Genomic DNA, 270,421 nt, shown 5'->3' on the forward strand with positions numbered 1-270,421 from the left:
CCTTATTAAAAGAGAATTCGACTCCATGAAAGGAAAACAACCACTAGCGTCCAAATTAAAACAACACCAGAGATAAATGGGAAGGCAGAAGCTTGTGAAGGCAGTCAGAAATAGGGGGAAACACCACAGCACACGGCTTAGCCCAGAAATGTTTGCACTGTAGAAATTATACATACTCTATCAGCACTGACTAGTCTTTTTTTCATTACTAAGCTCAGTGAGATAAGAAAGGATCCCTACTTGCTGCTGAAGATTGATTGTCCAGAGTAAGCAGAAATTTGATCAACAACTTGTCCCCAGTGAAATGCAGAAGGCAGCAGAGACTGGCATGAAAGCGCCAGCCAAAGTATTTCCGGAGGCTGATAAAAGGCTGCACCGGTGACAAAGCAAATGGGGAAAAATCTGCAGTGACTCACTCATATCACATTTTGACCTAAGTAACGTCTTTTCTTTTGTTGCATTTTTGTAGCCTCGGTTGGCTCTAATCACAGATGTTGCACATAAAGAATCTCTTTTAACTGGACTCAGGGACTATTTGAGGCTCTAGTTCTTAGTTTTTATCAAAAACACCAGCATGCAAAGAACGTCACAGTGGCAATGTTGACATTTTTATTTAGTCATGAATCAAAGTTTCTGATTTAGAAATTTTATTTGTTTATCTTACGGTGACACAATGAGGGAAAAGACATTAGGAGTCGTTATCTCGGAACAGTGGATGTGTGTAGAAATTTTCATGGCATTTGGATTTGTTGCCTTTTCATATATACTTTACCTTTAAAGAGTTTAGTTTAAACTTTCTCATTTAAACATTTTGATGACCACACAGGTGGCCTAAGTACACAGTGTGCTGATGACAGGCAAGTAGTAATTTCTCAGGAACACAGATTAAAACGCTCTAAAGAGGCCGACCATTATCAGCCTCTGCCAGGTGCACAAAAACAGATTTGCAGAGATTTGCACCTGCTAACAACCCCAGTCACACATTTTCATTCAACCGTTGTTTTTGCCGCCTTTCAAAACTCTTCTCAAACCCTAACTAGGTCCGTGTCTGTGTGTGTACTTTTGTGAGCCTGGAACAAAGTCTTACACTTCCATTAAAGTTTTTTGTATTATCCAAACTCGGTGCTTGTGCAGAGGCACTAACAGCACATCAACATTTATAGCATGCAAACCACAATGGGTAAAGAGAAACAGAGTTTACTGACAGAAAAAAAAAAATACAGTGTACTCCTCCTGGCCCCACATTAATCTATAATTAAAACAGGGACATGGACACTTGTGCTTCTGCAAGGACATTTTGTGCTTTTAAAAAAGTGACGCAGTGAGAACAAGTATGCGAAAACGAGTGCTGATGTGGGATGGTGCAAGCTGCAGTGGCATTAAATCACAACAGATTTTGGTCCCACATGAAGCTTTGACTTTTTCCACATATACACATGGGCAAACCTGTAATGGACTAACAGAAACATTATCAAGCTCTTAATGGACTAAATGTTTCTGTGCATCACCCCACAATCTCCCTTGGTACTTTATGTTCTACATTATATCAACACTCATGCTAGAAACAGAGGGTCAGGTGGCCCAGTTTAATTAAAGATATGCGGTAGGGAATAATTAAGCCAATCTTTACCAGGGCTCTCACAGCTTTTATAACTTAGGTTACATGATCAAAATGAGACTAGAAATGTAAATGACATCATATTTAAAATGAGAACATTTATTTCTGAAGTTCAGTAAAGTTTGAAATTTCTGCCCTTTTGATAAATTTACCATCTCATATTTTTGTATTTTAATTAAAATATCTTAACACCACATTCGTTTAGTTTATTTATTTATTTATGTTAGGGGTTCACATTTCCTACAGCTGGCCTGGTGTCCTTCAAAAAATCGAAAGGAGACAAGCCATACGGTGCATACCGGAAGATGACACTATAGTTTCAGTCAATGATATCATATAATCTGCTGCTGTACATGCCAGTTGCCCCATATAACAGTAACAACCCAATTCGTGGATGTCGTTCTGGGGAGTGTTTTTTTAGTCACTTTACAATCTTTGAATCCACTAAAAGCTCATTGTAACAAAGACCAATAAATAAATAATTTAATGATGCCACTTAGGTTCTTAAAGAGAGTATTTTGGTTTGGATTTACACCTTGACTATCAGCTGTGAAACTGATCTAGCAAACACATAAGTATCGTATAAACTGGCCAAAAATGAAGCGGATTATTTTATTTGATATATTTATCAGGGTTGATATCTCAAGACTTTTATTTTTTTTTGTAGATTTACTTAAAAATACAAGTAGAAATTCACTCTATATGCATATCTTTAATACCTTTTGTCTTGAAGATATACCAAATTTGTCACAGTATGTGAAAGCAGACTGTAGGAATTTGTAAAGAGGACCCAAAATGCAGACAAAAAAGGAACGTGGAACGAAAACTTGGGTATTAACAAAAAGCGAGCCGTTTAATGAGGCTGGTAAAAAAAGGTACAAACAAAGGCCAAGGCAAACTAAAGCAAAGCTAACATTAACCTAAACTTTGTAAACTAAACAAACAATATAAAAAACCTGGACATGAAACTTAGAAACATGGCATGGAGAACATGACATGAACAACAGACGACCTGACAAAGAATGAACAGAAACACACAGACGAAATACACACAAGGGTGATTAGGGGGAAGTGGAAACACATGGAGAAACAGCCGACACTAATCTGACATAAGGAGACAAAGGAAGCAAAGCTGACTACACTGACATAGGACACAGACCTTCAAAATAAAACAGGAAACAGAATGCAAAGCAGACATGACAATACAACTTCACTACATGGACAAGAAGACAAGAAATATGACAGACTAACACAGAAGACCTAAGTGAAACATAAATAAACTAAAGGCAACCAAAATATAACCCAATTACTCAACATAATAAAGGAATAACTTAAGAACTCAACACGTAAACTGAAAACGCTGGCTCAGAGACCCAGGATCGTGACAAAATTAAATAAATAGATAGACGATGACCTGAAGTAGCACTGTAATGTCTCTGATCAAGAATGAACTTTTAAGCTGCCTTATGATGGAAAAATCTGAAGAGTGAGAGGGACAGAAGATAAATTTGAACATCTACTAAGCAAACTACTCCCTGATGAAGACTGTGTGAAACGATTCAGTGTCACTTCTTTACCTTCCGATCCTTTTAGCTTCAGCTTTTTTCAGAACTACTGGTACTTCAACCAAGGTCATCACTGTATCCACTCCATGTGCCTTATTGTCTGATATAGCTCTTCACATTTTTTTCCTCTATCAGTATTCAGACCACATCATGCTCATATTTCTAATGAACGCTTACTGTGAAGTTTTATCAATGATTTTTTCGACTTATTGTCCGCACCATGTCAAATTAATTCAGTTATTCTTCAAACCATCTCCCACTAATATCTCTCCTTCCTGAAAAAGACTAATTTCATGCAAGTTTTTTTAAAGTGTCCATTAATGATAATATATAGCAGTAATAATTGATTACATCGTCCACAATACGGCGAGGGAATGTGATTAATAGCGACACGTTCATGAAAAAGGGTGACAGATGTGTTTATGCAGTTTTTCAGTGCTGATGGATTGCACCTTTGTCAGCAGTGGTAACTTGGTGGCCATTTAAACAAAATGTCTTGTTTTGAAGCTGTTCTCCTCATATTGCTCAAGGAAATTAAGGGAGAAATGTTAGCACTGCATTACTCTGACAACGAATGTGTTTGGAGAAGACAGACTGCTCTGTCTTATTGACAAAATCAAAACAAATATTACTAGCCTTCTGTTGGGGTTTGTTAGGTTTAGAGAGTGCAGCACTGACGGCTCTTGTCCAGCATTCATCAGATCACAGAGGCAAGCAACTGAATCTAATTGTAAAATATATACGAGTAAATCCATATAAAGTAAATACTATAAGCCTATATTTATCACTATCTGTCATTTTTAACATTACCTAAGGTTCTCCCTGTCAGGCCCACAACAGCATTTGTAAGTATTTGTAACAGTAACAACAAATTCTTACCCCTCACCCTGTTATTAGTTTTGCAACATGAATTAAATATAAATTATGAAATAACCATCCGTTACAGGGAAGATCTAATATTATTTTATTTAATATATCAACACTACAAGTTGGTTTTTGAATTGTATCCACTGTATGAACAAAAGTGCTGGATCACCTACGAGTTGCTCAGGCACGGAAACCCATACACGAAGCTGCCAGCACACAGTGTTTGTGCAGATGTTAATGCCAGGGGAGGTTTGGAGCTCTGCATTTATTAAATCTTTAATGCCCTGAGCTCCTCTGTACTCTGTAAGTTTACACAATCTGTCACTCACTGATTGTGGAATATAAAGATTTGACAAAACAGATTAACTTCTTGAAATGGTGGCATTATGTTACAGTATCACCTTGAGCTTCTGTAAACTATTTATGATGCTGAAGACTTGAACTGGACAGCTATAGAAAGGTGAAGGAGTGTATAGATAGATTTTGAACTTTTAATTTTTACAGGTTCTCCTGTTGATAAAGACTGCCACCCTCATTGCCTTTCATACGACATAAAAGAAATTACCCAATAGATAAACAATCAAATGACTTAAAGTTACTGTTAATTCATGTGTCCACAGTAAACTAGCAAAAATGTATTTTTATAATTGCAGGATAGTCTGTTTATGTTAAAATTTTTAGTAAATTACTATATATATATATATATATATATATATATATATATATATATATATATATATATATATGTACACACACGCACTAATATATCATGTAGTTTTACTGTTCCGGCCCATTTAAGATCACCTAAGACCAAAGTGGGCAGTCTGTGCTGAGGCTGCTGAGGGATTCCCATGATGCATTGAGTACGGTGTCCTTTGGTGTTTTGAAAGGCGCTTTTAAATAAAATGTATTATTATTATTATTTCTTCTTCAGTCACCTTTCTCACTCAACATCTGTTAATAGATCTCTCTGCATTGAATCACACTTGTTATTAATCTCTGTCTCTTTTTCACAGCATGTCTTATATCCTGTCTTCCTTCTCTCACCCCAACCAGTCGCAGCAGATGCTCGCTCCTCCCTGAGCCTGACGCTGCCGGAGGTTTCTTCTTGTTAAAAGGGAGTTTTTCCAACAGTCGCCTTGAGGCGACTGTTGTTGTGATTTGGCGCTATATATATGCCAAATCACACTATATGTAATTTGGCATATATAAACAAAACTGAATTGAATTGAAATATGTGGCCCACAATGTAAAATGAGTTTGACATTCCTGCTTTAGAACGATCCACCAGCAGCGTGCACAGCTAGCTGCTTGATTTTATAAAGCTGTGACAAAGGGAACAAAAACCCCCGAACTCAAAGATTAAGAGGTGTGACCTGATACTTTTGCCCATATAGAGTATATAAGTATTTATGTAAAACTAAACCATACTTTAATTTATGATATATAAACACAACTATACTTTACATCACAAGCCAACACAAGTTTTCAGCATGAATTGTGATGTTTATGGTAGCTGTTACTCAAAACTAACCTTTTATAATCAATATTATACCACAGCACTTTGAGTTTTTTGTGCAAGTCAGTGTAATCTTTATCACTTTGCTTTTTATTTACCGACTTTAATGTTTTCTTTTTCATTATCACTTAATTATTTGTGTTTAATTTTTCCCATGATTTTTATTTTGCACTGTTGAGCATTACCTCACTTGTAATACTGCTCTTCTTTTTATTAAACATAATGTTGAGTCTGACATTAGGACAAAAGGTTGATTATATCTACAAAAAAGCTGCCAGTAAAAAAAAGCAGGATCAGTTTTAATCTAAAAAGGTCAAAAGAACAATTAAAAACCTCCTCCTATGCTCCAAGAGCAAGCTCTGTTATAATAGACTTTTTACATACTTGGATGGAGGTTTGGTGACCTGAGATAACCTTTGCCTCTTAATTACATTACAGTTATTTGAGGTTTTAGCTTCTAATTATAATTTTAATTTTCAGTGTAAATGAGTATTTTTTCTGCAATTTTCTAAATAGTTTTTTTTTTTTTTTTTTTTTTTTTAAACAACTTATGAAGGAACAATGGGGTCTTTATCCAGGTCACATATTGTGACAGACTAATTATTTTATTTGGCATCTTATTTTTAATTTCTTATTATACTGAAGTATATTCACATAATAAAACACCCTAAAGCTGTACTAACCAGCTTAGTAAGTTCTAAACAGCTTATTAGCTCCAAACTAAAAATGATTGCTACAACATGAACCAAGTATGAAGGAGGAAAGCAACCGTTCCCGACCTTTCCGGTGATTTTATGTTGTGCTCATGTCTGTTTATGTGTATAAGACCTCTTATTTTTGGTTTATAAATAAAAGACTCACAAATTCAATTCAGTTCAATTTTATTTATATAGCACCAAATGACAACAACAATCAATCACACAACAGTTGCTGGGATGTGTTAATCAGTGATCAGTGATGATCACTGATTAAAACTGAGTTTTTGGATAAAAGAAAAAAAACGGTATTAACGAAGTCTATTTGTGGTTTTAGATTATTTTGTATGATCATCAGTCATCTTTAAACTGTCACAAAGGGTACTTATATCTGTATTATTCCACTAAGATCTAATACCGCACTCTTTCTTGGCCCTTTAATAGCCGCTTGTATCCGCGATCTCGTTCTTTCAGTCACTACCCACAGCTCGTGACCATAGGCGAGGGTAGGGACGTAGATCGACCGGTAAATTGAGAGCTTCGCTTTTACACTCAGCTCTTCTCTTCACCACGGCAGACCGGTGCAGCGTCCGCAGCACTGCGGCCGCAGCACCAATCCGTCTGTCAAGCTCCGGCTCCCTTCTCCCATCACTCGCAAACAAGACCCCGAGATACTTGAACTCCTCCACTTGGAGCAGGAACTCATCCCCGACCTGGAGTGGGCACTCCACCCTTTTCCGGCTGAGAACCATGGCCTCAGATTTGGAGGTGCTGATCCTCATTCCCGCTGCTTCACACTCGGCTGCGAACCGTTCCAGTGCGAGCTGGAGGCCATCACCCGATGAAGCCAACAGAACCACATCATCCGCGAAAAGCAGAGACGAGATTCTGAGGCCACCGTAGTAAAAGCCCTCCGCCACTTGGCTGCACCGAGAAATCCTGTTCACAAAAATTATGAACAGAATCGGTGACAAAGGGCAGCCCTGGTGGAGCCCATCACCCACCGGGAACGAGTCCGACTTATTGCCGGCAATGCAAACCAAGCTCTTGCAACGGTTGTATAGGGATCGAATGGCCCGTAGCAGTGAGACACCCCATACTCCCGCAGCACCTCCCACAGGACACCCCGAGGGACACGGTCGAATGCCTTCTCCAAGTCCACACCACAAGCATTTAAGAAATAATCAATAATGCAGAACATCCTCCAGGGTTCATTGTTTAAAGAAAAACTTATGCTTAGTTAATTAATAATACATTTCTTGTATATAAACAGATATCAAAAAGGAACTTCGGTATCTGTTTAGAGACAATCTGCAACATACAGACTTTGAGAACTACCATTTGTAGGTTTGTTCACTTACAAAAAAACTCAAGATTCTAATTTTTATGATAGTTTTATTTTAATAGATGGATGATTAAATGTGGATTTTTGGTTGCTATTCTGTCTTTCTCCATTAAAATTAAACTACCAAAAAAATTAAAGACGGTTAATTTCTTTGTAAGTGAGCAAACTTTCAAATTCAGCAGGGGATCAAAGAATTATTTCTCCCACTGTATTTCCAAGTAAACAGTATCCATGATGACTCATAAAGGTCAGATGATTTCAGTGTCCATTAAAAATGTTTTGTAATTAAGTTCATTGTGTGTTTTTTACTCCTTCCTTATTTTTTTCAAAAATCATAGTGATGTAAAAGACTTTAGATCAGTGATAATGCATTGTCTGAATGATCTGATAAATAACCTTGCTACACCATTTAGAGTATATATGGTGGCATATATAAATATATGTGTAACAGCTAGTGTCAGAACGTGTACACTGGGCTTTAGTGCCAGGAGTGCATTAAAAGAAGGCTGTCATTAAGCTTATATTTGTTTCTGAGTAGAAAGGAATGCTTGTATCAGTAACAGTACAAGACAATTAGTTACAACAGTAGCTAATCTCATGAGCAGGTATCTAAAAAAAATGTTGTAAAAAGTTTTAAGATACCAATTGGAGAGAGAGAAGTAAATTAAGCTATATGTAATGTAACACAAAGACTACATAAAACTAGAGATCTACATACATATAGAGAGTTACATATTAGGCGAGTGGCTCCAGCAGAACCCACGAACAACATCCGAGATCTCTTCTATAACTAGAAAAAGTTTTGATTTTGCTGGCATCAAGGAACAAAGTAAACAAACTACACACTTTTCTCTTACAGAAGTATATTAATCATACATATGTGTTGTTATCCAAACCTTCTGTTTTATCTTGCTATATTTAAATTGATTCACCTTGATAAACGGGGCTGTGCACAGAGATAAAACAAGGGGAAATTACAGCTTTAGGAACTTTAATGCTGGTTGACTATAAGAGTTGTGGAAAAATGTTCAATACTGAAAACACTTGAAAATAGTTTTAATTACACCGAAAACATCTTATCGAGGGTGGGTGTAATCTGCCATGAGGAATTGTAATGAAGTAATGTGTTGAAAAAAAGCCAAGGCAGTCTTAAGCTTCAAGTACCCTGGCAATACAAACAAATAATGCGGTCTGCCTCTTGATGATCATTGGTGAGATGAGAAGTCAATCTTCACAGCTGGGTCAGTTTTATGGTCATATTGTTGTCGGTACTGACTGGCAACCACTTGTAAAATTAATGAGTATGATACAAATTTCTTTCTAGCTTACTCCCAGCGTTCACATCATTGCTTGGTTGCACTAAAAAAAACATAAATCCTCTGCTTATTCTAAAGTTTTACTTATTACGACATAATAGCAGCCCATAAAATTAATTAAATACATCACATACCATCTGTGTCATTTTTGATTTAAGAAAAACTATTTCTAGAATACAGAAGCAATGTGTGATAAATTAAGAACACCAAATAATGATTTAATAGTCTTTAAGACCGCCTTTAGAGACAATAATTTGAAATAATAATTTTCTGTATGACTTTGTCAATCTCTCAAATCACAGTGGAGTCATTTTGGCCCAGTCTTCTTAACTGGATTGCTTCAGGTCATTTATTTATGCACAGCTCTCATGAGGTCCCACCACAGCATGTCAATCAGGTTGAAGAAGTTTTCTGGGCCATTGCAACACCTTGACAATGATTCCAGCAATGTTGGTGGTCATTGTCATTGTCATTCCAGTTTTGGTCAAGCCGTCAGACAGATGACCTCACACTGGACTCCAAAATACTCTGGTATACACAGAGTTCACGGATGACTCAAGGTGACAGCAGGGTGACATGTCCTGTGGTTGCAAAACAAGCCTCATCAGTCCTCCAACACCATGCTTGACAGTTGGTTTGTGCTTATATGCTGTGTTTGGTTTTGTCCAATCGCAGTGCAGGCCATTACAGCTAAACACCTCTCACTTTGGTGTCATATGTTCAAAGCACATTCCTCCAGAATTGTTGTGGTTTGTTCAGACACAACTTTGCAAGCTAAGCTAAGCTATTTCTTTTTTGTTCTTTTGTTGTTCTTTCTCCACTTTCTTTCTCTGGTAGCTTTTCCAAACAAGACATATATGTTCAGCCTTTTTCTAATTGTCATGAACTTTAACATTTAATATGCTGAGGCCTGTAGGGTCTGAGATGTAGCTCTTATTAGTTTCTCTGAGCATTGTACAGTCTGACCTTGGAGTGATTTGCTGGGATGTCAACCTCTGGGGAGATTCACAACTCTGTGAATGTTTTCCACTTGTGAATAATCTTTCTAAGTGTAGAATGATGAACTTCTGATTGTTTGGAAATGGCCTCTTAACCCCTCATGGGTGGCAACAATTTCCTCTAAATTCATCACTGATGGTCTGTCGTCCTTGGCATTGTGCTCACATGGACCAGAATGTTCCAGTTCAGCAAACTGCCCAAACCTCTGCTTTTGTAGAGCGGTGTAGTCACACTTGCTGATGACCAGTTAATCAAGCGCATTTGATTAGCAGCACCTGTCTGTTACTTATACTCTTGATGGAAGTAGTAAGGTTGCACTTAGTTTTTCACACACTGTTTCTTTCCGTTAAATAATGACAACAGGGTAAAATGTTTTTTGTTCATCTGATGTTGCATTTATCTAATGTTAAGACCTGCTAAGAACCAGATTATTTTTCATATGCCCTGCTCCAAAAAATCTTAGACATTAAAGAGTGTGTACTTTCTTTTTTTTTGCTGTGACTGGACATAACTGAATGCTCATTCAGGAAAAAAGAGGAAAAGGCTATAAAATCCATGTAGGTTTGTTAAATTCTGAATTGTTACCTCCACATCTTCTCCCATATGTAGACAGTTTGAACAAAAGATTACTACATAACACCGGGGTAATTATGTTGTACATTGCAGGCTGTGATCTAAAGCTTTACTGAGATTTGAAAGTTAAATAAAGCAAGTAGTAAAAAGGGAACTTACTGGTATCCTCCTTTATTGTTCAGGTATTATAGAGGAAGAGTTATTGGCATCTGTGTGCTAGTAGCTTGTTTTATGTTTTTTCTGGAGTCTACAATGGAGCCATGCAGGCTGGGCAATGGACAAAATTAAGCCAATTTATCTCCTGCAGAGGCAGTGAGCCACTGGAGGCTGTAAATTGTTCACTTACTCAAAACAAAGACCATGAATGCAAGGCATTATGTTTTTTATTTTTATATGTTAATTTCTCACGGTGGTTTTGCAAAGAGAAGCATAGGCATTCTGCCCTTTCTGTGTTATTGTTAAATTGCTAAATGCACAAAAAACAACCAAACAAGTGTCAACATTAAAATTGCTGCAAACAAGTGCTCAGTCCAGTTTAAAAGCATCAATCCGCTAAAAGCACTGAAGCTTTTTGAAAAGTTTATCAGAGTTTAGTTGAGAGGACCTGAGCGGCAGTTTGTGAAAGTAAACGTAAGCTTTACTCACAAAAATCAAGTTCATGGTCACAAAACACAGAGAGCAGGCAAAGGTAGAGGTGCAGGGAAGGATGAACAGAAAACAAGCAAACAAGAAGAAAGAATGTATAGATCTGCTGCAGGGACTGATTATCAGGAAATTTAAGGTGATGTCACAGTCACAGGTGAGAGTTATTCTTCTGAAGTGACAGTGGGTGACCAGAAAACTCAATCAGAAGAAGTGTGGCTTAAAGTAGTGACTGGCTGACTGATGGTCAAAGAAATATTTGAAGATGACAAAAATCTATTTGACTACGTTTTATCAAAGGCTATAAGAAATATTAGAGAACTGTATGTTTATTACTCAGCTCAGAGTTCTGATTCTCTTGTAATCAGCAATAAAAACAAACAGGTTACACCCAAGAAAAATGAGAGTGAATTATATAATTATTTTACATTCTCTGCTGTAAAAACCGATGCTGTGAAAACAGGGATTATTACAGATGTAGTGAGCACACACAATAAATTTAACTCCTAAACTATTAAAAGACATTTCTGATATTAATATTTTGTCGTGTTTCTCATTATACAACTTCAGGAAATATATTCAATTAAAACTCTACCAATAAGGAAAGACAGCAGGCAGTTGTTGCCATCCCTGATCAATAAAAATCATTAAAGGGGAAGGTGCAAAAAAGGTGCAAAACAAAGTACATCATGAGTCTGTGGCAAACAAAAAATAAGCAAACAAATAAAAAACAGCCCAGTAGGAAGGAACGGGGAAGATTGAAGTTATGCTAATTTAACATAAGTAAAAAGTTAGCTTCTGTTAGCTTCCTAAATGGCATTACACAACCATAAACAGGTGTCATAGAGGCCCTGGGAAAAACAGATTTGAACCCAAACCTCACAACAAACATATTTAGAGATTCTGAGAAGGTTTCTTTTCAGCTCAGTGACATCACCAATCAATGCAGCCTCTTCACAAACCCAATTTAAACACACCTTGGTGCTGTTTTCGGATTCTCCTCATGAGTAGGAATAGCGTTCACTCTTGTAAATACACGCTGAGATCAATAAATGTGGAAGAACTTGATTTGCAGTGTAATTTTCTGGTCAATACAGCTCATCAAGAGAAGAAAGAACTTGAATCACGTAACCTGACAAAGAAATCAGTCTTTTTATATGATAAGCTTTTTCCATCTTAGGCCTTATGTTGGAAAGAAATGTGTATGAAATATCAAATAATTGATTCTGCTACATAAAAAAATGCATGTTCAAGGTTGTCTGTTGCAGGTTTATGGTGAACCACAGATGCACCCTGGTCTTTATATATAACCAAGTGGCCGGCATAGTATACAGAAACATCTGTGCCGAGTATAACCTGGAAGTCCCGAGGTCAAAATGGGAGACGCCCCAAGGGTGGTGGAGAATGACCGACCTAAGATCCTGTGGGACTTCCAGATACAGACGGACAAAATGGTGGTGGCTACCACAGAGACAGAGATCTCAGATGTTGTTCCTGGGATCTCCTGGAGCCACTCGCCTAGTTTGGGAGTCACCGCACCTAGTGCTCCGATTACCACTGGGACCACTGTTACCTTCACCCTCCACATTTTCTCGAGCTCTTCTCTGAGCCCTTGGTATTTCTAAAGTTTCTCATGTTCTTTCTTCTTGATGTTGCTGCCATTCGGAACCGCTACATCGATCACTAAGGCCGTCTTCTTCTGTTTGTCTACCACCACTACGTGCAGTTTGTTAGCCACCACCATTTTGTCCGTCTGTATCTGGAAGTCCCACAGGATCTTAGCTCGGTCATTCTCCACCACCCTTGGGGGCGTCTCCCATTTTGACCTCAGGACTTCCAGGTTATACTCGGCACAGATGTTCCTGTACACTATGCCGGCCACTTGGTTATGACGTTCCATGTATGCCCTGCCTGCTATCTTACATCCTGCTGTTATGTGCTGGATTGTCTCAGGGGCATCTTTACACAGTCTGCACCTGGGGTCTTGCCTGGTGTGGTAGACCCCAGCCTCTGTGGATCTTGTGCTCAGAGCTTGTTCCTGTGCTGCCGTGATTAGTGCCTCTGTGCTGTCTTTCAGTCCGGCTTTGTCCAGCCACTGGTAGGATTTCTGAATATCAGCCACCTCCTCTATCTGCCGGTGGTACATACCGTGCAGGGGCCTGTCCTTCCATGATGGTTCTTCGTCTCCCTCCTCTTTCTTGGGTTTCTGCTGCCTGAGGTATTCACTGAGCACGCGGTCGGTTGGGGCCATCTTACTGATGTATTTGTGGATGTTTGTTGTCTCATCCTGGACCGTGGTGCTGACACTCATCGGCCCCCTCCTTAGTGTACAGCCTCAGGATGCTGGATAGGCTGCTCATAATTGACAGTTGTGGCTTCCTTGTGTGGTCTTCCACTGCTGTAGCCCAATCTAGTTCAAGGTTCAACATGTTGTACATCGAGAGATGCTCTTCTGCATACGTTGATTGCAACCACCTGTTATTTGAGTTAATGTTGCCTTTCTATGAGCTCAGAGCAGTCTGACCATTTTCCTTTGGGATCCACAAAGCATTTTTACACAGAGAAATTCCACTCACTGGATATTTTTTCTCTTTGACACCATGCTCTGCAAAACCTAGAGACAGTTATGTGGAAAAATCCCAGTAGATCAGCAGTTTTTGATATACTCATACCAGTCTGTCTGGCGCTAATAGCCATGCCTTGACCATGTCCACATGCTTAAATGGACTGAGTTGCTAAAATGTGATTGGCTGATTAAATACTTCTGACAACAGGTATGCCTAATAAAGTGGCCAGTGGATGTGCACTGGAGTGTAACTTGAACTGTTTGATAATGTGTTGAACAGCATCATCGGCTCACCTTTCCATTCCTTTTATTATAAAGTCAACATCATAACATTTCTGCATTTGTACAGCTCTACTGCTGATTCCAACAATTAGCACGAGCATGTGTACACCGCTCTATTTAACTCGATCAGCACGTAACGGCCAATCATCCCAACCCAGCAGAATATTTGCAGCTCCTCTATAGATTACTTTTCCCCCTTCAGATTCCTCAGTTACATAATCTAGCAAAAACCCAAAGTAACCTTTGCCCAATGAAATTGTGAAGCAGTATTCCAGCATGTCTGTCGCCTTATTATGAAAAGAGTCAGAAAAAGTGACCCAGTGCTCTTTATGCCTTGTGAGAGCATAGTGTGTACATTCCCAGGTGAGCGTTAACACTGTATCTGGTGGATGAGTAAACACAAAAACTGACTGCAACAGGTCCTGATAAAATTCAATATAAGTACAAAGTCAAACAAGAAAACCTCCACCAAGGCAGCTCTGTCTCTATGCAGTATATACTTTTAAGAGAACAGTATTATACCTTGTATGTCTTCTTTGTTCATACTTTTAAAAAGCGTGTGGTCCAGTGAAAACAAAAGCAAAGCACAACTCATAATATAAATAAGAAATAATAATTATTCAGGCTCATAGTACATGTATTGTAATTATATAATTAAAAAGTCACTGTTGACCTTAAAATCAATTTATTGACCTTGAAGGAAAGGTTAGACATCAACTGCGGCATGGCATTCGAAATCATTATATGGTACTTTTTATATGTTGACAATAAACACTATACATTTGTAAGAATACATTTTTATTCAATAAATCATTAAGTTGAACATGAAGCCCACGGTAGCCAAATTTTAATGGATTGTTGACCCCGATCTACACCCCTACAAAGTTTTATCAGGATTCATTCAAAACATGTTAAGCTGTCATGCTTATAGACAGAATCTACCAAAAACAAAACCTCCTTTGCAGAAGAATCAGGACAGTATTTTCTTTTGCTCCTTTAATTACAGTATTTTTGCTTCCCCCCCCCCCCCCCCCCCCCCCCCCCCCGCTTTTAACAAAAATGAAGCAGCCAGTCTGCTCATGCTACTTGAGAAATAAAAAAGGGTGGCATAGGTGAAAAAAATAAAAAAATCTTGACAGACTGAAAGATGGCTCTCCCACTTTAACTCCTCTAGATCTCTGTATTGATAACGCCACGGCTGTGTGACTCCATTGTAGGTAGGATTCTCACATCGTTTTAGTTATTCCGCTTCATTTTAGTAAAGCTGAAAGGATGGAAGTGAGAGGGAAGGGAGACGCTATGCCAGTGGGAAACAGAAGAGTTAAAGTTGTGATTTCATGAGGGAGTCTAATTTATACGACTATATCTGTTGGTGTCAGAGGTGTAGACGGATCTAGGGCTGTGGCACAGAGACACTGTATAGAGACTGTACTAGTTTTCTTTTGTATAATGAGCTTCCTTCTTGGGCCATTTTGCCTAGACGGAGATGATTTATAGGCATGTATCCTCTTAACATCTTATGTGTCTTACACCTGACAATGCCTACAGTACATATCATCTCATTACATATAATTACATTAGGTGGGCTTCGCTTAAGGAGAGATGTGACATTCACTGGCACCAGTCCCTACTGGAAAATTAAAACCTCACCTTTCAGATTCTTCTTGGCTCTGAACATGAAGAGGCTGCTTTTAATTTCCTTTCTCCCGACTCCAGTAGGAAAAATACAAAACCCAATACACTTAAACCTTTTAGAAATGTGAGTTTTTGTTTTTTAAATCAGAGCACCTCTACTAGTTTCACTCCACTGTATTTTATTTCACATTTTAATTACCTTGTTTATCAGTCGAATATTTACTTCCTCCGCACAGTACAAAGACAGCCTGTTGGGTTAATTGGTGATTCTAATTTGGACGTGGGTGTAAAAATGAGCGCTGGCGACCTGTCCATGGTGTACCCAGTGCTCTCGGTTGGGATAGGCTCCAGCATCGGATAAGCAGAAACAAAAAAAGTGGATGGGTGGAATATTTATTTGCAATTTATTATGGTTACTCATATTAATTTGCATTTTAATTATCTTGTCTAACAGACCATGTTGAGTAAACGGAAAGTTTTCCGTGATTTTTATTTAACCAACTGTGATAATGCCTCTTCTCTTTGTGCTTTATCTCCTTTCTTTTCGTGTTGACAGATGTCACTGAACAAAAAAGGACTGTCCACACATGATTTCTTGAGATTGAATAAGGGTCGACTGGATAGATGAAAGTGTAATAACTTTAGTGATCCCTTAACTTTAACCGCAACTGTCATCATTGCAGTTTTCTCATTTGATTTATTAACAACCACACCTGTGAAATTAATGACCTACCCATCAAATTCACCTGCATCTTTTTGTTTAATTTGCATATTTAGTATGAAAATGCAAACAAAGATGATGAACCTAGTAAACATTTCTTGCTAAAAGTATATTAGCATAGTCACCATGACTGTATTGTCACCCTTGCATTAGCATTTATCTCAAGCACGCAGCCTCCTAAGGTCTCACAGTATTATGAGGGGTTTCACATTAAGTGTTTGTGTTATGGGAAAACTTACACTGAATGCTGATAGTTTCTGAATGCTGAACGTTTTTTGTTTACGCCCAAGCAGTAACAATGGCTCTTGAATTGCAAAATAAATGTGAAAATTGAAATGAAAAAGAGAGAATGTCAGTGGACAGCACGAGGGTGCGGGAGAGTGCGATAACAAATGAGGCACGATTCAGGACCGCGGGATGACATTGCTTGACTGCACAACATTTTCTCAAAGTGAATTTAATTGAACTCGGAATCCAAACTTCATTCTCCTCTGTGGCACTGTGTCTTTTCTTCTTCCTTATCAGGATGCTTGAATCCTGATTCCAGATGACTCATCTATTGACATGTTTGAAGAGACTTGCTTCAATCAAGCTCTCTGCATGCATGATCGACCAAGGGTGCTGAGAAAGCTGCTGGTGCCTGGGAACACGGCATCATTTGAAGATAATATAATGTAATCGTGGAATTGCTTTTCCTTTTTGTAACTTGCACAGGTGCTCCTCACAAAAGCATTTTTAACAGCTTTATTATTTAACTTGTGTCTATGTCTATGTGTAAACATACATGTATGTGCACAAAGTAACAGGAGAATAACGGGCATGTGAGCGATAACACTGGGCAAGCTTACTGGAAGCATTTCAAAGGTGTGTACTGTTCCCTCGGGGAAGGGGGAGTAGCTAATTACTACAGAGATTTCCCATTCTCCATCACTTATTAGTCATTTCCTCATTACAGGCAACCAGCCACTGAGAATAAAACCAACCAATGAGTCCTCCTCCTGTCCTTACTGCTTTTGCAGCACCTCCAGATAGACCTCCAAGTAATACCAGGGCGAGGGAAGCCCAGCTGAGTTTAAAGGCATTAAAAGTAATGTGATAACATGGAGGCAATGAGCTGCTTTCACTAAACAACAGCACCTTGTCCCAGGGTGCAAGCCTGTTGTTGATTTTATTGCCAGTGAATGTTAAGTGATGGTGAGTGTTCTTTAATTGTGGCCATAAATCAGTCGACCAGGCACAAAAAGGGCTGCAGAAGGGAGCCCGACAGTGAGAGAAGGAAAAGCCGTCTATACTGGACTCAGAGCCCACCTGAGGCTCAAAGCCATCCTGGACATTTAGTGGCCTTGATAAAAAGAGTTTTCATCACAATCAAACCCCTCCTTCGTTCATAAAACATGTGCAGATGACCTCCTGCCAGAGTCCTCGCCACATCCTGCATCTTTGTCCCTGAATCTGACAAAAATGAAGGTCTACGTCTCCCCACAAGTAGGTGTCACCATGGAAACAACCGTTATTCAGTGCTCTCAACAATAGCCGTTAAATGAAAGGAGCTGTCTGATGGAATTAAAGAGTAGGCTTAGTCCCTCTTTCCATGCAAGGTACTCACAGCATCGGCAAACCACACAAAGCAAATGTGTAGCTGATAGCCTAACCTACTTTTTACCAAGCACATCAGTATCGCTTTTTCTTTTCATCCTGCTTGTGTGGCAGCGTGAGGCGAGGAAATGTTTTGTGAGATGATCGCTGGAATATATGAGTGGGATCAGAAGAAGCTAGATGACAAAAGAAACAGATTAATGCTGATTCGAGATTTGAACCATTCAGTAATTAATCGTTTATTTAATTACAATAAACCCCAGAGACATTTTCACTTAAATGATGAGATTTATTTACCTAACTGCAAGACAAAGAGCATAAACTACAGGAACAGAGGTTTGTGCAAATGCAGGCTTGCATATTAGCATATCATAAAATCCAAAGGAAGGACTGTACAGCACAGCGTAACAATAAAAGTATGCATGCAATAAATCCCCTTTTTCCCTTTAAAGAAATCAAATATTTACTAATGATGCATGGGATCCTTGTTGGCCATGGGGCCGGCAGTTACACCAGGTTCATATTACAGCTATGGACTGTAAACCCTACTCTGCTGAGCAGGGGAAAGATAGAGAGAAAGAGAGAGAGTGCATGGGAAATTTCCGATACAACGAGGAGGTGTAAAACCTATGACTTGTTAATTTTGTCTGACAATAGTGCAAGAATAGATAAGGGAGAATAAGTAGCTCAGTGAATTCCTCACAGCTTTTTTTTTTCAATCTGCAGAGCAAGATGGGCACATGCACTGCGGTCTTACTGCTTTAGTTAACTCTTGATTGCACCATTATGGTGCAGTAGATAAATTCTCATTAGAATAAGAATGCCGTTTATTTTATTTAAAAAAAAAATTGAATTAAGTTTGTTTAGCCTTGTTGATGCCTGGGTTCAGGGCAGTTCTTGCAAACAAGCACACAATTATTATTTCAGCATTCCATATTTGAATCATTGCAGTTAAAAGGAAATGGAAACAGAATAAGATCTTTAATTGATTTGAGTAAAGATTTCGAAGATTTGTTTGCGGAAAATCTGGTGAAGCATAGAAGACCCATCCATCACTGCTGTACAACCATCAAACACCCCTTGTAATTTAGATAAGCCATGAAGCATTGTTTATGATAAAAGCAAACTAAAGTTGCTTATAAGGGATAACATTTAGCCTGAATTCTGTGGTTAATTACTGATCATTTTTAAAATCCCATCTCATGCAAATGTTAAAGGTATAAGGGAATGAACCATTTGAGCCGGAGCAGCTTATAACCTGAGGCAGAGTCGCGTAAAGTGAGATACGGTAAGTTACAGGGGACAAAAAGCATATTGCCACGTTAAGGCACAAATCACAGAATGAACATGGATGTCTTCTAGTTATTAATAAGGGAGCTGGTTTGCCCTCAAGGAACAGAAATACTAGTTGATATCTGCACTTCCTGCCATATTTCATTAGAACAAGTGGCAGCTAAAGAATTGTGATAAAGTACAAAGCTTGCTTCATTGACAAAATCTCTTAAAAAATGCTTTTTGTTACAGTAATTATCCAAGAATGGCAACATTTTCTGTGCTGTAAATCATTTACAGGAGAATAATAAGGACTGTATTAAGATGCATGAACAGCAAAACAATTATTCATTATGCAGGAAAGTCAAAACTTCTGAATAAACAGCCAAAATTTTCAGATGCTGATTATTCCAGCCGAGAATTTCCTCATTTTTGCATTTATTCCTACCCCGCTGTAAACTGGTAACACGGAGCTACGCTTCAGCTGTGAGACGCAATTTCCTCCAGGATTATTTACATTCGAGTAACTGAGTACGGCTCTGAATCAAGGCCTGCTGAATCAATAGGTCTCATCCTGTGATCCACAGTGACAGAAGAATCCTCAATAGCTGATCATCAAAGTTCAAAAAGCAGCTGACAGCAGTGTTTAGGTGCTTTCATGGGAAGTCACTAATCTTTGTCTGGGGAAGGGTGGTTAAACTCTAGAGGACAAATCAAAGTCTGACTAGTATTTGTAGTTTGGAGTGGATATGTGTATGATGGAGTAGCTGTAAAGACTTCTTTTGGTTCCTGTACATTTATTGGCAGTGACAGAGTGGTTTCTTTCCAAGTGCATTTGTCACCATTCAGAATCATTCACAGTGCAAATGCATCATTGTAGATAAAATATACAAAGTAGAGGGTCAAATAAAGAACAGCCAAACCGTGTTAGAGTATAATTTGCACATTATCCAGCTTGACAGTCGTGGAGCGTTCATGTTATTTATTTTTACTGAAACTCACTACTGTATGATCACATTTTTAATAAGCAATGGTCATCAGATGATTAATGAGGAATTTAACACTTTCTGTGGGGCTTAAACTTGTAATCATTAACCTCCTAAGACCCGAACTCTTCCACAGCATGTATTTTTAATTTCTCTTTGATATTTGGTCATTTTGGGGCCCGATGAATGTAAAAACAAAGAATTACCAGATTTTTTTTAACCTTATTTTTGTTTTTAAGAAAAATAAGAGCCAAATATGAGGATATTTGTTTAAAATTTTAATGGAACAGTAGCAGTATAATGTCCTCGCAAGTGGATATCAGGCCCTTGTAGAGCAAAATTCAGTATTTTGGTCTAAATAACCCAAAATGTGATGTCCACTTATGTGGACGCCAGGTCCTAGGAGGTTAACACTGTCATTAAAGCAAACCTTGCATATGCAACTGAATACCAAAGGAGAACACAATACTAAGCAAAATATAGGATTTCTTTAGTTCAGGGAGAGATTTCATTCAAAACGTAAAAATCTTTTGAATTAGTGTTGATCAATAAAAATATAATGCTGAGGTGAAATCTACATTCTTGGAAATAGTTACTTGATTAGGCAAAAGTTTTTGTTGTCAAGGTTATTTGTACACTTGAAAATTAATTAAATGCCAAGAGGACGCCTTTTGAAGGCGAAAAATGTCCTTCTTTCTGGTGCTGTTGACTGTTTGCACACTCTTTGAAAAATAATTGCCGGTAGCTTAAACACACAGTCTCTCTTTTCTTCTTTAGATTGCAATATCCACACAGGTATTCACAGTACAATAATAATATATATATATTTTTTTTTTAAAAACAGCAACTTGTTTTTCTGCTGCAAAGCGTTTCAGTTTAGAGACTGTGCTTTAAGCACTGTAGCATTAGTAATAAGGTCAAAACATGACAGCTTTTTCTGACTGACACGGGTTACGGGCTACACTCTGAACAATATGAAGACAATCTGACAAAGCTCAGGCAGGATAAATAAAAATGAAGGTTACGTCTTTTATATACTGAACATTGTGAAGCTCAATAGAACAGCAAAATCAAAGGTCTCCATCCAGTAAACGGGAAACCTTCAGGCAAGAGTTAGATGGAAGTGAAATAAAGAACATTTTATCATGGATCGACGTTTTTCTTTTTTTATTATTATGAAACGCTGAAGAAAATGGAAATTTGGTGACCAGTCATACTATTGTTTTAGATTGATCTATCTGATGTAAATGTAATGGATATATTAAGTTGTGCATAACAGCGCTAATGGTTCACTTGTGCTTTCATTTCTTGTCTTTCTCACCCATTAAATCTATCATCAAACATCAAGTAGACTTATATTTCATATAAAAGGCAGCACAAAAAAGGAACGGAAATATATCTATAAAAAGAAGTCACTGCAGAAATTACAACCTGCATGGTTTAGAGATGACAACAAACAAAGATGGACAATTCAGAGGGAAAGGATTCACCCGACAAAAAGCATGACTTTCACAGCTTACATTGTAGCCACTAGACAAGAGACCAAAAATAGGGCGCAGTCATCGATTAGCTCTTTGAGAGTATGTTACTCGAGCTTTGCTCACGGATACCCTCAGAAAAGGCAGCGCCTTACAACCTTTCGCTACTACACAACCACCCAAACACATCTTATGTTCCTGTCTTGCTCTGTCTTTTCGGCTCCCTGTTACAACTGAAAAAGCACACCAAGAGCTGAAGCTGTAGCAAATATTGCAGATTGCTGAAGTTATTATGTCGCTTGCAGTTTCACAGAAGTTCAAGATGAACAAGTCTGGCATGAGAGCGCTCAACAAAGATATTTCCATTGCTGCTGTTTTTTCATCAGGTTTTCTTGGAAAATGGTTCAGAGCTGTTATTTAGACGCTTATTTTACACAGGATACATACATTTGGCAACCTGTACAGTCCAACTGTCAATCACACATGGCACTAATTGTTTTTGTTTGCCAAGAAGTAGTAGTGCCAGTTCTTGCATTTGCAATGAGGGCTGCTCTTGATTTGTTGATTATGGTTGCTGCCTTTTGGAAGAAAAAAAAAAAGCTTTTAAGCCTTAGCAACCGTTTTCATTTATTCCAATGTCAGGTCATGGGTTGTTTGGCCAATTCTGCAGACAGATTTTGATTTGCAGGGCAAATTGTTTATTCGTTATTAACTATTTTAAACCATCCACACGTCCATGCTTAAGTTAAAACAATCAAATTGCGATGAAATCATCTGGTATAGTACCTCTCCAAAACAATATCTGAACACACTGTATGTATAAGGGGAAAAAGCTGAACTTCATGGGCAACAAAGAATATTAAGCCTGCCGCGATCAGTAGATCGTCACTAAGGGATTTGTCTGCATGCATAAAAATCATGGGGGAAAAAAAATCCTCCAGGACTCCTGATGCTGAAACAGCTGGATGGTCGATTTGCACAGTCAGAGACGAGTGCTCAATCCGCACTGAGCGCAGAAATATAACCCACAATCTCTGTAGTACCGTCCTTGTGTAAACACTTTGCTTGTTTTGAAAAATGAAATACACGAGCGACAACACATTTAGAAGGTTTTTTTTCTCCAGTTTATGTCCAAAGTGAGACAAGCATCCTTCTCAGTTTGCCAGACTGATGCTGTGGTCAAAGCTTGGTCGCGGGAACAGGGTGTGCAGTTATTCTGTTGGAGTGGTGGCAACTGGGCTGAGGATGGGAGTCGATAAGTCCCTCATAGGACTCATAGGAGAGATGGCCTTGTGGCTGAAGTACTCTACTACTTGGCTGGGCACCTCTGCCAGAACACATTTGGCCAGGGCGGCAGGTGATGCCTGCAACAAAGTTAGAGAACAGCTGGAGTTGTTAAGACAATTGTTAAATATTGTTTTAATCTGTGATAAGGAACATAAAGGTTATAAGGTTTCTCATCTACATCTAGAGCCTCTGGTGGCAATAATGATGTTCTTTGTTTCAGACAAATTTTTAAAAGTACGTCAGAGTAAGACACTCTATTAGATGGCACCTGTTGTGTGCATTACTCTGTACAAAGTCTGTTCTGTCTCACTCCCAGGAGTTACATAAACCAAAATAATAAGTCCTGCAGTGTTTGTTTTACAGTATTGCCACTGGTTTGTGTTTTTCTTACTATGAAGGGGCAATCTACAGTTGCACAGTAGCATAAAGTTATACATATACATTACAGCAACATAAATGTGGCAACATATCTTATAATTCATTTTCAACTTAAGTGACTTGCATGAACTGAAAAACTAACCTAATATGCAGTAAGTAAATTAAAATGAATCTGATTCATCAGAAGTGGCCAGAACAGCTTTAGTTCTTCTTGCATTGACTGTCCGAATCTCTGTAATTCCAGCAAAGCAATGAACACTATTACTTTGAAATGTGTTCACTGATATGGCGTTTTGATGGTTGTGGCTGAATTAGCTGATGTGTACTATCAGATGAGTGCAGAGTCAGGAAAAGATTTTATTTAGTTTATGCATTAACTCGTTATTCCGTGTATTCTGTGCATACTTTCAGAAAATAGGGAGACATGAACAAGAATCTATAACAGACGGTGCAATTATACATCGGAAAAATTACTAATTGGATGTAACAACATTAAGAAAACGTTCTCGTGTGTGCACATATCTGGATTTCCTCCAGTCCATGATGGCCATCTGTAGCAGTTGAAAAACCAGCAAAAGCTGCCTGCTTATTCTTTTAAATGACAAAGGCTTAATAAAATGATAATAATAATTATGTTTGAGAGCATCCCATGCACAGCAGTCACACAGAGTGGGATTGCAAGGAATCCTGAACAAGTCAACAAAAGCAGACAGATGGAGAGAAGGACTGACCGTTTTGAAGTCTCTGAAGGGCACAAACTGCACAATGTCTCTGAGGACCGGCTCGCCCTTCGGTGAGCGTAGGACTCCATCGTCTCCATCCAAAATTTGCATGTCTGTGAAGTCAGCATTGCCCACACCAACAATGATTATGGAGAGAGGCTGGTAGGAGGCTCGTACAATGGCTTCACGTGTGTCTGCCATGTCAGTCACTACACCATCCGTGAGGATGAGCAGGATGTGGTATCGCTGGAAGAAGATAAAACCTTTCAGTGTGAATTAATCCATGCTAACGTTAACCCATTTCAACCGCAACACGTGGTTCTAAGCTCAGTGTGCGCTGTCATCTGAAGGAGGCCTTTCATGCTGTTCTGGATCATTTTACAGCCTCTGCTGAGTAGAAAAGATTATGTGTTTGTGTCAGTTAGTCAGAAATGTTACATAGAAAACAACAGAGACCAAAACAAATAATCAAAAAAAAAAGGAGCATAAGATAAAGAACAACTAGATCACAAGCAGGGACACCACATGTGTGTCCGTGTGCGCAAAATTAATTTCAAGTGTGTAATTACGTGAGCAGCATGGACCCAGGATATTAACACGGAACAATGTACTGTAAACACTTCGGATTGGTCCAATGAGTCGAAGTTTGTTTGCTGTTACTGTTCAAAAGGCAGACTGACATTTAGGAATAAATTATAATGAAGGTCAGTGCAATCACAGTATGTGTAATAGTTCAGAACACAATGTCTGTGCAGGTGGTAAATCAAAATCCTGAGTCTTTACTCTCAGCATTAGGAAACATGAACAGCAAGTAACTCTATTAGACACACTTTAACCGCTGTACAAAAAAGGAAATGATATCAAAATATGTTGAATGAAACATTGTCAATACAGCTCTGTATGATTTAAAAAGTACTACTTGTTTTATAATGGGCTCCTACTTCTTTTGGACCAAAGGAAATTACTACTATTAGCAATGCTGTCTTGAGGAATTTCACTGGGAGGCAAAAAGAAACCCCAGGAAAAACAAAAAGGCCGTATAAAATAAAGAACCAAATATTTCTGAGGAAAAAAAGAGTAAAAATGTGCACTCACAGAAGCATCTTTAATGTTGCCGTCACCTGCCGCCACCTTGGCTAGCCTGTTAATGATCGGAGCAACGTTGGTAGGGCCGTACAACTGGATCTTAGGAAGGCAGTTCTGGTATGCCTCAACCACTCCTTGGATCTCTGATCAAAGCGAGAGCGGATTGAAGCAAACATCATCACAGTTACCTACACCTGTCAGTTAACAAGTCCAGGCTGAAGTGTACAGTCAGATGACTCAAATGCTGAATACTAACAAACTTGGCCTGAATAATTTTTGTTGTTGTTTTTCACAATTTGAAGACGGATACTTTAGGTTTCAACCAATCAGTTATGAAATCCATGAATATTATCACATTAAAACACTAACTTTTAAGTACGTAAAAATTACAGAGAGACAAATGCAGAAATGGTTGCATTATTATTTTACCGGTGGTGTAGATGCTCTTTCTCCTACTATCAGTGGAGGTAAACAAAGTCCTTCAACCTACCTTCACATTCATCATCCTCTGGGTTGAAATTAATGGCAAAGTCATGGGACACCTGTGAGTGGGGAACGAGAGGACAAAGTGTGAAAGGCTTCCAATTTAGGATTTGGTGATAAAAATCGAACCTTTTTTTACTTCCATGTTTTGTTTTTTATTGCAATTCTGTTAAAAATATGTTAGGTGAATACAAACATTTGATCTAAATAGAATCAAAAAGAGCAGTTGACCAAAACTGAAGACAAGATTTCTGTGTGCTCATGTTATTCCAGTAAAAATGACAGTTTTTCAAATCGACCGACTGGCTGACTGGACTGGACTGGGAAACACACATGTGGCTTAGACAATGACAAGACAACAAACTGGAGGAAACTAAGGAGTTAAATACCCGGGACGAGGATGACGATGATTAGAAACAGGTGAGTACATGGCTAAACTAAATCTAACTAATGACACAGGAAGTGAAACAAAACATAATGCACACAGTAAAACAGGAAACACATGGAAAAGTCATATAAGGTAAACACAAGACAGCAGGATAATAAGACACAGGGTAAATAGTGACTCACATCGTGTGGTTATCCAACAAGAGGATTTTGGGGGGGGGGGGTTTGTTTTTTTTTTAACTAATCAAGGGGAAATACTGCATTTTCTAACATTAGTCAAAGGCAAACTAGATCAGAAACTGGTGGTAAACAGACAACAACATCAAGAGTTTTGATTAATATCAAATATTGCCGAAATTTGACACGTGTTGTTTTTTAACGAGGCTTGCGTATGTCCCATAATGGTGCAGTCTATCTATGCTATTTGTATACATATCCCAAACCAATTATTCGTCACACTATACAGTAATGCATAAAGCATGTATTACGTGCTTAATATCTGTTTTTTTAAACAGGTTTTGCACCCACTCTTCTTTTAAATGTTTTTTTTCCCTGCAATCCAAATGTCAGATACATTTTGTGTATCTCAAAGCTGTTTAATTGGCAAAAATAAAATCCCCCTCTCAATCCATCCTCTCACAAGAAACTGTTTTTTTTTCCCACAGGCACCAACTGTCAGCCAGATCAGTGACAACTGACTCTTCTCCAGCTGGCTACTTTTTTTTTAACGTCACTTTTGTAAATCACGTCTATAACGTGATTTACAGCCTGAAGTGAGTCACAGTGTAGAGTGTTTAACAACAGACTTTCTCACATGACGCAGCAGTACAACACCCAAGTGTAACATTAATGGCATTATAACGTCTAATAATGCTATTAACAGCCGTCTCCCTTTTAAATGGTCCATTTGTGTGCCTCTGATTGTGCCTCTGGCTCACATATAGCTTTCAGAGACACTTAGATGGAACAGAGCATTTTTAGGCACTGGTAATATTATTAGTTTCATTTGTGCTATTCCAACTGTTGTATGACAGTCAGACATTAATATTACAATCTTAAAGAAACTGCAGTGTTCGTAACATATTTTTTTTTGTTCCTTTGATCGTATAAAATCCTGCACTAGTTGTTGTGAATGTGCCTCTGTGGTCAGGAGATTATTTGCATGAATATGTGCCACACTCACTCCTGAGCAGTTTGCATTCAGCAGGTGGCTCTAATGGCAGTCACAATCAAGCTAAAAATCAAGGATACTTTCCAGCCACCTGGGAAGCACATAAGAGGTCACTTGGAAGCAAACAACCGGCCCAAGACCAGATGCAAATGAAGATCGTGGTTGTCTGAAAGGCAAGGCGACGTACGTGCATAAAACAATCCTAATTTCATTATTGACTAAACCTCTGGAAGTTTTTTTTCTTTTGTATTTAAGATTTAAATAACACACATTTAATCACGATTATCAACAGTTACAGCCAAGAAAGGCTTCATAGTAAAATGAAAAAGGTCAAAGATTTTGCAATGAAATGTGTAGAAATAATACAAACTTTGCCCCTCCTTCCAACAGCATCTGTTTATATATGGAGCGATTCTTTTACATAATATGACTCCATTAAGATTTGAAATTTTACAACTCAACTACTTGTTACTTGTTTTGTATTATTTGTGTTGTGTTAGAAAAAAGGGTCTTCTGTAAATCATAGTATGAGTCATAGAAATCATATGAGACATGTAACAAATAAAGAAATTCATTTTCACTATTTATTCGTTTTTATTCATTAATTCCCACAGCTCATACTGTATGTGATAGATCTTTAGCATTAAATTAACATCTTTAATACTTATGCATAATGCATAATAAATGATACCACGGTCAGTAGAGCCCTCGCACTTCTGGCACCTAGTGCAGTCTCTAACCTATGAGTCCACAGATGCACTTTATGATTTATCTAATAGCTTAATTTACATTCACCTGCGCCACCAGCGACAATAGATCAACAGGACACGGTTAAATAAAATTGGCTCCTGTGAGGAAATCACTGCTATGGCAAATTCAGAAATTAATAGTTTGCATTATTGAGCTGCAAAGCTGAGCATGATTGAATGATAATTATGAGTGTTTCCTACTGAAGAATAGCACATTACAATCTTACATTAAACACAGGCCCTTCTGGTCTGATAGACTGTCTGAGCATGGTGTTTCGTACGTGTGTGTGTGTGTGTGTGTGTGTGCTCACTGTTCACATGACAGACATCTCCCAGGGGCTCTATTCAGAATCACCGAGGGCATTCGGTTCCCAAAGTCTAATTTGCTTAAACAAATGCTCTCACACTCATGAATTCTTATGTAAATTGAGCATCAACACTCTGGGGCTTCTGTGTCATTGTAACGTGATATTTTCTCGAGACAAGTGGATATTTTAAGACGAGGGGCTTATGAATAAAAATACCCTCGGTAATTAGTTTTAAATGTGAAATTTTGAATGACAAATTGTGTCCTGGAACAGGTCATGAAAATTGGCTCGCGTAACGTAAAATCCCAGATTAGTGGAAAATACCAGGTTTCGGTAAGAGCACACTTCTATACAGCACACATCATTATCACTGGAAGAAGCACAGTGTTTAGAACAGAGGAGTAAAAAGGGAGAACAGAGATGCAAACAAAAAATACTCACCTCATAATTCGGAGGGATTCTAGCGCCGAACCCCAAAGCTGAAAATCGCTTGTCACTGAAACCATAAGCAAATTAATCAGTTACAAATTAAAGCAACTGCATTTTAATCTGTGGTTGCCTTTTGATTGCAATCTGGAAAATATTGATGGCTTATCCATCTGTTTGTATTTCTGAGGGCATACCTCATGCTTGTTTGCATTTTAGAACGTGTTAAAAGCTTGAATTACAATTTGAAATCTGTCCCACTGTCAGTGCAGACAGCATTTGCACCTGTTCATAGAGCTTCTAACGATTTTTAGCCTCTTCATTTTTCACCGTACCATTTAGATGGGAAGATATTACTTCAAAAGTCTGTTAAGCTGGATTCGCTGCCTCCAGTCAGAGGCCAGGGTGCACAGTTTGTATGAATAACAAGATAGTACACTCCAAATAAAGTGTATTATATTTGCCCACTACAATTTTATTTGCGTGTCTGAATTCTAAGTATGGATATCCTTTATGAAATGAAAAAGCAACGTCCTGTTCAGCTTTAAAGTAAACTTGAACCTGACCCTGAACCCCACACCTTCTCAGCTGTAGACAGCAAGTGTTTGCAGCACACTAATGGGATTCAGTGCCTGTAACTCCACTGCACAGCAATGCTGGAAAGTTACTCACAGTTACACAGTACCTGTGTGGAATATCTTCCTCTAGCATTCACTCAGACATTCAAACATGAAATGCACAACAAATGCACACTACCTACAATACAAGACATGATTTTTATATCTTCATGACATATTTTCTTGTTGTCCTGTTTCCATTTTTGCTCTTTTGATTTGATCTGTTTTGAAAGGCATGGGTTTAACCAGTCGGGATAGGTGCAAAAGACACATTTGGGTTGCATTATGGAAACTGAAGGATATTGTTGTGGTCACTCACTTTCTGTTACACACCATTAGAGCATCCTGTTCATTAGCTTTATTGAAAAAAAAAACTACTGTATATGCAGTATAAAATTACATACAGTAATGCCTGTAAAGTAATCTAATGTATTCCTGCAAACAAAAAGTATTTAAAGTAATATCTTGGGAATTTCTGGGCATTTAGAGTAAGCACTGGAGCTGTCATGACTTGTTTTCAGTCACATCAGGGACTCTTTGCCTACAGACAGCTTTGTCTAATGGCCGCTTCTGTTATCAGGACATTTGTCGATTTCATGCCTTCATCACTGACAAGCCAACCCAGCTCCGTGCAATCGCAAACAACATCTTCAGCTCTTCGTTTGGGGTTGAACAAACATTTTGAGATCATGTCTTTTATTCATTTATTCTGGACATGGTGTGGGTGCCTCAGAGGGTGGCCAGCAAACTGCACAGTGTTAGGAAGTTGTTGTGTTATTTGGTGCATGGACAAGTGTTGATTGGAGAGCTGTTTATCCACTTATAGTGGCTAATGTGGCTTTGAGGCAGCTTTTCAGAGCTATCAGAAGTGTTTGATTAACTCTGGTGTTTGTGGACTTACATAAACACTGGCACAGAGATGATTTTCACACTTTCAGAGGGAGCAATAACTCTTAACTGCCTGATAACTATTGAAAAAAGTAACTTTGGCTTGACAAGTTTTAGTTGTACTGCAATTAGTAGTAGCTGTACCAGCAGGATTATTATTTTACTACCACGGAAATGACTGGTTATAAGGGCCTGAGCAGTAACAGTGGGAAGGCCCCATTGTATTTGCTCCATTCATTATTATCTATGAAGTAATGAAGCCTAAAAGTACTCAAAATTAGCACATGTGTAAAGTCTGGTGAAAAGTTACATATTTTATGGTTTCGAAATAGTTTTGCTCTATAGCGCCACCTAACACATCTTTAATGAAGTACTACCAACACATAGTTCGAGCTACTTGAATGAAGTTTGTTACACACGAGTGGGGCCCACTCATGGAAACCCAACAGGAAGTCCACCAGGCCTTATACTTTTTTGAACTTTTGACTTTGTCCAATCAACTTCCTATTTGGCCAGTTTAAACTTCAGATGCAGCCTATATTAAAGTGTGGCGCTTTTGAATTGTTGTTGAAGGGCATGTTGGCAAATTCCAATAACTTGCCATGAACTTTTGATTGTAGTATTCCTCTCAGGCTGATTGCATTCACCTTAAAACCAATGTGGTGATGCATGCCATGGCTATTCTGCATGAAAGAGGAAATTGTTGTTGAAGTGCTTGGCAAGCTTGAAAAGTCAAGACATTTGTCCCACTTCTCAAGCCTAATGACAGCTTCCTTGGTTTTTCTGGGGGGCTCTGATCACTGAATATGGTAAAACGGCTCCACAGCACCACCTACAACATTTCAAAAAATCATCCCCTGCACTGCATTTCATCTATCTGTCTGAAATTTGGCAGTCTAGTGCAGTGTCCTGAGATCTCTTGGAACCATAACCAAAATCCAACAGGAACTCAGCCATTTTGGATTTAAAGTGTAATTTCAGTGCAATTTTTTTTTTTTTTTTTGCCATTTTCAGGCCTTGTACATTAAAAAACTCCTGCTAAAGATATTTTCAGACATGATCTTTGGTGAGTCCAATCTAAAGACCTTAGTAACGTTAAATTGCAAAGCTTTTGAATTTTCGCAAAAGGGCATGTCTGTTGTGACGCGCCAAATGTATTCGCCACAGGAAACACCAGAAACTCAGTTGGGACCCACACCCAGTTCCACACCTTGGCTCAGGCGATTAGAGGATCATCAGGGGGTCCTTTTGTCCCTCTGTGGGGGGACACTCCCACTAGGTTTATATCTGAGACTCTCCACCATTTGACCTTAGAACTGAAGAAGCTTCTCGGATGAGAGGTGAAACGTCTTCAAGTAACTTAAAGAAGTCCAGACGCTTTTCTTTGCAAGCTCCTTTGACTATGATGACCTGGATGACTGAGAACCTTCACAGACAAACTCAGTTGTACATTGTCCAGTCTCTTCCAAACTTCACGTTTGATGGGACGTTTGATGGCACATAGATGTCTGGAGACATCTATGTGCAACACGTTCTCACTCCCAAAGCATAACATTTTACGCTAGGTGACAAATCGTCAACATATTACGTTTTCGGCTACCCACCACGTTCCTAAATGACGACCTCGGAAAAATGAGGAAATATGAGAACCGTATGGACTCAATCTACACATGTTCGCTCTTTTTCTTCAAATCACTTAGAAACACACTATTTAACATCATTAAAGTCCTGGTTAAGCTCAGGAAAAAGGTTATGGTTGGGGCTAGGGATAAGGTTAGGTTTAGGGCTGGAATACAGGGCTGGAACGTCTATTACCGCGGGAGCGTCATTGCACTGGATTTCGCCCATAACCCGCCGCGTACCATAAGAACGCCGAAGGTCTCCTTTCACGTTCCTCAGGAACGCCGCGGGACGTGACAAAACGTCGGCATGTTACGCCTCGGGAGTGAGAACGGGCTGCTATGTGCCCATATAGAGATTGACAGACCACGTGACTTTCGCGCATTGCATGCCGGTAACTCGTGGCAAAACAATCCAAGTACCGCATCAAATGCAAGCATTTGCAGCACGGTTCCAATACCTTCTTGCTTTTTCTTTGCCCCCCAAAAAAGTTATGTACAAAACGAAGGAGAACAATGCCGGTCCGTACAAAGACAGACTTGATGAAAAGGCAAAGAAAAGATACGAGGAAAAAATCAAAGGAGTGAAAGGGTTATACCCTTACACAGAGTGGACAAAATACGTTAGCGTGCTTCCCAACTTTCACCACGCTCATATTTATAATTATACGGTTATTGGAGTGAGTGCATACACTCATGAAGTTTAGTAACTTCAGGTCACTGCAACAAGCCCAGGAACAGTTTGCCGACGGATGGGTACAGGACCATGAAATGCACCGTGTAGAACGAAAGACCATCGTAGGTATCATAAGTTTACCAGTCTCACAAATCGTCTTCATAAATACACATTCGTTAACCGTTTATTAATAAGACCTTTGAGCTCAACCGTAATTAATTAGTAGTGGAAATAATTTCTGGTTCGCATTACAGAAATGTAGCAGTGACAATAATATTGTATGCTGTAATCGTACTGGGCAATTAGTGATAGCATAGCGCCACAATTTCTGTTCAGCACCAGACTTGCTTGTAACCTATATCACCAATTATGTTATGAAAAATGACGTATTAACTACTACAAAACACTGACCTTTGTGGAAATGCTTGGAGCAGACTAACCTGTGAGCTGGAGTGTTCTGGGACGTTATATTTGGTCTTTGAATGGCTGCAATCCAGGCCATCTGTCGCCTCTTTTTACTTCAGAAACATGGCTCGAATAATTTCTCTTCAACGACGTAATCCGATAAAAAAACGATCTCTTTACCCGTCGGCTTCCCGTGGCTGTCATGCGACCGGCTATTGCAGTTAATAATACAACAGCTTCTTGACAGTTTTTTGTGTTTCTTTTTATCGCTGTGTAACTAATTTCAATTGAAAGCCTGCGTGCGCTAGTACCTCTTGCCACGAGTTCCCAGAATTCTTTGCGGTTTTACCCTTGAATGACGTCACATTTTCAATCTCTATTACGCTGCACTTATAGCGCCGCCTAGTGGCAACAGGAAATACGCGGTGTGTGATAACTGGCAGTTCCACGCATGATATACATAAAATAGTTAATGGGTATTATGCATCTCCAAGGTACTCATTATTGTTGTTGTTACAATCTAAGGACTTTGCCATAATCTGGGACTATAATAAATTATCAGCTTGTAGTTTCAAGGCATCACTGATTATGGTTCACAAGACAAACATGCAGGTACCCGTGTAACATTAATGTATTCTTATTTTTGAATACATGCTCCAGCTAATGCACTAAAATACTCCAGTAACAGTGCTCCACTGACATTAATAGACTTTCTGTTCAATAGGTTGGGCAAGTGATACGACAGTATGAAAGCAGCTCTTATATCCCCTTCAACAATTAAATGTTTTCAACTGAAGTTAAATCCATTTTCATCGAGGAAAAAAAACGGCCTTCCTTTCCAACTGAATACAGGCTTTACTCCCACGATTTTGACCTTTCAAACACATCGAGGCATTCTGTATCAATGCAAGATAATAGGAAAGAAAAAATGTTTTGGGTTTTGTATTGGTTTTTACCAGCTTTGCCAGTGTAAAGAAAGAGCTTTAATGAAAATATTTTAATGTGGAAGCAGTTATTCAAGCTGAGCCAATTTTGTTTTGGCATGTATTCTGTTCCTGTTATTGTTTACATAGAAAACTGATTATCCTGCCCCCGGGACTGTTGTGATAACACAACAAATGCATTTCATAAAACTTATTAAATGTGATATGACATAGGATCGGCCCAGACGAGAGAACAGAGGAGACTGACCACAAGTGAATTTCATCATATGAATTTTGCCCAAAGTCCACGGAGGTCACAGTTTTCTCCTCTTCGTCAGCACACGTGAGGAGCCACAGGGCAATGTGCCCGGTGTAATAGCCCTCTCAGCAAGGTAAACGAGCCTCTACCCACACAGACAAAAGCTAGTCACTCCAGCTCTGTAATGCACTCCTCTGCACGGACTCTAAAATCCCACATCACCTATATTCACTAAAGGCTAAAAGGTTTGCTTGCCCACATTTTACACCTCAATAACAATTCCAAGGGAAGGGCTGCCTACACTTGCAGCCGCTGTTGGCCCAGAGACATGTTTCCATGTATGATGCTGGTGTGCATCAGTGTAAACATGGATGCGATAAAGCCACAAAGATGAACTGAAAATTCACAGGCAGGATTTCAGTGTCTCCGGCGCTATCGCTTGCATGCTATAATTAGCCAGACAGTGCTCCTGATATTCAATAGGAGGATCTGCATAAATCAGGAGTTGGGGTGTTAATCCTCATCTGGCTTACTTTTGACAGATGAGAGGGTCTTTCTCCAAAACAGATAATATCACAAATTATTTTTCATTAATTAGCAAATACCTGCAAGTCTACTAAAGATATTTTTTTACACATCTATACTGTAATATTTGTGCTCTGTTGTCCAATCATTAAAAATACATGTGACTGAAGTCAAACATTATAACTACAGTACATCAGCCAGCATTTACAGTAAGAGGAATCCTCAGAGGAAAACAGGCTTCATGCTGCACCACCTCTGTCTTTACATCAGATTCTACACCATGCTGTTATTTCTCCAGCCATAATGCCTCCCACTTCTTTTTGAAGTGCCTGCTATCCTGGTGTCAGCCCCTATCTCAGCATGTGTTCGTCTGTATCAGGGTAATGAGCCTGTGCGAGCTAAGAAGGAGGACCAATCGCTGCAACAGATGCTGAGAAGAAACTGTATCAGTCAGCTATCCACAGGAGAAGCAGCCACATGCAGCTTCCCATGAGCGCAAAGAAACTATGACAGACATGTAAAACAGCACGACAGCAAGAAGTGCCACATACTCGCAGGTAGAGTTAGACTACTACCTGAGACACGCAAGACTAAAAATATTTAGCAGCTACGCAGCAGGAAATTAAAGTTACATAAGAATGATTATGATTTGATCAACATGGCAGGAACAACATAGCACTGTATAGAAAATAATGAAATAACAGAAGGTACACACGGAGATGTCTTTAGTTTTTTGTTTTTTTGATAAAAGTTTTCTTGGCTGCACATCCATGATGAGAATCTCCTGTTCCATAACATCTTAAAGTGTGAACTTGCTGCCAGTCTGAGCTAATCTGAGCTTGGTGACATTGTGTTTTATCCTCAGAAGATGGGTACACTGTGGTCATAAAGGGATGGACATGGTCAGCTATAGTACTCGGGTAGGATGGTGCTCAGTTGGGACTAAGAGGCCCAAAATGTGCTGAGAAAATATCCCCCAAACCATTACACCCCCGCCAGGAGCTTGAAATGTTGGCACAAGGCAGGATGGGTCAATGCTTTCATTTTGTTTACATCAAATTCTGACTCTGCCATCTGAATGTTGCATTAAAAATAGAGACTCGTCAGACCAGGCAACATTTCTCCAATCTTCTATTATCCAATTTTGCTCTGTCTGGCCTGTGCAAATTCTAGCCTCAGTTTCCTGTTCTTTGAGACACGAGTGGTACCTGGTGTCCTGTTTGAAGCACCCTTGAAGCACATCTGCTTCAAAAGTCTGTTGTGGGTTCCTGTTGCATTCCTATCAGCTGGAAGCACTCTGGCTATTCATCAACAAAGCATTCTCACCCAGAGAACTGCCCCTGACTGGATATTTTGGACCATTCAAATTCCAATAAATCAGCATTTTCTTAAATACTCTGACAGCAACAAACATGCCAGGTTTAGACTCACTTCCTCACTTCCCACTTCCCCATTTTAATGTTTGGTTAGAATTTCAGCAGCTTGTCTTGACCACATCTATATGCTTGAATGAGGTGCTACCATGTGATTGGCTAATTAGATTTGCATTACCAGAACAAGTGTGCCTAAACTGGGCGCCAGTTTAGTTTACAGGGTGCTCAGGCTAAATCCAATGGCCCGGGTTCAACTCTAACCCAAACACTTTAGTGTCACTTCATTTTATTTATTTTTCAATCGACGACGCCTGAATGGATTTGAAAGAAATCCCCATATTTGGTAAGAACTCTCTGTCCATAAAAATCTGATGTCTGCAAGATTTAAATGCCTGTGGCTGACAGGGTGAAAAAGATCAGAATGTCACCTATCTTGCACACAGGCAGAGGGAAGAAAAGTAATGTTTACTTTGAAATTGCCTGATGTAAAATGACCGTAAAGGAGTACATCCACAAAACTGCATAAGTGTCCTTGACTGCTGCCACCAAGACCCATCTCCAAGCCCCAGATTAGCCTCATGCATAAATAATGCCAGCAGAGGCAAAAATTTACTTGCTCTAGTTTTTCCAGGTACAAACCGTTTTCTCATCTATAAGAAGATTAAAATGTACTTACTATCGTGAACGACGGTGTTTAAGCTGCAAGTTACCGCTGACTTTTTTCTTAAAACTGCAACCCGTCTATTAGAGAAAATTAAAAGTGCCAAATTCATTTCAATGAAGGAATAAATGCGAGGGAAAGGAGCCGGTGGTCAATAGCTCAGTTCCCATAGCGTCACAAAAAACTGGCGAGCAAAGCTATAATGACCTGCAGGGTTCTCTGCCCTTCTGTTTCAACACTGCACTGTTTCCATTACAGTCCTAATGCTGTGGATCAGATGGAGTGGCTCCTTTCACTGGGAGAGATTCCACTGAAATGGCATGTGAGGAGCACTCTGCAGCTCTGCTTCACAACAGGAGACAGTGACAGTCCCTGTAGGCCACAAAAAGCCTTTTCTGAGAAACAAAAGATTGACAAACCTGTCATAGTCTTGACAGATCTCCCCCACAGCTATCAGAGCCTTTAGGTACTCGTTGGGCTGGTAAGGGTTGATGTAGTGCAAGGAGCAGCTGTTCCTGGGGTCTCCATTGGAGGCTGTGAAGTCAATGGCAACCTGGTGGGAAGAGAAAGAAATTTCAAAGTGTGCAACATGAACAGTTCATCAGAATCAGTTAAGCTTTTCTTTTGGCACTTGACTTCCTGCAAAGACCTTTACTTGGTTTCTTGGCTGCTTATTATATTCCGAGCCATTATGAGTGAGGGAGCCTGAAATAAACCTAATGGCAGTATAAATTACATGATCAGAGGTAAGAACTTGCTTTTTTTTTTACGCCCACATAGACTGAAGCAGCATCACCTCCCATACACAGTAGATCCAAGCAGCTAGCTATTTCAACAAGGGAGAACTGCATCTACCACAGCAGTCCTCATGATTAACATGCATTGCTTCTCTGATCCAGCCAGAGAGCGAGAATGTGCACTACAGAGGGCAAAGCAAAGGGCAAGAGTTACAGAACATTTGAATTTATTTCATGAAACTGCCTCCAAGAAAGCTATGTGTGCACAAACAAAAAGGTCAGGAAAGAAGGAAACATACCAAAGGCTTCATCGAGTAGCAACATGATCGGTGTGCCGAGCACAATATGTAAGTCATGAAACTAGGCTGCAGTTAACAGCATTCAGTGACAGCGAAGCGTCATTAAAGACAGTCGGTTTAATTTACCGTAAAGTGAATTTGGCATCCTCCCATGATGTAGTCTAAGAAGGAGTAGACTCTGTGAAGCTGCGAGGCAGAAAAACACAAATCTTTCAGGCAAAACCGCAGAAGTTATGATATCACCAGGTCATTAAAGCACAACAAATCTGTTCGCTATAAAGGTAAGAAAAAAAATGTTGTGCTGTATGCTGAAATTGTAGTGGAGACTAAAAATGCTCTGGAAAGTCTTCCCTTTATAAAACAGCAACAAAAACAGCAGCAGTGTCTATACTGCTTTGTAAACTGAGAGAATGAAACACTGACTGATTCTCTCTAGTGTGTTGCCTCTTCTGAAGCATGTTCCTGCAGGAGTTTCCTACCTTGAGGTCAGTGAGAATGACAACTCCTGAATTTTTATAGTTTCTCTTCTTCTGTTTGTACTTAGGATTCATACAGTCCCACGACACCTTGAACAAAAGCAAGTGAAAGACAAAGAACAAAAGCAACAACTTGTGGCATTTTGAACATATCAAAGCAGCCTGACATTGTTTTTTCCTTCCATGTGTTCTGGATTTCAGCAGAGAAAAATCAGAGGCACATTGGGAAAGGATAAAATTGTTACACAGCTGTCTCTCCCCTCTCCTCCCCTCTGCTCCACCTCTCCATTCACTGACCTTATTTCCACTGGAAATTTTCTGCATTTCCCTGAAAGTGGCGTAGAATTCGCCAATGAAGTCGTGCTTCCCCCTGGAGTCATGATCCCACACTAGGCACTGTGGCGCACACACAAATACAGACATTGTTTACTACTTTTGACATGCAACAACTCATTCATATATCCCAGGTATACTCACAGAAAATCCATATACAAATCAAAGTGATGTATTTTCAGTGTTCTGCCCTGTTTGCTGACCCCAGCTGAATCACGCTGGTCATGCAGTTTCTGACTCACTGACTGTGATTTTTGCAGTCACAGTTCTAAAACGTTCCCTACCTTGAGCTTCCGGTCTTCATCGCAGCTGCACAGGGACATGAGTGACACTTTGAAGGGCTCCCACACTGGATTCAGGTTGTTTTTAATCACCTGTTAGAGAACAAGTACAATAACAACAGAAGTAAAGTGTTAGAAACACATTAAAAGCTGTCGATGAAACCGAGGTGGGAATGTGGTAAGGTTACCTCAGTTCTGTAAACAAGCTGCTCGGTTTCATCGTCATTGATTCGATAGATTTCCAAAAATGGGTCCGACTTGCTGAAGAGATCCTGCAGAAACAGAGAAGACAAAACTGACTAACCCACTAGATCTGGAGGTGAGAAACAACCAGTTTCAGGAAAGATTCTTCTTCCTTTACTTGCTGTAAATCAGAAAAGGAAAAGTCTATAAAACTAGTATTTCTCTAGTTTTCTTTTTTAGCTTAATTCATTCATGGACTCTCGCAGAGGTCAATGTCTGTTAGATCAAAAGATGAAATATCACATTTAACAGAAAGGATTTGGTTTAATTCAATTTGCAGTCTCTTCAAGCGTTTGCTAGCGTTTACAATGAAGCTGTGACGATTTCCACCCGGGCTTGGGTGCTTGTGATATCTCAGTATACTTTTAGTATTTGTCCAGGTGATTTGTACAAATGTCTGCAGACACCAATTCATCGTTTGCTGATTGCAGGAGGAATAATTGTCAGGTAACTGTCTGCATGATTAAAGGTCAGGAAGACGCAGCGTGGTGGAATTTTTGAATAAGACATCATTGAGGAAAGGGTTGATCTTTTATAAGCTTCTAAGTCATGCCATAGATTTTTCACTCAGGTTTTGACATTTTCCTTCAGCAAATAGCTTGTACATGCTATGGCTGAAGTTCATTAGCAAAGCATTTGCGCTTTCCTTTGCGTGTTGCAACTTGCGTAAAGTGCATTTTAAACAGCCCCGGCGATCGGCTGTAATGAACACGATGAATTCAGATCAACTCACTAGTGTTTGTGTCCATTTGTTAGTAAATGCCCCAATTAACTGAAAACACGTGGAACATTTTGCATCTTTTATAGTTATTTGTGGTAGCCTTGAATCATCCCCTGAGTCTCAAGTTCAGGCGTCTGAGAGCAGAGGCAACACTGATTATTGAGGTCAATTGATTCTTCTGGGAGGAAAACAAATAATTACTGTGTGTGCGTCTGCGTGTCTGTGTCGTTCTGTGTGCCTGTGTCGGCTGGGTGGGTGAGGGGGAGTTTTGTGTACAGCGAATGAGACGGTTAAAGATGCATTTCCCGCTACATTAGCCAGATACATCTCCTGAGGGATAGGAGCAACAAAAAAAAAAAAAGAGCTGTAAGATCCTTACTTTGTTGCCATGACAACCACTAGCCAGTGGCATCAGTAGCATGGACTCATGAGGCAAACATGTCAAAATTCAATTTCAGGTTTACAATAACTGTAATGTTTATCATTAGCAGTTACCACCATCTATCATGCCTCCTAATTAATCCTTCTGCTCAGCAACGTGAACAGGCTGACATTCAGTATTTACAGCAGGTTGAGGGGATGCAACTGATGAGCAGCTCATTAGAAAGAGTCATGCTTCAGTCATCATCTGTTGTCCTTGTTAGATAATTTGCTATATGCAAGCTGCCTGTCACAGCTAATTTATTTTGTTAAAAAACTACTTAAGAAGACATCCTGTCACTTGTAGCAGGAAGGCACTAAGACCCAGGCACAATTCAGGGGCCCAAGGTGAGAGCACCTGACCCCTTGAGAGGCTCATTAGGTGGGTTAGTTTTATTCCTGCTGTTTTACCTTTATTAGCTCGTTTCAGCTGGGATTATTTTACCGTAGGGATGTATGTGCAACCTGTGGTGCTGGGGCGTGAATGTAATAATAATTAGTATATAAGTAGTTTCGTTTTTTTTAACTTTCATCACAATCCTGGACCAGTGGCAGTCTCAAGGTGCAGTGAAGGTTGCCCAACAAGGGTTCACTTTACATCATTTTATTTCTTGTTTTCGGTAAACTCTAGCGCAGTGCTAATAAACAGCTTCTATTTGTATTTAGTGCTGTGGCTCCTACTGTGGGAGGTTATTGTTTTCTGTTAATATTTTATGTTTATAGTGGTACTGGTATTACTTTGGGTATTTTATGCTAGAAGTTGTGGGTTTACTTTGAGTGGAGTGTGGGTCATTCAGTCCAAGTACACTCCCAGCGTATCAGTTTGCTGATTGCCACACCAACATGGCGAGACTCCTTAACTTCTGATGTTTGCTTTTTTTTATAGGATTGATTATACGAGCTGTAGTAACCCAGCTTGAAATAAAAACCTTTGTTACAGCATCTTGACCCATACTGATTGTTGGCTTTCTTATTGAGTCTCAACAGTGCAATTTATTCAAGTGCTCCACACTGATAAGCTGTGATAAGTTTATGGAAGTTTAAAAATCAGGGCATTCATGAGGTTCTTTTGGAGGATGCCCAGAATCTGTTTGTTGTACCTGCATAACCTACAATATGTTGGATTACATGAAACATTTTTCATTGACCATGTGGTTAGGGACATGACTCCACATGTACCTCTGTATGTGAGCTTGATAAATATAAATATACTAAGTTTGCTTCTGCCACAGTTTTTGTTCTTGCCTTTCTGTGTTCACTGTTTTTCTCCTGTCATCCCAGCTGGTAGCTGTACATAGCTGCCCATCCCTGAGCCTGGTCTCTTCCTGCTAATAGGAAGCTCTTCCTCCCCACCATTGCCAAGTGCTTGCTCAAAGCCATTTATCTGACTGTTGGGGTTTTCTTTCCAATATTTGCTTTGCAACCTTTACAGTTGTGAAGAAAATGGTCAAATGTATACATTGTGCTGATTGGGGTATCTACTGTTTCACGAATGGGAAAATTGCCTTATTAATATAAAGAAGGTTTCCAATCGTAACTTCTTTTCTTTTTTCTCTATCTAATAAAAAACACCACAATTTCAAAATAGACAACACCTCTCCTGCAGCTCTACATTAAGCATCCCTAATGAGTATCACTTAAAAAAACATCTCTCAGGTGAAAGCCTTGAACTTAACCTATTGCACCACAACAACACTATCCTGATGTGCTCCGAAGACAGCTGGCACCGACCAAAGTCTACATTCTCGTTCTGTCTCTGAGCACTTGAATTACAATATGCTGAAAACTTGCTATGGATTTTTGGTGTCAACGACAGCCTGCCTACCGCAGCTTGAACACAAATATCTGCAACATTATCTCCTCCCAGTCTGAGCAGAGGACACGGAAGAAATGCAATTTTTTTTTAGAGATGCCAGCACTGTTCAGAGGCATGTTTTGTTTTTCACTTCGGAAGTGAAAATGACGGAAAATTTCTTACAACCAGCTTGCCTCTTATATCCAAACCAAGTTATGCCCACAATCCTAAAAAAATAAGCTTATATGTAACTTCAACAAGAAAGATCTGTGATCTTTTGTCTGCTTTCCTGAGTGCTCCCCTTTCCCATCCTGTCAACATCATGAGTCTAGTCAAGGGTTGTCAAACATAAGGCCCCAGGGCTAGAATCAGCCCCATAAAGACTCTAATCAGGCCCACTGGAAAATGTGAAGCAAGATGTAAATTTGGGATTTTTAACTGTATTCTTAAAAGTTTTGCAGCTTCTCTGCTGATAAAGATCTCCCCTTATCTACACCAAAGTAAATGATAAAGTGGGCTTTACATGGCCCATGGTGTAAAATGAGTTTTACATCCCAATCCGCCATCTCTTCATCTCCACCTCACACTGGTCACTCAGAGCTGCATCCAAGCATGTCTGTCTTCATCTTTGTCTTCACCACCATCAGCATCCAGACTCCATTGGTTCCTGTCCTATCACTGCTGGGACTACTTTCTATGATGTTTCCTCAGAGTCTAATCACCAAATAGGTTATTAATTGACTTCTGTATCTCAATAAATGATGTTCAGTTCTTCCAAAAGGTGTCTCCTCGCTAACATAGAATGGGTTATTTTTGGAACCAAAATTAAATTGTCTTTGCTCCTATATAAAATCAGTATCTAATCACAGTCTATATTGTTTGTTCAGAGCAAATGAACACTTTTGCATCCGAGTGGCAAGTGATTGCACATCATTTCTTAAAAGTAATTTATTTGGGTTCGAGTGGCTTCTCCAGCATTTCAACAGAAACTGGAGACTTGGGGCAGCCATTACAAGGAGGAGAAAATGGACTTCACAACAAGGATTTATTTGTATTATTTTGTACTCCATGTGTTGGAGTCGGGTTCAATTTCACTGTCAGTGCGGCGGTAAAATTCAGAGTGGAATTCCAAAAGTAAATGCACATGCTGTAGAAAATTTGAATTTTTTTCCAAATAGAGCTGGAAATCAAAGGGCAACCTGTGAGTCTTGAGTCCCGAGGCTCGTTCCTGAGAACATGGTGTGACTACAGATCATCAGAGTTGTAACTGGATGTAAACTCCCGCTCTCTTTTTGATTGAAACATGCCTTCAGCAAAGTCTGACAGCATGAGTCCAGGAGAAGCTAAGGTCAGTGATATGCAGCTTTAAAGTAGATCAACATTTAATAACACAAATAATTCTGAATACTAATATAATTTGTATATAACAGCATGATTTTTTGTGAGAAAATATTCCCTTCTGTGAGCATACATTTAATGCCATTGAATTACTGTGGATGGATTTCTTAGCCTATACAGTATCATGACAGGAGGATTCTCATATTACTCACCATCTAATGCTTCTAAACCGCGTCTAATAAAACAACTGTGTTGGTGTTTCAATCAAAAACGTGTACTCCTCTCACCTTATCATCGAGCTTCTTGGCACAGAAGGAGAGTTCCACATATCCGTTGTTGCCAGAAATTTCCTCAGCGTGCACCTAGAAGAAAAAAGAATTTGGCAGTGATGTTTTTGTGTTTGCATTTCCATTATTACTGTTAAAAGAGATGTGACTTAAGACTGTGATATATATTTCCAAAACACGACCTTAAAGCTCGCAAACATGACTGTTGTGATTCAAGCTCCAGAATATCAATACAGTATCATTTGTCAGCATTTATAACAAACTATCGCCAATAATTAGTGGCTCCATTTTTTTATTGCATTAGCTACTGGAGTGAATCGTGCTTTTATTTCAAAGTGTCCTTGAGCAAGACACCGAAGCTCAAAATCCTCCTGATGAGTAATTTTATGAAAGCTCTCTGTCATCACTGTGTGAATGTGTATAAATGTGGGAACGGGCAGACACATAGCGAGGCTCTTTGGAAAAGAGATTTTTAAAAGCTATGTAAATGCTATCCATAAAGACTCTCCTAAGGATAAAAGAAACGTTCACGTCAATGCAAAGTTAAACACACAAATCCACAAATTACACAGCAAATAAAATTCCACTCTTGTAAAACTTAAATGCCCCTGTGTGACTTAAATATCTATCATCAGTTATAATGAGTATTTGTACTGTTCTGATTTTCTATTGCAAATGAAAGTGATTTTAGAGTGAAGTCCTGTAAAACATTTAACCAGTAGGTGAAAAGAAGAATGAGTGAGTAAAAATGCAAGAAGAAAAAACATCAGAAAAATACTTCAAAGTTAGTCATCGCTTAACTACAGTACTGTAGAAGAGTGCAGAGCCACCCCTCATTTCTTTATTGTTTGCTAGGAAAATGAGAAGTGCCATCATTTATTGAAACATGTGCAAACAGATGTGGATATTTGGTATGAGCACCACTTATCCTTTGACGTAGTCTGAACTTTCTTAGGCAAGCTTTCCTTTCATTCCTTTAAGTAGTCTTCAGGAATAGTTCTCCGGGCTTCTTAAATGATAGTCAAAGCTCTACTTTATACATTTTGTTCTGTTTTCTGTCACAGTGATCGCACACTCCTTTAGTAATTTCTGTGGAGCTCTGGGGAAGTAAATTCTTGACTGATAATTTACCTTTGTCATCTTTACTGGTTGTGTGTTTGGGATGGTATTGCATGATGAAATCTAGAATCTATCCAAATCTGCCGGCACTTTTCCATCAACACCACCTAGTGAAATGCAGCCCAAACCATGACAGAGCCTCCGCCGTGTTTTAAAGATGGCTGCAGACACTCACTGTTGTACCTCTCTCCTGAACTTCTCCATACATACTGATAATGGTTTGAAAGAAAAAATTTAAATTTGGATTCATTACTCCATCAGATCTCTTGCCACTGATTTTCAATCCAATTCTTGTGCAAGTTTCATATCTCAGCATTTTCTCCCTGTTTCCCTTCTTTAAGAATGGCTTCTTGACAGCCACCGATCCACAGAGACCATTTCTGATGAAGCTTCAGTGAAAAGCAGATGGATCACCTGAAGGGCCAGATGCATCTCTCAGGTCTTTGGAAGGACCAGACTTTCAGATTCGGTTCATCTGCTGTAGATCTTTTTTTTTTTTTAGACCCAAAACCTTTGATTTTGACTCCCATATGTCCAGTTTCCTTAAATCTTTTAAGGAGAAACTGCAGATGATTACAAGATATGCCAAGTTGTCTGTGTTAACCTGAGCAGTGACCTTACTAGTGCAAAAATACTATTTTGTGCCTGTCAAACTTTATTATCTTTGACATTTTTAGTTGATTAAGTTAAAGAAATAGAAACATTTCTTTGACTAAATGTGTTTTTGGGACAGGCTACAAGTTAAAAATGGTTGGGTTCTTTTAGCTGTCTGTTATGTGTAGACAAAATATTGGTTAATCCCTTGAGTTAATCTTTTTTTGCACTTGAAAGATTCAGGTCAGTGTTTATGGCTCAACAAACAAAAACAGTCCTCTGAAAATAATTAGGTTGAACTAAAAACCAGTGGAAAAGCAGCCTCCAAAGAGAAATTGTGAAAGACCTTCAGAAAGCCTGGAAAATGATTCCTCAAGACTACTAACAAGAAACTCTGACTCCCTGGAAGCAAAATATAATAAAATGACTGGCTTGTAGTATAAATGATCTCTGCTTTCTTTCAGAATACTCCAAAGCTAGTCTTTACTGATTTGTTTCTTATTTACTTGAAATCCTTCGAATGCTGCTACATTGTTCTACAGTGCCTACATATTTTATACTCTGTAAATGACACCTTACATTTGTAAAAAAAAAATTACACGGTAAATGCAAATTACAGGTTGCAGTCTACCTGCTTGCTTGTAACAGTAATATTTCTGTGCACATGCACATGCACATAATTCTATGTTTTTATTGTAAAAACAAATAGTTGAAGCTCGTTGTGATCATTAGCATTTTTTCTTGGAGTGGCTTTTACTTGGTGTAGGATTAAACCAGAGCGTGGAGAGACACATTAGCTAGAAGCTTACTAATGTGTCAGGTTATCACCTCAACTTGTGAATTTACATTGTTATAGATGTAAAAGTTACCACAACAAAACAGAACAGTTGTGCTAGTTATCAGATTTTTTCCACTTTCCACATTTGTTTAGAGGAAAAAGTTCAGCTTGTAAGAAACACAGTGCACCTTCTGCTGCTCCCATTGTGCTGTCTGTCCACCTCACAGAGCACAAGGCTTTGTTTTCTGCTTCTCTGTATTAAACTGGCAGCAACCTTACATCAAATTGCCAGAACTGTGGCTGTAAAGTGAGCATGCCCAGGGCTAGACAACGCTTGACAGTGATGAAGGGGAAGGAAAGGCTTTATTTTTTATTTTTTTATCACCCAGTTTGTCCTGACAAGAACAACTAGCATGTAAAATCTTTGTAAAAGGTGTAGGCAGGTGTGCTCTTTCCATCTTTGCCAGGGCAGCAGATTAAGTAGTATACCGTGAGTAGATTGTGATCTATTTTAATGGCTGTTTAAGGATTATAGTATTAAAGTTAGAATGAGGATTTGCCTGTAACTACAGACATTTTCACACCCAAAAGAGTTGAGCCTGAGACCCTAAATGTCTGAAGTAGTCGGATCCGACATTAAGCAGCCTTTACCAGCCAGCTGTCTTTACAACTGTTAAGTCCAGTTTCACTGATGAAGGCTTTTAGCTGAAACACACTTGCTCTGCCCTTTAATAAACATTAAGAAGTATGTTTGTTCAAAAGTCCAGAAGATATGTGAGAAGAGTGCACAAAAAGAAGATTGCACTAATTGCCTGGTGAATTCACACCTCCAGGAAGCAGGACACATGACAGCATGGGGTAGCACTCACGTGGGAAAGGGCAACTTCAGACATTGCCCCAACATGATTCCCTGCACATTTTCTGGGAGTCATGATGGAAAACAGCTTCTGTCTCACACTTGAAGATATGGTTTTTGCTGCCTGTTATACATAAGGCAACAATACAGTGAGCACAGAAAGGAGCAGGTTCATGCTTTTGCATATGAAAAGCAATGAAAATATATTTGTTTGGTAAAGAATAGAGCAGGCTGTATAGCAGCAACAAGCTGTCTGCACATTAATGGGCACACTGCAAACAGTAGATGCTAACAGGCATTTTTGGTGTGGATCTACTGAGCTCACTACCTAACTATATGGCAAAAGTATACTTTCTCAGTTCATTCTCTTACTTATCTTAACGTTGTCTGAGGTGAGATCCACAGGGTCTGACTTTGAATTTAACTAGTAATTACATAACCTCAAATACCCGGTGCGTTACCTAATCCTGGTCCCATGGGTTTGATAATGCATCATGTCAATGGGGGTGTAGAAGTACAAATATGTTTCTATAAATCTAGGATGTTTTTTTGCAAAGAAAAAAACCTCCTACATTATCTCCATCGTGTCTCATATAATATGCTACAGTAAGAATATTTTCTGTTTTTTCTTTTTTTTTTTTACGTGTAGCAAGTAAAGAATAATGAAGAGCTACACTATTATAAATCGACAGAGGCATGTTTTTAATGCCACTACAGCATTACGGATAATGGTTCAGCATTGTGCTTGTGCACTGAATTCTCTGCGCTTGTGCAGATGAAATGGTCAGATTGTTCCTTTGTGAGAATCCTAACCATTCCCCTCGAGAGCTTCATAATGCATTTGCTTTTTAAATAAATTCTAAATCTGGCAAAAGACTGAGTGATTCTTTTTTTTTTTTGCTTGTATTCAGTAAGTGAAGAGAACCAAGGAGGTGAAGTTTGTTGTCTGTGTGTGTAAGATGGGGCTGAATTTAAATCACGCTTTGTACTTTTGCTCACACCAAAAACATGCAGGAGACCGAGCAAACACGGGAACATCTGTACTGTGTGTGACAGTCCAGCCCGGTGATAATAACGCTGTCAGACTTCGCAGCAGCTTGTCCACCATGAATTCATTAGAGAAAGGAGAAGATGAGATTCTTTTGTGTATTTCCCGACCTGAGTGGAGGGTTGCGTGATTACCTTGTCATGTTTTGATGTGCTACCGCCACTGGCTTGTTAACTATAAGATGCTGGATAATGAACCAAGAGCTATTCTCTTCCACATTTGACACATGATTTCTTGTGCATTCATCATTTCTTATGGATTTTCTTGCTTCCCTGTGCGCTTTAGTGGGAATGACACTACCATAGAAAAGATGTCTGACTTATAAAATAAAATTACACCGCTACAGTGATACCAAGGAGCAACACAGGGCTAATGTGTTATGTGTTCAAATCAGAGCAGCAACATTACACACGCAATGTCAGGAACCTACTGTGATGGTGGATTTGCCGGCATATTTCCCATACTTGAGCAACAGAGGTTTCACCATCTTCTTTTGGGCCACTATCTGCAAAGAACAAGATAAACAAAACGTTTGGCCTTGAGCCCTCAGCAGCAAACAGCAGTATATAGAGATCTGAGCCTTTGGCATCACTAATAAGTATGAATCATTTACTGCAAGCGGTGCAGCAAATATACACCATTTACCAATAAAGACAAAAGGGGGCATGTTTTAGTGCTTTTACACAAACAAATCCCAGTTATTAGACCACAAATCTGGAGCTACAGCTGGCAAAAATGGGTTAGTAAGACAGCAGCATCTCCTTACCTGGCCAAGAGTGCACTCCACCCCTCCCAGAAAGTCATCATCACGGGTTCCGATGCTGTGAGTGCCGTGGATGTCGTAAACCTCAAATCGCAGTTTCTGAACTTCCTCGAAGTAGTAATCCAGCGAGAAAACCTTGCCAAAGACTGGGTGCAAGTTGCTCTTGATCACTTCTGTCCTGTCCAGCTGAGAGAGAACATGCTGAATGAACTTTTGAATGTCAACACTAGTTTATCTAATGTTCCTAATTATGACAGACTGTATACATTTGGTATGAAATGAAGCCCCCCCCCCTTTGACAGATTGTATCTTATAGCGTTTTACATCGCATGTAAGAAACAGAACCAGCTTCTTTTTCAAAGAAGGGCAGACGTTATTATGTTTGTCATGAGGATGATACGAGAGATGATTGGAGGGCTCTGACATTTAATCTCAGCTTAGAGGAAACATCCATGCTTGTCTTTGACTGCCTGACAAGGAAAAGCTGATCTCTCTGGGGCCCCATCTGTTCGTGATGTAGAATTTAGCTCTCACACAGTTCCATGAACATTTCCACACTGCCCAATTTGTCACAAGGACAAATCATCATTGAGCATTTTGAAGTCAACAGCGCTTTAGTACTGGTAAATTTAACAAGAACAATAAATATACACAGGAAAAAAAACTGCCACTAATTTCCAAGATTAACCAAATGTGCGTGGATAAGCGATGTTTGGGACTTAAAGCTAAATGTGTAAATACTGAATGACCCAGAAGGGAAACGACCCACCAAGGTGCATTATATGGAGCTGATCTATCAGCAGCAAATGAAGGACTGGGGAAGGTTTAAGTGCTCATCCAAACGTAGCGGCTTCAATGGCATTCGTCTACGACACAGTCCAAAGTCATTTCTTCATTGTCAGCGGGGCAGGTCCACACTTTGCTTTTGATTACTTTACAAACGGTTGACAGTGTTTTCCCATTTCTCATCTCTCGCTTTGGGAGAGTCTATAAGCTGAAGGACTGAACTGGAATAAAAAGCGTGATTCCTGCATCACGCACAACATCTTATACATCTAATCTACAAATCAAAGCACAAACATCAAGCAAATATCTCAGATCACAAGCCAACAGCTTCTTGTAATCGATTTTCTTGGTCTTTTGAAAGGTATTTCTTCATTTTGTGATTTTTAGAGTGATGCCAGTCTTCCAAGATCTGTGGAAAAATATAATATTTATACATTTAAAATGGTATTTTTCTTCCTTTTGAAGCCACTTAGGGTTTTTATAAATATTATGCCAAAGAATAACGATGCTGTCAACATAATTGGAACTGAAGCTTTCCTCTTGCGTGCTATATTAAAGCATAATCTTTGCCACAGTGAATGATGGACTGTCTTCATCATGACAAGGTGTGCATAAGCCGTGACACTTTCTTCATGGGGGAACATTATGGGAAATCATTAAAAAGCCTGCACAAGACATCAGTCAGCACTGAGGGAAGGAATTTGCTTTCTCTTGCAAAGCCTTTCACAAATAAACTCATACATCAACATTTAAGGTTATTCTTGGTGGCATTTCTCAGACATTTGAATGGACACCGACGATATTGAACAGAATATTGTGAATGTTATAAAACTTCCTCGTCATCCTTTTCAGTGAATCCTCGCACGCAGTAAACAGAGTTGTTACCAACCTGGAAGAAACCCACTCATATTTGTGAATAGAAATGTTTCATTGTAGGACAATAAGGATGACTCAGAATAACTTGAGTTGAGCCCTCCCTCCAAGGAGACCCAAACCACATAAAGCCTCCCACCTACTCGGAAGCATCTTTATTGGTGCCACTTTACATGATAAAGAAGGGCATGGGCCTAAAACACCCATGCACGAATAATTCAACTGGAGTCCCGATAGTCCTGATGGGGGTTTTGTGCTTTTTTATGTGAACAAATAAGAAAAATTGTAGGCTTTTTTGGTATTTGGACACACATAAAATGTTAAATTGTGCCTAGAGATAAAGGTAGTATTCAACCTCAACATCAATGGGCGTGCCATTCTTCTGCCAAAGAAAGAAAGAAAGAAAGAAAGAAAGAAAGAAAGAAAGAAAGAAAGAAGGAAAGAAAGAAAGAAGGAAAGAAAGAAGGAAAGAAAGAAAGAAAGAAAGAAAGAAAGAAGGAAAGAAAGAAAGAAAGAAAGAAAGAAGGAAAGAAAGAAGGAAAGAAAGAAAGAAAGAAAGAAAGAAAGAAAGAAGGAAAGAAAGAAAGAAAGAAAGAAAGAAAGAAAGAAAGAAGGAAAGAAAGAAAGAAAGAAAGAAAGAAAGAAAGAAGGAAAGAAAGAAAGAAAGAAAGAAAGAAAGAAAGTAGGGCAATGAAGCTATAATTGCCCCTTTTGGCAGAAATGACCTCTTAGGGTATTTTGCACAGTTGCGAATCAGTGTCTGAGATCAGAGTTTTTCAATGTTCGAAAAAAATTTCTTCAGCTGCAAGATGTTTTCTTGCTTGCGCTTTCTCCATTCCTTCTTTCCGAGACGTTCCTTTATTGATTTGTTGGTGCGTCTAGGATCATTATCCTGCTGAAAGGTCCACTTCTGGTTCAACTTCAGCTTTTGGTCTCATGTTATCTTCAAGCACTTTTTGGTATGATGCAGGATTTTTACTTGAATCAATGACTGTAAGCTGCCCATTCCCTAAGGCACCGGGGCAGCCCCACGATATAACACTTCCACCATAGTTGGTATGATGTTCTTTTTCTGAAAAGCTGTGTTTGGTCTTTGCCAAACATGTCTGTCTAGAGCATAGTCTTTCACAAAGCCCGGTGTTTGCCCTTTGTGTTCCCTCGCAAACTGCAGCTTTGCTCTAATGTACTTTATGGACAGCAAAGTGTTCATTGCATGTTTATTTGTTTTGTTTTTCCCTGCCGTGCCTCCTGGGCAGGTCAAATCTCACTGTAAATGCAGGAAGTTTTAACACAAACACTTGCAAGTTCTTCTCTTAGGCTGAATTTTGCATGATGACATTTCACATTTCATTTGCATGTAAACACCAGAGTCACTGTATAACCTGTTAGCGCCCAGTGTATATGAGTTTCCACAATGTTTTAATTGTATTCTAAATTATTTTAATTGTTAATTTTAAGCAGTAATTTTTTAAAAATGCTGGATGTAGCAAATATAATATAAATTAAAACTCATATATGCAAATTGTTGTTTTAATTGTCTGAAGATTTAATTTAAAAAATCAATTGTCAAGACAATTCTGGTAATTATTTAATGTTTTGAGCTTTAAAGGGTTAAATAAGTCACATTCCACCTGTTACTCCCTGTCTTGTGTACACTCTAATCATTGGAGTTTGTTCTGATACTCACATTTTCAGTGTGAATAATCGACTCTGCTTTATTCATTTACATTAATAATGTAAACATTTTGTGTTATTTTTGAGGGGTGGAGGTTTTATCTGTAGACAGAGGATTACATGAGGCCAACCATTTCCATTTTATTTACTTGCTTTTTGCACAAATATAATATAACTGATCAATTGTCAGTTTTTATCTTATTTTCCTCTATTTTTGTAATTCAGCTCCAGGTTAGTAATTCAAGGGAAAAAAAGATGTACTTGTTTCTAAACATATATCAGACTTCTAGATTAATAACCAGAATAGCTGTCTGGCTAACGGCAATAATAAAAAGCAGGTGTTGCTTTATTGTTTCAAAGCAAGCAATGCAAAGAAAAAAAAATTGCCAGCTCAGACTTGGCCTCCTTTGTCACATTTACTCCTATTTATTCTTTACTGGCCTTTCTTGCCTATTCTTTCTCTCTTTGTGCCATCTGGATGGACAGATTTGGGATGAGTCTGATGAGTCTGTTTGTTGATAAAGGCTAATCAGAGCTACATAGGGTAGTTTGTGCTAGTCTGTGTGTGACGCCTGTTTGCTTTTGGTGTGGGGCCAGAAACTATAAAGAGATTCCTGATATGGGAAATGCATTTCTATAATCAGTGCATTATTTAGGCTGCTTTATCATAACAAATACATGCAGCTTAAATTAGAGATCGAGTTTTGGGAATAACTAGTTTTCAGAGAAGCGTACAGGGTCCAGTTTACGTAAGAAGAGGACAAATCTGCGAAAGCAGCACATGTCATGTGATCTTCAACCTGCCTCCTAATTTGCCCCGTGAGCAGGTGGTGAAAAAAGGTAATAGTGGAAATATGTGCAGTTTAAAAAGCCACTGGGGCCACGCAGCATGAGCTTAGATGATAGGAAGAGCGTGATATGGTGGCGATATGAGTGGGCTCTGCTTCTTACTCAGTTGTTGACGTAAGTAAACAATTTGCAGACGGGATGGTGCCGCCCAGAACTGAGGGATTTGACAGCAGAGCATTGGACAACTGGTGAATACTGTTATGATTGTCAAGACTTGGGTGGATGGATAGATAGATAGATAGATAGATAGATAGATAGATAGATAGATAGATAGATAGATAGATAGATAGATAGATAGATAGATAGATAGATATAGCTGTAGTGATGGCGCTGTTATTTGATTTTTTTGTCAAGCATATGCTTCAGTTAGTGCAGCTAAAAATAGCCACTCATAAATTCATGCACATTGAACCCAGGTTAGTCATCTCATGTAACACCCACCCATCAAATTAAATCCAAGACAACTTCAAAGCAAGTTTTTATCGTCCCCACCTAAAAATAGCATCTCGAGGTTTCCACATTCATATAGCCCAAACATTAATGTGCGCACCTCCAACAAATGACTCCCATGTGGCCGGAATCTGTCAGGGTTAATCATCTCCCATTTCCCTGAAAACAGAGCCTTTTTCTAGATGAAGGGTTGCAGGGGAAAAAAATCTATATAATTAGATATCCTCTGCCACACATTAACACATCCTCTACTTAACGGAAACCTGCCTTTTGGCTCTCCCTCACGAACTAAATGACTTAATTAACAGGGAAATGAGAGAGCCGCTGCCTACACTTCAGATCAGCTTGGGACCAAACCAAGAAAGTAAACATTTTCAGCTGGAACACATCTCATCATGCTGCAAATTACCAACCCACTGTTTACCCATGTAGACAAGTGAATTATACTGCACATAATGTGAATCCTACAGGGCAGCGAACACAATTTGTGTGCGAGTTGTTTTAATTGTGGAGACAGACAGTGATGACTGCAAATGTATACTCCATCTGACATTTTCAATTCTGAATCAGGCATCTGTTGTGTAAGCCATGCTCTTTTCCAAAAGAGCAAAGAAAAATAAATAAATAAATAAATAAAAAGAAAGGAAAAAAAAATAAAACAGCTGCAAGTTCACCAAACCATTAACAGATTTATCTCCCTGGTCGATCATGTATGACTACACAGATTTTGTGACGACTGGAGAGAGACAGAGAGAGCAATATCACTCCCAATCTACAACATTTCACACATGACCAATCTTTAATCTTAGGTTTGTGATACAAGGAGGGAAGAGAGCAAGTCTCCTCTGTATTTCCCTGTGCAATTAACATTAATAACATTAAGAAAACACGTTATTTAAATCACCTCAAGAGCCTGCATTTGAATATTTCAGCTCTCTTGATGTGTGAGTCAAGACTTCAATTCTTGAAATAATGCAGGTAATGACTCAGGCGGGGAGATTAATAAATGAAGGTGGACTGCTAAGTAAGGAGATATTAGTCACACTTTTCCCTCCCAGAGGCTCACCTGTACATGTGCCAGTACTGAAGAATAAAATGAGGTCTCACCTCTATCCACTGTCCATCGTTCTGTACCATGAGTATGACGCAGGGGTCAGACTTATTCAGAGTGTCTCGGTCCAGCAGAGCTTTGCAAGACACGCGCAGCTCGACTTTGGTGACACAGGTAGCTGGACCGCTGAGGCTGGTTGCAGGGGAGGTGGCCTCCAGAACATCATTCATCCTGGCTCAGGGCAAGAGAGATCTGCCAACCAGCGAAGCAGTGCGAGGAGAGGCTGTGGTGTAGCTCTGAGGGATGGAAAAATCCAGTGATAGGTTGAGGGATCTCGGTAAAGACGTGGCACTCTCACAGGAGACGGGCCCTTTTGACTTGGTACAGCTGTCAAAAAAAGAAAAACAGAGATTCTTGCTGAGTGTCAGGGGACCAAAGCAAACTCAAGCTGTTATTGCTGCCTGTCAGAGCTGTCCCCCCTCCTGAGGGTTATCATCTCACCTTGGTAACAGCGACAGAGAGGGCATGAAGATGGCAGGGTTGTGCCTTTAGGAGTCTAGTTCATATTCCTGCAAAAATTCGTTTAAGATGATCAAGCTGAGTGCCACCTCTTATTCTAACGAGCTTTATTACAATATTTAAAGGGGGGGGAGAGCCCACCTGTATCAAGATTTCCCTGTATTTTCACTATTTTATCCTGTTTCAAGAACTGAATATGAGATGGCTGATGCGTTTAAAGGATTTAAAGTGCATTTCCTCCTAATAAACAACAAGCAAATAAGTGAAAGTAGATGGAAAGAATCATGGATCCAAAAAGGCAATGGGTTTAGCAGGTAGTAGTCAAAGAAAGGACTTTGATGTGTTTAATGTGGGCAGCATACGCCCTGCTTAAGTGTCCTTGAGCACGGCGGTTTCGCACAACTAATAACCCCCCTAAATGCTTTAAAGGTGGGGCTGTAATTTCCTCTAATATCCCTGTAAATGTGACATCCTTATAATTCAAACGAAGAAGTGCAGCGCACTCGGCGCTTGGCTTTCAGCACCGAGGACAGCGCCCGTACGCGTCTTTCTCAGCCAGTTGTGAAACCACATGTTATCTCAAAGCATGAATCTGAACTCCAGAAAGCTCAAAACAGAGCCAGCATCAAAGGCTCCCAGATACGACCGAGCGCGTGTTATGAATCAAACTTCTACTCAACCCACCGGTGAAATTTACACGTAAGGCGGAAGGCTGCCCAAACGCGGCTAAACGGCTACTTCACACTTTATCCCGGTGAATAAACGCCACCGCTCATCTGCAAGCTTCAAAACCCAACACCGGTCAAGGCTCAGGAGGGCAAAATAACAGCAACAGTTAAATAAGAGTTAACGCGTGGAGCGAACAGTCTACTTTCACAGCCTCATTTATCGCTGGCTCATCTGACTCACTTCCGAGACTATTTGCAGCTGATCAAAAACTCAGCGGCACTTCACCAAACCGATAAACTGCGCTTACAGTCGGGTTAAGCGGGAGACTCACTTCCTACCTGAAGCTGTTTCTCTTCTTTAGCACACTTGTTTAATCCGCTCCCATAACACACTGCTTGATTTTTGTTTTCTCCGCCGAAACTCATTGGCTTAGACTGGTGAGGAGGGAGTAGGCTCGGCTTGTAGGGATGGGGAGTGGAGAGAGTCCAGCTGCTGATGTAAGGGATGGGCTTTTCGTTGGGACTCGATTATTTTGAGTTCAGTTAGAAATCGAGACCATAAAAGAAAGAGGTAGGGAAAAGAGGCTGTGGGAAAATGCTGGGATCTGGAAGCTCAAAACCTGAGGTGGAGACGTGCGTAGATTTTGAGTGATTTAGTTAAATTCTTGTCTATAAACACAGGCATAGCATTATTTTCATGTTAAACCCGCCTCCATAAGGTGTCGCTCATTTCTATCTGCTAATTCTCTGCTGCCTTTGTGGATTTTGGACCAGGATTTAGACAGATATGCAATTCAGATTGTTTTCCAACACAATACTACTGTTTGTGGCCAAATGTTCAACTAGTTATTACAGCAGCCTCCCCGCTCAGGATTAAGTTGCTTACTGAAGATTATGAGGATAGAAAGAGCAGGATGCACTGAAATATGTGAAAAAGAGAGGCGGAAAGACGCTTCTTTATGCAAGCTGAACTGCATGCAGTATTTGTGTTTTTTCTTTATTTTCTATACTGCAGTGGTAAAAATAATGTGGTTAGCGTATGTGCAAGTGACCTCTGTGAGCTGAAGCTCAGGCTTCGGGCACATTACCGGTTTTATTTTTCTTTCTACTCTTTGATGCTCTGTGATGTTATTGAGGGTTGACATCCTGAAAGTGGCCATTTCAGGCACACAGATCTGGCTTTCAGAACAGAAGCCCAATCCTCTTGCTTTTCTGTTTGGACAGGGGCTGACCGAAAGGGAAGGTGGCCTTAAGCATGTTTCAGACAGAGCATGAACTGATGGGCTGTAGCAAGGAAGAGTACATGAAATGAAAATTTTGGAGTCAACAGTGAACACAATAGTGCCCCTTTCGCCATCCTCCTCTGCGTGTTTGCCATTTACGGGGCCGTCTTTCAACAGAAACCATTCATTCTGCACTGAGATTCATCCTTTTAGTAGTATTGTCAGCTTTTAAACAGACATACATAAAACTGCAAGAGGAAGTTCAAAAGAACTGCTCATCCAGCAGCAGCGCATCGCAATCAAATCTCCGTGTGGACGCTGCAGACAGCTAGAGGCAGGTGACTTTTCTACCTTTGCTAAATACACACATGCACCCACAAGTAATAAACAATATGCGTCCACGCACGCACAAATGCTCCAAGTCACGTGTAAAGTTGCCTTCAGTAAAAATGACAATGAATTGATTCACAGAGTGGTTTTTCAATCACTTGACAGCTGTGTATGTTATATAATGTATTGTTTCTACACTGCGTCTATGCTTGGACCTTTTCACAGTCCACCCACAAATGTATTATTTTCCTGAATGTATTTCCAGATATTGCATAACATTCATACATGGCGCTGACAAAAAAACATCAGCTCTCGAGTTTCTGCAAAACAGCACTGAAGGCCGTGAGAGACAAAGCAGTTGACGAAACCAGAGAAAATGTAAGAACTCAAAGTAAGAGTTTAGTTCGAGCTGTCTGAAAGCAACTTGTGCAGCTGGCTGTTAGTTATTGTGGCAAAGTGAATGACAAAAGCAAAGTGTAGGCTTCACATTTTAACATTTTATTCCAGAAGCTTTTTAAACCTCACGGTGCTAAAATGTCCTTCGGATACGTGGAACATTCTTTGCTTTCATTTGACTTGCGTCGCATTAAAATCTGGTCTTTATATCAAGAGGATATGAGGCTTTGAGAGGCTTTCAAAGCAGATGGGCAAGTCAATAAAATCATTCCAGCAGCATGAGATATAAAACATTTGGCTCCCTGCTTCTAATTAACTACTCTGCTGAGATGATCACCATGTTACTCATTCAAAGTAAATAAATAAAAATGCACACGCATTGCTCTCAGGTTGATTTTACGTGTGAAGCACTTCAGACAAAAGAAGCCTGGATCAGCAGCCAGTGTTTAACGCGCGCACACTGGCTGCTTTCCGATAGAGGCAGATCTCTCCTGGAGTTTTCACCCTCACTGCCTCTTCTTCCATGGGTATTCAGAGGTGGTATTAAGCGTCTGCTTTGGGGCACACACCTGAGCCCTGTTACGCCACAGCTCCAAACAACGACCATCTGCTGCTGCTGCTGCTGCTGTGTCGGTTGAGCACCTCACAGGACGTTCCCTGCGTTTACACATGGATTATCTATTCCGAGTCCCCCTGCTGCTTCTCCCCAGTCACATTCAGTGCTTGCCTTGGTGCTGCTGACCACATTGCATGTACAATAACCCAAATAGGAGGATCTCTACACATGGTCTGGTGCACTCAGATTTTTTTTTTAGTCTAGTCAAGCTCCCTCAGTGCATTTCTGTAAAATTTTCCACCAGCAGCTCCACTGAGTGGAGGTATTTATGTCCACAGGAAGGTTTTTAGAGGGTTTCAAAGACATTATTGATTCTAAAGTTTTCTTACCGGTGATGGAAGTTGCTATCTCCAGGCGTCATGTTTGACTCATTTTAACACTGTGGTCAAAAAGGTTGCAGTTCTCCTTTTACAAAGGGTAAACCATAGAGAAGCTGACACTGCGGATGCTCAGCCTCACTGACTGCAATTGGACGTCAAACAGTCAATGTGAGATGTTTTGTTGAGCAGCAAAAAAAAGAAGACATTCAGCTCTCCATGCTACAGTTATAGATTAAGGTGAGACAGGGATATGGATTTATTCTTTAAAAGTGTATCTGAGGTAGTGAGTCTGTGATTATTTGCTCAATAAAGGAGTTAAAGGGATTGTTAAAGTTGTTAAAAGAATTTCTGTCCATCAACTTAAAACAAAGTCACTCATCTCTGGGCGGCTTTTTTATGATCTGGGGTACATTGACTTAACAATCTTCTCCTGCCCGGTGGCTGGGCCCTCTATCCTAATCCACAGGATGGGTGAAATGCAGGGATTGAGATTCCCGGCAGAAATCAATAAGAATATCTATATTTTGTTAAGCATTTAATGCAGCATTGTAAAACAGAAAATTCATCCCAGTGGCCATTAATGAGACACGGTGATAGTTGAATGTGTCCATCCTGATTCAATGACTACACATAAATGGCAGATAAGCCATTTAGTTGGGGTAGCAATATTTCTAAAGTCTTTTTTTTTCTCTGTGTATCGGTTATTTTTGCAAAACCCTATCATACGACTAACAGGACCATCCATTTGAGCTCCTATCAGCCATATCAATCACCCCTGTCCAACCAACCTGACTGTCCACTCACCTTCATCAGCTGAATTATTTATGGACGTCCAGACCGCGGGACCACAGAGACACTCTAAGGAGACTCAAGGGCACGGAGTCCCCACATCCTGCTTTTTTATTTCCAGCTTGTGTACGTTGACATGCTGAGCATACAGAATCTTTGACACTTTCCTCACAGTGTAGTGAGTAATGCATTAGAGGCAGGAAATCTCACTCCATCAGCGAGATTTTGTGTTGTTCTGCTCCGGTGTTGTTTTGTATATTTATTCATTTCACTTTATCAGAACACCCACAGAACACAAAATGCAAAATGTGCAGAGCCTCGGCTGTAATAGCAAGGCTTTACATAAGTCTTGGTTCATGCCTGCCAGACAAAAGTCGAGAATTTAACATTCAGCTGTTTTCCTGCAGGGGGTCAATGTAAAACTTTCCAACTTTCTTTCTTTCTTTTATTACCGTCCACCTCTCCTGACCTTCTTTCCGGGCTTTTGTTGATATCCACTCACCTTTGCATTACCATGCTGTAAATAATATACGGGTCTTTTAATATTTTGGCAATCAGTTTTTTCAGAGGATCTTCCTGGCTTAAACCCTGCTTTAAACTTGAGTTTTGTTTTGTTTTTTTGTTTTTGGACCAGAAAGAAAAAAAAAAGAAAAAACTGAAGGATTTAACTGCAGTATTTCCCACTCCTGAGTTACTGATACGCTGATTAAGAGTCTTAAATTATCAAGTTTGACACATTACAAAAGATAATATTAATTTAGAAAAATTCGATTTATTTGACGTCTGCATCAATGATCTACATGTTGTACCTACAGTGCCCCCTACTGTTGTAAATGCGTCAGTTATACACGCTGAACCAAATTTAGAGCAAGTTCACAGCTGCTGCACTACAGACAGATGTGTCCCAGTGTTGTACTGGGGACTGGTCTCTCAACTTTTAACCCCACCAATCTACTCTGCAGCTGACCAGGACTCATAAATGTAATACAAAAAAGTAAAATAATTGAACTTTAACACAAGTCACAGATGTGAATTGTATACACACACACATAGAAAAACATATTTAGTATACACATCCAGTGATGCATATACTATTATATATTGTACATATATTTATTAGTCTCAGATTTAGCCATTCTTATATTTTGCTTGTTTTATGTTATTTTATTTTTGCACGACTCTGCTGCTTGTGAAGCTCGCACACAAGAATTTCACTCGCATGTACTGTACCAGTGTACCTGCACATGTGATGTGACAATAAAAGTGATTTGATTTGAATTAAATGCCGTGTGGGTTGTTTTTAGTATCCACATATCTTACTGCCATCCAAAGCACCTGCTGGATTAAGACCCTATCAACAGACTATTGATTTTGTTTTTTTAAATTGTACAATCATGTTTTTGGATTAACTTGTGTTTTCATAGATGTTTGAATCTTAGTGCCAAAACTGGGTTTCTTTCTCCTCTCATTATAATGCAAAAACTTGTAATATATTCAGATCCAGCATATTGTCACGTATCAGCCAGCAGTCTTAACCCAACAGCTATTTTAAACTGATTTTATACCATCTATGAAATGGACTGCCGTGAAGACATCCTCCAAGGTTCTGACATTTTTTAAATATTTGATTAGAATACATTTATCTACCGAGTTCTTCCTTCACTCGTGCTCTCCAAGCACCTCTCCAGGTTTTATGAAATGCAACCTGGTGGTGTTCGTGTGTAATGTTGCTGACAGAGACGCACAACTTGGCTCTCTCCTTGAAGGAATAAAATTTTGCCAGCTTATCTATGATTAGCTCATGAAAACTGCCATCTGTCAATCTAAATGAGATTATAATCATGACATTCACACCTTGCTCTTTTTAAACACTTTATTTTGCAAAGTTCCATAGTGACTATTTTCACTTCTTCTTCTCTACGTCCTGCTCAGCAGCCTCTTTGGCTCTCTTGGCACGAATGCCGAATAGACGAGCATTGGCGCGAGCCATACGCAGGCTGGCGAAAGCCTTGAAGTTCTTCTCATCCTCGGAGATAACCCTGGCCTTCTCCTTCTTGTGCACCTAAAGAGGAAAAACAAAATAAGGAGGGTAAAGACACACAGCGAATACTGCAAAATGAGGGTTTCTCCAAGTACAAAAGCCTGAGTCTAATTTTGAGAATTTAACATTTTGTGAAAATCAGTTCAGCTTTCTAGCTGATTTTTTATTTTTGTGAACAGCAGTCATCAGAAAAAGGGTTCAAGTGTTTCATCAAAGAAATACAGAGATTCCGGAGATTTGTCATCATCTGACTGCTGTAATGCAAAATGTTCAGACTGTTAATGCATCTTTTATCAGTCATTACTTCTGTAATACTGGTCCAGGTAAAACTGGCCAATAACTTCAGCGAAAACAAATTATCATCAGCTTTCTTAATCCTCATCAATAAACAGATACACAGCAGGAGCTGTCACTTACAGTTCTGATGGGCATGACTGGACCAGTGAGCTGAGTGGCCATCTTGATTTCCTCCTCCTGAAATGACAAAACAGTTAAATATTTTTAAAGGGAACAGACAGCAAGACTTTTCACTAGGGCGTCAAACAAATGCTTATTAAGACCGTCTGGTTTGATTTCAATCACCCCAATGGGAATTGTACTTATATATATTCACATTTAAAGGTGGCAGAATGTGGGAGTGCAGCTCATCTCCAGCAGTCAGCCTGGAATTATTATACTGATGCACGGCTGATTCGACATGTATTAATAATGATCTAACAGAGAAACCTTTAATTTCATCAGTACGCTTCATTTTCCAAGCTTAACGGAATTTCATAATTAGCAGACGTGTCCCCAGGTTACCTAGGTAACCTTAAATCCCATGGAGTCTAAAGGAAGCAGCCAAAAAGGTATTCAAATATCAAATTATCCTTCACACATAAAAAACTGCTGTAGACTCTATAATCTCTTCCATGTCTTATTTTAGCCATTTTTTAATACATTAAAATTATTTTTTAAGTAATTTTAAATAAGGAAACTGTACATTCACACCAAAGAGAGCTTCCAAAACTGTGCTTTTTCAGTTTCTATATACAGCCAACTCCTACTGGCCACATGCTTTTGTTGAATGCTTCAACACTTGTTTTTTTCTCAGGAAAATGCGCCAAACAAACAAAAAGTAAATTAATAACAAGGAGAAACACCAAAGTCTAATCTTTGTGTGCCATGTGAAAACTTACAGTGCTATCTCCCTTCTTGGGGGCAGAAGCCTTCCTGGGGAACAGGATGAGCTTGGAGCGGTACTCCTTCAGGCGCTGCACATTGGCCTGAAGAGATTCTGTGGATCTGTTGCGGCGGCGAGGGTCCACTGAGATGCCAATGGTGCGGGCCGTCTTTTTGTGGATGCCAGCCGCCTGCGGGAACATTAGCACAGGAGGACTTGATCGTTTACAATTCTGATTTTGATCACGTGCCCTGTACATGATAAAACACTGATGTCAAGCTGTCAGCATAAAATAGTTTCCTTTTCAAATAACAAATAGCAGCATTCAGAAAATGCGTTCAACGTATTCATCAAGCAAATGCAGCAGATCCAGAGATTTGTCTTAATCTAAACTGCTGTGATGCAAAACACAGTGGTTACATTCCTGAACACGTCTGCCATCAATGGTTAACGCGCTTGCTGGAGGCATTTTATAGTTCCATGGGATACAGGGTCACTTGCAAAAACAAGATCACTTACTAGCGATGGCCAATGATGAGAGCACAGCTGGCTATGACTCAAAGTTCATGGATATTCATTACTTAGCTGATCAGACTCTTAGTTTAGCTCTGTTCATGATTAATTTTATGGCAGATAAATTATTTGATTTATACGGTTACACATGCATGAAAACACTAAAACTGGAGAAAACAAAAGAAGCCCTTGTGCTCTCAGCAGTTTCTGATTAAAGCTCATTTACTATCTTCATACAGGGAGAACCTGATATTTTTGCCAAGGTAAAGGTTGACAAGAACATTAAGGTCTTCTACAGCCACAGTTCTTTGACTTGATAGTTTGTTCAAGTTTCCATCCACAATAACTCTAAATATCACTTCTGAAGTTTTTAGTCTCTAGCGCTTCATTTTGATATAGAAATAAACTTCCACCAGACAAAACAGTTGCCAAATATCAGTTTGCTTGCAGCACTTGTGTGCAAGTGTGCATTTTAATTAATGCCGCACTGAATGTTTCATGTAACTTTAACAGTTTTAGGTCTAAAGAAATTAAAGATATGCTTTACCTTCTAATGAAACATTTACAGAGAACTACAATCGTACCTTCAGTTCCTCGAGGGTGAAGCCACGTCCGGAACGAACCTTGGTATGGTACCTAATAGTGGGACACCTAACCTGTGGCCTCAGTGGTCCAGCGACAGGGCGAGGAGCAATGCGGCGAGCTTTAGCCTGACGAGCCTTTCGCCTGAGGAAAAAGTCAGAAGTTTAGATCAACCAAAATGCCTCCTTAGACATCTGTAAGGACGCACGGTGAACAACTTCCTCGAAGGAGGATGTACTTGAGGGACAAATGTGTTTGCCTCTGAAAAGTAACTGACCCAAACAAAGACTGCCAAATAGGAAGGTAAAAAAGACAGTCATAACATTTACTTCTAGGGCTGACACCACATGTAAAACACCAAGACACAATACATAACATAACGCACCACATAAACCATTAACTGCTAGAAAAGACTCCAGTCAGTTGTAGTTCTACTAAGATTCACAGCAGAAAGCTACATCAGCTCTAAGACTACAGCGTCATGCTCCAACCTCAGTCTTATACCTAATCAGTGAAATATCATTATCAGTTAAAAGCAGAAAAAAGCAAAACAATAAAACATGAAGTTTGCTGTATCTGCTTAGTTCAGTGTAATTTTGCAGGCAAACAGATGGCAAAATCGTAAAGATTGTCCTGCTTGGCCAACAGCTTGATCAGCTTAAGTGGTGGCTCAAATCAAACAAGGTACAGTTACTTCAACCACTTTCTCCGTTTGTTTTATTTAATAGTTTAATAATGTCTCATGGGACTGAGGGACAGTTACACGCACGTTCACATCATACACGGTAACTACAGAGTATAAGAAACGTCTGTCAATGTAAACATTATATTGATGTACACATGGGACGAATCCTGGTTCCACAGCATGGTTTAGTTATCCTTTACGGGCAAAAAAATTCCCACCATTTGAACCGAATTCGATGCTAACCATTTACGGGCACGCTAGCTCAAGTTAGCATACGTCCATGTCCTCACCTGCGGATCTTCCTGGCTGGCTGGTTGAACCAAGTGCGCACTCTTTTCTGCCAGTCTTTGTGAAAGTGAGGGTTCAGGATCATTCCATTCCGGCTGGGGGCCATGGCTGCCTGCTTCCCTGCAACACAGCGTGGCACATACACATGAGCGGACCGTCATGCCGGCGGACCTCCGCTTCATACAGTGCTAAGATGCTAGGCTAAAGCATTAACGAGGGGTCCGGCTACTTTCATGCCCCGATAATGTCCTTACAAACTACTACATGTAATAATCCATTTGTCATCGCCATTTCGGCATTCACGTAGGTTCATCTTTATTTAGTAGGACAGTGTTTAAACATAGCTACTGACAGCCATCGCTTCACCGGTCATCTCCATAAAAACATTAGCTACTTAGCAATTTAACACAAAAAATCATGATAATAATCACCTTATTTAAAAGATGACAAAAAGCACTTTTTCAGACTATAAGCTAAACTCACAAATACAAACAGAAAATCGAGGATTGAAACGGATTTTTTAAAATCTTTGGAGGATAACTTCACATACCTACAAGGGAGGAAAATGGCCGAAAGGAAAAAGGAAGTTGTAAGGCGGTGGATTGTGGGATATGTAACAACCAGCCAATCAAAGAGTGTGTAAAGGAGCATTCATCCCCTTAAAATCGTAAACGGAAACGCTAGTCATAAGCGGTACTTCAAGTAATCTAGTGTAGAAGAATAATTTATATCGTCTTTAGATGAGCAATTCTAGGTCACGGTGAACATTAAGTTTCATTTCTATACAGATAGTGAAAAATGACACGTAGCAAACCGTGCAAGGATAGAAATGGGTCGTTTGAGGCTTTAGTAGCTTGAGAATCGCACTTTTCATCTTTGAAAATGAAATAATTTAACGGGTGCCTTTTGTATTCACTTGGGTTATCTTTGTTTAATATTACATTTGTTTGATTTAATGATCTGAAACTTGAGTGAAATATGCACAAAAAGTTTTTTTTGTTTGCAGTATCTTACATACGGATCAGCAATGTCTTTGTTCTATCAATTATATTTGTAATTATAACTTAAAATATCACTAATGGCACGAGTGAACTGAGTGAACCGAATTGTGAAAAATGTTAGGATTGAACAATTTTCCAAAAACATATGAACATAACAAAGTATAGAAATTCAGTAAAATATATATATATATATATATATTTTTTTTTTTTAAAAATCAAAACGTACTGTACTGTGCCCACGAAACTTTCAGGGCTATACCTTAGTTCATGTCCAACCGCATGTACACAGATTTAATCTTTAAAATAGTACAACAGTGTGTTTTAATAACAGGCTAATGAGGAGAATATACCATAATTATGAGTTATGGAACTGATGGCTGGACATTCTACTTCAGTTTTTTCTGACAGAAAATAACTGAAATCTTAATTTAAAAATAGAAAGCAAGAAGAGATTAGGAAGGGGTAAAGTGCTTTTTCACATCAGTGTATTTTCTAATAGTTAGTATTTTTATTTTTTGGTTGAAATATCTTCAGTCAGATGCTTTTATGGTATATTCTACCTCATTAAAGCGATCAGCCTGCTATTAAAGGCTGTTAAAGAGCCTGTTTTCATTGTAATCTTGCTATTTTCAGAACAGTGAGAGAGACCTTGTACTCGACTTTATCTAAAGCCTCATTGTAATATGTAGCATAATAAGGCATTAACATGCCAAAACCTGGGCCTGTTCTCAAAAGGCAACTGCAACAGCACCTCACGGTGCATATGGCATACCCAACAAAGAGGTACTAGTTCAGGAACTCAGCAGTTCTGTCGGTAAATCAATTTTCAGACAGAACTGCTGAACTGCAGCAGATGCATCCAGTTAACATTTTTTAAATTAAAAAATAAATTATTAGGTATAAGCGTAGGACAGTCATAATGAGCAGCATATAAGCTCCCACGAGTTTGTATACCATTATACAGTCACTCAGTGAGAAGCTTAAACCACTTGTAGTAATTTCAAGATAAAAAATAGTGTAATATGTGATTGTGTTCATTTTTTTTACTTTAAAGCTCTTAAATTGCATATATGTTTACTGTGAGTCTTATTAATTCTAAAATCAATGTAGTAATTCAGTGTGTGGTTTATTTAGTTCTGATTGAATTTTGCAACTGTCTATTTGGCTCTTTTACAGAAGCTATCCTATCACCATGTCAGAGAACAGCACACCCTGTATTTGGGTGTATACATATGCTCAAGTCAGTGAATGAATTTAAGTCATTGAAAGAAAGTATCATCTTATTGGAGAGTGCCACCATACACAAGCTTCCCCATGAAGCTGTTGCTTGAGCATGGACAGGAATGCACTTTGGTGTGTGGATGTTATAATTATGAAAAGTTGCAGTCACTTAATAAATATAATAATAAATATATAGCTCTAATATGTTCCGAGAACACTCTTGGGTTGAAATTTTGAGTTTCCTTATATTTGAATGAGTGTCCTATAAAAGGTTAAGGTGATTTATTTACATGGGGGAAAAAAGTCATGAAATAAAAAATGTGTAGGCTCCATCATCTTTGATTAATTTATGATTTTTATGCCTTTAGCACTATTTTTTATTTGTTTTTTTCCTTTTTTGCAGTGTAAATATATGAAAATAATATAGATTAGGCACAGGTGTCTGTAAGAGGAAACAAAGATGTTCAGGGACTATCCCACCTACGGTCCTACAAAGGTGTTGGACTCACTTGAAAACCAGCAGAAGGACACTAATGTCCATAAAGCTAATTAAATAAAGAAAATAACCCAACAACATTACCATCTTCTGCTTTGAATTCCTCTCATTACTCAATAACAAGTGAACTGTTTTTCCCAGGTTTTAAAAGCCAACTGAGGATCAAACCGGCCTTTTTAATCCAACGGAGGAATATGAAAAATGGTTGTTACAGTCAGCAGCAGATACTGGTGGTGAACACACACCAAGAATAAACAGGAAATAACCTATTTAGACCAATCACAGTCTTCTCGTTATCAACCTGAATGTGCATGTTTTTGTTCAGTCACTGATTCTAAAACCACTTAATCATTGATTAACTAGCTTCGACTAACTCAGGTTATCATCACCTGAAGGCAAAGGTCAAGGTATTTTAAACTATAATAGACACACACAAAAAGCTGCAGTCTGTCCTGGCAGCTCATATGAAGCAATTTGGTTTGAACATGTCTGTCTGAAGAGCTTCAAAAAATATTACAGCTAAAGGTGTGCTGTCACTTGCCTTGCAAATAGGTGCCTACATGTTCACAATACACACCTCTGTGATTACTTGCCTTGCCAAGAATGCGAGAAATGACTCATTTCCAAGTTTGAATACAACAACCCAAACAAAATGCCCACATTTTATTAAATGGATTTGAAACAGCACGTTCAAGTTGTTTAACACATCTGTGAACATATTGGTAATGGAGCAAAGCACCACAAACAAGACCCAATAATACAGACAGATCTTGAGATTAAGAGCCCTTTAGATGTGCTAGTTGCTTAACAAAAAGGAACTTTCTAAGTGGAAGCTGTTACTGAGCATTTGTAGTCGAGTATTTTAGTTTGAGGACACGATTCCGGTACCAGAATAAATACCACAGATGAATAAGTGTGACACACTACACGTTAGTAACCTTGCAGGGACTAAATTTTGACTGTGATTAAATTACAAAGCAAAATGAGTTTATAATTTTATTCAAGTGATTTGACAAATTTATCATATGCAGCTTGATCCATGAGGCCATCAAGTTCTTCGGGCTTTTCGATGGTCATCTTGATTATCCATCCTGAAAGATAAGAGTTTGTTTATTTCAAAATCAACAGCTGTACTTGCTGAAAAGAACAAGCTGTAATTTTACTTCTTTGTAATACTGGTTTGGCAGGTTGTCCTCTATCCTGCAATTCTGAGAAATCACAAGGACAAGTGTACTGGCAAAGTACGACATTGAGTGGTGGATGCTCACCCTTTGCATAGCAATCTTTGTTCACAAGTCCAGGATTTTCTGCCAGCTCTGTGTTGATTTCAGTCACCTCTCCTGTTAATGGTGAGTACAGCTCGCTGGCAGCCTTTACACTTTCCAGTACACCAAATTCATCTGCAACACACACATACACACACACAGAGGAAAAACACTTTTTATTTCAATATTAGAATCAATCACTTGATAAATATGTCAAAAATTCACAGCTCTTACCCATTTTTTCAAGTCTTTGGCCAACTTCAGGGAGTCCACAGTATACCACATCACCTAATGCTTCCTAAAATGACAGAACAAACTATATGACACAAAGTATTATATATAACCACATGGAAGTTGTCCAAGAATCTTTTTTTATTTAAGATTTAGAGAACTTCATACAGTACTTCAATATCTAACAGCACTGTAGGAATACAAAGCTTATTTAGGGGGGGGGGGGGGGGGGGGGGGGGGTCTAATACTATAATCAGTTTATTGCTTTAATAAGCAGTCAGCAACAGCAGGATGGCTCAAAGTAAAGAGTCCCTGGGTTCAATGATCACAGTACTGAAAACTGTCAGTCTGGTTTTTACTGTTCTGGATCATTTTATTGTCCCAATAGCCAGTTTATGTATCCAAAAATCAGAGCCTGGGCCTCCACCCCTGCCCACCCTGTGCCTGATCCCTATGGCACCTCCTGGGGGTGGTGTATCTACAGGAGGAAAGGGACTTAGAGTGGACTTGCTGCTCCTCCACATTGAAAGGAGCCAGTTGAGGTGATTCTGGGATCTGATTAGAATGCCTCCTGGTTGAGGTGTTCCAGGCATGTCCCACCGAGAGGAGGCCCCACAGCAGGCCCAGTGTGGTGAGATTACATCTCTCACCTGGCCTGGGAACGCCTCTGTGGCTGGTGGCTGGGGAGTGGGAGGTCTGGGCATCTCTGCTTAGGCTGCTGCCACCTTAACCTAGCCCCAGATAAGCAGAAGAGGATGGATGGATCATTTTATTTTAAATTGTTCTAATGCATGCTTTATCCAGGTAAGGAAATCTCACAAATTCTTCTCTTTTCAGTGAAGGATAAACACAAAACACAACGTCCAGATGAACAGAATCAACTTTCTGGGAATTACTTTTAGACAGTTCATGAAATTTGTTGCCAAAACAGTAAGATTTTACCAGATAGGTTTAAAATGCTGGCAGTCTGTTGAGGGTACTGCAACAGAGCAATATACTGTAAATCTGGCTTTAGCTTTGTCACACTTTTATTAACTGCTGCCTGCCACAGTTAGCTTTAACAATGCTTTCACAGCATAAATGTGAAACTCAATCTTGTCGATGTTATACTAAATTATCTCCAGCTTATTAATACAAAATTATCCTGAAAGAATTCAAAAAAAATTTCAGGGTTGTTTCTTAGTTTAAAGACATGGATGTTTCATGGATTCATTACACTGTCTTTTGTAAGCCTCATCCTAAGGCTATATTGAATTAGTGAATATGCAAGGAGGGGTAAAATGAAAAGATTTTGAATGTGATGCCATTTCAGAAAGACGACATTCTCTTGCAGTACCTCCTACTTTGAACCTCCCAATCAGCCGGGCCTTTGTGTGTGTTCTACCTGTGCCTGGCTTTACTCCACATGCTTCTGTTTCCTTACACAGATCACAGAAGCTTGTTAGGTTAACTAGTGACCACAGGTGTGGAAGTGAGTTTGTATTAGCCCTGTGATTGGCTGGTAATCTGCTCAGGACCCTGCCTCGCATCCTATGACTCCTGAAATAAGGCTCCAACTCCTGGACAGTGTCAGGTTCAGTGGCCTCAGGATTTCATCTCTGCTTTTTGCAGATGATTTGGTTCTGTTAAGAGTCATCGAGCGAGAACTTTCAGCTTTCACTGGGGTTGGTCTGCAAATTAGTGTGATGTGGCTGGAATGAGAATCAGGACCTCCAAGTCTAGGCCCATGGTTCAAAAAACTCCAATGTGGCTGATTTAAAACAATTCTGCAAAGAATAGTTGTCCAAAATTCCTTCACAGTGATGTGAAAGCCTCGTGTCAGTTATTGCAAACTGATTGCAGGTGTTGCTTCCAAGGGTGGAAAAACCAGCTGTAAGACTTATGGGACAATTACTTTTATTTCCACAGGTCCAGGTAGGTTTGGGTTGTATTTTGTCCCTTAATAAATCAAACTGCATTTAGTATTTACGCAGGTTACTATTTACGCAGATTGTTAGATAGTCTCAGACGTGTTGCAACTATGCAACAATAAAGAGAGGTGAAGGGGTCAGATACTTTTTCACAGCACTGTATGTCAGGTGTAAGGAGTAGCAGTAATAACAATTCTTTAAAAAGCTAGATTCATGTTTAAAGATATTCCAGTCTTTGAATGTCTGCCCAGTCCTGCACAATGCTAGTGATCAATTGTGTCAAACATTGGCCATAAAAGCACTAAATTAGCCTGTTAAAGCACATCAGTTGAGGGCAAAGACCAGCTCTAAAGTGCACACTGCAGATTTTTCTGCAGACTATTTTATTGCTATTTTTAGATAGTAATAATTAAATCTCTGAACCACGCGAGTCATAAATTAGTAGAAAGACAAACCTACCTGAGCATAATTGCTGATACCAACAATGCCAACACCACCCTCCACTTGCACCCACTCGTGCTTATCTGTGAACTTTAATGCTACAGAGAGAGAAAAACAAAAGGAGAATTAGTCTGGAACAGATCAAATGATTATGTTTAAAGATGAAATTATAACAGTATGAACCAGTGGAACAGTGATGACGCTTTTGATTCGCATACGTCAATTTCTTGACAAGCTGTTACATCAATGGGAAGCCTACCAGTTGTGTGCTGTCTACAAGAGCTAACTTTGAGGCCTTTGTGCGGACGTCACAACCCCGTTTTTTGGCTTGGTAAATTTTCAATTTTCACCATCACTGCTTTAACACTAACCACAGCTGACAGAGCTGCAGTTTTGAAAAGAAACACTGAACCATTTTGATTCAACGCTCCTCATGTCGCCTTTACCCTGCAGGAGAGAACTGTAATGGCACAACAGCTTCCAGTGTTGGCACCTGACCAACACTGAAGAATACAAGTTCAAACCAGACTGAACTATGCAAGATGATTGCTAAGGAGTACAGTAACTGCCAAGGCAAACGGCTCAAGAAACGCTTTCTGGTACTCATTTGCTTCAGGAATATTTTTTGTAAGTATGGATATCTGATAGGGTGGTGTCTGTGATTAAGAATTAATGAAGGCTACATGATAGTCATCCCTCCCTTGCCATTTGTAGCTCATGCCTAGTACGAGCACTGACTTTTGTTTAACAAGCTGCTTCTGGCTGCACGAGACTCGGGTAATTGGTCACCATCACAATTTAGAGCTCGTGCTCCTCTCACAGGGAATATATATACAGCCGTCTGAACCCTTTAGCCAGCGTAACATGTGGTGGCTAATTATCTGCACGTAAGCTTCGGTCTGTGAAGCTTCTTTAAAGTTAAAACCACGTTTTAGTTGCCTTTCCTCGCGCTTTTCTGTGCCGCCCTGTGGGAAAGTGACACAAACTGTGTGACCCCTTTTATTCCCACCCATTACAGTCAGACAGGAATGTGTGAGCAACCCGCATGTAGTACCATTACAGCTCATTTGGCAAGTCAGGGTTATTATTATAATTATTTTTTAAATGTATTATATTTACCTGCAGACAGGACCGAGGACGTGCTCAGCGTCCGCGGGGAGCCGCTTCTCCACTGCAGCCGAGTCGCTGAAACCTGCGAGAGCTGAGGCAGTCTGGGCGAAAAGTTTGCAGACAGGCACCGCAGAGCTGCTCTCATCGCCATCTTCACTCAGTGTGAAGCCACAGTTTGATCGAAAGCGAATCACTTGACCGCGAGAGCGCGCACCATCCCACTACACGGTGTGGGAGGTGAGAGACCCGGGGCCAAAAAGCTCTCAAAAGTGAGTGAATGCACACTTAAAAAAAGAAATGCTAATTATTCAAAGTTAATGGGGTCAGAAGAAAATGCTTACATGTTCTACTTAGGTACAGTAGATAAGGCGGCACATGGCTGTTACGTTTGCTCTGTCTTTCTATTGAAAAAAAATGTATAAAACGATAATATTAAAACAATAATCGCGATAACAGTAATATCAATAACTGTAATTTTCTAGTTTGAAATAAAACTGACATATTCAAGTGCCTGCGTAAAATTACATGTCGGATAGCAGCCTATTTAACAGGGGCGTTTCCAGGATTTATTTTATATGAGGTGGTGGTGACCCCAAGACTTTAATTTCTGAGAATTTCTTTTGCAATGGCAAAAAAAATAGGAGAAGAAGAATATTTCTGTGAAAAAAGTCCGTGAAAAAAACACGTTTTCTTTTTATATTGACTAAAATTTTATTTATAAATTACTTTATACACCTGTTATTGAAATGAGCTAACTACAACTATGAGTGCTATCTGGGAATTGTGATCACGTGCTAGAAAACATCAGGCTCCTAATGTCTTACAAATTTATTACATAAAAAAGTTGTGCTTCACAACAGTGTAAATATTTTTTGATTGTAAATCATATGCACTATTTAGCAGCCGAAGTATGATTATAACATTTTTGCTTGAGTATAAAGCATTTCTTCATTTATTTTAAATATTTCTTGCCACTTTGTAAAACAAGTAATCCAGTAATACACGTTTAACAGATTCATGCGTTATTGGATCATTGCAGCTGCTGACGGTTTGAATTACTCTTGTATTGCTGGGTAGATTGATCTGTGCTAATGCAGTTTGTCAGTAATAAGTAACTTATTCTGTAAAATAAATAGTATGGTGCGCAAAGTACTCTGTTTACATACAAAATATGTTAGAGAAGAAGCAAATGTACTTATACTAAATAAAGTGCAGGTACATTTAACCTGTACTTTAGTAAAGTACTTAAATAAATGTAATAAGTTATACTATACTGTTCCTATTAATGCGCTCATCCAATGGGCAAAAATCTATATTTCTAATCAAACAAAAGTACCGTAACGTTCCCATATGTTCTCAAGAACCAGACGTTTTGATCTCAGTTTGTCCGTTTATTTGGTAACACAGGCAAACGGGCCGTTAACTCCGTGGCGAGTGCTCTTGTGCAACACCTCACTTCAGCCCCACACAGTCACACAACAACAAGGACCCCCCTTCCCTTCCTGCACACATTAACTCCCTTTTTTCCTGCAGCACAACCAAACATGTATCTTAACGAAATAACAATAGTGTGCAGAGATAGCCAACCTGTCACTGTATAAAAACATTTAACCATTGTTACAGTACCTTTTGCCTGATGAAAAAAAACACAAATTTTCCATAAAAAGGTTGATACTCGTCAGCTGTGCACATCTCAGTGAAACAATCCACTTATGTGGATTCTGTTTCCTGTGAGTGCAGCATGAATTTATGATGAGCTGTTTAAACTATACACAGGTTTGCTCCTGCAACTGCTTTGTACATTTTATGGAGAAAGATTTATTTACATGACACATATAATGTCCATAAAAAGATTTATATAGTGCTCAAACCTGTTATATGATCTTATTTAAGTGTATTTTGCTAAAAGTTTGGTAATCAGTAGTGTTATTAAAAGGAAGGGGTTTTGGTTTTTTGTTGTTTTGTTTTTTTTAACATGACTACAGAGAATAACATTTTGTAGTTTCTCTGGTGGGATATAAAGCAGTGGTATAAACAGAATTACTCAGTGAAAAAAAATGAAAAAATCCTGCTGGGACTGTGCAGCTGTGAAGGCTGTGGTGTCTCAGTGTCTGATGTATGAACATAACTCTGGCATCACTGCACTGGCTTGAAGGGAAAAGATTAGTGAAGCAGATTTTTTTTTTTTTTTTTTTACAGTTTCTGGTGTATGGACTCCTCCACACAGTGTTTCTTTTTTTCATCAGACCCCAGTTCTGTAAACACATGTACTCATAAAATAAACCTGACTGCAGGCTCACCATCTTTCTATTATGTTGCACCTTTTCCTTTCATTGCAGTGGCCAAAACTAAAGCACACTTACTCAAGTTCTTAATTACAATCATTATGCAGTTGTACTTAAGTATTTCCACTTGGAGCCCCTTGAAAATACAAAGCCCTCCCACATGCTGGGCCATAGTTCTCATCTCAAATGTATTATTTCCCAGGTCTCTCTTTCTGCTCTAGTCACCATCAGCAAGAGCTGTTGGTGGATCTGCTTGTCAAGCTGATGCTGAGGCTCAACCTACACTGGAGCTCAACTGGTCCAGAAACACCTGCTGATTCTCTATTTGCATGTGAGCACTTTGACTTTAAAGGCATAAATAAAATAAATAACACTTCTGGATCAGAAGTGTTGTTGGGGACATCTAGGCGTACCTTAAATGTATGACCAGGCCTAATTTGTTTAAGCAGGACATTATGTGAGTGGAAAAAATGCTTTCTTCTTCAATACTGACAGCTCCCCACTGCAGAAACCTCCGGCTCTTCACCACAGTCTGGGTGACAGAGATTAAAAGTCATTGGTTCTTGACTCAGAGCTGTTTGTGAGAAAAACAGAGCAGGGCCTTGTTTTTGCCCTTGAAGGTAAACTTAATCTTAAACTTTCAAAAGGCACAAGCTAGAACAGTTTTTACCCTCTCCAGCCAATGCTTGGTGACACTTAAAATGAAATTGATCATACACAGAGCTCCGGTGATTGAATCTACCATGAAAAGGGACTTTTTTTTTAAAGCCAAGAGCAACAACACAAAATACTCTGAAAACAAGATAGTAGGGTATATACACTTGATGCTCCAAAAGGGAGACAAAGCGATTGAGAAACAATATCCAACCTTCCTCCAAAACCTTTTATTTTAAATTTCCTAACTTTTCTTGCATGTAAACAAACATTTAAAATGTTCTTTTAAAGAGTCTTGATGCATTCTCAATTATCCAGGTAAGTAAATCTCCAAAGTTTGATTCTGTTCATCTGGACGTAGCGTTTTCAGTGGGAGAAATGTTTCCTCACTCGTCCAAGAGACTTCTTCAGTCTCAGCTGACTGCAGGTTTCCCCATTCTTATAAACGTACATTTGCATAATGACTGAAACTAGCTCCCTGAAGGAACAATGGGCTGGGAGGTCACCTTCATCATAATTATGCAAATTCTCATGACCATTGATCAACAAGCACTGATCAACAACCACTGATTAAAGACCACTCAGTTGAGACACATTTTTTCTAAACACCGGGTCTCTGTGGCTTTTAAACCCCAAAACACGCTGCTTCAAAAATTGGTCCACCCCAAGGATCGGGTGTCCCGACACAAACAGAGTAACATAGTGTACGCTGTTAAGTGCCAGGAGAATTGCCAGGATTTATAAATTGGAGAAACCAAACAACCTCTAGTGAAGCGGATGGCACAACACAGAAGAGCCACCTCGTCAGGCCAGGACTCTGCAGTCTATTTACACCTACAGGCCAGTGGACACTCTTTCAATGATGAGGATGTACACATTCTGGAGGAACGCTGGTTTGAGTGCTGAGTCAAGGAGGTCATTGACGTGAAAAGGGAAAGATGATCTCTGAACCGAGGAGGGGGCCTAAGCGTACATCTTTCACCATCTTACAATGCTGTGATTGCAGCCATTCCCCAACTCTCTGTGAATGGTACTCATGGCCATTGATCAGTGCTCTTTGAACAGTGGTTGTTGATCAATGGTCATGAGAATTTGCATAATTATGATGTAGGTGACCTCCCAGCCCATTGTTCCTTCAGTGGGCTGGTTTCAGTCATTATGCAAATGTACCGTTTATAAATTTGGGAAAACCTGCAGTCAGCTCAGACTGAAGAAGCCACTTGGATGAGTGAGGAAACGTTTCTCCCACAAAACGCTACATCCAGATGAATCAACTTTTGGAGATTCTTTTAAAGAGCAAAAGCTAAGTTGTTTACACAAACACAATGACAGACTCTTTTGGGAATAACCACAGCAGTAGATGCAGTTAGGCTCATTAGTGGATTTGAACTTTTCATTGTTTGCTACTGTGTTTTGTATGGACTAATATTTGTGATTCCATTGGTGTCACTTACTGTGTTGGGTTACATTCTTTATGAAAAAGAGATTATTTGCGTTTCAATTTTCAGACTCTGTTCATTGAGTTACTAGGTCAAATTTTATGAATACTGAAAATAATAATCCCTCATAATTAAATCCTACCATCCATTTTCACTTGCCAAATTATGCTATAGTGAAAAACCAAACATTAAAAAGTTAAACATACCACATTTTAGAAGCCTTGATATTAAAAAAAATGTATAAATTCAAATGTCAAACTATGAGCACAGGTTTATTCTTGTTAAAAAAAAAAATAGGAAAAAACACACACACATACACAAGACTTAAGAAATCAGTTTACTTTATATGAACTTTATTCAAACCTCTTGGCAAAGGATTATTGTGGAGTCCAACTTGAAAAACTTAGACAAGGATTTTAAGTAGACCTGGTAAAAAGACTTGAGTATTAGAGGGTCTTGAACATTGTTATCATATGCTGTACCCTAAAGCATCCCTTTAAATAGCTCAAAGTATATTTTGATCAGACAGGATTGCGAAAGTGTATGGAATAAAAAACAAACAAAAAAACCCAGAAAATCCAAAACGTGTATTTGAGACCCAATGATTTTCCTTACTGACAGAAATTATCAATCATTTGACAAACTAACATTGATAAAACACAAGACCCAGAAACTCCACTGATGACAACAATGAGGTAAAGGCTCATTCTTCGTCTTCATGCCGACTCCTGCAAAGGTGTGATAGCAGGAGAGGTAAGAGGTCATGTTATTAGACAGAGGTGCCCTCTGATGGCGCTGCTGTCTTATTGTCATCAGGCTTCATGGCTGGGAACAGCAACACCTCCTGTGAAGATGAAAAAATCGAAATGTTAGCAGACAATTCTTTTTCGTGACACAATGATATAACCACTGCCCGGCAGACGTTAGCAGCTCGTTTTTTGTGTTCATACAGTAGCTTCTCATTAACCCATTATTCTTGGTAGTTCTCCAATTCTGTGCTTTTCTGGGGCAGTTTAGTCTAAACATACAAGTCAAGAAAGGCACCATTTTGTCTTACATAGTTAGGCTACAAACTGATTTTTGGGGAATAATTTTAATGTAGTCTCAGTAACTACCATTAACCACACACTAAATAACAATTTGGCCAATCTTTCACTTGTGCATTTAAAGTGTGTTCAGTTTTAAATGTTTTCTGAACACGTTAGTCGACGATCATGTTTCCCCCCCCCCCCTCTAATTTAAATGACATCAGTCATCAGGAGCATCCCTAATAAAAGCAACCCTGGCTCATCCTTTAACGTAACATGATTACAAGCAAGGATTAAGATTTAAAAGACCAAGACACCTAGCATCAGAAAAATACAAAATTAGCCTGGGTAAATAAAAATAAATACATTTAGCAAAACTAAAATAGCCAAGTTTATAAAAACCATGAACCTATAATGTAAGTTCTCTTCGTCAAATGTACAGTGCTTAACAAATTTATCAACTATGGTTTATCAAAACTATTTTTAATGGTAAAATATAATTACTGTTGTTATCCTGTACTTTTTCTCTGTATTATGTCAATGTAAAGCATCTCCAGGGGACTGTTTGCTGTGATTTAGTTTATATAAACAAAACTGAACTGAACAAACTGGAGCCATGAATTTTAATATTTATTATTTTACAAATAAGCATATTGCTATTTTTTGACTGAGATGCCAAATTACAGGTATTTACTTGAATCCATTAATGAAAAAAAATCAGTTTCTGTTTTTGGATGTTAATTCATTTCCAGTCCTCAAATTCAGTTATAATTAGTTTATAAATTCAATTTGTTATTTGTGAAATACATGATAGAAAGTTTTAGTTTAAAACAAGCTTTTGTAAGCTGTGTCTAATGCATTTGTCAGCCACTCTATGGGTAATAAAAAAAAAATACACCTGTGATTATTCTGCTACAGGAGAAACAGTGAGGGTGCCAACTCTAAAACCAAATGTAAATTAATTTAAAACTGGTTGAATGCAATACTAAAAAAAATAATAAAAAAAAAAAAAAAGTGGAATTTTTCACAGAAAAAAAAAAATAGAGAGAAATTTCATTAGAGAAGAAACCATTGGCAGAACTAAGAATGATTCACCTGTTGAAGTTGGAACAGATGAAATTCTTAGTTTGATCCTGACAGCAAAAAACAGCATATAAATATAAACATAAACCTATTGAACACCTCAGAACAGCAGTAAATTGGGCATCCCCATTAGGGACGGGGGGACTAGCCGACTAGCCATCGTTGCTATTGTCACTAGTCAGAACCAGATGTATTTGTTGTTTAATCTAACTGCTTTACATTTAAATTGATACCAAATGTTGGTAAATAGTTGTGTCCTATCTGCCACTAGATGGCGTAGGTGAGCGCCTACGGGTGCGGTGTTGTGACCAGGCACGTCCTACTGGGAGGTGGCCCTTGAGTACACTCGGGTGCTGCTGGAGTGAATATATCTATCGAGGAGGTGGCCGGCGAAAGGGAGGTCTGGGCTTCTTTGCTTAAGCTGCTGCCCCCGCGACCCAACTTCACAAAAGAAAATGGATAATTTATGAATTTGTTATTTTAAATTTTTAAGTGGTTTTCATGAATTTTTGAACAGCATGCCTAATTCATAATGCACGACATAACACTTTTCAGTCACAGTTTTTTTTAGGTTTTGGGATGGTAAATTTTTACATATTTTAATAATACATGAACATTTTTGTAGTATCATGTTTTCATATTATATTTAACATTGCTTTAAGTGTTTTTCTTCTTCTTTGTCTAGACTATAATATGTGATGTTCATAATGTACGATGCGAGGTGCTGCACAGTTAAGCAGCATAATTTAATATTGCCGAACGTGATTACATAATTAATTACTTTGTTTACAAAGTTTTTGACATTAAATGGTTTGCAAATTTTTGTTTTTTAAGTTTAAGACTAGTTGGTTAGTCTAATTTTCCCCCTGGTTTAGGAAAATAGGCAGCAGAACATCTCTAATCCTCACCACGAGGACTTTAATTTACCTTGATGTTGTTGGAGTCCGTGAGGAACATGGTGAGACGATCGATGCCCATGCCCCATCCGGCAGTTGGTGGCAGACCATATTCCAGAGCTGTGCAGAAGGTCTCATCGATGAACATGGCTTCATCATCACCTTCAGCTTTGGCCTGAAAAAGATCCACCTCAAATCACTGACATGCAATACCATCACAGCATAAAGACAGAACAGCAGGAACAGGACAGTGCACTGAAGTAGAAGTGAAACAGGTCATATTATCCTTTAAACACACCTTGGCTTGCTGCTCAAACAGCTCCCTCTGTCTAATCGGATCATTCAGCTCAGTGTAAGCATTGCAGATTTCTTTCTTCATCACAAAGAGCTCGAAACGCTCAGTTAGCCCTTTCTGGGTTCTGTGCCTGTAACAGAAGGGTCAGAAGTGTCAGTATGAACCTGAACATTGCCGTTTTAAATAAATATGAAGGCTAAAGATAGCATTTCTCACCATTTTGCTAAAGGGCTCATGATTTGTGGGTGATCACAGATGAATGTTGGGTTGATGCAAGTGACCTCTAGGAAATCTCCAACCAACTGTGGGGGTAAAAAGCCATTAGCAAGTCAGATTCAATGGAGGAAAAAAGAAGAATAACAGGTTAAGTAAATTTATAAACCACCTTGTCAAGGAGACGGGCAGTGGTTCTGGGTGGAGGACATTCAACTCCTTTCTGGGCACACAGGTCGTCAAAGAATTTACGTGTCTCTAAAAAAGGGAAAAACAGTAAAAGGAAAAAAAATGACTGCAAGAGAATAATACACATATTTCCTAATGATCAACTATTGTAAGGATGATGAAGTCATTTTTCTGAAGCAGTAATTGTTCACATGTGAAGTGTCTGTTATACATTTCACAGATTCTTACCATCACTGTCATAGCTGTCAGCAGGAGGGAACTTCACTCCCATAATTTTCTCCAGGTCATGAGTCATGCTCACTCTTTTGAATGGTGGAGTGAAGTCAATCTCATAGGCCTGTCCCTCTGGACCATCAGGGTGATAAGTCACCTTGTATCCTCCAGTGATGTGCTTCACCATTCCTGCAGCAAACAAAGTGACAAAACTGAAAAGACCCTGAGGAGAAAGCTCTGATCAACTTAACATCAGTTTTCATGAAGCCATTTAGAACATCATCATTGTGCTTCAAAGTCTGCTTTCTATACAGTCATTGGCCAAATAGCAAATCACTAATCCCATTTAGGTTTTAAATCAAGTCACATATTCTAATCCAACTCAATTTATCAGGAGGTAATCTGAGTTACAGCTCATAATGTCATAACTGTTTGTGAAAGAAAACTCTCACTGACCAATGAAATAACATGGCCACCGATGTAGTCTCTACTTACCCGAGAGTAGTTTCTCCGTGATTTCCATCAAGTCATTGTAATCAGCATATGCCATATAGAATTCACAGGTGGTGAACTCTGGATTATGAGTGAGATCAATGCCTTCATTCCTGAACTGACGGCCAACCTCGTACACTCTGTCTATGCCACCGACTACGAGCATCTGTGGGAAACATATGATGGACAGTGTATATAATTCAAATATGGTAGAAAAATACAGGTTAAGAGTTTTGAGTGGTTCACCCAATTTACTAGAACATCAAAAAAACTGATTAAGATCAAGTAAGGTCAGATGTGCTTTAGGTATCGCAGAACCGGGAAATTCTCATCACATGGCAGTAACTCGTGTCTTCAGAAACTGCTGATCGACTGGGATTTTCCCACACAACCATCTCTATGGTTTATAGAGAGTTTTCTGGTCAAACTTGCCTTGATGATGTCAGAGGAGAATGGTCAGACTGCTTCAAACTGAGAGGAGGTACCAGTTAACTCAAATAACCACTTAGAATAACCAATATGCCGAGGTACGCAGAACTGCATCTCTGAACACATAACATGTGCTACAGAAGACCACACGCTACAGTTCAATACAAGTTAGGTGGAGAATTAGGCACAAACAACATGAAAGCATGAAGCCATTAGACTGCTGCTGGTGGTGTAATAGTAGGGGTACACTTTGGGTCCCTTAGCAGCAACTGAGCAACATGCTACTGCCTACCTATTACCAGAATGTACCCATCCACTGGTGGTAACATGCCATGTCACAAAGCTCAAATCATCTCAAACTAGTTTCTTGAACATGACAATAAGTTCACTGTAGTCAAATAGCCTCCACAGTCACCAGATCTCAATGTGAGAGAGCAACTTTGAGATGTGATGAAATGGAAGATTCACATCAATGATGTGCAAAAATTGCTGAGGAATGTTTCCAGGACCTTAATCCTTAATTGAATCTAAGCCACGAAGGATTAAGGCCGTTCAGAAGGGAAAAGAGGGTCTAACTCAGTACTAGCAAGGTGTACCTAATAAAGTGTCCAGTGAGTGTATAACAAATACATTTAATAGTAAGCAGAAGTCTATCTACTCAAGATCAATAAAATGATTCTGAGTATTAGTGATTATTAGTAGTTAGGTGTAGTGAGAGTCCAGGGTTGAAATAAACTGTAAATCTCTTCCATCACATGAGTTGTCACACTGTAAAGAGTTAGTGCAACACATCTGACAGATGCATTTCATAACATTTACAGAGAAGCCTGACATACATGGATGACTCTGGGATAGCACATTACCTTGTGGTAGAGCTCAGGAGCAATCCTCATATACAGGTTCATGTCCAGGTCATTATGATAAGTAACGAATGGCCGGGCCACTGCACCACCAGGAATAATGTTCATCATTGGCGTCTCAATCTGAAGCAGAAAAATAAAACATGAATCAGCACGGCAGATTTAAACTTACAATATGTTTAAACAAATATACAAACTATTAGACCATTATTTTATAAAATCCACACACCAAAAAACAAACAGACAAACACAGATTAGTTAGGTATATGTTCAAATCCAACTTACCTCCAAAAATCCCAACTGGTCTAGGAAGCTGCGTAGATATGTGATGATTTTGGCGCGAGTTATAAACTTCTGCCTCACGTAGTCATTGAGAATCAGATCCAAGTAGCGCTGGCGGAATCGTGTTTCCTTTGATAGAAAGAATTCACATTGGGAAAATATATTCATTATTCAAAAGAGAGAAAAAAAGGTATTTTAAAATGAACTGTCCATCGTTTTACATTTCAAAACTGGCAATATTTTTAGTGGTTTAATTGGAACTACAACATCTGCCCAAAAAAAAAAAAAACCCCTTTCATTGCATTTAACCTAAGTTAAGGCATAAACTAAAACAGCCTTCACTAGATTAGGTGTTTGTTCATGTGAATGTGTTTTGGGTGAATGACTGAGTGTCTGTCAGAGTGCAATGAAGAAAAGCAAGCATATCAGCATTCTTAGAACTGGGTTTTGTCCTGTGCTGCAAAAACAGATGTTCTAATGGTGCCGGTCTGAACTGGAGTTAATAATAAGTTCTGCCTAACAGTACTGTATCAGTGGTGCAGAGTTTTACTTTTACTGGCCTGTGGAAGAAAACAGACTAAACCAAAAAAACAAACCAGATTCAGCCCTGTCTTCTGCAGGTATCACTCAAACAGAAAGCATGCCTAAAGATTATATCGGAGTAAGTTAGCAGTTCATCTGCACAGATATGCTCTTATTTTAACTTCTGCAGTTTTATAGTTTTGCTGTATCAAACAAACGGCAGTGGATGGCAGCAGCTACACGTTCACTTTTCTCCACGTTGGGGCTTGCTGAAGAGGTGGTTTGTTTAAGGACTCTTGCCAGCTTTTTTTCTAGTAAAAGTTTTAATGGTGGTTATAGTAACAAGTGCTGCTGTTTTTCGCTCCATCTGAGGTCACCCCCTCAGTAAGGGAGTCCATTAATAATATTAAACCATCGCAGCATCATCGTCACTGTTGCTGTCAGTATTTCTGTTGAAAATCTGCACGGGCTTAGTGTTGTAATACCTTTTATTCACAAGCTGCTCCTAAATACGTTTCTACTGCAGGTCTATTTCAGCTGCAACTGCGCACTACAGAGTCGTGGATTAAATAGAGCATTGAACAAAATGTTTGCTGTGAGAATTAAAAAAGAAACTAGTTAGTTGATGAACTGTTGCAGCCCAATACTGATTACTGCAGTTCTAACAACAGATATATTTGTTTCCCTCCTCTTAACAGAGGCTAAAGTCTACATTCACAGCAATATTAGCTCCTCTGTAAAAGCTTTCTACTTATTGGACACTGCAGCCAAAGCTGGTTAGTGAACACAAAGGTGATCCTTAACTGTCATTGAATAAATATCATGAAAGATACACCATTATGTCCCATTTAGCCACATACTTTACAGTTAAATCACATTTCCTAATACAAAAAAGGGCATCTTATGACATGACATTAGATGTCTAACTAAAAGTAAAAATCAACGTAACTGAAAGTGAAAGTCACCACACTAACTTGTATTTGAGTTGCAAAACTAAACACTGGTAATTACAGGCTGACTAAGACAAACAACTCAAATGCTGCTAGACTTGCAGTGAAGGGAAAGAAAGTGGCACATGACTATGCTGCAGTGGATGATACTATTATGTCTTTGATAAGTCGTAACATCTACTGTGAAAAAAGGTCTACACTGGAGAAACACAGTAACATTTAAGCCTTGTAAAGTAGAAATTTTTTCTAGCTTGTGTCATTTGCACTTTGTCACTGCCTTGAAGCAGAGCACATCGTGAAATTTAGGAAGGAATGCCTTGGCTGTTAAAGCTAACCTTTGGGTAGCACTGGGTAGCACTCCCATTTATAAATGATTTAGTTCCTTTAAGAAAGAGACGACAAAAGTACCGTTTAGTTTCACTAACACTGTGCCTTAATATATAACCTGAAGAAAAGTACTGGACCGCCTACACATTACAGCTACAGGAGCTGCTCTCTCATGGAATCCCATGGCATGAAGCTCTTGGCAAACAATTTTTGTGCTGATATTAATACCAGAGAAGGTTTGGAACTCACCGGTTACTAAGTAAACAAAGCATTTGTGACTTACAAATACAATATGCACCTCAGCAATTTTGTGGGGTGACTTGCTATAGTGCTGAAATGCTTCTGCTTTACGAATAATACCACTAATAGGTGACTGTGGCATATGTGGGACAGAATGAATTTCAAGAACTGACTGCATCCAATTAAAATACCATGCTTGAATTGGCAGCCTGCCTGGCTAGATGTTATATTTCATGCGCCTGTGGTAAAGGGACTGAAAACAAATGAATTAAAAGATGAAAAGGTGTGGGCCAATACTTTTGTCCCTACAGAGTGTGCTGGTCACTACCTTGTCTTTGAGACCAAAGTGGAGGTGGGGTAGCATGTGCAAACATGGTGACAGTAGAGTCATCTCAATGGGAATTATACTCAGCTCCCCTTTCTTGGTCTTTCCTGGGTTACCGCGGACACCAATGATGTCACCACGGCGCAGTTTGTTGTTGATAGCCACAAAGTCCTCCTCAGACTTGTAGTTTCTGAAAAAAGAAGGTAACACAGAAAATCAGTCACTACAATCTGAAGTTTCCTCGTAAGAAGAAACATTATTTGGAGACGTAAATGCAGTTTTTTCCCTTAGATTTTATAATCATCACAATCAAGAAATCTTGATGAAAAGGTAAATCATCAGCTCATTATAATTTAAATATATCATTATGAATCTGTAACATTTACTTTTACACAATCCATGCAAACCAAAAACAAATTCCCAGATGGGGAGTGTGTCATTCACAGCGTCAAGAGGTGAAATCTCTTTGGGTTTTCTAAAAGAACAAAACCAAAAAAAACAAACCCCAACTTTGTTTCTGTACCTTGAATTTGCCATAACTTGCAATTTGACTCCTTCACCTCGCAAGTCATAGAACAGCAGCTTGGCACCTGAAACCCTCTTAGCATGGACGCGGCCTATCAAACATATATTCAGTTTGGATTAATTACAATTAAGTGCAAACACACAGAAAAAAAGGAGATAGTAAACACTTTTCACTACCTGACACACTGAGAACAACATCTGTCAGCTGGTCTCCAGGCTGTAGATGATTGTATTTCTCAATGAACTCTGTAAGTGACAGGTCCACATTATACTTGTGTGGGTAAGGGTCCTCCGCTGTGCCCTTCAACTCCTGGATGGCCTGAGTGCGGATCTTAAAGTATTGCTGTATTACATGGGAAAAGACAGATGTTCTTGTTGTTAATATATGTTTTTAAAAAGGGTTTAATATATATATATGCACTGAGGTAAAATAACTACGCAAAACTCTCACATTGGGGTCAAGCGTCTCCTCATCCAAGGCATTTTCTGTTTCCTGGTCATTTGATTCTTTTTTTTGCTCCACCTGCTCTTTAACCTTGGCTTCTTTCTCAGCTGCCTTTTTCTCTGCTTTCATTCGCCTCTTCAGCTCACTGAATAAAAACAAAAACAGCAATCAGTGGTTGGATACCACACTTTGCCCTTATGATGCATTTGCAACAAAAAAATAAATAAAAATTTGGAATTCAAAAAAGCCAAAAAGTCACATCATATAACCTACTCTATTATTGTAACCAAAATAAATAAAAGCAAAACAAAAGGACAACATGATTTTCTACTAGCAGAGAGGTACAACAAATATTCATGCAAAACGGTATGGACGAACACATCAGCTCTAATGACAAAAGGTTGGTTGTTTTCCGCACTTGAATGGAAAAGCCACCAACCTTTTGTCACCTCTCCAGCGGTTCCCGTAAATCTGAGCTGGGCTTGCAGCTGTACATGGGGGCGCATATTTTAACCACTGTCCCCTGACCCCACAGGCTTGGCACAGCTGCTGCCTGGCTGCCCTGACCAGACACAGCATGCTGAACTACGACAGTCAGCAGACAGACCTGAGAAAATAGACATATACAAAGACAGTGTACAGTATATGAAGGCTGTCTCTGCTCTGTCCTTCAGGCAAAACTACACCCTGCTGGGGTTGATAGAACCCTCCTATTAGGCAAGACCCTCCAAGATCCAAACAAGTAAACAAGTATATATTTTTACATAATTAGCTTTACACTTCCTGGAATTAGATTCCGGTTTCACTTTCTACAGCTTTACTCCTGGCAAACAAAGATGATCTGGAGGAACGAAGTAACATGCGCTTGGCTTTATTTAAGATTTTTTATATTAAACAGAGCGTCCTTCTAAATAAACAAATCAGCATACATAGTTTCACCCGATAAACCATCATTCGCTAAAATTATAACTGCACATGTAAGACGCCCACGCGATTGCACGATGTATCGAAGTCGTTTAACAATGTATTGTGGATGTTGTAGTTTCACACGTCAACAAGAGACACTTTCGCCACTGGTCTTAAACTAAATTTAGGACTGCAACTACCAGAAACACACACGACTTGAATTCTGGGATATGTAGGCTAGTACGATGCCTCAATACGGGACCTTCACTACGTTTTCACGCTCTGACCTGATGTTTTGCGGTGCCAAACTGGAACTGCCATAACTGTCGAAAGGAAAAAATCTTGGACGATGTGACAAAAGCGATAGAGGTAAAGAGCGGTGAAAATGCGAAAGAAGAAACGAATAAGCTCACTTTTTGCTGAGTTTGTCTCCGTCCACCGTCTTTACGTCTGCCATGTTCTTGATGCAGCGCTCAGAAAGAGCAACTGACATGCGTGCGCCGCAGAAACGCGAGAACTGAGTGGTGCGTTTAAAGGACTGACGGAAACCAGAAAACTGAAACGTCCAAGGATACGTCACAAGGTGGGCTACAGTTGATTTAACAAACGATAGGCCACAAATTACGGCCTGCTGAATGTGGAGAGCTGACCGTTTTTGTTGTTGTTATATTCTAATTTATTTATTAATAAATCAATACATAAATCGGGATTTAATTGCATAGTAATATTACTAAATGTTCTGAAATCTAACATGAACAGAAATGTTTCATAACTTGTATGTTGTCGCCTTCATGCTGCATGAATGCGTGTTGTTTAATTTATATCATCTTTCAACACATTTAAAGCTGTAATAAGGTAGGCCCAGTTTATTCTCCCTCCATCCTAAGCTTAGGAGAAACGTTTAAAAACGATTTTGCCAGACTTTATTCCATTAAATGGCGCAATAAATAAATTAACTCTCAGTTACAGATTGCTTTATCTGATATTTTGTTGCTACTTATTTCATTAAAAAAGGGTGTTTTGGTAACAATATACTAAATGATACTACTATTATTTTCTGAAACATAATCCTATGTTTCATCAGAAAATAATCTACATAAAGCCAGTGTGGAAAAACAAACACAAAACTAGGAATACCTTAATTTGTGTTAAGAAGGCATCCAAATAATAAACTAAAATTAATAAAAGTCGTGTCCTCCTCTCATAGCCAAGTAATAGTTTTACACCAGAAACATGAAATAAAAACCCAACTAGAACTTAAAGTAAATACATTTATTACAGATAGCAGCAAGTTTAACAGAAAATTAATTGCAAGAGTAAAAATGTCCCAATAAAAGCCAGATATATGAAAGTTATTTATTTGTTTGTTTGTTTTTTTTAATATTTTGGGTAATGATGATTTGATAGTTGTTCACACGGTAAGAAACAGAAAGGAAGATTTTTACACCTTCGGATGTTTACTAGAAGAGTGGTTCACTTAGGCTTTAAATATGGCAGAGAAATCGAAGTACAATTTGTAGAGAATTTGTGGCAAGGATAATTATCCACACCTTTTCAAATTGCAGAACAAACCTAGTGTGCCCCACCTTTTACTGGTCTCACAGGTCTGAGCAAAATGACTCGTGACAATTAAAATGACATCCTGTTGAACAGGATGTCCTGAGGGACATCAGAACCACTGCACAGTAAACAACTGGTATAGACGGAGGTATGACTCACATCTCCTAACAACGCCTTTAAGTAAGATGGGAACAAAGAAAACACACATTTGTGACCCTTGTCTAAACCAAAACACAAGAAAGCATCTTTAATTGTTGCTGAAAAGTTAGCATTTTGACTAACAGAATTAAAATCAGGCAGAAATTGTAAATAACAAAGAACATCTATTTTGGTTTCTCCTCCTTTAGTCTAAAAATGGGAGAGGCTATATAGAAAAATATATGTTCAAAAAGTAATAGATCTACATTTAAAAAGGTTTATTAGCTGCATAGCAGTTTCAGAGAAAATTTTTTTTTGCATCTGTGTCGAACAACATAAATGCAATGGGTACTTCAGTACAAACAAGTCAGATATGACACAAATTGCACAACACATGAATCCACCACAACCTCATTTATCTGGTCACTGTTGTCGAGCACTTAAAGCGCACTCAAAGTGTTATGGCTTGAAACATTCGATTTAATAAGGACTAACCATCACCGGTAGGGCCAGCGGGGTGTTAAACAAGCAGATATGGTAAAACGTCAATCTGACTGTTGCTACAACATCTCGTTAAGGCACGTGTACAATCTTTATGGGTGTTTTAAGCAGTGTTTATGGTGTAAAAAAAAAAACACAAAACAACTAAAATGTCTGTGACTCTGATGACATAATATTAATAGGTTATAATAAAAGAAAACCACATCTTGTTCTACTGAAAAAGAAAATTAAATAAAATGAGAAAAACGAGAACTTTTTTCAAAACAAAACAATCCCTCTTGTTTTCCATACACGACGGTGTAAATGAGGGAAACACACTCATATCTGATCAACAATTACACATAATATACACAACTGAGGAACCCCCCCCCCCCTCAAAAAAAAAAATAAAAAATCACCTCCCCCTTATGTGTACCATTCATTCACTGTGTCTCAAAATGACACTTTTACAACCATGATGCACATTTAGGATGATTTTCATTGTAAAAATACTGCTGCCCTGTTTTTAAGTATTTGGTCACATCGGTCCTTCGGTCTAATTACAAACCATAAATAAACATGTGACGTCAGCTTAATGGTGTAACTACAACTTCTGCAAGTCACAGAAGGAACTGTGCACAGAAATATCCATCGCAAGGTGCCTGTATCAGCATGTGTGCATGTCTCTTTGGGGGATGGCTGCCGAATCACAATCTGTGTCATTCACAAAGTTAGAAACACAGCTCCGATTACAATTTGGAGACCTACCAACACACAAATAAATTAAGATATACTTCTCTGAAAAGAGGCACAAGTACTAAACTGATAAAAAAAAGAATTAGTATCTACAAACAAAAGGAAATTAAATCATAAATATTCAACACTGGAAATATTAGTTATTAAACAAAGTCACAAATTGAAGAAAGCCAGTCTCAGAAAGCTCTTTTCTCCAAAGACGGGTTTTCTTCAGGAGTCGCGTCCCTTTAGAAACCACTCCAACTCTTCCAACTGACGCCCTGTAGCTCCACACATTACATTAATCGAGTTTACATCGTCTCCATCCAAACCGACAGCTAAATCAGATTTGAAAGCGTGGAAAATGTAGCGGTGTTGATGTACTTCTGACAAACTATACACAGAAAACACGGCAACAACGAGGCGTAAAACGGAGCCGATCCTATCAGAGACCAGCACCTTGATCGTGCACACACTTTAAAGGGAAACTAGACATGACATTGAGGGGAAAAGCGTGAACAGTAGAACAATGTCTAACAATAAAATCTGTAAATTCTGTAAAGGAAGAGAAAAAAGCTACGCTGATCTTAAAGCTAAAATGCAAGTCTGTAAAAACAGAATAAAAACTCATGAGCCATAAAACTGGCCTTCCATCATTCCTGGATTCATTCAGAGCAAGATTTGAGTCAAACTTTGGTCCAGAGGTCACTGGCAAACTGCTTACGGCGACATGAACTGTACAGTACAGTACAGTATCCAAACTGTACAGTATCCATTTACAAGAAAACATATGTAGCGGGCTCTATTCGTGCATGTTAATACACTATCCTGGATGAGATGTGCAGTAGCATTAGTGAATCCTGCTGCTTTTTCAACATTCACTGAATCAATCACATTTATAACCTGCTGGAAAGGCTTAAAAAAAAAAAAAGTCTACTACTCCTGTTCATGCGTGCCTGCCGCAGAATGACACCAACAAAATGACACTAAAGCACACAATGAAAATATAATATATATATTCTACATATAATATATTCTGCTCTAGGTGCATGTATATATACGAGATATAGGTCATCTGAAGTTAGCATTTAACATTTTAATGCAGGTAATGTAAGTTTTTCCTGATTTGTCCAGTTTTCCAGCACAGCTTTTAGGAATCTAATATGTTAGTACGATGCCAGGTCTCTCGTGGAAATTCGATTTTTAATCTCAATGAAAATTTTTACCTGGATAGATAAAATAAAGGACTAATAATGTTTTAGCTTTTTCTGTGAATGAACAGTGACAGTTGTAACATAGATGTCAAAAAGTCACACTGTTATAAAACATTTTTGTTATACAGTAACTACTTTGGACACATTTAGCGATACTGGCTTAAATCCGACTCTCGTGGTAATTTGTTTTTATGATCCATATTCATATTCACTGTAAACAATGCAGAAGAGGCAGCTTCAGGCAAACTTGCTGCCTCCTGGTGATGATTTTTTTTTTTTTTTTAAATGCCTTAAATTTTGTCACGCCTTCATTACAAAGCCTGTACACTGTGGTGGATACTGCAAAGTATTTCATACTCAAAAAGACACTGATCAGCCACAACATTAAAACCCATCTTCCTAATATTGCATGGGTCCCTCAAGAACACCTCTGGCGGAGTCCTGATCTCTGGTGGCGAGGATCCTTCTGGACTTGGTCGGTAGTAAATTGAGGACTCCGTAGACCAGGCTTGTTCCAGCTCAAACTGTCGATGCTTGGGATCTGGGAAGCGTGATGTTCCTTGAGCTGTATTTACGGTGGTCAAACAACAGGTCCAGTTATCCTGATGAATGTCAGGAACCAAGTTCTCCCAGCGGGGCGATAAACTGCATTAAACTATTGAAGGTTTTATTATTGTGGCTGACTGGTGTGTGTTTCACATCTGCACTGACCATCACACTGACGAGCTTTGCTTGAACTACAAATATTTTAGTTTATAGTCATCAATCTACTCAACTGGCCTTGACAAGACCGATTTGCAGCAAAATATAACACAGAAAAGTACAGTACACCTAGTGAGCATCTGAGCTTCCATCATCAATGAAACCAAAGTCACTTTGTGACAGAGACAACTAAAGCGGATTTATTTACATTATCGGGTGCATGCTTGCTGCTACAACAATGAAATATTAAGCACCCACAAACAAACAAAACTTAATTGCGATATTACATAAGATTAGTGTGTATTCGTTTTTACAGCTCGTCCTTTGTCTCTCATTTCTCTGCCTGCTCCAGCTTCTTGCACACTTTCTACACTGTTGGATCACATGACTCAACAGAAGCTACCTACCAGGGGTGTCAAACGTGAGGGCAGAGGAGCCAATTCAGCCCACTCAAAGACTTTAACAAACTGTAAAACTTGCACAATCTTTGGTCTCTTCCATCTGTTGGTTTTTTTTAATAGCAGTAGTTAAAAGTAATTAAAAATCATCCAACTAATGAGAGTGGCTGTCTAAACCAACTCCCTCTTGAAAAAGCCTGTCACGCTACACTGAAGTTAAACCAAAAGCATCTCAGACTGTTGGTTCTTGTTTTCTTTTTGAAAAATGGAGGATTCATTAACTTATGTTTATTAAACTTTTTAAAGTTGAAGTTCAGTGATTCAACTACCCTAACACCCACTGAAATGAAATCACTCTGATTTCATGTGGTCCTTGAACTAAAATGAGTTTGACACCCCTTTAACCCCTACATACCGCACTCCTCTCACTGTGTCACACGATCCATGATCCGTGCAACCAAAATACAAACGTTTTTAAAAAAGGAAAAAAAAAAAAGAATGTGATTTGTGAAAACACCACAAAAACTAAAAGATACTGCAAATAACATTAGTTAAATTCTACTTAGATAGAAATCTAACAAATTCCTAGGATTGCTGGTTAGTGTCTTTCCCGAGGTCTAAATTCAACATCTTTCAAAGTTTCACGGAAGTTTTCTTCTCTGGAGTCCATTGCCATTTTCAGCCATTCAGTCATTGAGTTAGAGATGTTTATGTTTCATTTCTTTTAGTTATCCGAATATTAATTTGTCCACTTTATCTTCATGGTCACTATAAAATCTTTAGCTCATCTTAACTGTTCTTTCCTAACACACCCTTAAAAGATGACCAAATCATATGCATATAGTTCAGAAAAAAACAAAACATGAAGTGACCACAAATAAACACATTACTGAGGGTTAATTTTAAAGGTTTAACCTACATAAAATTGCTAAGAGACAATATTTGGACCTACAAATTTTTACAGTCTTTCCACATATAAAACTTTTTAAAGAAAGAAAAAGTTATAAACCTGCATTCAATTAGTAGGAACGAGTTATGTTGCTGCCCGGCTCCTGCAGGCTGACCAGCAGATCGTCAATCTTCTCCATGTTCTGAGAGGCAGACATGGTGTTCGGCACAGTGCCAGACTGAGAGAGGGACTGGCTGAGCAGGGACTGGATGTGCGCTTCACTCTCTCTCTGGTTCTGACCAGACTGGCTGATTGCTATTATCTGATCTGACAGCGTGTTTCCAGGAGTTTCCATCAACTGGCCACATTCTGCAAGGAAGGAACAGAAAGAGCTTCATGACTCAACAGGAACCATAGTCAAGAAAATTACAAACCACAGGCCTTTGAATAAAGTAAGCAGTGAACAGATTATTAATTAGTTATGCTTTGAATGAAAAGTGGAGACACTACTGTCAATAATGAGTCCTCACAATCCAGATTTGACTGTACTCAATTCTTGCCAATTTGCAACCTATAAATCCGACTTAAAAATTGTGTTTTGTTTTTCTTTTATTGAACAATTAAAGGATGGGGATTAAAAAAAACTTTACAAATATGTTAAAGATGAACATTAATAAAAATAAAAAGGATAAATTCTAATACTGGTATTTCACAGACATGTGAAATTTAATCTGAAGTAACTCATTTTTACCACTTGAGGGCAGCAGAAACAAATAGTGATACATAGAGATGTAGGTGCAGGGGTAGGCAAGTCCAGGCCTCGAGTACTGGTGTCCTGCAGGTTTTAGATGTGTCCTTGATCCAACACAGCCTGGAGTTGCCTACCCCTTGTCTATGCAATGAACACATTAACTTTCTATCACGCTTTAAGTTGATGTGGTGAAACTAATGAACAGATACGAAGCAATGCTCAGTAGTCAAAGTTGTGAGTCTCATCACTTAACGAAGCTCCTTTTTAGCTCTGCTAAATAATGAAGAAGAAAAATGGGCTTTTGGACTATGTAATACTCCTTTAGGTTTACCAGCTAATTACTAACTGTATCTTTTCTTGCCATAAACAGCTGTTTGCTGCATCTGGAAACAACTCTAATGAGAGCAACCAGATTGAACTAAAAGAGCAAAGCTGTGAATGCTGAAATCAAAACAATGAACCCAAACTACTGTTGGACAGCTAAGTGATAATCTTGTTCCTCACTTCTCACTTTGAGTCATTTCAACAGTTTCAACAACGTGCACTTGCCTAATAAATTTCTTACCGTTCTGGATACCGAAAAGGAAGAGGCCAGCTTGTTGAGGCTGGCTGGATTGATTGACGCTCCCACTCACAGCTGTTTGAAACAGAGATCCTGGCTGTTGAACAGGGGAGGACGTAGTTGTCTGGAGGTTTGCCACGCCATTCTGTGAGGCAAACACAGCTGATTGTGCAAGCTCCTGAGCGGCCAGACCCCCCTGCAGAGAGGCCATAGTGGACTGAGGCATGAAGAGACCCACAGGCTGCTCCTCTCTGTTGCTGCTGTTCCCCAGCTGCATAGGTTGTTGCTCCTGAAACATGGCTTGCTGTGGTGGTTCAGCAGGGTTCCCTAAGGTCATGGGTTCTGGGCGATCTTGCTGGGTTACCGTCACCATGTTGGCTTGAGAAAAGGGCAGAGGGGTGTTTTGGGGCTCTTGAGAAACTAGACTGTTGTTGGTCAAAGGAGGCATTTGGCCTTGGTTGCTGAAAAGGATGCTAGAGCCCTGGTCTGGTGTGGAAAGGGTGTTGCTGCAAAACAGCAAGCCAGCCTGCTGTTGCTGCTGCTGCTGGCCTGGAGAAAGTGAATTTGTAGATGAATGTGGGGAGATGTTCTGAAACAGGGTGGCCTGCTGGGCTGGCTGTGTGTGGTGTTGAGGCTGAGATGGTTGCTCCTGCTCCATGGGGCTTCTCTGCTGGATGGGGGAGATCTGGGTCTGAAATACTGACTGTGGTTCAGGGGAAGAAGATTGTAAAGCGCTAAGGAAGGCCAGCTGCTGCTGCTGTTGCTGCTGTTGTTGCTGCTGCTGTTGCTGAGAACTGTTGTTTGAAAGCTGATTGGACATAGAGGTCTGGGGGAGGAAGAGTCCAGGGGATGAGGCTTGCTGCTCTGGAGACTGTAGCACTGTCATGGTGCTTTGGAAGAGTGCAGCCTGGACCTGTTCCTGGGAGGCCTTTTGAAAGAGCGCCCCCTGTGGATCCTGCGTTTCTGCCAGAGTGCTGGGATTGTGAAACATCGGTGGTGAAGAGTGAGATGGGGTCTGCTGGAGGAAGTTTGTCTGGATAGAAAGAAGATCATTTGCCTGCTGAAAAAGAGCTGCTTGCTGTTGCTGCTGCTGTTGTTGTTGCTGTTGTTGCTGTTGCTGGTCCGGCTGGAAAAGTGATCCCTGGTTAGTCACCACACCTGGTGATGAGACCTGAAGCTCTCCATTCTTGGCCTGGGATGCATCCTGAAACATGGCACAGTGCATCTGCATCTGTGACTGAAACAGCTGCTGCTGCAGATTCTCCATAACCTGCTGCTGCTGTTGCTGCTGCTGAATTTGCTGTTTTTGGATCTGTTGCTGATGCTGGATGTGTTGCTGCTGCTGTTTGGTTATAGGGTTGTCAGATTGAAGTGATAAGTTACAGTATCCTTTGGCTTTTAGTTGTCTCACTGCTTCTTCCAGCTGGGCTACTTCATCTGGAGGAAAGAGTGGCAGCTGCTGCGGTTGAGATGCAGGTTCCCCACACAACCTCCCCACAGCTCCAGAACTGACACCTGGCCTCTCCTGCCTGAGGCCATCTCTGGTCTCCAAAAGGAACTGCTGTGATCCTTGCTGAAGCAGAGAGTCTGCAGGCACAGAGAACGAGCTGCCCGCAACAATGTCCTGCTTCTGGATGGTGCTTAAGGGCTCAGTGCTGGCAAAAACAGGCGCCTGGCCTTTGTCAGGATCACCTGCAGGCTGAGACAGGTTGCTGGAGAATACTCTGTTTTTATTTAGATGTCCTGCCGTCATATCAGAGTTCTGCTGGGCTGTGCACAGATCACCAGTCTGCTGGTAACCCACAAAACAGAACACAAAAGATGTGCTTCACTTTGCTTTTCAGTTACGCATCACTGTTATTCTCTTTTTCAAAACACAGAATACTACCTTTATGCTTTATTTCAGGGACAATAAAACATGAACGAACTGAACGACTTGACTTTAAAACAAATTATGAAAGCAACACATAAGATAAAAGCTTCACCTTAAATACTCCTGAAGACTGAAGGTTGCTTGTCACCTCCATTGGAGTGACATCTTCTCTCTTTACTAAAGACAACAAAGGCATCAGGGATCCATCTACAACCGTACGAGTAGCAAGGATTACATTACATTTTTTTTCCATGTATTCACTTTACTATATATAGGAAACCTTGGTGTCTTTGTTAAAAAAATTGAAATAAATAAAAAATAACCTTTAATTTGGTCATCAAAAGAACACGTCTTCACTGGAGAAGGCAACTCTTTCTTCACAGGAACATCGATTGTTGCTGCAAGTGTCAGCAAAACGACAAAAATCGATGCAAGATTTCAGCACAGCAAAAATGTTAGTTAAGTAAAGCTACATATGATGTGAGTGGACAGCTAATTAAATTGCTTACTAAATTTTAGTTTAGTTACTTTGTCACACCTTACAGTGTTTGACCCAGAGGACTAAAAGGATATCAAATTAACTAGTAAAGAGACAATTTAAAAGGTAATGACTGCTAAAACTAACAATGACAATATATTGATATACTCAACAAAGAAGTGATGTAAGTCTTATGACTACTGTACACAAGAAAATTCATAAAAGCATAATTATATATTAAAACAAAAAAGTTTTTAAGGCCCAATCACACAGGCCAATAGACTTGTTTGCAAACCCCTGGCAACCATCGGTCACCAGGAAAAGAATGTGTATTCCTCAAGGCCAAACACCTAGAGAATCAACATTTGCCCTGTGTGTCTGGGGTGTTAAATACAATCCAGCTTTATTTTCTAACTAGGTTGGTCTGCTTTGGTACCAGTCAGTAAATCTAATCAGCCATGTGTGAGAAATGACCCAGTAATCTGAAAGCTACATGCAAGGTCACCAGAATCCCGATTACATTTTCATGGTCATCTTTCTATCAGCTGATTGTAAAAAGGACACACTTTATGTGAATTAGTGTGAAACGGATTCAAACAAACCTGGATCTGGAGTGTAAGTAAATTGCTGAACGTCATGGGATCTCCCAGCATTCGTCACCACGTAGATTCCTACACACACTTTAGATGTGATGACTTGGTTCTGGTAGGGAGGAACCTTTACTATCAGGTGATTCTTTGGGATGATAAACAAAAAAACAAATCATCAGCAAAGGTGACTACAACAATAAGACTACTCAACTTCAGCATTCTGCTATAGAGATTTCTATGACACATCTGACATCACAGTGAAACCAAATATAAAGGGGCAATAAATCATATTTCTTACTCTCGCTGTAGACGATGGATTTGCAGCTACCAGATATAGGCATTATTTTGATATTATTTTGCTATTAATATTAATCCTACATGCAGCCCTCCCATTTATCCAGGCTTGGGACCAGCACTTTGAGTCCACTAACATTCCAGCCTTGACCCTGGGATCTGATTGTGTCTGAGGCGGATGTGTTAGCCACTAACATGCAGCCATGTCAACTAAATATCAATGACAGTAGCACTTCCAGCTACCAGCAGCTGGTGGCGGTAAAACTTGGCTCAATAATGAAGAAGCACAGAAGACCATTAACCGACCAAAGTAATGCCAAATTATCTTTCAAATCATCAAAGCATAGTTAGCCGAGTTGGTTCATTCAATCATGTTTGTTCAGCCTTTCCAAACAACACACATCACAACTTCAGATAACTGTAAAACTGGTTTATGAGGGTGTCAAGGTCTTAGCAAAATGTGAATACTTTCATTTGGCAGCTGCAGATTCATCGCTTTGGTCATTTCATTTAACAAGAGCAAAGGTTCAGACTGGACTGTTGAGACACACTCAGTAATAGCCTCTAAGATGGAGTGTAATTAGGTCAGAACACAATGAGACTACTCAAACCTTTGAACAGCAGCCATTTAAGATGATTACATCTAAAGCCACTTACCAGTCTGAAATGGCTGCATCTATCTACTGAGCTCGTTAGCCATTACCATAATTGTTTGTCACAAAAAAGATTAAAAATAAATAAAAAACAGACCTGGTGAAAAAGCTCCATGTCAATTTCAGCCTCTGCCTTCCATGACTTCTCATCTGAAACACAGAAAAGATGTAAAGCATCAACCAGGGAAATGACCTCACCTATAATAACCATGCAAGACATAAAGCTTTACTACTGACCAGAGGCATTCTCGTGAAATATGACTTTGGTGTCTTTAAGAAAGTTTTTTCCAATGATGAAGACCTCCTCTCCACCCCTCACTGAAGAGCTGTGCAGTGACTTTTTCAGTATTTCAGGCACTCCTGCTGGCTGGGCTGTAAACACAGCAGATACACGTCATGCATTTATGTTTTAAAGTTTTATTTATACGTGCAACCCAGGCAGAAATAAAATGAAATCTAACAGTAACAGCAAAGAAATTCATGCTGAAAGGACTGAAGCAGTGATTCAAAAAACAAATATGAAAACAAAATTTTTTAAAGTAGATTGGCAGCTTTGTTTTGCCTTTTCAAATTAAAACTTTCAGTAAATTTAAATATTTAAAAGATATTTTATCAAAAATGAAAAACTGATCACCAAGTATTGAGAAAACTGTAAATGCAAATGCTTAACATACCCTTTACCTTCAACATTGATTTTGGTGGGCATTGTCTACTGTACACCGCACCCATATCCACACACACATGTGCGTGTGTGGATATGGGTGCGCACGCGCACACACACACACACACACACGCGCACACACGCACACACACACACACACACTTCTGACTTCAAAGGATATTATTAACCATGTCAACCTTAAACATAACCATTACTTTCTCAGATCTAACCCAATCTTATAACTACCTCATCGGGTCACGAGTTGCAGTCTCCATAATATGACTGTATAAACAGATTTTAAGTCCCCACGATATGAGTAATATCCGCCCCCACACACGCACACGTACAAACATGCACACACACTAAGATGCCAAGCAGGATTACTGTTTTTTCTTGTTTCGTGGAAAGATATTTCCCTGGGTTGTATGCTGGCTCCGTGTAAACAATAGAAGTTCACACACCTATTGTTTCGTCCTTGCCCTCTCTTTCTCCCCTGCCACTCTCAGAGCAAATTCTCCCAAATCCACTGACACAGATATTTTCTTACGGCCCTAAGCGTCTTTCCTGTTTATGAAACCAACCACACCTTTGTACTGTAGGCATTCTGTAGGCATTATTAAACAACTCAGTCTAATGGGATCTTTGTCTCCTTCCTCTCCAAATGTTGATATCAGAAGACAATAGTCTCCTGACCTCTGACTCTAAAAATGGAGAAACAGGAACTGAAAAAAAATTAAGTTTACAGTATTATAGTCATTACTAACAAGCATGTTACAGGTCAGCTACCCATTTTCGCACACTTAACCTGTCATAACTACATGAATATCGTAAATAGTACCTTGTAATTAAACCTTGCTGGATAATTTTCTGCACAAAGTTTTTTTTAAGTGGTTTAACTAATATACCGACTTCACAACATAGTATTTCCAGTCAAAGTATGAGAAAAATGACTTACTACACAGGATTGGAGATGAGGGAGTCTGTAGTGTAAGCACTGAACCATCTGGACGGGGGATGTTGACCCGAAACACGAGCCGAGCACGTGTGCTCTTCTTCTTTGATCCGGCCACCCCAATGCGAGCCTCTACATCAGCGTTGCGGAGCTTCAGGATCCCAACACAGTCCACCCTGCAGTAAGGGGCAGTGCTAACTTGGGTTTACTTGCTCGAAAAGAGGATTTTGGCAATTATAAGGAAATGTTCTTAGTTGGACTAACAACTATCACTAAAATGACACAATTTCAGTTTTAAGAAAAGCACGTACGCTAGGGTCATGTTGGAGCTTGGATCCAGGGACACTTCGATAACAGTTGTGCCTTCAATATCAACCTCCTTGCAGGCTGTGGTGTTGCGACCAGTAACCCTGCAGGCTTGGTAAAACCCATGAGGCTTCACGCGGCCGGCATCTGTGCCAACGAACACCTGCAAAACCACTGGCTCACTCACTCCCTCCATCTGTGCAAGGCAAAAACAGATGAGCAATCAAACGGAGCTCATTGTAGATCTGCTGTGTCATAACATTTTCATACAAAACTATGGAGTGTAAGTATGAACTGCTTATTTCTGAAACTTCTGTGCTAATAATGAGCTCCCAGTTTACACTATTCCATCATATAATGCCCAATCAGTTCTGTGCATTCAGCTGAACTTGTGCATCTTCACCTACCTGCCCTGACATTGATGGTGTCAATGTCTTGCTCAAGGACATTGTTGGATTAATTTATTATTGGATTCTGCTTTCAGATGAAAATCGGTCAGCTTTAGTTCTTTATGGCTTTGGTGATTGTTTTATCAGTTTGGATTCACCTGTCATTTCTGGGCTCTGGCTGCCTTGTGACCATCTGCAGAACCTGGGCAAATGAATGATCAAACACAAGACAATGTGCCTGTTCTGACTAACGTCTGGTTTTTGTCTGCTTTTGAAGTCGGTTAACTACAGTTACAGCTTTAGTCTGAGCGAGTACATAAAATTTAATTCCTTTTTCATCAAGCTACAGCTCCTTAAAGCTTAGGTCCCTGTTTTCACACATGAACTCAAGTGAAAGTTGGATTCCTGATAAGTGACTGACAGTCTGAAGGAGCTGATTTCCTCATCCAACCTCCTCGTTTGTGAACAGCAGTGAGAACTAACAGTCTCATGAAATATTACAGACTCTGACACTTTGTTTCATCCTCCCAAGGACCTAGATATCCACTTGAACACAAGTGGAACACTTCACAAAATCATTGTCAGTGAACACAGTCCAGACCCATCACTTGGAGAAAACATTTGATATATGTAAAACACAAGAGGCGTATCTGTTAGGAGGCTCAAATGAAAATTGAGGGACCATTTTGCTTTCAAAATAACAGCAACTTGTCTTCTCAGTTCAATACAGTATTGTTAAAAAAAAAAGTTGTAGGGATGCCCAGGAGTGCCCCAACTTCTTTGGAAAATGTTGCAAGTAATAAATTCAATATCAGCAAATACTTTCACCCTATGCTAACGTTAAACACAGGGATGCTAAAGCAGTAGAGTTTCAACATTAACTACAGAGGGGTTTTACAATTACCTTTACAGTAGGGAAGCCCTGCTGAGTGCGGTCCTTCACTGATCCTCTGCTGCCTTCAGTCAGATAGCGGGCTCGGTGTTGGGTCTCAGGCTGGACGAGGACCTTCAACTCTTTCCCCTCACTCTTTTGTGGGAACTGCATCGAGAGAATTCCTCCTTTCTGAATAGTAGTCTGAGGTTCATCAGAACTGCAGCAAAGACCAATTTGACAGAGACACGAGCAGATGATCTCTAATTCTAATGTTTTCATGTAGCCTATGATGGATTAAAAAGTCTTCAATTTAATCCATGCAAGTGTTTGCAGCAATGTTAGGTTCAGAACCCCAGTTTAAATAAAAAAGAACAGTATTATATATCTGTATGCAATTGGCTGGGGTTTGCTGCAGTACATAGCTCTCAGTCACAACAGTGAAACTGCTCTGAAGTTGCCATGGTGCTCTAAGCAATGCAGAGTTCAGAGGGTGTCCATCAACCAAACATTTTCTATCCCCAGCTCCTAAAACGTTCAGCCTTATCTGTTTATTTAATCTGCTCTGCTTATCCTAGGTCTTTGAGAAGGGCTCTGTGATTCACTGTGGCTGACCATTGTTTGTACTTCAGTATCCTGCCCCTCCCTCCCCTCTGATCTAACCGCTCTCCTTCAGTCAAAGTGTGGTGGGAAATTTAGAGCCAGATCAGTTTGGTAAAGATTTCCATCTGTCGGTGTGTGCCAACGTATCATTTCGTGATACTACCTCCTTCTACAATAACGATGAGGGCTGAGCAAAATTATTAAAACGGGTCTTTATTAAAGTTATAGTCAGAGAAAGCCTGAGTACCCAAGTAACTACTAAAGGGCTGGTGCAACTATCAAAGGAAACTATTAAATGAACAAAAAGTTAGCTAACAAAGTGAGTCAACAATGTCCTAAATCAATGTGTTTTCTTTACTTACTGATAATGTAACATAATTTATTTCAAAATCAATTCTATTTATATAGTGCCAAATCACAATAACAGTTGCCTCAAGGTGCTACAATAGTACAGAAAAAACAGAAAACCCCAACAATGATATGACCCCCATGAGCAATCGCTTTGGCAACAGTGGGAAGGAAAAACTCCCTTTTATCAGGAAGAAACCACTGGAAATATTTTTGACAACTCCATGAAATGTCGAGAGGCATGTGACAAATTTCTGGTGATCATAATACAAAAAGTACAAACCTTCCTTTATGTCCTCCCTTGCTGTCAGGGCCTAGCTGCGACAGGACAAAGTGCGGGCCTTTGGCACTGTCTGCATCAAACACATCCATGCTGCCCTCCCCTGGCGGCGCCGTCTTAGGGCCAGGCCTTTGACGGGGGGTACGTTTGCGGGACTTCCGTGGCACCTCTGTGTTGTCATTGTAAGACAATGTGCTCGTCACACTGAAGTTGGACAGAGATTCATCCATCCAGATGCTGTTACTTTGCTCTGTATCCTGGGTCCCATCATCTTGGCAGGACATCTGGCTGTCATCAAACAAATCTTCTGGAGGTGGCGAGATGTTCAGTACGGTGCGACGCTTTGATGGAGTCAGTGGGTGATGCAGTGGGCCTTCCTGGGTTGTTACACCTTTTCCTCCTGCTAGCTCGCCGCTGCCCCTGCCGTTACTATTTCCACGTTCTGCTCCAGCAGCCTCTGGTACCACTTTGGTACTCCTGGTGTCGTCTGGATCAACATTACTGGCTTTAACTGGTTTCTGGTCATTGGTTAGATTACTGGAATGCATGGTGGAGCTGGAAGAGGTGGAAAAAGCACTGCGAGGGCCTTCCATGGTCAGAGAAGAGGCATCTACAGTGCAAATAATTAGATAGTTAATACAGGCATCTCAACTAATGTTGGCTAGTAGTCCCAATTTTACAGCAAAATAGTTTTTTTCTCTGTTTCAATTTTTTTGTTGCTGATTTTATTACGTTTCTTTTATATGTTGTCATCCAAAAAAGAAACTCTGTGTTGTTACTAGATATTACATATAAATGTGCATCTGATTCTGATGAAGTTATAAATGTGGAGTATTTGTAGCACAGTGGAGGTGTTATGTCAAGAAGACTAAAAACGAAGACAAAGGTTGAGCAGGCCACTAGATTTTATTTCAATGTACTGTAATCAACTTCAAAAACAAACAGAAATTCATTATTGCTAGCATTTTGTGCATGCTCAAATAAAAATCTCAACAATGATAATATTGTACAATATGAGGCATGCCAATTATGGGAACTTTTCATTTATTTATATCTTGCTTTCTATCAGTGTTCATTTTGGGGACTGAGCGTAGCCGCTGAGACAAAATAAACAAGCTTCTGACCTAGGAAGCAGAGAACTGCAGACCATTTTCTGCATATAAAATGCAGACACTCCCTGCTTCATAGGGAACTTCCTGGAATATAAAAATGAGACAGCGAATAAGCAATAAAAGCTGAACAGTAAAAAAAACGTATTCAGATTTTATTAAAAAGAAGAGAAAAAAAGAAATCAACAGAACAGGGAAATTTGTTTGGCAAAAATAATGTTGCTTCAACATGCTTATATACACTGATCAGCCATAACATTGAAACCACCAACATAACAAGGAATACAGTGGTAAATGTGAGGGGAGTGGGACACGTTAGGCAGAAAGTTCTTGGAGCAGACGTGTTAGAAGTGAAGGAAATGGGCAAGCACAAGAAACTGAGTGATTTAATGCAGTGGCCATCCTCTCCCATGTCTCTGGTACAATGTGCACATAAGCACATAAGCAGGATTGTGAGTCCTGTTGACGGTTGGGTGCGTGCACCTCTTTCACCTGGTAGCAGCAGGGCGCACTATGGAAAAACGGCAAGCCACCAGAGGCAGTGTGACACTCCAGAGAATACTAGCTCCTAACAATCTTGTGTATTGTTACGTTGATGCATGTCACCTTTGTAGACACTCCAGCAGACCATGCAAACGCATTCACTGTATTTCAGCTTCCACCAGGAGAATTGACACTGCAAATGTGCTCTGGAATGGTTTGAGAAGCATAAACAGATCAAGGTGTGGCCTGAAAATTTCCCACATCGCAATCTCAGTGACGAAGGATATGAAAGAAAGAAAAAATAGCGTGATCTACAGATCACGACAACGAAGGCTCTGCTGCTGACATCTTGGTGCCTGGAGGACACCTTTAGAGGTTTTGCAGAGCTATCGTATTTGGCAAGTGGTTTTAATGTTGTGGCTGGTTGGTGCACACTGTTATTTCAAAAGGATTCAAAAGAGTTTAAAATGAACTATATAAAGAGTGTGGAAAAAGGATAGTTAAATGGTATGGCGTTATTTTTGTGCCACTATTCTGAGCGCACATAAAAATAAATTGAGCGCACGTAAAAAAAAGTTTGCAGTTGCAAGTGTTGTATTTTGAGGAGAAATTTATTTTGAGCGAAGAAAAGCTGAATTTGAGTGAACAAAATTCATTCCTGCGTGCAAAAAATGTATTTCAGTGTTTGCTATTATCCATACACACACACACACACACACACACACACACACAATAGCAGCCCCACTCGCTCAGTTTTTGCATTTGCGCTCGCTCGCAATGTGTTGCTCGCGCTCTCAACATTTCTGCCCGTGCGCGCTCAACTCTTTCTCTACACCGTTATATTTGTGCCACAAAACCAGCCAATCACAGACTTGGATGCAAAAAAATCTGATTGGCTGTTCTGGTATCCAATCAGCTCGAAATGACGAAATGCAATATCCCAGAATCCATGTCGTCCAAAACTCAAACGAGGCAGTAGCGGAGGAACACAGAGTGGCGTTTGAAATATTACTCTTTCTGGGTCACAAAATACACTTTTAAGATATTTTCATGCAAGAATGGTGCTGTGTAAACTTCAAATATCTGCTCGATTCATCAAGACATCACATATTTGCATAAGTGCTCTAACGTTTTCGGAGATGCCTTTTCTTCGCTCAAAATAAATTTCTCCTCAAAATACAACACTTGCACCTGCAAACTTTTTTTTACGTGCGCTCAGAATAGTGGCACAAAAATAACGCCATAAAATGGCAGATTATAAACAAAGAGTTACACTGGTCTTGGCATTGTTGACGTTTGGATGAATCATTGGTTTACAAGAAAAAAAACGGTTGGAAGAAAAAAAGAGCGCATAAAACGCATGAAGATAGTGTCATTTTGAGCAAGTATCATGAGACAAAAACACATGATCAGAAACCACAATACAGAATTGGCAACAAACAAATGAGAGCAAATGATTAATACTTCAAACAACAAATTTTTTCTCCAAACAACCAGGAAAACATCAAAACTATGGCTGTTTCTTGCAGGACATCATGCACAAATTGCTTGATAGTAGTCCCCCATATTGGACGTGAGACAACTACATGTCGTGCTGGGGGTCGGGGTTGTATTCTTTGACTGGCCGGTGAGGTGAAATCAGTCAGAAAGAGGCTGCTTCACCAAAAACCTCTTTGTGATTGCATTGTTCACTATCAGATAGCAGTGGCTGCCTGTAGCTTGCATGGACGATGCCGACTTGTCTTCAGATGCTTGCTAACTACTCAAGTGAAATTTATTTGCATAGCCCTGTTCAGACCCCAGAATGCTTTACAGAGGGACATTTAAAACTTTTAAACATATCACCTTATGACACGTGTACAGTCGATCCTAGGAATGTAAAGGCAATAATCAGAAGTTAAAAAACAAACAAACAAACAAATTTCACAGATGTCTTCCTACTTTTATCTGGCAGAATAAAGTCTACTACAGATGTAACAGGGAGCTGGATTTGCAGTGACAAACTGTAGGAAAACTTGAAAAAGTGTAACGACAATGGAAAACGTTCTTTCTAAGCAAAAAGCTTTACCCTGGCACTGGAGCCAAAACATTTCAAAAGGTACAAGTTTTACTTTGAATGCAAAAGGTCTCCATGTCTGGTTGGTTTTGCACTTTTCAGAGTTTCACTACCGCTTGTAGAACAGCCAGTGAGTGTCTGTGAAAACATTTTAGTCTGTTCCATGCAAACTTTAGGCGACCATGGCAATCTGTCACCAACCAAAGCAATTGCAAGGTGGTTTATGCCAATTAGTCAAGGAACCCCAAAATTTCACAAGTGATGGGAAAAGACCACGGGATGTTTAGCTGGTCTCTAGGCCTGTGTGACTGGGATCTTATTCACTTGACCTAATATTGTCACATGTCCAAAATGGTAAACAATTTAATGTCAAATGGTTAGCAGTCATGTGACTGCAAAACATCAATAGGTACGAATCTATCAATGAATTATTTGGTCTACATCAGTGGTGGGGAACTCCAGACCTCAAGGGCCTTTGTCCTGCAGGTTTTAGATGTGTCCCTGATCCGACACAGCTGAGTTAAATGGCTTGAAGTTCTCCAGAGCTCTGGTACTGAACCAATCATTTGATTCAGGATGATGTCTAAATGGGATGATATCTAAATATCTACCAGGAGTGGGGAACTCCAGGCCTTGAGGCCCAGAGTTGCCCACCCCTGGTCTACATGAATTGCTTGTGGAAGCAGTGACCTGTGACTGGTATAAAAAAAAATCAAAAGAAGGCAGGAAAGAAAAATATTTATAAAAACAAAAAAGGGGGTAGAAAGCCTGGGTCAGGCAATGAATAGAACCTACCTAAGTCTGTATCATAGCAGTCTGTACTGTCAAAGTCCCATGCATGCAAAAGTGACTGACTTGATTTTGGAGTCTGGAGCTCCTGGACTTTCTGAGCCTACCTCGCTTGCATTATTACCCCTAAGTGTTCATCTCTCCTCGAATAACTACTGGATCAGTCACTTAAAAGTCTCAGGTCAGCTGAAACATTTGAATAACTGCAATATCAGGTGAACATAGAACACCAAGTTAAAACATCAAAAGATAAATTAGAAAAAATAAAATAAAATCAGTGACATAGCACTTTTTGTTGTTTCTTTGTTTTTAGAAGCACATGCTGAGATTTTTAATTAATCTCTAGAATCTTTGCAAAACTCTCATGTGTTAGTTTCCACCATGAAACCATAAACCCAACTGCAACAATGGCATGTAAAAGATATGCTTATCTTCACACATTTAACAATCTGTGGCTCACCCTCCGATCCGGATCCAAATCTGGAGCTCTCAACAAGCTAACAGTCCTCAAAAAAATGGGCAACTTTGACTTGTGTGGGAAATAGTCATTAGCTGTTCATTTATACTGGACTTCTGTGTTGGTCTATTAAGAAGATTTTCTTCTGTAAATAACAGCTCCACCTTGGAACTGCAGAATGGTCAACAAGGTGATTACAGCCATTCAAAGCTTCTTAATTCTCTGGGGAAAAAAAGGCTAAGAAAAAAAATGGGTAAGTAGATTTAGTCTGTGGGGTAATGAATAACAGGCCTTTGCCGGGGCCTCATATTCTTATGGTCTACAATCATTCTACTTTGCAGTTTAATTATCATTACGCACTAATATCATTGTCTTAAAACATGTGCATAAACCATATTTCTAAACTGTTGCTACAAGAGACCACAACATATAGTACATAGCAACGTGAGTACAGGCAGCTAGCTATGTTCAGCTGCCATTAACTTCCCTCACCAGCCTTTTATTACTGTTTGTTTTGTTTTTTTTCCTTCATGTGAGAATCACAGAGGAGCAGTCACAGAGGTTGCCTGACTGGCTTTCTTGCCACATGCAGGTGTTTGTTTGCCTGAAGGTACAGACTGTAACATGAGTTGTACTTTTTTCAGGGTGGGGCATGATCAGTCCTGCTTGCAGAGGAGAAATAAGGATAAGAGAAGCAGGATCCTACCTGATGCTAGAGAAGCTGAAGGGAGAGGCCCTGCCTCTCCGCCGCTCTTTTGACTCATGACTTTTGGGCTTTGCTGAGTGGATGAAGGCAACTGCAGCTCTCTGGGAAGAAGGTCATACACTGACTCTGTTGTGAAAGGAGGGGGGAACCAATAAAAGCGACAGTAAGGTGACAGATTTACAGGATCTCAACAGCTTTTGTTGAGCACCATCAAATGTGTCAGCTCTATGACCGAGTTGTAAACGGGAAACCTGAAAGTGATTAAACCTTTTTGGTTTTGGCTCATACGTTCTTCTGAAATTATATAATTACACAGCAATGTCATATCACCACTCTTACACAGTTATAAGAACCACCATGACCTTGTTGGCAATGACTCCAACACAGTGACACACAAATACACATGATGCAAAGCTAGGGCTATTGGAACAATGCACTGGAACATATTTCACCATCAGTTCTGATGCCAAACGCGTCTTCACCTTTTCACTAAAGCCAAAGCCTGTCGCAGGCTGCAAGTATGAATAGTCATGCCACACCTTTCACCCAATTTGCTGACAAACTAAAAATTCAAGGGGAATTCAAAGCTATATAATGTGACTGACATTAGATGGAAATGTATGTAAAGAATCTTTGCATATCAGAAAAGCAGCATCATGGTTTTTAAAAGATTTACTAATTTATCACGTATCTTCTGTAAAACTACTGATGTCACAACAGACAGATAAAAATAGCATAGCTGCAGCCAATGCAAAGATATTATCTAATTTACCACATTCTTCTTGCTTGTTAAAGCCTGGCGGCTGCATTAGCTATAGTGCAACGCGCTACTAACAGTCCAGCCAGAGATTCAGGTGTGTTCTGTTATACTACAGAAGGCACTAATGTTGCCTCGGGCTAATGGCTGTAAACAGAGATGATAGGTCACCACAGGGGTCATGGAAGTTCACTCTCTTTTAACACCTCTCCCTTTTTCAACTAGCAACTTGTAGTGTTTAAATGACCTCATTTGAGGTAATTTAGCACATTTCTTACACAGGAGCCTTTATCCACCATGTTTTCACATATAAGCAACAGCACTCCAACATTGTATTATAACATGAAAAAAATGATTCCATCGTTGAAGTTCATCATTAAAGTTGCTGCAAAATATGAATAATAATAAAAATCAATACAGGCAAGAAGATAAAGAAGAAATTGGAAAGACATCTGATGTGTCAACTAAAGATGAGAGAATCACTACAGTCATGAAAAGAAAGCAAAAAAACAAGTGAGAAAATGCCAAGAAATTAGGTTGTGATGATGACGTCCATCGAGGATGAAATGATGCCCATTTTCACTCAAGACTACGTGTGAAATATCTGGAACTTTTAAAAAATTTCTCTAAAAGTATGTTTCATAAAGGTGGGAGGTAAATTAAGCCATCATTACTTTCACTATAAAGACATTTGTTTACATTTCCAAGACAGCAGGACTTTGATTATTTGTGCTCACAGTCTGAGGCAGTTCATTTGTTTGCAGCACACAAACAAATTCAGGTCAGAAAATTTGTGAGTGAAACTTTTGTACGCACAGTTTAAGCACAGATTTGTTTGTATGCACTTTATGCATACACCCATTGCCCCCTACTATACAGCATCCAAAACTGAAAGCTGCATATTTTTTCTCAGACGACGGATCGGTAGAATCATATATCTGAAGTAGTTAGTCAAGACTCAGAGTAAACTTTTGGGAAAACCCAGCAACTTAAGACATATCAAATGCTGTAGCATGCAAAATAAATAGCAGATCTCATTACAGACCAAAAACAGGGTCATACAAAGCCTTTTCTCTCCTCTCTGTGCCCCCTTCTGGGGCAACAGGACATGGAGAAGGGAGAAAGCCTTGGGTCAACAGCATGACAACACTTTTACTAGCAGCCTGATTCATCATCCAAATATTATGGTATGAACTTAGAGCGGCCATTACAGTCGCCTGACTCTCTTCTCTGCCAACTGCCAGCTTTAATTACTTGCAGCTGAGTCCCAGGGTTTGGTGTGTATATCAGATACGTAACCCTCCCATTGTTACCACTCGCTGTGTACAAAAGACAAACCTGGGACATACTGAAACCAGCCCATGCCTCTTCATTCCCAAAGCCCTCCAGCCTCTTACAGCTCGGTTTAGAAGAGCAGGGAATGCTGGTTCCCAGAAAGAGGCTTAAAAGTGGAGCCAACAAACTCCTAACTCCCAGTGAACCACACATACACAGAGGATTCTAGTGTGGTTTTCCTGGGGTTAAAAAAAATTATTATTTTTTTGGCTCCGTTCTCCAAACAAAATCAGAGACACACATGCATGCACACAAACATATCCCACCGCTGCCACAAAAACACTTTCCCTGCCCGTACATTTACACTTTTAACTTCTTGGGCCTCACTGACTGCACATGCAGCAACATGTGCTCTCAGTGAGCAGCCCTTCCAGTAAACAGATTGCCAACCACACAGACAGAAAATATGTACTCTTCTCTCACAGCAGTAGTGTCGAATCACTGGCTGGCCTGTTCAAAGTGTTTCCACAGTCCCTTGGACTTTTTTAGAGGGCTGAATGAAAATTCTTATTTTGCTGCATGTTTGTTTCCTGACGCACAGACAGAGTGCAGTTCTTTATTTACACGTGACAAAACACTGTCCCTTTCACTCTGAAGATTTAAAAAAAATAATAAAGCCTTGCTAACTGGGCAATAAACTGTACGGACTCACACACACCACGTGATGTTTTGATTTTACCTTAAGACTACAGCGATGTTGTGCAGTCCGCTGACCACAGAGGAAAACCTCTCATTATCTGTGATAATCATAACAACCAGAATAATTCACACTGACACGTGGTTAGTTTTGATCAGTAGCACTCGTGCTAACAATGCACTGAAATATGTGTGTATAAAAACTGAACTGACTCACAGCTGAACTAACAAACCACACACACACTCACAATCTGAGTTTCACATCAGGAATTCTGCACAGATCATACTCATCATGCCTTGTGATATGTTTATGTGGCAAGTAGTGCAGACTTAAGATGAAAAAGAAGAAGAAAGAACTCACCATGTGAATGGTAGGACTTACAATCCCATTCATTTCCCTCACATTCCTCCTGCTTGCTCTTACTAGCCCTGGCACCTTGGGCGTGGCACTGGTTTTTTAGCCGAGTGACTGATTTAACTCACTTCTGTCCCCCTCCTCCACTCCACCTACATCTCTCCCCGTCTTGTTTACTGTCCTCCAGACCCTTTGCTGCAGTGCATCCTGCTCAACAGGTTAGTGGTATTGTCATGTGGAATCCTGTCATGCAGAAACCGAGCAGTAGTGCAACCTACTTGCTGAAAAATTTCAGGCTGCAAAGACTTTGTGGGATTTCACAAAATGCAATGAGGAGCACAAGCTTAATCGACGGGCAACTTCAGCAAACCATCTACAGCAACCCTGAAATGTTTACAACCGACCTACATGTAGGCTACCAGGGACTCCATAGCAACAGAGATCGAGAGACAACTCTTTTGAGTGTTTGTCTCGCTTCTGAGCCAACATGGAGAAATTAGAAAATAAGCAGTATTATTAAGGCATAAATGAATACAGGTTTATACCTGAGCAATGAAGTTCGAACATGTATAAATAAAAATCAGTATGTGGCTTCAGTTTATAACACCGTACTAAAATCTCACTCCATGTTATTGTTACCACCCACTATTAACAGCTAACAGCAATGACCCAGTTTTATACTTACACAGAACATTTTAAAGAAGCTAAATTAGGCAACATGGTTAACGCTAAAGCTACCCAGAGCTTAGAGCCAGTCAAAGTCAGCAGTCTCAGTATGAACAGTGAAAGAATCAAAGCAGTTACACAGAACAGACAATATGCAAGTTAGTAGTAACTTGCATATTTTGTGATCTGCTGTTTTGTTTTTATTTGAAAAAAAATAAAAAAAATATGTCAGGCAAATCTTGGTGTACCACAAATCCTTAATTATTTGTACCTTGTGGTGACTTTTTTCTTCAAACCAGCACTAGTAATCTTCAACATGTTATCACACATTGGCTCATATTTCAAGACTGAGAATTATGTTTTTATATTTACGTTATCATTGAAGGCTAAGATTAAGGGGGGGGGGGGGGGGGGGGGGGGGACGGGACGACTCAGTTTAACAGCAACACAATGCACAGGATCAAAAGGAAAATACCAAAGACTTGACCCCAAAAGCCTCTTGGCAAGTTGAACAAAACTTGTCACAGACCTGTGCACAATATGAATGTAGCATGTCGGCATCTGTATGCAGGAATGATGCACGAGTAGACAAGTGCGCGCGCATAAGTGAAATAATTTTGCAAGGTTTCCTTCTGCAGTAATTACATGGGAAAAGTCACGTGAGCCCAAAATACCACCACCAACAAGATACAGCACATACGTATGAGCCAGATGCAAAACCAGATGCACTACGTATACATGACCGTATACGTAGTGCATCTGTCACACTGCATACAGGTGACTGGTATTACATAACCCAAAAATCAAAGTTGTAATCTAAACAAATTCTGCTGCACCTAGCTACATTTACATTGGCATAACAAAGTCGTTAAATTATAATTTTTTGCCTTTTTTTATTTTAATGGTTGTGGCCCATAGAAAGGAATGTTGTGTTACAATCGCTTCCCTCCTGTTTTCATTAACATCTCTGACAAGCCCACCATTTTTCTCTTGTCATGATCCTGATGCTGTGAAGGCATGTCCGGACAATGCATTTTGACAGGCTGCCACCACCACTTACTTGTGTAGAGCATAAGCCAATGTGTTCATACTCTTCAATGCTACAATGTATTTGTCCATAAACTTCTCAAAACTCTTGGTTACTGCCACGTATTTAAAAAAAAAAAAAAATACAGTGAAGGTAGTACTTGGCTAATTGAGTAATCCTGAAAATGACAACCACCCACCCAGTATTAAACCACTTTCCCACAAATAGTAGGGCATACTGTTTTATTAATTAGATCACTAGTCGAAAAAAATGCATATTTTCTAATTTATTTCATTTTTGCCAGCATATGAAATCAAATATCCTACTAATAAAAAGTAATGATACATATTTAAAACACATAATCTGGAGGGAACAAAGATGGCATTGTCCCCTGTAGATAACAAGTTCAGATGGGAAAAAAAGTCTAAATTTAAGTAGTAAAAACAGAGTCTTCTATAACATTATTAAGTTATTATCAAACAAAATAACTTTAATTCTGACAACAAACTGTCACTTATGTCTTAAATAATTGCATCACACATGATGACTACAAAACTGTTGAAACAAAGCTTACTGTGATTGATTTTCAACCTACTGCACAATAGCAGGCAGTGTTAGTATTATGTTGGTATTATGGTGCTTAACCACATATTGCATTTGGGAAAAGAAAAAAACAACAACACCATTACTGTGTTTGGCAGTTTACCTGATGAAGAAACTCAGAAGACTTACCAAAGCACAAGAAGAAACTATTTGTGAAACCACAGTTGTTGCATGTGTGTTTTATGGAGTAAAACTAAGCTACAGTCCTGTGAAAAACTAAGTACACCCTCACTGCTTCCATAGGAATTTAGATGATAAGTAGTAGCCAGGTGCTGACAATCAAATGCACTTGGTTAGCTGATCATCAGAAACTGTGAGCACCTTTTTTAAAGCACAAGTTGTAGCAGGTTTTAGGTCTGGAGCATTCAGATGTGTATTAACAAAATTTGGAGGGGGGGGGGGGGGGGGGGGCAGCCAAGAAAGGATGTTAGCAATGATCTTAGAGAAGCAATTGTTACTGCCGTTAAATCTGGGAAGGGAGGTTACCAAATAATTTAGGCCATTTTTCTCCAAGTTGACCACAAGTGGAAAACATTCTTTGAACACATGAAACTGAAGAGGAGATTTTTGGCCATAATGCACAGCTCTATGTTTGGCAAAAAACAAACAATCTATCAGAACAAACACCTCATACCAACTGTCAAGCACGGTGGTGGAGGTTGATGATTTGGGCTTGGCAGAACTTGCAGTCAACCACAAACTCTTCTGTATACTAAAGTATTCTAGAGTTAAATGTGAGGCCATCGGTTCACCAGCTAAAGCTTGGCAGAAAACGGGTTACACAACAGGACAGTGATCCCATGCACAGCAGCAAATCTGCAACAGAATGACAGAAAACAGAAAGAATCAATGTGGTCCATCCAAAGTCCAGACCTGAACCACATCGAAATGCTGTGCCAGGACCTGACAAGGACTGGGGAAAATGAAAGTAAGCAAACCTCAACGAATTTAAGTTGTAAAAATAAGTGCGCCAAAATTCCGACATAGTGACATGAAAGACTGGCAATCTTCCAGAAAATGATTGCTTTATGTTATTGTTGCTAAAGGTGGATCTTAAAGCTGCTGAATCACAAGGTGCACTAAGTTTTTCACAAGGCTGCATAATATGTGTAAAGTGCGAAGTGTACAGTGACATATGTAAAAACGCTTTCACACTTACCTGAGTTTGCATGAGATTACATGGAACATAAAAACCAACTTTTCTCACTTTAACCGTAACTATTTTGTGCCCATCTAACTCTTAAAAAACATAGCTTTTACCCAAATACTTAAAAAGACAAAGTTTCATCTTTCCTCTCAATAGAAATGTAGATTCCCCAACTTTTGTTTCAGGGTATATTGGAAAAGTTGGCCTAAAAAGGAAAAACAATCCGAGTACAAATTTAGAATGTGTGTTTTTAATTAGATGCATCTGAAATAAACAATGTATTCACTTGAGTTATGTCAACATTTTCTATTTTGACCATCACCTCATCCTTGTCACGTTTTTGAAAAGAAAAAAATCTTACAGACTGTTCTTTCCACACAGCGATCTAACAAAGTAAAAGTCAGTGAAGCCTTGAAGCGGGTCAAGTTATTTGTGTCACACCAGGTTCAGCATTTGTGGCATGTAGCCCTTTTATCCCAGCTAATCCTGAAACAACCAGGAACAACCTCCATGTGTCATCAAAAAAAGCCCACTGAGACTCTATGAGGGCCAAACCACACATCCACAAGTCATCTTTGAAAGCAAGGTAGGTCAATTATCATATTTATTATCTAAACAGTACCACAATGGAGTCTGTTTTACTGTCAGCAGATACTACTGGAAAAGAAAATAGTGACAATATGACTGAACTTAATTCTCTTAAACCCATCTACCTTTAGGTCTGTGCTTACCCGTAGACCCAAAAGACAAAATGGTCATTCAACTTAACCTGAAAGCTTGACTTCAAAAAGCAGTGGAATTCAAACTATTTGCAGTGGACGGCTCACACAAAGGCTGGCAAATACAGCATGGTCAGCTTTGAAAGCAAGGCTGTCACAATATAGGATTCTTACCATTGTGTTTGCCACATTTAACCTAAACCTCGTCACACCTTGTTTTTAAACAAGTCAATTATAGAATGTGAGATTAGGGATCCTGATAACCTTGTAACCTTGGTTGCAGTAATGTCATATGAATCTATAAATATTTACATGATCAGAGACAACCGACACAACATATCTATGTCTGTGTAGATGCCTCTCAGTTGCACCACTGTCATACACACAGACAGTGTGGGTGAATTTCAATTCTAACCAAATGTGCAAATATTACCCATTACTTTGTGCAGTGTCACTGAGACCAGCCTGCACAACCTGTGATTGGTCGGCAGACTCAAAGACACCATGACTTTGTTGAAAGGCCTGTTACACTGGCCTAGAGACCAGTCAACAACCTCATGCCACCGCACAATCCTTGCGACCTCCAGCAACCACTAAATGAGTGAAATTCACATTTTACTCACGTATGTGGTGGTCATCGAGGATGTTTTAATTTTCTGAAAACCTATTGAAGGAAAACAAAAAGACTCTTAAAAAGATTCATCTTCAATACCAGTGCATCATCATGATGGCGCCACTTGAGAGCCAAACAGACACACTGTGGCAATTTTACACATAAAACGTGTATATTAACATCTACTAATACATGCACACGTTCTGATTGTCCTGCGTTTCCAAATAAATAAGTAAATGTTTTCAACTGACAAAGCAGTCCAGAATCTTTTCTTACTGACGGCATGTAGAATTTACATTATATGGACAAAATCAGGGTATCACATGCAGATTACATCAACAGAATACCTTTACGCTTGTGTTAATGTCAGAGGAGGCTTGGAGCTCTGCAGTTATTAAGTGAGCAGAACACTGGTGGTTTTTATGCACCATGGGCCTACCACTTGGTGGCCGAGTTGCCATGGTTTGCAATCACTTACATTGTGGTTCATTGTGGACTACCTACGAGGGAATAAATTTCACAAACTGACTTGTTTCAATGGTGGCATCCTATTTCAGTACCATGCTCAAATTCAGTGTGCTCTTTAGAACAGCCCATTCGCTCACAAAAGTTTACAAAGGCAGATTACATAGCTGAGTACTCGATTTTACATATCACATATGCACCCCTTTGCAACCTAAGTGTGTGGCCCATGTGCCACCACCTGAATTAAAATACTAAAAGTACAAACACCAGCCGAGAGAATGCTGGAAATGAAATTGAATTCATATTCTTTATGAGCCGGCTGTAACATACAAAGTAAACTTATCAGAGAGTGATGGTATATACTCCTGTCTGCATGTCTGTATATCAACCTCTTTTTTTTCACCCTTCAAAAAAAAGAAAAAAAGAAAAATGTGTTTTATTTGCAATGTCGCAGAAAATAATTACTGTAAAAAAACAAAACAAAAAAAACGATCAAACCATAAAATTTCCAGTGAATTCATGTCTAACTGCTGATGAGAAGTTTTCCAAGTCCCCGTTTCCAGTGAATCAGAAGATACACACACACACACACACACACACACACACACACACACACACACACACACACACACAATGTGGTAAAACAGGAATTTCTGACAGGTTCACAGGAAAAGTGATGAGGCAACAGGAAGTGTCTTTGAATATACTGACAGAATATTAAATATGTTCAGTTGGAGTCGAGTGTTTGGTGAAAAAATATTGCCGTAAACAGATTATTTTGCGACACCACGAAACAAACGTGTTTTTATATCATCATCCGATATATATCGTTATATAGAACAGCCCTACAAGGGTGTTTAAAAAAAAAAAGGGGGGGGGGGGGGGGGACAGCACCCTAGCTTCTTAGATTGGAACAGTCACTATCAGCAAGACCTTCCGAGTCATTTTTATATAATACTATCCTGGACTACCCTGAGACTTTTTAATGCAACAACTCATTTCATAATTAATATAAAGTATGTATGCACATCATAAAATCAGCATCTGTGAGCAAATGATGGAGATAATGATTCAAAGATACGAATAAATCTCCATTAGCACAGAGCCACTGCACGTCAGTATATAACATTATGCAAAAATAGCTTGTAGTATCACAAAGGTCTAGTTTTGGAAACTCTGTGGGCTGATTTCTGATGGAAGCTGTTGACTCTAATGATAAGAAGGGGGAAATAAACATTTAAAAAAGAGACAACATTTAAAGTTCACTGGGAAGGTCTTGAGGCGCACTAAATCTACACTGAAATAGTCCAGAATGTAGAACTAGCTCCTAATACCAATGTTTTTCAGAACAATAACTGCTTTGAATTCTTATCCTTGTGTTGTAGATTTTACTTCTTTGTAATATTTTCAAGATTTCTATTGACAAACTGTTGTGAGACCGCCTGTAGACTAAGCCTATAACTTTACCACTTATATAGGAAGATTTACTTCCAAATAAGGATTGAGAATGGCAAAGACTAATCAAACTCCACTATCGCCAAATGCAGTTTGCTCTGACAGGGTTTAGGCCACTAACTGAAAAACAAAAACAAGGGGTGATATTGGGATATTGGAACTAAAATTTGACGTCTGCATGTTAGTCTAGTTGCCTGGACATGCAAAGATTGGCACCCAACAACAGCTTTTGATCCAGAAGCCCTCTTTATGTAATTTCTGTTGACTCCTAAGGCAAAAATTCCTTCCAAATAGCACGCTTACTACTCTGCCCCACGTGCTCAAACAGGTTTACGTCAGACTGCACACTTAAGTCTGCACCTTTACTCACTGAAGAGGAGAAAAAAGATGCAGACTCATATTTCTGTTGCTCATTGTTCAAGCAAGCTGTGGCTTGTTGATATGGTGAGAAATGAACAGTTTTTTTTCTTCTAATGAACTGGTATTTGACTCATCAAAAAACAAAGAAACAACACAAAACAAAAAAAACTGTGCCAAACTAATAAATAAACCCGACCTTTGATTTAACAAGAAACTATGGCAGGGCACCTCAAGGTTAAAAAGACCATAATGCAATCAAGCAGATAAGCAGTGACTTTTAAATAGCTACCGAATGTTTTGAAAAAAATGCAGTTAGCAGCCTTGTGACCAGATGACACGCTCTAGATATTTAAGATATGATTTTATCATAAAAACCTGACATGATTAATGATTATCCAACCTAAGTACAGGTTTATTTTGCATCAGGCATTGTCTATACAATACCATCATTATACTTTTATAATCAGATTTAGTTTAAAAAACTCAATAAAGGTAAAGCACATCTTTAACTGTTTGAATTTTGTGGAACAATGTGGGGTTTAAAGCTGAGGGCAAAATTGCTGCGGTAAACCAGACAAAATAAAAATAATGCCAAAGTTTAAAAAAATGTTTTTAATGTCAGAGTACAAAAGGAAAAACTGTTTGGTAAGGTCACACAGGTCTGGAGGCCCATCAGTGTCTAGGGAAAAATGTATATGCCCCAACTAGTAAGCAAGGGTCTCTTGAAGACTGGTAACAGTTTCACCTAGCAACAAACGACAAAGAGGTTGCTACATCAAAAACCTCCTTCTGATTGCTTTGATTGACAGCACATTGCAGACAAAGTCAATGCACTACAGCAAACACTTGCTAACTAACCACTAAGTGGTAGTGAAACTTGAAAAAGTGTGACCAAACCAAAGACAGAGATTTTTCCCTTGTGGTCTTTAGGCCTGCGAGACTGGGACTATAGCAATTGATTTCACAGCAGGCGTTCACAACTGGTGGTTGCCAGGCAGGAGAAGGGGGGGAAAAGCTGATACTTTTGGTCAGGGTTCTTGTCTGATGCAAACAGTGTTATCAGAGGGTGAAGACGAGCCTCCGTGCAGATGTTTGCATGCACTCGAACTTGTTGTGTTTGTGCAGACGCTACTCTAAACCCTGCGCATGCATCTGTGTGGCGTAAAAGGTATATTCTTGGCTTCGCTGGACTGAATGTGGGCCAAGTGAGAGTGCACAACAACAAGAACAAGCAAAGATACAATCAATGACAGGATACAGGAGGACATCAATGCTCCAGTTCATTCCAGCACAAATTACCTGCCGGTCTGCTGGGGAAGCCAGATGACTCAGAAAGAAGAAATGAAAACACAGGATACTGGCATACCACAACTGCTGGCTTGCGAGGTGGATCGCTTGAGCACTTTGTCACAAAGAATTTGTCATTACTGAATGTTATGAAATACCTTTTTGTGTGAGGAAACTCAGAGCTGTGACAAAATGTGTCAAAAAAATATCCCTTACAGGCTTAACAAACCTACAACAAGATTTTGAAGCTAAATGACAGCAGCTATTCTTGTACCTGCAGGGGAGGGGGGAAAAGAAAGGGGAAAAAAAGCTCAGAGAATATATCATATGTTCATAACCAAGTAACATTTCTTCTACTTGAACTGGCTTGCAGACCTTAACACAGCCTCAGATTCACCTTTCATTTCATTTTGTGCCAGGATATTAACAAACGGCTACAGATGTGATTAAACTGACTCAGCACTGAAAGAAAATTGCCTTAGCTGTGGCTCTGGATCTGCAGGAAAATAAAACCATGGATGCAGTTCAAAGTCTCAAAAGAGAGCCACATGTGCAGTCTCAATCAAGCCCAAAAAGCATGAAGGACAAAAGGGGGGGAAAAAAGTGGCAATTTCAATTTGATGTATTTATGCAGCTTTGGTTAAAATGTAGAAATCCATAAGGGCTTAGAACAACACAAGATACTATGTACTGTGTGAAACTACCTGAAAGAAAAAGCCCAACCCTAAATATACGTGCCAGCAAGCATGTGTGAACACATACATGAAGTTAGTCAAGAGGTCCTTTGTGCTAGTGATGGGATTTCCGGCTCTTTTTAGAGATCCGGCTCTTTCGGTTCGGCTCACTAAAAAGAGCCGGCTCTTTCGGCTCCGAACCGGCTCTTCAGCTTGTTTTGTTGCTTTAATTAATTTATTATTAACAATAATATTAAATTATGCACAAAAGGAATTACTAACGTAAAAAAAGTGGTTTTATTTATATATGTTTATATATAAATATATGTGGTGGCCCCTAGAGACAAAACACGTACAAAGTCCAAAACACATTTCTAGCATGAACTGAACTTCCAAAGCAGAGCTACTAGATCACTTAAATTACACAATTAAAAGCATGTTTGTGTATTTATACACAGGCACTCATATATATTCAAATAATTTAAAAACAATGTTCATTTACCTGTTACTACCACACACCAAATCCGGTCGTTGGTACTTGCTGGCTTGTGTAGCCACTAGGTAACAAAAGCTCAAGACTGCACCTAGCATTCTGGAGCACTTCTGTTGACTTTTGTACGTGTTTTGAGTTTTTATGTGCTTCTGAGTTTGTACGTGTTTTTACATGTTTTGGAGTTTTTACGTGTTTTGGAGTTTGTACGTGTTTTTACGTGTTTTGGAGTTTGTACGTGCTTCAGGGTTTGTACGTGCTTCAGAGTTCGTACGTGATTTGAAGTTTGTATGTGCTTTGTCTCTAGGGGCCACCGTAAATATACTTTTATTTATTCACTCCACATAAAATGTAATAAATAAATTATATAATACAAAAATCAACTATTCACATTTCAACTTTTAACTATTTAAATTTTCAGCTTTTTCCTTTTACAAATTTAAAGTGAAACAACACAAAACCCTGCAAACCACAACACAATTAAATATAAATTAAAATATGAAAACAAAAATAACATGCATATTCTCTGTCATATGGGCCCGCATGAATAAACTTTCTGAATCCTTTATCATCTGCAACTGAAAATAGTTGTGGATGATTACTATACCTTTCTAATGTGACGTTGTTGTCCTGGCTTTCTTTCTCTCCCTCTGGCTCTGTTCCTGTGCTACTGAGTGTAACTACCGTCCCTCCCCCCTCTGCCCAGCGTAAAGCACAAGGCTCGCGTGCTGAGTGAAGCAGAAAAAAAGTGCGAGAGAGAGTCTGAGAGAAAAAAAAAAAAAAAAAAACCCACGTGACGGCTCGCGATAAGGAGCCGGCTCGCGTCGTTCACGTCAAAGAGCCGGCTCTAAGAGCCATTTCGTTCGCGAACGACCCATCACTACTTTGTGCATGTTATCATGTTTCAATAGCACTACGTTTAATGTCTCGCTGCCAACTGGTATTGCATTAGATGAAAACTGATGGAATGATATATGTGCTAATTACAGCTAACTAATAAAAGCATCATTCACTTAACCAACATGGTGCAGTAACTGTGGGCTGTAACAGTGGTCAGAACAACAACGCAGCAAGACGACTTCTGCAGGATAATCAAACCACTTCGGAGAGCTGTCCTTAAAGACCATTTCAATCCACAGCTCTCTGGCACTGTCTCAATAAAAACGGAATATGATAAGCTCCACGGAGAAGGGGTTTGTTGTAAGGTTAGTATATCGGATTACCCAAAGTACGTGTTCGGGTTTCTGATTTCAGCGTACATTTAAAACACCATACTCTAAAGTAAACACGTTCTGGGTTGCTATTTGTCTAACAATTAGACAATAAAGTCTTATCTTTTTATTATTTGTTAATTATTGTAAACTGACCACTATGTATACATATATATGTATACACAAACACAGACTGGCTTGATAGGAACTTGCATGTACATTTGCTTTATTTAGAAATAACAGGAAAGAAAGAAAAAGAAATGAATAAATGTGTGAATTCACTGTAACAGCTTCTTACTTTGAACCAGAATATAACACACACTGCGTTTACAGCCTAGTTATGAGTTTCTGACACCTTAAACTGCCGCATGTGACCTGCCAATGGAAAGAGCGCGGCAAGCCAAGATTCACCACACTCAATATTTAATGTCTTAGTTCAGAATCATCTTGCTTGGGCCAGAAACGCAAGGGCAGGCTGTAAGATGTCACAGGTGCTTTGGGCTTTTCACAGAATAGTGTTGAGAAATATTCTCCAAGATCTGTGCAAGCAGAAGCGTTCAGGCGCTATGCTCGAGTCCTATTCCTGTTATTTTGCATTGGAAATCCTGAACTGCGGTAAACCAGACAGTACTGCGGACAGGACTCTTTGAAACATGGTAATGGACACAAAATTAAGTGGGACAAATACAATACAATGCTCCGCTTCGTGACCCACTACTGTATTTTTTTCTCAGAGCTATCCTGCTGCACAGCAACACCTGTCTGGCAGATAATCTCCTTTCAACTGCTGAGAGCAACAATTCATGAACACAATTAACCTGCTCACCTAAAATAGGCCAAGGAGACAAAAACTCTTTACTTGATTACTTATTAAAGGCCGGTTTCTGGCAGAATGGAAAAACTTTAAAAGACGCGTATAATACTTTATAAGTTCCGTGATTTCGGCAACTTCATTGCACGTCATAAAATCTATAAAGGTGCGCACAAAGCTGTCGAATTGCAGTTTCAAAAACTAACACTTTTCAATGTCTACAAAAGGTATTTGTAACTTTGGGAACACACATTTTTTATATATGTATGACACAAATGTGATACTAGTGCTAATTATTACAAACGTGCTCGTTTTTGTAAAATATATCTCTTTTTTTTTAAGCATTAAATCTTAGCACGGCTTTCGTGTTCAATGCAATACAACAAAGGAGATTTTGGAGATCTATACATATAGCAAAAAGTAGTTCAATAGTTGACCTCAACAATCACACACACACACACAAGAAGACACTTTAGTATAAACTTCAAGTGCTCTGATTGGTTAAAAAGCTCATATATTGATTTTCCGCAGCCAAAACAAAGTCACAAGTGTGCAGTAAATACCAGAAGAGGCGATATTTTGACCCGACACTGATTAGACTTCTTATTGAAGTTTGGTTAGTGTTAATGATTGATCAAAGAGATTTCAAAGAAGGTAAGTGAGAACACTTGGGCCGCATTTAGATGTGAGTAATCGGAATTACTTTATGGCTTTTTAGGAGCACTGAATGAGCTCATTAACAGTTAACCCTGAAGATGAATGTATCGAGCACTAGCATTTGTGATTTATATTACAACAGGAGATTGTATTTTACTTGAAGATGATCATAAAAACTAAATGTTCTCCATCTCCCCTAACTCTTAAACAGCTCACTACTCCAGACAAAACAGATCTCAACTTTAATAACAGTGTTACATTTCTTCTATTTTAAAAGCAAGACTGCAGCTACTTTGGTAGTATGTGCAGAAAGTAACAGTTGCACAGCCATGTCATGTTTAAACAGAGACACTGGGGGATAGAAGACCGAATATGCCATTAGTCCAGATGCCTGTCTGTCTGCATTCCACTTTCGCTAGTGGACTCTGATCTACTTCTTCCTTAGATTAGTCAAGTTGCCAGCTGCATGTAGCTTTGTTCATAACAATTAATATCATAAAACACTTCCAGGCCACAAAAGACAAACAAACACCACCACTAGCTCTGTGAACATGGCTGGGCCTCAGAGAGAGTATAACTACAGGAGTAGTAATTTTGTGGGGAGAGGAGCCATAATGGAGCTTCAATGGCCTTCAGTCAAAATAAATGTTACGGTCCTTTGAGACAGAGTCAGTCTGGACATCATACAGCAGGCCCGATATAGAAAACAGTTATGATAGGCACTTATAAATGGCAGAGGAAGAGGGGTATGAGCGAAAAGTGAAGGGATTTTACCAGTAAGCAGTTTGTAGACATTCCCCATTTCACCCAGTTTCATAGGACTCATATTGGTTGTCTCCTGGTTGTGTCCTCCTGGCTTCGCAGACAGAGTGCACACAATGCAAATTGTGCTCTCAAAGCTGTGTTGAATATTGTAAAGCTGAGGAGGAAATCCATGTCATGTAATCAGCATACTGCTGGTATGGTGTCATGTGTGATCTTATTATGACACCAGGCAAACTTGACACACGAATATATATCTACAAGGGCGACGGTTTAAAGTACGTCGAACAGGTCTGGGTTGATGTTAAAAAAGATGAAGATTGTGAGTTACTTTACTGTGTGTTTCACCGTGTTCACAATGAGCTTAAGTTCCCAAGACCACTGACTCATGAGATTACCGTTCATTTACATCTCCAAATACAGGAGTTTAGAGTCCACAGATGGCGACGTGTCTGCGTCAGAAACATTCAGAGTAAAGCGCCAACTCTTAATGCACTGCTCTTTTTCAGACGTTTCCCCTCTATGATATTGTTTCTTTCATCATCAGATCTCAACGAGCTTTCAAGGAAGTCAAATATTTCTAAGCGCATGCCGCTAAGTTTGCTTAACACAGCAGAGTCAATATTAATAGAGTGCTATTTAAGCCCAGGTTTATACACAGTGCAACCAGCAAGGTAATGATTGACCAGGCTTTGGTCGTGTCAATAGAAAAAAAAAAAAGAGAGAGAAAAAACTATGTCGAGATCTGAGGGTCGTACAATTGTTAACTGGGATAGATATTGCAGAACCCATAACATTCTTCAACTTAATGTGAAACTGGTGGAGAGACATTTTATTACATGCATTAACTTACAGACCATCAGTAAAAGATAGCAAGCAGTCTTGTCTTGAGTGCTATTGTTTATTGGATTTACTTTACATTCTCTGTCGCAACAGCAAACTAAAAATATGTTCCTCATCATGTTTTGCTGTTTAATGCAGCTTTTCTATTGTTTTAAATGGCATTTATTTTCTTACTCATCTTACTCTATCTTGGGGACAGCTCTTTGTGACCGCTTGTGTGAGATAGGCATTTTACAGACGAGCATTACCTATTTAAAAAAAAAAAAAAAAAGAAAAACAGCTAAAGATTCTGATCGACAGTATATTTTATTTCTGGGCTGGGGTACGACTTAAGCTGATGTTAAGGAGTCAAAAGATAACCGGGGCTTTTTTTCCAAAAAAAAAAAAAAATCAACTGTGGAAGAGTGGGCCTTATCAGGACCATACCCAACACAGTGAAACCCAGCTTCTCTACTAAACAGCCCATGGTGTCGACTGTGCTGCCAGGAACACACAATTGTGCGATTAACAGGTTTAAAAACAAGTTACCACTGGCCTTAATCTCAAAGGAGTTTTAGCTGATTTATGTGGTGCATAAGAGTTCACGGTCTAGAGTTAGGAGTAAAAAGTTAAATTATATAATTGACAGCAAAAACAAATTGTTATCTTATTATCTTTGTGCATTACTGGGAATGGTCAATGCTGCTTACAAAAGTATTGAAGTAAAGTTGCTTTTACTGGAATACTTTTACTATATTTATTATCACTTTTCTCTTATGTCACAGAAGAAACACATGAGTAAACCGTCACTAGGTTTTGGATAAAGTGTACACTCAATAACCTGTCAAACCTAAATTTGAAATGTTGGCTACCATAGCAGTATAGTATTGCAACATGGCATTTGGGTCTTTTAACTAAAATAGGAAAACAGGAACATAAATAGTGCCATCATTGCCAGACCTGGCCCACATCTGGTTGACATACACTCTGCCATGACACCGGTCAGCCAGAAGTGCCAGCTTGATGCCAGATCCGGGCCAGACCTGTTTTCTATGGGCCTTGGTCACATAAACCAAACCACAATCGAGCCAGATATGGCATGCCATCACATAGGAGGTACCATCTATACCAGGCCTGGCCCATATCTGGATGACATACGTCATATCATGCCAGAAGTCAGCCAGCAGTGCCAACTTGTTACCAGATCCAGGCCAGACCTCCTTGCTATGTGGGTTATTGGTTCACAGCAATTACTTGTACATGTGGTGGCCTTCATGTTAAACTTTAGTGCTGTTTAATATGAGCAGCCAGTGCAACACATATTTGGTAAAATAAATGCAATACTGGGTTAAACTTGTTTACTACTCCATTAATGGACTCCTGAATCTAGGTAAGCAGCTGATGAAAAAGATGTTAATATTCTGGTAAATATGCTAGGGCAGGGAGAAAAGGCAGAGAAGGTCTTCATTTCTGCACATTTCCAGTGATTGAGCGAAATGATATAACACAATTTGTGAGCATCCATTTGGGTAATAGTTTCAAAGTTTGACACAAACCAAAACCATAGCATGACAATCTGAAATAACAAGAGGAAGCATTTCACAATTCTGGACAGAGGTTGCAATGGAAGTGCGACATTCTAAAACATAACACCTAAATGCTTCAATTTTTCAACTTTTTCTCTCCAACTTATTGCAAATTGCAAAACGTTTCTACAGAAAGATGATAAATATATTTCCAGGCAATGTGTCATTATTGCATGTTATCTTGAGTCATGATCGTTTCTCTTCATGATCAGCCGCAGTAAAGTTGAGCATTGAATTCTGCATCACGACCTTCATGTTTATTTACGAACATGTTTTTCAGTCTAAGATCATTGTAAAAGCAGCGTTTGTTAGGAAAATCAGTTGTTGATTTACAGAATTATGGCATTTTGGTTTTGTGTTTTACAAAGACCCATAAATTAAATTACTAATTATATTATTTTCCCATTATCAACTCATACTTTCAGGTTAAAACTGGCAACAGATTTCCATTAAGATTCTTAATGATGCAAAAAATTTCCGCACGAGCATGAATGAAGCCACCCACTTAATTAGTTTGCTGAAACCCACTGCTATAAGAAAATGGTAGCATACTATTCTTAACCTTAAAAACTGATATTAGCTTTGCACACCCCCTGTTGGATGAAATCGCTTCCAAAAGATATTTCTACATATGACAGTTTTGCGAGACTTATTTTTTCCACTTTTCTCACTAGTATCATGCAAAGCAGCATGCTCCCACGTGTGTGTCCTATTATATGGATAAACTCCTTCATGTAATTAACAGGGTACTACAAAATGACGCTGTTTTTGTTTTGTGTTTTTCTAAATTTACACCTAGTTAAGTTCATTTAAGTTAGGCTATGCTATGTAAAGGCTTTCATGAGGCTCTCACAGTTCATGTCCATGATCCCATTACAGCGTCGCTTTGGGGGCAGTGCCCTGTATATGTAGTGCTTCAGGGGGCGGGGGTCACTGATGGCCAATTCAAACAACCCCCAGAACATAGATATCACCGTTTTTCAGCTGCCAGGGAATTGGTAAACTGGTCTGACCGGTGTGCATGCAGCTGCCCAGGGCTTTAGCTTTGAGAAAAGATAATAATAATTTAAAAAAACATTCCACGTTGTTTCAAGGTCCAATCCCACGACACAATACACACAGGAAATATCTATAAATTATCTATAAGAGATTCAGTACCTCACGTTATTTTGAGCAGGCGTTTTAAAGATGGTTTACAGATGAATGAGAGTGGAGGAGGGAGTTCAGCCACCGCACAAAAAAACCTCCAAAAAACACACCCACGCACACTTGTTTAAACCCTTAAACCAAACGCGGCAGGCGGTCAGTCGCACATGTAAACTCCGAAAAGTGGCAAATGAGAGTGACAAGCGAGAGAGAAAGTGAATTTAAAAAAATGTTTACCTTTAGAGTACAAGGATCTGGGTGAATTCAGGTCGAGGTCCCCGCTGAAAAGGGAGATAAAGTCAGAGGGCATTGCAATCCCTCAGTGTGAGGAAACCGGACACCGTCAAACACAGCGTCGCTAAAACGTTTGATTGTTTCTCCGAACAGAAAGCCCCCAAACTTTAAACGGGACGGTGTCCTTAGAGCTGGTTAACTGCCCCCGCCGCCACTCTGCTGGTGAGTACCCCCTCGGGCTGCCAACGACGCATGTTTGTTGTCAGCGGACGAGCCGAGATCGCTGGCTCACGTGGATAGTCACGCCCACAGCCGTGACGTAACACGTAAAAAGTGCCGTCGGGGATACGTAAGATCGTTGGGAGTTGTGTAGTAGCTTACCAGAGACACGGGCGTTTTATTTATATGCAGATTAATATTCCCTTTATTATGGGATTTAAATACTCTAACTTTTCAAACAATACTTTTCCAATAACCTACGAATGCGTTTATTTTGTAAGCTACACTGTAAAGGTGTCTAATTTTATTTTAAACCCCAAAACACTAGGGAAAGACCATCTCTGAATCGAGGAGGGTACATCTTTCGCCGTCTTACAATGCTGTGATTGCAGCCATTCCCCAACTCTCTGAATGGTACTCATGGTCTTTGATCATTGAGCTTTGATCAGTGGCTGTTGATCAATGGTCATGACAATTTGCATATTAATGATCAAGAAACTGACCTCCCAGCCCTTGTTCCTTCAGTGGTGCTAGTTTCAGTCATTATGCAAATGTACTGTTTATAAGACGTTTATAAGATTGGGGAAACCTGCAGTCAGCTGAGATTGAAGAAGTCACGTTTCTCCCACTGAAAACGCTACATCCAGATGAACAGAATCAACTTTTGAGGATGTTTAATTTAACTCTTTTATAATTATATTGCACAGACTGAAGAAATTCGTGTCTGAATGTGCAGAATATAAATGTGTGTAAAACAATTAAGACAGCATATGAATAGAAAATAGTATAGATTAATAATGGAAATACAAGCGAAATGTTTTGGGGAACCCAAAATCCAAGAAAAGAACAGAAACAGCAAGCAACAAAACACCATACTGTATACTGTGCAAAATCTGAAAGTATAGACTGAAAAATGAATAAAATGTGTTAATACAGTGTAACATGATATAATGTTTATCCTACTGAACTGAAATGCAGCAAAACAATAGCAAGTAAAATATGGAATGAGTACAGTATAATTCATGATATCTGATAGATGCTAATAACCAGTGTTGGCCAAGTTACTTGAAAAAAGTCATCAGCAGTGTTGGGAAGGTTACTTTTAAAATGTATTCCATTACAGAATACAGAATACATGCCCCAAAATGTATTCTGTAACGTATTCCGTTACGTTACTCAATGACAGTAACGTATTCTGAATACTTTGGATTACTTAATATATTATCATGCTGTTTACAACTACATGAATGTACTATTGCTGTGATTTATTACTGTTACTGAAGGTCCGCGGCTCCGAACCGTAGTAAAGGGACCTCTGGCTAATACGGTTCCGTGTCGGGCTCGTAGCCGAAAACTAGCTTTACTTTGTTGTCTGGGTCACTTTGCTAGCAAGAGACAGAGAGAGGCGTTGAAAGGCTGCTCCAACGGAACTTATTGTTTTTGGAGGAAAACACGAACACGGTGTACAGTCGAGTCTTAATAGCTTACTTACAACTGGGCTTGTCAGGCACTCTTCTTGGCTGCAGTGGTTATTATTATATTTACATGCTTCCAGCTCCCGTTTTTGCTAGATGACAGCTCGTACTTTTCCTTTTTCTCCCTCCCTCGCTCACAGACACATAACGGGTATGACAGTCCATTCTCCCTGCAGCACGGACTACACTGCCTATGATGCTACATTCTTTAGAGCTATACCGGTAGCATTCTGCCTGTTAGCTTAGCACAACAACAACAACAGGCGCTCTCTCACCCAGGAAACACGCTGAGAGAGAGCGTCACCCTGTAACCATGGCAACCGTAACGCTGCCGCCTGGAACAACAGAACGTAGCTGTCAAACAAAACCCAAACAGTCCTGACCCGCCACAATATGAAACAGGGAAGTACCGCCGTGTAATCCATTTATTTCAACAAAGTAACTGTATTCTAAATACCACCTTTTTAAACGGTAACTGTAACGGAATACAGTTACTCATATTTTGTATTTTAAATACGTAACGGCGGTACATGTATTCCGTTACTCCCCAACACTGGTCATCAGTAACTAAATTACTGATTACCAGTGTTGGGGAGTAACGGAATACATGTACCGCCGTTACGTATTTAAAATACAAAATATGAGTAACTGTATTCCGTTACAGTTACCGTTTAACAAGGTGGTATTTAGAATACAGTTACTTTGTTGAAATAAATGGATTACACGGCGGTACTTCCCTGTTTCATATTGTGGCGGGTCAGGACTGTTTGGGTTACGGTTGCCATGGTTACAGGGTGACGCTCTCTCTCTGCGTGTTTCCTGGGTGAGAGAGCGCCTGTTGTTGTTGTGCTAAGCTAATACCAGAATGCTACCGGTATAGCTCTAAAGAATGTAGCATCATAGGCAGTGTAGTCCGTGCTGCAGGGAGAATGGACTGCCATACACGTTATGTGTCTGTGAGTGAGGGAGGGAGAAAAAGGAAAAGTAGGAGCTGTCATCGAGCAAAAACGGGAGCTGGAAGCATGTAAATATAATAATAACCACTGCAGCCAAGAAGAGTGCCTGACGAGCCCAGTTGTAAGTAAGCTATTAAGACTCGACTGTACACCGTATTCGTGTTTTCCTCCAAAAACAATAAGTTCCGTTGGAGCAGCCTTTCAACGCCTCTCTCTGTCTCTCGCTAGCAAAGTTGACCCAGACAACAGAGTTAAGCTAGTTTTCGGCTACGAGCCGACACAGAACCCACCGTATTAGCCAGAGGTCCCTTTACTACGTACTACGGTTCGGAGCCGCGGACCTTCAGTAACAGTAATAAATCACAGCAATAGTACATTCATGTAGTTGTAAAATGCATGATAATATATTAAGTAATCCAAAGTATTCAGAATACGTTACTCTCATTGAGTAACGTAACGGAATACGTTACAGAATACATTTTGGGGCATGTATTCTGTATTCTGTAATGGAATACATTTTAAAAGTAACCTTCCCAACACTGCTGATTACTTCCCCCAAAAAGTAATTAGTTACTTAGTTACTTAGTTACTTTTTAAAAACAGGATTTACAACCTGAATAGGTAATAAAGCGATAGATCTTTCAGCCCAATTCTATTTTTTCTGCATAATCCACCATATAAAATGTAATCAAATGAAAAAAGTCTCTTTTTAAAATTTGTTTTATTAGTTTTAATCTTTTAACTTTATGCATCAAGAAAAAATTTAATTATATGCAACATTTTCTGACTGGAAGAAATTTGTTTAACATTTAAACCTATTTTCTGCACATTCCAGCACATAAAATAAAATATTTTTTTTGTGTTTACACTCACTATTTCAAATAAATGCAAGTGAAACACAGCAGAAAATAAATAAAATCAAAGACTCAGCAGTCCTGTTGCTCTATTTTCACCTGTATCGCAGGAGTGAGGCAGGCGGAGGTTTGCCCTGGTTCAGGTGTGCCGCAGCGGTCAGTGGAAGAATCTGCGAGTTTCTCTGTGAATTTCCCATTCCGTGGCAGCATACTCGGTGCTTGCAGTGAGCAGCGGACACTAATGTTTTTTGTCAGTTTTTTTGTCAAACTCAAAGTAAGGGCAGTACTTCCACACTTTAAACGCTGCACGGTCATATGCTCTCCCGCACTCGATATATTGTCCATTGTTGATCTGCACACAGCTGTTGCCATGAACTTTGCACTCGCTTACGTCACTGTCATGAGACACTCTCCCAAAAAAATCACGGTTTTAGTAACGCAGTAACGCTGCATGCTTACGGGAAAGTAACAGTAATCTAATTACCTTTTTTGCAATAGTAATCCCTTACTTTACTCGTTACTTGAAAAAAGTAATTGGATTAACGCGTTACTGCCCATCTCTGCTAATAACTTTCACAAAATCTTCTTCTTTCAGCTGCCTTCAGGTGTCACTACAACAGGTCACTTGCCTCTATCTCACCCAATCCCCAGCGTCCTCCTCTGTCCTCCAACTCTGGCTCCCAAAACCACACATCATAGCAGGTCTCGCTAACATCTTTTAAAATTTCCCTTTCATTTTTGCTCCTATCCTTCTGTCACAAATCACCTGTGACACTTGTCTCCCCCTCACCTGCATTCTTTTTGTCATCTCTCATGTACTGTCTGGTGCCTTGGATGACTGATCTCAAGTATTTAAACTCATCTGTCTTCACTACCTTTACTCCTTGCAGTCCACCTCTTATTGACACTCATGTATACCGTCTTGTTTCTACTTATTTTCATCTCTCTTCTCTCCAGAACATACCTCCACCTCTCAAGGCTCTCTTCCAACTGATCTGAATTTTCACTACAGATCACAGTGTCGTCTGCAAAAAAAACAAAAAACAAAACATACATATATATATACACATACATATATATATATTCCATGGAGACTCCATGGATGACATCTGTCATCCTGTCCATTACAACAGTAATGGAGATGATCTCTGATGTAATTCTAACCCAATTTATATGCAAATTGTTGTATGGTGGGGCCAAAAACCTCTCTAGGTTATTTTGATCCTATCCTTCATCAAGCTCCTCTCCCACTATCTCCACATTGTTGGTTTCTGGCCTTGATAGAAAGTGAAAAGTCCTTAGCAGCTTCTTATGTTTGCTTCCAGCCCTGAGGATCCCTGTAGTGCCACAATTCAATTCAAAGGCTTAAAATCAAGCCTGGTCAGCTATAGCAAGCACACAGCACCTAGGGAACCTTCAGGTCATCAAGTCATCAGTACCGTTGCTGGCATGTTTTCAAAAGACACTTTAACATTTTAAATGTAATATTTGATTCTTTTTCTCATTTTAACTGTTTTGGTGTTGTTGGTAAAGACCCAGTGACAGAGGAATTGTCTAAAGCAGTCTGTATCCGTCTATCTATCCATTCATAGGTTATAAATCTCACTCAAAGAGCTGAGACAGACAAAATTTACATCTGCAGGTGATGTAGAACTACCAGTTATCCCAGACTAGATGACAGGAGAGAAAGAAAATTCGACTTTTACATTAATGCACATTAGAGCAACACAAGAATTTCAGTTGTCAGGTAATATGAACTGCATACTGGTATTTATGGTTTACTGATCTATGGATTTTTACCATATGCACTGTGTGGAAGAAGACATTATGTGGGTTTAAAGTGTCTTAAATTCCCTTTTTTGTTGCTCGAATGGATAAGACTTCACGCGATAATGTCTTTAAAAGGTCTTGAAGATGCTATGAGCAGTCTAAATAACTTGCACATTAACTTGAATGTTGTTTTTAACAAATTCTGTGCTCTGCTCTCTTGTGTATGTTGTCTAAACTTGTGTTATATGAGATGCTCTTACAGGAATTGGTCATGGGGATATAATGCTAAGCACAACACAGTGCTCAGTATATTACTATTAACTACTGGGCATGGCTGCTGACTGCTGGACAGTAATGACAGTATTGATTAGCCTTGCCAGGGTAATGCCAGTGCAGGTTTCCACTAATATCCATGAGTACTTTTATGGAATAAATGCATATTGTCCACGATTTAGTCACATAAATACTAATTTATTTCCTTTATCACAACAAACTGCATTCTACGTACAATGCCTCATATGTGGATAAAATAAGGATCGCCTCAGTTTCTAGCATCTGCAGTACATCAGCTTCTCATACAATGGTTCCAGCTCTGCAGCAGCACAGAAAAATGCTAATACAGACACTTGGAAGGGTTAAAATATTGCGTTACAAAGCAACAACAACATGACAACTAAATCATGCTAATGAAGGCAAGCAGGAACTAAAGCAAAGCATTTGATGGGTCTCACAATGTTAACCTTCTATCCTTGTCCCACTTATCATCCATCATGAATGTTCCCAGAAGAAATAGTTGAGAGTGTGTTATTCGGCGCAGACGACGTGTCTGGCCTCCCGGTCAGGCCGTCTCCTTCTTTCTTACATTTGATTCCAAACAAACTGCAGATTTTCATAAGCATCAGGTCCACAATCTCATCCTCTTCTGACGGCTGCAAGAACAGTGAGCATTCAGTATAACTCAAGGATTATTAATTCATCTCAGGTCATTAAAAAAAAAAAACATGTTAACAATCAGGCCTCTACTGGAACTGAACAATAACACCAGCAGCATTTCAGACGTGGTGTGGGTGAGTTACCTTGTGATGTATCTGCTCCTGAGTGAATGCCACCAGAATGACGGAGATGAAGAGGTTCAGCACCACAAAGGTCATAAACACGATGCAGGACCCGATGAGGAAAGCACCGAGCACTGGATTGTAATTTAGTACCTGTGGGACCAGAAGCAAGAACTATAGTGAAGGAGGATGAGCAGCAAAAGTGAGCTGTGGTTGAATTATGATTGTCTCATACTGACCTCTTCATAGTTAAAAATACCAAGCTGCAAGCTGACCATGGTCTGCACAGCATCAAGCAGAGTCCGATAGGAGTACAGCTTCCAGCCATACATCAGGTTAGACTGGAAAATAGAAAGTTCACCTCTGTGTCAGTGACCACCTTTAAATTGACTTCTATTTCACAAAGTAAACATAAAACAGAGAGAGAAACATGGACTCCAGCAGCATGTTGATGTTAAGCGTGGGAAACTCCTCACAGCAATAGAGTAGGCCAGAAACATGATGGTCATGACCACCAGGAAGCCTGAAATATCAGTCCAAGCTCGCTGCAGTGTGGCTGTAATCATGTGAAGCTTGGGGTTCAGTCTCAGCAGGTGCCACAGTTTGACTGTAGCCAGCAGTACCAGAAAGGCAATCAGATATCCAAGCACTGCATCGGCCTTGGCTGTTTCATGGAAACTCACGAACCTAGACAGAGCAGAAACAGAAAAAAAATGAAAATCAATTTAAATGATTTTCTTTAAATTGTTTTATTTTTAAATCCTTTATTGCTCACTGTAGAATACAAATAAATATTTTCACCATCACAATCATAAATCAAGATTTAAAATGTCATATAGCACAGTTACTCTTGATGTGGATTGCATGTATGTTTTTCCTTTCCTTAACGTGATTTTTCTCCATCTGCACACATTTTTTATCTTATGTGCACCAGTTATTTTTGTTGTATCATCTTGTACACACAAGATTAACTTACTTGAACAAGATGCTATCTCTTATTGTATAAGAAAAAAGACCAGTTAAAAATGAATTAAAGTGGACCTCTGATGCTCATTTCCAACTCCATATCAGTCCTGAACTCTATTTAGACAGCCTCACTTGATTCACAGTTAAAAATAATCCTTTCGCACGTTAAGTCTTTGTTGTGGACACTCTTCGGCTGAGTAGTTATCCCTATTATATTTCTTTGAAGTCCGCTTGAAATCCATCACCCGGGGTGGATGTGTTGTTGGTGTAATGTAAATTCTCTGTGGACGAGCCCACGTGGTCACAAAAAGCAGACAGACACACAAACATCCACACGGACCCTAGCGCTTGCTGTCTAATGATGAGGTTGTCCTCACCCTGATCTGAGCAGACCCTGGGGGACAGATGGGGAAGATATATTCAAGGCTTTACACTAGACCTTTGTAAAGCCCTTCAATTCATCCACTGTCAAAACAAACAATTTTAGCTCCCTTTCCCATCCCTATAAAGCATTCTGGATTTTGAATGGCTGCCCCTCACATCATACAGATCCAAGAGTAGATTAAAAAAAACTCTCTGAAACAGACCATTTAAACCTGAAGCCTCAGCTTTTGGCTCACAGGGATTATACACACGCATAGACACATAGACACAGACACACACACACACAATTTGTTTTAGCTAAAATTAGTGTTCCCAAACTACCAGTAGCACAGCATGATGTATGCACTCTCTGCCAAAGTGAATTAGTTTCATCGATGCATGGTCATGCTACTGGAGAGCCACTAAATTGTGACCTTGCATGCTGAGAAATAGAAAAAAACCTGATTTGTGCAGCTCCTGGTGGGCAGAGCAATACATAAGTGGTTCCTAAACGTACAGCATTTCTTATTGCTTACTGCTCTTTGTTGTTCTGGTAATAGTTCATGTCTCTGTTCCCGAGTAAAGTCCTCTTGATGAAAACACACAGGGCGCTCCAGCTGAGAATGATGATCGCCAACTCGAGCAGGTTCCACTTATTCTTCAAATAAGTCCATTTCTGTTTCTTCATCAACTTTCCCTGTAAACACATAGGAAACAGAATCAGGTGAGCATATTTACTGTATAACGTCACTTGTAATAACTTATATTTATATTAGCAAAGAAAAGATAAAGCTTGTGCACCTGAACAAACATGTAATAGATGATGAAAAGAAAGTAGATGATTTCAGAGGCCATGACAAAGATGTGAAGGCCACCGGTCGACTGGTAAAGACGCACAGTCTGAAGTTCACTGCGGAACTGGAAAGCTCCTGATAGAAACACGGTATGACAGATTAGGTGGTTCTCATAACGGTTGAGGATTTGTGCAACTCACACAGAATATCTACATCTGGTCTACTTACCTGTTGCTGTGGTCTCCAGCATGAGTGTGACGATGCAGAAGAGGTTGACATTGGCATTGTACACAGTGAACTCAACAAAGATTGCTTGGGTGTACACGTCAAACCAGGTGTTCTCATAAAGGTACTGAAGGATTCTACAGCAGCAACGATAAACAAAGTAATTTACAGATTTTGTACTTTAAAACGTGACTCAAGACTAACAGTTCTTTCCTACGAGGATAAAAAAGACAAATCAGAACCAGTCAGGGACACTCAAGATAAGATTTAGATTTGCCAGTATAAATGGGATCTTCTGACCAGCAAGGGCAAAGCATCTATCGGTGTTAAGAGATATGACACTGATTAAGTCAGCTCAGGAGGAGATGGTTGAAAACCTGCCTGCTGCTACAAGCCGCAACTCTGGGCAGATGTGATTTATAAAGTGAATATTCATTGAGAAGAGTATCAGCTGAGCCATCAGTGATGTGGGTCAGTGTCAAGATCTTTTTTTGAGAAGCAAATTACTTATTTGGTCATAATAGTCATATTTCTGGAGACCAATGCAATGGCTTCTGTCTATTCATCATACATTTAGGTTTACTTTGTCTTAATAAGAGTAATTAAACCTGCAACCCACAAGTTACAACTGCATATATTATGTATAAAACAATATTTTAATTTTAATATTTTTCTTTGATAAATGCTCTGAATTCTAAATATTTTCAGTTTACTCTCTATACCATTTAAGTGCAATAATTTCACCCGCAATTAAAATTAGCTACCTGCTGGAGTTTTGGAAATCTGGCCCCAGATCCATCACAAACCCTCCTCCTCTGTAGAGCTTCACATTGCCCCAGATGGGGTAGGCCCTCAGTTTACGCTGAGACTTATACTTCCACGGGTCGTGAATGTTCGTTGAAGCATTACGACCTACAGGTTGAGTCCAACCTGGGCCGTAGGAGCCCATGTCCTCCAGCTCCCATGAGTACGGAGTGTGACAGTCCGGGATAGACTCCTGCATGGATCGAGCTATGTGGCAAGAGTTTTTCTGCACCCTCACCTGGCGGAGACGAGCGTTGCCCACAAGCCTTGAGTTTCCATCAGTGATAAATCCTGGTAACAATTTCCAAATGACAAGAAGAAATTTTAATGAATCTTTATGCTTTACTACATAAATATACAGTTAGTTTCACATGGGTAATATTGTTAAATTCTCAGGAGTTGTTTAATATCTTGTATTTAATTGTTACATTTTTAAAATTGTTTTTAATTGAGATAAGCTTCAGCTATTTATTCAAAAAAAATATCAAAACTAAATTAAAAGATTTTCAAATTTCATAAGGGATTCATGTAAAACATTCTGTGTGCCAATTAGCGTCACTGATATTTGACCTGGGTACTCTCCAAACAAGTTGCTCAGCAGAGTCGTGTTTGCCCAGTTGAACACATCTTGAATGCTCATTGTGTCTGAGACGCCTTTGCTGAAGCTCTTGCGAATGTGTTGAGTCAGAAAGTAGCCATTGGGGTCCCTCTGACCATATGCCACCAGGAGTAACATCCACATAAATCCTGTATAGACTGCAACAACAGATCCCTTACATCAGTTTGTTAAAATTTTAGTTCCTGTTCTTGCTTTGAATCAAAGTGGTTTCCTCACCGACAATCTCCCGTATGAGTGCAAAGACTTTCTGCTCTTTAATCATGTTATTCCGCATCTTCTCGATATCAGTGGGAGGTGGCGGTTTATAGAAACTGCAGGTGCTGTCTCTTCTTGCTGCCTGGACTGCATCAGGATTATCTGGGGGAGGATTTTAGATTTTAGATGCATTGCATTTTTTGTTCTTCAACACAAAACAATGCAAAAGATGCAGTGCAAAATGCAAAAGAAAAAAAAAACAAGGATACAAACTAAAACTACCTGGGCTTCTGAGACTTTCTTCTATGGCTGGTTCTCCGTATTCCTCCTGGTCAACTTTCTTCAGGACGAGGGCAAAGAAAGCAGCAAATCCAAGAACCTGCAGCAAACGATAGAGAGATTGACCTACAGACTCTCCCATTTAAAAATGGCTTATCTAGAGTGGATTGTCTTACGAAAATGTAACAATAATTTCAGTATACAGGTAAATCAGTGCAGTATTTCGCACAAAAACTGATTTGATATTGCTTAGTAATTTTCTAAAATTGAATAAAATATCAGTTAAAAAAATCTTCTAAAGTGGGCTAATATCTTCTGCTCCTACATATACTGTAATGTTTCTCACCTTTAAAGGCTGGGTGATAAAAAGACTCTCAAAAAATGAGACCACCATGGAGATAAGCCAGCTTATAGAACGGTCTTTCCCGTAAGTCAGCCCATACATCATAGTGAAGTATCCTGACACACCACTGGTTGCAATCACCAGTATCCACCCGATAAACACAAACCACCACGGCAGCCCTCCTTGGCAGCATTTTTTCTTCCCACCAAGACTCTCCTCTGGCCCGGGGAAACAGCTGTCTCCATCCAGGATTGACATGGGTAGGTGGTATTCCAGAAGCCCCTTCATTCCCTGAACTTGCTGCATGGCTCGGTTGTAGCTGTCTGGATTTGGAAACTGAGAAGGTCCCAACATACCAAGCTCCTTCTCGATAAGCTGCAGTTGCCTGTACAGGTACCGGCTCTTGTTGCTCTTCTTCTGGGCTAGATCTAAAGTTTTTTCAGAGCTCTCCCACACACTGGTTTCTGTCCAAGCAAACACACAAAGGAGGACATAAATTATATATAGAATTTAAAAGTATTTATAATATTATCGTGCAGTTTACCTTGCAGATTCACCGCACCCAAACTAAGGATCATAGCTTGATCTTTTTTTGAAGAATCAGTGTAGAAGTCTTCAGCGGCTTGGTTTTGCTGTCTGATGATGTCCTCCACCAGAGACAGCAGACCGTTGATGTCAGCCTGCTGACCGTGATGGAGCTCCAGATGTGGCAGTGGGCTCTTCATGGCCTTTGAGAGTGACTGAGCAATTCTTTTTATGTCCTAATCAAGAAACCACACCAAGCTCTTCAGACATGGAGAACAAAATATTTACTGGTACTACGCTGAAGAGGTACAAATAACATAAACTTCACCTTCATCACGGTATCTGGTGTGATGTCCTTTATCTCTTTCTGTGGGGACGACGTCTGTGAGGGAGAAACTCGGACAGTCTTCCCCTGTTTTGCATCTGCTTTGGTGGTTTTCTCTCGAGGACGAGTGTTTCTGAAGATACTCACGATGAGCAGATTGATGGGGAACATGATGATTGAACTTTGAACTCCAATCATAACCTGTTGCCAGGTAAACTCGATGTGACCTGCCAAGTTAAAGTCTTACATTGAATTGGGTTTTGATGAACACTGATGAAAGATTAAATCTTTTTATGTTGGTCTTACTTACTCCTGCTACCAAATCTTTTGTAAAAAATCAATCAGATATTCTTCTTTTCGTTTGCACGTATGTAAAATTTTTAAATCTTGTCAGTTTTGATGGTGCATAGACTTGAAGGTAAGGAAATGTGCAATTAAAGAAAAGCTTTTAATACTGAAAACTAAGTGTAAGTCCAAACAAACAAGTGAGCAAAGTAATCTGGATTTCAGACCAAACCACAAAAAAAGAGAAGACACAGGTGAGGGCTGGATGTTTTTAACAAAGTTTTTAACAACAGGTAAAATCAGGGAGGAGCAGACCTGATCCATCCATAAAGGATTCCATTAAGCAGGAAGTCAGGGATGCCGAAGGAGCGAGCGCATAAACAAAGAAATGGGAATACAGACTGGGAAACAGACTAAAATCAAGCCATGAACTGAAATAAAATGTTAGAACAAACTGAAACACATCATAACACTCAATTCTAAAACCTGAACTGGGAACAGGGCCCCCAAAACTGAACCAAACAAGAAACAAAACACAAGAATTCATGGAGAGTATAATAAAATTAATGCAGGAATCCAAAACTCACATGAGCATCATGAGCATCAAACTCCACATCAACCATGAGATATTTCTCTTCACATCAAAATCAAAATATTTGAACCTGTTGTGTTTATTGACTCTTGTAACAAATTATTTAACAAAAAGTAATTAAACATCAATTTGCATATATTAATTTTAATTTGCATAATTTGCTGCATGTGTCTGATTGTATTCATAAAGTTTTTAACAAAATAAAAATTACACTTATGATGCAGAAGTATCAAAATATTTTGTTACTTACCCAGGTCCATCGTCTGCTCAGAGGGGTCTGTGGGGATGCCCCAGAACATGATGCTGGTCAGCATTGTGCACAGCAGTAAGGAAAAACAGCAGGACACTCGCTGCACACGTGTGAAAGTGCTACACGGAGGTCGACTAATGACAGAGAACCAGATGTGGCCGTCACGGAAATCCTTGGCTGTCTTCATGAAGAACAGATTACTAAAAAGTTTTTAAGAAAAGTGATTCAAGAAATTAAAGTCAAGAAAACAAACTGCAAAACCAGAGTGGATTCAAAATCCCATGAATAAATGACAAGTCTCACCTAAATCTCTTTAGATCCACCTCCGTTGCTACTGGGAATACCTTGTCAAGAGTGCACTCTTCCATATCTACAGCCAACCAGGAGTTACAGAGAAAGTGCCACTTTTGACCAGTCTCCAGATCCTGCACCATCACTTTGCTAACATACCTGCACATTGATTGAAGTATAGATCCTCAAAAATATTGATACAGCTCAAGCTTATCATTAGTCTTTTTCCCTTTAACCCACGTACCACGCAGGGTGATCTCCTGAGTTGTCGTGCCACAGTCTTATGCTCTGCAGCTCTCCAAGAGAAAAGTGTGTGGTCAGCAGAAACATGTCCCCCCCACCTCTCTCAAACACAGGCTTCTCCAAATCTGTCAGGTGGTGGGGCTCACTTTCTCCCTCTGTACCCAGCAGAGTTATGGTTACCTAAAATAAAAAAAATAACTAAATGGTTAGTCGAGGCTTGGATGGTGAGAGCCATCAGAATACCACAATCATAAGTTGTTCAACAAAAACATCAGATGGGTTTTGCTTTTGCTGTGAGTCCATCCAAGTCTGCATCAACATCACTGACCTGAGAGGAAGTGGATGCACCATGTCGGTGTCCTGTGTTAATACTCAGCAGGTAACGATACTGAGCCAAGGGGTCGTTGTCCTCCAGAACTGTAATCTTGACCTGGAAGTGGATGCAATGGGGCAACGTTTAGGATTTTTAAAAAAAAAAACTAATGATAAAATTTTAATTTCAAGACAAAATTAAAGTAAAATCAAGATGAAACATTGAAGGTTAGCATGAAGTTCTTAAAAGCAAAAGGTGTAAACTGGTGAAGCTCTACTTTACCTTGACTGAATGTTGCATGTCTTTCCTGCGCGCCCATACCACCACCAATAGATAAGCACAAAAAATGGCTCCGACAAAACACACCACAACGGGGTTGTTTGTGAATGTAGCAAAAAGTTCAGCGGTGCGTGACACATCCACTAAGTTAGGCATGACAAAGAAGGAGCTGCCAAAGAAAGTCAAGTGGTTACAGAGACACTGAGTGACCAAAGGTGTGGTGAGTGGACCAACCTGTGAACAAAACAGGAAGCCAGGTGATCAAACCTCCACATTTTAAGGAAGTAATAATGCAATCAGTTTGGATGTGATTTTTTTCCACCTACTCTGCAGCCATCCTCACTCCAAAAAGACCCAGTTTCATTCCAGTATTTGCACTGGGCAGCAATGGAGATGACAGTGACACTGGCGTTGATGGATTTGATTCCTGGCTCTACAATGGGCTTTATAACAAGGTAGTGCACACCAACATCATCTGTTCTGTCTTTGGGACTCAGCACCCAAGTAAATTTTTCTTCTGTGTTATAACAGAGAGACAGAGACAATTTTAAGAAGACTCATTCTAACTTTAACCATAATTACGGCTTGCATAACCTTAATGCTTAATCCTTGTCTCCATGAGGTAGAGATGCCCTCATAATGTGGCTCTGGTTCCCACAATTTGAGAGTTATCTTCAACTTAATGCAGATTTACATCTACACTATACTATACAGTACATTATTCACCATGCATGACCACACAGGAATGGGATCTACTGTTATTTGTTATCTGCAAAGTATGAAAAGGATGTTTGTTCTGCAGTCACGTGAAAAAGAAAGCTACCACGGCAAGAGCTTGTAGAGCCACCTTTAGCTGCAGTAACTTAAAAATAATCACTTTATGCTAGGCTTCATTGATCTCTGATGTAATTTTGCCTCAGTCTTCCCTACAATGGTTCTTCATTTCATTTTTAGGCATTAGTTTATGCACAGCTCTTTTGAGGTCCCACCACAGCATTTCAATCAGGCTGAGGTTTGGTTTTAGGCGTTTGTGCTGATATCCTGCGTGTTTCAACCAAACATGGTGCTGCACTTTGGTCTCATCTCTTTAAACATTCTTCCAGAACTCTTGTAGTTTGTTCATATGAAACTTTGTAGACCTAAGCTGTGCTGTCATGTTCTTTCTGAGAGAAGAGGTTTTCTCCTGGAAACCCCTCCAAACAAGCTAAAAAAGCTCATTCAGTCTTTTTCTAATTGTGCTGTCCTAAACCAGGCAGTGGCAGTACACAAAAGAAGTGTTTGTGTTATCATGATATTTAGGGATGTCGGTTATTTTAAGAAAAAGAAGTCCAGATAAAAAGAATTTACATTAATTATATGCAACCCTAATATTCTTTTCTAAAAACAAAATACTGACCTTCTCTCGCGCTCTCTATAGGGATCTTTGTCTTGGCTACATAATCCTTATCACTTGGATAATCTTTATATCCCAGGAAGAGCATGAAGGAAATGTCTTCAGAAGGCTCAGTTTTCAGCACCAGTGTTACATCCGGAGAGGGAACGTCAATTATTAATGTGCTGAAATTGGCGAGGTCCAGGACTGTGCTGTTCTCCTGTCCACTGTCAAGCCGGGGTAGGAGAATCTGAAACTCCAGAAAAGACATCATGCCCCAAATGCTTCTTAAGCTAAAGTAAATAAAAGTATCTCTTATACAATAGTACCTCTATCTCTTCAGGTAAGTTCTCAACAGGAATGACATCGCCATTCACTCTGGTGAGGGAAACGGATCCCACAGTTCCTGTGATGTTCTCCTCCTTCCAAGAATATGGATTCTTCTCAAAACTCATCATCTAGAAAGTAGGTACAATAAATAGAGGCTCAGATGATTTTGGTGAAGCAATGTTTTTTCCATCTACAAAACTTTGCTTTTGCTTTCTGAAAACAGGGGTTGCACCTTTTCCTTCTCGCTTTTATTTCTATGATTTTACTTGTTTGTAATTCTTTTAAATGGTTCCAACATCTTGTAGTTTACAAAGCCAGAAAAGAGAAAAAAAAACCCTACAAATAAGGTGGTCTGTTTGTATCTCTTATTGCTGGAACTAAAATGATACGTTCATCAAATCTAAACTGTGGACTTTCAGCTACAGGAAAAAACAAATGCTGACTAAAAAAGAAAACTAGAACAGAAAACAGAAAAAAACTCTCAAAAATATACTGATGATGATGTCCACTTCCCTCCAGCGTGCAAACACTTACTCTGACGTCCACTGGCTCATCTGGAGAGACAATATGAGGAGGAAGAGCAGGGAAGGAAAAACTCGAGGAGCTGTTTTTCTGAGCATTTATATCCAGCATTTGCATGCTTTTTGGAGAAATCCTGGAGAAGACGGTGTTATAATTATCTTCAGGAATTCTTGAGCACATGTCCAAGTCAGAGCCTGTTATGTCTTACCTGTTCACATACACACTGATTTGACCAGAGTCAACAATGGCAGGCTCTCCGTTCAGCTCTTTGTTATTCAGCAGAGCACTCTGGACATTATTTATCCCAGTCAGAAGAAACTCTGAGACTTTTTTCTAAGGAGAACATACAACATCTTGTTTGGTAAAGATCGCAGTGGACGTAGGAATGACATCCAGCATGATATGTCATAATTTTGTTCTCACATTTGATGAAACATTCAAAATATTACTGGCTGCTTCAACTATGGGTGCAGCTGCTTGCACCAGTTCTACATCATCTGTGCTCTGCTGATTGACGCTGATACTGTTGAGGGAGGAGCTGAGGTCTACCAACAGAGAACCCGCTTCTTCCTGGAGAGAGGAAATGCAGCAGCAGAAACCACAAAAGGGTCAGTGTTGATTTGCCTTAAGCCTACAAAAAAGGCTGATGATTACACTAAACCTGTAGTTTAAATGGGTATTTAATTTGTTGTTGTTTTTTTAGCTTGGTGTTGCTGCAAAATATATTCATTGCACAGTTAAATTCAACAGTTGTTTGACCAAAAAACAAGTTCTCAAGAGTCCTACTCAAGAAGTGGACTGACTTTGCATGATTGAATACTGGTTTCACTTAATCCTGCTGTGTTTTACACATCTGTGCCAACATCACATTTTTAGTCTTTAATCAGGTTTGACGGATTAAACACTTCAGACTGATCCTTAAATAAATAATGCAAATAGACAGCAGGTATTGTTACAGCCTTATCAAAGCAGGTCTGCACTGCACTTTATTGCATATCTAATGTATTATACTTGAGCAGCAGGACTGAGGTCCTCTGAGCGGTGCGTGAGCCCAGCCACAGCTCTGGCGGTCACTTGCACTTCCTGAGTCGTGTTGCTGGGGCAGTCCTGCAGAACTGTACTCATTCTGGTCAGCATTTGCTCTCTCAGCTGAAAGAGAAGGAAACGATGATTATCATGTTCTCCACTCGCAAGTTGTGGGCCTCGTAAACATCACAGCAGTGTTACCCCGGTCCAGTTATAACATTAACTGCATTCTGTTACCTTTGACCGCTCATCCCTCTGATGTTGGCCACTCACTGTATTCAGCATATCGGAAACAGAAGCAAATATTTGTCCAAGCGCCTCACCGGTGAGCAGACCTTGCTGCTCTAACTGACTCACAGAGTCCTCCACTGCAGACTGGAGAGTGCTAACGGAGGCACTGGAGTCACCTTTTCCTACCTTAAGGTAGAAACACAATAACTGAGGTTATTTAATTAATCATTAGCATTTCTCTAATCTTCCTTTTTGTATTTGAGAAAATGTAATAATTGACTGATGACCAACCTGAGTGATGACAGTTGAAGTTGCTGTTTTTCGCTCATTTTTCACAGTCACCACAACAGACAAACTGTACTTGTTGTTGGCATCGCCGAGAGGCAAGAAGACTGACCTCACCTCATTTGAAGTACTGCATCGTAGATGTGTGCCTAAAGGACAAAAGAAGCAGTTTAGCACGGTTGCACTTGATTCTCAATTACGTACCTACACATCGGTTGATAAAGTATCAAAATTAAAACTAATTTACTTTCTCCGGTGAGTCAACCACCAACTGTTCGAACCACTCCTGTCAAGTATGTGTAGTGGAGAGTAGTGTGAGGACCTGAACGCAGACTGTGAACCATTTATTGTAGGCTGTTGGCCGGTTTATAGCTTATGTTTGGGATTTGTACTAAGAAAACTGAAAACTGTAACTACTGAAACCTAAAGCTAATAACACGCACTAAGTAAGTTTCAAGACAAAGATCATAGACACAGACTTGAGACAGGAAAGAGGAATGGCTCTAAAGGAATGAGGAACTAAGAACAAACTGAATACGCAAAGAGGAAAACACAAGAAAACCATAAACATTAAGCAACCCTGGAATTAAAGAGACTCTTAAATAAACACTAGAAAGTTCAAACTGAGAAATGCTGGGTCAGCTGACCCAGACCATGACAACTCCACCTACTGAGATTTTTTATTTTAAAGCGCTACAATCTAACAAAAAAAACATTTCTCAACTGAGCTGTACAATTTGTTTGAACTGATAAAGCAGCAGCTGATGCTGGCACGTGGCCCGAAAATACCACAAAAGCTTTATTTATATTCTGTCATGAGTTAGTGGCCCCATAGTGTAGTGGTTTACATATTCACTTGGCAAACAAAAGGTCACTAGTTCCAGATATAAAACTGCCAAATCAAACATGTGGTTGCTGTCTGCTGTGGTGACCTCTTGTGGCAAGGGCTAAAAAGCTAAATAAAACTATCAAAACAGAAAAGCTGCGAGATCGCGTTCATCAATAACACTAATTACACTCCACCACACTCTCACCTGTGTTGGTCTTGAAGCAATAGAGACAGCCTGTAGAGCAGAAAGAAGTTGTTTTGCAGGTAATGTCAAAAGCATCGAGCACAGTTCCCGACGGTGGGGAGATGCTACATGAGGGCACTGAGGGATCCATCAGTGCATCAGTTGTGACTACTGAGTTTGTAGGTGGTTCAGTTGGCTCGGGGGCTGGTATAGGAAGGGTGTACATGACAAACCCCGGCTCCTTCTTGTCTGTTTAAAAAATAAATAAATAAAAGAAAAAAATAAATAAATGATCAGGTATAATTTGTTTTCTAGACTTTGATCAAAAATGTCTTTTAAACGACACGTTCTGTGTCTATCTATGACATGAAAACACACCATAAGCAATTACAGTGATGTTCTGCTGCATGTCCCTTGAGACTTTTAGATATTGGCTGTGAACGGTATATTCAATGTTGCCATCGTGCTTCTCCGTAAGGGGCCGTCTTCCCGCTTTGGAGTAGCATCTACCGAGGCTACCCTAAGGAGAACTCATTAGTTATTTTTTGTTTGCCACACGGGTCTATTTAGCCACATTTCCTGTTGTTGTTTCAGACTTACTGTCAAAGGTTTAAGGTCCTCAATATACCAAACTACATGCGGGCAAGTCGTCAAACAGCTCAGTCTTAGCTTTGCCTGGTCATTCACATTTATTGAAGCACAATTATCACAGCTGCAAGAATTAAGAAGATAAAGTAAGTTGAGTTTTTTTATACTGGTTGTAGTTCCTGATGCATTTTTGCAATCCTGTACAAATACCATTGTTTCTAAATAAACCCATTTTACCTGATGGTGACATCTGTGAGTTCTTTTGAAGGAACAACAGAGACACATTTAGAAGCTGTTCCAAGTTCACCCCATTTCCTAAACCAAGTCCTTCTCTTTACTCTTAAAATGTATCTGAACATTTCAAATGGATCTGGGAGGCATTCTCGTTCAATCACATGAGTTTCATCCATTGTTTTGTTTTTGCATTTGCAATCTCCTGTGTGGAAAAAAAAAAGCAGAAACAGTCTCAATATAAGACCACAATAATAATGATGTCATAATAATGCTGTGGTATAGCAAGATGAATCATAAAACATTTTGTATAAGCAATGCAGTGCAGCATCAGCTCTGTTTGCTAAAGCTGCAATCTGACACTATTTTCTGTGCAAATTTTCTTGACTTAGGACATAATGCACTCTTCTGTTTCTTGTCTTGTAATGATCACAGATTACAGTTTCAGTTTGATTGTACTGTTGTGTGATTACGTATTTCCCCGATACATCCAAAACAAATTTCACGATGATGCAGAGGCAGAGCTTGTGTGGTTTCAACAAGGATCTGAATGACCAGGTTTCCCTCGACCCATGCATCATATCACAATTTAGTGATCAGTGAATTAGTGTTGTACTTACTGCATTCCCATTCATATGCCAGTTCTTTGCTAGGCAATGATTCAGTTCCAGTTACTGTCAGTGTAACCCTCTGAGTGTAGTCAACCAAAGTGTCAGGAGTAGCAATTATTTTCAAGTCAGCAGAGTCACTGTCACTCACATTATCTGCCTGGAGAGGAAAACAGAGTCATTGTGCTGCAGTCATTTCTGCAACAGGCTACATATTTTGCACAAGTTCCCAGATTATTTCTGTTTAAAATTATATTTTACATACTGTATGTTCATCGGTGCTCGGTGAAAAGTCAGAGTAATTCTGGCAAGCCTCAAGAATCTTGTCTAAGTCCACATCGACATCAGAGGATGAAAGGCCATTGGTGGCTCTTACGTTCACTTGCAAAGATCCTTTACCAAAAGAGATCATGTTGAACCAAATCGGGCACAAATCATATATAACTGGTACTTGTTTTATCTTAACAGGAGCATGACTCAAGCTTTAAGTACCTTTAAGTGGGCTGGAGAATGTGTAAGTTTGCAAGCCATCAGCGAGCATGTCTCTGCTCTCCGACAGAGTGTCCTCAGCTCCAGTGAGTGTGAAGAGCAGCTCCACAGGGGCTCCTCGCTCCAGTGAAATGTTAATGATGAGATCACGAGAGTCGGGACATACGTCTTCCTCCGCAATCACAGAGGCCTGCAGGCCTTCAACGGGATGCAGCAGACACAGCTCTAGATGAGCAGACACCGTGTGGGTTGTGACCCTGTTAGATGCAGCTAAGGTGAATTTGTGGCAACCATGACCGAGCTTCTTCACCATGCTTGCATTCAGGGTAATATTGTGTGGTATGATTCCGCTGCCCACTGATTGATTTGCGACTAAATGGGCTTCATGATGAATTGTGTAGGAAACATTTGTACCTAGTTACAGAAAATAAGAACAGAATGATCTTCTATTTTTGAGAAATGGCTTATTAGACGTATCGTCGCACCCCTTGTGCTGCCAAACTGACTCACCTGCCTCCACTGCAAGTTGGATTTGAACTGGAATATTGAAGAGGGCATTGCATTTAGTGCCACCTGTTGACATATTCTGGCCATTACACATGATCACACTGAAGTCTCCAACTGGCTCCTGAATCGTTATGGACTTCTGAGCTGCGACATTCCAGTCACTGGTAGTGCACTCAACTCCAACCAGGAAGACACCAGGATGTGTGAATTTGTGTATAATTGTGCTCTCCATTCTGTGAAAAAGCAGCAGTGTTTGTGATATAAATAAAGTACTAAGATCCATCTAACATATTTGGTCAACTGCAAATCTTTGCTCACTCTTCTGGGCTGTATGGATCAATAGTGTGGCCATCCCCAGCATTCACTGTGCATGTTAAGTTTCCCTGGAATGGTTGCAGGAGCCACTTCACGGTGATGGTGACATTATCGAAGACAGCTGCAAGTTTACTCATCAGCAGCTGAAGCCCTAGGAGGAAATCACATCACTGAATTAGACTTGTGGAAACATACAGTCAAAGATCTTTGCACATAACATCATAAGCACTATGGAATCTGTTTTGATCAGCTGGTCTTTATGAATTCAGGTTGAGCTTAGGCTGATGGGTTTAGTGCAAAAAGTGTATATAAAACAAGAAATCGTGCATCTGACCATTTTTGCAGCGATACTCTGCAGACAGGTAACTTCCCAGCGCTGGACATGGTTCACCAAAAGCGCTCAGATCTACTCCAGCCTGGCAAGCCTGCAGTCCGTGGCAGTGAGCTGCAATAACACATACAGCAAGCCGAGCAAACGGCAATGAAACACACTTTATTTATTAGGGTTTGCACATTAATGATAAGACTTTACAGGCAACGCAGAAAAAGTCACACAAAAAGCAAATAAAAACAATAAATGCTAAAATTGAGTTAGCTAGATAAACAAGTGAGATATAAATATTTATTATTTTTAAATAAATGTGTCGCGAAATTGGCATTCTTCACCAAGATAAATGGCTATGAGACCCTATAAAACTTATCACTTGATCTCTTCAAAGTCAGTCCAGGAAATGCACTCAGTCTCTGATCCAATGAGTGTGGTTGGGACATGTCTCATCCTTCCGCTTTATAAGCATTAAGCTTCTAGCTATTTGTGTAGCAAATGCAACCTATATGTTAGAAGGCATATTATTTCAACCAAATATTTCAAATACTGGAGTTATTGGAGACTGATCAAGATTTTAAAGGCCTCCCTTCAGAATTTAGGGAGGCGGGGAAAGTCCCAAAAAGTATGAATAAGTGTTCCAATCAGATTTCTTGCATCTACTATAAATGGGATTTAAATCTAAATAAATCTTGCCCAAGTTGTTTTTGTTTAAAAAGAATGCTGCTAGTTAATGTTCATACTATCAAATTTCAACATCCTCCTTCTGTATCTACAAGCTTCTGGTGAGACTGCATAATAGCTTTTTAAAGAGGGAGAAGCTTACTAACCCCTCCAGCATAACTAATACTGCTATGAATGTGGATGTAGATTATCTCTACCCCATCTTTCACCTCCAACAGGGAGGGATTACACAAATTTAGTTTCTGGCAGTATAACCCCTTTGTCTGCAGTCACAGAGCAATGATGGCTTTCATGTTTTACACGAATCAAGGAACAAAAACATAATAGTGTTGATTTTACTAAGTTTTTTCTTGGCCTTTGGATGATGTTGCTTAAAGACAAACACTGCACGCATCCGCAGAATTTACCATTCTAAAATGTAACAAGGTAAATAACTGGTTAAGTAAATGACGAGTAGCCCAACCTATTGTAAACATGTTTTTCTGTTTCTGTATCATAGCTGCCATCAAAAGCTTGATCAAGTCAATTAAAAAGATGTGACCCATAATACCTGTTACATAATCTGTTACATCGATCCAGCTGCACTCTTCCTTGGAAGACGTGGATGAGGGTGTAAGTTGGGATCGGCAGTAGTGGATTGTTTTACGACCGTAAAAACTGTCATCAATCTCTATAACTTGACCAGAACCACACTGCAGTGTAGCGTTTTGGCCGTCACATGCAATTGATCTCCCAGAATCTGCAGGGAGAAAAAAAGGAAGATAAGTTACATAAGAAAAAGAAACACAGCATAATTGTATTGTCATATATGAAGTTTTTTAAGGGCGTGTACCAAATTGGCAAATGAAGTTAAATTCCTGGCTGCAGTTTTCTGTAGCTTCCCACTGAAAGCCTGAGTGTCTCAGGACATGCGCGCAGGCTGCTTGATCATCTGGCAAGTTAACCCAGTTACTGTAACTTACATCTGAGCTGTCCAACCATGCGAGAACACCTGAAAAAGCACAACAATTACTTTTGATAATCAAGTGAAATGCAGTGGAAATGTTATTACTGCATCCCCATTTGTTTTCTTTCCGACAGTAAAGAACAGACGGGGTGAATAAAGGGTAAAGTCTTGTCCTCTGTGAAGGGAAACAAACACACCACTGTAAATCAGGCCTTGTGACAGCCACCCTATTGAATAGTTCAAAAGAGTGAGAATTATCTCCCATTACACCTGCTGGCTGAGATATCCAACTGGGTTCCTTTCACTGCGAATGTCAGTAAACAAACACATCACAATTATTTACAATGCACACACAAGCTGCCCAGTGAGATAGCAGTAGAGGTTCTAATGCCTTCATTTCTGACATTTATGGTGCACTTTGTAATATAATCATTGATCACTTATACCTCTTTTCTGTCAATAAGTGCACCAGAATACTTAATATTTATAGTGTGTTTCAAAGAAGTTCTTGTCTATTATAAAGAAGCAATAATTTTACTAACTTTTTGCAAAACCTTTTTTCTAACTGTTTATATATATTAGCACTGAAATGCATGTGGCTTCACAAACAGTCCATACAGTCATAAGAAGTCATTCAGTGCCTCCTCTCACCCTCAGTGGCAGCAGAGTCAAGCGTGAGGTTGGGAGTAGCAGGTGCCACTCCGAGCCACCAGTTCCTGTCAGGCTTCAGGTGCTTCTGAAGGAACTGCTGCGTCTCATCGTTCAGGATAAAGGCCAAGTGTCCTCCGCCTCGCTCACACCATTCCTCAGCATCTTGAAAGGATCGCTGCAGATCCACAAACTCGTAGCACGAGCCGTCGAAACCTTCCTGGTATTCTGGGCAGGATTGAGCTTCAGTATCATCCTTGGCGTGACAACTCCAGCAGAGGAAGAAAACCACCAAAGTGAGCGTAGCTGAAGTGGTTCTGTCCATCTCTGAAGCTGAACACTCTTCAGACTCTCTGGTAGCATCTTGTTTTTAAAGAGTAATGACGTCAGTAGCTCTGACAGGGATGGCTTTCTTGATGGGTGCAGAGCTTTGTATGTGGCCATAATCCTTGGAGTCAAACAAAGCCTGGCTGTGCAGTGAAAAGGGTTAAAAGCTTACTGTCAATAGTCAGATTGCTCCTCTGTCTCCATTACTGCAGAGCTTCACAACCTGCACAGTGAGATAAGCCTCACAGTCAGACCTGATGTAAACCCCGTCACTGTGAGCTTGATCTTGTTCAGACTTGTTCAAGTTAAAACACACGTTTAAGGATAATCAAAGAAATTATCGGAGCAATTCTACACTAATGAATTCCCCTGTACAGAAAGCTCTGTATTCTTGAGAGCTGAGATTTTAATTTGTTACGAATCACACTGACAATGACTTTCATCTCTTCAAGGGCAAACAGTCATAGCAAAACAGTAAGTTTGCTTTTTCTACCTGCTGTGACATGTCAAAATGTATTTTGTGGAAAATACCTGGAATCATTCACTTAATGAATAATTAAAGCAATAATTACTTTTTAGTGTGTGCAACCATGTACATAGGTAACACGTGAAGGGACCTCGAGAGGGGAAACAGTTAAAATGTCGATCGATCGATAGATAGATAGATAGATAGATAGATAGATAGATAGATAGATAGATAGATAGATAGATAGATAGATAGATAGATAGATTGATTGATTGATTGATTGATTGATTGCAGGGGTGTCAAACTCCAGTCCTCAAAGGCCAGCATCCTGCTTGTTTTTGAGATATCCCTGCCCTACCTGCTGCTGATTACCTGGATCAGGTGTGCTTTGCCAATAAAAAGCTACAAGGGCAGGTTAGTTGGAAGACAAGCAGGACAGCGGCCCTTGAGGCCTGGAGTTTGACACATGTGGATTACAGTGTTAAATTGCTGTGTTACAGAAAATAATCACGATTGTTAAAGAATAAAAATAGAAATAGTGACTTTAAAAATGCGTACAACCAATAATATGTATAATTTTATTTATAAGAATGATAAAATAAAATAATAAAATGTAAGACTGAAAAGAGAACTGTACTAAATGGTAAGTATGACCTTCATAGCAATCAGTATTAATACATAACATATAATCTATTAAAAAATGACATGTATGAATCTTGTATTCATTCAAAATATTAATTTTATATTCATACAATGGCAATATTAGAAATAGCAACAACTAGGGCGCTCAAATGTGTTAAAAACCCCCAAAGTGATTTGTGACCCGGATGTGTGACGTCATATTTGAGGGACCGCGCTGTCTGAGGACATGACAGTTAAGTGACCGGTGTGTGTTTCACAAACTCCCCCTGATCAAGCTGTGCCTCCGTTTTCACAATGTTGGCTTGTAGTCGCAGTTTGAACAGCGCTGTGGTGTCTGCACTCCGTCTTCTGCGCAGTAATCAGGTTAAAACACCTTTAGCAGTACCAGCAGTGCATTTCAGAGGGTCAAGCTTTAGCTTAATGTTAGCCGCCAGTTTGCAGAAACTGTCTGCTGAACTTAAACTCATCTCCTCCTCCTCAGACTGCCGTCACTGGACAGCTGGAAAGACCTCTGTCCACGCAAACCAACGGAGAGGTCCGCATCGCAAAGATACTGAAGGAGAAGTTCCCTTCAGCCTCGTCACTCAAAGTTGTGGATATATCAGGTAAACACTTAAATCCGCTGAAATGATCCTGATCTGCCTAAGATGTTATTCGGGACGGGAGCACGGCTTAACACGTGGGAAATGAAGCTACACATAACTTTTGGTTCATACACAGTGGGGAAAGTGTCAGACCTTCTTGAGTAAATTTTTAAGGATTCATCTACTGTGCAGCTGCCACATGAGGAATTACTGACAGGCAGTGACGGTGCTAAAAACAAATACGACACCCAGATTGACAGGATTACATGTTTTTCCTCTCTTTGCTTATTAGCAACACCCTTATTTCCTTTGCTCTGCCCGATCTACTCCTTTTAACTCTGGTTGGCGGTATTTGATTTGTTAATTTTGTGTAAAAGTGTCAAATAACTTTTCTATTATTTGCACACATTTGCATACACAGTGGATAAATACTTTCCCTGGTTTATATCATGTGATACCCATTATCACTGATTTTAAGCTTTTTGAGTCAGCTAACTCAAAAGACCCTCAGAGGGATGCATTCCAATGCAGGATTAAAGGATTTGTGAGCTTAACGTTTTCAATCTTAAAGATGCTATTTTTTAATTATATTTAATACATTTTTTTGGTTATTGTTTTTGCCTGGTCCTACTCTGCTGCTAAGTCTGTTTTAAATTGATGGATGGCAAATAACATCCAACAGATTAGAGTATTTGTAGCCCATTTAATACCAAGAACAATCAGTCAGTAAAATTAACTTCACCTTGATCTGGTCACCCACTTATTAATACCCTCTTCATTAGGCTGCGAGACAATGTCGGACTTGATTACATTGATTATCCTTTGATGTTTGTATCATTTTTGAACTACACACAGAGCACATGGAGTTATAAAATCAATATATCAAGTCAAAATTCACAAAAATAATTGGTTTTCTGTGGTATTATTCTCAACTTCTTCATAGCAATAGTGTGGCCCTTTTCTGATACCTTGTTTTTTATTGTTGTTTTGTTTATCAACCACTCGAAAAGGCTTAAAGACTCAAATGATGCAGCAGACACCACTTTTTAGTTGTCTTGGAGTAAAAAGCCCAGGTTAAGTCTTTAACTGCCTTCATGATACCCACCCACTTCATGTGGTTTTAGGTTTGCAGAATCGGCTAATGCAAAGAAATCCCAACTATGTTGAATTTGCCTGGTAGGACATGTAGGTCTTCCCCGAAGCCGTGCATTTGAACTGAGGAAAACTCTGAAAGCAAACAAACAAGCAAAGCAAGTCATAAGATTCTGTTTCTGTGTTTCTGTGCTGTTATTAGGTGGCTGTGGGGCCATGTATGAGATCCACATAGAATCCAGTGAGTTTAAAGGAAAAAGGACTGTTCAGCAACACCAGTTAGTCAATCAGGTAAACCCCTAGAAACCTTGTCTAAACTGATGTATTAAATCTAAAATTGCCGATGTTTTATTTAGTCTGTGTTGAACCTTGTATGTGCTTGTGTTATTTGTTTTTTTTTAAAGATGACATGAAACGCTACACATATAAAGCATAATTTACATCATGGAGCCCTGCTCTCAAAAACTGACAGATGTAACTCTGTCTGTGAAGCTGGATTAAATATGTTTAGCGCCATCTTCTGTTAGTATAGAACGTGATGTCACTGGGTTGCAGCTAATAGTCTTACATTAGTTTATGTTTGCTAACCAATGACAGAATCATGATCACGTTTGTGCTGCCCCTGGGTATAACAATGAGTTTTATGTTAAGAAACCAAGGATATACTGTCCACTTTTACCGTCTTGTCTCTAGCAGTATTTGGCTCTCATTACTTGGCTAGCTGCACTGAAATGGGAAAATCCTTCTGTTAGCTGCAGTGTCTGGGTTTGTATAGCACTCCATGAGGTAAATTAACCTCCATAGATCTAGTGTTTCATGTCCTCTTTTAAGTCTGTCCTCTTAGCTTCAATTAACAAAAACTTGTAGTTTATATTTGCAATAGTTGATATTTTAATCACAAGTATTGCGTATGTCTTGTCCTCCACAGGCACTCAAAGATGAGATTCAAAACATGCATGGATTGCGAATATTCACTGATGTCCCACAACATTAGAAAAAGTCCTATTTCTGGCCCACAAACCTTTCCTTTGTTCACCCTCTCTAGTATGAATGCACAACTGGGAGAAAAAAAAAGCTGTTATGTACTAAACTAATCCTGTGACATAGATGTACCAGTGGCAGAAACGCACAGGACCTTATCTGTAGCAGTTACACACTGACAGTTTGAAACATGCATGATTGCTAAGTGAGTTATCATGTACTCTAAGATAATATATTGAAATGAAAGCTGTGATACGCACAAAACGGCCTGCTAAATTGTTAGCAACGTGTCAAGTCATGTAGGCTCTTCCCATTGTGGGGTCTTCTGAAGGCTGATGGTGATGCTGGTGTAATAATGGGCAGTCTCGTAATGGTGGAGAATAGCTACAGACTCTATTTTTAACTACGGATGGATCTGTTTATGGAGCATTAGTTTGCAATGTCATTAACTCTGACCACAGTCTGTGTTACCGTCTAGCTTAAGATGATTAATTTCAAAATTGGTTACTGGCATTGGATTGTACTTTGCTCCTGTGTTTATGCTACCTATTCCTTTCTAATGTACCTTGCAATAAAAAGAAGCTACTTTTGTTGACTGTTTTGTTTTTGTTGCTTAAATTAAAAAAGTAACAGATGTTTATGATTAAATTACTTTAGATCTTTAGTCTGTTAATGTTATTCAAACCTGATAACATGGCCTATAGTTAATAAGACCTTTAGTCGCGGTTCGCACAAAACCCACTGAGCTTTTAGCTGAGTGATGGAAGTTCATCGCTCTGATCTGTAGTTCTACAAATCTGTTTGAAAATCTTTCCGCTCCTTTTTGGAGTTTCCTGTTATTTAAGCAGGCTGCCGCAGTTAGCTACGTTAGCAGCTAGCATGTTCTTGAGCTCAGAAATTCAAAGAAGTACAAAAAGTGAATATCAGACAAGTGTTATTATGGCGTCTTGGCTTCTTCAGGATGTGTAGTAAGCAGTAACGTTTATAATAACTTTATTCATTTTATTATTTATTTATGCTTGGCACATGTCACTGGCTTCTTTTTGTGTTTGAGAAATTTTAGGTTAAACCTTTTGCAAAGAGGTCCGTTTATAAAAGAAAACAGTTACGATAAAATTAGGAGCGAGTGTAGCAATTTATGATGCAGGAAGTTGAATGCGTCAGCAGGTTGTTTTAAGATGTTGCCAGGGTTACAGGTTTACACCGTAACCTTGGCAACAGTTGTTGCTTCTTTTACGAATTCTAAAGCTTAAGTCAGTATACATTTTTTTAATGAAGTTATTTTCTCCATGACCATGGAGTTTATTCTACAAAGAAAATTAGGAGTCAATTTCAAAATATTAGAAACATAACACCACCTGATTTTTTTTTTTATTTTTTATTGCAAAAAGGCTTTTTACTTTTACATATAGCTTTCGTGTTAGGTAGCAAACACACAAATTTGTTAAACGATATGATAAATTAGCATTTTTGCTAGTTTCTCATTAATTGTAGCACCTGACATTGAACCACTCCAGGCTACATTTCAGTCGAATCTCTTTTTATCCATATCTAAGAGAGGCCTATAAACCTTTTCAGCCAGCCATAAAGACTTCATAGTGTACTTTGTATAGTGAAATGCTATTCACTGTTTGTTTGTTTGTTTGTTTTTTTACCGTCATAATAAAAGTCTTATTTTTAGGTTGCAACCGTGTGATATACAAATTAAGAAACTAAATTATTATAGTATTGCCCGAGCTTTAAATACAGAAGCTTGTTTCCATCACTGGGGGAAAAATATTATCTAAAATTTTTTGGTTATTATATAAGATAAGATAAGATAACTCTTTATTGTCATTGCACAGTCATACATAGTACAGTAGTACAATAAAATTGGAAAACTGTCCTACGTCGGCACTACATATAACACAACACGACACGATATGACACATCACAACGCAACACAAACAACACAACACAGTATAATAACTAATAAGCTTAATAATAATATAATTATTAATTAATAATATAATAATCTTTCTCAAAAGCTTGACTTATGAATAGGAGAAAAAAAGAAGACAAGTGGAAATTTTGAGGTTTGAATCTCAGAATTTGGGGTTATGTATCTATAAATAATAAATTATTATTAATAATAAACTAATAATATGACATTTTGAGTTACTCATAAGTCAATTTTGACATATTTATCAATTTTAAATGTCTTTTATTTATTTGTTTGTTTGTTTGTTTATTTATTATATATTGTCATTTAAACATCGTTTAGCCCTGTTTAATAGTTAATTTAAACAGAGATTTGGAGGGATGTAAAAGAATATGTATTGTATATGTATTAATATGTATCCAAATTTTAAAAATTATAGCCTCGAAGAAACTTCAAGTCTACAAGTCACGAATACATTTTTGTAAATAGGAATGATGCACTTGCACACAAACATGTATGCATACCATGATTGATTGTTGTTAATTCTTCGCTAATTCTTCCAGGTTTGTTTGTTTTGTTTCCTCTGGTCATTTTTATAGTTTAACCCTTTAAAGAAGAATAAAAGAAAACATCCCCTTAAACTATAAAACTTTGAATCTTTATTATGAGGTTAACGATTATTTATTTATATCCTACTTGGTTGTGCTGCCGAGGGCATCTGAAGGAGTTCATCAGACTTAAAAGTTTTGCGGGCGCTTCACCACCAGATGGTGCACTTTATAAGTCGTACTGGCGCAATGAAGGATAATTCACCAGGATGAAATAATTTCCTGATTTGAAATAGCAAAGTTTTTTTTGTTGAATTAATCGCCATCTCTCAGACTTAAAATACTGGAACTTTAAACCTGCGTGAGTGCACGTCGCTTGCAGGTGATGAGGATTCAGCTTCCACTGTGGATAACCGTCCGTACAGCGCCTGCCTGTGTGCAGGCTGCACCGGCTGCACGCCCAAATCACTCTCGACTAGGAACGGGGAGGCAGAGCAGCTGGTCTTCGACATGGCTAAAGAAGGAGCAGACATGACAGAGGAAACCGAGTACATGATAGACAAAAATGTGAAGAAAGAAATAGACAACGTAGAGACGTCTGGCAATGCCAAAGAAATGCGAGCGGTGATACTGTCAGGTTTTGGGGGTCTTAACAAACTCAGGGTGACCAAGAAGGCAATGCCCGAGCCTCAAGATGGTGAAGTGAAGATCCGCGTGAAAACATGGTAAATATGAGGGTGTCAATGTTTTTCATTTGTACTTGTGAGCTGCGGTCTGATCTGGTCTTTTACTCCCACGTTGCATGGTGCTTTTGAGAAGTCTAAACGCTGATCAACAAGGCTTACACAGAAATTCGCAGTCATGAATCCACAGGTCTTTTCTGGTACAGGAGGTTGGGTGGCTGATGTTCATAACAAGCATATCCGATGCCACAGTTTTCACTCATTCTATGTCACACTTTCTATTTTCTAAGTGCTTGTTTACAAGATATTGAGCAAGTCGTTTTCCCCCAGGTTGCAGCTGAGCTTTTGCCAGTGTTAGCAGTGTGACATTGGGAAAATTAAAGTGTACTGTTTATCCACAGAGGAAAAGCCTGTGACTCACTGCTCATAATAATGCAATAAACAGTGCTGGGTAATCCCTACATCTCTTAACACCTCATGCTAAATATTTGATATTAAAAAGCTGTTAAAGACTGTTCAGCGGCATTGTCGTCATCCAGATATCGAATCAGATGGATTCCAGTGTAAACAAACAATAATTATTCTTTTTTGCAGTGGCTTGAATTTCCTGGACCTGATGGTACGTCAGGGGACTATCGATAATCCTCCCAAACCCCCTCTTGTCCCTGGATTTGAGTGCTCTGGAATAGTAGAGTCAGTGGGTGAAAACACAAAGGGATTTGAGGTTAGTGTAATTACAGCTTGTTGATGCAGTTGTTCTATGAGTACATGCTGCCAGAGAAGTACACCAATAAAACTAGAGAGGATGCAGATTGTGCTGTAAGCGTAACAATCAGAAATATACTGCTGTTAATTCATAATCTGATGACATTTACTGCCACATGACAGGCTCACGTCAGTGTCTGCCGTGTGTTGACCTCCTTCCCTCACATGTTTCTTTCAGATAGGCGACAGAGTCATGGCTTTTGTGAATTACAACGCCTGGGCGGAGGTGGTTTGTGCACCCGTGGATTTTGTCTACAAGATGCCAGATGAAATGACGTTCGTTGAAGCAGCAGCCTTCTCCCTGAACTTTGTGGCTGCTTATATGATGCTCTTTGAGGTTGCCAATCTGCGAGAAGGGATGTCAGTGTTGGTCCACTCAGTAGGAGGTGGTGTAGTAAGTCCAGTTCTCATATGACTATTGTACACCCTCTAAACAAATGCACACATATGGAATTGTTGTTTAATCCCCGCTGTTAATAGTGCTATTTATGCCGTGGTATGATTTATGTTTATGTCTGCTTTCCTTATCCTCTGTGCTCTCGGGCACTGATACATTATTATAACTGTTATTATTTTCAGGGTCAAGCTGTGGCTCAGCTGTGCTCCACCGTGTCTAATGTCACTGTGTTTGGGATCGCTTCGTGTTTCAAACACGCAGCCATTAGAGACTCTGTGGCTCACCTCTTTGACAGAAATGTTGACTACATCCAAGAAGTCAAAAAGTAAGTGTGTTGTGTAAATGATTTTACTTCCTTTTGACAAATTTTGGCAACATTCACTCATTGAGTCAAGACTGAATGTGGAGATGTAGTCAGGTGAAGATGTTGCCGGTTACCCCTTTAAACTAACGTGACAACGCTTAGTTAACAGAGGGTAAGAGGCCTGCTGGAGGATGCAGATGTTACTGCTTGCCTTATTGGTCATGTGTGGCTGTGGTCACCATGGCAACTCATAGCTCATCCCAGCAAGCAGCAGCATTGTGTAGGGTGGAGGTCTGTAGCGGCAATGTGGAACAGCTGAGCCAATTAGGCCAGAGGAGCGATTTCTTACATGTTACACTGACATCAGAGCGCGCTGTGAGACGGTTTACGCTACAAAGAAACCGCTGGTTGCAAACATTCATGGGATTGGATGCGGTATGCCACAGGTCTACTACAATTAATCTGCGCACGTTTCATGTAGTTCTAACGATGTTGCAAAGCTTTTGATTATTTCATCACCAAACGGCCTCCTCTGCTTCACAGAGCTCTGGCAGTAATTATCTGTGGCTATACTAGAAACAGGGTAGATGCGCAGTAGTATGATGTATGAAAATCCATATTTGCCATGTTGTAGTACCTACAGATGCAAATGGCTGGATTAGGAAATGATGTTGAGTGCTTTCTGCATACATGTCAGCAGTGGTAGTGGATTAATATGCCTTTCATCTCACTGGTCCACACATTCTTCTCAGGATCAAGTGCAAAGTACAATTAAATTAGCCCTTTTACAAAAGGCAAAAAACCATGAGAATCACAAGACCACCAAGCTGTTCAGCCAAGCGGGTGTTCGGGGCCACAAGGCAGAAAGTATGGACTTAATGTCCCCTTGATAATAACATGCCTTTCATTCTTTCATATACCGTCCTCTAAAAAGTCTTATTATGGCCCTTTTTTTTTCTCACCGGCTGATTCTGTGTGCGATGAGATCAGATACTTTTTGTAACACAGTGTAAAATATGTTACCGATGAGGAGCTACGTGGGCACTGCAACACATCAATAATCCCTGTATAAGAAAACGTGGGCTGCAACTTTTTCTCAGAGTAATACTCCAGAGAACCAAGCTCCCTATCTTATGAATCCATGATTAGACAAAACCTGAAGCTGCTCCAGCATGAATCACAGGCTGAAAACACACACACACACACACACACACACACACATATATAAATGATATATATATTTATATATACATATATCTATATATATATACTCACAGAGTATGTTTTGCACGTTTACATTTAGTGCTTGTGGACACAAACAAGCCAGTGCAGTCATATCTCTGCCTTTCACTGTACTTAAACTCAGCTGCTCGAATTCTTCATGACATTTTCAGTAAAGCCGAAACAATTAGTTGCTTAACTGATTAATGGTAATTGAATGTTGCCTGTTATTTGGATTTTAGATTAATCTACTGGTTATATTTTTACCCTTGTGAGCTTTCTAAATCTGGGTGACTGGGACTCAGGAGGTAGAGTGGGTTATCCGCCGGCTGAAAGGTGGGTAGTGTGATCTGCAGCTCCTCCGGTCTGCCTTTCAAAACGTTAAGATGCTTAACCCCAAAATGAATGTGGGGGTGACAGATAAAATATAGTGCTGTGTGAATGTGGCTTGTAGCGTCTAAGTTTCTTGCGGGCTCAGTAAGAGTAGAAAGCTTTCATATAACTGCCTCCATTCCTTAAATCACTTGTTTGCTCAGTCAAAAGTGGAATACTACATTAAAAAGGCAAAAATAAGTATTATGTCTGAAATCGATTCAAATTTGTCCAAAATGCGTCCAAATCCTTTTTCTGCTAATCATACCATCGAGGCTAAATGTTTCAGCTTAAATCTGTGTTTAGAATCATCTGTTCATTTATGAGACAACATTCAAATAATTTACTGGTTCTAATGAAGTGTTTAAACCTCTGCATGTTGCATGTTTATTAGCTCAATTGAATATTTTTTTAACTGTCCCTTTGTTCTTGGTGTTTCAGGATTTCTCCAGAGGGAGTGGACATTGTGCTTGACTGTCTGTGTGGGGAGAACACAGGCAAAGGCCTGAGTTTGCTGAAGCCGCTGGGAACTTACATCCTGTATGGTGGGGATGATATGTATTCCTTTACTGTACAAAAATGTATCGCTTCAAAGTCAAAATAACTACATTTTAAATCTTACTTCAAATATTGAGAAGTGCAGTCTCACTCTCAAGTCAAATTCCCTGGCCCAAAAAAGCAGTCTGGCACAAACACGCAGAGATTTTTATACCAGTTTGCGTGTGGATTAAAGAAGCTTTAGAGGTACTTTTAGTTGGATTTTGTTACTTTTGCACAGAGCCCGAGTAGCTGTTTTACATTCCTCATGGTAATCTATCTGTCTTCTTGCTGCAGCTTCAATTTTTACACACACCCATAAGAGTTGCACAGATCTAGTCGCGAAATAGTGAGCGTCATTTGAATAATATATACTCCAGAGCCTGCAAATTGAATGTATTATCCTTCACAGCAACCAGTCCTATCTGGTCTCCGTTAATTACTTTAGCTTCTGTCAAGCCTCATGAATCAAGTAACATGATTACAGAGAGATTAATTCATTATCTGCAGCCATACTCAAAATGTGCAAAGGCATACTTGCACAGATCTAAAGGGCTAAAGGTGCCAACTGATCCTCCCCCACTCTCCCTTCATGCTTCATGGCTGCCAATTATTGACTAGTCACTTCTGTCCAGTATACAGAAATCCTTTTATTTTTGTTTTTTCAGGCGCGTCAAACATGGTAACTGGGGAAACAAAGAGTTTCTTCAGCTTTGCAAAATCTGTGAGTCAGAGATGCAGTCTATCATCAATATTTGAAAGGAAACTACACCCTGTAACTGCCCAATCAATTATAAGTCACAGGAAATGAAACGCACGCACACATCCGTCACCCTCGTTTGCTTGTTTATTTGTTTTTACAGTGGTGGCAGGTGGAGAAGGTGAACCCTATTAAGCTATACGAAGAGAACAAAGTCATAGCTGGATTTTCGCTCCTCAACCTGCTCTTCAAACAAGGGAGATGTGGCCTCGTGAAATCAGTGATGGACAAACTCCTGTGTTTGTATGAAGAGAAGAAGATCAAGCCTGTAGTGGACTCCCTCTGGGCGCTGGAGGAGGTAAGAACCTGAAGTAATCAGAGGGTTTAAGACACAGAGATCGATGAGGATCAAATTAAAAATGACCCGGTCACGTTGGTTATGCAATCCGAGTTGCCAGAAAAGATTTTAAGAAGAATTGGTTTAAACATCCTGGACAGAATATAATGTGTTGTTTGTCGCTGCTGTATCTGTGGAACGTTGTCAGCTGTCCTTGGACATTCTTCCACAGATGGTGGGTAGGTTGAATCTTCCTGTTCAACTATTATGTCACACCAACACAAAAAGCCAAACAGCCCATACATCAATCATTTGACACTCGATTTCTACAGACTCTTTAAGTCTTCCTATAACTGTGATCATTCAGTTTCTCAGGAATCTTTGTACAGTAGATGCATGTTTCCTCTAATAATTTGATATTTACATTAAGAGATCCGATCAGTCTTTTCCTGTATTGTGCAACGTTTAAAAGGGATTTGAGTTCAGGTGAACATCAGTTGTAAATGAAGACCCATGACTGGAAAAAGAGAGACTCATAAATACACTGTCACAATTGGTTGTGTGTAGAACATATTGAAGCATTGAAAACCAGACTCTTTCCATCACATAGGCAATTTTACAGACACATGAATATTACCACATTTATGCTCAATTTCCTCTTTTTACTTTGCTCACTCTGCTATATTTTTACAAGGGCATTTGTGGCTCACATCCCCATTGGTACATAAGCCTAATGGAAAAGTACCACTTTAAGAGAGCGTACCTGTGCTACTTACAGGGTTTTTCCTGCCTGGAAGAATTTTTAGTGCCCCCCAAAAACGCTTAAATCCAAGCCAAAGGACAATCACCGGCATCGTAATGAAATACTTTTTTTTATAAAGCTTCTATAAAGTTTGCTAATTGGGGGTTTTAGTTGTCCAAGCATAATAATCTTTTCTGTTTATTAAAATGGTCCGAAATAACAGAAAATGCACTGATTTGTTTTATACAGGATAACACACACTCACTACTTTAACTGTATGCAGGGCCATCATGCTTATTCATCCACTTAATCCCCATATTTATCCATAAAAGCTCCGGCTTGTGATGCGGGTTTAGTCGGTGTGCATTTGACCACTGCTGGGCTCCTTCATGAGAACAGCTTCAGTTTAACCCCTTTTTTATCTTTGTGATCCTTCCTCTGATGTCCACGTGTACCTGCAGTGGATACAGTAAAACGGGGATCGGAGTAAGGCAGGAACAGTTCTGTGTTTTTCGTCTGTAGTTAAATGATACACAAAGATGGGGACAACCATGGCCCATCGCCACAGCTGTTTTCTCTTATTTGCTTAATTAAACCATTTGCAAACAAGGAATGTGTGGGCTGTACAGATGGTGGTTGATTTATTCATTTTTCTGCACCTGTGGGGTGGAAAAGCTGCACTTTTAATATTCTTGTAGGTTAATGAATTCGGCAAAGCCTTGCAGCTCTGAATGACTTACCTCTGCACCATTTCACACCTAACAAACGTCAGAACCAATGAAGAACCTGCAGCTGGGGACTTGAGACTAAATGGACTGGTTTTTGTATAGTGCATTTCTACTCAAAGCACTTTAAAAAAACAGGCCCTTTTTTCAACATCTAACTTTCACTCTAACATAATGGGAGTAACCCAAGAATACTATAATATTCAGAGTGGAGCAGGCAGTGTTTGAACCACCAACCTTCCAATTAGTAGACAATCTGCTCTATCTCCTGAGCCATGGCCACCCCAGTCCACTGATTTTCTGGTTACTGGAAAAAGAAGCAGAAAGTTTATCCTTGGACTTTGTTTCACACTGAAAAATACCTCAGGAATTTAGATGAAAGCAGAGGCAGTGTAAGTAATAATCACAAAAAGCTTACTGTAAGTTATTCTAGACTCCGTCTACAGTCGGAGAGATATTTTTGTGAAATGATTTCTCATGGGAAACTTTCCATGTACTGTTGTCATTACTTTGGCAGATTGTTCAGGCTATTCACTGGAACCATTGCCCATGAAGAATCTCATTAGAGGGGAGGATAGCGTGGGATGTAGTGTCAGGGGCACAGCTTGCCTCGGTTGTTTATATGCCTGGAAGGAGAGGTTAGTTTACATGCTGACCATAGCAACCTTTCTTTCCGGAATGAGAAGTTGGACAATATGCATGGCTGGGACAGAATAATGGGAGTTTTTCTAATCGCTGTTAGTTTCAGTCAGGAAAATATTGTACAGCTTCTACGCTGAATGCTATTAAAAATCCTGAAAAACAAAACCGAACCCACGTTGCATTAAAATTGGTCATTATGCACAGAGACCTAATTCGCTCAAAATGTAAGCGGAATTTATCCAACCCCCAACCTCTTCTGGAAAGTTGCTACCTAACAGCAAAGTGCTGTACAGTTTTATGACCCACTTTTCCTTTTTCTGTGACACAACGGGTTCCAGACTCAAGGCATACACTCAGCTGTGTCTGCGTGAGTGCATGATATGGCATGGTAATCTTTTGTGGTTGGTCTGACTTTATTTTTGCCCTTTTATCAGTAGCACCATGCCTAATAGAGTTGATTCTTTAACCTGTTAAGTAAGTTGCTGTCACAGCAAAATAAATAATGATGACTGAATGGCCTAGCAGTCGTTCATAAACTTTGTTTCTGGCCTCCTTTTGCCTGCTGGATGGCAACACAGAACCGGAAAGCGTCGCTCGTTGTCACATGTTGTGCCTCTCATTGCTCCCAGGCCGTGTTGGTGAACACGAGCGTGATGTTTTATGACAGCATATGAAGAGTGGGTTTTTTGAAACAGTGTACATTTGCAGGAGCCTTGTCAGTGCATGGCAAACTGTTGCCTCAGCTGCTGCGTCACGACTGGATATTGAATTATTTTCATTTGAATGCAAGCTGTAGAGTTTGCCACGACGCAGTGCTTAGTGTTCTGGGATTTTGTTTACAGGCACTGATGATGTGCTCAGGGATTTCTCTGCAGCAGCCTGCTTGCCTCAGTCTACTGACAATACACACCTTATTTCTGATTTTCTTTAGCTGGCAGTAAAGATCACACAGACCTAAAAGATTCTGACTCACTGTCTTACTCAGTTTTGCTCTCCTAGCAGGAGCACTGAATTGAGGGGTTTTGCAGAATTTGAACGTGTCATGGTATTTTCCCACAGACAGCCGAGTGGCAGAAGCCTCATCGTCATTTAAAGATAGTTTAAGAGCCCTATCATGTTGATACATGATGTCCTTTATTATATAACAGACGTGATGGGTCACCTATGGTTTAATCTGCAGTGTAGTGCACAGCATCACATTTTATCTCTGACGACGGCATAATGTGTGCTATAGATGTAGCTGCCTAATTGAGTTTGGAGTCCTTGGTTCAGTTCCTAGAAGGGTTGTTCTTTATTTTTAATTCTAAATCTACTATAGCTATTGAATGTGGGGATAACAGTGAGCCAGGTTATTAGGAGGTGTGGTCTGAGACTTTATTTATTTTGCAGAATGTGACTAAGATTTTTTGCAGTGTAGAATAAACCATTTCTGGAATAAGACTGTAGAAACAGTTATTCTTAATTCATCTGTTATTAGAGCCTGTCCCTCCCTGCCAGATTTTCAATTCAATCTCTTGCTATAGATCTTGCATCAGTGAGGTGTTCAGCGTGATGTCAAATATCAGCCAGCAGAGTGAGTCAGCATCATTTTGTCAGCGTTAAGGCCATTAACTTTCCTCGCACAGGAAGCCTGTAATATAGCTGTGCTAAAAATGGATCCCGTGTCTACAATCTGCAGAAAATTATTGAATCTTTTTGTGATTTGGAAATTTTATCAGCTGGTGTTTTTTTTTTTTAAAATCCAATTTTACAGCAGTCTCTTTGTTAGAGATCTTTTATTGTTAAACCAGCTTTTTTTACATGTTGAGGATAAGATCTGTGCGGCTTTTTAAGAAGAGGTTAAATTTATGTTTTCTTCTCAGGTAAAAGAGGCGATGCAGAGAATTCATGACAGAGGCAACATAGGAAAACTCATTCTGGATGTTGAGAAGTCTCCCACCCCTCTGGTAAGAAAGGCTTTTATTGCTATATAGACATTTTCTCTTTTAAAAGGTGACAGACTGCATACATAAACAGATGTGGCTGTAAAGAGTTTTAATTTCTCCATATGGATCGGTCTTATATTCAAGCCTACTGTAGTTTATGTAGGATTGTCTGGATGCAAAATTGTATAAATATGAATTCCAAGTCCACATTTTTAAGAAAATCTATAATTTATAATTCTACATATTTTTAGAAATGCAAAAGGTATTCTTCTCACACTTCATTTGCTAGCTGACATACAAAGTGGCATTTGTAGTAAAACAATATATATATATATATTTGACTTTAATTTGTTGACAGCACATTTTCTTCTCATGTCAGGATTGTAAGAGCTGGATTTCCTCCTGTCCTCTTCATTTCCATCGTCATGTCAGCCCATCCTCAGCCCATTAGCAGAGTTCGCTGTGTGATTTGATGTCAGCTCACATTTATTTCCCCCTCTGTTTCCACTAAACGGTTAATGGTGGCAGTAAAAAATGTTTTATCTGTAGATGGCCAGCGACAGCACGGAGACCAGTGAAGCAGGAGAGGAAGAAGAGGAGCCCGAGGGAGACAACGACAGCAAGGAGCGAATGCCTTTTATCCATTAGACCCAACAAAATCCCACTGCAGCACACCTAGAGACACTGGAGAGGCAGCACAGTTTCACCAGAGCAACACAACCCCACTCGTGTGTGTTTGTGTGCATGTGCTGTATGCATGAATGTATGTATGTGCAGTATACTTTAGTGCCTCTTGTCCGTTTCCTATTATGTGTCAATTGATTAGTCTAAGCAAAGGATAGGATGCCACAATGTGCAAGAGCCATTTTCAACACAGTGTTACATTATATGCTGTATTATGAAGTAATTACCTGCTAGCCAATAATATGAATAGGTTTGTGTTCACTTTATAGTTAACTGCATCTGCCCACAGTTTATTAAATTAACAGCAAACCACATAAGCATTTAAACCTGCCGACCTGCTATTCTCGTTTTATGATTAGCACCCCATGAAATAGATTAAGTAAAGCGTGTCAAATAGTAACAAGGAAACATTTCTAAATACTTCACAGCACAGGGGGAAAAAGAAGTATTTTTCTGTGCCCGGCTGTGAGAATTAAAAGCGAACAGCTGAAATAGGTTTGAGAAAGTGACCCCAGTGTTCTAATTGTTTCGATCAAGGGAGTGCATCCCTTTGTTGTGTTAACTAATATGTAAGCCAGGAGAGGCAGAAAAGACTGAGTGTAGATATTTGCATGACATTTTATGCTAATGTGCCAACCTTATATTATGGGATCACTAGTGCCTTTGAGCTACAAACAAGTGTAAAATACTTGAAATGTATTCCTTATGTGCAGTTCACATTGAACAAACAAACAAAAAGTTATTTTTAGGTGGAAAATGAAGTGTAATCTGTTTTTTTTTTTTAAAAAAACATCATTGGATCATGTAATAAGAGGGATTTGGACTTATTTTTCCCACTGAACTGTATATTCAGAACTTACATAATGTGTAACACCGCGATTGTAACATTGTTTCCGATCAGAAAACCATGAACAGATTCGTAAACACTTGAGTAGAACAGAACAAATTTCAATTTATACCTGCATCAAAATCCTGTTTTTTCTTGAGCATTAAGTAGTTAGTCGGACTCAGACTGCAGTTTAAGGTATTTAGAGTCTCTAGCTTGCCTGTCTGACCAAAGTTGTTCACTTGCTGGTGCCTCACAACAAAAGTGCCGTAAAACTCCATAACTGACGACGTATTTTTACAGTGAGCTCGTGTATGAGGCTGATTTAGGTTTGAGGAACACTGTGCAGCGCTTTAGTTAAGTATGGCAAGCTCTGCCTTTACTTTGCAAGTACACCCACCTACTCAGACGAGTTTATTTTTGAAACTAGTGAGAATCTGCTACACTATTTCAATTTCTCTAATTACGCTACCTTGCTTACTCGGTGTGTTCGTATTAGCTAGCTGTCTGAATCCTTCATCATTTTAGGCTCATCTACAAAAACAACACAGGATGTCAGTGTTTTGTAATTGAAAAAAGTAGAAACTAGTCAATGTGTAGCTTAAAAGTTATGAGTAAACACTGCATGCTTTGAATGTGATAAACAGTGAAGAGAAGATGTTCAATGGGTTTACTAAAGTGATCAGATAAATTATATCCTAGACTTGAAATTTAGGGCGTTATTTAGACAATTTGGGGAAGAAAATTTAAAATTCGATGCCTTCAATGTCCCTGTTAGTGTCTGTGTGCGTGAGAGAGACAGTTGTATGTGTATTCATATTGCCTCGAAAGAAATGTGTACAATTTGTTCAGCACTGTAGTGTGTTCACAAAATTCCTCAAACTATGGTTTACCTGTGATATATTTTTGTCACATTTTGTTGTGTACTTTCTTTGAGCACTGCTCTGTTTACTTGAATAAATTTATCTGCAAAGCATTTCTCGTGATTTTGATTCATGTTCAGGTGCTCGTTAATGCAAATGTCTAATCAGCCAATCACATGGCAGCAACTCCATTCATGTAGGCATGTAGACATGGTTATTATGGTGAACATGGTGATTTAAGTGACTTTGAACTCGTGCTTTTTGGTCACAGATGGGCTGACTATTTCAGAAATACTTTGTTTGGGTGAAAATGTCTAGTTCATGTCAGATGTGAATAACTGATTGCAACCAGTATGAAGAAGAGCCTCTCTGAATGTCCACAATATTGAAACTTAAAGCAGCTGCACTACAGCAGCAGATGAACAGACTGGGAGCCACTCTTGTCAGCTAAGAGCACGAGGATATAGTTCACATAGGCTCACTAAAATTAGACAACGTGAGATTGGAAAAATGTTGCCTGGCCTGAAATAGCTACAGCGATTAGAGCACGCTGTAGGTATTTCAGGTACTGCGCTGCAGTGGTTTGTATCATATCTAATAGACTCCAATTTGTGCATGTAAATGGAGAGTCGTCTTCACACACTAAGGTCAATTATGGTGTTCCACAGGGTTCAGTGCTAGGACCAATTCTGTTTACATTATACATGCTTCCCTTAGGCAGTATCATTAGAAGACATAGCATACATTTTCACTGCTATGCTGATGACACCCAGCTCTATCTATCCATGAAGCCAGATAACACACACCAATTAGTTAAACTGCAGGAATGTCTTAAAGACATAAAGACCTGGATGGCCGCTAACGTTCTGCTTCTTAATTCAGATCAAACTGAGGTTATTGTACTCGGCGCTGAAAAGCTTAGAAATATGGTATCTAACCAGATTCTTACTCTGGATGGCATTACCTTGGCCTCCAGTAACACTGTGAGGAACCTTGGAGTCATTTTTGACCAGGATATGGCCTTCAATGCACATATTAAACAAATATGTCTGTGAAGGTTCTCAGTATGGACACGGCATGTATGTAAATGTATGTAAGTATGTAAGACTGTTTTCTTCCATTTGCGCAACATCTCTAAAATTAGAAATATCCTGTCTCAGAGTGACGCTGAAAAACTAGTTCATGCATTTATTACTTCCAGGCTGGACTACTGCAATTCATTATTATCAGGATGTCCTAAAAACTCCCTGAAAAGCCTTCAGCTAATCCAAAATGCTGCAGCAAGAGTACTGACAGGGACTAGAAAGAGAGAGCATATTTTTCCTGTTTTGGTTTCCCTTTATTGGCTCCCTGTTAAATCCAGAATTGAATTCAAAATCCTGCTCCTCACATACAAGGTCTTAAATAATCAGGCCCCATCTTATCTTAATGACCTTGTACTACCATATCACCCTATTAGAGCACTTCGCTCTCGCTCTGCAGGCCTACTTGTTGTTCCTAGAGTATTTAAAAGTAGAATGGGAGGGAGAGCCTTCTGTTTTCAGGCCCCTCTTCTATGGAACCAGCTTCAAGTTTGGATTCAGGAGACAGACACTATCTCTACTTTTAAGATTAGGCTTCAAACTTTCCTTTTTGCTAAAGCATATAGTTAGGGCTGGACCAGGTGACCCTGAATCCTCCCTTAGTTATGCTGCAATAGACGTAGGCAGCTGGGGGATTCCCATGATGCATTGAGTTTTACCTTTCCAGTCACCTTTCTCACTCACTATGTGTTAATAGACCTCTCTGCATTGAATCATATCTGTTATTAACCTCTGTCTCTCTTCCACAGCATGTCTTTCATCCTGTCTTCCTTCTCTCACCCCAACCGGTCGCAGCAGATGGCCGCCCCTCCCTGAGCCTGGTTCTGCTGGAGGTTTCTTCCTGTTAAAAGGGAGTTTTTCCTTCCCACTGTCACCAAAAGTGCTTGCTCATAGGGGGTCATATGATTGTTGGGTTTTTGTCTGTATCTATTATTGTACGATCTACTGTACAATATAAAGCGCCTTGAGGCGACTGTTGTTGTGATTTGGCGCTATATAAATAAAATTTAATTGAATTGGTCTGCTGTGACATTTGAAGGGTAAGGTCAGAATTTGGTGTAAACAGCGTGAAAGCATTCCTCATGTCAACAGTTTAGACTGCTGCTGGTGTAATGGTGTGGGGGATATTTTCTTAGCACATGTTGGACCTCTTAGTAGCAACTGAGCATCATTTAAACACCACTGCCAGCCTGAGTATTGTTGCCGTGTCCATCTCTTAATGTTGACAGTGTGCCCATCTGATGGTCTACAGCAGGATAACACACCATGAAAGTAAATAATGAAATTCAAAAAGGAATGAACATTGCAAACAAAGATGAACACAGGGTTATACACTATCAGGAAACAGGTGGGGATTGGGGCACAGCTGAAACTAATCAAGACAAGTGAAGACAGTCAAGGAATCACAAAGGAGAAAAAATTGCAGGTAAAACGCACCTTGAAAGTAAAACAGGAAGTAACCGGATGACCGAGAGGAGAAGAAAAAGGTACACAAGAGGGGGAAAGGGACTTACAGGGAAACACATGAGGAGATGGCTATGAAATCAAAGCAGGGACTACACTCAAAATAATAAAACTCATAATATACCAGGATAGAAAAAGGAAGAAAAACCCCCCAAAACAAAACAAAAACTGAAACATAATATCAAAATATATTAACAGGAATCTGAAACACAAAACTCATGACATACAAGTAAATCAGATTCTTTGTAAGCCTTCAGTGTTGCACAAGATGACAACAGCGTCAGGGATTTCTCTTTAAACAGAGAGCTGAAACACAGTTGTGTTGCTAAAGAACATATGGATCTCGGAGGAGGACAATGGTGCTTGTGTCTAATGACGATGGTGGTCGAACATTACTCAGTTTCATTTTGGCTTTTGCTGTGATGTCCCCCCAGTTTGTTTGGTCAGAACCAGGAGTGCACTCTGGGCAAAACTGCTGCAAACGCCGCCTTATTTGAAGATTCACACACATTTGGTCTTGAGCAATGAGCAATTATTAGTTAAACCAGAAATAACCTGCTACGTAGCTGTCTGTCTACCTCGGTGTTTGATCTGCATCTTAAATGTGCCTCGAGAGGAAGAAAAAGAGTGTCAGCAGAGGTTGCATTCGAACATCATACATTAATGTGCTTGCACAACTTTATTCGTGCCACTGAATACTAAGCAACAAGTCTATAAAAGCTCATTTTGTAGGATTGTTTGTTTCTCACACGTTCGCCGCATCATGTTGACATATATGCATCTATATGTATTAAATTTCTTAATAAATAATTGGAATGCATTATTCCAGAGAATATGTCACTCAGGGGGTGGATGTATTATTAAAAAAACAGTTTGAGGATCTAAAATAGGAAAACGTGCTTAAACTGGTTTTGACAGTTGAATAGCTATATTGAGCAAATATGCCCAATAGGTTTTTTTTCTTATTTAGCTCCCACTCCCATCTGTATACATCTCCCTCTAAAAATAACTCGCCTGCATTAAAGCTGTAAACTGGACTTCTAATAGCAGCCTTATGTTCAAATATTGCATAACTGTCCATGTGATTGAAACAGGCCAAGAGCTAGGCTGTATTGATGTACCAGGTATATTTAGTTGCTTAAATTTATTGAAGTGGTTGGTTAAACCTTTCCTGAGCACAATGATAATTCACTGTCAGGCTGCATCATTTGACACTTAAGAGATGGTATAAGTTTTCAAGTCTCAAGTTGATTACGTCCAAACTTAACATGTGAAAAAAGGAAGAACACTCTGTAGTATTGAAGCAGTCAATGGATTTCAGGTTTGTTTGTGAAATGAAAGTGAATGCTGCTTAGTGCACCTTGTCCCAAGTAAATATTTATCTAAAAATAACTCGACACAAGGAAATCATTATTGGCCTCCACCCTTTTTACCTCCCTCACCTCCTCCTGATGTTTGGGCAAAAACAAACACATTTAGAGCCAATACAGGGAAAGGCATACAGAGGACCTGTATATATTGAGCAGCCTGCAGAGCTTTTGGTTCCTTTCACAGCAGCACAACGTGGGCCACTGTGTCCTGTACGCTGGCCGCAGACATGGCACGCCTGGCCCTCCCTGTCTTCCTCGTCCTCAGCTTCTCCTTGCTCCACATCTGCAACAGCGGTCCGTCTCGCACCAGGAAGGCTGTTTCACCTCGCCAGTCTGGAGGTAATTGTATAAATCCTATCAAATCATGGCTTTATCTGACCTGCGTGTGTGTGTGTTTTTTTCTTAATTGTCTCCTCCTTGTGCAGCTACAGAGGAGGAGGATGTGATGTCACAGCTCCAGAGGTTGTGGCAGGAGGTCAATTCTCTGAAAGAGATGCTGGCACTGCAGACAGGTATTAGTGAGAGCATTTCTGCATTCCTGATAAAGTAATATTAATGTTACTTTAACAAGACGAGCAAGAGTGCGAACAGTGCTGCATTTATAACTTAATAGCCGGAGTTTAAAAGTCAGAGTGATTCTGTAATCTGATGCACATTTCATATCAACTAAAAAAGGAAGAAAAAATAATAATCGAGACGCTTTCACAACATACTCCTATAGTGTGTAAAATCCATCAACTGCTGCTTAAGTGCTAATGTTTAAATTCAATATTTTGTCAGATATTAGCAGTGTCGTAGAAAGTTCTCGAGTCTCTTGGGAGGTTTTCCACCTATTTGATTTCAAAATCTGAAGTCTGAGAACCGCACTGGATTTTCTGTGGCCGAGGAGAGGCTGCTGAGGATGCTGAAGAGCAAATTATTCTTTAATCAGCTACTGAGATCAAGTTACAGTTGACCATTTCAAATTCCCTCAACAGAAGGAATTTAAATCTTTAACAAGGATTTCTTGAACACAAAGTAAATGATTTAATGAAAATCAATGGGTTAGAAGAGACTTTGAAGAAATAAAAATAAAATTAATACACAAACTCAAAAGGCTAATTCTGATATAGCATACCAATTTTCTGCTATATAAATTATGAAAACTGTTGACTTTTTCTGTATTAATTAAAGAGAAATTTGCCTGAATATAAACTTGATAATTTTTTGAAATTAATATTTAATGAAATTGATCAATACAGCCTGCGGACATGAAGCGTACCCCTAATTGTAGAATGAACCTTATGGTGCCAGCTTATCAGCAGAGGGCAGCAACACTCCAAGAAGCCTTTAAATGCAAAGTAACAGGTTCACTTGCAAGCTGCATGATGGTTACATGAATAGTTCTTGCAATGTAATTTGATGGGACTAGTTTATACTGTTACTTTACCATTCATTAATTCATGAAGTAAATGCTTTGTGTTTTCAGTGTGTCTCCGGGGCATCAAAGTTCATAGAAAGTGTTATCTTACAATTGAGGAACCCAAACATTACCATGAAGCAAATGAAGACTGCATTGCACAAGGTGGAACTCTTGCAACACCGCGGGACATGTTAGAAAACAATGAACTGAGAGACTATGCAAAGAGGAGTGCTCCCGGGTCTAAGGACTTCTGGATCGGTGTGGCAGACATAGTGAAAGAAGGCCAGTATGTCGATGTCAACAGCCAGCCAGTCCGCTTCTTTAACTGGGATCGCTCCAAGAAGCAGCCCACAGGAACGAAGAGGGAGAGCTGTGTTGTTCTTTCAGTGGCTGCACAAGGAAAGTGGTATGATGAGGTGTGTCGCAGCCTGAAAAAGTACATCTGCGAATATGTCATTCCCTGAAGCCAGAAGTGGACAGAAGAAATTAAATAAAAGCATGTTGACGATTTGATGATCACTGATGCAGGTTTATTTGACTAAAACTGTACAAACCCTTGTGTCTATGATAGGAAGTTTTTTTTCCCTGTGATTATTAATTGGGTTCTAAAACAATCCTAATATTCAAAATAGTAACTATAGATGGATTTTATATGAGTTCTCTGTGATACAAGAACTTTATCTTCACATGAAGCAATTCCCAATGGCTCGGACATCGACTGAGCAGATCATGAAATTAAAAATTATGAGTGAAATTTCACTGAAATAAACAAAAATGTAAGCTTCTGTTGTTTCCTGGCAATTTTTTCATTTCACCATTAATTTTCTACATTAGGTTTAGTCTATTAATTTCGTCATTTTACACTTTACATTAATGCAACTCCATACATAAGTATGAGAAAGTTCCTCGGTGCACACTTCAGCTTCTCATGAAGTATTTCTGACTGTTTCACATTCATTGGTGTGAAACTGCAACGAAACCCACAAAATGATAACATTTTGTTTTATCGGGAAATGCAACATGTTTTAGGGACCCTTGTTGCACAACAGTCATAAAATGTACTGACTTAAAAAAACAGTAGCACAAGCAGTTCTGAATGTTGAGTAACGTTTAAACATTTCCTGGCTACAATCTATAAGAGGCCAGAGCAACATAGCAGGGCTGTGATAAAACTGGAGTTGCAGGCTCAATTGTGCTCAATATTTCAGATTTCCTATTTATTTATTTTTTTGTGCATGCAAAAATCTAAATCATCTAACATTTTCACTGTCACAGCTTGATTGAAATGGAGTATTATCTTATAATGTAACTATTAGAGACTTGCTAGTATCTCTAGAACAGATTAAATGCTATAATGACCCCAGATCATCATTTGTTCCCTAGTCTTGTTTTTTTGTACTTACTGCAGGCACCGATGACCACTATTTCTATTATAATAATACATTACTTCATCTTTTTTTTTTATTTTTTATATAGGCCTCTATTTTGGTGCAGCAAACACTAGCCCATCCGCCAAACTACATCTGTGTAGTACAGACTTTAAAGTACAGACTTTTGCCCCCTGACCTTCCTTTGGAACGTGGGAGGATATCTGGATCACCAAAAATAAACTCAAACTAGCACGACACATGCAGTGACACAGAATAGAGCCGTTATCACACCTTGAACCTTCGTGAGGTGACAATGTCAAATATTTACCCCTGTTTGCTCTGAATTGCTGCTGCCACACTGCAGTGCAGATGTCCGGTTATAGGAAAAATATTTTTGGTCATCTAACTACAAAACACCAGTTTAACAATCTACAGATGAGAGTTCAGCAACTACTGTGTCACTGTCCGCCACATCTGCTCTTCAGTCACAGCCAGCTGACATGGTTAAGATGACGACTACTAACCACGGTTCAAGGCAGGGACATTTATGTCTCTCTCCCTCTTTTCGTGCTAAATCTTCAATCTGTAATGAGCACCTATATCCCTCCCCACAATAAGCTATTAAAAAATGATGAATTCACATCTGCGGTATATAGAGACAGCTTTATTACACTTCTAAAAGAGAGCCCCAGGCAAAAACGAGCAGCTGGGACCCCATTAAACACCTGTTCCACCCCTTTTCTGTGGACTGAGTTCTGGCCAAAACTGATGTGTACCAACCCATCCATCCATCCATCCATCCCTTTTGCTAACCTTTTATCCAGCTATCATCATACTATAATGACTGTAGTGTATATATGCTTATGTGTTCTCTATCTCCTCCTAGACAAGTGGACCAATCTTGAAACTTTGCACAAACATTGCTGAGGACACCATGAGTGCCAACATCTGTACGATGCATACAAATATTTTATACAAATTACACAATCATATTTATATTTTATAACACTGAATGGAATGTCAGATTAGAATGGTGTGTCATAATATATTTGTAGCATATTTACTGATCTATGCATGTTTCTTATCTAGTTTGCTAGTAAAGTGAAAGGCAGGGTATACCCTAGACAGTTCGCCAGTCTTTTGCAGGGCTGCTGTGTTGTAATTCAACTAAACATAAATTTATACATGCCAAATACATCCCCAGACACGTATACTAAGCGTGCACCTTGTGGTTTTTGTTGTCACTGAGCTCCACCAAGCTCAAATCAAATCAAATCACTTTTATTGTCACATCACATGCGCTGGTACACTGGTACAGCACATGTGCGTGAAATTCTTGTGTGCAAGCTTCACAAGCAACAGACGTGTACAAAATACAAGAAACATAAGAACAAAGCAAAGGGGTGGGCAGTTCATTTTTCCAAGGAGCCACATGAGAAAATGGGACTGGGCCACATCAGTAATCTTAACTCGGTTCTGCTCATTATTAATTTCATCTCCAAGTCTGGGGTTTTATTCAGGTTGAGATCTGGAGCCTAATCCATCACAGAATCAGAATCAGAAAGACTTTATTTATCCCCAAGGGTCAATTTAGAATAAAAAATTAACTTAACTCTATTCATGTTTTCGGACTATGGAAGGAATCTGGAGTGCCTGGAGAGAGCTGGTTGAACATGCAAACCTGATACAAGAATGCATAGCTGCCTGGTGGATTCAAAACAAGGACCATCTTGCTGTGAAGGAACCACTGCTAACCACGCTGATGCCCCACTATGTCATTATATATGTATGCACAATTGTATAGTGAAATCCTCCCATTATAATAGTAGTTTAGCCCCAACAGGCTACAGGCTTAAGATTCTACATGGGAGGATTATTAGAAGCCAAGTGGCGCAGATGAGCCTACAGTCAAACCCACGCCATCATTTACATTTAGAGTGAAAATAAAATCAATAAAGTTTTGAATTTATTAAACCATAAAAGTAGGCCCGTCTTGTGCTATTTTGATCTTAATCTGATAATAACATGACAATTAATATATTACATTGTAGAAATTAAATTCACACATCTCTCTCATACACAAACTGTGCGCTTGCACTGTATATCTGTCATCTCTGCCCTTTAACGAAAACAAGCGAAAACACGCACACTCGCCGACGTCATCCTGTCCGCATCACGCACGCTTATCTGTATGGAAAGTGACGCCAGAGCTCCCTGAGTGAAGTCTCGCGGAGTAAAAACACCGGCCATTTTTCTCCATTTATAGCACGACACTTTGTGCTGGGGGTAGTGTAACCGAGAGTGTTGCGATTTCACTTTGATAAGCCTACAAGTTTTGGCAAGTTTAATTTTGGTATTTAAGCATCCAAACTTCTAACAAACCGACCACAAACAATGTTTGTGTTGACCGCTGCAAAGTTTGTTCGCTGACATCCCTATCCGGATAGATGCTTGTCTAAACTGTCGCACAAATGGAAATGGTGCCTAGCGAGGAGAACCAGTTCGTACCCAAAGAGGTGAGGTTATTATGGACCGTGTCCAGGTCGGAGAGTCAGCCTCTCTGGGCATTAGCTGTCACCTTTGCAGACCATGCACATTAATGATGCAAAACTTTTTGCAGCACTTTTGAAGTTTGCGATCTTACCCCGTCTTTAATTGACTATCTCTGAGCTGCTAACAGTTAGCCAAATATGACTTGGACGGCCTATCATGACATGGCTAACTAACGCATCTGCTAACGTTAGTTAGCGGCTACTTTTGATGCATTTCAGACGGAGAACATTTTAGGTAGCAAAAGCGTTATCATAATTACCATTTAACTGTTTAGACTCAAGACATGGCTTTATGGTCACTAAAATCCCCAACCTTTTCCATTGTTGCTAATGACATTATGTTGTCCCGTCAAACGAAGGCATTTGTCAACATCAGTTAGCTTACTAGCATAACATTAGCTTGTGGGATTTAGCTAGCAAGCGCTGTTAGCTTCTTAAATCTGATCAGTGGCAACAACTCCGGCTAATCTAGATGTTTTTGAAGTTCCCCAACCAATTGCAAATGGCAAGCAATGCTGAAACACCGTCGACCCCAAACAATAGTTTTACAGATATATATATTTCAAACCCTTCTTGGAATCATTTACAGGTTGTTTTTAAGTAAAACTTCTACTTTGAATGTAAACGTTAATGCTAGCAAGACAAATTGACAAGCTAACGCTAATGTTAGCGGAATTGACTAGCTACGCTACTGATAGATGTGTGTTTAACAACATTAGCGTTTATCTCAGAATAAATTGATCGTTCTTTGCTTCTTTTTTTTTTTTTTTTTAACATAGTCGATAACCCCTTTTATTGCTGAAGATAAGTTACTTAGAATTTTTATGTTTCTAGCTTGGAGCTCAGTTAACGTGCAAAGTCTTAATGTTAACATTAGCAGTGCCTTCTTATTCAAACATGAATAAAATGAATAGTCTCTTTAATCAACGGCAGTGACGGTAGTCAGATTTGATTACTGATATATTAGCTCACATGTTAACAGGATGGGTTAAGGTAAACATCATATACCGTACTGCTAACATAGCAGTCATATCCATTTAATGCGTTACACCATTATTTTTAAGGGTGTGTTTTTACTTTGTTTCTTTTATATTGGGCTCAGAGCAATTTGTCAGGCGTCCATTTAACATTAGGACCCCATTTGATAAGCGAGCCTACAGCCTATTTTCTCGCATAGTGATGATACACCTTTTGGAGTAAAGTCAAGTCTTTTGACAATAAGGTTGACTGTAGCTTTTCAGAAATAATGTAACCATTATTGTAACCATTATTTCTTTGCCGTTATACCTCCTTGGTGCCTGAGCAATGTACGATGGAGCAGGGTTTCTGCTTATCCATGTACCCTGGGTTTTTGTACTGTGAAACTGGTTTACTTCTTACTGGTGTATAACGTCATGGTTACTTGTGCTGGGAACAGGTGAGATTCCAGATTAAAAACCAAGTATGAAATTACCAACCACTGGCTGATCAAATCTCAGGAAAATGGTGTCACCATTCCTGGAAGATCCTTGGATCTTTGTGAAAGGATAGGTTTTAGAAATTTTTTAATGCGTCTCCCTTTTCCAACTATGTTTTAAACATTAGTTTAATCAAACATTTGCTTTTCTAGACCATTATGTACTGTGATATTGATGAGGCTGTCGACTTGTACAGTTGGTATTTTTTCTTGCTTTCTATCCTGGTTTCAAATCGGCTAAAGTTTATTAGCCGATTTGCTAGCTCATCTCCAGTTTTGTTGGCTAAAGTGCTTAAAGTGCTCACGCATTTAATACTAAACTGCAGTGCAGTGCTTTTCTTCACTTACTGCTGCTTTGTCTGCAGCTGCTGTGTTCTTGTAGTCTGTATTATGCGTTTAATCTGTTCATAGTTTTCAAATATTATAGTTCTATCTTTCTTCGTTAGTGAATCGATAACCAGCTTTGTGCATTTTGGATCTAAAGAGTATTTTGCATCTAAAACTTGCATCCTGACCATAAAAATATTTAGATATGTTTGAGATGTATGTTGGCCTGTTGTGGTGAAGGTAATGTAAACTGCAGCTGGCGTTGAGAATAGGTGGAAGTTGAGGTGGGATATCCTGGGATAAAGGAAGTCACAGGGAACTATTTTTATATGTTGTTTTGAGTTAAATTAAACATGAGTGAGGAGAAAAGGCTAATTAACCACCTCTTTCATGTAATGACACTCACATGCAGCTCTACGTCAACTGTGGTAAATGTTAAGTGAATGGCTTGGGGTATTTAATAGTTCTGCTGTGTAGACTTATAACAAAAAGCACTGTCCCAATGATCCCATTGCCAATACAATAAACAGTGGGTATAATACTTGCATTTAAATGATGAAGGTTGACAACCAAGCCCTTGTCTTTTTTTTTTCTTTTTCTTTTTTTTTTGGTTGCAGTTCTCAAGTATGATTTATAAATTGGCATTTGACATAGCTCTTCAATAACAGTTGAACCAAAAGAAAAAGCAACTAGGAACTTTATTTAGCAGATTGCTGATATAGCTCATGTGTTTGTCCACCATGTATTTCTAGTGACATCAAATTTTTATTGGCATTACCTCATGTGAACCCCCCCCCCCCCCTTTTTTTTTTTTTCAAACACTAATATCTTATCACTGTAGTCTAACTTCATGGTTACTTGTTAAAGTCTACTAGAAATGTGGATTTAAATTCATTTCACTTTGTTTATTTCAGTGAAGACTTTATATTTTATTTAAGTAACCTTCATTTGTAGTTACTGAATTAGTTCAAAAGTACTGATTTTTCTCATTTTTCAAATGTCTAATTTTTGTCTTTAAAATATTTCTGTAATATGCTGCCTGTGTTATGCTGTACCTGTAGCTTCATGTGATTATATCCATGGTAAAAATAACCTTTAATCTCATAATACACTTGTGTGTTGTCAGCTGCAGCAGTGTCTTTGTAGGCGCTGGCAGTCACATTTAGCTAAGATCACACATACAAAAAGGCTGCAAAAAGTGCAATTATTTGAATATATATTATTATTATTGTTGCATTTGTAGGTTTTTAGAAAACAGCTTAATTTAGCTCAATTGTTTTCCAACCAACCGACATGTTTTACAACTTAATTTACTTGTTCTATGTGTTTTAAGTTGTTCTTCACCCTCAACTATCTCCACATATTATCAGGGTGTATTTTGGAGTTGCAGACAAAGTATTTTTGATGAAATGAAGAGGATTTCTCAGGTGTGTTTGATATAGGAGAGCGTGTACACAATCAAGCATGGTGGTAAATGGATGCATGAAGCAGTAGCCATGATGACTATTATACAAGAACAAAGCTCGAAGCATGTTGTTAAACTAGAAACCAGCTTAAACAAGTACCACCTTTTTCAATAATCAAAGAGAAAGGGAATTAAATAATGATTAGCAGACAAATAATTTATTAGCATGGTGCACATTTACAGGAAAACTAAATAATTTCGTGTTGCATTTTAATCATAAATTGGTGTCACTTTTATCTACTGGTAAATGCTTTTTCTGAAGTATAATTTAGTGCATTAGTTTTGTCTTGTTTTAAGTAACGTAGAATTAAAGAAAACTAAACAATATCTGGTAATAGAAATGAAAACTTTGTCATTTTGGGCGGGGTGGTACTTGCCAGCTTTTACAGTTTAAAATGTAACAGTTACAGTCTGCACTCCCAGTTAACATATCTGAAACTTTAAGGGGTTTATGTTATTTTAACCTAGTTGTTTTATTTCATTTGATACTTAACAGGTAAGTAAGCTAAACTATAACACTTTGTCATTACTCTTCAGTGACTAGACCTTTTCTTGCTTGGTGAGTGACCTTTTCTGCCAGATTTTGCTGCTCAAGTTCTTAAGAAAGGTTGGCTTTTAGTCTGCAGGTGATTTGTCCCTGACTGGGAACACTACATACCAGACCAGTCACAAAGCAAACTATGAGGAGTGTTTAGTTGAAGTGACTCGGTGCTTCTTGAAACTCCTGTTCCACCTGACTATATTTGTTTTTGTTTTTTGCTTTAAAATTAAGCATGAGTGAGCGATTGCATGGCATGTTGTTGAAGCAGATTGTGGAGCATGTAGGAGAAATCTGACAAGTGGTTGTTCTGTCCACCGGAATCAACCAACTGCCAACCTTATCCAGTCATGTGTTGGAAGGTTTAGTGTAGGAAAAATCAGCCAGTCATGTGTCGTAAACACTTTTTGAAAAGAGGTTTCAGTAAAGTGGTTTCAGTATCGAGCCCTGATAAACCACAATTGCAAAAAAGAGAACAAGAGCTACTTTTGCAAGTCTGTTATACTTAAAGTCAAATTACTGCATGTCTACCACATCAGTTTTGTTATTTTGTTGTACAAAATAATTAATTTTTTTTTCAAAACTTTAATTTTGAAGAAGAAAGCAAGTAAGTACTTCTGTTGGAAGTATTTAATATAAAAACTGAGAAAATCAGAGCTTTTAACAGATTAATATTCCAATGGTGGTTAGTTTAATTGCTTTTAGTTTAGGTTTGAAACATGTTTTATACTGGTTGTAATAATAACCTGTATAACTCAAAGCACCAGTGTTAAAGTGGCCTTTAAATATCTTCTTCTTTTCCTAATATATGCCCGATAATAATATTATTAATTTGATATGATTTAGTGAATCCATTATACTTTGGTAGAAAGGTGAGTTGGAGGGTTACTAGAGGTCCCTTCTCAATACACTACATGGTGATCCAGGTGTGGTGAAAATATGGGAATGGAAATCCTTTGAAAATCCACAGCAGGGTACTTTGTGTTTTTAAAAAATTAATATTGTGCATGAAATTACAACCAACAAAACCACCAAGCATTAACTGGCATGTTACTAATGACCTCTGTAGCACAGCTTTAACGTTTGTTTGTTTTTTTGGGTTTTTTTTTAATGTTTAGCTCCTCATTGGAAAACAAACAAGTAAGAAAATAATGTTTCTATCTTTTTCTTTATTTATTTGCAGATCCAAAATGCAGCCGAGGAGCCCAGAGCGCTGTGTATAATTCAGGACATCACCAGCGCGAAGACGGTGAACGAACGGCTGACTCTCAACCTGCCTGCTTCCACCACCCTCTCCAAACTTTATGAAGATGTCGCTCACAAAGCAGGATATGTAAATGGCACTTTTGGACTTGCATGGGGAAATACACAAGACATGGTTAGTAATTCATCAGTTTAGCTTTGTTTTGCTATGGAGAGTAACGTGGGTTTAGCATCAGCAGACATTAGCAGATGTATCTGGAAAAAGGAGAAATAAAAGTAAATGCAGGATTAAGGTGCTGTGTTCTGAACTAGTGTATAACATTGAATATTTACTCATTCATGTTTATCATGTTTATCTTGGGTAAAACTGTGAAGCAGGCTTGCTACCATAGTTTGGTCTCTGGATATCTATGGTACCCTGGTGCATACGTCGCTACAGGAAGATGTTTAGCTCAAACTTGCAGTGGTAGTTGGGTTGATTGACATTCTCCTTCTGACGGTCACTTCTTCTCCATCGAGTGTGATTATTGTGCTCGCATCTGCACCAACTAACTACATCAAAAGGGAAAATGAACCAGAGATCAGTTCAAACAGACCAAATAAAATTAGTTTCACTCCTCTCATTAACTTTTACTGTTGCACCTGATTTTCAGTCAGTGACACACACAAAAAATCAGTTTGGGTAATTGTAGGTATCCCACAGTGCTTCTCTACTGTTTGGGTACAATGACAGAGTTAAAACAAAAGAGATAAAATATGAGTCAGTAAGAAATTATAGTAAGACTTAGTCTTACTTATCATTTGTCACTTGACTAAAAACAGCTTTAATGAAACAAATTAAAAAAAAAAAAAAAAAAAAGGCAGTGGTGCAACATGCAGAAAACTGGCAGTTTGTTGGGTAAAAACACTTTTATATCATGGTTTATTGTGACAGTTTTCTTTTTTTTTTTTTTTTTCTTTCAACCTCTGTTGCCCTCCAGTTGGCCAAAAAGAAAATATCAGCAGCAGCTTTAAAGTGACTTGAGTGTAGCTGAGTTTGAGTAATTCTGGTGAATGTTGATGTGATTCATAATAATGGCTCTCAGCCTTTGTTTATAGTTTATGCTCACGCATGTTTCATTTGAGACACAGTGTAGCTCTTTTACCTTCTTTATTGCTAGGACAGTACCACAACATTAGCTGATAATAGAATTTTGTATGCTGTCATTACATGTAAATTTACATTTTACAACTGCTGCAAAATGCAAACAAGTAAAAATACTGTTGTTAAAGCTGACTTTCCTAATATGTTTAATCAGTGATGAGTTTTGTACTGTTGGATCTGTGTGTACACATTATTCCCTTTTCTTAAATGAGCCCATGCTAATCCTGTTGCTGACCCAGGCCAAAGCCCAGGTGCTGCCTGTCGTTATCTCACTGAGTAGGTCAGTGGATTAAGCCACTGCTTGTTCCCACTGCAGCACTTTGCTTGCTCATCCTCAGCTTGGCCCGGAGAAACCTAGGTAGTGTTGTTCACATGTTGGCTTCAGAGGCTTTCCTTGTTAACAACAATACATGGAATTAGCTGAAAATGAATTCAGTAGGACTTTAACTCTTCTGGTGAGTTCATCCACTTTATAGTTTGTACACAGCTAGCCTGCAGCCATCTGCTTTGACCGTTCAAACCAGATGGCTGCTAGCCCGTAGAGTGGTTCTACTGGAGTTTTCTTGGTGCTAAAAGGAAGGTTTTCTGCTCCACTGCTTACGCAAAGGGTGTAGTTTGGTCTTTATAATATTGTAAGGTCTTTTTATGTATAGTAGACTGAGTTGACTTAAGTTGACATTTTGCTTAAACTAAATATCGAATAAAAAAGATTGCATGTGTTTACTGCTGTCCAGGCATTGTTGACCTCTGTGAAACTTGTCTGTTCATATTGTGTTTATTTAATTTCTCTAGGCACCGCTTGACCATAGCAGTGAGATGTCCCTCTCAGAGTCTGGGTTTGAACCTGGTGGTAAGAGGAATTTCCTCCAGCTTACAGATAAAGATGGAGAGCAGCCCCAGATTGCATCTGTGAGTGTTTAAGAATAAATTAAGATAATGATTCATAATTTCTTAAATAATCTTTAAAAAGAAATCTGTAATTATTTCCCTACAGAATCTACTAACACGCTAAACACTCTAATTGGAAACAAATAGTTATGTCTGTAACTTCTGTTCCCTGAAGGAGAGGAACGAGGTACAACACATAAGTATGGGATATCACGCCCTTGCGTGTCCTGGCTGAAGAAACCTTTATTCATGCCTTTAAGGCAGATGACGTGTGATGACACACGCACGTCCCCGCCTGCACATATAGCCGCTGTCATCACAGTCATCCCTCAGTTCGATAGCCGCTCTTCACTGAGCCAAACTGCTCAGTGGGGCCACCTTGCGTTGTACCTCGTTCCTCTCCTTCAGGGAACAGAAGTTATAGACATAAGTATTCGTTCCCTTTCAGTCGATTCACTCGGTACAACACATAAGTATGGGACATATATACACACCCCGCAGAGCAGCCACCGAACCGGAGTCGGACCACCACATCCTTAGTGAGTGGTAGACCCAGCAGAAAGGACAGCATGAGCCACCGAAGGGGCTGTAACGTCCAACCGATAAAACTGCACAAAAGTGTGCGGTGATGCCCAACTAGCTGCCGCACAAATATCAGCTACAGGCACCCCTTTAAAAAGAGCCCATGAGGTTGCATCCCCCTGGTGGAATGAGCGCTCACCCCGTGGGGCAAAGCAAGACCTCTGGTGCCGTATGCCAGTGATATAGCTTCTATAATCCAGTGGGACAGCCTCTGTTTGGACAGAGCTCTACCTCTATTTGGATTAGCGAAGCAGACAAACATCTGGTCACATAAACGCACATTCTGAGTGCGCTCAATGTAGGTGTGTAGCACACGCACTGGACAAAGAGAATGCATCCTCATCTGCTCCTCAGATGCAGAAGGAGGGGAGCAAAAGCTCAGCAGCTCAAACTCCATTGAGCTATAAGATGCATTCATGATCTTGGGAAAATAGGCAGCATTTGGACGCAATACGACCTTGTGGCCATCAGGAGAGAACTGTGTGCAGGAGGGATGCACAGACAGCGCATGAAGGTCACCTTCATGCGCTTCATGCACCTTCGCTTTGCCGAAGCCAAAGCGAGAAGTAATTCAGTCTTATATTAAAGAAATTTCATATCCACAGACTCAATGGGTTCAAATGGGTTGAAATGGGAGAGTGTGGCGGTCCTGGCACCATTGCTCGAAGGCTCGCCATTTGTAAGCGTACAAGCCTCGAGTAGATGAGTCCCTAGCGCTCTGAACTGTCGCTATCACACTAGGTGGCAAACCCTTAGCAATCAAGTTTAACCTCTCAGCAGTTAGGCATGAAGGCGCCACAGATCTGGGTGCGGATGAAACACTTCTCCTCCCGCCTGAGAGAGGAGATCCCTGCGGAGAGGAAGCTGCCAAGGACTCGCTGCTAGCAGGCTGATTATCTCTGACAACCACGACCTTGTGGACCACCAAGGGGCCACTAGAATCAGGCCATTAGAATGCCGACGCACTCTCTCTAGAACTGGAGATATCATTTCCACTGGGGGAAATGCATACAGGAGCACGTCTGGCCATTGGTGCGCTAGCGTGTCCAAGCCCAAGGGTGCATCGTGGTCGATTATGGAGAAGAACAGGGGGCAGTGAGTATTTACCCTGGAAGCAAAAAGATCTATTTGCGCCTTGCCAAATAGATCCCAAATCTGAGCCACTATTAAAGGGTATAACCTCCATTCTCTCACCAGAGGACCCCCCCTGGAGAGAAGGTCCGGCCTGGCTCTTAGAGACAGAAAATGAACACTGCACCATAACAGCAGAGAGCGAGACAGCTTCAACAGGGGAAGATAGCGTGTTCCTCCCTGCCTGTTTATGTAAGACACCACTGTTGAATTGTCCGTCCTGACTAAGACATGCTGGTCCTCCAGGACTGGACGGAAATGCTTTGGAGCTAAGAACAGTGCTAACAGCTCTAAGTGGTTGATGTGCAGCTGGCGCTGGGCTGCGGACCAGATCCCTCTCACTGATGCACCCTCGCACAGTGCTCCCCACCCTCTTAGGGAAGCATCTGTGGACACCACCTTGCGAAACAACACCCTCCCAATCCGAGAGCCCTGATGCAGCAGCATGGGCTCCCTCCAAGGACGGAGAGCTAGCATGCAAGACGGAGGTGACGCGATGCACACAAACGGTGAGAGAGAGTCCAGCGTTGAAACTTTCTCATTTTTAACAGTCCAAGTGGCACTACGGCGATCATAGATGCCATCATGCCCAACAAGCTTAATATCGTCTGGAAACGCAGTCTGTGTCCCAGCTGAAACTGAGCAAGGCAGCGATGAAACGCGGCCACTCTGTGCTCCGACAAACGTGCGCGGCTGGAAAGCGAGCATATTTCCAAACCAAGAAAAGTAATCTGCTGACTCTGGATTAGCAAGCTCTTTTGAAAGTTCACAGAGAACCCCAGTGTCTGAATGTGTGACAGAACCAGCGACAGCTGTGTCTCCGCTTGCTCTCTGGAGCAAGCTAGGAGAGCCCAGTCGTCTAGGTAGGCTAAGATGCGGATGCCCCTCTGTCTGAGGGGCGCTAGCGCTGCCTCGGCACATTTCGTAAAGGTGCGAAGAGCGAGCAACACCCCGAACGGCAGCACTAGGTATTCGTAGGCTACGCCCTCGAATGCAAACCTCAGAAACTGCCTGTGTTTCGGGTGTATAGCCACATGAAAATAAGCATCTGTTAGATTGATTGTTGCAAACAATCTCCCGGGCCGACTGCATTCAAGAGCTGTCTGAGTGTTAGCATCTTGAACCTGTACGTTTGTAGATACGTGTTCAAGACTCGCTGGTCGAGGATGGGACGAAGCCCTCCCCCTTTTTTCGGAACAACAAAATAACGGCTGTACCAACCTTTGTCTGTCTCCGAAGCAGGGACCACTCGTATTGCTCTTTTCTGCAATAGCGACCCGGAACTGCAACCGGTAACCCATGGCAACAACTTGCAGCACCCACGGAGAGGGGGCGCAAGCGCGCCACTGAGGGAAGTGAGCAGCCAGCCGGCTGACCTGCAGCACTGTCGGCGGGGCGTTGTCGCCCCCCAGTGTGTCTGCAGGGGACTGCATCACCTACCTGACCTGGCTCATTCTGCCTGCAGGCTGAGCATTTGTGATTGTTTGAGAATAAACAACATTCTTTATTGATTGTAACATGGAAACATGTACATTCATACATTTTGTTGGAGGCACCTTTTCTGGGGCACAACAATGAAAAACAGCGGGAACACTCGCTGCCATCCCTCTGCCCAGGGAGAGCGTTGCACAGCGAAACGCACGAAGGATGTAATCTGTGGCGACTCTGACCTCATTAAGAAGAGGTGCCAGCGGGCTGTCATCAGGAACCAGTGATCCGAGCTCCGCCAGGCACATTGCCTGGTATGTCTGGAGCATGGTGACGGAGCTCATGGCGTGAGCAGTGCTGGGCTGAGCCCGATAAATCTTCTCCAGCTGCGAAGCAGAGAATCTGCAGTGCTTGGACGGCAGAGTTGCGGGGCCGCCGACACCATGGTTATGGGACTGGGACAGATAAGCAGCCAGAGATGGCTCCATAGGGGGTGGGTTAGCTAAGCCAACCCCCTCGGCGCCGTCCAATTCCATGTACTGTCCATAGCCGGGCACAGTGACGCTGGTAGACAGAGGTTTGTCCCATGATGCTGTTAGCTTGCAGAGAAAGTCTGGGAACATGGGAAGGCAGTTTTTGGCCGTTGCGGGCTCCGGTGGGAGGAAAAAACCCACGAACCGCGACAGCTTCTGAGCTGGCGGAGGAGAGGGCTAGTCCACCTGCAGCTTCTCAGCAGCACGGCGAAACAGGGAGAAAAGAGAGGTGTCATCGTGGCCGACCGGCGCAGCAGCGGCGACACATTGGGCCGACAATGAGCTCTCCTGCTCATCCTCCGACAAACCATGGATGTCCAGGCCGATGTCCAGCACGTCATCGTCTTTGCCGCCGGAGCTGGCGGCAAAACGCACAAACTTCGGGCTCTGTCAACGCTCTCCTAGCGTGGACGATCCCCAGGCAGACAGGGCAGGCATTATGCTGGTCGCTATCGTGCAAAGAGAAACTGCATCCCTGAAGACAGGGGCGAACAGAAGATTTCTGCTTTGCTCGCTTCGGTTTGGAGTCCATTCCAAAACGCAAAGCGAAACACTGCACAGGAAAAACTTGAAATTAGCGCTCCGCGGGCAGCCTACACACCAACTGCGCGGCGGAGGCTAACACCAACAGGGGCAGTTAAGCTAAGTTCAAGTCGGCAGACAACGGAGCTAACTAGCAGCAGCTAACTAGCGCAACTCAGCAGAGGTGTTCTCTGCGAGGTGAAGAGCATAAGAACTGAGGGATGACTGTGATGACAGCGGCTATATGTGCAGGCGGGGCCGTGCGCGTGTCATCACACGTCATATAAAGGTTTCTTCAGCCAGGACACGCGAGGGCGTGATATCCCATACTTACCGAGTGAATCAACTGAAAGGGAATGAAAGATGTTATTACAAGGCATGTTTGTGTTTGTAGGATGAGTCAGGAACAGCAGATAGCAGTGGACTAGATGACAGTTCCCAGGAACGATTTATTGGACCCCTACTGAGAGATGGGACTCCTGGCTGCAGTGGTGACTACAGCAGTCCATCTTACTCTTACTCGTCCATCCTTAGCAAGTCTGAGACGGGTGAGGTTTGGTTACCTTTTGAATATGTGACACCTTTTCTTTTATACATCTCCAACCGATCACTTACTTCTTGTCTCTTGCTGCCTTTACAGGTTATGTGGGCTTGGTCAACCAAGCGATGACTTGCTATTTGAACAGTCTGCTGCAAACATTGTTCATGACCCCAGAGTTTAGGAATGCACTCTACAAGTAAGAAATCATGATTATAGATCACTTTGTGAAAATTCTCTTGTCACATATAATAGATTTAGAATTCTCAAATATCTGCTGTTCGACTTCAGTTGGGAGTTTGAGGAGCAAGAGGAGGATCCTGTCACCAGTATTCCCTACCAGCTGCAAAGACTGTTTGTTCTGTTGCAAACTAGTAAGAAACGGGCAATTGAGACTACTGATGTGACGCGAAGCTTTGGCTGGGACAGCAGTGAGGGTGAGCTTATGTACTTGCCTGTGAGTAGGCTCACATGGCTGGTTTGCATGTTCATGGAGGACAAGACCACATGCCTCTGTCTGTACACTTAATTATACTTTTTTTTTTCTTTGTGCTTTTGCTTTTAGCTTGGCAACAACATGACGTCCAGGAGCTGTGCAGGGTCATGTTCGATGCCCTGGAGCAGAAGTGGAAGCAAACAGAGCAGGTAGGAGAAAACAAGTAGTTTTCTCAGACTATTAACAACAACAACAACAACAAAATCTGCATCCAGGCTCAGGCTCCCCCCAGAATGGGAACAAAAGGCCTACTGTGGAAAAAGTGAAATGTGCCAGTAAGCCCTGGGGTTAGCTTTTTCTTATCTCGGGAATAGGCTATAAACTGCAAACACTTAGACCAGTGTACGAATGTGCAGCCATGTGGTCTGTAAACGCAAGCATAAGTACATGTGAATGCTATTTTTAAAAAATCAATAAGCCTACACTCCCTATACTACAAGGGATTTTTATTTGTAGTTTTCAGCCATAAAAGTAAACTGATGACAGGATATATAAACTATACATTTTTTCTTTCAAGCTCCAATTTTCTTCTACTACTAATCTTTAGTTTATATATTCATAAATATCTGGAAACAGTTAAGTTTTTCCCCCAGTCTACATGTGCCATGTGAACATAAGTGATGATTGCATTAAATTCCATTTTGGCATCCTAACACAGTTAGGAGTCGGGCCACCTTTGCTTACAGTGTCGAATCCAAGAAGATGATAAATGGAAGATTGATGGATGGATTAGTTTGAATAAATTTGTTAACACAGCAAAATGAGGCTATGGTGCAGTTTATAGAGACTGGGATGTCCATGTGACTCTTTATCAGAATGTGCAATTTAAGAAGTATAGAACAGGAAAAGACTGAAACTAATAAAAAAAATAACATTTAATGTTTTGGGGCAATAAATAAAATAATTAAACAAATGAAAATGAACAAATTCTCTCAGGAAACCAAACTAATGAAAAAATGCAAAACTATCTTGGTCCATATTTATTAATCTCAGTAGAAAAGATTTATATTAAATATACAACACAAGGGTTTTTACCGTTTCTAAATGGTTTTGATTGATTCTTGATTCAATAATGGGACAAAACCATCATGACCAGAATTAATACTTAATGACTTTTATAAATAATGACATACATTTTTTGTTCCAGAGCAAAGTTTTTAATCAAAAAAAATCATTCCTGCAGCTCTTGGGTTCATTCTTTCTTTACTTTAGGTTTCTGTCACTCTGTGTTTTGAGTATTTTTTTTTCTTTCTCTGACTGATAAGTTGAGGGCTTGTTGTTCAGTGTTAACAGTTACGCTGGTTCGTCCAGTGTCTGCCATTTCAGCTGTCTGGAGAAAGCTACAGATGGCAACTGGCTAAAAAGAAATACTCTCCTTGTCCTGTTGTTGTCTGTTGTGTTTTATTATCCTGAGAAATTTTCATATGCAGTTGCCGACGGAGTTGTATGGTAAAGGAAGGTTTATGGGAAACCAATCTAAACACAAGTAGAAATATTCTGTATCCCACTACATTTTGCTGTTAGCACTTGCTTCTCCAGAAGTAGAGAGAAATTGTCTCACAGCTAATGTTGCACATTGGTAGCAGACCATTTGTATCCTGAGTTGATTTTCTTTAAAGTAAAATGTGGCAGAGAAACCTGACTGTTCTCTCCCTATCTTCAGGCTGACCTGATCAACCAGTTGTACCAGGGAAAGCTGAAGGATTATGTCCGTTGTCTGGAGTGTGGCTATGAGAGCTGGAGGATTGATACTTACCTGGACATCCCTCTTGTGATCAGACCCTTTGGAGCCAGCCAAGCCTATGGCAGTGTGGTGTGTTTCTCACCCTTTGTTCTTCTAAGCATATACTTTATCACAGCAGCACTTAACATTTGTTAACTCTTTGCAATTCAGTGTTGCTTAAAGGTTACTTTAAATTCAGTACTTGGTACAGTTTCAAACTATTTGATATTAAATTGTTATTCTAAATTGATTTGATTTACATGATATGATTTTTTTTTCTATTTTTATTTATTTATTTATTTTTTGATGCCACAGGAGGAAGCATTACAGGCATTCATACAACCAGAAACACTCGATGGGCCCAACCAGTATTTCTGTGAACGCTGTAAAAAGAAATGTGATGCCCGTAAGGTAAGTATACTAAAAATGTAACATGGAAGTCAGAGAGTTAGAGAGTACAGTGTTTTGCTAATGTCTCTTCTCATTTTCTGACATCGTACGCAGGGGCTGAGATTTCTGCACTTTCCTTACCTGCTGACATTACAGTTGAAAAGGTTTGATTTCGACTACACCACTATGCATCGCATCAAACTTAATGACCGCATGACCTTCCCAGAGGAACTTGACATGAGTCCATTTATTGATGTGGAAGATGAGGTGAGAGCACCATTGAATTTACCTGCCTCTGTCATTGTCATTACTGATTTGGATTCATCCTATGGGATACCTTTAATCAATTTTGGAATTCATTTTCTCCTTTATGACTGCTAAAGGAGGAAGCAAAGCAGAACCAGTGACGCTCCCTCTGCATTACCTTAGGATTATGGTTTTGTGTTATCATGTGGTGCCTTCATTGTAGGGCTGCATGTTTTTCCCAAACAGTGCAACCTTAGTTTCATCAGTCCACAAAAACATTTTTCCAAGTGTTGAGGGTCAAGATGCCCTGTGTGTAATCTTGTGCTGTGTCCTGCCATGACAGGCTTCAGTCAGCCATAAACCATGGTTTGTGTATGTTGACCAACTGAGATGTTAACCAACTTGCTGGTTCCTTAATGTCCTACATTTCTACGCTGGATTAGTTCTTTTCTAATTGATCTTTTGAATTCACCTTTAACTCTGGTGTTGTTTTTCAAATTGCCTACTCTGTAGAAGTCCCCTCAGACCGAGAGCTGCACTGACAGCGGCGCAGAGAATGAAGGCAGTTGCCACAGCGACCAGATGAGCAATGATTTTTCCACCGATGATTGTGTGGATGAGGGCATCTGCTTGGACAGCACCAACAGCACAGAGAGGGTGTTGAAGCCAAAGGTGATCATCCTCACTTAGATGGATTTGGTGTGCTTGGTTTGTACGTGAGAATGTATCTGACAACAGATTAAAAGGAAGTACCTGATTTGCCAACGGTGGAGTGATAAGAGGGATTGTTATTCTGCAAGTGTCAGCTAAAAATGTTATACTTCTCTGTTCTTGTTAAATATATAAATTCGTCTTTTATTTACAGTGTTCTAAAGATGTGTGATTATTCTCTACAGTGTTTTTGCTTTAAAGTGGCAAAATATGGGAACGTGTGTATCTCTAAAAATATAGTATATCGACAGTGAAATCTGCAACACAATTATTGGTTTTAACTGAACAGTGTTCCCCTATTTCTTCTCAGAGTTTGCTGACCTTTGAGCTGTTTTCTGTTATGGTCCATTCTGGGAGTGCTGCGGGTGGGCACTATTATGCCTGTATCAAGTCCTTCAGTGATGGCCAGTGGTACAGTTTCAACGATCAGCACGTTAGCAAGGTCAGTCTCTGCTCTTGAGTGACACGTTTTGGCTTCCTACTGAAAGTAACTGTCAGGCAGTGCTTGCCATTTCTATATACTAGACCAAAAAAAACTGCCAACTGCAACTGCCATTTAAAATGCTGCTTATTGTCATTGTGGTAACCTCTGTTAAATCATTTTTTGTTTCATTGTGTTCATTTCTGTCAAACAGATCACCCAGGATGATATCAGGAAAACATACGGGGGATCCTCAGGGAGCAGAGGCTATTACTCCAGTGCCTTTGCAAGGTCAGTTGTGTTCCACAGCAGTCACAGGCCTTGAGACCAGTTGGCAACCCCCAGTTGGCCGCAGGGAAAAAATGTCTATTTCTTGGCTAGGTGGTGAGTGATTGCTGGAGGCTGGTGCTGTACCAAAAACCTCCATGTGATTTGGTCGATCATATTGTGCAGAAATCAATCTTGAGATGATTTTCATGCAGCACCGTGTATCTCCATGCGATTTGTTTCACCTTGTGGCTGGCAGCAGCCACTTTCCGACTGGTCAGGGAATGCACATTTTTTCCAGGAGTCGCTGACTTTGTGATTGAGGACTCCCTCACATCAAATGCTTCTAATACACTGACTTTTGAAAACGAATGGTGTTTATCTTGTTATTCACATCTGTTTCTAAATGTGAAACCTTTTATTTTTCCCCCGTTTGTGTTTGTAATTTTGTTTTTATTGAAGTAATAGTTTTCTCCTTCCTCTTACCTTCACTCATAACATTTATTTTTCTTCCCAACAGCTCTACAAATGCATATATGCTGATTTATAGACTGAAAGATCCTTCAAGGAATGCAAGTAAGAAATTCATTCAATTAAGTCTTGCTAAGGAAAATGTAAAAATTAGAGCAAGAATGACAGTTTTTCCACATTTCTGAATTAAAAACTCCCAAACTGTAAAAGTCATAGGTTTTCATCTTTTCCTTGTAACCTAGTGAATGTGTTTGGCCTTTTGTTAACTTGTTTTTTGCAAGGAAAGTGTTTAAATAAAACAATTTCACTTGTCTTCTGATACCTACTACACGTAAGAAGATCCTTTACACAAGTTTCCACTGTGCCCTATCTGCCGTCCATCTGAACTAAACTTGTCCAGGCTTTTGCCTGTATTTGCAACTTATTTTTAAAGCTTTGTGTTGCACCAGTTGCAAAGGAACCAGCTTGCCCTCTTGCCTTTGTCTTGTGGTCATAATTTTCCCATTTTTCATACTCTGATACATACCCTGAGCTCTGTACGTTTCCTCATGCCACTGGATTTAATGTGTAATCTCTGAATTGTCTGCAGAGTTTTTAGCCGTGGAGGACTTCCCAGACCACATAAAGCGTTTGGTTCAGAAGGAGAAAGAGTCTGAAGAGCAAGAAAAGAGACAGAGGGAGATTGAACGCAACACTTGCAAGGTGCTGGGCTGTTTGCCTAATTTATAAGGATAATTTAATACCCTGTCTCTCTCTTTTTTCTTTGGTAGTCTTATGCTCTTTACTTTTTAGATCAAGCTCTTCTGCATGCATCCTGTGAAGATGATGATGGAGAGCAAGTTGGAAGTGCACAAAGACAAAACTCTCAGAGAAGCAACAGAAATGGCCTACAAGGTTTGTCAGATTTGTTTCAGCTACTTTTGGAGGAATCTTGAAAGACATTTGGTGCATTCAGTTTTCTTTCTTCCATTAACTTTGCAACACAGCATTACTGTGACTATAGCAAAAGAAAAGAAACTCACTTTAGAGTTTAGATTTTAAAATTTGCTTCTAATTTCTTTAATGGGTGTTCTGTATGTCAGATGATGGAGCTTGAGGGAGTCGTCCCTCTGGACTGCTGTCGCTTGGTAAAATATGATGAGTTCCACGAGTACCTGGAGCGCTCTTATGAAGGAGAGGAGGACACACCAATGGGCCTCCTCCTTGGAGGAGTCAAGTCTTCATACATGTTTGACTTGCTTCTAGAAACCCGCAGGCCAGATCAAGTGTTCCAGCCTTACAAACCTGGAGGTCGGTAATCTTCTACTGTTGACTGCTTGTTGTACATAGTGCTGTTTTCAGGATGATAAAAGCTGAGTTGCCAGAGTCTGAACAGGCAAACTGTGATGATCAGAAACAAATCCACACCGGTGACAGGTGTAAGTGTGTGTATCAAGCAACTTAGTTGCTGTTTATCTGCGTGGGTGTGTTTATGATTCTTCTTTTGTTCACAGAGGTGATGGTGAAGGTTCATGTTGTTAATCTGAAGAGCGAGACCATCGCGTCTCCCGTCAGCGTTCGGGCGTACTTGAACCAGACGATCACTGAATTCAAACAGCTTATTGCACAGGTTTCTTACTCTTAGCCTCTTCACAGTGTTTTGTTTTAACCATTTACCCAGGAAACTGTCAAATATAGTGGTGTCGGTTATATTAATGTAAGCCTGTTTTTGTGTGCATTTCTTTCCAGGCTACAGGGCTTTCTGCAGAGACTATGCGTGTGGTTCTGGAGCGCTGCTATAATGACCTCCGGCTTCTCTATGTCCCAAACAAGACACTGAAGGCTGAGGGATTCTTCAGGAGCAACAAGGTCTCTTTTGTTTTCTTCTAACTTTGACAGTTGTTCTGTCTTGTACGTTATTGTGTTTCAGTTTTGTTTTAAATTTCACAAAGTCTTATTATATATGTTATTATTACATGAAATTTGCTAATTTGTTTGTTGGCCATTGTTTTTCACCAGGTTTTTGTTGAGAGCTCTGAGTTGACCGATCATCAGGTTCCTTTCACTGACTCGCTCTTGTGGAAACTGTTGGATCGGCACGGGAATACGATCCGGCTGTTAGTCTTACTACCAGAGCAGTCTCCTGGTACCTTGGCAAACAGAACTCTTTTCCAAAAAGTAGGAAGTGACTCTGATGTGCTCTCTGAGGGGACAAAGGGTAACAGAAAATCTGTAGAGGCTATCCTGGAGGAGAGCACAGAAAAGTTAAAGAATCTGTCTCTGCAGCAGCAGCAGGGCTCCAGCACCAGTGACAGCCAGAAAAGCTCTGACGCCAGCGACTTTGAACATATTGAATCCCCAACCCAAGAGGCGGACTCAAACTCTTCTCTCTGCGTGGCTGCAGACAACAGAGAGTTAGAGAATCGGATCAGGGCCACGTCTGCGGGTAGCGGCGGCGCCTCCTCTGACCCTGAGAATCACTTTGCCTGTGAGGAGCGGTCGGACTCAGAAGTGAACAATGACCGCAGCACCAGCTCAGTGGACAGTGACATCCTGAGCTCCAGTCACAGCAGTGACACGCTGTGTAACGCAGACAGCGGCCCAATCCAGCTGGCCAATGGCCTGGACTCGCACAGCATCACGAGTAGCCGGCGCTCCAAAGCCCACGAGGGCAAAAAAGAGACCTGGGACACTGCAGAGGAAGACTCTGGAACTGACAGCGAATATGACGACAATGGAAAGAGCAAGGCAGAGGCCCAGTACCTGTACTTCAGAGCAGAGCCTTGTTCTCAGGATGATGCCTCGTGGGATTCACAAAAATGTACAAACTTTTATTATGCATTTAAAAGCAGTTGTCATCCATAGCTAGTATATTTATGTTTTAATTACATTTAAAATCTGGCACAGGCAATTTCTTCCATTCAAGGGGGAGGATTGCAAACATTCTTTACCTGTTTTGCATCCTTGATGTATATTTAAAAAAAAAAAAAAAAAAAAAAAAAAGGTACATTGATGTTTCTTGTGATCTACATCAGGTTTGGTGGTTCATGTGGACAAGAGAATAACATTAGCAGCATTTAAGCTGAACTTGGAGCCCTACGTTGGCGTCACCTCGACCCAGTTCAAGGTGTTTAGGGTGTATGCCAACAACCAGGAGTTTGAGAGCGTGCGGCTCAACGAGACACTCTCATCGTTCTCTGACGATAATAAGGTCAGTTTAAACTTATTACTTTGATTAAAGTCGTTTGCTTGAGAGTAAGGAAATATCTCAACAAAGACTGTGCCACTATCCATAGATAACCATTCGACTAGGCAGAGCCCTTAAAAAGGGTGAATACAGAGTGAAAGTGTATCAACTACTAGTCAATGAACCAGAGGTAAGAACTGACAGACTTTTCTTACTCATACACTGTTGTACAGCTGCACAGCATTATGTTATAAAATATATTAATTGTGGTGTTTTCTCAGCCCTGCAAGTTCCTAGTGGACACGGTGTTTGCCAAGGGTATGACTGTCAGACAGTCTAAAGAAGAGCTGCTTCCTCAGTTAAAAGAGCAGTGTAAACTTGACCTCAGCATTGACAGGTAAGATTCTTTGCTTTGCATAGTTCAGAGGACTGTTGATGCAGTTTCCCTTGAGGTAAAATGAACATGTGTACAAAACAGCATATATCCATTTATCTCTGTGTGGTCAGGGTTCGCCTCAGGAAAAAGACGTGGAAGAATCCGGGTACAGTGTTTTTGGATTACCACGTTTATGAGGAAGACATCAGCATTTCGTCCAACTGGGAGGTTTTCCTTGAAGTCCTTGATGGTAACTTGTGTTTTTAAGTTTCTTTTAAACATTGCTTCACTATGCGTTTTTCTTTGCGTACCTCAACTACCTTACCTATTTTAGTTTTGTTCTGTTCTAATAATATAAACTTTTTCTTTAAAGGTATAGTAAATAATTTCCTTTAAGGTAAAGAAAACAAACATTAAATCATCTGTTTCCAGGGACTCAAAAAACATCACATTGTTGAATTGTTAACATGCTGTGAAACGCCACATGGAGACAGATTAATAAACGACGTGTATTTGGTTCTAGAGTGAAGGAAAATTTGTTTTCGCTGAAGTTTCATTTAAAGTGCAGTTGATTGATCCGCAACCTCTAATGTTTCTCAGAACCAGAGAAGATGAAATCAATGTCACAGTTGGCCGTTCTGACTCGGAGATGGAGCCCGTCTACAATGAAGCTGGGGCCTTTTCAGGAAGTGATTCTGGAGAGCAGCAGTGTGGAGGAACTCAAGGAGAAGGTTTGTCTGCTGCATGACAAATGTGTTTTACTCATAGCTTGTGTTCAGTGTTTAGCTGAGGGAAACTGTTGTATTCCTGTGTCTAATGTTTCTATTCTGTTGGCAGCTTAGTGAAATCAGTGGTATTCCATTGGAAAACCTGGAGTTTGCAAAGGTAGGTGGATGTAATTACCTGAAACCTGGGACCCGATTTTTCTAATATATTGTTTGTATTGATGACACTGCTATCTGGTCTCTGCAGGGTAGGGGGACATTTCCTTGTGATATTTCTGTGTTGGAAATCCATCAGGATTTAGACTGGAACCCCAAGGTGTCAACCCTTAATGTGTGGCCTCTTTACATCTGTGATGATGGGGCGGTGGTCTTCTACAGGTAAAAGAAACTGGGACAAGTCAACATTCAAGTACAGCGTTTGTGTCTTTGGTATTTTTGTGAAATCATTTCATGAACAGAGAGGACTGTAGTAGAAGTCATAAGTCATGCATTCACTCGGACTATTAAAAACTCAATATGTTTATGTGAGTTGAATTTTTGGCATCTAATATGAATTAGAGACAACTTTAATATTTGAACACCTAATCTCAATATCTAATATAAAGTACAAATGTACGCAAATTATACACATGGCTTTACAGGTCGGCTTTGACTCAGTAATGAATAAAACATGATATTGTTGCATTAGAAGCATTGTTGTTTTTCAGGTTTTTTCCCTAGCTTTTGACTTCTCATATTTATACATTTAATACCACAAATGAATCAGTAAATGTTTTCAGTCAAGAGGGTTTCGGTTTAGGATTGAAACTTAAATACAATCCCTGGCCACTTCATTAGTTACATCTGTTCACGTGCTCGTTTACGCAAATATCTAATCAGCCAATTACATGTAAGCAACTGTCATTTTGGCTATGTAGACACAGTGAAGATAATGGTCTGGTGAAGCTCAAACAGAGAATGGAGAACGGTGATTTAAGCGTGATTTCAGTATGATGTGATTGTTGGAGCCAAACAGACTTGTCTGAAACTGATCTGGGATTTATTTATTTTACAACCATCTCTTTAAGTTTACAAAGGATGGCCTGAAAAAATTTAAAATATCCAGTTTCTCAAGTTCAAAAATAGCTTGTTGATGCTAAAACTCAGGGGAGACTCCTTCAGATTTGTAAGAAGGCAACAATAACTCAAATGACTACATGTTGCAACCAACACCAAGGTAATCATGAAAGCGTCTGAGAAAATGCAACATGTCAAATGACACTAGAAGGCTACATGCTCATCAAAACTGAACTTTTGGTGGTGATGCGATGATGTGGGGATATTCTCTTAGCGCATATCATGACTGACAAACCTGCAGCAGCTTTTTAATGCTGTCATATCAGTATTGACCAAAATCTGAGGAATCTTTCAGCACTTTGTAGAATCTACAGCATGAAGAATTAAGGCAGTTATGAAGGCAAAGTGGTGCAAGGAAAGTGTACCTAATAAAGTGGCCAGTGAGTGTATATTAAATAATTAATCTTTTTTTTTTTAATGTAATTTTCTGCCTATAATGTGGACATAGGTACAGATAGTAGCATCTGTCTTTGCTGTGATGGTAAAAAAATAATTTTAATCACAAATCAATGCAGCTAATAAATGAGACCGCATGAGGTCAGTGCTGACGGATCTGATTTCCATCACTGACTCTGTAATGACTGAAAAGGCAGTGGTACAAGTGCAGATTCGAGCTTTCTTACTATGTTCTGAACCAATTATGTTGTAATCCAGGCTTTAATTGTAAAACTGTATCTAGTAGTAGAGATATTTTAAAGAAAGCAGCTACTAAGCTTAAAAAAAAAAGACTTCAAGTTTCAGTTCAGTTTACATGTTTTCTTCTTTTTTTTTTTCATTCATTCATTATTCCCTTACAATTTTAAACTATGGCGACATCCATGGAGTTCTTCTAATGATCTTATTATATTTGGAGTATAATGGGACCTCCAATGTTTTTGTGCTCTTTTGTCTGCGCAGGGACAGCACAGAAGAACCTCTGGAGTTGTCAGAGGATGAGCGCAACGAGCTAATGAAGAAGGAAAGCAGCCGTCTGCTTAAAACCGGACACCGTGTCAGTTACTCGCCACGCAAAGAGAAGGCCCTCAAGATCTACCTGGACGGCGGCCCTGCAAAGGACCCAGGGCAGGACTGAGGCGTGGAGAAACACTTGTGGGTTATTTGTTTTGCCTGGGTCCTGCAGCAGAGCATCCAGGCTGCGGGACTCTGAATGTCGGGCCCGACAGTGACTTGAAATCAAGCAGCGCTGTGAGGATTATGTGCTCTCACCCTCCACCCTGAGCTCCAGGCTCAGAAACCCTATTGTGCACTATAGTGTATTGAACTGTAAAGATTAAAGGGAAGTACAAAAGCTATTTGGATGCTGTATAGACAAATCAATTGAAAGTGAAAGCTTCAGGGATGGATGCGGAGAGTCTAGGACTGTGAAACCGGTCTGGGAGGCATCCATCCTGACTATTCAAGGCTCCAGTCTACTTTTACATCAGGCTCTTTCACTGTCCTCCCCGTCACTGTGTGTTCATCTCCGTGTTTTGGACAATAGTGTTGATTATGATTCATCCGTGGCCGTCTTGTAAATCCATGTGCTCACAATTTCTGAGCACCACTTTGTTGGAGAAATCAATCTGAATCATCTTACGTTGAACATTTTCCTTTAAATTAAAAAAAAGAAAGAAAAAAAAGAAACTACTTATCCAGCCTTCCTCAGTCTCACCTCTTCTGCCGAGACAAACCTCACTCAGAGACTGCCTGACAAATTGAGGAACCATTCATTCACAAGAATTGATGAATTGAAAAAGCAACAATTAATATTAAATAATTTGTAAACTAAAGTTGTTTCTCCTCTAATGCTCCTATAATGCCAGAGTAACGTGTTGATATGGGTTGTCTTTACTGCTGCTCTATGTGCTTTATAGGAGCTCTGCCTCTGTCACATCACTTCCACTAGATGTAGTGATTCATAGGCTATCAGTCCTTTTTAAAACTTAATATAATAAAACAAAACCAAGTAGATGATGTTAAGAATCTCCTTGTTTTGTTGTTTGTTTGTAAATTATTATTTTGCTTCAGACTTAATCATTTAGAGAGGTCTTGTGAAGCACCAGGCACTCATCTGTTGTCTGCATTAACCTTTAATTTAGAAATTGGATATCTTTATCTGTTTCTTGCACCATGTGAAACTTGCAGTACATGTCTCGTGTCATCCACGTGTGTGTGTGTGTGTGGTGTGAGAGGAGAGGGCTCTCTCTGGGTGTTGGGCAAGAGTCAGAGGTTGGTTTTTGGCGCTTCTACCTGCTGCTGCTTGATAGACTGACACCAGAGGGTGTAGAAAGCCTGCTGGACTCAGTCTGCCTGTGCAACTGCTCTGAGGACTAAAGCTCAGCATCACGGCCTCCTTTCCGGGCCTCTGATGCTGCCACCAGCTATTCACTGTAGAAATGCCAATATCAGAAGAGAAACTTTTTTTTGTTGTTGTTGTTTATTTCTTTGAGATTTCAGATCCTGTGTGGAAATAGTTTAAGATGATTTTAGAAATGAATTAAAGTGCTTTTTTCAGAACTGCAGTTTTCTCTTACTGCTAACCAATTCATAAAAACACGTTAGGATGTTATACTAGCTGTACTTTCAGCTTGACACATTTTTCTTTATAAAAATTTACGTTGGATGCCCTTCCTGCTGCACTGTGACCCCTTGAGGCTGGGTTTGTCACTTATTCTCAAACCCTGTAAGGTGAATTTATCAACCTCTACACTGCAGAAAATCCACCCATTTTCTTCAGCTTATCAAATTCACGGTCATGGTGGAGACTACCCCGGCTGTTATAGTGCGAGACGTGTAATACTTGGAGTGACAGGCCACCATTCATGCTCACAGTCACCTACGGCTAATTGTGTAAGGAAGCTGGAGAACATGCAACTCTTGGATTTTAACCCAGGGCCTATGCTTATGCTATGCTAACCACAGCACCACCGTGCCACACAAGTTAACCATCTCTGCTCTGGGAGTGCACAGCGCCGAGATGGTGCAGCTCATCCACACGGACTTAAACATTTTTGTGGGAGGAAAATGTGTGTTAGAGTACCCTGAGTGGTGATTTGGAAGTGTTTACCAAAACACAAACCCGTACTGGGATATCACATCCCAAGGAACCTGTCTTTGGCAATCTGAACTGATTATATACATTTTAGAGCATCCTGATGGTTACTTTATTTTTGCCTCCCAATATTTTGTTTTTCAAATAATCCAGCTTCTTTTATATTATGGAATATATAATGTATAAAACGTTGCTCGGTCTTACTGAGTACTTTCAAACGGGGTCTACATTCTGGTCAGTCTTTAATGATAATCCTGATATTTGATGAGGGTTGTTGCAACCTCCAAATAGAGAAAAGAGGAGAAAAAGAGTTTCTTTCCCTCCTGAGCTCAGGTTTTTGTACTTGGTGAATGAGCGATTATAAAGTACAGTTGATGGTGGTTTATCAGTTTATTGATTACATGGCATTTTGCTATGAATCCCATACTAGGAAGCAGTACATTACTTCAATTTTTGGTGTAATTAATATTCAGTATGTATAACACTCCCAGCAAAATGATTTGCAGGGTAACTTGACTGCATGAGACTCTACATTATTTGTTTTCCTAGTTTCTGTGTATTCTGCTCAGATGACCTGAAAACACAGCATCACTTCAGTTTAATTTAGCATCTCACAGGTAACATTTCACCATGGATTCATCAAAGAAAGGAACAACTGTATAATATAGATCACAAAAACATTGGGTTATGTTCTATGTCGTCTCTGCAATGTAAATGTTGAGGGCTAGGTTGTGAGAAGAACACATCTGTGGGGGGAAAAAATACTTTCTCGACTTAAGAAACAAGTACAAGTTTCAAGCAGCTACAGTTAGAAAAGTAAACAAGCTTCTTAGATTTTAAACAGTCATTGGCAGCAGTTATTGAAATGTTAGCAGGAATAGAAAAAGCCACATACTGAAATATGCCAGCATTATACGCAGAGCAGTTCTAACTACATGCCTACTGTTTTATTTTTCATACAGTGCATGAAGAAACTCCAATCTGCTGTGATCAGATATAATCAGCGAAGTGAGCAGCTTATAAAGTCTAGAGTTATTTTTATCTTGCTGTCAAGGGTAAGAAAGTAAATTGTCATTTCAAGACAGGCCTGCAAACACACACTCTTCCTGTTTTTTCTTTCATCACGATTTACATACAGAAGAATGACAAATTAAAGGCAAAACCAAAATAAGGCCGTTCTGTTTAGATGACCACATGACCAACCAGAGCAGCCTCAGCGTGCCCTGAGATCTCCGGAGCTCTGCTGCAGGGATGAAACATCTTCCCAAAAGTTATTCCCTCGTTTAGTATTTATATGATGATGGAAAGCCTAACGTGAAACTTCAATATGGAAGATCTGCTCATCAACCTGCTTTCCAGGGTGTTAGGCTGCTTTTTGTTCTCTGCATCACTCCCTCTAGTCCAATCATCTTCTTGTCTGCCTTCTTTGAGCCAATCAACCTCCACTTTCCATGGTTTAAAACTGTGCTGTCTGTCATTCTCCCTTTCAGACTCTCATTTGTGCAACCACCCCATTTCCACCTTACAGACACCTCAGTCAGCGCTCCAACCAAGCTTCGTCTTCATCTTCGCCACCACCAGGGTCTAGACTCTTGGGGGTCCTGCCCTAAATCCTATCACCGCCGGGATTCCATTCTGCCACGATGGTCTGTCAGAGTCTAATCACCAGATAATTTAACGTCTCTATCTCCAAAAATCATGTTCAGTTCTTCCAAGCAATCCCTCCTTGTTGAAGTGACGGTTCAAAATCTCCCACAGTCTGGAGACTGCAGAGGCCACTGCATCTGATTCACATCATTTTCATATTTTAGCCTTCCCCCTGTAAACTATGAACAGTAATTATGTAATCTTGGAAGAGAACCATTTCCATCATGGTGGACATGTTTCATCCTAGGATAAAGGAGATTACACCAAACAAATTCATATTGATTTTGAGCAACCCGACAATCCAAGGGGACATGAGCCATGCCAGGAAAACGGGGGCAGGCACTTCATCACCCCACTGTGATGACTGCAACAACAAAGAAATGAAGCTGCATCAAAGGACTTGCCAAGTAGGTGTTTTACAAAGTGGCTGTCTTCAAGTGCCTCTTGCCCAGAATTCCCTTACAAAGATTAAAGAATCATCAAACAACATGCCGATGACACAACTAGCACTACATATACTGCCATCCATTTCCCATGCCCTAAATATTTACTGCTTTGACTGAAGCCGGCAAATAGAAAGTGCTCTTTGCAAAGAAAAAAGAAAAAAGCTCAGAAGTCTGTCTAGCTTTTTACAAGGCAATGTTAATAAATCGTGCCCAGCCTAAAGTATGTAGTCTATCTCTGAGTACAGCGTGTCTGTCAGGTCTTCTTCACTCGAGTCCTCTCCTTTCAGGCACATTGACCCTCTTCTGTGGAGGAAAAAAAAAGAGAATACTACAGCATCATACATACATAAAACTTTAATATTTTTGGGGTACCGGTATTTTAATCTGTTTTATGTGATTATATGTACTGCACTCACCCCAGGTCTTGACAGTGGAGATCTCCTGCACAGGGGCAATATTTCCTGGGTCCCTCATCTTGCGGGCCCCAGGACAACAACTCAGTCAGGTGGTTTGAGGCACCAAAGCAGCGCTCACGTTCAATAGGCTTGGCCGAACAGACGGGGAAGAGGAGGACTAATCACACAAAACAAAAACAAAGGTAAGTTCTCTGGGGGTGTGTAGGTAGTGACTGATAAACACATGCTGTACTACATACCGTTATGGAAAGCACAGCAGAGGTCTGGGCTGCAGTCAGTCTGGTATTGACAAGTGCTTCCGGCCTCTCCCTTGGTTGCATTTTGGCTGCACTGGCCCCACACACAGAGCTGTTCGCCACAGCACTCTGCATCCTTAGTGCAGGACTAAGAAAAGCAGCATTTGAGCAAACAGCCAACAATTCAGCAGGCAACCCTTCTCCTAACACAGATGCTTTAAAAGAGCATGCACCTCCCCTGTAACAACACTGAGATTCCTGGGAGAATTACATTATACATGCTTCCTTTAGGCAGTATCATCAGAAAGCATAGGAAACATTTTCATTGCTGTGCAGATGACACCCAACCTTATCTATCCATGAAGCCAGATAACACACACCAATTAGTTAAACTGCAGGAATGTCTTAAAGACATAAAGACCTGGTCGACCTCTAACATCCATCCATCCATCCATTCGCTTCCGCTTATCCTTTTCAGGGTCGCGGGGGGCGCTGGAGCCTATCCCAGCTGTCATAGGGCGAGAGGCGGGGTACACCCTGGACAGGTCGCCAGTCTGTTGCAGGGCCAACACACAGGGACAGACAACCATTCGCACTCACATTCATTCGCACATTCACACCTAGTGGCAATTTGGATTATCCAATTAACCTATCCCCACAAGCTTGTGGGGACCTCTAACATTCTGCTTCTAAATTCAGATAAAACTGAGGTGACTGTACTCGGCCCTAAAAATCTTAGAAATCCAGTATCTAACCAGATTCTTACTCTGGATGGCATTACCTCGGCCTCCAGCAACACTGAGGAATCTTAGAGTCATTTCTGACTTCAATGCACATATTAAACAAATATGTAGGACTGCTTTCTTCCATTTGCACAATATCTCTAAAATTAGAAATATCCTGTCCCAGAGTGACGCTGAAAAACTAGTTCATGCATTTATTACTTCTAGGCTGAACTACTGTAAATTGTTTTTATCAGGATGTCCTAAAAACTCCCTGAAAAGCCTTCACGTGATCCAAAATGCTGCAGCAAGAGTACTGACAGGGACTAGAAAGAGAGAGCAGATTTCTCTTATATATTGGCTTCCCTTCATTGGCTCCCTGTTAAATCCAGAATTGAATTCAAAATCCTGCTCCTCACATACAAGGTCTTTAATAATCAGACTCCATCTTATCCTAATGACCTTATAGTACCATATTACACCATTAGAGCACTTCACTCTCGCACTGCAGGCTCACTTGTTGTTCCTAGAGTATTTAAAAGTTGAATGGGAGGCAAAGCCTTCAGCTTTCAGGCACTTCTTCTGTGAAACCAGCGGTTTTTATTCAGGAGACAGACACTATCTATGCTCTTAAGATTAGGCTTAAAACTTTCCTTTTTGATAAACCCTAAAGTTAGGGCTGGATCAGGTGACCCTGAATTCTCCTTTAGTTAGCCTCCAAATAGGTTATATGATTGTTGGGGTTTTCTCTGTTGTATTATTCTAAGTTTTACCTTACCTAAATTAGGCAGCATATCAGCTTTTTAGACCCTTCATTTCAGTCGCGTCTCAGAAACTTAGGTGTTATATTTAACAGTTCAATGTCTCTTGAGAAACACTCTAAACAATTTGTCCGGAACTGTTTTTATCATCTAAGAAACATTTCTAAACTCAGACTACTGGTGTCAAAGGCAGAACTTGAGATGATTATTCATGCTTTTATCTCTTCTCGTTTGGATTATTGTAACGGTCTTTTTACGTGTCTCAACAAATCAGCTCTGGATTGCCTTCAGTCTGTACAGAATGCAGCGGCAAGACTTTTAACTGGTACAAACAAGAGGTCACACATTACTCCAGTTTTGGCTTCTCTTCATTGGTTGCCTGTAAATTTTAGGGTTCATTTTAAAATTTTAGTTGTAACTTTTAGAGCTCTGCACGGTGAAGCTCCCCAGTATATCTCTGACCTGTTGAAACCTCATGCTTCATCCCGAGCACTTAGGTCTTCAGGTCAGAGGCTACTGGTGGTCCCACGTACTAGGTTTAAAACACAAGGGGATCGGGCTTTCCAGGCACTGGCACCTAGGCTGTGGAACTCTCTGCCGTTGTCTTTAAGCTGTCTAGACTCTTCTGACTCCTTTAAAAAGCAGCTGAAGACATTTTTATACAAACGGGCTTTTAATTAGTTTTAACTTGTATGTCTGATCTTATTGTAAAGCACTTTGTGATTTTTATCTGTGAAATGTGCTATATAAATAAATTTTACTTACTTACTTACTTTTACTTACCTTACAATATAAAGTGCCTCAAGGCAACTGTTGTTATAATTTGGCGTTGTACATATAAATTTGAATTGAATTGTATTGAGCACAAATGGCATTAATTATTCTCCAATCCTGCTGACTTAAAGAATATATATAAATATATAAATGAGATCAGCAGGTCAGCTGATCTGTGATTGCAGTGGAAAGAGATCCTAATATCACATCTTTAAGACACTGCAAGGTCACAGTTTTCCACGTCAGCGACTTTGAGAAGACACAGATCCTGTCCTCTGTGCATTTATCCTCCCTCTACCCTTGTTTGGCAGGCTGCCATCATCTTCCACTGCTTTTTTCATACGTCAACATCAACACTAATATATCCAATTGAGACTCAGCTGAACAAGCAACACAGGTAGAACAGAGTCCTGAATAAAACCAATGAGATAAGAGGACTTTTATTTGAATCGCTTTTGTTCTCTATGTTCTCCGAGAGAGCAGATGGAAGGAAAGAGCTCCTATTTAACCTGCCCCCCTTTCATGAGATGCTCACAGGACAGAGTGCTTGGAAACAGCACACTCCAATTACACTTGTGGACGCACTGCAATGCAGTCAGTGTGAAACCTCAGCAGGCTGGATGTAAGAGTGCATCGTGTTGTGAGTGTTGGAAAGCGTCAGACAGGAGAAACAGAGCGCTTTAGAGAAGAATTATGAAAACAGTGAAGACGTCCACAGGAAAAGTCTCTTAGGTTGACTCACCATATCAAGCGCTTTACATGGCAGACACTTGGCATTATGTGGGTCGTGAAGACAGTACCGTCCCTTTCCACAGTCATCGTCACTGATGCATCCCTAAATACGAGAGAGGCGAGACTACATCAGGCCACCTCGTTTTTCTAATTACATTTAAATATTAAATATGGGTCTGACAGCTGTAGCCAGAGAAACTCTCAACTGAATACACATTCACAACATAGTACAGTTGAAGGTGTTGAAGCACAAAACATACGGCATATTTATATTAATGCGGCACCTTCTCTGGTTCTATTTATTATTTAGACTGACACCTGACCTAGTTTTTCTGTTCTGTGTCTAACATCAAATCACCCAACAGATTTTGCCAAAATAAACGGTGAGACAGCGTGTAAATGTAGCAAGATGATAACCACATAAATGGAGATTCTTTTACTCATACAGGAAAAACTAGGTTGATATTTTGGACTGATGCTTTTGGTTGGATTGTGACACCCCGAGCCACGAAACTTGAGTTATCAGAAAGCTTCCCAACTGGACTTGACAGTTAATCACCATATGTCCAAAACTGCTTGGTTACATAACCTCACTTTGTGTTTGCAGCTTTAGTCCTAAAGCACATAATCATCACTTATTTAAATATGACGCCTAGTAGACCATTTGAGAATTGACATCTTTACCACTTATTTGTACACAGGAAAAGGGCTGAATGGAGACAAAAATACACTTTTGATTCGTTTGCTGACATAGTGCCAAGTCAGTGGCTGTGATGGTGCACCAAGACGTTATGCAACCTCTTCAGTGATGATAACTGAGCAGCTGAAGGTCATACAAAAGCTAGATTTCTTTTTGAACGTGCAGGTAAACAGGACGGGCTTACGTGATCGACTCTGTTCTCCAGGTCGTTAGAACTGTCGACTGTGGTAATGTTGTTTGTCTCCTGGGTGAAGATGAGACATACATTAAGTTTCAATCACAAGGGGAAACAAACAGTGCCTCACTTTACTTTACTGTTTCTTAGCCTACCTGGTCTTTATCAGTCACTTTATCAGAAGCATTTGCATTGTGAAGACTCGACTGAGAGTTCTCCTCATTTATCTGAAAGGATTTTGGAGAGGATCAAAGCCAGATTTCAGGTAAAAGATGCATAACTCTGATGTTACTTTATTGCTGCATCTGATCTTCTTTTCTGTCATGAGATTGAAGTGTTTAAAAAAATACTTTCATCATACAACCCACTGAGATCCTACATACTACAGGCAGTTAGGTAATGCTCTATGTCATGTAAAAAGCTGAGTGAGAGGTGCAACTGGCTGCTTACTTGGTGAAACGAGTCCTCGGGCTTTTGCTGTGGATCCTCTGGCAGCTGCTCCACTTCCACAAACACATTGTCCGGCTCCGCTTGTCCCTGTGCAGAGTCATCCTCCAGGATGTGACTAATGCCCGGGTCCACTATCTCAGGGAGGATGCCATTGCAGACTGCTGTGACAGCCAAAACGAGCAGGATGGCTGGCACCATGCTGCTGCTGAGGATGCTGCTGCTGCACTCCGAGGAGGGTGTGGCTGTGATGCTGAGAAACACAAACAGCGTCACCACAGCTGATGTTTCCGTCACTGCAGGGTTTTTCCATCAAACCTTCACATTCATGACAGCCCCTTAACAGGTGAAATAACAATAGAAATGATACATACAATGAAAAATAAGCCGACTTGATAATGTGCGCATTGTTTTAATTGTGTGTTAACAACTTAACAGCGCACTTCAAACATAGTTCCGGCCAGGCTTAACCACTATTCGAAGTAGCCCAGGTAAACAGAGACGAGGTTTTTCTTCACTGCCGTTAAAAACAGAAATAAAATGAAAAAAACACACATCAAACCTGACTTTTTTTAAACGCAGGTGTGCTTGCAGTTTTACACAGAAGCTGGTGATGTAAGCGGAAGTATACCTTAGCTGCTAAAACAGTTACGAGAAACTGTCATCATTGAGCCCTGTTCTCAAAAACGGACATTCACTCTGTGAAGCTGAGAAAGTTTTCAAAACATCTTTAGCGCCATCTTCTGTCGGTAGGGAACACGACATCATGTGGTTGATTGCGGCTAACGGACTAGCATTAGTTTATGTTAGCTAACTACTGACAGTATCGAGAACAAAGAGGAAAACGAGGACACTAAAACTAAAAATCAGTTTTGTGCTGCCCCTGGCTGCAACAATGAGTTTTACATTAAGAAACTCCACCAGGTCAGGGCAGCAGCCTAAGCAGACAAGTCCAGACCTCCCTCTCCCTAGCCACCTCCTTTCCGGGTGAACACCAAGGTGTTCCCAGGCCAGCTGAGAGATATCATCTCTCCAGCGTGTCCTGGGTCTGCCCTGTGGGCATACCTGGAACACCTCACTCAGGAGGCATACCCGAACCTCCTCCACTGGCTTCTTTCAATATGGAGCAGCAGCGGCTCTACTCACGTCACTACCCACAGTCTTCACCACGACTGATCGGAACAGTGTCCGCATCACTGCAGGGGCAGCACCAATCCATCTGTCAATTTCCCGTACGTAAAATAAATAAATAAATAAAATAAAATAATCCCTGGACTGTCCTGCAATTGCACACATTTTTTGACAAAATTCACCTACTCACCTCATTGTATTGCCATCGACTTTAACATTTAACATGCTGATGCTTGAAGTGTCTGAGATGCAGCTTTTACATCTGCTACATCCTGAAAGTACACTTGTAGCTGTACCCAATGACAAGAGGATGATTATTTTTATTATTATTACACACTCCTAACACTAACTCTAACACAGGTTTCAAACCTATAGCCAAATAGGCTTTACAGTTAAAGTTATCCAAAGAAGCAGGCATGTTCAGCAAAGTTTGTTTGCCAATACATTTTTTATTGTTTGTTTAGGAAAATTTTTCTGTGCCAATTTGCCTATGTTTTGTGTTTTTTGAGTTGTGGGAGGAAAACCGCAGTACCCGGGAAAAACCTTTTTTCCTTTTCTTTTTTTCTCGGTTTCATCCTCACCTTACTTGGACCTGAGGAGCCAGAAATGTTTTTTCCTTTTTTGTAGTCTTCCACTTGTTTTGTTTTCTCCTGTTTCTGCATTTCTATTCTGCAGCCTTTGGTTCTTCAGCTCAAACTCTTGACATTTCTCCTGCAGTTGTTGTTTGGCTTCCATGTGTTTGTTTAGCTGATATTGCTTGTAGTCATTTTCTATTTCAGTTATCAAGTGGGCATCGTTCAGCTTTTCTTCAAGCTCTGCCACTTTCAGATGCATCTTTCTCTCCATTATTTCATATTTGTGCTCCAGCTGTTTAGGTTTTTTGTTTTTTCTCCAGCTGTGCATAGTGGCTTTTTATGTTTTCCAGTTCTTGAGGCTGCATAACGTTTTCCACCTCCATGTTCTCTTTCTTCAGTATTTGGTTTTCCTCCTCCAGATGTTTGTTTTTTCCCCTCAAGTTGCATTTCTGAATCGGCAAAGGTATCAACATGAAGGAAATTCCTTCTTTTGTTGAGGAGTCCATTGAGGCAACCCCTCAACATGTAAGTACTCTCTCGCAGTTTGCAGTTTTCCCTCAGAGATCTCGTTGGGATTATCCACAGTTATTTCTTGGGTGTCTGTGGTTATTGTTTCTTTGGGACGTGGCAGCAAACTAGAGGTTTTCCAGTCTGGTTTTACATCCTTACATAGCACTGAATCAGCCATTTAAAAAAATTTTAATGACAGATTTTTAGCTACTGATGCTGGCGACTGTCTTGTTCTTGTGCTTTTAGATTTGACAGCTGCGTTTGATACAGTGGATCGTGACATTTTACTCTCTCATTGGGAGCAGTCTGTGGGCATAAGAGGCACAACACTGGAGTGGTTCAGGCTCTACTTGGCAGAGTGAACATTTTATGTCAGTCTCTGTGACCATGGCTGTCTGCAGCCTTAAAGGCCGCATTTTAAGGCCGATTACGTCACAGCGACGCGACGAAGGCTGTCCCAATTCGAAGGCTGCTCGAAATGCGGCCCTCAAATCATCATTCATCATCATTTATTTATTTATATAGCACTTTAAAAACACACCTGGTAGACCAAAGTGCTGTACACTACTAATATGCGCATAGTAATAAAACCAGACATAGCAATAAAATTAAAAAAAAAAAAAAAGCGTCCTTCATTTCCCTGAATTTTAAGGATGTGGCGGTGTAGACTTCGTGGCCCAACATATCCCAGAATGCGTAGCGCGGCGGTGGGTGTGGATAATTTTGCCGGAAAAAAACGGCGGATGAGGGGCGCCCGAAGAGTAAACTTTAAGTAAGTACTGAATATTATGTCACTTATTTATGTGCAAATGTTTAATAACGAAGAACATTAAAACATTACTGTTGGCCACATGCCAGCAAAGTTATGTGACATTAGTAACGTTTGTACTAACTTGGTTTTAAAGCCTTTACTTTAAAATATACGCAGTTCAATAGCTGACCTTAATCTTACAGATAATGATCAAAGCTCATGTAGAAACAAACAAACAAATGAACAAAAGATTTCCTCCTTCATTTCTGTCAAACAAAGCTGTATGAAACGTTTCCAGCTGTTAGTATCATGGTTGCTAGGCAACCTGGGCAGGCTAGACGTCCCATTTCACAAGCCTCGCACTTCCGGCCTTAGCGGTCTTTAAGTACGCGGCCCTTGTGGACCGTTAAGGCTGCGTACTTTAAGGCTGCAGACCCTGAATTGGGATACAGCCCATGTGTCGTCCTCCGCTCATCTCTTGTGCGGTGTCCCACAGGGCTCAGTTCTAGGGCCCCTCCTCCTTTCTTTATGTCTGCTCCCTCTTGGTTTTATATTGAGAAAACACAGCATTGCATTTCACTTTTATGCTGATGACTGTCAGATGGAGCCTATCCCAGCTGTCATAGGGCGAGAGGCAGGGTACACCCTGGACAAGTTGCCAGTCTGTCGCTAAAACACAGAGACAGACAACCAGTCCCACTCACATTCACACCCGCATTTACACCTATGGGCAATTTACATTGATCAGTTAACCTGTCCCCACTAACTGGATGTCTTTGCATAAGCTAAATGCTTATGCAACCTGTTGCAAGAGCTTGGTCTGCACAGCTAGAAATAAGTCAGACTTGTGGGTCCGGTGGGTGTTGGACTCTGTCAAGGACAGGGACAAATTCCTGCCCCAAATAGAGGAGTTTAAGTATCTTGGGGTCTTGTTCACAAGTGACGGGAGAAGGGAGCAGGAGCTCGACAGATGGACTGATACAGCATCTGCATCACTGCAACCACTGTATCAGTCTGTCGTTGTGAAGAGACAGCTGAGAGTAAAAGACAAGCTCTCAATGTACCGGTCGGTCTACATCCTTAACCTCACCTGTGGTCATGATTTGTGGATAGTGACCAAAAGAATGAGATCACGGAAATAAGCGGCAGAAATGAGCTTTCTCTGAAAGGTGATGAGTTCGGCCATCCAGGAGGTGGGTGGGGAGAGGGAGGTCTGGGCTTCTCTGCTTAGGCTGTTTCCCCGCAAACCAGCTCGGCATAAGCAGATGGATGGATGGATGTACTTGTAAGCAATAAAAAAATACTTTTACATCATTTTATAGATTATATAATTTACATTTACTTCCATCTAGAAAGTCAGCATATATTTAATTTGTGTTTGTATTTGGTGGAATCAATGTAAAAACAAAAATTGAAAATAAAAATCTAATAAAATAATCATTATGTACATTAAAATGTAAAAAAATAAAGATGTGTCACACATTGGCCTTAAATCTTTCCATATGACTGAGTAGCATTACTAATTTAATTAGTATTCTTTCTTTTTTTGCTTGACTGCATTTTGATGATTAATTTATGTGCACTATTCGGCTTCTTCAGTAGGATTATAACTTTTAGGCAAGTAAAAAGTCTAAATAAAATTTGACACTTTGCCAAGCAATTATCCAATAACAAAGGTTTTGTTTAAGACTACCAACATTTAAACACCCGCTTTGGATATTTGAATGTTGGTAGTCTTGATGTAAGAGTCACACAAGTCAGTCATGACAAACGTAAACCCCTCGATTTCCAGGGGTACGATTGTTGTGAGATAAGTTTTGGCAGTAATAAATTTGTTAATACTTTTAGCTACATTTTTTATTCATAAATGTAAGTTTACTTATAAAACACCATATTTCTGTCATTTTCTTAAGGATGTGGAATTTTACATCCAATCAGTATCAGACTCCACCAACAAAAAAGCTCTTAAAACATCATATATATGTGAATTTTTGCGTGTATTCATATAATTATTATTTTTACCCCTGGTTTTGTGTGTTCGTGTTCTATTCTTTTGTATACTTCATCTGTTCGTATGTTGTATACGCACTGTTTGTCCAATAAAGTTCTTTTTAAAAAAAAAAAAAAAAAAAGGCAAGCATTAAAATAAAATTTTAAAAAAGACCAGTTTTGATAGACATTGCTTTCTTGGGCTCGCCACAAAACGTCTTGCAAAAATAAATGAATATATAAAAAAAGGAGTCACACAATAAAATAAATAATTTAGTCGTGTCTTCATTTTTCTTTCAAAGAAGTCTCCCCTGAAATGACTCATTTTGTTTAAGAGCTATTAAAACAAATACAACAACACGCACAAAAAACATCACTCTGACCCAAGAAACTGACAAAATATGTCTTCATCTCAAAGTTTTCCACAAACAGAACTGCAAAATGGGCTTATTGTCAGGTCAAATGTGTGATATATGTGTGACAGAAATCCACACTGCACACTGATGTGGCAGTAACAAGCAATCTGTCAACCAACCCCGGTGTTCACCGGTCCAGCGTACCAGTGGAAACCCGCTCAAACAAAGCGCGAGACGTGGTAGTTTTCTTTCTATTTCAAAAACAGGCCACAAGATGGCGCAACGCACTTTAAAAATAAACCTATATCTGTCCTTGCCGCCTATTTTAAGCCTTTTTTCAAATGGTTTGCTCACAGGTTTTGTCCACGATGCTGTGGTTTTGTACATTTCCTGCTGACAAGCTGCAAAACATGACCCACAGTGTTGACTAAGTGGAGTTTCTGGCGCCTCGTAGTCTCGTGTAAAAAGAGATTCTTCCACCCGAATAACTTTTTGGTATTTACAGGTTTAGTTAGATGTGTTTAGTTAGTGTAGTTGGATCTTCCTCAGTAATAACGACTTAATCATCTTTATAAATAAAAGTATTTTTGATTTGAAGTATTAATTTACGTTGGTAATCCTTTATTCAGGGGTGGATCCAGTGTGTTGTGCCGGCAGCTCTCACCTGCTTTCCGCGCAGACAGCAGGTGGTCGGCGGAGTGGTGTCCTTCCCTGAGAAAGTGTGGATTAAACAGCAGCCACAGGCGCTGTGCCCACGTGGGATCTGTCCCACGTTAGAGCACCGCCCCTTAATCGCTGGACGCAGCTGCACAGAAACTACTGCCTGTCAGTCTGACTGAGGACGCACTTTACTTTCCACAGCAGTCCCGCAGCTCGATTAACCGTAAGCTCAGGCAGAAAGGCGAGCTTGCGCATATCAGACGCACAAGGTAAGTTCTGCTCTTTCACGCTGTGTACGTTTCTGATGTTATTAGTGCCAGCTGTGGGAGGTGTGACCGTGAGACACCTGATAGAAGTTTTTGATCCTGTTAAGCAACGCGATCAAAGTTAGCAGTTATTACACCGGGAATGAATGACAGGCACGCTGTTAGCGAAAAATCCAGGATTCACTCCAGTCATTACTTTATATGCTGTTTCGTAGGTGGAATAATTACTGATTTATCCACGATCACTGCTTCTCATGTCGTTGGAGCTTTCTGGACTGGTGCCAAAAACTGAAGCGTGATCATATCGCCTCCAGGTTGAAGGCTGCCTGAGAGCAGTCAGACATCTGACAGAGGCTCGTTCCTATTCTCTGATAACAAAAAAGGTTATCTGCACTTCGCCCAGCCTACTTTAGTTTTGTTGTTTGTTTTTGGTGTTGTTGTGCTGCTGTAAGCCATAAATCTTGTGTAGCGTGCCAGCCTGTCAAACATGACTCCAGGGACCTTTATTTAAAACCCGGAATGAGATCTTTTCTATGCATCGAAGTTCAAAAAGGTAAAGCTGCCGGTTAGTTAACTCTTCCTCTCACAACCACCTACTCAGTGGCTTCTAGACTCTAAATACCACCTCAGCCTTTATTTATTTTGAGCTGCACACCGACATACGTTGCATAATAAAGAAAGGTGTGGTTTTGGCAGCCTTTACAGGCCGGCTACTAAAAAGAAGCTCAATGAGAGGCAGAAGCCACCTGTTAATGTTTTGCAGTGTAACTACAAGTTAATACACAGCTGGACCTTGGATCTAGCAGGTCTTCCTGATGAAGCAGGGAAAAGCCCTTCAGCCTGGACTAATTTGTTTATCCTTCTTCCATGTGTTTCAACATACTGCACGAGCTCGCGGCCTGCGATGTTTCATATGGCTTGGGAGATGATTCATGAGACCGTTTTCTGGAAGCTCTAAAGAGTCATACAAATAGCGGTAGCGCTTCTTCCTACTGCTGTGTGAGTAATCATTTCCTGTGTAGTTTAAGAATGTGAAGTTTAGATACAGCTTACGTTTGCCCATCGAACTGTGAGAATGAAAGATTATTCTCCAGCATGGAAAGAGTGGTTTTTTGTTTGTTTGTTTTAATCCCTGCTGGACTTTGTATTTTATAGTAAACAACCTCTTTCTGCATCAACATCGAAGTGCAACCGCAGAATTCTCCTCTCGCTCAAATTCCCCCTTCATTTACCCTTTGTTTGGCTTCATGCATTATGATGTAAAATGCGTTGGAAGTCACAGTAAACTGTATATTCTTGCCTCAGTGGCTTTGACGCTCGTGCGTCAAACATGGTGAGCTATCACAGATTCATCTGTGATTCCTGGTTGTCTCCTTTTAGCACTGAAGTGTACTGTACATCTGAAAGAATACACAAACATCAAGCAGCAATAGGGCTGTACGTCAGATTCTCGAACACATGAGGAACCAGTGCGACAAACTGACTGGTGGAACAGAGGCATATAAACGTCCCCATTTTTAAACTGCCACTTTACTGTTGGCAAAATGTTGAGGGGAAAAAATGAGTGTGACAGCGTTCAGTAGCTTACATCTGCAAATTCCCATGGCAGCATTTCATTTTTAGTTTGCAATTACCAGCTTTACTGGAGTTTAACCTAACAACAGTCCTTGGAGGTTCAGTGAGTGCAGAAAGCTGCACAATCCCTTGACTCATGGTGCCAACTGAGGAACTACAGTTTTATGGTCCTTATGAAGGATCTAACAGAAACGTTATTTAATAGACCAAAGTCTGTCTTTAGTTTCAGGATAGTTATCAGGGTTTTAAGACCTTTGCCTGACAAAACAGGTAAATTTATATACGCACAGTGGGTGGCATGGTTGTGTGATGGTCAACACTAGTAAGCGCTAGTAATCACCTCACAGTAAGAAGAGCCTGGGTTTAAATCCACTGGCCTGCTGGAGTGTTTGAGTGTTACACCTGCATGCGCTCCCTGTCTGTTTTCTGCGTTAAACGTTAAAGGCCAGCTGTGGCTCATGCTCGGTGATCAGAAGGCTGGTAGTTCAATCCTTGATTCCTCCACTCCGCATGCCAAAGTATTCTTGGGCAAGACGTATCTACTGGAGTGTAAGTGTGTGAATGTTAGACTGTGGGAAGGAAAAATTCCCTTTAACAGGAAAAGCCAGGCTCACCGAGGGCCAGCTATCTGCGATGACAGGTTGGGCTGAGGGAAGGAAGACAGCACAAAAAACCTGCTCTGGAAGAGAGATTAATAACTAATGATTAAATGAAAAGTGGTGTGAAGCACATAGTGGGTGAAGAAGGTGAGTGAACACGAAACATTTAGTGCATTGTGGGAAGCCCCTGGCAGCCTAGGCCTATTGCAGCGAACTAAGGGAGGATTCAGGGTCACCTGATCAAGGTCATGGTCAAGGTCAAGTTGTTCTTCATATGATAAGTGTTGCTTGAGTTCAGCTGTTTTAGACTTGGAAGTAGGTGAAGTTGTAGTAAAAAAAAACCATCTGATCTGAAATATGTGTATCCTCAGATGTCAAACATCTAACAAATGAAAATTTGAATTTTAGTCTTTTTAATGTTTGATAGAGGCCGCAAGGATCTTTGGGGTGGAACAGGGTTGGTGAGCAGTTTCTAGATCTGTGCAACAGGGGCTTATCTTGCAGGTGGTGTGCAGGCACCCAGGTGAAAAATATGAAGTCAGGTTGAGTTGAAGGGAAATTTGCCACCGGCTCCCTTAACGAGTTGCCACAGTGGATGGCTTTCCTCCCTTCCTTTTTTAAAAAATTGTTTCGTTCCTTTTTTAGTATTAATGATTGGTGAAACTGTGGGACTTTTGAATCATATTCATGATTGTGAAGGTCGTGATTGTGCTAATACATTTCACAGTTCATGATGTTTCGACCCAGTTCTGCCTCTGAAACAGTGTTTGTTGCTTGGTTAGGATTAGGTTAGATGGTTACAGTCATCAAGACATCTACTTGTGAGCTTGTCGAGTATTAAAATCACTGAATGTCTCTGTGAACTGAATTGTTAAAAATATGTGTGGTACAGTAAAAACAATGAGTTTCACATAGCCTGATACACTGACCCAGAGTGGAAGCTTGTAGTCATTATTGCCAGGGAGGTGTTGTAAACTTTCTCCTTCCTCTCTGCAATATGTTTCCTTCCTTGTTCCACAGCATAAAAAACAGGCGCATGTGTCCAGGCATCAGCTACACTAAAAGAGACAGGAGCTCTGAGAGATAGGTGTGGCCCGTCGTTCTGCGTGGCCTGCTGCTTAATCGTCGGCGCCATGGTTAAAGTTCCCATTTGACTCGTAGGAGTCATCTCTGCCACTTCAGGTCAGCTTAAAATAGGACAGCAAACAAACACATTTCTGCTTCCCCGTTTCTACATTGCAACATTGGCACATATCGCATATAAACACAGTTAAGCTGGAGCCACTGAAGGACCGACACAGCTGTAGTAATTTTACCCAGAACATCATTAACAGGTATTCTATGACAGCACAGAGGCCAATTTAAAAACACCTTTGTTATCCCTAAAAACCGTAGAGATGGAATTTTACAGCTGCTGACTCCATCCAAGCTTTGATCTGCACAGGAAACCAGGCGTACTCCACAGGAAGAGTCTGGACAAGCGGCGTCTCAGGGAGATCGGCCACTTTGTTGCTGCAGTGCATCACCTGGAGCGTTAGCCTGATGGTACCAAACTCTGACTCTTATTGGGTTGAACTTTGTGCAATTTTGTGGGTTTTTCTGGCACTAATCTAGTTTACAGAGTCTCTTGTTTACATGTTTTTGCTTGTGACGATGTCCTTTCATATCATGTGCTGTTTTCTTTTGCAACATGACACTTGTCTATTCCAAGACTAGCTTTCATGATTGCTGGCGTACAGAAGCTGCTGTTCCTGCCAGGCAGTGATACACGGCTGTCCAAACCTTTAATGTGCCTCTCTGTGGTGTGAGTGGTCCAAGTTCACTGATATGTAATGTTAGGTTGTCGTGAGTCCGTTTATTGGTTTATTAAGGAGACTGTAAGGACTTCTAATAACGTGTAGGTAGATGTAATAATTGCTCCTGTGAATTGTTCGTGTCAGTGCGACTCCTGATAAATCATTCTCTGATAGAGCCATGTGGAGAACACTCCTTGCAGGTCAAATGGGCCTCCAGAAAGCAGCCCCGAAGCTTCACAAGTCTGCTCCCGTTTGAGTGAATTTAGACCATTCCCCCTCTGAAGTTGACTGATGTATACTGTGATCTGTCAGTCTTTCTACCTATCTCATGACAAATCTTCCTTTGTTTTGGCAATGCTGCCTGAACACGCAGCCAGATTTCTGAGAGCTGAGATAATACTGTGGAGCTTTGGGGCCTGGTGGAGGGCAGAGCCCACATGCTGAAGTCCACATGAGTGCAATGTTTTCAGAGGCAAGCTGCCTGCTTATCAGGTCTACAGAGGGTTCCTTCCTGGTTTTCTTCAATCCAGTCTGTAATTACTGTTGCTGGCTGACGGCACTACAGTATGTGCATTTCCCAGCACTCCCAATGTTTTCCTTGTGTTGTCAGCTTCCTATTGTATCCTGATAGCCAGAAGCTCCGTGCTCTGCAGAAACAAATGAAGACAGTGCATTGATCCACTTGATCCAGTTTCTTACATTGTATTTATTGCCTTTAGGTTTAAAGCACAACCGTTTTCACATGGTGTTGTTCAATCACTGATTGTCTTACACTCAGTGAGTTAAGAGTATCTCTTAGGGATAAAAATATTGATATTCTGTACTTATTTACTGTCAGACTTCTGTGGAATCTGCCACTGAATTGATCTTTTTAACAAGCTTTGCCTGTGTAGCTAAAACCCAGATATAGCTCGCTCTTTGTCTGCACTAGAGTCGGAACGATGTATCAGTCCACTGTTATTATTGGCTGATGTTTGCCTTTTGGAGATCCTGTCTTTCTCTCAACCATCAAGTTATCTAATGTATCTTAATAGGTTACTGTTCCCGTTAATAACTTTACATGTAAAAAGAAAAAAGGCTTTGGAAAAACATATGAGCTAATACTGTTGCACATGTTCAGAGGATATCCGTCCACTTATGACCACTAATCACAGATTGTGGTAGGCTAGATCCTTCACTGTAGGAAAAGAATGAGGTTAAATGTTACTCACTGCACGCTCGCTGGTTTAAAGTGGAAGTTGGAATATTTGACTGTGAATCAAACCTCCTTGATGACTTTTTTGGTGGGAGCACTGATGTCTATTTTACTTCGTATTGCCATTTTCTGGGCATGACATAGAGCTAGATCTACCAGAAGTTTGGTAGTTCAGTCCATGGTTCTGGGTCTATGTTTGCTTTTATAGAGTCTAAAAGTGCGATATGAACACCAAAAATGTCATAAATGGTTTAAAATTGTTTGCTTATCACTTTTTGACATAGTCCATTAAACAGTTTTCGAATTTAACATGATAGTTGAGTGTTTCTTAGTCTTAGACTAGCTAGTTAGTCTACTTTTTCCCCCCCTCGTTTAGTCGACTATGAAATTAATTGCCAGGAACATCCCTTGTGTGCACATGTTTGTTTTTTATCTGAGTGGAGGTCTCTTGATTGAGAAACTGATACTGCAAACCTCAGCCACCACTAGGCAGAGGTGGGAAGTAACGAAGTACAAATACTTCATTACTGTGCTTAAGTAGAATTTTTATGTCTCTGTACTTTACTTGAGTAGTCATTTTTCTGACAAGTATTTACTTTCATGCCTTACATTTTCCAAATGGCCTTGTTTATTTTGCTTTAAGTCATTTGAGGGAAGTTATTAATTCCTCACTGCGGGCCATTAAACATCACACCGATGTGAGCCTAAACAGCAACACAGGAAAGAAAATCCTGTTCGCCTATTAGTCACCAGGGGATGTCACATAAAGATAGATGAAAGAGCCAAAATGGCGTCATGGGTTAAAGTGGGCCGGTGTTTTTATTTATTTACTTATTTTGCGCAACATTATTATTAGTTTTGTATTCACATTTTTGTTTAGTTGAAAGGATTTATGTTAGAAGCCTTGTAGTTTTCTCATGGTGGTTTTGAACATTTGTTTTCCTTTCCTTCTTTGTTCATTTACCTCATGTGGTATATACACATCCACCCAAAGTCTATAACATCAACATGCAGATCATTTAAACTGCTAGTTCAACTAAGCAGACTCATCAAATCAATGAAGCCAAAGCAAACAGAAGTCAACTGACTTAAAGTAAAGAAAAAGGGTTGCCAGTAGGGAAAATAGTGGCCAGTGTGAACACCATATCTATGAAAATTTAGAGAGAAAATTGATTTAACTGAATAATAATGAAAAAACAAACAGACTGACACCATAAAGTCACAAGTAAATGAATCGTTGTTGCTTTTTTCCCCCCGTCTCTGGTGCCATTTTTCCTTTTCCAGATACACAGGTATACAAAGGCCATACTACATAGTGTACAAAATGTTTTGTTTATGCCTCTTTTTAAAAAATGATTTCTGGCTTTGCTAGTAACAAATTAACATGTTCCTGAGGGCCACAGACAAAGAAAGTATATATCTTATAGAGTAGTGTAGGAGGACATGTTTAAAGATTTAAAGATTTTTGTTGTGTAGGTGTTGCAGGTACGCTTTCACATTCCTAAGATTCCTCCTTTATCATACTGAAAACTGATACCTGGCGGTGTCTCTCAAAGACACGTCAGTGCTTTCATTTTATATGTAGGACACTCAGTTGCATGCTCATCCGTACGCAGGAATGAGATAAAATGTTCTCACAGTACTGTGAAAAACAAAGTACATCGCATGATTCAGGAGCTTGAAAAACCACATTTAGCATCAAGAACCTAAAGTAATCATTTTCTGTAGGATTGTGTCATTCTGTCAATTTGTTGTGGAGGAATTTTGTCCCACTTTTCTTTACAAGAATCTGCCAAATCAAATTTGGAGAGCTACCTGCTCCAGTGACCCAACATGAGAGCCGTGTGCTTGGGATCATTGTCCTCTTGCATGACCTAGTTTAGGCCAAGCTTACTGTTAGTCTTACATTTGATTCTCGAACAAGTTGTTATATAGAGGAGGTCAGGGTGGGCTCAATAACTCTAAGGTCCTGTGGCTGCAAAAAAACAAAACAAAAAAAGCCTAAATCATCGCCCCTCCACCACTTTGGTTGACAGTTGGTATGAGGTGTTTGTGCTGATATGCTGTGTTTGGTTTTTCCCAGATGTGGTGCTGGGCATTATGGTCAAACATCTTCACTTTGGTCTTGTCTCACCAAAGGAGATTCTTCCAGAAGTCTTGTGGTTTGTTCAGATGCAACTTTGCAAACCTAAGCTGTGCTTACAAGTTCTTTTTTAAGAGAAAAGAGCCTTTCTCTTGCCCACTGTTCCAAACAAGCATTACTTGTTCAGGAGTTTTGTTTCTTTCTTTTTTTTTTACAACAAAATGATTGCACAAAGTACTGTGACATCACTGACAATTTATCAGATATTAGTACTTCCTGGATTGATAATTAAAGCAAACAAACCAAAGCTATTTCTATATAAAAACCAGCCTCTTTACAATTAATCACTTCTCAGGACTAAGGTAGTTTCACTTAATTATACTCCTTTCTAAACACACAGGAAACTTAAACCTACATGCAATCAAAATCTCCAATCCTATTAAGCATTATATGGTTAGACATAAGACGTGTATGGTGTGTGTGCATGTGCGTTCAGTCTGCTTCATCTGTCATTAGTTATATTTTTTACAGCTGCTTTGCGGATTCACTGTGTCGGCCCACAAGTGACTTTCCATTCTGTCAGGCAGGGATGGTGAAGTCATAGGACTCTGCCAGAGACAATGCAGTTAGAGTGTTGAGCATCGACTTGGCTCTGAAGACAGTAAGTAGTACCTTTTCATTAGTCCTCGCAGGCTCCTATAGCAGATGTTTCCAATAAGGGTGCCTGTTTTACCACTTTGCTTAGACTGTAATGTGAATACATAAATGCAGTAAACATCTCTTTGACTGAGCCGTCCACCAAGGGCATGAGAGCTTATTGAACACTCACCAAAGTTTAGAGTAAAATGATGTCATTGCATAGAGAAAATACAGCAACAGACAATAGTGATGACAATGGAAGTTTCTTTTGTTCATTTTGTGGTATAACTTAGCAGCCCAAAAGATTATTTTAATGCAAATGTCAAAGAAAATGACTAAATACAGGCAATGGAAGACATTACACAACCTTAAAAAAACCCATGAATATACAACAATATTCCAATCACAGTCTCCTGCCATGCATGTAGGATTAAAGCTTGTGTATCATTAATCACGCTCATCATAGTTCTTGCTTGTCAGTTGTTGACAATTAAGAGTAGATTTCCCAAAAATCTGTGGAGGTGGTCCTGCGAGTTGTGGCTGGTGAAGCCAGAGGGCTAGCAGTGTGAGTGTTGAACTCATGCTGATGGAGCAGTTCAGGGCTCTTCTAGCCACGTGGCAAAGGAATGCCAGCTCACTGAGTGAGGCTGGATGTTTGCTGTGAAGGCCTCAGAGGTCTATGAGATTTACTGACAGGACAGGAGCTTTTTGAAGCACACACAATGGTATACCTCTTTTCAATTGGTTTGATAATGTTCCCTTTCCCAGCCGGTTTCTAAAGTGTAAAACAACACCGACAGGAGCAGCAAAACAGGATGCAAACACAGGGCCAAACAGGATCTTTTGCAAATGAATATGTTAATTTTAGCCTGGGGACACTGTTGTTGCTGTGGTAGCAACATTCAAAATCTCACCACATTCAAAACACAATCAAAACTGTCCTGACCCAGGGTTCAATGGTCGTTGAATGTGAGTAAATTTCACTGGTTGCTTGTTGTTGTTTTTTATTTATTCTTTTAATTTAGTTTCTGACTTAAGCTCCCTACGACAGTCGCGCTCATGTAGGCACGTGGGCCGGTGGATTTGATAGTAAGACTGTGTTATTCTTCAGCTCTGGCCAAGTCTTGCACTTGTAGACTGACCTCTTTTCAAACCATGCCTATGTCCCTCCATTAGACATTAAAATACCAAAGGCAGACTTCGCCCAAAACTCACGGAAGCTGTGGTCTCCACCCACGTTAGCCCACACATGCTTAATGCAGACATTTTTCACATTTCGCTTTGATGTTGAACCCCTGGCACAGACTTTTGTGGCGTGCTTTTCAAAATGCTTGATGGTTGTTTGGAAGAAAGAGAGAAGTGAAGTTTTTTTTGTTCTGTCAGTTCAGCTCTGCGATGACAAGAGCATGTGTTAGTAACAATTACTTTCACACGCAGGCGCATAATGAATACAAATATCTGAGTACAAGGTGGGCTATAAAGCGTGCATACCTAATCACATCTATCAGCCTATGTTAGTCTAACGTTTCCTTACAGTGAATTTCAAGGACCTCTTTCTTCCTTCCAAAAACACTGTCTGGTTTTTTAGTGGAGTGAAAAATACCAAGATAAATAAAGTATTATGCAAAAGTCTTGAGCCGCCCCTCATTTCTCTATAATTTGTTTCCAAGGAACCAGACTTTGTATTATTATTTTTTAAGCAGCTTTGAACAATAGTTCTCCTGGATTACAGAAGGTCTTTCATAGTTTTCGAGGAAACTGGAAAAATGGAGGATAAAAGAAGAAGTGACAGGCCTAAAAGCTATCCACAGCAGATGAACTGTATTTGAAAGCCATGCCCTAAAGAAATAGGGAAAAAGTCTGATCAGATGGGAGGTCACGCAAGAGGTCCAACAGTGAGTGTTCACAACCATCTATAACACCTGATGGATGCTCTGTCATGTTTGTGGCTGGATTTCAGCCAGTGGTGCTGGGAATATTGTCAAAATTGATGGAATTACGAACACACCATCAGATATTGATCCACCATGCAGTAACATCGGGAAAACAACTTATTGGCAAAGGTGGATCCCAAAAACAGTGCCAATACAGTAAAAGCAAACCCAAATAGAAAAACACACAATGGAACACTATCAGTCATAGATTGGCCTCCCCACAACCCGGACCCCAACATTACTGAAGCAGTGTGGGATCATCAGACAGAGAACAAATATATAATGCCAAATCGCAACAACAGTTGGCTCAAAGTGCTTCATAATGTAAGGTTTAGACCCTACAATACTGCAGAGATGCCCCCAACAACCATGAGTAACAAGGAAGAAGACTCTGGCAGAACCAGTCTTAGGGAACGGCAGCCATCTAAAGATAGTCACACCAAATAATCCAGATTGTTACAATTATTTAAACTCTGTTTCTCACCTGATATGCTATATTTATGTTGACATGTTTTAACAAATCGCTGCACCTTCACTTTATTGTGTTATTATTTTAGGGAATGGAGCCCATGATGGGCTTCATTGGTGTTTGATATATAAAAGCTAGTTACTCAATTTAAAACTGGCTATGATGGAAATATTTTCTTTATTCTTGTATCAAAATGAATCCCAGTCAAAAACATGCTACAGTTTTAGTTGCATGTTACATTATTTTCATGTCGATGTTCTTGTGTAAAATTGAAACTTTTCTTCATTGCAAAGCTGTCAAACACACTTGAAGCTGCTGAAAAGTTTGACTCTTTGTTGTACCAGGACGTACTACACAAAACCACAAAGACCTCAATTTACAGGCTCCCATGGTTATGCCTCTATAAAGCACGAGTAGTAAATATGCTCCAACAGCTGCCCGATGTTGACAGACTGGCTCATTCTACTTCTGTGCTCGGTTTTCTCTCTAGTGTTTGTCTCAAATCCCCCTATGTGCTTGAAATTTTATCTTGTTGATGTGGGTGTAAGCTTACTGTGTTTCAAAATGCCTGTTGACTTAGTGTGGAGTGGTACTGACTGTCCTGTAATTTAAAGCAATTCGTTATGGTAAGCCGGAGTCATGCAGTAGATAGAATCCAGCTGTGTTGTCAACCTACCTTAAAATACTTCAGCGTTTTAGTTTACAAACCCTTAAAAGAGCTCGATGTAACATAAGGAAAATTCTTAGTTTAGTCATTCTAATAACAGAATAGGGAAAAACGTCATTTGCCTAAAGCAACCTATGAGAGACTCTTTGCCATAAGATGACGTCAGGCTCTTATGTGTCTTGCCTCCTCAGACGGGGCATGATGGTGCGGGCCAAGCTGAGGGTGTAGCCACATCTGGCAGAGACCGCTGAACTAAGCAGGCGCCTCCGTACACCAGACCATCTACTGCAGCAGGGAAGATGGGAGAGACAGAGGAGGAGAGGGACAATGTAGGGAAGCTGTTTGAGAACTTCATTCAGGCCTCGACCTGCAAAGGAGCCCTTCAGGCCTTTAACGTCCTCTGCAGATGCCAGAACCTCGACCCCGCAGAGCACAGCACCTTCTACAACAGTCTGAAGGCAAAGGTTACTTCCTGGAAAGCAAAAGCGCTTTGGAGTAAGCTCGACAAGAGGATGTCCCATAAGGAGTACAGAAAAGGCCAAGCCTGTGCGGGCACTAAGGTTGGTTTGATTACATCTTTGTGCATCTACTGTACACACTGCAAAAAAGTCATATGAGGTGTTGACATGATATATTCTGTTTATATTTATCAACTGCTCTCCACAGCCCCATAAATTCTTTGATTATTTCCTGGAGTGACCTGATGGCTGAGCGATTAGTGTTCATAACACTCCCAGAGGGCCTCCCTATGCTGCAGTTCATTCCCCTGGTCTTTTCCCCCAAATTTCCTGTTCTTGTCTTGTCTCTATCACATCTATTTAAAAGTCAGTTAAAACCATGTATTCTCTAGCTTCAGAAGGACAAGAGGCGTTTCTAATCTGGTTTAGGACAGTTCTGTTGATGTGTTGTTTCTGTGGCCATGTTGCTATTTTTAAAAAGTCTCCTTGTTAGTGGTTTCAAGGATCCTTTACCCCAGACTGTAGAGTCTACTGCATGACAGCAGCTGTTTTGTTGGGGTTTTTTATAGAAGAAACAACTATAGACGTCATCTTTTTCACACCGTTTTTATTTGCTTGACAAAACCTTTCAGCAGCCAGCTCTCATATTTTGACTCTAAGCTTTGCTTTTGAGTTTAGTGGCTGAAATAAAGCTGGTTAAAAACAGTAAAGCTGGGAAAATGTTTAGTCTGATGGGGTTTCTATCTCAAGCATGCATCTTTCAGTTTATTCTCGGTATGCGCAGAAAGCTAACAATGTGTTGATTGGCCTGAAAGTCTAAAAATGATCACAAAGCTTGGTTCATGCATCATTAAAGTTGATGTTTTATGATTTAGGAAGTATCTTTATGGTTTTGTCTCACATGACTCCTTTTTAATTGTACCTCAGTTCAGGGGCAGTCTCACTGAGACCCCGCTAAAGTGCTCTACAGAGTGCCATAGCTCAAGTAGTCTTTATTTTAACCTCTACTTGCCCAGACAGTTACTCTTTCACTCCTTTAACAGCTCTCAACAGACGGGGCAGGAAATGCTTTCTGCTGCAGACAGGTGTTATATGACAAAACTGGAATAAATACATCCTGAAATTTTCACAAAGACAGATCAGCCAGCAGAAAAAAATATAAATTGCATGCATTTGCATTTTATTACTATTAAAGACAAGGGGGAAACCAAGAAGACAGCTGTGTGTTGCTTTTTTTGACTGTCATGTAAAGATTCAGTCCTATTCAGACAGCAGATTAAACGCGCAATAAGAGCGCTATTCAGGGGGTAGTCTTGAACTGCATGATGAAAAACAACTTGCAAAAGGGACAAAAGAGCCATAAAAAAGGGTGTGTGTACAGTATCCTGTGTATGCGGGCGTGGGGGCAGTAAAGGTGATGACGGAAAGTAGAAAAACCCGGAGGAGTGTGATTACCTTGCAGCCATCAGCAGCGCTCAGATTGAGAGAGCTTTTTTTTATTTCCCAGAGAAGCAGACAGCATCAGTCAGCAACTGTGATTATTTGGCCCCAGCGTTACTAAAATTGGGCTCGTCTCAAAGGGTTGGAGCCAGGCCCGCGTTATTATTGAAAATGTGTTTTTAAAATGTGAGCCCGGTTTTACTCGTTCTGCCTGATTTAAGCCGGCGCCCAAACAGGTAATAAGAAGGAAAAAATATTTTTTGAAGAAAGTGTGACCCTTAAACTTCTGAGCCAAAGCTGTTAATTCTGACAATCCACAGAGTTGTGTTATAAAATGTAGACGCTTAGCCAGTGAGTGGTGCGTAGTGAATTTGGATTTGTGAATTTGTGATTGTGCAAATGCCAGAGATTTAATGAGCCGGGTACACGTGCACAATGTTTTAATTACTCACGGGCCAGGCGGTCTGCCGTTACGTGATTAAAAGCGTCTCCTCTGAGAACCGCGAGGTAACGAGTCATTTTTATGACAGCTCAGCTCTTTAACACTGACAGATGTGATATCACTCAGCACCTCTTCGTCTTCTTATTGCTGCTGTAGCAGTAACTTTTTTGAAAAGGATGTAATGTCATCTGGGTTTTATTACCGGACACAGCTGGCTGAGGTGACATGTGGCTGTAGCTTGTGTCTTTTTCGTGAAGTTTTACTGCCTACAACAGAATGAATCTTTACATAATAAAGACGAGTGATGTCAAAGTCATTTTACATCGTGGGCTGCATACGGCTCACTGTGATCTTAAGTGGGCCAGATCAGCAAAACTCCGTTTTCTGTCATTGTCAAGAAATTTAAGTACACATTTAATCCCTGTGATATCTCAATATAAGAAAAAGAAGTGCAATTTCAAATTTATGACTCAGTTTATCTACATGCTAAAGAAATCCAGCTGTGGTAAATGAAATATGTCAGCCTGACTTAAAGGGTAAGAAGTTCTGGTAGCTCATCGTATTTTAAACTGTGGAATCAATGTAGCTGTAGACCAAAGCAATTGTTTATCTGTTACTTAACTACTTTGGTACAGTATGAATGGCTGTGCAGGAGGTTGTTATCAGCAGGAAAAGCTGTACAACCTATGAAAATACTGTTAAAAGTCCAAAATTCATGCCCTTCTTCACATTTTCCAATGCTGTCCAGTGGGCCAGATTGTAGTCTTCGGCAGGCCAATTCGGGCCCCCGGGCCTCAAGTTTGACACCCTAATATAGACAAAGACATTTTCAGTGCACCTCACAGATCTTTTTTTATAATTACACCTGATTTAAATGCATTTAGGAGTTTTGTCTTGTAGCTTCTCTTCAGTTCCAGTTTTACGTTCCAAACTGCATTGTGCGTATACATGAGCCTGCATGACTCTGCCAGCGCATTAGCATCACCTGCACATCAGAGAAATCACCTGGAAACCTTTACATGTTTCTTTTTCTTCTTTTACATGAGTTTTGCATTGTCTGTGAGCGCACGCAGGAAAATAAACAAAACCAGAGTCACCGCCTCGCTTTTGTATGTCTGCTTCAAACAGTCAAATTGCACTTTGTAATTATCTCCCTTTATGCTTCCTTGTTTTATGTTATTACCTGTATGCATCAATGTGGTATTTTGTCATGAGCATGGGAATTATTGCACTTTGAGAGGTCAAATTGACCATAAATTTTGACCAACAAAATCAAATTAGTTAATACTCGAGTCCAAGTAAATGTTTGTGCCACATTTAAAACAAACAAACAAAAACTTTCAAGTTTGTTTGTGAGAAATCCTGCTCCCAATAAAGGGATGGTCAGATGGACAACAGCAATACAAAATTCTTCTGTGACTGTGACACTAAAAAGTCACAAAATATAAAATGCTGCTAGAGGTCCAAAACTCCAACGCGTGCCTGTATTATCTTCAGGTGACTTTCATTAATCTGCTTTTCCCCTAATAAAAGGAGCAACTGTAAATCTTTTGGCATGTTGTGCTCAGACCAAACAGCCTTACCAGTAAGAGCGGTAATGCAGCGTAACGGTTCAGGGTTTGTTTGTGTGGGTTTACCTTAAGAGGTCATTCGTTTCAATATGCAAAAACTGTGTGGCTGGTTTTAACCCTATAAAACCTCAACTATGAGATAACTGCCAAAAAATTATGTTTCTTTTCCTGTTTTAACTTCTGACAAATAAAAAAAATCAGTTTTATTTTTGAGTTTTCGTTTCTATAATTTTTTATATATTTGGCTTTTTTTTTTGCAACTTATAGCTCAAGAATTATTAGTTAAAATGTATTGTGCAATTTTCAAGGGTTTGGGGAAAAGAACTTGCACTGATGATGCAGATTTCTCAAAATGCTGGTGGCTCCGTAGTGTAGTGGGTTACAGATTTGCCTAAGGAGTGAAAGATCCCCAGGAGGAGACACAGATCCCTTTGGGGTTGCATTTAAAAAAAAGAAAAAAAATCTGTCAAGTCAAACATTTGTCACTATCTGTTGTGGTGAGCCACTGTGAGTGATGGAGCAGCTGGAAGTTGCTTTATCTTAGAAATGTAAATGTTTCCTTAACCTCCTGAGTCCTGTGTCCTCATCTATCAAGATTACATTTAGCCTTTTTGGCACCTCACCTTTTGTACTGCTCAATAAAGTGTTTGAGGCTTTGTAAACAATAGTGACTTTATTGTGTTATGCTGTAAAATAAGCCTATTGTCCCCATATGAGGACATAATACTTTGTGTATAAAAGAAATTCGTAGTTTTTACTTATCAGTTCCAAACAATCGCAGATAGAAATGAAAAAAATACCAAATGAGAGGTCAAGTCTCTGGAGGTTAAATATGATGATGACGTGAATTGAGTTTTGCAAAATGCACAAAATGAAAACACTAACTTTTGCTCTGTGATTGCTATTTCCTACTGTTTTGATCCTATAAAAACGAGTTGACAATATAATGTGAAGATGAATAAATAACCTCCTGATTCTCTCCCGATGACAGAGCAGAGGCCTCTTGGCTATGCTGTGCGTTCACACCAAACTGTGAGTTTATCACCAGACCAACTGGGCTCGGTGATAAGGCGGGAGACAGATGTCAGGGCTGGGATGAGAATGAGGTCACAGGTGGGAAGCTGAAAGGAAGCGTTTGTCCTGACTCGGCAGATGTGGAGCTGGCCCTCAGGAAAAACCTCATATCTGGAAAAATATATGAGCGAATGGAAAAGTGGTCAAACAAAGGGCACATCTTTGGTAATTATTGCTGGAGAGATCAAAGCGGTGATGTGAGTTTAGGAAAATTGCACACACTGTGACGATACATCTGAATAAACCGATTTAGTGCTGCTCTGCTGCGACATCATGTTTTTTTTTATTTTAATTTTTACATTTTTTTTAGCATCCTCGATCTCGGTCTGGCTGTGAAAATAGCTGGTTCGCTTAACTTCCTCTTTGTTGAGGAAAACCTTGCCAGTAGGCTTGTCCAGGCAATGCTTCCACCACCTGTTTGTGCTTCACACCTGAGAATACCTCATTCTTATAACCTCGGGCAACTCATGGTTCAACATTGTGTTTTACATCACACCTGGTGCTCAGCTGCTCAATGCGAGAGACAGCGCTGAGTGATGAAAACCCAGCTGCTTGTTTTTGGTGCAGGGAAAGAAGTCGATTAGGTCATAATGTCGGATTGTCTCACAGAGCTGATACATATTAACCCTCCTCACTCTTTCTGGTTGTGTAGTTGTTGGAGACTCAGGATGGCAGGGAGTGAGCTGCTATAGATCTTTGTGTTGGATAAGTGGCAAACCTTCCAAGAAAAGTGAAAGAAAAGATATTTTTAGCATTTAAAATGTGGTGAGGCTATTGAGACAGGAGACAGTCCACCTTGTTGCACCCAGCAGGAGTCGGAGCTTGCCTCTGGATTAAATCTCAAAAGAATTGAGACACATCTTCTCTCTGCACAGTTCTCTGTAAAGCCTCTTAATGTGCTCATAAGGAAAGGAGAGTTTGCCAGCACACATGCGTCACTTCTTTCATCTATCACTCAAGGAATGATGTCATGTTTGAACCGCACATTCTCAGACAGACGCAGTAACCTCAGTGAACTAACTTCATGCATTTTTGGGTGAGGCTGGTGCATGAATAACGAGATAGATATGCAAAGGTTGCTTTAGGTGGGTGGAAGTTGTTCGCAAATATCCATTTTTGGGAAGTTCTTGACAAATGCACCACTTCGGGCACCGATAATCTGTCTCTCTCACGTTTAATGTGTTTTATTAACAATCCTCACGCACACCGGGTGGTCTGCGGAAGTTATCCTAAGACACAATAATTCTCTGAGTCAATCCCAGTCTTCCTTAAGGGTCTTTAAGTAAGACACTCAGCCTCTAAATGGTCCAGTGGTGCAGTGAAATGGTACTCTCTATCGTGATCTATGCAGATGTCATAATGCTCCTTGGCATGTTATAAACAAGTTGGCTGTGAACTATTTTTCATCTGGGACTCTGCAAGAAAACTCTCAGCCTTCTGCTATTAATATTGTACAAAGACTGAGATTTTTGCTTGGTTCCTTGTGTTGCTAATGAGGTCAATTTGTCATTCCCTCTTATTTAGTGCCTCATCATCGGTGGAGGTCCCTGCGGCCTGCGGACTGCCATTGAACTTGCCCTACTGGGTGCTAAAGTGGTGGTGATTGAAAAGAGGGACTCTTTTTCCAGGAACAACGTGCTCCATCTTTGGCCCTATACCATTCATGACCTGCGGGGACTGGGGGCCAAAAAGTTCTATGGAAAATTCTGTGCCGGAGCCATCGACCACATCAGTGAGTATCTGAAACTAAACTGGCCTTTGCTTTTCTTTGACCTGTTGTCACAAATTATTAACTCCAACCTTAAAGTGCTTTATGCTGCAAAAAAATTGACATTAAGGTGCTGTACATACATAATATTACCAAAAGTTTTAAAGAGTCTGGAGAAATTTCTGTGCACAAGGGTACTGGATGCCTGTGAAAACTAGTATGCCTGTGATCTTCAGGTCCTCAGGTGGCACAGCATTAAAAAACAGGCAGGATCCTGTCATGGAAATCACTGCATGGGTTCAGGAACACTTTCAGGAATCATGCAAAAAAGAAGCCGTGTGATTGTGATCCAGACAGGCTTTTTTAGTCCTTAAATGAGCCAAAGCTCATTTAAGGACTAAAATTTTTTAAAATGTCCGTGTTCAGCCAGGTGAGGGTGATTCAAGAGTCTGTAAGAGTCTGTAAGAGTCTGTGGTCACCTCGCAGTTTACTTTGAGGAGTTTTGTGTTTTTACTCATAAAGAGCTTCCATGCTGACGACATGTTAGTGTGTGGTTCTGAGTGTTTTCCTCACCACTGCATGTGTGTTGCGCATGCATAAAAGGGACACGTGAGTCTGATTGGCCGGTGGCCAGTGAGAAATCTGACAATAGTGGTCGCTGGTCAGTCAGTCGGTGCAGCTTTAATTTTAATCATTTGTATAAAACTCAATTGTACAAAAGAAGCAATCCATGACCTCAACGTTCCTTTTGTATAAAGCTTTCAAAATTTTAAACAATGAGCTGTTTCCTCTCAAGATGGTGTAAAAACTGGCAGGCTTACATCTGTGTCCAAACATTAATCTGAATCTGTCTTGCAGGCATTCAGCAGCTGCAGTTGATCCTGCTGAAGGTTGCCCTGATTGTTGCCGTGGAGTTTCACATCAATGTGGAGTTTGTCAACCTGTTGGAACCTCAGGAAAATGAAGGTCGGTTTCATGTCCAAACAACAGATTAACAGCGAGTTTGTCTTCACTCGCTGACAGTTTGTTTATTAGCCGCAAGATTTGGGGAGATTTAAAAGGCTGAAATTGTACAGCTTGGTGTTTTAATAAGATGAAGTTGAGATTTTTAACAATGTGTTAAGCTCAATGAAGACGTTTCTTTAGAGATCTATACTGTGGAGCTTCCTGGAGGATTTGTAGTAATCCTCCCGCTCTGCAGCTTCGGCTCATATTCAAGGCTGGTTAGACAGCGAAAGACTTTTCATCCTGCAGTATTTAATTTCCTTGACAGCCACCGGTAAACACGAGATAAACATTGGCATTGAAGTACTTTGCTATCATATTTGGATGAGGTCAGCAACGGTTATTTTGCTCAAATGCATATCTGATACAGGAGGACTTCATGTATTAAAAAGCAGTGAGAATAAAAGTATCACTTTCCTTTTTTTCCCCAACTTAATGGCAACTGAGCGTTGCTTCGTAAATGACTACCTGACCCTCACATCCTGCATTTCCCTATAAGCTCTGAAGAAGAAAATAGCGAACATGCTATTGTGCTGTTCCTCCAGCTGTAATATCAATGCAGTGATAACAAGAAGAGCCTGGCCTAAATTTAGACACAAACTTGTGTTTCGTGCTCTGCTGCGACAGACTTAGCCGTGCCTTTGACATCATGGAATGCATTTTCCACATGATGATATTGCACAACCTGCCAAGCTGTTCCTGTGCTGGTCTCACACTTCTGTAGCTCCCACTTGCACGCTTAAAATGGGTCATAATAAAGTTGAAAGAGTACTTCAGACTTTAATTATGCTGATGGTCTGCAGGCCAGGTGCAGATGACCTTATGCTTTGAGTCTCTTACTTTCCTGCTCATCATAAAGCTCTATTTTCCTTTTGTTGCTGCCAAAGAGAGAACAGACTTAGAGCAACAGCGCTGAAGCGTACATACTCCCTCTCATTCACTCTATGCTGATGACTTTAGAGTTGCACAAGCACGGCAGGCGGCGGAGTGATCCAGGAAGAAAAGGTGTTCTTATCATGTAACATTCCCCATGGCATGTGTTATTGTTCTGTGGTGGAATATTCAAATAAGAATGAAATGCTATTGTCCTAGGATTTATATTATGTGGCTTTTCGGCCCTCTCAGTTTTACTCTGTCTTTCAGGGGTTGGGTGGAGGGCTGCAATCCAACCTGCTGATCACCCCGTGGCTAACTTTGAGTTTGATGTGGTGGTGGGGGCTGACGGACGCAGAAATACCCTGGAAGGTGAGAAGACGCCAAACAAAAGTGATGAAGAGTATAGATGCCTCAAGAATGTACTGTACTTTTAGACCTGATGAACCTGTTGTGACTAAGAAATTGCTCAAAAATAGTTTAATAGCAGACCTATTGTGCACTTTACAGCCCTTACATTCCTCCAGACTTTTTCTGGGCTCTCACTTTAAATAAACTTGAGGCACATTATTACAATGCTATAAATGAAACCCACCTTTTGCAAACTTGCACTTGCACGGAGCCATTGATCTCTCCCAGTGGGACCGGCTGCACACAAAACAGCCAAAGCTCTGTACATAAATAGAGCAGAGCTGGGGCTCAGCGCAGCAGCTGATGCTTTCCCCCTGGATCGGTTCCATCATCCCATCTCCATCCGTCTCCTCTCTTTTAAAAATGCTGTCATCTAACGACCAATTCGCAACAAATGCTTATTCCTAAAAAGGGCATTCTGGGGCAGAACAAAACGTTTAGCTCATTCCCCAATTATGAAGACTCCTGGGGGAAATAATTTTTCCCTGCAGTGAGCTTGCTTTTGTGTCTTAGCTACGGTAACATAGAGCAAAATGCTCTCCGTTTGTTGTTGCTGGTTTTGGAAACGAGCAGTGAAGTGACGGATGACATTTAACAGTGACAGTGCAGAGAGGCTGCAGCACATGCTCAGAGCATCACTTCTGTACCGTCACTATTGCACACATCACTTTGTTATATGGAACCACTTGATTCCCCCATCGTAGCCTTCACACACTCATAGTTGTGAGTCTTTCATTTACAGGTTGGAAAAGAAAATAGTTTGATTTGCCAGTAAAATGTTGAACCTTAATTTGAGTTGTTTTGGTTATGGGACTGAAGAATGCATGATGTTTTTATTTTTTTTGTTTCCTGTGTCCATTTCTGTTCAAAAGATCTGACATTGGCAGTCATCAGCAGAGCTATTCTGCTACTTTTATATTTAAAAGATTTAATTAGATTCCACAAAGATACTTTTAAAACTATTTTTGAACTTGAATTTTTACACCTTGAATACATTGTTAATAAAATAAAGGAATGCCACATACTTTTGGTTCTGAAGGCTAATTTGATGATACGTTTGACAGTTTACTTCTTCGGGATTTTTACAGCACATAGCTTTTTGTTTCCTTGTCGCTAAAAAGAATCACCTTGGCAAGCTGCCTCTTATCCTAAAATGACTTCCTTGCAGTTGTGGTTTACTGCTAGATTTCCTCTGGAAAGGCTGATAGGCCTTTGTTTGCTTGTGAAAATTACCATCCCCATGTCTTTTTCTCTTCCATCTTTATTTTTTCCATTCTCCCAGGTTTCAAAAGGAAGGAGTTCAGGGGTAAACTGGCAATCGCCATCACAGCCAACTTCATCAACAGGAACACCACCGCAGAGGCCAAAGTAGAAGAGATCAGTGGAGTGGCTTTCATCTTCAACCAGAAGTTCTTTCTTGACCTCAAAGAAGAGACAGGTGGGAAGGGAGTGCAATAAGACTCATTAAACCTGGCAATTTCAGAGGCTTAAATTTGAATAAATGTCTAGTTAGTCAGTATCTGATGCTGAATTGTCTTGAGTCCAGTATCACCAATGCTTTATTGTTGTTTGGTATATGATTTTTATCCCCTTGGTGGGTAGTTGCTAGGTAACATAATGATGTCATATCATCCATATTGAAATTTTTGTGTTGATTTTGTGATGTTATGATTGGGAAATAAAAACAATGTTATGCTTCCACAAGGTGTTATAGGTTATAGGCATTAACACAACAAATGAGTCATTTTGTTGGTAGATGGTTGCTAGGCAACATGATGACATAATGATATGTGACAGAGAAAAGCCCTCAGGCGCCTAAGATGTACCCGTGTGCCAATTTTGGTTGCTCGACTCCTGATAGTGTAGGAGGAGTCTGTGGGCAAGCAAACAGACAGAAAGAGATTTAGCGTATTATAGTAAGATTACAAACTGGGTGTTACACTATGTTGTTATTGTCAGTGAATTTAGTGAGGAATTCATTACTAAATATAAGTCAACTGTTAGTGGTATTGTAACAAAGTGGAAGTGATTGAGAACGACAGCAACTCAGTTATGAACCCACAGAGTAGGGTCAACAGAGGTTACCAACTTTCTGCAGACCTACAAACTTCATGTGGGCTTCAGATTACCTCTAGGACAGTGCCTACAGAGCTTCATGGAATGGGTTTTCATGGCTGAGCAGCTGCATCCAAGCCTTACATTACCAAACACAATGCAGAGTGGCGGTTACTGTGGTGTAAAGCCTGCTGCCACTGGACAGCAGTGGAGACGTGTTCTCTGGAGCTGCAAATCACACTTCTCTGCCTGGTAATCAGATGGACGATTCTGGATTTGGCAGGAGAACGGCGTTTGTCAAACTGCGACAGTTTCACATTTTAAAAGCATGTTAAATATTTGGTGAAACACATGCAATTAAAGAAAATGCATGTTACATCATCCAATTTTTGCATTACAATTTTTTTTCAACAGTGGACGAGTCTTAAATATCACACATAATAATGGATCCAATAGGATCAGCCACAATTATCTGTTAGATGAAAACCAAGCTGTTTAGATTAAACTTCTCTGTGAGACCACTAAGTCACTACAGACCAAATGCAGCAAAAATCAGATCTAAAATCTTCAAATTTACTAAAAGTTTCAGGGATATTTTGCGCAGTGTTCTCAATACCTGAAAAAATATCAAGAATGCAGCGACTGTTTTCATTATTTTCACTGTGATCATTCTGAGCCTCCAGCAATAAAAAATAAGAAGTCTGTTCATCAGAAAGAGACACTGGTGTGTGAAGAAACCATTTATTTAAACCCCTTTCAGCATACAAAAGCGAGTTCAAGCTTTCATCTCTGCGAAAAAAGCTTGTTGGTGATTTTTATGAATTGTAGCCGTAACGCAAACTTGTCATTTGTCACAGGTATTGATCTGGAGAACATTGTGTACTACAAGGACAACACACATTACTTTGTCATGACTGCCAAGAAACAAAGCCTGCTGGACAAGGGAGTCGTCATCAACGTGAGCAAAATACACTAGCTCCACAGATCTGCTGTAATCTTATTTCATGCTGTCTGTTTTTTTTATTTTTAGTATTATTATTATTTATCTTATATTTTAAAAATAAAGAATATTACAGGCAATTTTCAGTTCAGGTTTCTTATTCCAAGAATTAATATCATGAAATAAATACAATACATTTGAAATCGTCAAATCTTTTGTTTATTTCTAAGACTGTGTCGTTCATGTGTTAAATTCATTGTATTGTAATTTGTTAGCCCTAAGCACTGGATTCAGAAGAAGCTAACAGATGCAGACAGATGTTGGCAGAACTTGATGCTTTAGAGATTTCAATTCAGAACGATTTGACTTTATCATTTATAAATCTGTGCTCATCAGTTTTACTTACTTACTTTTCTTTATTCACTGTCTTCCGCTGATTTCTTTCATAAACAGAGAGCTTTTGTTTCGCTTTTGCACACAAATTCATTGTGGTTGTTCTGACTGCTTCGGTCCGACAGGATTACTCAGACACAGAGATGCTGATGAGTGGTGAAAACGTCAACCAGGAAGCTCTTTTGTGCTACGCCCGAGAGGCTGCTGACTTTGGCACAAACTACCAACTTCCCACACTGGACTTTGCCATGAACCATTGCGGGCAGCCAGATGTAGCAATGTTTGACTTCACTAACATGTACGCCTCTGAGAACGCTGCTCTGGTCAGGGAGAGATTTGGACACCAGTTGCTGGTAGCACTGGTTGGCGACAGTCTGCTTGAGGTAAGACAGCAAGTAGCAGAATCCGGCATTCATGGCATGGATATTTAAATTCCTCTATCCAATTGCTGTGGGCAGAAGACCGGGTAGAAAGAGGTCGTTTACAGTTTGCTCTGTCTCAAACTTGATGGTGATGTTGTCTGGAATCACTAAGGGAGCAGAATTGTTGTGCTCTGAGACAATGGTGGTGGTCCAGAAGCACACAGGGACATTTTAGGAATCTATTTAGAGACATGGGCAACCTGAGCTTTTTTAGGAAAGTGTGTAAGATATTCAAACTTGGATAGTCAATGCTTTGGTATGTGACATGACAGGGTAAAACATAACAACAACAGAAATACTAAAGACATCCCAAATTCCAGACAAGACCAAACTTTTCTCTAATTGAGCCACATTTTTCTAATTTCTTTGGTTTCCCATCACTTTTATTTTTTATTGTGTAAGCAGTCTCTCTGTAAAAGGAAATCTGCCCTCAGAAAACATAATCACCCCCTAACACTTCATGTTTGCGGTTTGCTTAAGCATGACTTTATTTTTCCATTATTTCAACTTCTATGACCTCATCCTCAATCCTGGAATCCAAAAAGCTTGTCTCCTTTTTTTGTATATCCCCCGATGACCAAGAGAAGAAGTATGTCAAACAGACTAAAAGCCACGGGACGATGTCTCTAACAATAACTGGCAAACTTGTTGTGTGTTGCTGTGTAGCCCTTCTGGCCAATGGGAACAGGCTGCGCCAGAGGCTTCCTGGCTGCCTTCGACACGGCCTGGATGGTAAAGAGCTGGGCGCAGGGTCAGCCGGTCCTCGAAGTGCTGGCAGAGAGGTACCCACACTTTATGTTGGGCATTAGTGAGCGCCTCCTATAAATCAGTGCTACTCAAACACATTGTTCACATAATCAGCATGTCAAACTCATTTTACTTTGTGGGCCATGAACAGCCCACTTTGATCTTTAGTGGGCCGGAGCAGTGGAACTCACCTTTCTCTCAGTGTAAAGAAATTTAACTACACATTTAATTTAACTAAATTAATTTAATATTTTAATATAAGAAGTGCAACTTTAGCAGTACATGTCAGTTTTTCTACATGATAAAGAAATGCTTTGGGCTTAATAATAATAAAAAAAATTTAATTGTAAGAAAAAAATGCATTATTGTTATTTATTTGTGTGTAACATTACAGAAAAAAACTCTGCTAGCTCATTGTGTAGAGTTTCCTGTAATTATAAAATGGAATATTTCTGTTAATTATTTTTGAACCAAGTGAAAAAAAGTTGTTATTTAAATGTTTATCTATTACTTATTTACTTCGGTCTTTATCAGCAGGAAAAGCTATAAAACTTATGAAAATACAGTTAAAAGTTTATATCCTCCTTCACATTTTCCAAAACTGTCCTGTTGGCCTTCTTGAAGGGGACTGATCCTTGCCCCTGGGCCTTAGGTTTGACACACTGGCATTAAAGTGATGCAGTAATGCCTCTTGTCTTCGTACAGGGAGAGCATTTACCGACTACTACCACAGACAACCCCTGAAAACATTGCCAAAAACTTTGAGCAGTACACCCTAGACCCAGCAACTCGATACCCCAACCTCAACTCTACCTGCGTCAGGCCTCACCAGGTGAGATGGCAGCAAATCTGTCAATGGATCATTTAAATACTAATACTAATATCTCAGTTCCAACAGCTTTTTCTTTGCCTTTCTGTTTCAGGTGCGTCATTTGTACATTAGCGGACAGCTTAACCCCTGCTCTCTCGAGCGTGCTGCTACCATACGACGGCCTGTCAATCTCTCCAGACGAGGTAAGGGTTAAAGGAATTGAATGCCACTGAGTCATCTCCAGTTATTCACTAATACTATAACTAATAGCATTGTAGCCTAAATCTCCTCCATTCAGTTCCTTCCCTTCTAACAGAAGTAGTAAGTCGCCAGAATTAACTTCAGTTTAGGGAATAAGTCACGATATGAGGTTTGTTTTTACATGTGGGTTCATTGAAGAGAGGAAACTTTGAAAGAAGAGCTGCCGAGCTATGAAAGAAACAGTCAAACACACGCACATCCCTCTCCAATATCAACAAAACTCAATGTCACGTCCATAAAACAAACCCTGCGTTTAAACATTAAAAAAAAAAAATCAATGACAAAATTTTGAAACCCGAAGCCAAAAGTAAACATTGGTTCCAGAATTCTGTTATATTCTGTTTAGTCTGATTATTCTCGCACTACTCTGTGTGTTTGAGTAAAGCCACTGTAGTCAGTCATTCGCTCTTATGAGCAAGCACATACTTGTTTCTACAGGTTTGTGTACAAACCCCAGCACCCACTCTAAACATCTTCTTGCCACTTTATGTAACAGCACACTATTTGTTGGTTTGTCGTCGTGACATCATATCTGACATCATAACCACCGAAACTTTCTTCTAACACAGCCTGCCTTCTTTTGACTGCTTTTTAAGAATTTGATCATTTTTTTAAAAAAATCGTCTTTTTTGTGCTTCTGTGGCAGACTCAGAGGTCAGACCAGCGAGGCTTCTCACTTGGTGCCAGAAGCAGACGGAGGGCTACAGGAATGTGATAATCACAGACCTGACGTCTTCTTGGAAAAATGGTATCGCCCTCTGTGCCCTCATCCACAGATTCAAGCCTCAGCTGATGTACGTATCATCTGTCAGATAATATCAACCTGCAGAGCCACAAACTGATCCCAAACCAGTTGTGTTAACATAGTCGTAGCATGCATGTATTCACATGAGCGTTATCTGTTTTCCTGAGAAGATGAACTTCATGAGCTCTTCAAAAACAACTATTTGTGAGGAAATTCACATCTTATAATGGAGTGCTAAATATGCTTGGTATGCAGTGAAAGGCACTGATCTATATGTGTGTTTATCTGCTCTCTACCTCCTTAAAACTTGTACTGATAGATGGGTAAAAATACTTCATGCACAGCTGTCCCCGAACTAGCTGGGTGCTCACAGGAGTGTGCAGCTGTGTAAATTTCATACATGTCAAGCCAAATTAAATAAATACTAGCTGCTCCAGTACCCATAGCAATGTGTGTCCAACAGAATTACTATTGACTTGTATTTAATTCTAAAAAAAAACCCCAAGCTTTTTTCTCTATCGATTCAGAGCTGTGGAGAAAAACAGCTAATCAAGAACAAAGAACAAAAGCCATACTTTCATTCTTTGCCACGTTTCAGATCAGACTGCTTTTCACAGCATGGATTTAGTAACTCTAATTTTATCCTCTAACCCCTTAATTAGTGCCTTCATACCTTGCCACATGCCACCACAATTTCATCTGGTCCTGTAAGTTTCCAGGAACCACTGGCATTTTTCCCCTTTCCTCTTTTCCATATGCATGACTGTCAGCAGAGCAGACAGCAGACAGAGCAGGTTCACAGAAGAGAAAGGCAGAAAAAAGTGAGCCTGAGCACTTAGCGAATAATGCCAGAGTTTGTGTGCTCTGCTGCTAGGTTACCGCTCTTGTCTTTACATTACTTCATTACTTCTGAAGTCGTCTGCACACTGTCCACTTAGGTGACGACATAAAGATGCCGTTTCCCCCATTAGAGGCTACTGGCTGCTATTTTCTCCTGCATTGGAGGAAAGTGGTTCTTTGGCTGTGTTGGAAATAAAAATGTGTTTCTGAGTGATTAAAGAATGTCACTTACACACCATACATGTCCGCAGTGCATCTTAAATAATATAATAATATTTTGGTGAGCCCATGTGAGTTGGAGCCTCAGTTTCCTGTTCTTAGATGACAGGAGTAAGCACCTGTTGTGATCATCTGCTTCATGTGCATTCAGGGATGCTCTTCTGCATACCTTTTGTTATAAGAAGTGCTTATTTTGAGTTACTGTTGGCCTTCTGTTAGCTCAGATCAGTATTCTGACCATTTTCCTCCAGTGTCAACAAGTTATTTTCACAAATTTTCTCTTTTCAGGCCATTCTCTGTAAACCATAGAGATGTTTTTTTGGGAAAATCCCAAAACGGTTTCTAAATTACTCAGATCAGCCTGTCTGGTACCAACAAACAGCCCACATTTAAAGTCACTTAAATCACCTTGTGTCCATAATATGATTCCTAGTTAGAACTTCATCAGGTCACCTTGACTGTGTCTAAATTTAGTCGTGTGATTGGCTGCTTATCTCAATTACCAAGCAGTTAAACAGATGTACCTAATGAAGTGGCCACTGACTGTAAGTCAATGTAATACCATTATTTTAGAAACAAGTTTTTATGTGTTTGTTGAGGAGTGATTTGGGAAAATGTAAACCAGTACCAGACAAAAGCAAAACAGTCAAAAAACTCTGACAACTTGTGTTAAATTACAATAAAAAAACATAATATATTTATACTATTTAATACTCAGTGTGACTGTTTTTGCCTCCATCAGAGATTTTGACTCATTAAACGACGAGGACCACGTTGCAAACCTCCAGCTGGCATTTGACATCAGTGAGCGGGAATTTGGGATTCGTCCATTCACATCTGCGAAGGAGTTGAGTAAAGAGGAGCTGGATAAAACCAAGATGATCAACTACCTGTCCAAGTTCTACGAGCTCTTCCGTGGAACGCCTCTACCTGCATCAGGTGCCCTGCTCTATTATTCTGTGTTGTTAGTTATAGCCACTGAAGCCTGGTATTCGTAATATTTCTCCCTCTGTTTTGTTTTTATTCCTTATCTTTTACACCAAATTCCATCGGCGTTGAAGGTTTTACATTCCTTTGGATTTTCTGTGAAAAAATTCGCTTGTTGTTCCATCCTGTTAATCAAGTGTAATGGTATGAAAGGAATGTGTATCTGCACCAGCACTGCGAGGTTGCGAAGTCTGAGAATCTCAACAGCATGCAGCTGTCTGTCTCAACAGAAGTGCTTTTAAAATTTCTGCCTTAACTCTTTTGGAATATTTAACCCCCAACTTCTTACTTCAGCTTCACTGTTTCAGGGAAATGAACAGGAGCTCTCCTCTTTTCTCCCAAACCACTTACATATTCTGTGATCTGTAAGGGAATTTCACAATAATGTGACGTTACTGGCTGTTCACGGTTGAAAAATGTGAAGCTGTTAATACAGTCATGTGTTATTCTGCAGGTTCCAGAGGAGTGGATGAAAACAATGAAGATTATCCGTCGAAGGAAGTCAAAAGTAATAATAATGTGCTCAATTTTGCACTGACCAGGAAACGGGTGCCAAAGGTAACTCTGCGCAGAAGTGTTCAAGTTCAGCGCACTGAGTGCAAGTTTTTTTGTTTGTTCCTTCCGTTTGCTTTATTCCTGCTTGTTATTGATTAATCATGACTGTCATATATTCAGATTTTTTTCCTTGCTCTTTGTTTTTAGGAAGAGAAGAAGCTAGACGGTACAGACCCCATTTACAAAAGAAGGCGGAAGTTCTATTTGGAGGAGGTTTGTTAGCATATAATTTGCAAGTGCATAGTTGATCATTTTGCAGGTTTTTTTATGCAGTAAGTTTTGTCTGTCTCTCTTTAGGCCACTAACTTGGCCAGTAATGGCTCCACAGTACGAGACAGGCCGGATCCAAAGGAAAATAAAGTGCGCTCTATGGCTACGCAGTTGTTGGCCAAGTTTGAAAATAAACCGAACTACACCATCCGCAAAACACAGGTAGAAACTATACACCAATATGTCTCGCAATCGTATGTAGATTTTATTGTATTTCCTGAGTACTAAGTACTGTATGCACTACATTTATCTAAACAACAGGTCAGAAATGGTAAAATCGCCACAGAATTTGGCTTTTTATTTCATGGATTATAAATATGATTTAAATTTCCCCAGTTATGAGCTCGATTCAGACAGTGGATTGTGGTTTTAATCTGACAAAACTTTCCTTTTTGCTAGTGCTTCAAAATCTTCTCTTGTCTGATTTTGCTGCTGGTATTTAATCTACTCATATGTTTCTGTTTCTGTTCTTTTTACTAACCCTCTGCAAAATCACAGTCAGACTCGGAGGAGTCCTCATTCCTCCGTACTCTCGACCTCACTGACGGTCTGCCCGTTAAACTCAGACCTCCGGTCCCACCCAAACCTTCTCCTGTGACACAGGTAGTCCAGAACTGCACAAATTAGACAAACCAAATGCATCTGAAAAAAGTGTTTAAAACCTATAAAATTACAGCATGTCCAATATATGTACTTCATGTAGTGGATTTTAGTAACAGATGTAACTATTGTATAAGGCTCTAGCAGAATTCTTCCAAAATAGAGGTTTTTGGGGATCTTTAAAAGGCCATACTTGTGGTTTTGCTTTCTTTGGGTCTGACTGACACAGTCCCTAATTTTACTCCAGAAACCAGCTAAATGCCTTCATGCTTGACTGCAATCACGTTGCACACGCACCCTCAGTGAAGCTGGCACAAAACTGAAATCTCAAAATTTAAAATACACAATTAGACATCTGTTTGTTACTTAAATAAAGTAAACCATGCTTGCTTTGCAGTTAGCTTTAAATTCAAGCTTTATTTAATTTTCACATTTGATATTTATTTATTTATTCAGAATCTCACATTATATAAATATAAGATCCACGCCTGTATTACAGATAGTCACTGAACAGGCTCAGGATGAAGCAGTTTGTGGACAAACAAGAACTCTTTGATAGAAAAACTTAAAATTTTAAAGTCACTTGAACATTTTTTGGAATTTCACATACATTAACTTACATTCTAAGATGGCTGCTTATTATGTTTGCGAATAGTCGTAACCAATGAGATTAAAAAAAAACATCGTGTCCTATTCAGCCACTGCTGAAGTCAAAGCATTGCATTCATTAGCTGAGCTGTTGGAAAACCAGCAAAAAGCAAAAGTCAGCAATGTCATAAATTCTTTCATTCACGTTGAGTCTTCGGTTGCTGACTTGCAGTCTCAGATGTCAGGCTGGTTTTCCAATTCTTGACCATCCCCCCAAATAAATCTTCTTTAAAAACAGGTTCTTCTTACACATGCATGACCACGAGATGGTTACATAACTCTGGGAAAACATAAAGCCAACAGGCCCATATTGATATATTACCTATGCGGGCTGATTTTCATACTGTGCTAGCATGACTAATGTCTGCCAAGGGGGCAGGAAATCAATGTGAAAACTAGTGCTGTGCTTTAAAATGGCTGATTATTTTTAGTTAATGGGTTGAAATTATCCGTATGGCTTTTTACAGTATCTGATCTCTGAGTGGATGCACAAAAAAACAAAGGATTCGTTGTTTGTTTGCTTAGTGACGAGTTATAAGAACTCACATGTTCATTGTCCCTTTCAGTTTGAAGTCAGTATCAGAAAAGCAGCACAACAGTTAGTCCGCCTGCCTCCAAAGACTCTGCCCAAACCCCAGCCCCAGCTTCAGCCCCCACATCCATTTTCTGTAGTGAAGCTCAGACATGTCGATCTAGCGCATGCTGAGACGAAGCCTCAGCTGGAGGGTGCAGAGCCCCCTGTTTCTCCTCCCTCCTGCCAGTCAGCAGTCCATTTCATGACAAGAGTCCTCCATCGTCTCAAGGAGGTGGACGAACACATCTCTGAGGTGAACAGTGCCTCTTCTTTTATTTCTGTAACTCTTGTTTTATGTCTGTTTTTTCATTCTGTCCTCTTTCTAAATCACTGTGATTGCTGCGTTTCCCAAAAAGGAGTGAATGTTGATTATATATCATGTTCTGATTATACATTTAGGCTCGTGTAATATGCAGTCTGATGGTGAAGTCAGCCCCTTTATTATCCAGCCTGACAAAAATTTGCAAGAGTAGTCTTATAGACCTGGCACAAACTGAAACAGACACACTGATTATTCGCAAATCTGCAGTCACAAGCTGCAAATGGGTTTCCGCTAAGCGCTATACAAATACAGACCATTTACCATTTCCTGCACCGACTCCATTCTGCATTACAAAGGTATCAGTGACATATCAATCTAATATCAAGTAATTTAATGTAGAAATTAAAGTGCAAAGGAATATTTTAGTTTTGAATGCACTTTCCTTTAAGTACGGGAAGAAAAATAATGCATGTACTTATTAAAGGTAACTTTGAGCTATTTCAGGTGGTGGCAGAAAGAAATAATAGACTGGTAAATTATTATAATCTGAGTGAAGTGTCCTTTTTTTGTAGATGTTGCTTAGTTTTAAATTAGGAGCACTTTTCTCCTTTGCTAACTTAGCTTATCTATATTTAGCGTTGTTGGAAGTTTTTGGCCTTTAATTTAGTCTTTTTTATGATCCCTTACAAAAGTTTTGAAATCCATATTTTTTTAGAGCTATCAGACTGTTGCTAACTAGCTATCAAATTATTACCACTCTCAAATCTGTCCATGACTGGAGTCAGAAGATCGCTAACTTAGCTTAGCATAAACAGTGAGCGCAGGGGTAGAAACATGCAACTCAGTTTGTTTTTTTGTTGGACTGCCAACAGACACAATCTCTCAGATTTATTTCTTTAGCAAGAGTCAGGAAGATATTAGAACTTACAGCTGTTCTGTGGGAGGTTTTTGTTCCCACTGTTGCAAAGTGCTTGCTCATAGAGGAGTTGCTTGATTGTTGGGATTTTTCTCCAATAATGTGAGATTCTCCAGCCGACTGGTGTGAATTGGTGCGATATAAATAAATAAACAGGATATGAATTCACGATATGTTTTTTTTCCTCATTCCACTGTTTATGCTAAGCTAAGCTAACCCCCTTCTGGCTCCAGCTCTAGACTGACATGAATGGTCCACTGACACTCCTCTGATTTTGAGATTGTAAAAACAATGACGCTATTTCAACACATAAACTCTGACTAATGTCAAGAGAATCAGCCACAGAAACTGTGTGATGTTTTCCTTATTTACATGTTGATTGGTTTAAGTGTCGCCTCTTGTTCAGACATCATACAGACTTTATACGATGGAACTGACTGATTAGAGATTGTTTAATGCCCAATCTGACTGCTTTGGACGTGTATTTTCAAATATAGGTCAGCCGCTATGTGAAAATGTTCCTTTAAGCTGCTGGCTTCAGATATTTTACCCACACCTGTGTTATTAATGTTGAGATAAATTACATCATTATTTTAATCTAATCTGAAAATGAGTAATTGTCCTTTTCATTCATGACTTTGGCTGAACTCATATACTAGTCTCTCATTTCTCTGCCAGGACTGTGTGACTATCCCGGTTTTCTGTTCCCGTACAGTTAGAGTAATTACATCAACTCAGGTGTGAAATTAATATAATAGGGCGGCTTTTCAAACAGCGACATCTTTGTTCTCCTCTTGACAATAGACACTTAGCTGTCGAATCCTGCTTCTCGTTGAGAAGACGATAGAAAGGTCTGTCATCACTTACGTGCGCAGTGCTTATTAAGCATTTATTAGTCTGCCTAATTTTGCCTGCGCACACAAAAAGGGTTGGTGGATGAACTGATGACTTTTCTTTTGCCATCCTGCAGAAAAAAGCTCAGACACAACAGGTTAGAGAGTTTCATGCAAAGAGTATAAAGGAAAAAGCCGTCCACCTTAGCGGGTTGTTCTCAGGAAACAGCTCTGATGTACTTAAGGTGAATATCTCCAGCTTGATGTGTGATCCCACACTATCCTCTGTGTCTCGGTGCTCCCTCACGGTGTCCTCATTTGCATGTGTTTTAGGACACAGTTGTGGCATGTTTGCAGTGCTCTCCATCGTTCATTAGTTTTCTAGTGTGTTTATTCTTTGTTTCAATAGAAAAAAAAGAAGTACTTTAACCTCAGATTTCTATTATTGTCATGTGCTTTGCATGAGAGCTTTGCTTGAACTGCTGTTTTTGCCCTTTGCTTTTAATTACTGGCAGTCCTCAGAGGACAGAAGTGTGTACTCTTGTGGTTTCACTCTTAGGGTTTCTCTGCTCCACCCTTCCCCAAAAAGCTGTCTCCAACTTAAAAAGCCCATTTCAACCCCCCAAAATATCCAGTTTATGTGTTTTACTCCTGGCCTGTAGTGTTAATATAGTGTGCACCATTTATAGTCGGAAGTTGGAAGTCCAGTTTAGAAAGTCAGAACAGCCCCAACTTTACAATCCAAATTAGCATAAGGGAATGTAAACAACGGAAATGCTAAAATTGGTCATCTGCACAGTCACTGTTGTGTGTTGACGCTACCTTTTCCGACTTTTCTACTGAAAGGTACACAGCATGGAAGTGGCATCGCTTCCAACTCTGATCTCCGAAGCAAATGGAACGCAGGATTAATCCATTTACGTATTTCATTGTAGCTTGGGAAGAAACATTACTGCTGGAGGTGGAAAAGGAGCGCTGCAGGCCAGAGAGAAAAATATGTAAATTGGATGCCGTTAACAGCCAGATATTATAGCAAGAGTTACACTAGTAGAGTATAAAGGAACAACTCCTGGTAGGTAATTATAATCAAGTATTTGTGTTTACAACCAGTGAGTACACATGAGTAAGTAAGTAAATAAGGGCAGGATCATTGAAAAGGAAGCTGAGACTCAGCCTCAGTGTGTCAGTTATAGTGACAGATCTAAAATTCACTTGTATGATTTTGCTGTTTTCCCAGGGCGGCTCAGTACAAAGGGCGTTTCCCCCATCGGGTGACAAGTGTCACTCGTGTCAGAAGCGTGTTTATATGGTGGAAAGGATCTGCACCGAGGGGCTTTACTTCCACAGGGAGTGTTTCCGCTGTTCGACTTGCAGCTCTGTTCTTCGACAGGGAGCGCATGCTTTCCACTCTGAAGAGGGTATGCTTCTCCAAATGGCGTAGCCACATATTACCTACATGGCACAAAATCACTGAAATGGCTCATCTTGACCTTCACTTTGATCTTACAGGGAAACTCTACTGCAAACTGCATTTTGATCAGCGGAACAATGGGACGAGCATACGGAGGACTTTCTCTCTACCCTCAGTGAGACCTGTGCGTATTTATCCACCTTCCTCTGACAATGATGGATGCAAGGTGTCTAACCTCTCCTCCCATCACCTCCTCTCTCTTAGAATCGTGATTGCATTCAGGAGCAGCATCCTACTGATGAAGATATCACCCCCTCCAGCAGTCCGGCAGACCTGCAGAGTGAACCCGCAGCAGGTACCTTCAGCTCGTTCATGAGGAAACAGCTGAGCTGGCCTCTGAGTGTGACTCGTGCTGTGTGCAATGCCCCCCGGTATCTGTCCCAGCGTGCATGTCATGCAGCACGGGCCTTTGCCGGCCACCTGAGAGACAACGCACAGGACTACACGTTGCTATATGAGCTACTGAGCATGAGCTTGCCACTGCTGTTTGTTTTACAAGAAGTACTGCTGCAGATGTACACAGAGGCTGTGCCTGATGGGCCGAGCTCTTTAGAGCCTTTACTGCTTTGGCTGCAGGAACATATCAGGCAGAGGATAATCTAGACTTTCAGCTGCAAAAATTTAACCCTCAACATTAAACCAGAGGCCGAGGAGTTCATTAGTTGCAGCGTCCTCAACCTGTTATCATTTTGTACATGTGCACAAGCACCTTCCTGATGTTTACTTACTTTTTATGATGACACTGTAGGTAGATGTGTGGGTGTGCACTAGCCAAAGAAGACACACTGTAGGCTACTTATGCAAAAAATTGTTGGTTTACTTTCAGCAGTTTACTTTGGGGCAGTTTGTCAAGCAAGGAAAACTGCACCAAATAATTTTGCAGTGGGTTTGATGAGTGAACTGTTATAATATATTGGACACATAGGTTAAAGAGTAAATAGGCAAGTAAATCAAACAAGCCATGATCAGAACATTGGAGCCTTTTAGGCTAACTTTTTACAAACTGCCTCGTGAAACTGGCCCTGCAGTTAACTGGGATTATGACTGACTAACTTGATGCACTTTAACTTTGAGAACTGCCATATCAATGTAGCAGCAGATGTTTGTCACATTTGACAAAAGCCTGTTTTCATATTAACAGTGACTGCAAGGCAGGCTTTCATTTGACTATGCATATGTACTAAAGACATTTTAATATGTATGCAGGCATGTCTTTTAACAGTCATAAAAGCAGGTTTTTTTATTATCATTTTATAAAACAAACTCTCTGTTTACTCTCAACAACTTTTTTTTTTTTTTTTTTGGATAACACCAAAGGATATTTGACACTATGGACTGTCCTAAATACTTTTAGGTATTTAGTTCAACTTTGCTGCCATCTGCTGTTCACTCAGAACAAAATATATAGAAATGTGGTAAAATTATAGCCGCAATTAAATTTAAAATAACCGAACAGGTTAATATTTGGTCTAACTGAGGAAAAACAGGAAACACAGGGTCAGCAGCACAGGGTGGCTCCACCGGAACAGAGAGATTTTCCGTTTTGCTGTAGACAATAGAAGCGGTGAGCACGCTGTGATGCGTTTGAATGTGCTTGCCGCTCTTGCTGTAATCTGAAAGCACAATGTCGGACAATCAACTGTAAACCTCTCTGACTAGAAGCCACATAGTTGCTTCCTATTTAGACAATCTATTGATGCTCGTGAAGCACTTTAGAGTAATTTTTTAAGGTTTGAAAATCGTCTGGCATTATTGTAAGCGTTTGATGACACTATGTTTGTGTTTTGTTCTCTGCTGCCTTATAGTTTGTGTTAAATTACAGAATTGTGCGATCTTATTTTCCGTGCTGTGCAGGTGGAAAACATGTTTTGTTTTGTTTTTTAATACCAAAGAACAAGCAAACTAACTTGCTTCTGTTTAGCAAGTTGACAGTCGAGCAAACTGTAACGTGCACAACAGTGCCAGCATTAACTCTGAATGTCAGTATTGTGCATCGTTTTCATAAACATTTTCTATCTTTGTGCACTGAGCTGTGTTTATTTGCCTTCATGTTGTCATTTTTTTTTTATCAGTTCGTGCTTCTCTTTTCCTCTCATTCAGCGGACGCCTTTTATGAAGCCTGTGAGACAATCGGGTGGTTAGGAGAAATGACTTTTTAAAGGTGATCACCTGCATGGTTGCATCAATGTGAGGCTGTAGATGCTGATATCACATATCAGCGGTTTTAGTGCTGAAATAATATTTTCTTTGAAGTGACACTAAGTTTAAGCTAAGCTAAGGTCAGGAGGACTAATCAACAGTTTTGGGAATGAACTAGTACTAATTCAGCATGGTTTGAGACCTCTGCAAAGAAGCAAAGACAAAATAAGTTCATGTAACTTTTTTTTATTCCGATCTCACCACAAGGTCTTAGTTTTTTCTTCTTCTTCTCATGGATGCCTTAGTCGTTCAAATAAACTACTGCTTTCAAGGTGAAGAGTAACATTTCCAACTCAAATTTAATCTAAACATGAGGGGAAAAGTGTTGCTTTTGTTGCTCCAGAATAGCTTCTGTACTTATTGAACCTTGAGGTGAGATTAAATGTTTCTAAAGTCAACATTTAACAGTGCACCCTTTTTTTTGGAATTATGTTTCATTGAGCTGATGTTGTATTTTAAAGGCGAGCTTCCATCAGCGTCTCCTTACAGGAGTTGGGGAGTGTGAAAAATATCCCTTCCAGCTCCAGTCCGGCAAGAGTTGTCACTTGAATGAGTATCAATTAAATCAAAAGATGTATTTGATTTTAAAAAAAAAAATGTGAGTGTGGATTTAAAGAGAAGTACTCTGGAAAGACCTCTTCAGTCTGTTCTTCTCGTCTCCGCTGGAGGTGGGCAGCTCAATGCTACGTTATCCACCACTTGCGCGACATACCTGAAGTGCAAGCAACACAAGCATCCAAACGGTGACCATTATTCCTCCTCTGTGGAAGAAAGGAAAAAGCAGAATGAGTCCACGAGAGCTACACCTAAAATTTGGCAGTGGCGGCCGGAAGGTGAGCCTTCAAAAACCTCCAGCTCCAGATGCCATCACATCAGACTGGTAATAAAGGCATTATTCTCGAAGCCTTTCCATGATGATCTGACAACAGGGGCAAAGAACTACGATCTGTTTTCAAACCGACATATTTAACGTTTGAGAGAAATGTTGTTCATTTAACTAATCATAATCATATCCCTTACTCCTAGTCCTACTGTGGTATAGGCACAGATAAGCAACTGACTTTCTAATCCACCGTGGTGGATGAGCCAGAGTCATGCATATTAGTCTCATCAGTAATTTTGGTTTGTGATGTTTAGTAAAGAATAAGATTTTTTTTTATATCCCTTTGAGGTCTACATCTTAAGTCTCAGGCAACAAACTAACAAATTTTCTCAATAAGTGATATCTTTCCCTTTACATGTCTCTTTGCTGGTCAGCCTCTAAAAGCTTGTTTTAGGATGATAATGATGGATGAGGCACATTTTCTTATTATTGTCAGTACACGGTAATGCCTGTTAAAGAGAGATTCTCTTGTTCAGTTCATGAGATTTAAAAGCAGACTTCTTTTCTTTGATTTATCAGTGCCGATATGACAAACACAAGACTATTCTCTGAAAAAACAGCTGTTAAATTAGTGCTATTTTTCTTTCTCGTTCCCAGCTTTTTTATGCATGCATAAAACTGTACAAAGATCTCTTAGATATGTCTTAGTTTTTCTCTACTCAGAATCAGTTGAACTTGCAGACTATAAACAACAGCCGGGTATGTGCAGATTTCTTTTTAAAAGTCTATTTTCTTTGACTTGAAGAAATCGCCACAGAAGAAGGGCATCACCTCATCCACTCATCACTAAAAAGGGACTTCAAGTTTTATTGCTGGGCAAGTCTATCAGTAATGGGTTTTGTTGTTGTTGTTTTTTTAAAATAATTTTTTAATAATTGTTTGATTTTGCATCACTGTTTCAGGTTCTATTGCAAAGTAAATACACAGTAGTGACTGCTAACCTTTGATATGATGCATGTTTTTCTACCTTGATGGTCACATACAGTCAGTATGGTGTACACTTTGTTTTGCTGGGAAACTTTGGGTCCCTTGACTCACATCAGCCACCTAAACTTTGTTGCAAGCCAGTCAAATACGTAGTGCCTCCAAACTTCCCAAATACTAATCAGATGTGCTGCAGGGTGCACAAGAGCAAGCAGGATCCAAAGAGGAGCCATTCTACAACCCACAGGACATGAATGTGCTACATCCTGGTGCCAGACATCCTGTATCCATGTCATAATGGGCCAGAGTGATTCTGACAGCATGACTTCCAATATCAGGCATTATCTTTTCAGTCCAACAAAAGAACATTAAACAAACTAAAAAATAAAGCAATTAAAGCTGCTATAAATATATATACATGGCAAAATTAAGTCTGACCTATTACACCGTTCCTTATTTTTTGTCATACAGATTCTGAGCACTCACACAATGCTCATATTAAACAAGTCCACCATTGCCTCTGTATCTGATATCATAAATATGTTTATTAACTCACCTCTGTCTGTGAGCACAGCAGCCTGCTGTTCACACCTTCTGTTTGCAATGGGCAGCCAAGATCCAGTGTAAAACACATATTTGAACTGTGAATCAGGTTTGCAAAGAACCACCGGTAGACATAATTCAAAGGAGGGTGCTGGAAATGAGCATAACATGTCACCTTTAAAGAAGCCTGTTGCATTTCAGTGAATATTCATGAAAATTCTCAGAGATGTAGAATTTTTTTTTTGTACTAACCTCTGCCTTTCTTGAATAACTTGAATTAAATCTGGTTTTTGATGTACACAATAAACTCTGTCTCTTCATTAATTAATCTCGAAAGCAAAGTGCTCTCTCATGTCTCTGAAAACTGTAGGTCTCAGAGGTTAAGCTGCCATTGACTGCTAAGCAAAAAATGAAAAAAAGACGCTTGCAAAAAGTAGATAAATGAACTAAAAAGTCCTTGGCTTTAAAAAGTGTGTTCATCTTTTCAGATAAAGACCGTGTCATTTAAAAAATACACAGCAGTGAAGCCAAAAAATGTTCACTTTAAAAAGAACAAGTGATGTATGCAATCTTAAAAACAGCTTTTCATAGATATGTTTGAAGCCCTGTGAAAAACTAAGTACTCCCCACGATTCAGTAGCTTGTAGAACCACCTTTAGCAGAAAGAACTTGAAGCAATCCTTTTCTGTATGATTTTATCAGTGGAGGAATTCAGGCTCACTCTTCTTTATAATGTAGCTTCAGTTCTATGAGATTTAAACACATTTATTCATACACAGCTCTCCCACCGCAGCATTTCAATCACATTGAGGTCTGGACTTTGGCTGGGTCATTGCAACACGCCCAGCCCTTCTGTTGTACATTTTCTGCTCTGCTCTGGATCATTTGACTCAGTTTTGGCATCTGTCAGAGAGACAGCTCACATTTGACTCTAAAATACTTTGGTATACAGAGAAGTTCGTTGTCAACTGCAAGGTGTCCAGATCACGAGGCTACAAACAAACCCAGAACATTGAAAGTTGGTATGAGGTTGTGCTGATACGTTGTGTTTGGTGCAGTGCATCAAGGCCAAACATTTCCACTTTTGTCTTGTTTGTCCCACATTTTTCAGACTAATTGAGACCTGAGATGTAGCTCTTGGGTTTTTTGGGTTTTTTTGCAGTTTCTCCCAGTTCTGAAATTGAACGTTGACCTTGCGTTGAATTCGCTAAGACGTCCACTCCTGGGAACATTGTGCCATTGTGCTTCACAGACATGTTGAATTCTCCAGACCAGCAAACTGCCAAAACATCTGCTTTTATACAGACGGTTACACTTACTGAGGATCAATTAATCAAGTGCATTTTGTTATCCCTTAGCCTCTTTATTCCTATGGAAATAGTAAGGTCATACTCGCATCCTTTGAAAGCTTTCTTTTTACATATCACTATGTGGAATTTTATTCTTCTAAATGTTGCTTCACTAAAAGATAAAGGGCAAAGACTACGTTCACAACTACTTAGCAATTACTTAGGTATAAGCCACAACAGTAGATGGACACGAGCCATTACACAGGAACAGAAAAGTAATTTAGAGAGTGTGTTGTTGCACAGGAAAAAATGGGGAACTTTTGCTTTGTAGAGGCTTCATTGACAGTCAGAGAATCTTTAATTTGATGGATACTGAACATTTGAGAGGCACCATGACATTATCATTTATGAATAACTTTATAATAATAGTATTAAATCCCATTTTAAAGATGACATTTTTTTTTTTGTATAAAACATGTTGAATTAACATACTTTTATTTGAATATTCATAGATTTTGTAAGCACTTTAAACCGCTGCTTTCAAAAACAGAGCTGAGCAATTCAGCATAGACAAAAAATAAGAGCTTTATGTGAGCTTGAATTTTAAAGAGTGAAAATGTTGTAAAGGAATGTGAAAATAGTTCGATTGGAGCTCGCACTGAATGTTATTGGTCCACTGAATAGGTCTTATTATCAGTAATCAGCCCCATAGCTATGGGTCAGAATGGCCCACTGGAGTAATAAAGTGTGTTCAATGTGATTTTTTTTACACAAACACATTCAATTATACAGATTAGAAGAATCGTGATCTCTGGAATTTGCTATGATTTTGTGGTTTGCAGTCTGGTGGTTTGGTTTATATTAGTGAAGATTCAAGTTCTTTGAGTTTTTTTCTGCACATTTTGACTTCTTGTTATGACTTTATTATTTCTGTGATTCGTTTCTTTTTTTGTGTTATCGTTGGTTTCTATCTTGGCTTTATTATTCCCACCTCTTCAGTCCACGCAGTTCCTCTGGATCATGTATCAAGTCTTTCTTTCTTCTTACATTTTTTTATGTTTATTTTTATATTTCACTGACTCTTTTGTATTTTTCTTTGGACGTTTTACTGCCATATAAATTAGGCCACTTTTTGATTCTTTCTGATTTGCCCAGGTCTACCTAGCAGGAACGTCTTACAGTTATATGTTGTTTTTCTCCCTCGTTGAAAATAAAAACATATCACACTTAAAAAAATGCCAACAAGATCATTGAAATGTCATAAAATTCTGTTTGCATGTCAGGTCAACTTTCCTATTTAGACTTGAGGTAAGGGAAGAAGATAAACTTCTTGAAACTTGTTGGTTATTTTAGGTTTGACACACTTTTCTCATGTTTAAATTAAAAGTCTTTGCACATTTCATCCATCCATCCATCCATCTTCATCCGCTTTGTCCGGGGCCGGGTCGCGGGGGCAGCAGCCTAAGCAAAGAGGCCCAGACCTCCCTCTCCCCAGCCACCTCCTCCAGCTCATCCGGGGGAACACCAAGGCGTTCCCAGGCCAGCCGAGAGATATAATCTCTCCAGCGTGTCCTGGGTCTGCCCCGGGGCCTCCTCCCGGTGGGACATGCCTGGAACACCTCACCCAGGAGGCGCCCAGGGGGCATCCTTACCAGATGCCCAAACCACCTCAGCTGGCTCCTTTCGATGTGGAGCAGCAGCGGCTCTACTCTGAGCCCCTCCCGGATGGCCGAACTTCTCACCCTATCTCTAAGGGAGATCCAGCCACCCTTCGGAGGAAGCTCATTTCCGCCGCTTGTATCCGCGATCTCGTCCTTTCGGTCACTACCCACAGCTCGTGGCCATAGGTGAGGGTAGGGACGTAGATCGACCGGTAAATTGAGAGCTTCGCTTTTACACTCAGCTCCCTCTTCACCACGACGGACCGGTGCAGCGTCTGCATTACTGCAGCTGCAGCCCCAATCCGTCTGTCGATCTCCGGCTCCCTTCTCCCATCACTCGCGAACAAGACCCCGAGATACTTGAACTCCTCCACTTGGGGCAGGACCTCATCCCCGACCCGGAGTGGGCACTCCACCCTTTTCCGGCTGAGAACCATGGCCTCAGATTTGGAGGTGCTGATCCTCATTCCCGCTGCGTCACACTCGGCTGCGAACCACTCCAGTGCGAGCTGGAGGCCCTCACCCGATGAAGCCAACAGAACCACATCATCCGCAAAGATCAGAGATGAGATCCTGAGGCCACCAAAGCGAAAGCCCTCCGCCACTTGGCTGCGCCTAGAAATCCTGTCCATAAAAATTATGAACAGAACCGATGACAAAGGGCAGCCCTGGCGGAGCCCATCACCCACCGGGAACGAGTCCGACTTATTGCCGGCAATGCGAACCAAGCTCTTGCAATGGTTGTATAGGGATCGAATGGCCCGTAGCAATGGGCCAGACACCCCACACTCCCGCAACACCTCCCACAGGACACCCCGAGGGACACGGTCGAATGCCTTCTCCAAGTCCACAAAACACATGTAGACTGGTTGGGCAAACTCCCATGCACCCTCAAGTATCCTCGAGAGGATGAAGAGCTGGTCCAGTGTTCCGCGACCAGGACGAAAACCGCATTGTTCCTCCTGCATCAGAGGTTCGACTAGCGGACGAACTCTCCTTTCCAGCACCCTGGCATAGACTTTCCCGGGGAGGCTGAGGAGTGTGATCCCCCTGTAGTTGGAACACACCCTCCGGTCCCCCTTCTTAAAGATGGGGACCACCACCCCGGTCTGCCAATCCACGGGTACTGCCCCTGATCTCCACGCAACATTGCAGAGGCGTGTCAGCCAGGACAGCCCTACAACGTCCAGAGCCTTCAGGAACTCGGGGCGGACCTCATCAACACCAGGGGCTCTGCCACCAAGGAGTTGTTTAACTGCCTCAGTGACCTCGCCCCCAGAAATTGGCGGGTCATTCCCCTCATCCCCAGACTCTGCTTCCTCCTTGGAAGACGCGTCAGTGGGATTAAGGAGGTCCTCGAAGTATTCCTTCCACCGCCTGACAATTTTCTCAGTCGACGTCAGCAGCGCTCCGCCAGCACTATACACAGTGCAGGTAGAGCACCGCTTTCCCCTCCTGAGACGCCTGACGGTTTGCCAGAACCTCTTCGAGGCAGTCCGAAAGTCTTTTTCCATGGCCTCTCCGAACTCCTCCCACACCCGAGTTTTTGCTTCAGCCACTGCCCGAGCCGCATTCCGCTTGGCCTGTCGATACCTGTCGGCTGCCTCCGGAGTCCCACAGGCTAACCAAGCCCGATAGGACTCCTTCTTCAGCCTGGTGGCTCCCTTCACCTCTGGTGTCCACCATTTGGTTCGGGGATTACCACCACGGCAGGCACCAACCACCTTGCGGCCGCAGCTCAATGCAGCAGCTTCGGCAATGGAGGCGCTGAACATGGTCCATTCGGACTCGATGTCCCCCGCCTCCCTCGGAATGCTGTTGAAGCTCTGCCGGAGGTGTGCGTTGAAGATCTCGCGGACTGGGGCCTCTGCTAGTCTTTCCCAGCACACCCTCACTACACGTTTAGGTGCACCAGGTCTGTCCAGCGTCCTCCCCCGCCACCTGATCCAACTCACCACCAGGTGGTGATCAGTTGACAGCTCAGCCCCTCTCTTTACCCGAGTGTCCAGAACATATGGTCGCAGGTCTGGTGATACGATTACAAAATCGATCATCGACCTACGGCCTAGAGCGTCCTGGTGCCACGTGCACTTATGGACACTCTTATGTTCGAACAAGGTGTTCGTTATGGCCAAACTGTGATTAGCACAGAAGTCCAATAACAAAGCACCGCTCGGGTTCAGATCAGGGAGGCCGTTCCTCCCAATCACGCCCCTCCAGGTCTCGCTGTCGTTACCCACGTGAGCATTGAAGTCTCCCAGCAGGACAACAGAGTCTCCAGGTGGAGCACCTTCCAGCACCCCCCCCCCCCCCAGGGACTCTAAGAAGGCTGGGTACTCCGTACTGCCACTCGGCGCATAAGCGCAGATGACAGTCAGGACCCGTTCCCCGACCCTAAGGCGCAGGGAACAAACCCTCTCGTCCACCGGGAAAAACCCCAACGTACCGGCAGCAAGCCGAGGGGATATTAAAATACCCACCCCAGCCCGCCGCCTCTCACCAGGGGCAACTCCAGACTGAGACAGAGTCCAGCCCCTCTCCAGGAGACTGGTTCCAGAGCCCAAGCCGTGCGTAGAGGTGAGCCCGACTATATCTAGCCGGTACCTCTCAACCTCACGCACTAACTCAGGCTCCTTCCCCACCAGAGAGGTGACATTCCATGTCCCTTTTGCCAGTCTTGGCAGCCCGGGGTCAGTCCGCCAGGGCCTCCGCTCCTGGCCGCCACCCGACACACAATGCACCCGACCCCTATGGCACCTCCTGCGGGTGGTGGGCCTGCGGGAGGATGGGCCCATGTCTCCTCTTCGGGCTGTGCCCGGCCGGGCCCCATGGACTAAGGCCCGGCCACCAGACGCTCGCCCTCGGGCACCCTCCCCGGGCCTGGCTCCAGGGCGGGGCCCCGGTAACCCTATCCCGGGCAGGGTAAACTGTTCCCTCTGTGTTTTTTTCATAGGGGTCTTCTGAATCGCTCTTTGTCTGGTCCCTCACCCAGGACCAATTTGCCATGGGAGACCCTACCAGGGGGCAAAAGCCCCCAGACAACATAGCCCCTGGGATCCCTGGGACACACAAACCCCTCCACCACGATAAGGTTGCGATTCACGGAGGAGTTTGCACATTTCATTTTAACAAAAATCTGAGGGCCATAGAAAAATGTTTATCTTGTGTTTCTGTGTGGAAATGTGATACAAAAAAAAAACAGTTTTTAATTCTAAAGCAAATTTTAAACAATGAAACACATTAATTATGAAAAAAAGTGATTTCAAATGTCTAATGTAGGAGATAAAAAATCAGATCTCTCAGAAGTCTATTAGGCAATAAACACATTCAAATAAAGCAAAAACATTTAAAAAGTAAAAGAGTAAAATTATAATTTTGCTCATAAGGATCAGACTGAAAGACCTTAAAGGAGTTGAGTGCTGCTCAATAAGTGTGTCATTTCTGCTGCCCCCTAGCGGACAAAAATATAAATACTGCAGCCATAAGTACTGTGAGCACAGAATACACACACACACACACACAGGCAGACACGCACACTTTTAGCCACACAAAATACTTGAATACAGGACACAGACAATAACACAGGTACTAAGGTCACATAATAAGCTTCAGTGGGTTTTGTCATTAGCAGAAATATGTTCAGTATGTGATTACTTGCTGAAGCTCCAAGGGAGTTGTTTGAAAGAGCTCAATTTAATTATTTTTATGTGATTGTTATAACATCAAAAACAGCTCTGAGGAGTCAAGGTGTATTAACACATATTTACTAAATATTTCAATTAAATTTGAAAGAAACCTTTGATAAAATGTTTTTTTAAAAAAAAAAAAAAAAACCCCTACGCTCAGACAAATGTCACCCAAGATGTCCTCATAAAGGCACAGAACATTTTTTTTCATGAAAAAAAAATCAAATTAAATAGGCAGCTGGGGTGCAGCGCTCTGAAGAGTTGTTTTGTAAAACACAGTCCTGCAGAAGCAGACGTCCCCGCGTCGTTGTTGTGTGCGCATCTCTGAGGAGTGCAATCTGTTTACAAACCTCTTCGAACTTTTTCATTTTCTTTATTAAATGACATTTCCTTAAATGCATAAAGAGCCAAAAAGAAATGAAGTTATACACTAGCAATGATTAGCATTCAAGCAACAGAGCAATCAGAGCCTGAAATTGCACTGAAATTACAGAAGCTGTGAAAGTTGATGAAAAAAACACAGCAAAGCCGGGACGAGATGAATCTAAAAATATAATGCCATTATTTTAGCCCTTTCACGCAAATCATCCTTTTAAACAGTCAAACGCAATTCACCAGACGGAGGAGATGTACGCCAGGCAGCCAGAGTAAATAAACTATCTGAACATTTACATTTCCTCTGAGAAGAAAATCCACCTCTACAACACGAAGTGGAGCAAACAGCTGTCATTTTAGAAGATTTCCCCATACTTTCAACATTTTAATATAGTTATTGAGAAGGAATTCGAAGTAAAAAATTGAAAATTGATAAGAAGCTGCTGTCATCACAAAAAAAAAAGGATTCAAACAGCTACAGCGCAACAAAAGAACTAAAACCTATGACTTACATATTGTCATATGTAAGAAAACAGACTAATCCAATAAATTTGAAACCTCAGATAAGCAGCATCTTGGGTCCAGTCTGACTTTCCCACAGAAAATAACAGGACACTGAGAGATGCATTTAAGGCAGTGCTTGTTGTCTTAAGCGCGGCGATGCTGCCGTTCAAAGAGGCTCCTCTGTGTCTGTATCCTGCTTCTGCTTCAGCCAGTTTGATGAGACACATAAAAGCCAATAGGAAATGCCCTTTAGAAAAACATAATGTCTTAAATCACAATCACATGGCAGGACAAAGTCACATGGTATACACATATTACTGCTCAGTGAGTGGGAAACTTGCAATGTCCTATCTCGTATTGCTAGAAGAGTTTAAATAAAATTCAAAATCCAAACTCTGTTTTCAACCTCATCTATAATTTATAATCTACAGGCCAAAGCTGAGTTTATATAGGTGGTGTTGAGCCAGTCATCACAGACCAGAAACCAGGGTTGAACAGCTTTTGTATCAATTTTGAAAAAAGAAGCATTTCCCTAACTGGAGTTGGAGCGCTGCATTTAATAAACCTGGAATATAGGATTATTTTAAATTCATTTTTCCTACTTCATAGTCTGCAATTCTGAAATTCAGTTTCATCAAATTATGCAGAATAATTTACAGTTCATCAATAAACTGTAAGGAGGAAAACATAGTGAAAGGGTATTTGCCATTTGCCAAGCCTCAGAATATATAGAGCCAAATGCATCAAAACTTTAGCTGCAAATTGTGAAATTAATTCATTTAATTACAGAACTACAACGAAGCAGGAATGTTGGGGAATTAAAGGGAAAAATGCAATTAATTGGTGGTAAAAAAAAAAAATAGTTAAAAGAAAACTATGATGCACATAATTAATAATTTCTCTCTTTTTACATTTTTTAATTCACCCAATAATCTGCTTTGGAGCCAAGAACTGGACTTCCTTTTTTCTTTCTTTCTTTAAAATGTCTTCGCATCAGTACAAATATTCCACAAATAAGCAGTGTACACTTTATTAACTGAATGTTTTAACAAAAACAAAAAGGTTGAGGCATATCCTTGAACAAATCTTATGGTGCCTCTTCCGAATTTAACTGGTGATCGAAGCATAACACAAACATCCAGGACTGCATTTTTAAAACAGCCTTCAGCAAAACAAAATCCTTCAAAAAATTTTTGCCTTTATTTGAACCAAAAAAAAATCCATCAACCTGCTCAAATTGAGCCTCTGCAGCTTGTCCTTTAATGCGAAATATGCAGCTGGATGTGACGTTTGCTTGAGTTTGTAGATAGATAGATAGATAGATAGATAGATAGATAGATAGATAGATAGAAATCAATTTAGTTGAAAATGTGACATTCCACAAACACAACAATTTACCAAGTCTTTTGTCACATAAAACTACAATTTTCTTTCTGTACTAAATTAAAAAACACGCACAGCATTCTGGAAATTCCTTTAGACATTTATGAAAGTGCAGTATGCTGCACGGAAAATCCTCACACTTGATGTATACCATTTGCTTTCCACCACTTGAATGATTAAAAGAACACACAAAGCTTAGCTTTTCCTGTGTGAATAAGATTTTTGTTTCCTTAATTATTCAAGGCAAATTTCAGTGTTAAAAGCAAATCAGATTAGCGCAATAGAGCAAGGAGGTGGTGGCTTGGTGCTGGACTATGTGGGGTTGGGCTGCATAAGCATGCCTCTTCCTCTACTGTGGAAGCAGAAGATGACCACATATCCATCAGCCCTGACACAAATTTTTAAATCTAGCTCTCCAAACCTCTCTGTTCACGTCTGGCCTTTCTGGCGGGCTGATCAAAATGCCATTATTTATTTAATCTCTCCTCTCTCTTCTGTGTTCCTGCATGGCTCATAAGTTGATGTACAATTCATCAAATGCAGTCGACTATGATGAAAAACATAAAAGAAGACCATTAGCTTTACTGATGTGTACAGTGTTAGAAGAACAGGTTTGTCCTCTGTTGAACTTTGAACTATACGCAACAATATAAACTCACAAGCAGAAACAAATTTTTTGTCCTGAACAGCTTTATGGAGAGATTGCTCTTCATTATTAAAAACACTGACCGTAAACCAGCAGCATGAACCTCAGCAGCTGGTTCAGCAGGTCCTCAGTGATAGCTGTCTGTCATTAGGTTTCTGTTTTGCATGACTTCATAGTCTTACAAAGAGAGACTTGTACAAATAGTTACATTTCTCCTTGACTTTAATTGAATAATCTTTTTAGCCACATAGCCACAAATGAATTCATTTATCACACAGAGTACCTTCACATGCCCTCTTTGTAGTGAGGGTGGTCTACTGACAACTCTATACACTTCTAGTTTGAGCTAAATAATTATAATTAATATTACTATCATCTTCGCCCTATGGCAGCTGTTACAGGAACATTGTTTGCAAGGGTTGCATCTTACTAAATAATGTCTCTTAGGTAGATGAGACCAAAATAATATACAGTTCCATAAATCAAACACAGCATATGAGCACAAACACTTCACAGCAGCTGTCAAGTATGGAGGTGGAGGGGTGATGATGTGGGCTTGTTTTGCAGTCCCTGAACCTGGGCACCTTTACTCTTCTTTAAAGACACACACACACACACACACACACACACACACACACACACACACACACACACACACACACACACACACACATATATATATATATATAAAACAATATGGTCCAAGATCCTTGGTGTTGCAAAGGGCCATGTTTATCTCTAGCTACAATGTTATAACTTATGTATGCTGTCTACTTGCAGCATGTTCTGTCACACTACCTCTGAATATGGGAGTGTGCTTTTGTTCTTAATATTTCAATGAGGCAGCACGGTGGAGTGGTTAGCACTGTTGCCTTACAGCAAGAAGGTCCTGAGTTTGAATTTGTGATCTGGCCAGGGCTTTCCTCTGTTTTTGTATAATCAAAAACAAAGACTTGCATTGGTTTAGGTTATGGCATTGGTGTGAATGTGAGTATAAAAGGTTGTCTTTCTCTCTATGTTAGCCTCGCAGCGTCTATCCTCTCGTCCTACAGCTGGGATGGGCACCTGAATTGGATAAGCGGATAAAAATGGATGGAGAGTTCAATAAACCCTGGCATTTTTCTGTTTTAGTGTATCCTACTTTTAACCACCGAAGGGATATTTTTTGTGTGGCAGTTCTCCTTTAAAATATCATTAGCATTTCATGTCATATGTGGACAGTAGATGACGAGAATAAATCATTTCTTTGCAGGTGAAACTCCTGAGTCTGTAGCCAGAGTATGTATATGGTTGAGTCCATGATAAAATGCTACTCAAGGGTAGTTCCAGTTCACAGCATCATATCAGCTGCTCTTACTTTTGGTTGAAGACGCTAGTATAAATTGTGCCTTGGAGTTTCTTTCCAACCTTATCCTCTGACATTTACGCTGGGATAGTAACAATACATTTCAATAGCCCATTGTTCTGAACCACTATCATCAAAAAAGCCCAGGTCCTAGATGCTGTGCTTTTTCACCAAAAAGCAGAAAATGATCACCCATAATCAGGCATTACACACCAAGATGTCTTGAACAGGAGCATTTCCAGCCATTAGATGTAATTACACTCCTGTATCTGCCTTTATATACCACAGTATTCATATCAAATAAGCCTCTCTCCACATACTAAGACCATAGTCCTGTCTGGTCCTTTATGCGCTACAACAGCAGTTCTGGCAGCAGTTAAGAAAAACACCCTAAAAAAGACACGTTTGGTAACGCTGACACTGACCATGAGTAGTTTGTGTCTTTTAGGTTTGTGAACTTGTAGGACGCGTTTCTTATTGATTTGTGCTAGGCCTCCAGAACGGGAGAATTTATAAAATCCTATTCTCCTGTGTTCTCTGCCACTATCAGACCTTTTAAATCACAGCACAGCTTTCTGTGTTTGGACATGCATATTTGTGTTTAGTATTTTTTGAAAATGCATCCAAATTACTATTACGATTTTGTGTTGTTGTGCCTTTTAAAACAATTTTCCTACATTACAAACAAACAAGCATAATTTCAACATATATATATATATATATATATACACACACATTTGGATAATTCTTTCAAACCCAACATTTATTTATTCATTCATTTTTTTTGCCAGATGGCAGAAATTTAACAATGCACGAACTGATTGTTTTTGAGAGGCAGGACATAAAGCTTTGCTCTAAAAACATGCATCTGTGCGATATCACAAAATCCTCCGCCTCAGATACAATCTGAGTGCACATCTGGTCATAATCACATTTTAAACATTGGTTATGCAACAATCTGTCTTTAATGTCTGTGTCCTGCTGGCAGGACCTTTGAAATGAGCTGCCACAAAGATAAAGAGCTTTGTAGGCTACAAGCAGGTACTCACACTGTTTAATAGTGATAAAAACACCCAAACAGCTGTGCTGGCATATCCGAGTTGGAACTGCATTAGTGAGGATTTTGTGACAACTTAATTCCAACGAGTGACACATTTCGCTATCACTCTCCTTCACAATCTGTTAGGCCTCTGCATACTATGCACTTGTATGTATGTATGTATGGTATGTTTGCATATGAGGGTGATTTAGATTCATGGCTTGTGTAGAAACAACTAAATGTTTGATTCTGCTATTGATGGATGTTTATGAAATCCTATCACAGCAGGTGCAGCAGCTGCAGTAAAAGCGAGTTAAATCTGCTGCTTTTACACCGTATGATCAGTAAATGATCTTTATTAAGGGCAAAAAATTCACAGTTTTTCAACATAATAAAAAATTCAAAAATGTCAAACGTTATAAGTACACAAAAAATGATTTGATAAGAAAAGTTACAGAAATTCCTAAAGAAAATAAAGAAAGCTTAAGTAAAAGCAGGAGGTTCTTTCATAAAAGTATGTTTTAAAATCAGACTTAAAAGATGACACTGACTCACCGATCTGGCAGATTGTTCCAGAGCCAAGGGGGGTTTGCAGCTGCGACCATGGAACAGACAAAAGACATCTGCCTGAGGATCTCACAGTATGTACTGGCACATACTGTACCAAGACATCAGAGATGTAGCTAGGAGACTACATAAGGCTTTAAAAGAAACAGTAAAAAAGTAATTTATTCTATGACACACATACTGGAAAGAAGTGTTAAGAAGCCAAATGATTTGGCTCATTCTCTTAGTTGTGGATCAAAGTCAGACAGCTGAAAATACCCTTTGGTCTTTAAACTTTGATGGGACTGAATAATGGGACAAAAACAGTTTGTGATGACTGTATGAGCAGAATTTGCAGATGTGACGCGTTCGAGAGAGCAAAACAGGAAGTAAAAAAGCATAGATGTGCTGTATGTTATATGTGACTGCAGCAATTGGAGGAACTGTCTGGTGAAATGTTTGATATCATGTGATGTTGTTGTGCACTTTACGATAAGAACTAAAAACACTGATGTGGTCTGATGTGTCTTTACAATATTTTTACTCTGACTGTAAAAAATATTGTCTGATTGACTGGGATATTCTTCAATGGCCAGGTTAGCCTCCCAGTTTCAACCCAATAGAGCAACTTTTCAGTTATTAAATACAAAACTAAATGCAGAGAAACCCACAATCGAGCAAGCAAATGAAGGCGGCTGCAGTAAAGGTCTGGCAGAGCGTTGTAAAGGAGGAAGCACAACATATGGGGATGCTCATGGGTTCAGGATTTTCACTCAAATATTTTTGTTTTTTGAAAAAAGCTACTTTGTGCTGCTCTCTTTCCTGGGGGATCACCACAGTGGGTAGTTCCGCATGTTTGATGTGGCAGATTTTTATGCTGGGTGCCATTCCCGACACAACCCCAAAGGCAATTTGTGTCTCAAGTATTAAAAACAATAATTATATTTCCTTTTGAGTCTCTGAAAACATTTTTATGTCTAATAATAGTTTTAATTCCTAAATAGTTAATGCAACACTTTGAATTAAACCTTAAAGTCTGAACTTCAGTTAAATCTTTTTTAATTTAAAAACCTTTTTGGTAGTGCAGAGGCAAAAATTTTTAAAAAAAAAAGTCATTGT

General features: G+C 40.0%; 12 protein-coding genes and 1 non-coding gene across 35 annotated transcripts; 5 read left to right on the forward strand and 8 right to left on the reverse strand.

Moving 5' to 3' along the window:
• Window positions 1-18,162: 18,162 nt before the first annotated feature.
• On the reverse strand, window positions 18,163-56,024 carry cpne7 (copine VII). Of its 4 annotated transcripts, none has more exons than XM_006780128.2 (16): window positions 55,916-56,024; window positions 54,446-54,776; window positions 48,710-48,892; window positions 48,374-48,448; window positions 43,549-43,623; window positions 38,933-39,016; window positions 38,748-38,837; window positions 38,428-38,526; window positions 38,134-38,220; window positions 37,781-37,840; window positions 37,038-37,171; window positions 28,688-28,742; window positions 25,639-25,690; window positions 25,158-25,291; window positions 24,072-24,308; window positions 18,163-23,039 (listed from the first exon to the last, which is right to left on the reverse strand). In XM_006780128.2, exons 2-16 carry the CDS (start codon window positions 54,617-54,619, stop codon window positions 22,887-22,889), a joined length of 1,692 nt encoding a protein of 563 aa, XP_006780191.1. In that variant the 5' UTR covers window positions 54,620-54,776; window positions 55,916-56,024; the 3' UTR covers window positions 18,163-22,886. The 4 variants fall into 4 exon arrangements, with proteins under 4 accessions (XP_006780191.1, XP_087695162.1, XP_087695158.1 ...); XM_087839036.1 differs by adding an exon at window positions 54,891-54,958 and having other exon boundaries at window positions 38,134-38,526; XM_087839032.1 differs by having other exon boundaries at window positions 38,134-38,526.
• Window positions 56,025-61,109: 5,085 nt separating this feature from the next.
• On the reverse strand, window positions 61,110-65,140 carry rpl13 (ribosomal protein L13). Its single transcript, XM_006780130.3, has 6 exons — window positions 65,072-65,140; window positions 64,524-64,641; window positions 63,551-63,692; window positions 62,470-62,643; window positions 61,709-61,765; window positions 61,110-61,312 (listed from the first exon to the last, which is right to left on the reverse strand). Exons 2-6 carry the CDS (start codon window positions 64,625-64,627, stop codon window positions 61,154-61,156), a joined length of 636 nt encoding a protein of 211 aa, XP_006780193.1. The 5' UTR covers window positions 64,628-64,641; window positions 65,072-65,140; the 3' UTR covers window positions 61,110-61,153.
• LOC118453989 (small nucleolar RNA MBII-202) lies at window positions 61,463-61,537 on the reverse strand. Its single transcript, XR_004843531.1, has one exon. It is a non-coding gene; the product is annotated as a small nucleolar RNA MBII-202 (small nucleolar RNA).
• Window positions 65,141-67,889: 2,749 nt separating the features above from the next.
• Window positions 67,890-72,358, reverse strand: gcshb (glycine cleavage system protein H (aminomethyl carrier), b). Its single transcript, XM_006780132.3, has 5 exons — window positions 72,206-72,358; window positions 71,105-71,184; window positions 68,739-68,802; window positions 68,508-68,639; window positions 67,890-68,330 (listed from the first exon to the last, which is right to left on the reverse strand). The coding sequence occupies exons 1-5, from the start codon at window positions 72,345-72,347 to the stop codon at window positions 68,236-68,238; spliced, it is 513 nt and encodes a 170-aa protein (XP_006780195.1). The 5' UTR covers window positions 72,348-72,358; the 3' UTR covers window positions 67,890-68,235.
• Window positions 72,359-76,910: 4,552 nt separating this feature from the next.
• kars1 (lysyl-tRNA synthetase 1) lies at window positions 76,911-87,277 on the reverse strand. The gene is made up of 15 exons (XM_006780135.3): window positions 87,208-87,277; window positions 86,328-86,495; window positions 85,895-86,033; window positions 85,621-85,786; window positions 85,442-85,535; window positions 84,922-85,108; window positions 82,558-82,683; window positions 82,276-82,395; window positions 80,987-81,149; window positions 80,507-80,680; window positions 80,262-80,347; window positions 80,093-80,178; window positions 79,880-80,006; window positions 79,613-79,756; window positions 76,911-77,418 (listed from the first exon to the last, which is right to left on the reverse strand). The coding sequence occupies exons 2-15, from the start codon at window positions 86,465-86,467 to the stop codon at window positions 77,344-77,346; spliced, it is 1,827 nt and encodes a 608-aa protein (XP_006780198.1). The 5' UTR covers window positions 86,468-86,495; window positions 87,208-87,277; the 3' UTR covers window positions 76,911-77,343.
• nfat5b (nuclear factor of activated T cells 5b) lies at window positions 85,974-129,759 on the reverse strand. Of its 7 annotated transcripts, XM_087839059.1 has the most exons (15): window positions 127,943-128,021; window positions 115,990-116,030; window positions 108,122-108,247; window positions 102,525-103,131; window positions 101,324-101,510; window positions 100,036-100,226; window positions 99,728-99,900; window positions 98,349-98,483; window positions 98,209-98,261; window positions 97,177-97,309; window positions 96,420-96,494; window positions 96,209-96,303; window positions 94,227-96,012; window positions 93,031-93,279; window positions 85,974-86,033 (listed from the first exon to the last, which is right to left on the reverse strand). In XM_087839059.1, the coding sequence occupies exons 3-14, from the start codon at window positions 108,177-108,179 to the stop codon at window positions 93,041-93,043; spliced, it is 3,732 nt and encodes a 1,243-aa protein (XP_087695185.1). In that variant the 5' UTR covers window positions 108,180-108,247; window positions 115,990-116,030; window positions 127,943-128,021; the 3' UTR covers window positions 85,974-86,033; window positions 93,031-93,040. The 7 variants fall into 7 exon arrangements, with proteins under 7 accessions (XP_087695185.1, XP_087695191.1, XP_087695180.1 ...); XM_087839065.1 differs by lacking the exons at window positions 115,990-116,030; window positions 127,943-128,021 and adding an exon at window positions 129,651-129,759; XM_087839054.1 differs by lacking the exon at window positions 115,990-116,030 and having other exon boundaries at window positions 96,209-96,273; window positions 127,943-128,219.
• Window positions 129,760-133,758: 3,999 nt separating this feature from the next.
• pkd1l2b (polycystic kidney disease 1 like 2b) lies at window positions 133,759-152,404 on the reverse strand. The gene is made up of 41 exons (XM_006780137.3): window positions 152,083-152,404; window positions 151,318-151,476; window positions 151,036-151,224; window positions 149,811-149,921; window positions 149,480-149,627; window positions 149,165-149,394; window positions 148,658-149,068; window positions 148,431-148,558; window positions 148,178-148,325; window positions 147,564-147,762; window positions 147,339-147,450; window positions 147,117-147,258; window positions 146,760-146,987; window positions 145,732-145,874; window positions 145,447-145,626; window positions 145,195-145,332; window positions 144,607-144,753; window positions 144,392-144,516; window positions 144,196-144,316; window positions 143,661-143,789; window positions 143,356-143,581; window positions 142,286-142,476; window positions 141,963-142,193; window positions 141,696-141,797; window positions 141,369-141,547; window positions 141,137-141,283; window positions 140,834-141,033; window positions 139,710-139,933; window positions 139,401-139,617; window positions 138,860-139,320; window positions 138,517-138,613; window positions 138,256-138,396; window positions 137,991-138,176; window positions 137,381-137,711; window positions 136,620-136,753; window positions 136,399-136,526; window positions 136,134-136,294; window positions 134,745-134,955; window positions 134,508-134,609; window positions 134,290-134,421; window positions 133,759-134,142 (listed from the first exon to the last, which is right to left on the reverse strand). Exons 1-41 carry the CDS (start codon window positions 152,402-152,404, stop codon window positions 133,975-133,977), a joined length of 7,479 nt encoding a protein of 2,492 aa, XP_006780200.3. The 3' UTR covers window positions 133,759-133,974.
• Window positions 152,405-153,728: 1,324 nt separating this feature from the next.
• Window positions 153,729-156,766, forward strand: bola3 (bolA family member 3). The gene is made up of 4 exons (XM_006780138.2): window positions 153,729-153,877; window positions 153,996-154,119; window positions 155,393-155,481; window positions 156,119-156,766. The coding sequence occupies exons 1-4, from the start codon at window positions 153,809-153,811 to the stop codon at window positions 156,182-156,184; spliced, it is 348 nt and encodes a 115-aa protein (XP_006780201.1). The 5' UTR covers window positions 153,729-153,808; the 3' UTR covers window positions 156,185-156,766.
• A 2,224-nt stretch (window positions 156,767-158,990) lies between these two features.
• vat1l (vesicle amine transport 1-like) lies at window positions 158,991-170,470 on the forward strand. Its single transcript, XM_006780139.2, has 9 exons — window positions 158,991-159,365; window positions 159,918-160,047; window positions 160,267-160,482; window positions 160,668-160,810; window positions 162,824-162,927; window positions 163,588-163,643; window positions 163,783-163,977; window positions 167,928-168,011; window positions 168,540-170,470. Exons 1-9 carry the CDS (start codon window positions 159,151-159,153, stop codon window positions 168,636-168,638), a joined length of 1,242 nt encoding a protein of 413 aa, XP_006780202.2. The 5' UTR covers window positions 158,991-159,150; the 3' UTR covers window positions 168,639-170,470.
• Window positions 170,471-174,487: 4,017 nt separating this feature from the next.
• On the forward strand, window positions 174,488-176,173 carry clec3a (C-type lectin domain family 3, member A). Of its 2 annotated transcripts, none has more exons than XM_006780140.3 (3): window positions 174,488-174,618; window positions 174,705-174,791; window positions 175,748-176,173. In XM_006780140.3, the coding sequence occupies exons 1-3, from the start codon at window positions 174,507-174,509 to the stop codon at window positions 176,143-176,145; spliced, it is 597 nt and encodes a 198-aa protein (XP_006780203.1). In that variant the 5' UTR covers window positions 174,488-174,506; the 3' UTR covers window positions 176,146-176,173. The 2 variants fall into 2 exon arrangements, with proteins under 2 accessions (XP_006780203.1, XP_087700533.1); XM_087844407.1 differs by having other exon boundaries at window positions 174,507-174,618; window positions 174,711-174,791.
• Window positions 176,174-179,242: 3,069 nt separating this feature from the next.
• On the forward strand, window positions 179,243-203,962 carry usp47 (ubiquitin specific peptidase 47). 3 transcript variants are annotated; one of them, XM_035907128.2, is made up of 29 exons: window positions 179,243-179,567; window positions 182,757-182,813; window positions 184,573-184,767; window positions 186,529-186,645; window positions 191,215-191,368; window positions 191,461-191,557; window positions 191,650-191,795; window positions 191,924-192,003; window positions 193,518-193,667; window positions 193,893-193,988; window positions 194,082-194,234; window positions 194,727-194,885; window positions 195,235-195,366; window positions 195,560-195,636; window positions 196,133-196,188; window positions 196,673-196,785; window positions 196,876-196,977; window positions 197,166-197,373; window positions 197,577-197,692; window positions 197,812-197,931; window positions 198,082-198,883; window positions 199,098-199,273; window positions 199,359-199,439; window positions 199,531-199,646; window positions 199,757-199,875; window positions 200,226-200,356; window positions 200,463-200,510; window positions 200,598-200,728; window positions 202,364-203,962. In XM_035907128.2, the coding sequence occupies exons 1-29, from the start codon at window positions 179,523-179,525 to the stop codon at window positions 202,536-202,538; spliced, it is 4,152 nt and encodes a 1,383-aa protein (XP_035763021.2). In that variant the 5' UTR covers window positions 179,243-179,522; the 3' UTR covers window positions 202,539-203,962. The 3 variants fall into 3 exon arrangements, with proteins under 3 accessions (XP_035763021.2, XP_006780204.2, XP_035763073.2); XM_006780141.3 differs by lacking the exon at window positions 182,757-182,813; XM_035907180.2 differs by lacking the exons at window positions 179,243-179,567; window positions 182,757-182,813; window positions 184,573-184,767 and adding an exon at window positions 185,994-186,191.
• Window positions 203,963-204,872: 910 nt separating this feature from the next.
• On the reverse strand, window positions 204,873-217,757 carry dkk3a (dickkopf WNT signaling pathway inhibitor 3a). Of its 3 annotated transcripts, none has more exons than XM_006780142.3 (8): window positions 217,530-217,757; window positions 211,557-211,806; window positions 211,262-211,333; window positions 211,116-211,175; window positions 210,242-210,334; window positions 207,246-207,390; window positions 207,007-207,163; window positions 204,873-206,893 (listed from the first exon to the last, which is right to left on the reverse strand). In XM_006780142.3, the coding sequence occupies exons 2-8, from the start codon at window positions 211,752-211,754 to the stop codon at window positions 206,806-206,808; spliced, it is 813 nt and encodes a 270-aa protein (XP_006780205.1). In that variant the 5' UTR covers window positions 211,755-211,806; window positions 217,530-217,757; the 3' UTR covers window positions 204,873-206,805. The 3 variants fall into 3 exon arrangements, with proteins under 3 accessions (XP_006780205.1, XP_006780207.1, XP_006780206.1); XM_006780144.3 differs by lacking the exon at window positions 217,530-217,757 and adding an exon at window positions 212,619-212,704; XM_006780143.3 differs by lacking the exon at window positions 217,530-217,757 and adding an exon at window positions 212,185-212,298.
• On the forward strand, window positions 217,664-257,135 carry mical2a (microtubule associated monooxygenase, calponin and LIM domain containing 2a). 9 transcript variants are annotated; one of them, XM_006780147.3, is made up of 24 exons: window positions 217,666-217,794; window positions 228,940-229,308; window positions 235,258-235,465; window positions 236,300-236,407; window positions 237,590-237,691; window positions 239,013-239,168; window positions 240,643-240,743; window positions 241,244-241,501; window positions 242,207-242,322; window positions 242,993-243,119; window positions 243,211-243,301; window positions 244,006-244,153; window positions 245,906-246,102; window positions 246,605-246,708; window positions 246,853-246,918; window positions 247,003-247,137; window positions 247,474-247,578; window positions 248,790-249,050; window positions 250,946-251,053; window positions 252,046-252,226; window positions 252,318-252,403; window positions 252,484-252,574; window positions 254,380-254,440; window positions 254,940-257,135. In XM_006780147.3, exons 2-23 carry the CDS (start codon window positions 229,048-229,050, stop codon window positions 254,436-254,438), a joined length of 3,069 nt encoding a protein of 1,022 aa, XP_006780210.1. In that variant the 5' UTR covers window positions 217,666-217,794; window positions 228,940-229,047; the 3' UTR covers window positions 254,439-254,440; window positions 254,940-257,135. The 9 variants fall into 9 exon arrangements, with proteins under 9 accessions (XP_035769591.1, XP_006780208.1, XP_006780211.1 ...); XM_035913698.2 differs by lacking the exons at window positions 254,380-254,440; window positions 254,940-257,135 and having other exon boundaries at window positions 217,664-217,794; window positions 252,318-252,394; window positions 252,484-254,340; XM_006780145.3 differs by lacking the exons at window positions 254,380-254,440; window positions 254,940-257,135 and having other exon boundaries at window positions 217,665-217,794; window positions 252,484-254,340.
• The last annotated feature ends 13,286 nt before the right edge of the window (window positions 257,136-270,421 follow it).

This window comes from Neolamprologus brichardi, chromosome 1, assembly GCF_056152115.1.
Source record: "Neolamprologus brichardi isolate AB-2024 chromosome 1, ASM5615211v1, whole genome shotgun sequence".
Lineage (NCBI taxonomy): Eukaryota > Metazoa > Chordata > Actinopteri > Cichliformes > Cichlidae > Neolamprologus > Neolamprologus brichardi.

Coding starts and splice junctions, on each gene's coding strand:
- cpne7 (XM_087839032.1), bottom strand. CDS start 54,619: ATGAATGATGTTCTGGAGGCCACCTCCCCTGCAACCAGCCTCAGCGGT. Junction 48,449..48,709: donor TGGAGTGCACTCTTGGCCAG/GTAAGGAGATGC, acceptor TGTTCTTTGCAG/ATAGTGGCCCAAAAGAAGAT. Junction 37,172..37,780: donor GATGCCAAATTCACTTTACG/GTAAATTAAACC, acceptor TCTTCCCACCAG/GTTGCCATTGACTTCACAGC.
- rpl13 (XM_006780130.3), bottom strand. CDS start 64,627: ATGGCCCCCAGCCGGAATGGAATGATCCTGAACCCTCACTTTCACAAA. Junction 63,693..64,523: donor CCAGCCAGGAAGATCCGCAG/GTGAGGACATGG, acceptor CTTTTTCCTCAG/GCGAAAGGCTCGTCAGGCTA. Junction 61,766..62,469: donor CCAAGAAGGGAGATAGCACT/GTAAGTTTTCAC, acceptor TTGTCATTTCAG/GAGGAGGAAATCAAGATGGC.
- gcshb (XM_006780132.3), bottom strand. CDS start 72,347: ATGGCGATGAGAGCAGCTCTGCGGTGCCTGTCTGCAAACTTTTCGCCC. Junction 68,803..71,104: donor GTATCAGCAATTATGCTCAG/GTAGGTTTGTCT, acceptor CTGTCATTTTAG/GAAGCATTAGGTGATGTGGT. Junction 68,640..68,738: donor CCAAAGACTTGAAAAAATGG/GTAAGAGCTGTG, acceptor TGTGTGTTGCAG/ATGAATTTGGTGTACTGGAA.
- kars1 (XM_006780135.3), bottom strand. CDS start 86,467: ATGCTGTGTCTGGTCAGGGCAGCCAGGCAGCAGCTGTGCCAAGCCTGT. Junction 85,787..85,894: donor AGGAGACGCTTGACCCCAAT/GTGAGAGTTTTG, acceptor CATGTAATACAG/CAATACTTTAAGATCCGCAC. Junction 80,007..80,092: donor ATGAGCCCTTTAGCAAAATG/GTGAGAAATGCT, acceptor CTTCTGTTACAG/GCACAGAACCCAGAAAGGGC.
- nfat5b (XM_035915008.2), bottom strand. CDS start 128,015: ATGCCCTCTGACTTTATCTCCCTTTTCAGCGGGGACCTCGACCTGAAT. Junction 101,511..102,524: donor AAGGGAGGACATAAAGGAAG/GTTTGTACTTTT, acceptor TCTTTGCTGCAG/TTCTGATGAACCTCAGACTA. Junction 100,227..101,323: donor AGGGCTTCCCTACTGTAAAG/GTAATTGTAAAA, acceptor TGCCTTGCACAG/ATGGAGGGAGTGAGTGAGCC.
- pkd1l2b (XM_006780137.3), bottom strand. CDS start 152,404: ATGGACAGAACCACTTCAGCTACGCTCACTTTGGTGGTTTTCTTCCTC. Junction 151,225..151,317: donor TAACTTCATTTGCCAATTTG/GTACACGCCCTT, acceptor TTCTCCCTGCAG/ATTCTGGGAGATCAATTGCA. Junction 141,284..141,368: donor TCAGGAGATCACCCTGCGTG/GTACGTGGGTTA, acceptor ATCAATGTGCAG/GTATGTTAGCAAAGTGATGG.
- bola3 (XM_006780138.2), top strand. CDS start 153,809: ATGTTGGCTTGTAGTCGCAGTTTGAACAGCGCTGTGGTGTCTGCACTC. Junction 154,120..155,392: donor CAAAGTTGTGGATATATCAG/GTAAACACTTAA, acceptor TGCTGTTATTAG/GTGGCTGTGGGGCCATGTAT. Junction 155,482..156,118: donor AACACCAGTTAGTCAATCAG/GTAAACCCCTAG, acceptor TGTCCTCCACAG/GCACTCAAAGATGAGATTCA.
- vat1l (XM_006780139.2), top strand. CDS start 159,151: ATGGCTAAAGAAGGAGCAGACATGACAGAGGAAACCGAGTACATGATA. Junction 160,048..160,266: donor AAAACACAAAGGGATTTGAG/GTTAGTGTAATT, acceptor TGTTTCTTTCAG/ATAGGCGACAGAGTCATGGC. Junction 162,928..163,587: donor GGGAACTTACATCCTGTATG/GTGGGGATGATA, acceptor TTGTTTTTTCAG/GCGCGTCAAACATGGTAACT.
- clec3a (XM_006780140.3), top strand. CDS start 174,507: ATGGCACGCCTGGCCCTCCCTGTCTTCCTCGTCCTCAGCTTCTCCTTG. Junction 174,619..174,704: donor TTCACCTCGCCAGTCTGGAG/GTAATTGTATAA, acceptor CTCCTTGTGCAG/CTACAGAGGAGGAGGATGTG. Junction 174,792..175,747: donor GATGCTGGCACTGCAGACAG/GTATTAGTGAGA, acceptor TTGTGTTTTCAG/TGTGTCTCCGGGGCATCAAA.
- usp47 (XM_035907128.2), top strand. CDS start 179,523: ATGGAAATGGTGCCTAGCGAGGAGAACCAGTTCGTACCCAAAGAG. Junction 191,558..191,649: donor TTTAGGAATGCACTCTACAA/GTAAGAAATCAT, acceptor GTTCGACTTCAG/TTGGGAGTTTGAGGAGCAAG. Junction 197,693..197,811: donor TCAAACAGCTTATTGCACAG/GTTTCTTACTCT, acceptor ATTTCTTTCCAG/GCTACAGGGCTTTCTGCAGA.
- dkk3a (XM_006780142.3), bottom strand. CDS start 211,754: ATGGTGCCAGCCATCCTGCTCGTTTTGGCTGTCACAGCAGTCTGCAAT. Junction 211,334..211,556: donor CCGAGGACTCGTTTCACCAA/GTAAGCAGCCAG, acceptor AAATCCTTTCAG/ATAAATGAGGAGAACTCTCA. Junction 207,391..210,241: donor CATGTAAAGCGCTTGATATG/GTGAGTCAACCT, acceptor TGCTTTTCTTAG/TCCTGCACTAAGGATGCAGA.
- mical2a (XM_006780145.3), top strand. CDS start 229,048: ATGGGAGAGACAGAGGAGGAGAGGGACAATGTAGGGAAGCTGTTTGAG. Junction 235,466..236,299: donor CGGAGCCATCGACCACATCA/GTGAGTATCTGA, acceptor TCTGTCTTGCAG/GCATTCAGCAGCTGCAGTTG. Junction 247,138..247,473: donor ACACCATCCGCAAAACACAG/GTAGAAACTATA, acceptor GCAAAATCACAG/TCAGACTCGGAGGAGTCCTC.